The following is a 288,358-nucleotide window of genomic DNA, read 5'->3' as shown; positions in this document are numbered from 1 at the left end:
ACCATTGGATTCCTCTCAGCTTATGATGCCTATCTTGATCATTTCACCCAGCTTTGCTTGAGTACATGCACATATTTAATTGCCTTTCTAAAGCTTCACGGTTTCATCTTATGTTATTCTCTACACTTCTTTTGGGTTTCTGTATTTTATTAACATGCATCTTCGGTGAAAAGGTTTCTGCTTGTTCTTATGCCACTAAAATTAAGAGGCATGAATGGTAGTCCAAGACTGCAATTGCTCTAACTACAGGAGAGGTGTTGGCATAGCAGTGAAACCACTGGATTAGTAATCCAGAATCGGAGATGTGTTGCTGGAAAAGCGCAGCAGGTCAGGCAGCATCCTTTCCTGAAGAAGGGCTTATGCCCGAAACGTCGATTCTCCTGTTCCCTGGATGCTGCCTGACCTGCTGCGCTTTTCCAGCAACACATCTCCGGCTCTGATCTCCAGCATCTGCAGACCTCACTTTCTCCTCAAAGATAGTAATCCAGAATCCCATGCTAATGGAGTCACTGGGTTGTATTGCATGGAAACAGACCCTTCAGTCCAACTTGTCCATGCTAGCCAGATTCGTAAACTGATCTAAACTCACATGCCAGCATTTGGCCCATATCCCTCTAAACCCTTCCAATTCGTGTACTCATGCAGATGCCTTTTAAATGCTTTAATTGTACCATCCTCCACCACTTCCTCTGGCAGCTCATTGCCATACTCGCATCACCCTCTGTGTGAAAAGGTACCACTTAGGTCCCTTTTAAATCTTCTCCCTCTCACCTTAAACCTATGCCCTCTAGTTTTGGATTCCCCTAAACTAGGAAAAATACCTTGCTTGTTCAACTATCCACACCCCTCATGATTTTATAAACCTCTTTGAGGTCACCCCTCAGCTCCAGGGAAAAATTCCTCAGCCTATTCAGTCTCTGTCTATCGTTCAAACACTCCAATCCCAGCAACATCCTTGTAACTCTTTTCTGAGCCCTTTCAACTTTAAATAACATCTTCCCTAAAGCAGGGAGACCAGAATTGAACACAGTATTCAAACAGTGGCCTCAGCAATGTCCCGTACAGCTGCAACATGACCTCCCAATTCGTATATTCAATACACTGACCAATAAAGGCAAGCGTGCTGTTATGGAACCTTTGGTTTTAATCTCATCATAGCAAATGGTGAAATTTGAATTCAATAAAAAGCTGATCTGATGGCAATACGTAACCATTATTATTTGTTATTTTAAAAAAACTGGTTCACTGGTGTCGTTCAGGGAAGAAAATATACAATGCTTACCTGCTCTAGCCTACATTCTGGATCAGTGGTGCTGGAAGAGCACAGCAATTCAGGCAGCATCCGAGGACAGGCAAAATCGACGTTTCGGGCAAAAGCCCTTCATCAGGTTTTTGCCTGTCCTCGGATGCTGCCTGAATTGCTGTGCTCTTCCAGCACCACTGATCCAGAATCTGGTTTCCAGCATCTGCAGTCATTGTTTTTACCCTGCTCTAGCCTACATGTGACTCCAGATCCACAGCAAAGTGGTTGACACTTAACTGCCCTCTGGGCAATTAAGGATGGGCAATAAATCTAAGCATGTATGAATTAATGTTTAAAAAGCATCAGGTTCCAATCAGCATCTTCAGATATGGCAAGACCTAGGGTTAGAATCCTGGCTTGGTAGTAAATATTGAACTCGGTATACATAGTTGTAGATATTTTGTTTATGTATTAGAGTTAAGAACTAAAGTTATGCTTGAACACTTCATAGCTGCACCTGAGCAGACATGTAATGCACAAGAGAGCCAATAGAAACCAGTCTGGTATTGTTTGAACAGGAGTCTCTTCTGTACCAGGCATTTGCAAGAACTAATTGATAGATTTCTCAGTTCATCAAGCTCGAAGTATGATGGTTTAAACATCACAAGTCACATGTCAATAAATCAGAGCGATCTTTCTTTATTTTTGATGAACATTCATGATGTTATTATTTGAAGTTTTGGGTTCTACACTGGACAGAACCATGTACAGTTTTAAGTTTGTTAGTGTTTCTTTACTGTGTATGTTAATAAGGAGATCATTTTAGTACAGTGGGGTTTTCCCGAAGAGGCTTATGGGGATGTCTGCGATCTGGAATGGTGGAGGTTTTCCCGGAGTGGGGTTATGGGAATGTTCGGGATTGGGTATGGTGGGGGTTTCCTTGAGGGGTTAATGGGGTGTCTGGAATTGTATTTACCAGCTTTTTTAAAAAATCCTGAAAGTAACTATTTCATTGTCTTGGAAAACAGAGTATGAGTGAAAAATAACTGGGCTGATGCCTAACAACATGGTGTCCTGTGACATGGAGAGAAAGATCTCATAATCAATCCCTGGCTTTCTGTTTGCGGGACACAATCACCCATAACAGGAGAGTGAAACGAGACCAGCAGAGGGGCACCAGAGGAAAGGGAACATTTAATCCACATGTGGAAAAATCTGCAGAGTTAGCCAAGGAGAATCGTGATCATTCCACTGCTCTGAAGACTGAAATGTCACAAGAAGCCAGCGACAAAACCTGCAATTTGCTGTTCTCAGATGTCCAGACTGTGTCAGATGTTTGTCTACATTTGGAACTGTCAAAGTTTCAGCAACTAATTCTTTCTCTTCTCCACCAGCCACCAGAACAAAACACCATAATCTACCCCCCCCCCCCCGCCCCCCTTCCTTTTCCCATCATTCCCTTCCCCCTCCACCTCCCTTCTTTGGCAACATCAGCATCACAACCACTGAAGAAGATAATGTTTCTAAAACCTCAGAGAAGGAAACTTGCATTCATCTGCACCCTCAAACAGCATGGAGTCAATCACCTTAGTCCTGTATCTGGAGCAGGGGCAGTATCACTATCTGGTGTGCACATCACAGACGTGGGTTTGCAGACAGCAAAGGAAGCTCTCTGATACTCAGACGACCACTGGAGACCAAGCACCCTCTGAGCCCCAAGCTGCACATGCACCTCTATACTCAGTGACACATTACACCTGCAGGGAAATGTACACACAGTATGGAGAGACAGGTAAGGGAACATTAGGCATTGAAGTCAAATGCCCTCATTGGACGAAAGTAAAAGATCAATGAGGCCATCCAAGTGCTGTCCACTGTGGTGGCTCCAAAATGCAAGAAATTGGTCCTCTTTTTGGAAATGATGCAGCTGCCTTAGAGACCCAGAGCCACGGGAACAAAGTGGCTGGTGGATACATGCTCAAACCTGCAACCCATTGATGAGGCATCTCAACCTCATTGCAGGTGCGTCTTCAAATCTAGGAGTCAGGGAGGTGACAGCAAGCACCCAAGCAAGGTGGAGTTCCAGTCAGGCTTTCCAGGAGATTTATCTCCAGCCACATGCAGCATTGTTACGTTTTGTAGTGTTATTCTGCTGCTAGTTGCTAATGTGATTGTCTAAAGTGACAGGAGTCAAGTGTCTTCCCATGTCAAAGGTAGTTCTGGTGTTCCATGGAACACCTTTTATTTTCTAATATTGTTCTAATGAAGCAGCAAAACATAGACTCTGGGGATTGCAGACAGTGGTCATGAACTGTTTTCAGTCACATTGACTTTGGCTGATATGGTCAGAGTAAGGAGACTGAGCCTGGACACAGCAGAGACGATCTATGTCAATAATGGAGAAATGTGACCAAGCTCTGCAGGGTGCAGTATGGTAAGGTCCTTCCCTCATTGGATCTTTTTTTTAGATTCCCTACAGTGTGGAATCATGCTCTTCGGCCCAACCAGTGCACACCGACCCTCCAAACAGTAACCCACCCAGACCCATTTCCCTCTGACTAATGCACCTAACACTATGGGCAATTTAACATGGCCAATTCACCTGATCTGCACATCTTTGGACTGTGGGAGGAAACCAAGCACCCAGAGGAAACCCACGCAGACACGGGAAGAATGTGCAAACTCCACACAGCAGTCACCCGAGGCTGGAATTGAACCTGGGAACCTGGTGCTGTGAGGCAGCAGTGCTAACCACTGAGCCACCATCTTCATAACCACGGAAAGCTTTCTCAGAATTAGGGATAGGTAATGCACTACTGAAATGTGAAGGACTTCATTTTTGGTGGGGGAATGGGAGGGCAGTGATTGGATTTCTCACACCGAGACAGTAGAAGCACAGTCACTGAGCATGCTCAGTATTTGCAATGGTGCTAATAAGGCAGTGAGGATATTGGAGAACGAAGGACCATACTTCAGAGTCGTTCAGCACTAATCTACATACACATTTTTTGAGACAAGACCAATGATCCTTCTTCCCCTCAGGGCTAACTCTTGCAGGGGTCCATAGTGTTGTGAGGTACTGTTGCATACAATTAGTGCAAAGGCTAGACTGGCCCACAAATGTGAAGCTTCTAAACAATTACTCAGCATGTGCCACCACACTGAAGTTTAAAAAGTAGACATTATTAAAAACAATAGTGCAAAATCAAACAGTTCTCAATCAAGGATCTATGTCCCCAAGAGGAAGCTGCAGCCTCACAGCTAGCTAGTGTCCAAAGACCACAATGTAAAAGCAAAAACATAGAGGTAGCTAAATCGCTTTGGAATCTGTTCACAATAAGATCATTCTGACCTGCCTGCCTTGATGGACTATTTCCCTGGTTTTTTTTTGTCTCTGAATGATCTCCTGATCCATGTCAGCATCAACCCCTGCCCTTTCCTCATTCTGCGCACTCCTGCACCTCTTCCTTGGCTCCACCATTCTCTCCCCCCCCCCCCGTCCAATCCGCCTTTTGTGTTGAGTGAGGTTGAGTAAGGTACACTGCTGACTGTCCCAGGTATTGGAATTTAAATCTCATTAATCCTAACATCTGCTCAATTATGGCCCATTTGGAGGCTTCTTATTCAAGAATCTTTTAAAAGAAAAAAATTAATCTTGTTGGAATGCAATACATAAGCTTCAAGCTCTGTTGATTAATTGGGAATGGAACCCAGCTAATCATGATTCTCCATCCTCCTGGATTCATTACTTTTATATATATATATTTAGTCACGGGATGTAGGTGTCATTGGCTGGATCAGTATTTATTGACCAAAATAATTGCCTTAGATGATACATTGTTTCACCCTTCATCACCCAAAGATTCTAAGCTTAAATTCCACTGAACCAAAAAAATCCTCTTTTCACTTCGCGTGTTACCTCTTTGAAAGCAAAAGAATTTTTTTTCTGAGTACTCCGGTCACCCAGTTATATCAAGCTGGAGAGGTCTCAGAAGAGGTTTACCAGGATGTTGCCTGGTATAGAAGGTTTGAGTTATAAAGAAAGGCTGGATAGGGTGGGACTTCCTTCACTGATACATGGGAGGTTGAGAGGTGATCTTATAGTCGTTTATAAAATAATGAGAGGTATAGATAGGGTTCGTGGTACTTGTCTTTTCCCTAGGATGGGGAATTTCAAGACTAGGGCCACACTTTAAGGTGAGAGGTGAGAGATTTAGAAAAGACATGAGGGACACATGTTTTACACAGATGGTGGTTCACGTGTGGAATGAACTTCCTGAAGTGGTGGGGTTTAACTACAACATTGAAAAGATTTTTGGATAAGTGCAGGAATAGGAAACATTTGGAGGGATATGGGGATGGAGCAAACAGGTGGGATTAGTATAGTTGGGATTATGTTCAGCAAGGATTGGTTGGAGCGAAGGGTCTGTTTCTGTGCTGTATGACTTTATGCTGGTGAGGTGTACTTTCATTGTTAGAAAGAGAATATTTGACTCTCCCCCTATCAGCCACCAATTCTACCACCCCGCTTTCTATCCCTTCCTGAACACCTTGTTAACCCAGTCACCCTGCAACATCTTCCATCTCCACCACCAGACATGAGCTTCCCCGTGACTGTCCCTTGCCTGCCATTGCCCCAAGCACCCCAGAGTACAAACTGCTGTGAGATCCACCCTTCCATCCATGGGCAGACAGATCCCATCCTCACCCTTCATTTGACCCACTGACCCTCCTTTTGTCATTCCTATTCCACTTTATCCTGCAAACACAGCTACCCTCCTCACCACAAATGCTTGAACAGCACTGAGAGAATGTATATGCAGCTTAATACAATGATCATTTAAAGCCATATTGTTAGAAGGACAAATTCTATCCTAATTGCAGTTCGAGGGTGGGGTTCAAGGGTAGAGGTGCGGGAAATGGAGAAGATGTGCTGGAGGACATTGTTGACCACGTAGGAGGGGAAATTGCGGTCCTTGAACTGGAAGGCAATCTGGGATGTTCTGGAGTGGAATTGTACTTCCCAGGAGCAGATACGGCGGAGGCAGAGGAATTGGATGTAAGGGATAATGTTTTTACAGGAAGGAACCACACCTTTCCAACCGCAAAAAGGATTGAACTCCCCTGGTCCTCACCTTCTACCTCATCAATCTCCAGAGATAGCGCATCATCGTCTGCCATTTCCGCCACCTACAGTCAGACCCCACCACCAGAGATATATTTCCCTCCCAACCCTATCAGCATTCCACAGAGATCATTCCCTCCGTAACTCCCTGTTAAGTTAACACCCCGCACCAACCCACCCTCCACTCCTGGCACCTTTCCTTGCCACCACAAGCAGTGTAAAACCTGCGTCCACACCTCTCCCTACACCACCATCCAAGGCCCCAAAAGATTGTTCCACATCTGGCAGAAATTCCTGCACATCCAAGTGCCTCATCTACTGTGTTCATTGCTCTCAATGTGGTCTCCTCTACATTGGGGAGACAGGACGTCAACTCGCAGAATGTTTCAGAGAATATTTCTCAAACACATACACCTAACAATCCCACACCTTGCGGCTGACCACTTCAACTCCCCCTCCCACTCTGCCAATGACATGCAAGCCCTGGGACTCCTCCACCGCCAAATCCTCGCCACCTGACACCTGGAGAAAGAATGCCTCATCTTCCACCTTGGGACCCTGCAACCACATGGCATCAATGTCGATTTCACCAGTTTCCTCATCTCCCCCTCCCTCACCTCATCTCAGATCCAACCCTCCAACTAGGCACTGCCCTCTTGAACTGTCCTACCTGTCCATCTTCCTTCCCACCTTCCCACCCTCCACTCCAACTTATCACCATCACCCCCCCACCATTTGCATCCGCATCTCGCCTTCCCATCTACCTTCCCCCAAGCCCCAGCCCCCTCATTCTATTTATCCCTCAGCCCCCTTTTTCCTCTGACACATTCCTGATGAAGGGCTTATACCCGAAACGTCAACTCTCCTACTCCTCAGATATTGCCTGACCTGCTGTGCTTTTCTAGCGGCACACTTTTCGAACTGACCATTAAAGGCAAGCATCTAAGGCCTCACAGCACCAGGGACCCAGGTTTGATTCTCACCTTGGGCAACTGTCTGTGTGGAGTTTGCACATTCTCCCCGTGTCTGTGTGGGTTTCCTCTGGGTGCTCTGGTTTCCTCCCACAGTCCAAAGATGTGCAGGCCAGGTGAATTGGCCATGTTAAATTGCCTATAGTGCTAGGTGCATTAGTCAGGAGTAAATATAGGGTAGGGGAAATGGGTCAGGGTGAGTTACTCTTCGGAGGGTCGGTGTGGACTTGTTGGGCCGAAGGGCCTGTTTCCATACTGTAAGAAACCTAATCATACCAAACACCTTCTTCACTGTCCAGTCTACCCGTGACTCTGCTTTCAGTGTGAAAATTAGGTGCATTGGCCATGCTAAATTAGAACTTCATAGAATCTTCATAGAATCCCTACAGGTTGGAAACAGGCCATTTGGGCTGACAAGACCACACCTACCCTCTGAAGAGTAATCCACCCAGACCCATTCCCCTACCCTATTACTCTACATTTACCCCTGACTAATGCACTTAACCTACACATCCCTGAATACGATGGGAAATTTAGCACAGCCAATCCACCTAACCTGCACATTTTTTGGACTGTGGGAGGAAACCAGAGTACCTGGAGGAAACCCATGCAGACACAAGGAGAAGATGGAATCTCCACACATAAAAATTGCAACATAGCATCCAGGGATGTGCAGGTTAGGTTGGTTAGCAATGGGAAATGCAAAGTTACAGGGAAGGGTGATACAGTGGGTGTGGGTGGGCTGGTCTTCAGAGAATTGATGGGCTAAATGGTCTCGATCGACACCACAGGGATTTTATGATAGTGGGGGTGGAGCTGCTAATAAAAGGGTAGAGGGCAACATCAGAAGAGGATGCCACTTTGACAGTGACAGGATGGGAGAATAGCCCGCACCCCGCCTGCAGATTGGTGAGAGATGGCACTATTAATAGCCATCTTAATCCTTGGTGGGCTCTTTGCCTGTGCCGGGAAGGCCTGCCTGAACTACACAGTGAATCCTGCATGGGTTCTCCTTTGTGGGACAATCCAGTCAGATTTCTCTTTGACACAGCCTCAGCATTGCCTGCCTGCCCCCACTTGTGTGCCTTGGGACTTCTCCTGTTTCCAAGCCCACTGTTTCCCAGGAAATAGAAAGGTAGAAAATAGGAAGGTGAGTAGATCATTTGGCTTCACTTCCCATGTGGTTGACGATACCCTCCAGCGTATCTTCTCCTCCTCACATACCACCACCCTTGGACCCCACGCCTCCCAACGGAATACGGACAGAACCTCCCTGATCCTCATCTTCAACCTCACCAACCTCTGCATACAACACAACATCCTCCACCACTTCCACCACCTCCAAACGGACCCCACTACCAGAGACATATTTCCCTCCCCACCCCTATCAGCATTCTGAAAAGACCATTCCCTCCATGACGCCCTCGTCAGGTCCACCCCCTCCCCCCAACCCCGCTCCGCCCACCCCACTTCTGGCACCTTTCCGTGTCACTGCAGGAAGTGCAAAACCTGCACGCATGCCACTCCCCTCATCTCTGTATCAGGACCCAAAGGATCCTTCCACATTTGTCAGGTATTCACCTGTACCTCTACCAATGTCATCTGCTGCATCCATTGCACCCAGTGTGGTCTCCTCTACATCGGGGAGACAGGACACCTTCTCTGCGGATTGTTTCAGTGAACATCTCTGGGACACTCGCACCCACCAACCCCACCACCCCATGGCTGAACACTTCAACTCCCCCTCCCACTCCGTCAAGGACATGTAGGTGCTGGGCCTCGTCCACCACCAAACTATTACCATCCGACGCCTGGAGGAAGAATGCTTCATATTCCGTTTGGGACCCTGCAACCACACAAGATAAATGTGGATTTCAACAGCTTCCTTATTTCCCCTTCCCCTACATTATCCCAGTCCCAAGTCTCCAACTCGGCACCGCCCTCCGGACCTGTCCATCACTCCCCCTCTGACTTATCATCTTCTCCTTCACCTTCATCCATCGCTTTCCCAGCTACCTCCCCCCAACCCTAACCCCCTCTCATTTATCTCTCCATCCCAACCCACAAGCCTTATTCCTGAAGAAGGGCTTATGCCCAAAACGTCAATTCTCCTGCTCCTTGGATGCTGTGCTTTTCCAGCACCACACTCTTGACTTCCTCTTAAATGCATCAGAGCTGGTCACCTTAATTTTTTTCTTGAGGTAGCAAGTTCCACATTCTAACCATTCTCTGAGTAAGGAAGCTTCTTTGGAATTCCTTAGTGGATTTATTAATCTTATATTTGAGACTCCAAGTTTTGGCTTTGCTCTAAGTGAAAACAACCTCCCTATATGTGTGCGATCACCTCCAGTAGGTCATTCTCCAAATGTAACTGTTATATAATGTGTGGATCTGATGGAAAGTGATCAGGTCTCTCTTTATCAGCTACATTGAAGAAGAAATTCAAACCTTTTAGGCACCATGGACTACTGAAGAAAGAGATCTGCAATACGTCTGTTGGAATAAGGGAGGTATACAGCAATATTAATGCAATACTATTAATAATCTACAATATTATGACAATTTCTATAAATAATTTAGGAATTCAAGCATAAGGAGACTGTGCACATACTTGTTCTCTGAGAATCTATAAAAACGAATAGCCTGTGTATCTATGTAGTCCCAGTTCCCTGGTCCCACTTGTGAAAGCTGGTCTCCTGAAACTTGACCTAGTTATATGTAAGTGCCTAATAATGTTCAGCTGGAGACACTTGTAATGTAGCAGAGGCAACAGCGCTTTGAGGTTAGCTGACTGCAGTCATCATCTGTAAGTCATGAGAACTAGTGCTGACAGCAGCAGGCACTATTTACTTTCCCTCCTTACCTTTCCTAGGAGTTAATCTCTCAAATCACAGCCCTTAAGAGATGACATTAACACATTCAGTCAATCAAAAGCTTTTCAATGCATTCTAGCAACTGAACCTCCTGCACCTAGAAATTCCACAGGGATTGACCAGTGGGATTACTGCTATAAGCGGCTACATAATATAGCCATTTATGGAATTTCTCTGAGAATTATCATCAAGAAGTCATTCGTCTTCTTCTCCAGCTCACAGCAGCAGCAAACCGTCCTGTTTTCTACCATTCCCCATCCATGGAAATTACTTCTGGGCTGTGTCAATAATTTCTCAATAGTCCACCTACCTGGGGTATCAAGGCAAAAAATGTCAACAACTTCCCAACCTTCAACATTCCTCTATATAGTTATAGATACAGCCAGTAATAGCTGAGGAGGTGTGTGTCAATGGATGCCAGCACATGCTAATAAAATTATTGGCGACTCTTCAAGACATAGAAACTTTTCAGGTGTGATGTATTGCTGCCATCAACTTCCTGCAGGCAATACATCATTAAAAATGCCCATGCAATTAATCTTGCCTCTTGTGATTAAATGTCTTATGTTTGATTTTGAGTTATTTAGTAGTGTGACAGACAAAAGAGAGAGGTGAAATGAATTATCTCTACTTTCCTCTAGTGTTTGTAACAGGGGTTGCTTTTAATTCCTTACTTTCCTTTCCCTTTTTATGGTGGTGAGATTTCCCCCAAATCTTGTTTCTGAAGTCCAATTTAAGATGATCCAAAATACTTTAGGGTTAAGACAAAGTAAGCTTTGTTACTGGATTCAAACCCAGCAGAATAATTTTCTACATTCATTCATATGTACATGCTTCCAAGAAGGTAGTAGATAAAAAAGGAAGGCAACAAGTTACAAATAATAAATTACGTAAAATCAAAGAGATCAGAATTAGTTCACATAAATTACAAAGTCCAGTGAGTCAACATTCAGTTGAGGTTCTTTCAGTTGGCTGTGCTCATTTGTAAGAGCTCAGGCACAGTTGATTTGTGAATGAAGGTATCGGAGATATCAGAAGAATTGTTCACATCCCAGGTGAAAACATAGGCTTATTTCCAAATATCAGACTTTTGAGACATATCAAGATCAAAGGCAGACCTTTAGCAAAGCCAGGAGCTGCTTATGATGTGTTCTCTTCTGGTGTTACTAGCAGACTGATGAACAATAGTCAAAGCTGTATTGTCAAATGTGTTTCATCAAACAAGCAGTTCAGTGTCAGGGCCTTGGGTTGAGACACTCAGATGACAGCTGGCTTTGATATTTCCTAGTCAGAAACTGTTACATTTTGTAGCAGATAACTATGGAGATATTTGCAAAAGGTCAAGCAACAATGAGTTTAGATGGTCTTCTTTGTTCAGAACAGGCTGAGGTAGACATCCCATGTATGAGTCCTTTGTGTTGGCTTGGCTAGAATATTAATGCAACACAGGAATTGTCATATTCTAGGAAACATTGAGTTGATTTTCTCCTCGTGATTGCAGGAAACTCCAAGAAGCAGCCAGCTGTTCTTTCCATGTTCTAAAGCAGCATTTTAGAACCTGGCAAGAGTCCACTTTAAACAAATAACTTGTTTAGGATCTCTTCATGACTTCTGGACATTTCATTCGTGATTTTCTGGAAGATCAAGTGACAAGAAAGGGGTTTTGTTTTCTCCCAAAGCACACATTCTTTGTCTGGAATCTTACTTTACAAATATGTTGAGGAGATTTTTCTGATATTCTTAAATAGGAGAAAGGAAGAACATTACTGGTGAAGGGCTTATGCCCTGCTCCTCAAATACTGCCTGACCTGCTGTGCTTTTCCTGCACCACACTCTCGACTCTGATCTCCAGCATCTGCGATCCTCACTTTCTCCTAGGTGATTTCAACCCCACTGCGAAGCATCTTCCAAGGATGCCTACCTTGAAGAAGTTCTCCTCCTCTCAATTCCTGATGAAGGGCTTATGTCCGAAATGTCAATTCTCCTGCTCCCCGGATGCTGCCTGACCTGCTGTGCTTTTCCAGCGTCACACTCTCGACCCTCATATTCTTAAATGTCAGGCCACTGTTCATAAAATACTCTACAAAGTTTCTCCAGTGGTAGAAGTGCAGAGTCTCCTGAGCATTATTGTCAGTGAGTAAAAACAGCCATAGATGCCATTTCTTGCAAACCCCTTTAATCCTCTGATAGGGCATCTGAAGAACAACCTGGATATTAAGAGCCATGATGCCTTCATTTATATCCATCTTACCTCTTGTCATTAGGTGTCTCTATTCAGTTTTGGACATCTCATTGCTTTACTTCCATGGAAACCCAACATCCCGATTAAAATTGATGAGGACACCTTTGAAAAACCTACCTCTTAGACTTTGCTATAACGCTAAGACTGACAAATTTATAATTATTAAGAGAATCAAGGGTTATAGGGAAAAGCAAGACATGCTGTCAGCCATAACCTCATTGAATGGTGGGACAGACTCAATGGACTGAATGACCTACTTCTCCTCCTGTGTTTCATTGTCTTTTGGTCTTGTAGTGACATTTCAACATAAAACTCCTAAATACCAGCTTTGGAGATCCATCATGTTTACATGAAAAATCTTCAATCTCTGAGGCTTCGCAGGATGCCTGAGCAACTAAATATATGATTTACCTCATGAGCAAACACGGCTCCATAAACATAATACACCAGTAATTATTTGCTGCAAGTTTACAATAAGGCAGTGTGTCATGGTAACTGTTGAAATACTGGATAAAGTGAAAGAACAATTTATTTTTGTGAAGATAATGCACAAATAAAAATCTGCATTTCAAATGTTGCTATGATGTTTCCAGCATCTTTTCAGTGAGTTCAGGAACACAGCATAGTACACTATGTTATTCCTACCTCACTGCATAAGTATGTTCCATGAAAACTGAACCAGATCCAAATTTAAAGGAACACCAGCAACTGGCAGGTAAAATGTCAGGCAAGGCTATCAGCAAAGTTAAATTTTAAATTCTGAGGAAGGGTCACTCGACCCAAAACATTAACTCTGATTTCTCTACACGGATGTTGCTGGAGCTGCTGAGGTATTCCAGTCATTTCTATTTGTGTCTTTATTTTTAAACCTTCCCTTCCCAGTGAGAGGAAAATCAAAGCCAGCCATGAATTTGGTGTTATCATAACAGGCCTGCTTATCTATGGTGGTCACATTATGACCTTGCAATAGATTGGCTGATAAATGTTACATTGCACATTCCAAGCATTCTAATACATTCAAATCAAATGCTGCTTTCATGACCCAAAACACTCCTGAAATTCCAGTGTATATCAATCCTCTCTAAAAAGCTACCTCATGAAGTTAGAGCGATGCTATGGTCTAATTGCTGCACTTCTTTTTCCCCTTCCTACCTTGCTTCATTTAAGAACATTTTTGAAACCTACCCTCTTTAACCAAGTCTTTCTTATACATTTAGTTTGAGTAGACGTTTGGTAATAATGCTTTGGACATCTTGGGCCATTTTACCCACCACATCAGAGTGATTTTCCTTTCTTCCAGCTTAATCTGAATTATCACTTTCTTTTTCACGAAGAATATTCTTAGAGGTCATAGTGCCAAGTAGTTTTTCAGGTAAGGGAAACAATCTGGTGTCTGTCTCAAAGTTCAATCCCCATACTACATATTGTTACAACCCTATATATACTGCTGACTTTCAGAAAGAGATTTGAACACCCAGTGATCCATTCAAAGGACCACGCATCAAGATTTCATGTCTTAAGCCAATCAAACCAAAATAACATCGACTTAACATTAATTAGGCAGCTACTAATATGTAGATTATTTATTTCCCCTTAGCTACTTAATGTGACCAGAAACCTCAAAGCCACATTTTATAAATTGTTCTCCAGAGAACTGTAGTCCCTACGGAAACCATTTCAATACTGCTCCCAGTTTCCAACACGTTCACATCTTCCCACTTGGCTGAGTTATATCTCAAGAGTCCCTCAAAAGTTGTTTCCCTCAGACTTCTGAGAATCCCCAAACTGATTTCCAGCTGCAAGACTTACTCCAAAAACACCTCCTCCCAGTCACATGGGAGTGAACCTTCCAGTGTCCTTAAACTTCAACAGGTTCCATCTCTTTAACCAGAGAGTATGATCCCATCTGAATTCTGCCTGGTTGATAGCAGAGCACAGTCTTTTCACTTGCTGTTTGGAATCTTTGTTGTTCCTGTCTTTCTGCCCAATGAATCTAAGCTAATATATTTGCAATATCAAGGGCAGCTGGTTCTCCCTTTGTGTTCAGGGCTTAAACCCGATACTTGAGTTTCAGTAAGTTTTGACCTATTGTCCCTGGTCTGCAGGGTAACCAGTTCAGGGGTAAATATAGAGTAACAGAGTAGGGAAATGGGTCTGGGTGTGTTACTCTTTGGAGGGTCAGTGTAGACTGGTTCATAGAGTCATAGAGATGTACAGCATGGAAACAGACCCTTCAGCCCAACCGGTCCATGCCGACCAGATATCCCAGCCCAATCTAGTCCCACCTGCCAGCACCCGGCCCATATCCCTCCAAACCCTTCCTATTCATATACCCATACAAATGCCTCTTAAATGTTGCAATTGTACCAGCCTCCACGTGTATGGAATGATCTTCTGGCAGCTCATTCCATACCTGTACCACCCTCTGTGTGAAAAGGTTGCCCCTTAGGTCTCTTTTATATCTTTCCCCTCTCACCCTAAACTTATGCCCTCCAGTTCTGGACTCCCCGACCCCAGGGAAAAGACTTTGTCTATTTACCCTATCCATGCCCCTCATAATTTTGTAAACCTCTATAAGATCACCCCTCAGCCTCCGACGCTCCAGGGAAAATAGTCCCAGCCTGTTCAGCCTCTCCCTATAGCTCAAATCCTCCAAACCTGGCAACATCCTTGTAAATCTTTTCTGAACCCTTTCAAGTTTCACAACATCTTTCTGATAGGAAATAGAACAGAATTGCATGCAATATTCCAACAGTGGCCTAACCAATGTCCTGTACAGCTGCAACATGACTCCCAACTCCTGTACTCAATACTCTGACCAATAAAAGAAAGCATACCAAACGTCTTCTTCACTATCCTATCTACATGCGACTCCACTTTCAAGGAGTTATGAACCTGTACTCCAAGGTCTCTTTGTTCAGCAACACTGTCTAGGACCTTACCATTAAGTGTATAAGTCCTGCTAAGATTTGCTTTCACAAAATGCAGCATCTCGCATTTATCTAAATTAAACTCCATCTGACACTTCTCAGCCCATTGGCCCATCTGTGCTGAAAATGTGTTGCTGGAAAAGCGCAGCAGGTCAGGCAGCATCAAGGGAACAGGAGAATCGACGTTTCGGGCATAAGCCCTTCTTCAGGAATGAGGAAAGTTTGTCCAACAGGCTAAGATAAAATGTAGGGAGGAGGGACTTGGGGGAGGGGCGTCGGAAATGTGATAGGTGGAAAGAGGTCAAGGTGAGGGTGATAGGTCAGACTGGGGTGGGGGCGGAGAGGTCAGGAAGAAGATTGCAGGTTAGGATGGCGGTGCTGAATTCGATGGATTTCACTGAGACAAGGTGGGGGGAGGGGAAATGAGGAAACTGGTGAAATCTGAGTACATCCCTTGTGGTTGGAGGGTTCCTAGGCAGAAGATGAGGCGCTCTTCCTCCAACCGTCGTGTTGTTGTGGTCTGGCGATGGAGGAGTCCAAAGACCTGCATATCCTTGGTGCAGTGGGAGGGGGAGTTGAAGTGTTGAGCCACAGGGTGGTTGGGTTGGTTGGTCCGGGTGTCCCAGAGGTGTTCTCTGAAACGCTCCGCAAGTAGCCGGCCTGTCTCCCCAATATAGAGGAGGCCACATCAGGTGCAGAGGATGCAATAGATGATGTGTGTGGAGGTGCAGGTGAATCTGTGGTGGATATGGAAGTTTCCTTTGGGGCCTTGGAGGGAGGTGAGGGGGGAAGTGTGGGCGCAAGTCTTGCACCTCCTGCGGTTGCAGGGGAAGGTGCCGGGAGTGGAGGTTGGGTTGGTGGGGGGTGTGGATCTGACGAGGGAGTCACGGAGGGAGTGGTCTTTACGGAATGCTGATAGGGGAGGGGAGGGAAATATATCCTTGGTGGTGGGGTCCGTTTGGAGGTGGCGGAAATGACGGCGGATGATGCGCTGTACATGGAGATTGGTGGGGTGGTAGGTGAGGACCAGTGGGGTTCTGTCCTGGTGGCGGTTGGAGGGGCGGGGCTCAAGGGCGGAGGAGCGGGAAGTGGAAGAGATGCGGTGGAGGGCATTGTCGACCACGTCGGGGGGGAGATTGCGGTCCTTGAAGAAGGAGGCCCATCTGGTCAAGATCCTGTTGTAAGCCGAGGTAAGCCTCTTCGCTGTCCACTACACCTCCAATTTTGGTGACATCTGAAAACTTACTAACTGTACCTCTTATGCTTGCATCTAAATCATTTATGTAAATGACAAAAAGTAGAGGACCCAGCACCGATCCTTGTGGCACTCCACTGGTCACAGGGCCTCCAGTCTGAAAAACAACCCTCCACCACCACCCTATGTCTTCTACCTTTGAGCCAGTTCTGTATCCAAATAGCTAGTTCTCCCTGTATTCCATGAGATCTAACCTTGCTAATCAGTCTCCCATGGGGGACCTTGTCGAACGCCTTACTGAAGTGCATATAGATCACATCTACTACTCTGTCCTCATCAATCCTCTTTGTTACTTCCTCAAAAAACTCAGTCAAGTTCGTGAGACATGATTTCCCACGCACAAAGCCATGTTGACTATCCCGAATCAGTCCTTTCCAAATACATGTACATCCTGTCCCTCAGGATTCCCTCCAACAACTTGACCACCAACAAGGTCAGGCTCACTGGTCTCTCGTTCCCTGGCTTGTCCTTACCACCTTTCTTAAACAGTGGCACCATGTTAGCCAACCTCCAGTCTTCCGGTACCTCACCTGTGACTATCGATGATACAAATATCTCAGCAAGATGCCCAGCAATCACTTCTCTAGCTTCCCACAGAGTTCTAGGGTATACCTGATCAGGTCCTGGGGATTTATCCACCGCATTTCAAGACATCCAGCACTTCCTCCTCTATAATATGGACATTTTGCAAAGTGTCACCATCTATTTCCCTACAGTCTATATCTCCCATATCCTTTTTCACAGTAAATACTGATGCAAAATACTCGTTTAGTATCTCCCCCATTTTCTGCAGCTCCACACAAAGGCCCCCTTGCTGATCTTTGAGGGGCCCTATTCTTCGGAGAAAGTGAGGACTGCAGATGCTGGAGATCAGAACTGAAAATGTGTTGCTAGAATCCTGTCTATACCTTACATATGCTTCCTTCTTTTTCTTAACCAAACCCTTAATTTCTTTAGTCATCCAGCATTCCCTATACCTACCAGCCTTTCTTTACACCCTAACAGGAATATACTTTCTCTGGATTCTCGTTATCTCATTTCTGAAGGCTTCCCATTTTCCCCTTACCTGCGAACATCTGCCCCCAATCAGCTTTCGAAAGTTCTTGCCTAATACTGTCAAAATTAGCCTTTCTCCAATTTAGAACTTCAACTTTTAGATCTGGTCTATCCTTTTCCATCACTATTTTAAATCTAATAGAATTATGGTCACTGGCCCCAAAGTGCTCCCCCACTGACACCTCAGTCACCTGCCTTGCTTTATTTCCCAAGAGTAGGTCAAGTTTTGCACCTTCTCTAGTAGGTACATCCACATAATGAATCAGAAAATTTTCTTGTACACACTTAACAAATTCCTCTCCATCTAAACCCTTAACACTATGGCAGTCCCAGTCTATGTTTGGAAAGTTAAAATCCCCTACTATAACTACTCTATTATTCTTACAGATAGCTGAGATCTCCTTACATGTTTCTTTCTCAATTTCCCTCTGACTATTAGGAGGTCTATAATACAATCCCAATAAGGTGATCACCCCTTTCTTATTTCTCAGTTCCGCCCAAATAACATCCCTGGATGTATTTCCAGGAATATCTTCCCTCAGCACAGCTCTAATGCTATCCCTTGGGACAAATAGCCTGTTTCTACACTGTAGGTGTTCTATGATTCTATGATTGGCTATGCAAAGCTAGTAGGAGGTATCATTCTCCATTTTACCTTGAATTGAAAAGAAATGTTTAAAACATAACCACCTCATAAAAACCCTGCTTTCCTATCATTCTTCAGATTTGCAACTTATTCACAGGGTGTCATGACATTGCCATAGTGTGGTAAAATTGTCAAAGCTGTCTGCTCTGTGCATTATGGGTCACTTGGAACTTGGTGTGTGGACTTAATGAAGTTAGTCATTTTATGGCAAAGCTTACATTGCTTTCCATTAAAGTTGAATATTGAAATACAACCAAAACATGAATAGAAGTTCAGGTTGTAAGTTTGCTCACTGAGCTGGTAGGTTTGTTCTCAGTGATTGGACAGCGATCACTACATCAGACAGACAGGCAGAAAACTAGCCACCAGGATGCATGAACACCAACTAGCCACCAAAAGATATGACTAGCTATCACTAGTATCCTTACACACAGACGAAGAAGGACACCAGTTCAACTGGGACAACACATCCATCCTAGCAAAGGCAAAACAGTCACACTCACGGGAATTCCTATGGGCTTGGCATTCAACCTGGAACTTCAGCAATAAACACATCAATTTAGACCCCATTTGCCAACCTCTGAGAGAAAGAACTGGAAATGATATCACCCACATTAACAGACCAAGACACATAGATGGAAAGTAGAACAGAACACAAGCACTTCACCTGAGGCTCACTGATGAGCATGGTGACAAAATGTCTGAGAACAAACCTATCAGCTCAGTGAGCAATATTACAACCTGAATCTCAACCTGAGCTATAAATTTTCTCATAAATCACAAATGAACAGAAGTTATCCTCTTGGGTACAGTCCCTCTTGAGTTTCTTTATTAGAGGAGAGTGAATTAAATATGAGGATGGTATACTGTCTGAATAATTTTAGCTACCTTTCAGATATTTAGTTCCTCTGACAGGACATGAATGTTTGTAGGCATTAAGAGCCACAATTTATATCCATCTCATCAATATTAGGCATCTCTATTAAATTTTGTAAATCTCATTGTACCTTTCTAGTTCTAGTTTCTAACTACTAACTTCTGTGTTCGTAACAGGGATATTTTGGCTAGCCGGAGGTTTCATAAGAGACTATCATGTAACTCAGATGTAATAAAATTAGCTATAAGTATTATGTAATAAACTTATCCTGGTCAACAATACTGAGCCTGTCTTCTGTCAAAGATGGATATCCTTCCCCACTTGGTATCAGTAATTTTGACTAATGCCAATGAAGATTGTTAACAGTGAATCTATCCAAGCCATCGTAAGATGATTGTAGTGGACACGACCACTTTGCACACTAATTCCCGGAGCAGCGATCGAAAAAGTGCAAGTTTTGCTTGGGTCAAAGTTATTAAAAGTTTCAGAAACAACTCATGAACAGAAGGGAAGAACAAATAGTAAGATGTCTTTACTTCTTTTTTTGCTAAAAACCAAAGCAATTTAAAGAGCTTTCTTTTAAAAAGGCAATCAATTCTTGTTCCACTACCCAACACTCAACATACAGAATATCATTGCTCGGGAATTCAGTGACAGTATAATGTGTGAAGCAGTGAAGAATAAAATAATGAAGGTGTTTATCAGCCAGGCTTAATTCCAGTGCATCTTCACAAGTGTATTGCAGTCACCTCTGCCCTTAGTAATACAAGAAGCTATTAGACTTCCATTCTCATGCAGTACCCATCTTATAATGTGTCTGCCCAGACACAATTCACTTCCAGTTGAACATATTGAAATATGCAGCCTTGTCTGCTTTGTAGACGGCAAAGCTCCGAGTGTCAGTTTATTCGCACTGCTAATGTATTACTTTCCTGCCGGTTTCAGACACCCGCCAAGATTAAAAACTTCACTGTGGCGTCAACTTGTTAAATTCCAGTGAGTCTTAAGTCTTTTATTAGCCCCGGTGGTTTTCTTGGTTATTTAGCAGTTTCATGTCACTAATCAACAACACATCCTCTCTTTGTTCCATTTTTGTCACTAGAGGGCATGTGCATCTGACAGCTGTGTGATTGAATCCATTTGCATGATCCTTTCGGAAGAGAGAAAAAAATTGCATCCTCACTCATGGTCTTGAAGTCTTACAATGTATTTTATGCCGTCACTTTGGGCTAAGATGCAGCATGTCAGAGAGTTCACAGGATTAGAACTAAAGAGTAGAAATGGTTTGTTCTCTCTGCTGAAGGAGAACAGATGGTCTGATCCAGTTTCGGCCACTAGGGTAGGTTAGTTTTCCCCCAAAATGTTAATTTTCCACTTTATTGGAAATGTCTCAGAACTGTAAGATTAAGATACAGCGCAGCCAATTTGGATAAGAAGGACTCATTGCTTTGGAATGTGGTATGCATCTACAATGAGTAGGTACACATTCTTGTGATAAACAGATTATTTCCTGTATTTCAAATAAAGAAAATACATCGGAGGGTTAGAGGAAAGAAAGTGATCATTGTGCTTTAATTTATGAGACTTTGTGGCCACATTTATTTTTGTGATAAACTGAGTTTATTTTTACCTCAAGGTAATGATAAAGTCACGAGGTGATTCCACCAGCATTTCTGGGATGTGATTCTCATCATGTACTTCAACCAGAAAAGTCATAAATCTGCAGCCATCTATAATTCATAATTTAATAACAACAACAAGCAGCAATTTCATTATCCCTCACTATGCATAACAGCTTATTAATGGGGCACATCAAATTTTTCATGCAATGTTTTGACGTATTTTAACTTTGATGAAATCTCGCTAAGTGTTCAACATTGATCCAGCAGTTTGATACTGAAAAACAGAATTGAATTGATGAGCTGGATGTTATGGAGTGCCATGCACCCCCACCACCATTGATTGACTGTTTAAAAGCTTCAATAGGTGCAAGGGTGGACAGACCTCCTATGAAAATATCATCCCTCCAAAGATTTCACACAGGTTGGGGCCAGGCATGAAGATCTCCTACAGGATTTTATAAACTCTCCCTCTCCAACTTTAAACCCACTGGAGTGTAAAATCCAGCTGTATGCTTTTGAAGTGTGTAGGGGCCAAAACTGGGCAGCAGATACATATTATTTAAAAATTCAGAGAGAACTTTGTACTCACAGAGTAATCGAAATGTAGAATTTGCCCCCACAAGTTGAAATTATTAGTGCGGCTAAGTTTAAGGGGAGGCTGGATAATGGTGTTGGACACAAAGGATAGAGTTAGATAAGTTGGGGGCGGTACGGTGGGTCAGTGGTTAGCACCGCTGCCTCACAGCACCAGGGTCCCAGGTTCCATTCCAGCCTCAAGTGACTGTCTGTGTGGAGTTTACACATTCTCCCCATGTCTGTGTGGGTTTCTCTGGATGTTCCAGTTTCCTCCCACAGTCCAAAGGTGTGCAGGCTAGGTGAATTGGCCATGCTAAATTGTCCATAGTGTTAGGTGCATTAGTCAGGGGTAAATGGGTCTGGGTGGGTTACTCTTTGGAGGGTCGGTGTGGACGGGTTGGGCAAAGGGCCTATTTACGCACTGTAGGGAATCTAATCTAATCTAATCTAATTAATGAGGGAGGAATATAGTGTGGAGTGTCAATATCATCATTGACCTGATGGGTTCAATGGCCTGTTCCTGGCTGTAAGTGTTAAATTGGAGAGGTGGTGGCTTGGTCACTAGACAAGTAATCAGAGCTCCATCCTAATGTACTGGGGCCATGGATTTGAATCTCATCATGGCAGATTGTGAAATTTGAGCTCAATAATAAAACATCTTAAAATTAAAGTCATGGTGGCCATGTTACCATTGTCAATTATCATAAAAACCATCTCTTTCACCAATGTTCTTTAGGGAAGGAAATCTGTCATCCTTACCTGGTCTGGTCCACATTTCACTCCAGACTGACAGCCATAAGACATAGGAGTGGAAGTAAGGCCATTCGGCCCATCGGGTCCACTCCGCCATTCAATCATGGCTGATGGACATTTCAACTCCACTTACCCGTATTCTCCCCGTAGCCCTTAATTCCTTGTGACATCAAGAATTTATCAATCTCTGCCTTGAAGACATTTAGCGTCCCGGCCTCCACTGCACTCTGTGGCAATGAATTCCACAGGCCCACCACTCTCTGGCTGAAGAAATGTCTCCACATTTCTGTGCTGAATTTACCCCCTCTAATTCTAAGGCTGTGTCCACGGGTCCTAGTCTCCTCGCCTAATGGAAACAATTTCCTAGCATCCACCCTTTCCAAGCCATGTATTATTTTGTAAGTTTCTATTAGATCTCCCCTTAATCTTCTAAACTCCAATGAATACAATCCCAGGATCCTCAGCCGTTCCTTGTATGTTAGACCTACCATTCCAGGGATCATCCATGTGAATCTCCGCTGGACACACTCCAGTGCCAGTATGTCCTTCCTGAGGCGTGGGGACCAAAACTGGACATAGTACTCCAAATGGGGCCTAACCAGAGCTTTATAAAGTCTCAGTAGCACAACGGTGCTTTTATATTCCAACCCTCTTGAGAGCGATGGAGATTACCTCTTAATTGAGCAGTTGGAAACAGCAACACATGCTGACCTAGCCAGCAACACCCATGTCCCATGAACAAATACAAAAGCAAAATACTTGACAAATTTTAATTTCTGTTCCTATTTCTTTCAAGTTAAAGCTCTTTGGCATCCATGCATCTATTGGAAGATGAACAGCAGGAGTTCTTTATGTGACAACATTCTCCAAAGCCATGGACAAATCTAGGTTTTGCATGTCAATTCCAGTCTGCTTTTCTTCTTCCTGTCATTGTAATCAGCAGCTTGCGAACAAAAGAAAACATTCTGCTTTGTTCTGCTTTAAATGCTTGGAGCTTGCATCCTTGGGTACCCTTTTTAATAGAGGTGTCATTGTGGTTAATATGATATGATAAATTAATCCTCATTTGGATATGAAGTTCTAACTTGTTTCATGCTTATACACCCCAGAACCAAGTCCAGCTGAACAGGGAATGCACATGCCATTGTTATTAAGCAGTTGCAAACTCTTCCCTGAATTTTGGCCTTACCCCCACCTTGCTCCCTCCAGAAATTGTGCCACCCCACAAAAATCACTCCATCTTCAACATCCCTTCATGTGATGGTGTTGGCTGGTCAACTTGTGTTACTCTAATTTGACAATTGTCTGCCGGCAATTAAGCAAAGAAAGACATGCAGTTAGATAGTACCATTCATGGGTTTCCACTGTTTCAGGCTGCTTTACAACCAGTGCAGCCCACTTGATGCATGGTCACTGATGTAGCGGACGAATTACAGCAGTCAATTTGCAGAGACGATGGTGCTATAGATACTGACATGAATTGGGAGCAGAGAATGCTTTTTGTGGTGCTTTACAGGGGATAATTTTTGATCAGCACATCAAAAAAAGCCCTGCAGAACTTCTTCAGAAATGGCTCCATGGGATATTTAATGTGCAAGAGCAGCCTGACCTTAATGTCTCATCCAGATGGGAGTACCTCCATATATGTTAGCTACAGACGACAGGATACATTTCTCCCATTCATTCCCAAGTAGGCTGCGGTCAGGTTGCCGAAAGGAAAGGGGTAAACAGAGGCAGAGAGGGCTGGGAATGGCAAAACTGGAGCAGCAGCTGGTTTTGCTCAGTTCTGAATATTGAATCCCTACAGTGTCAAAGTAGGTTATTCGGCCCATCAAGTCCACACCAACCCTCCAAAGAGCATCCCACCCATACCCACACTCCTTACCCTATTCCCGTACCCCTGCATTAATCCACCTAACCTGCTCATCCCTGGGCACTACAGGACAGCTGAGCAAGGCCAATATACCTAATCTGTACATCTTTTGACCGTGGAAGGAAACCAGAGCACCTGGAGGAAACCTAAGCAAACATGGGGAGAACAGTGTGCAAAATCCACACTGGAATCGCTGGGTCCCTGGTGCTGTGAGGCAACAGTGCTAACCACTGAGCCACAGTGCCACATGAATATTGAATCCCAGTACTCTGAGACGTCTCAAAAACAGACACAAACCCTGACTATTGGATCCATCTCTGGCTGTACTACGGCACCTGACACTGGCCCAGCTCTGTCCTGAAATGGTAGCCCCAAACAGCATTTTACCAAACTCGGAGTGTCATAGTATAAGATTCAGGGAAGATTGTGGCAATGACAAGTGATGGTGTCAAATGTGTACTCTTCACCACTTTCTCGCAATGCAGCTGTTCCTTTCTGTCTCCTGTGTCGAAGCACTCCAGAAGCCGATGAATCTCCTTTTTTTAAATCTCGAGTGGACTGCTTAATGTGTAATTGTTCAAGGTAAAGATCACTCAGTTGTAACGGAGGTCATTAATATTGATCAGCAGGCCACTGATGTCTGGTTATGTCTGTCGTGCCTTTTACGATTGTCCCATGTGAGCCTTCTGAAATGACAGTGTTGGTCCACCCAAACGAAGTGCAGCTGTCATTTGATGTGTGAAAGATGCTGAGTGACAGGTCTAATCATTATATCATGAAAACCTGTCAGCAGGCTTTTTGCTCCGAGAAGCCTATTTGTGATTGGTGACTATTTATTTGTGCAAACTGCTATTTGGATTTTATGACAAATTATATGCAGCACAGAGACTGGCCATTCATTCCAAATGGCCTACACTGGTGCTTAGGCTGTGCACAGACCCCCTCCCACACCTCTTTCTCTAACCCTATCAACATATCTATCCATTCTTTTATCACACACATGCTCATTCAGAGTTCCCTTAAATACATCTGAATTACTGGTCAGCTCAACAATTCCATCTGATAGTAAGTTCCATTCTCTGGGTAAAGAAGCGTCTCCTTAATTCATCACTGTACTTATGAGTGACTGTCTGTGATTTATTCTCCCGAGTTCTGGTCCTGCCTACAAACGGAATCTTATCTATTGTATCAACCCCTTTCATCATCTTTATGATCACTATCAGGTCACCACCCTTCAGTCTTTCTTTTTCTAAGGGAAGGACATCCACCTGTTCACTCTGGCATACAAACAAAAGTTACAGCTCTTGCCTCATCTCAAAATTTCCATCATACATTGCTGCTTCATCAGCTGCACCTATGAGTTAGATGAGTCATATATCTGTTGGGTCAAATGGTCTGATTCTGAGCTGCAAATACTTTGGGATAACTTGTAATAAATACCTTGTTTGTGTCTGATTTCCTTTTCAAAAATCCATTCAAAATTAAATGCATTACTTCTGATGTCACTCAGCATGTTGTAAATTAAAAGTTGCAATTTATCAATCTGCCTTATTTGACTTCTTTTCCTATTTAATGTTATTTATTAAAACTGATTAACAATTTGTAAGCCTTTTTTGGTAGAAATCTGTATGTTGTGCATATGTAGAATCTGAAAACTCAGAATTTACCAAAAAAAGCCTCAAGGTTCACAGTTTTAATCAAAAGGATTCTGTTGTGCACAAACCAAACCATGAAAAATCAGTAAATACACCCTATCTTAAGTAATTGATTGCATTAGAGATAATGAAAGAACAATTAGCTCAGTTATTTATAATCTAAACCAAATGCTTTTAAATTCCACTTGCTCCTACACCCATTAGGACTATGGCCACCTATAAACGAGTCAAAATTTGAAAGATTAGCAATTTGGTCTTAGTACTGTTTTGAAGATTTGTAAAATTGGTTGCGATTTCACACATTTTCTGTTTACTTCAGCGAGGTTTTCCTTCCAAATCTCCAATTATCCAACGACTGCAAGTTAGCACAGGCATTACCAGCATTGGGTCAGAGTCAGAGCTCTCCTGACTCTAATATTTCTTAACTCTGGGATTTAATATGTGAAACTGTCTCTTCTTCTCAGCTTGAAAGTACCAGAAATCTAATTCTCTAATAGGATCCTTCACTTAGCAAGATGATTAACTTTTATTAGCCAGCACCTAAAGTTTTAGCTGAACTCTGAAATAGATGTTTTCTGCAGTTCGCTTGTTCCCATAATTAAAACCTAACTGCTTGAACATAGAATTGCATCCCTACAATTAAGTTATGTTGAGATTTATTTCTCTATTATTAATTTCTATGGCAACCTGGTCAGATGATAAATAACTACAAGCCAGGTGCTTTGCCAGAAATCATCTGTGAGAAACTTGATTCTTAAAGGGACCACTGCCCCAACACAAAATCCAGGGCTATCGCCCAAATAGGCCATGGGGCATTACCTGTCATCTCTCAAAACAAAAAAGCCTTGCTTATTTTTCACAATAGCTTAAAATATGAAACTTTTTAATATTATAAATAATAATACAACAATAATCTATTCCCCATAGTTCAATCAAAAGTCAATATTCAACATCTTGCAGTCCCAATGCCAGATTTTACACTTTCACAACCAGATTCAATTCCAACATGCCCCCACCAGACCCAACACCCACATCCACCACCGAACACGATACCCACACACCCCACCAGATCCAACACCCAAACCTCCTGCTGCTAGACCTGACACCACTCCGCCTGCTCACTCAACATGGCCCCCACATTGTTGGACTTGATATCACTGCCTTGCTCTGTCCCTTTGACCCGATACTCTATCACTTACCTGGAACCCTAACCACCTTGTGTCCTTTTTATCTGACACCCTATCACACTACTTAACTGACATCCTGGCATGGCTTGACTTTCCCTGACTATACTGTGCTACAAGGAAGCCATTAGACTTCAGGGTCACACCGTACTTCTGAAGAAATTCATTCAGTTCCACAGGAAGGTACAGAAAAAGGCAGAGGAGAATCACTATCAGTGCTATGCCTCAGAAAGTCAACCCCATGTTTTTAAATGGATTTTACAGCTTTCTTTTCTGCTTATTATTCCATTGCCCGTTGAGAAACTTTAATATGGTTTTGAGCAATTGTTTATATTTTTGATACACTGTCTTAGAATGTTAATACATGAACTATCAGATTAATTTCCTCCTCTTGATCCATAAACTTTTGCTTGATAAATTTAATTGGGCTTCTTCCTTCCTGTGCATACAGTAATTCAAAGGGACTGAAACCTGGTGATTTATTAGCTCCTTTTCAAATTGCAAACTTTTCTCGAAATTCAATTCCCCTTCCCCACCCTCTGGGTGTTGAATAAGCTTTGACCATTCAGACTTTAAAGTTTGGCATCTTTCCTCTGCCCCTTGCAAGTCTGGATGCTATGTAGCTGATTGAAATGGAGATTTGTGTCAATGTGAGTCATCGTAACCATAAGATAAAACTGCAACTTCCTTTGTTTTAGAAACATTCTGTCCTTCAAGTGAGACCTCATAGCTGCTATCATTGTTCATAATTTCTTCTGAGATTATGGTCTTCCTCAAAAGTCTTCTTTTTAAAGTCTTAGCAAAGTAAGTTGAATGATATACAATTGTCTCCCTCTCCAACATAAACCACAAAAATGACTGGTTTGTTTTTTTTTGTTGAAAATGTGTTATTACCTCAACAGGGGGCAGGGTGTGGAGGCTGTCCACAAGCCTTCTCGCACAGACTTATTCAGGGTACAGGTCATCCACAATTTGCTGCCTAATTACATGCACCCTGCTACCAAATTTCCACAGAGAGGGAGTATGATAAATTTGTAACTTCTTCAAAACACCTTAAGAAGCCATGAAAAATTTGTCATAATGCATTCCCCTTCCACTTGAACATTAACATTCACAATCTCTTTCAGCCAAGACTGAAAATTCAATGTGACTTACATTGTACTGAGGTTCATATCAACAGATATGAGACATGGGAACACCACCACCACCACCACCACCACCTACAAATCTCCCTCCAAGCCACTCACTATCCTGACTTGGAAAAGTATCACCATTCCTTCAGTCTCAATGGGTCAAAATCCTAGAATTCCCTCCTTAACAATATTATGGGTGTACTTATACCAAATGAACTTCTGTGGTTCAAGAAGGCAACGCACCACCACCTTCTCTAGGGCAGTGGGAGAGCATTTTGGTAATAGTGATCACAACTCCCTGACCTTTACCATAACATGGAGAGGGATAGGAGAAGATGTTATGGGAAAGTATTTACTTGGGGGAGGGGAAATTACACAATGCTATTAGACAGGAACTGGGGTGCCTAAATTGGGAACAGATGTTCTCAGGGAAATGTGGAGGTTGTTTAGGAAGCACCTGCTGATAGTGCTGGACAGGATTGTCCCCACTAAGGCAAGGGAGGTGTGGTAGGGTGAAAGAATCTTGGGTGACAAGGGATGTGGAACATCTAGTCAAGAGGAAGAAGGAAGCTTACTTAAGGTTGAGGAGGCAAGGATCAGACAGGGCTTTAGAGGTTTACAAGGTAGCCAGGAAGGAATTGAAGAATGAACTTAGGAGAGCTAGAAGGGGGCATTAAATGCTTTATCGAGTAAAATTAAGGAAAACCCTAAGACATTCTACACTTATGTGAGGAACAAGAGGATGACCAGAGTGAGGGTAGGGCCGATCAAGGATAAAGGAGAGAAATTGTGCCTGGAGTCAGAGGAAGTTGGGGGTGGTCCTTAATGAATACTTTCCTTCAGTATTCACTAGTGGGGCCTTAACATTTCTGAGGACAGCATGAAACAGACTGATATGATCGAACAGGTTGGGATATGCTGAAAATTTTGACATTAAGAAGGTGGATGTGCTGAAAGTTTTGAAAATCATATGGATAGATAAATCCACTGGGCCAGATAGGATGTACCTAAGGTTACTACAGGAAGTGAGGGAAGAGATTGTTGTACCTTTGGCAATGATCTTTGCATCCTCACTGTCTACTGGAGTAGTCCCCCATGATTGGAGGGTGGCAAATGTTATTCTCTTGTTCAAGAAAGGGAATAGGGATAATCCTGGGAATTACAGACCAGTCAATCTCACTTCTGTGGTGGGCAAAGTATTGGAGAGGATTCTGATAGACAGGACTAATGATTACTTCAAAAACCATAGTTTGAGTAGAGATAGTCAGCATGGCTTTGTGATGGACAGATCATGCCTCATAAACCTCATTGAATTCTTTGAGGATGTGACAAAACATGTTGATGAAGGCAGAGCAGTGGATGTGGTGTACATGGATTTTAGCAAGGTGTTTGATAAGGTTCCCCATGGTAGGCTCAGTCAGAAAGTAAGGAGGTATGGGATAAAGGGAAATTTGGCTGTCTGCATACAGAATTGGCTGGCCCATTGGAGACAGAGGGTGGCAGTAGATGGAAAGTATTCAGCCTGGAGTTTGGTGACCAGGAGTGTTCTGTAGGGATCAGTTCTGGGACCTCTGCTTAGAACTTAGAATTCCTACAGACTGGAAACAGGCCCTTTTTCATACCAACAAAGACACATCCACTCACACCCACAAATGCATACATACCCAGGTGCATAAACATGTACAACCACCCACACTCAATCATAATTTATAGATATGCCTGTTGGATGCCCACACTGAGCCTGTCAGTTTAGACAGACTCTCACAACCACACTCTCACATAGTGAGTAGTTAGGGTATGGAATGAACTGCTGGAAGTGTAGAGGAGGCACATTCAATTGAGTCATTCAAGAGAAAGTTGGGTGATTATTTGGATAGACATGGTGGGCAGGGATATAGGCAAAAGGCAGGAGATTAACACTGAGCAACAGAACTGCAACGAGGTCAGCCAATGGACCTCATTGACTATGTGTTCCCTGATTGGGGCTGTTAACCTAGGGCAATTAGGGAGCCCTGGCTAACAGATATAAACAGGAGTGTCAGAGGTTCTGTTCACTCCTTTGGAGAAACAAGTTACAGTTATCAGCATGTCCTGGGTCAACTTTTGAAATGCCAGGTAGGCTCAAGGGCGTGTCAGTTACCCGCAGTGAAGAGGGGTGTTCAGGTATTCATTGTGTTTGTTGACAGTGGAGAGGTTTGCTTTCCAAATGAATCTGCAGAATTCAGCATGTTGGATATATTCACTCCTGGTTTCACACCATAGCCAAGCCAAATCCTCACCTCTATTGAGGCTGGTGACTCAAATGGTCAGCTGCCTCTATAAATGTGCTTGTGCAAAACCTAGTCTGATGTCACTCCTGCCCATGACACCTCCCACCTCCCCCCCCCCCCCCCCCCACCCCTGGATGAACATGGGAAGGGCCCTGTTTCTGGCCTCTGCCATCATTTCTGCCACGGTACAGTACCACTTCGTCACGGTGAAAATTTGGGTCAATGTCTCCCAACTGGTTTGCCACATATCAGCGTAATCGGAAAAGAGCTTCAGCAACAGAAAATGATTTATTTTCCTGAATGCCAGTTTCAAGTGATGTTAGCCACCTCATCACTCACATTAACATGTTTTCCAGGAAAAAGCCATGGTTTATTTGTTCTTAGGCCATCCAGAATGCCTGCAGTGCTCAACAAAAGCTCACGTTCAGTGTGACTGAATATGCTGTTTTGCCATTCAGTCAGACTAAGTTTTGAATGGTCTATTTCTGCTCCTATGAAAACGACTGAGGCCGGAAGCTGTAAATAGGATACCCAAAGCTGTTCCAAGGAAGGATCACCAGACCAGAAACATTAGCTCTGATTTCTCTGCACAGATGCTGCCAGACCTGCTGAGCCTTTCCAGCAACTTCTGTTTTTGCTCAGGAAGCTTTGACCATTTGCTGGATCATTGTGGAGTAGACCAAGGGAATCCTTGCACTGTTCCCGTGTCTGGATGGGTCAGTCAGCAATCCAGCAGTAAAAGATTCGCAGGGATTTTGTGCTGTCCCTAAAATATTAAACGATTGGTCTTTCTGAATGGTGAAAATGAAGAGATGGAATAAAAGCAATAATAATGCACATGTTGGAAACCTGAAACTGATACAAAATGTGCTGGAGGAACTCTGCATCTGTGAGATTTGACCCTGAATCAGAGAGAAACGGCTTGGAAAATGATAGAGTGTGGGATTGGGGGCAGGGGAACAGATGTTGTTGAGGACCCATACGAAAGGTGAAGGTGTTCCTAACTGGGATGAAAAGGAACGTGAGATGTAAAATGGCTTGTGGAAGGGTGACTGGGAAGTAAATAAGACATAAACAAGACAAGGGAGTTGATGGACACAAAATCCCTGCTCATGATGGAGTTGGAGTGTTGTGTACAGTCCTAAACATTCCTGGAAGGATGTGGTAACCAGATCGGTTGCAAAAGAGATTTATGAGGATGCTGCCAAACATAGAGAAGTTTAGCAATGAATAAATGTTGAATAAGTTGTGATTCCTTTCTTTGGAATAGTGGAAAGTCAGGTGAGAATCATTTGAGATGTAACAATCCATGAAGTGTTCAAAAACAGCAGGCAAGAGGGATCCTGTTTCCTTTACAGTTGGATTGATAGTCAGATTTAAAGACGTTGGCGTGAAGATTAGAGGAGAGATAAGAAATAATTGAGAATCATGTACAGCATGATAATGTTTGCCTCCAGGCAAATGTTTGTCCTATCCAGACACTTGGGAATAATGCAAAGATTCCAAGGTCTGTTCCAGAATGTTCTGGAACAAGCTGCTCCAAGGTGTTAGAGGCAGAAACCCTCCCTACATTTAAAACGCATCTGGATAAGCCATTTGAAGCACTGTGACCTAAAAGGTTACTCATCAAAAACTAGAAAGTGGGTTGAGGCTGAACAGCTCTTTGATGGTCAGCAAAGATATGATGGGCTGAATGTCTTCTTCCTGTGCTGTAAGTTTTCAATGTCTCAATGTTACAAGTGAGGACGTGGGCCAGGATCCCTGTTCCAGGAAGAACTTGCCATCAGGGTCATTATTGGCTTTTATAAAGAAAGTGCCTTCCATCTGTGTGATACTACAAAACCCTCAAAATCCCTTGCCTGCCTCGCAGACAACCATTCACCATATCAGTTGAACCTCTGATATACTCCTTGGGCAAGGGCAGTTACAACCATTAATCAAGGGATAACTGCTTCACTGGGGAAAAGAAACAGATCAAATTGCCAGAAATGTATACATTTACTGCCATCCTGCTGTATGATCACTCCTGGTAATTCATCAGATTATCACCCTTTGTGCCTAAAACCTAGCACCTGGATTTTGCTGTATGTTTTTGATGATGTATTAAATTCACATTTATTGTTAAACAGCCTCAGTTGTCCTGTAAAGCTACTATTAAATATTTATTGATTGTCAAGTTTCTTCACAATCAGAAAAAAACTATGCATTTTTGTTCCTCTTTATTTTAGCTTTGATCTTCTTCCAATCAATATCATTTATTTAATTATCTAAGCATTAAAATTAAAAATAAAGGAAGTTGAGTGTATTTACCTTCTGCTTTGCTTTGTCTCAGTACTTCAACATAATTATTTCTTTACCTGTTTGCTGAGGTGACTGCGGCAATACACCAAGACAACTCCTTGACTTGGCTCCTCATTTAAAGTCATGTTAGGGGATGGGAGGTCCATGTCTCAAAGGTCACTTGGTGGTAAATGTTCTTCGAGGTGAGTGGTGAGCACCTTTGCTTCATCATCTGCTGCCAAATCTGAGATGTTATTTTAAACTAACAGTCCTTTCTTACAACTGTGTGGTGCTAAGTTAGTGTCAGATGTTTGTGAGTTTTGTGGCAGGACAGAGATGAACCCTTGCAGTTGGATTTAGCAGTTTACTTCATCATACGAATGTCCTGACAATGTTTGCTTGTGATAATTTCCAGAAACTTGGACTTAGGCTGTTGAAACCAGGGGCGAAACGACAATGCGATACAAATAGGGAGTGAACAAATGGCCACTACTGGAGACGGGGGAAGGACTAACAGTGTTGCAAGTAAAGTGCAGGTCAGATGAAGGGTACTCTTCTTTCCATTCTCCTTACTCTAAATGATTTTTATTGCAGTTTTCTTATCCTTCATTCACAGCTCATTCCTTAAGGACTGGCACCTTGTTATCTTGTTATTGTGGTCATTTGATGATAGTCAGAGCCAGGACAAAGTACGTAGAGGAAGAGGCAAAATAATTGTGGAACGATGATAACAAGCATACCAAGAAGATAGAGCTGAAAATGTGTTGCTGGAAAAGTGCAGCAAGTCAGGCAGCATCCAAGGAGCAGGAGAATCGACGTTTCGGGCATGAGCCCTTCTTCAGGAATGAGGAGAGTGTGCCAAGCAGGCTAAGATAAAAGGTAGGGAGGAGGTTCTTGGGGGAGGGGCGTTGGAAATGCGATAGGTGGAAGGAGGTTAAGGTGAGGGTGATAGGCCGGAGTGGGGGTGGGGGCGGAGAGGTCAGGAAGAAGATTGCAGGTTAGGAAGGTGGTACTGAGTTCAAGGGTTGGGACTGAGAAAAGGTGGGGGGAGGGGAAATGAGGAAACTGGAGAAATCTGAGTTCATCCCTTGTGGTTGGAGGGTTCCTAGGTGGAAGATGAGGCGCTCTTCCTCCAACCATCGTGTTGCTATGGTCTGGCGATGGAGGAGTCCAAGGACCTGCATGTCCTTGGTGGAGTGGGAGGGGGAATTGAAGTGTTGAGCCACGGGGTGGTCGGGTTGGTTGGTCCGGGTATCCCTGAGGTGTTCTCTGAAACGTTCCACAAGTAGGCGGCCTGTCTCCCCAATATCACCTCAGGGGATCTCCCATCCACCGCCTCCAACCTTATAGTCCCACAACCCCGCACTGCCCATTTCTACCTCCTGCCCAAAATCCACAAAACTGACTGCCCCGGCCGACCCATTGTCTCAGCCTCCTCTTGCCCCACCGAACTCATCTCTGCATACCTCGACACAGTCCTGTCCCCCTTAGTCCAAGAGCTCCACACTTACATTCGGGACACCACCCACGCCCTCCACCTGCTCCAGGATTTTCGCTTCCCCGGTCCCCAACGCCTTATTTTCACCATGGACATCCAGTCCCTGTACACCTCCATCCCCCATCACGAAGGACTCAAAGCCCTCCGCTTCTTCCTTTCCCGCCGAACCAACCAGTACCCTTCCACCGACACCCTCCTTCGAATGACTGAACTGGTCCTCACTCTGAAGAACTTCTCTTTCCAATCCTCCCATTTCTTCCAAACCAAAGGAGTAGCCATGGGCACCCGCATGGGCCCCAGCTATGCCTGCCTCTTCGTAGGATATGTGGAACAGTCCATCTTCCGCAGCTACACTGGCACCACGCCCCACCTTTTCCTCCGCTACATCGATGACTGTATCGGCGCTGCGTCGTGCTCCCACGAGGAGGTTGAACAGTTCATCCACTTTACCAACATCTTCCACCCTGACCTCAAATTTACCTGGACCGTCTCAGACTCCTCCCTCCCCTTCCTAGACCTCCCCATTTCTATCTCGGGCAACCGAATCAACATGGACATTTACTATAAACCGACCGACTCCGACAGCTACCTAGACTACACCTCCTCCCACCCTGCCCCCTGTAAAAACGCCATCCCATATTCCCAATTCCTTCGTCTCTGCCGCATCTGCTCCCAGGAGGACCAGTTCCAATATCGAACAACCCAGATGGCCTCCTTCTCCAAAGACCGCAATTTCCCCCCAGATGTGATCGACGATGCTCTCCACCGCATCTCCTCCACTTCCCTCTACTCCGCCCTTGAGCCCCGTTCCTCCAATCGCCACCAGGACAGAACGCCACTGGTCCTCACCTACCACCCCACCAACCTCCATATACATCATATCATCTGTCGTCATTTCCGCCACCTCCAAACGGACCCCACCACCAGGGATATATTTCCCTCCCCTTCCCTATTAGCGTTCCGAAAAGACCACTCCCTCCGTGACTCCCTCATCAGGTCCACACCCCCCACCAACCCAACCTCCACTCCCGACACCTTCCCCTGCAACCGCAAGAATTGCAAAACTTGCGCCCACACCTCCCCCCTTACTTCCCTCCAAGGCCCCAAGGGATCCTTCCATATCCACCACAAATTCATCAGCACCTCCACATACATCATTTACTGCATCCGCTGCACCCGATGTGGCCTCCTCTATATTGGGGAGACAGGCCGCCTTCTTGCGGAATGTTTCAGAGAACACCTCTGGGACACCCGGACCAACCAACCCAACCACCCCGTGGCTCAACACATCAACTCCCCCTCCCACTCCACCAAGGACATGCAGGTCCTTGGACTCCTCCATCGCCAGACCATAGCAACACGATGCTGGAGGAAGAGCGCCTCATCTTCTGCCTAGGAACCCTCCAACCACAAGGGATGAACTCAGATTTCTCCAGTTTCCTCATTTCCCCTCCCCCCACCTTGTCCCAGCACCACCTTCCTAACCTGCAATCTTCTTCCTGACCTCTCCAAACCCACCCCCACTCTGGCCTATCACCCTCACCTTAACCTCCTTCCACCTATCGCATTTCCAACGCCCCTCCCTCAAGTCCCTCCTCCCTATCTTTTATCTTAGCCTGCTGGACACACTTTCCTCATTCCTGAAGAAGGGCTCATGCCCGAAACGTCGATTCTCCTGCTCCTTGGATGCTGCCTGACCTGCTGCGCTTTTCCAGCAACACATTTTCAGCTCTGATCTCCAGCATCTGCAGTCCTCACTTTCTCCCATACCAAGAAGATAGGTGAAATACTCTCCTTTGAATCTATAAGACAATCAAAGTAGAATCATTATAAATATCCTTGCGATTTTTTTACGGGTTACAATGTACAATTGAAAGATATTACTCCTTTAACTTACAATCTGCTGTAAATCCTCTGAGCTCTGAAAACCAAAATCATCAGTTTGAGATGCTTCTAGGGCCTCATAGGTTTCAATTGCATTCTTTCTATATAATTTTTGTGAGGGTTAGATATAAACACTTCAGGATTTAACTTACTGAATGTAGCAAAGTGTTAGGACATGAAATATCTTGCTGCCATTACTTCACACTCAAATTTCTTTTTCTAGAAATATTCAAATAGCATTTAATTTGCATAGTGTGTACCATAATTGGGACCGGATAAGCCTAGAAACAAAGCTCACACAGCTTTCCCAGATGTGATTTAATTAACTTGTAAGAGGACAAACCTAAAAATACATATCTCACCCACAGGATGGTTCACAGTCTATCAAACGGTTCCACTTTACTTACACCACAGTTGCTGTTCTCAGGTGAAAAAGACTAACACATGGTCACTAACAATTCTTCACATTAACAAAAACAAATTGTGGGAAGGCCCACAGTAGCTACTTCTATTCAGGCACTTGAAAGACCTGGAGTGGGCCTTCTTTCAGTACCAAGAACGCTGAGGTAGAAGTCTCATTTGTCAAGAGCTGAATTCAGAAGATTAAGGTCCATGGGATCCATAGTGATTTAGCCATGTGGATTCAGAATCAGCTTGCTTACAAAAGGCAGAAGGAAGTGGTGGAGGAGGTGCTTTTCAGGCTGGAGGTTTGTGACTAGTGGTGTTCTGCAGGGATCTGTATTAGGACATCTGCTGTTTGTGACATTTATAAATGACTTGGATGAACATGTAGTGGGTAAGTGGGTAAGTTTGCAGATGGTATAAAGATCAGTGGAGTTGTGGATAGTGTAGAAGGTTGTCAAAGGATACAGTGGGATAGAGATCAGTTGCAGATATGTGCAGAGAAATGGCGGATGGAGTTTAATCCAGGTAAGTGTGAGGTGCTGCGCTTTGGGAAATCAACTGTTCAGGAAAAGTATACAGTTAGTGGCAAGACCCTGAACAGCATTGATCTTTGGGTTCAATTCAATATCTCTCTCAAAATGGCCATGTAAATAGACAGGTGGTAAAGAAGGTGTATGATATGCTTGTCTTTATTGTTTTGGGAATTGAGTACAAGAGTCAGGATGTCATGTTGCAGCTGTGTGTGTAAGACTTTGGTTAGGCCACACTTTCAGAGTTGCATTCAATTCTGGTCACCACATTACAGGAAGGATGTGGAGGCTTTAGAAAGGACGCAGAAGAGGTTTACCAGGATGCTGCCTGGATTAGATGGTCTGAGCTACAAGGAGAGGCTAGAAAAAACATGGATTGTTTTTTCTGGAGCGGTGGAGGCTGAGGGGAGACTTGATAGAAGTCTATAAAATTATGAGATACCTAGATAGGGTTAACAGTCAGAATCTTTTCCTCCAAGTTGAAATGTCTGAAATGAGAGGACATGCGTTTAAGGTAAGAGGGGGGAAGTTCAAAGGAGATGTGAGGAGCAAGTGTTTTATATAGAGAGGGGTAGGAGTCTGGAATGCGCTGCACGATGTGATGGTGGAGGCAGGTACGATAGGGGCATTTAAGGGACTTTTAGATAAGCACATGAATATGCAAGAATTGGAGAGATATAGACTATGGGCAGTCAGAAGGGAACAGTTTAATTTGGCGTCATGTTCAGCACAACACTGTTCCTGTGTTGTACAGTTCCATACTCTATGTTCTAACAGCAGCTGGCCAATCAGAGGCTGAACAACAGTGCTACCAAGGAAATGGTGTCCACTGCTGGCATGACCCCCTAACCTGGGCTCAGGGCTGTCACTGGATCCCAGGCCAGAGGTGAATAATGGTGGGAATGGGATCGGGGTATGAAGGTGAGGTCTGAAGCAAAGAGAACAGAGCAATACTTCCCCAATGTCATGCCTCTCGATTAGACATTGAGAACCTTTGAATCAGAGTCAGCCTCTGTGAGCTCCTGCATTGTAAATGCCCTCACTTTACGGAGTTAACACCATTGGATGGAGCTTGAGGTCTTTAGCATGCTAGTGACCTACTTAATTCAGAGTCTCAACTGGCGGTGAGGCTAGGAGGCCTGAATGCAAGATATCTCATTTTGGACTTAATCAGAATGGAGTTGAGAAGATGGGGTCACCTTCTGACTGATTAATCTGCTGAGTATCCCGAAATAGTACAGACCATCTTTGATGTTGGAATCCTAGATGGGGTACTCAAGTCTTCAGGACAGTCTTGAAGCCATCATCTCCCATGTGACTCAATAAGAGGTGTACTACACACCATGCTGCAGCTATATCTGTACACAAAACATATATACAGTTACATATGACAGATATGCATCTTTGTAAATAGCACAAAGCAGGTATGTATAGACAAAGTTCATATGTAGACCAAAACTGTATATATGCATAGAATCAAATATATTTATACACAGACAAAAACATGAAAAATTATTCCCTTTCTCATTAGCAAATTGTCATCTAATGCATTTAATATATACCATGAGAAACAATTTCAATTGAACATGTATTATGAAAGTATTAACATTAGCGTTTGAAAAAACATTGATTATGCAGTAAAACTATTTAATTAATGAATTCAAAATTACCATAAAAATGAAACTTTGAATGCTTAGAGCTGACAGGTTTCTGTAATCACACCGGGAGGCAGAAAATATAATTTATTGATCATAGACCGTGACAGCAAATACATTTACAAAACGAAGCCACAAAATGCTTGTGAGAAATCAGGCAGGGATATTAAATCATTCTGAGAAATGGGGATTAAAGGAATATTTTACAAATGGAGAAACATTAATTAAATTTAACAAATTGAGAAGAGTATGTATTAGTTCCCAGACATTGGGTAGCAAACATATTACAAGATAAAGAATATGTTTCACTGAAATAAAACCCAAAGTTTAATCTGAACTTTAAATTGCCTTTTTATTTGTAAGGATAATGTTTTGGTAGAAATTTTAACTTTGTGTGAAAATACAAGTCGTGTTTGTTCAAGCGAAAAACAATGTTGACACCTTAGACTGACATTTATCACTCAGTGAAAAGGAAACCATTGGAAGCTCCTGGATCATCAGCTTACAATCATCGATGTCTGCTATCAGAGAACTTCCTAATGAATTTAATTGGCATGAAACAGTAAAATGTTTTGGGTTCATATTCATGAAATATTATGTATATAAATATGAATATATAACATCATGGAACATGTACCAATACGCTAATATGTCTTGGGTATGAGGCGACATTGATAAATTACTTAAGCTTCACTGTTGTCATCTAAGAAATCATCATAGCCCCTCGATATTTTGCTGTCATATAGCACAATCTTGTTTATCTGTCATCTTAAATTACTCATTACTACAGGCAGCATGTCTTATCACATCATTAACATTTATTTCTTTTCCCTGCACACTAGCTTTGATTAGCTGCTGTTGCAATTTTCTGGAATCAATTTTATGTGTGTTGCCAGTACAGCAGAGATTGTATCAAGAGTTGCACGGGCTAACGAAAGGCTGACCTCTCCTCACTGAGCACTTCATCACAGTTATACATTGCCAGCACAAATGGCTGGATAGTGATCATGATAGTTGTAATACAATTGGGAGAGACTTTCTAAGCTGAAGCTGAGTAGGTAGCACCCTCAATTACCATGTCCAAGGACTTCATAGTTCATAGACCTACCCCAGAAACTTGACCATACATCATCTGGCTGAAATGCCAGTGTAATTCTGAGAGAGTGCTGTTCATTTGGAAGTGTTGTCTCCAATAGGATACGGTCTACATATGGAAACATTGGAACATAGACAATAGGAGCAGGAGTAGGCCATTCAGCCCTTCAAGTTTGCTCCACCATTCATTGGGATTACGGCTGATTTTTCCTGCACTGTAGCCCCGGCCCTTCTCTTTCCTCCCGCAGCAGTAACAGGGTCCTCATGGTCCTCACTGATCATCCCACCATCATCGATATCCAAAAGATCATTAGCTGCCACTTCCGCCCCCTTCAGTGAGGTGCTGCCCTCAGACACATATCCCCATCTCATACCCTGTCAGCCTTCTGCAGGGATCATTCTGTCCGGGACACCCTGGTCCACCCCTCCTCCACTGTTAGCACCTCCCCACAGTCCCACGGCACCTTCTCATGCAATTGCAGGAGGTGTAACAACTGCCTATTGACTTTCTCCCTCCTCTCTATCCATATGAAGCAATGAATTACCAATGCTTCACACAATCTACTCTACTGCATTTGCTGCTCACAGTGTAGTGTTCTCTACACTGGGGAGAAGAATTGCAGACTGAGTGATCACTGAGTGGAACACGTATGTTTTGGCTGCAGAAGCTTCCTGTTGCCTGCATTTTTAATACACCACCATGATCCCTGGGTAATATCTCTGCATCAGGCTTGCTGCATGGCTCCAATGAAGCTCAGCATAAGCTGAAAGAACAGCATCTCATTTTCCACTTGGGGACCCTGTAGACTCAATAATCATAAGGACTGAGCACCTTCTCCCAAGTCCTTATTGCATCCCCACACACCAAGCCTTGCCATCACATGGGTTGCAATCATAAACAACCCATTGTCAATCACTAATGGTCCCCATTAGCAGCTATTGATTCTCCCAGGTTGATCTTTATCTGCCCAACTGTTGTTTTCTCTCTCTTTAGGCTCCATCTCCATCTATCATTTACTCCTCTCTCCTTGCATCCTCCGCCCCATCATCTTCAGCATAAACCAACCTTTTCCTAGCTACAACCAGTTCTGAAGAAGGCTCACTGGACACAAAACATTAACTCTGCCTTCTCTTCACAGATGCTGCCAGACCTGCTGAGTTTTTCCACCAACATCCACAGTTCTTTGGTTTGTGGTTTATGGCTGATTCTCTATTTCAATGTCATGTTCCTGTTTTCTCCACATTTCTGTTGATGCCTTCAAAATCTAAAAAAATAGCTTCCTTTTGCTTGAATATATTTAGTGGCTTGGTCTCCACAATCTTCTGCCATGCAGAATTCCAGAGGTTTAGTCCGTTCGAGTGAAGAAATTTCTCTCATCTCAGTACTAAATAGTTGACCCTATATCCTGAGACTATGTCACCTGGTTCACGACTCCCCAACTCAGGGAAATATCCACCCTGCATCTAGTCTTTCCAGCCCAATTGAAATTTTACACATTTAAATCAGGTCCCCTCTCATCCTCTAAACTCTACTGAATACAGGCCCAGCTGAACCAATTTGTCCTCATGTGACAATCCTGCCATTCCGGCATCAGTCTAGTGAATCTCAGCTACACTCCCTATATGGCAAGTATACCCTTCCTGCATGTAATACTCCAGGTGTAGCCTCATCAAGGTGCAACCTCTGAACTCAAATCCTCTTGCAATAAGAGCAATTTGCTTTCCTGATTGCTTTACTCACCTTTACTCACTGATGTACAAGGACACCCAGGTCCCTTTGTACATTCACATTTCCCAATATGCTACTTTTTAAATAATACTTCTTCCTCTACTTTTCAAATTGAAGTGTATAACTTAACATTTAGCCATGTTGCACTGCATTTGCCATGTCTACTGTGTACATCATGTATATGCAGGCAAGTGAATGTTAACAAAGTTCATTAATTGTAATTGTGTAGTTTTTACAAGAGCTGCTGTCCTACAGGCAGTTTAGTACCTTGGGGAGTGAGGGAGCATGTTCCCTCAATCAAATCAGTGACTGTGTAAGTGACTGGACTTTGGGCAGAACCTGAACTCCTGTCTGGATAAAAAGGATACTGCGAAAGGACATCTTAGAGTCATAGAGTCATACAGCATGGAAACATACCCTTCGGTCCAACCCGTCCATGCCAGCAGACACGCTAATCCAAGTGATCTGATGTCACTAAGACGTGACTCTTTATTCAGTAGCTATTCTTAGAGTAAAGTCATAATTTTACCTTTACACTACCCAAAGAAGAGCAGGGGAATCCACCTTTAAGTGGGGGGCAATCTTTATCCCTCAGCCAAGGATGTTGAATCGGATTCCTGGGTTATGAACACATTGCTGTTTGTGGGTCCATGATGTTTGCAAATTGTCTGCTGAACTTCCTACTTGGCAACAGTGGTTTCACTTCAGAAGAACTTAATTGCCTGCAAAGTGTTTGGGAAAATTCTGAGCGCCTGAGAGGGATTATATTAATGCAAGTCCTGTGCTTGCTTTAGGTCTTCTGCACAGCAATAATGTTCGAAACACGGAAAGGATGGCTCCCTGACCCCGATTCTGTTCTCAGGGTTAGGAGGGCATTTAAATTATTTTAATAATTTTAGCTAGGTCACTTGCTTTGACTGAGTAGCTCACCTGGGAGCTGCTGGAGAATGGAACTGAAAGATTACTACAGCATAGCGTGCTTGGCCTGATTTTCATTTTAAACTGTTGGCATTCTGTTGTACAGGGAGTTAGTTCAATTGCTGTGTGACTATTCAATTATTTACGTACACAAGGCCCCACCACCAAAAGCAATGCTAAATGCCAAAAATGTACACACATCCCTTGTGGTTGCATCACAAACCCACAAATGTATCAGCCATTTGTCTGTAACTGTAGCAATCCTGCCCATACTTAGTTGGAGACAAAAAAAAAACTGCAGATGCTGGAATCCAAAATACACAGGCAGGAAGCTGGAAGAACTCAGCAAGCCTGGCAGCATCAGGAGGGACAGAAGTCGATGTTTCATGTGTAACCCTTCTTCAGGACTGGGGGTGGGTGTGGGGAGAGCTGCAAATAAAGGTGGTGGCAGGGGCCGGGTGGGCATAGGTGAAGACAGGTAGAGGGTTCGACCCGGTTGGTCAATGGAAGGAACGAATCCATTTGGTGGCAGGGAGGGGTGGAAGGGAGGGGAAGGGGCTGGAAAGGGTGTTGGGGGATGGGTAGGGACGCTATTTGAAATTGGAAAACTCAAAGTTGAGTCCCCCGGGCTGTAGGCTGCCCAAGAGGAAGATGAGGTGTTGTTCCTCCAATTTACGGTGTGGTTTGTTGTGGCAATGGAGGAGGCCAAGGATGGTCATGTCGGAAAGGGAGTGGGAAGGGGAATTAAAATGGGCGGTGACTGGGAGGTCCGGTTGGTCCCCGCGGACGCGTCTGCAAACCGTCCCCCAAGTTTACATTCGGTCTTCCCGATGCAGAGAAGACCACATTGGGAACACCTGGTGCAGTAAAGTAGGTTGGAAGGGACAGGTGAACCTCTATCTTAGATCCACCGAATCTGAAAGTGGTGAGATTGGAGGCAGGAAGGTCATTTCATCAGTTGGGCTGGTAATGCACACAAAAACTGCTGCCTTCACGCCTCCAGCAGAAGGAAGTTCTGTCCAGGAAAGCCCAGGGGTGACTTTCCCACAATTGAGGGCATTGTGGTTCAGATGAGCCTGTCACCATGTGATTTGCTGCTACCCCATGGGCAGCTCAGGGGAGTGAGCGAGGAACAGAGTCCCTCAATCAAATCAGTGACTGATTAAGGGACTGGACATTGGGCAGGACCTGCCATCAGCCTCTGACCTTGCTTCTGACCCCCAGCAACTCCTACCCTCTCCCCTAACCTCCAGGACCTGAATACTTCATGATCCTGGACTCCAGGCTTGCTCTACCTCCAGCGACCAGGAGAACTTCTGCCATGGTGACAGAAACTGTCCATCACCTTTGGCCAGCAGACCCCACTAGATGGGACCTCCACCCGTGGCAGCCTTGATTCCAGGGGAAGGCCGGCAATGGTCTGGTTATTTTCCATTTGGCAGGTCGTTTGGTTAGGTTTTTCCGGAAAGACACACCATTGGACTTTTGCCAGCTCTCTAGCCAGCTGATGAGACCCCATTGCCTCTGATGACAGCATCCACTCTGATATTGGTAGTGCTTTTCCCAGGGATAAGTGCGGGCTGTTACTGTCCTTCCTGGCTTTAGGATATATAAAGCATTTTCCTCTTCAGGTTACCTTTGCAAGCTATTCCAGGAAACAAGCAAGACCTCAATGAAATAACATTAATCGTCTCCACTCCACTAAGATCCAATAAAGAGGTGACCATGGGGGTTTTGAGGTTCTTGGACTGTATGGGGACGGGGCTTGATGAACAAGGGAGTTGTACTTCATGATTGAATCTAGCTATAGATTCATCGCTCCCTGACATGCTCTTCCACATTTCAAAGACATTTCTATTTCTGTAAGGCTGTTCTACAAGGCCCGAAGGTCTCAGACGACAACTTACAACCTAAATTCATGCTTTGACAAAGGGCATTATGTAACTGGCTCCTGAGAGGTATGTATAAACATCCTGAGGAATTTGTCCATTAATTTATTCCCTTCTTGGCTGACGTTTCAACCCTAACTAGGATTAAAGGTAATTAGAATTAGCTAATCAAAGTATTTCAGTCACATCACCATACTGACCTGAGGCAATACACATTTTACACAACCCACTAAATATGCTGTTTTTTAATGTAAAACAAATTGCATCTTTGATATTTGGGAATATTGTTAATTAACAGAAAATTGATTGTGTGGTACGGTTGAAAGACTTTGCTTGCAATGTGAAATTGACACGTACTGATCAGGAAGCTGTACCATCTTGCTGAATTACTTGATCTGAGCCAGGGTCATGGTGCTACAATTGGCCTCAGTATTTCCAGACTGGGATACAGAAATAAATCAGTCAAAGCTTCCACTTGTGATTACTGTTCAGCTGGAGAGTGCACATGGATAGAGGTTGACTAGGACACGCTTGGATTCAGGCTCAGGCTCAGACCCTAAGTCAAATAATCTGCTCACATTAACTGTCTAGCCTCAGGCATTAAGAAGGGGCACTTAAACAAACTACTGGAAAATGGCTTAATCCTGCGTAGTTCAAAAATGTATGACTGCTTCCAGTAGGAGTGGAAATAACTTTGAATTAAGAAAAAAAGAAATTGCCTTGACATAGTACCACATCTCCCATCATGTGACCTTTAATTCATGAAAGGTTGATAAAGAGATTTGGTCCTGAAGTCACAATTTAGGGACTGATGCAGAAAATTAACAAGCAGGATCTCACATGTAGTCTCTGATGGGGCAGGTTTGTTTTTCAGACTGGAGGCCTGTGACAATGATGTTCCACAAGGATCAGTATTGGATTCACTTTCATTTGTCATTTATATAAATGATTTGGATGAGAATTTAGGAGGCACGGTTAGTAAATTTGTAGATAACACCTAAATTTGTGTGACAGTGGACAGTGAAGAAGATTATCTAAGATTAAAAAGGGATCTTGATCAATCGTGCCAATGGGCTGGGGAGTGGTAGATGGAGTTTAATTTGGACAAATGTGAGGTATTGCATTTTGCTAAAACCAACAAAGGCAGTGTTTATAGAATTAAGATTCCCTACAGTATGGAAGCAGGCCCTTCAGCTCAACAAATCCACACTGATCCTCCAAAGACGAACCCACCTAGACCCATTCCCTTACCCGATATTTACTAAAGCACCTAACACTATGGGCAATTTAACATGGCCAATTCACTGGGCCTGCACATCTTTGGATTGTGGGAGGAAACCAGAGCACCCAGAGGAAACCCACACAGACACGGGGAGAATGTGCAAACTCCACACAGTCACCCAAGGTGGGAATTGAACCCAGGTCCCTGCTAACCACTGAGCCACTGTGCCACCCATTAATGGTAGGGCCCTGGGTAACGTTGTCAAACAGATAGACCTGGTGGTTCAGGTTTTTGAAAATTGAATCACAGGTAGACAGGATGATTAAGAAGGCTTTTGGCATGCTTGCCTTATTTGCTTAGAGCACTGAGTATAGGAGTTGGAAAGTCATGTTGAGGTTGTACAGGACATTAGGGAGGTCACTTATGGAGTACTGTGGACAGTCCTGGTTGCCCTGCTATAGGAAAGATATTATTAAATTGGAGAGGGTTTAGAAAAGATTTACCGGGATGCTGCTAAGAATGGGGGGTTTGAGTTATAAGGATAGGTTAGATAAGGCTGGGACATTTTTTACTGGAGTGTAGAAGGCTGAGGGTGACCTTACAGAGGTTTATAAAATCATGAGGGGCACAGATAAGATGACTAGCCAAGGTCTTTTGGAGTTTTAGAGGTCAAAACCAGAGGCCATACTTGTAAAGTGTAAGGCAAAAGATTTAAAAGGGATCTGAGCGGCAGCTTTTTCACACAGTGAGTGGCTCGAATGTGGAATGAACTGTCAGAGGAACTGATAGATGCAAGTACAGTATAACATTTAAAAGACAGTTGGACAGGTAGATGAATAGGAAAGGTTTAAAGGGATATGAGCAGGCGAGTGGGACTAGTTTTACTTTGGGTGGCTTGGTCAGCATGGACAAGTTGGACTGAAGGTTCCGTTTCCATGCTGTATGATTCTATGACTCTGGATTAGTTCCAATGCTATGCTTAAAAGAGTATAGAGATAGGGGGATAAGACAGCTTAAGGTCTGGCTGGAACATTATGCAGGAGGCAGGAGTTTAGATTTTCGGGACATTGGGACTGGCTCTGGGGAGGTAGGAACTGTATACTAGTCACTCGACCCGAAAGACTAACTCTGATTTCTCTCCGTACATATTGCCAGACCTGCTGAGCTTTTCCAGCACATTCTGTTTTTTTTTTGTGGTTCAGAAACCAGATACTTCAAGCTGCTTTAACCAGTGCAGCCATGATGTTAGCTCAGGAGTGTGGTGCTGGAAAAGCACAGTAGGTCAGGCAGCATCCGAGGAACAGGAGAATCAATGTTTCGGGCAAGAGCCCTTTATCATGAATAAGGCTTGTGAGCCAAGGGGGTGGAGAGATAATGGTGATAGGTCAGAGAGGAGGGAGGAGCAGATAGGTGGGAAGGACAGGTAGGACAGGTCATGAGGGCGGTGCTGATTTGGAAGTTTGGATCTGGGATAAGATGGGGGGAGGGGAAATGAGGAAACTGGTGAAATCCACATTGATGCTGTGGGATTGGAGGATCACAAGGCAGAAGATGAGGCGCTCTTCCTCCAGGTGTAGGTTGGTTAGGGACTGGCGATGGAGGAGGCCTAGGACCTGCATGTCTTTGGTGGAGTTGGGGGGGAGTTGAAGTGTTTGGCCACGGGGCGATGGGGTTGGTTGGTGCAGGTGTCCCGGAGATGTTCTGTGAAGCGCTCTGCAAGTAGGCATCCTGTCTCCCCAGTGTAGGAGAGACCACATCGGGAGCAATGGATAGAGTAAATGACATGTGTGGAAGTGCAGGTAAAACTCTGAATGATGTGGAAGGCTCTTTGGACAGAGGTGAGGGGGATGTGTGGGCCCAGGTTTTGCAATTCCTGCGGTGGCTGAGGAAGGTGCCAGGAGGGGAGGGTGGGTTGGTGGGGGGCATGGACCTGACAAGAGAGTGCCGGATGTTAGCTCCATAGCTTGTAGTTTAGAAGTAACCTTCTCCAAGGATACAAAGACAAACTGGTACAAATTGATGACGTGTTCACACACAATAAAAACACTGGGCAACACAAAGTAACAGAAATGTTTTAACATTATATGGACATAACACTCAGTAATTACACTACTAGAAAATCAAGGTCAGCCATTTGTGTCTTGTGCACTGTATGCCTGATGCTAAATATGACACTCCTCCAATTCACAATCCCCAGGGCACAATTCAACTCAGCCTATTATTAATGAATATAACCATTCAAATCTGCAGGTGAAGATACATTATCACCGACATTAGCAACATCTGTCATTGATACTTTCCTAATCCCACTGGCAGGGTCAAAGTAGAATGTGACAGGACCAAAAAGCGCCACAAAATATTCACACTGGAAATTAATTTGAGAATTTTTATAGCTGGGTCTTTCAAACATTGAAGGGTGGACTGTGATCAGGTATAAATGTTTGTCAGGATCAGACCTCTATGAATGTTTGAAGGTCAGGACCATTCTCGGATGTTATTTTGTATCCATCATGACAAATAATAGTTGTTTTTTTCTTTACAGAAAACAGAAGTTCAACTTGTGTCTAGAAACTAGGAGCAGCACAGAGAAGATGATGCTGAGTTTTGGACAATTTGAAGAAATATTTAACCAGTATGAGGGGACAAATGAATGCAATGATGAAAACACACACTCCAGTTTTCCTAGCTCCAGTTTCTCCCTTTAATTCTGTGCTTTGCTTCTTTACACTGCATTGTCCATTGATATATTTTCACTCCCTCTCTATTTTTCCAAAAAACACTTTCCCTTCAGTGCTGCTTCCCTTTATCTGTCAGTTGTTGTTTCTTTTTCTTCTCTACCTCCTGCCAATCTATTCTTTTTCCCTCTGCCTCCTGCACACTTTCATGCATGTCATCTGGATCTTCAACTATTCCTTGCACGTGTGTGACAAGGTAGTGGCTGAGACTCTCAGAATCCAATGAACATTGATCAAACAACCTCAGGATTTTCATTGTTAGCATTTCACCTCTGTGGAACCCAGCGGTGTGTGTGTGTGTGTGTGTAAGTGTGTATTGGCGGGTACTTGTATGTAGATGTGCATATGACAGAATTGTTACGGTGAAGAAGGAGATTATTTGACCCATAGTACCTGCATTGGTTCTTGAAATAATTCCACAGAGGCTAGTATCCCATCACTAAGTCACCCTTTGTTTACATGTGGAGAGTCTTTGACACTGATCCAGCTCCTTCGGAGTTTTCCAAATGCAAAGTTTGTGTTTAAACGATGCATAAACCCTTTGGAAATATCAAGCTGTAAAAGGAGTGTTTAAGCTGTCTGGCACTGTTGCACCTGTCAAGACTGTCAAGTCTATTTTTATGAATGAGTGTTTTAATAGGGTGCAATCTGCAATATGGAACTTTAAGGAATATGTTTTCTTTATCTGCTATGTGCACAGATACCAGTGGATACTGGGTGAGGAGGAAAGAGTGATGGATGGAATCAGTGCTGGTAGGAGTCAGCTCTAATTTCACATAATGAGAGGAAATAACGGGAGAGGGGGTTTGGCTAGAGGGCATAGTGTGTCGTGGGAGCACAAGAGGCCATTGGGAGGATGAGTCGAGTGCATCAGATGACTTGGGTCCACATGGATAGGGCAGGAGGAGTGTGCGAGGTGAGAAATGTGAAGGGGGTGTGAGGGCTAAGAACTGGAGGAAGGTTTTTTCAAGTTTTATTCGTTTATCTTAACTTTTGGACGTCACATTGGAACGCTGAAGTAGGTTATCCAGCCAGCAAGGCACTCATTCCTGGGCAGTTACAGCAGCCTACAAGTGGTGGCCTTGTCCATGATACACATTTCCCATGTGGAAGGAAGTTTCTGTGGCAATCTCCCAAAAGATATTGAGTAACCTTCTGACATCCTAACCAATACTTAGCCCTCACCCAAATTTGCTGACCCAGCTTCCTTCTGGGAAGTCTATTCTGAGAGGCATTTTGGAAGCAGCTAGCTACGTGCTGTTAGCTTGACAAAGCTTGACATTGTGAAAAGTCCCTGTAACACGGTGCGATGGTCAGTTTGCTCAACCGCCCTACAGCCGCATTCTCATCCACAGAGGGAGCAAGAATCTCAAACCTGTTAAACAAACGCAAGAATCTCCAGAGGAACATCAGTCTGTTACATTTGCAGCCCCTTTTAAACTGCCAGCACATTGCCCAAAAACACCTCAGAGGGAATTATCTTTATACAGTACCTTTCGCAAACTCCTGATGCCCTAAAGCATTTTACAGCCAATTCTGCCACTTAAAGGTAGCAGACACAAGGGACCACTACCATCTCCAGAGATCGTCTCCAAGCAACACGACATCCTGACATAGAATTGTGTTGCTGTTCCTTCACTGTTTTGGGGTTATAATTCATTCCTCACAGCACTGTGAGTAAGCCTACACCCCAAAGACACCCAGTGGTTGATGAAGACAGCTCACTACCACCTTCTCAGGGGAAAGGAAGGATATGCAATAAATCTTGGCCTAGCCAGCAGAGTATGTTATTAATGCCTATGTAAGGCAAAGTCACCATAGTCTGAGCAGATCACATGACTTCTCCCTCATTAGAGAGAGATGATTCGTTTAACCTCACGGTCACTGCACATCAAGCAGGGGGCGAAATCAAGAGGGAGAGTCCTTTGTAGATACCTCAACCAGTGCAGGAAGTAAACCCACACTCATTGCTCTGCACTGCAAACTAGCTGTACAGCCAACTGAGCTAACTGACACCTCTTGATAGCACTGTTAATGATACCTTCCATTATTTTACTGTTGACTAAGGGGTAGTAATTATCTGGTTTGAACTTTTCTTGCTTTTTGTCGGCAGGATGCACTCGGGCAAATTTCTGCATTGTCAGGGAGATGCAGTGTTTCAATTGTACTGCCTGAGCTTGACTAGGGACATGGTTAGTTCTGGTGCACATATCTTCAGTCCTGTTTCTGGAATGTTATCAGAGCCAACATCCTTTGCAGTACCTAATACCTTGAGCCATTTCTCAAATCTTACCTTTATTTTAATTTACAAATTGACAATATTTAAAGCGTGATAGACTGAAAGGTATGAATCAATTCAACAATATGAGATTAGACTATAATGGGCCATGGGAATGCTTCTTCAACATTATCTTCAGATTACTGAATGGACTTAGCCAATATTATCTCAATGAAGTTTGGCCATGGGCCTAGATCTAAATGATTGTGAAGATCTGGCTGGAGAATGATCAATTAATTAATCCATCAAGGGACTTAAATCATCAGTTGCAATATTAATTTGAGTCTGAGGAGCTTAAAAAATGATGAGAGTGTATCAGTAGTAATCTCTACCACAGGTATTGATATTCATTAAGATCACCTGATAACCATAAATACAATCCCTCTCGATTTTAAACTCAACAGTGAAAGTTTGTCTGCTCCTACAGTGACACTGCTACTCATGTGACTGTTTTCAGAGTGTGGTATGCCTCAGGCTGTCTCGTTTTCAAGCATGGCTTCTTCAAGCAAGAAAACTTCTTGAATGCAGTTATTTACTCTTTTTAAATTAAACTTTCTGAGGAATTTAGGGCAGAATTCATTCTACCCGACTTATAGGAGAAAGTGAGGTCTGCAGATGCTGGAGATCAGAGTCAAGAATGTGTTGCTGGAAATGCACAGCAGGTCAGACAGCATCTGAGGAGCAGGAGAATCGACATTTCAGGCAAGATGAAGGTTGATTCTCCTGCTCCTCAGATGCTGCTTGACCTGCTACCCAGCTTATAGCTAATTTTGAGTATGCCTGCATGTTGGCATTCACAGGTATCATTGCTAGCAGCCATCAAACTCTTTGATTGCTACTGGAGAAATAATAAAGCAACAAGGGAAAATTTGCAGGCATTGATCTTTTTTTGGTTCCAGCACCTTTGTCCAGATTGATAGCCCCCACCCATCCTCTTTTTGACAGAATGGAAGGTGAAAGTAGATAGAATTCCGTTACTTCCACGTGGTGGATGTCCAGGGATTTGCCTGAGACTGAGAATCTCAGAAACGGTTGGCTTGTTTTAAACTTTACTGCCTCTGAGTAAGCAAATTTACAATTGGAAAATCCTGGAGATGGGGAGGTTGCTCTCCTCAGAGAGGGGATGGTCGAAAGGTAATGTGGGTGTTCAAAATCTTGAATGGTTTTGATCATGTGTGTGAACAGCAACTATTTTCAGTGGCAGAAGTGTCATTAACCAGTGCATACATATTCCAGATGATCAACGGCAACAGGATTGAACTTTTCTTTCTTGAAAGGTGGAAGCAGATTCAATGGCAACTTTGCATGAAATAAATGCTTGAGGTGAGAAAGACATTGTGCAGCCATTCAGAAAGAGCAGAGAAATGGGTGTAATTCAATAGTTTTACTAAACTGCTAGTATGAACACAAATGGCTGAATGTCCTCGCACTGTGCTGGGCCATCCTATGACTTTGTTTATTCTAACAGGCTCCTCTCCAAATCATGTGATGTTCTAAAAACCTGCCCCTGCTTCCTCTCATTGATAATCTTGGACCTACAAGCTTCATCTTTATCCCCGGTATTGATTTCATTGGTTAGAATCATTATGCACAATTCTCAACCCACCCAGAGTTGGCGAGAAGACAAACTAATTGGGAAAGCTAGCCCTTTCTCATCATCTCACCACCCGTGTTCTGGATGAGAAGGTCCATCTGGGACTTTCTCAACCAACCAGCCACGAAGGCCCATAAGTGGTCAATTAACAGCCACAAAGGACCACAACCTGCCACCTCATCAATTACCTGTTTTCCTGACAAGGAGGATCTCCGAACTGAGTAACCAAGGCAATCTACTGCCCGAAACCTCGATTCTCCTGCTCCTTGGATGCTGCCTGACGTGCTGTGCTTTTCCAGCACCACACTCTTGCCAATGTCCTACATTGTCCTCAATCTGGAAGCCATCAGAGGTACAGATCAGTGAGAAAAGTGGTGGATTCTGAAAGCCATGTCCCCCCCACGCAACTATTTCTCCAATGTCTCAATCATGTGATATTCACCTTCTCTACTCCTAGACTAGGTGGGATTGAGTTTCACAAGGAAGAGGTATTAGAAATCCTGCAGAGTGTGAAAATAGATACGTCACCTGGGCCGGATGGGATGTATCCTCGGATCCTCTGGGAAGGCCAGGAAGGAGATTGCCGAGCCTTTGGCATTGATCGTTAAATCATCATTGTCTATAGGAATAGTGCCAGAAGACTGGAGGATAGCAAAAGTGGTTCCCCTGTTCAAGAAGGGGAGTATAGACAACCCTGGTAATTATAGACCAGTGAGCCTTACTTCAGTTGTTAGTAAAGTGTTGGAAAAGGTTATAAGAGAGAGGATTTATAATCATTTAGAAAAGAATAATTTGATTAAGGATAGTCAGCATGGTTTTATGAAGGGTAGGTCGTGCCTCACAAGCCTTATTGAGTTCATTGAGAAAGTGACAAAACAGGTAGATGAGAGTAAACCGGTTGATGTGGTGTATATGGATTTCAGCAAGGCGTTCGTTAAGGTTCCCCACAGTAGGCTATTGTACAAAATGTGGAGGAATGGGATTGCGGGAGATATAGCAGTTTGGATCAGTAATTGGCTTGCTGAAAGAAGACAGAGGGTGGTGGTTGATGGGAAATGTTCATCCTGGAGTCCAGTTACCAGTGGTGTACTACAAGGGTTGGTGTTGGGTCCACTGCTGTTCGTCATTTTTATAAACGACCTGGATGAGGGCGTATAAAGGTCGGTTAGTAAATTTGCAGACGACACTAAGGTCGGTGGAGTTGTGGATAGTGACGAAGGATGTTGTAGGTTACAGGGAGACATAGACAAGCTGCAGAGCTGGGCTGAGAAGTGGCAAATGGAGTTTAATGCAAACAAGTGTGAGGTGATTCACTTTGGTCAGAGTAACCAGAATGCAAAGTATTGGACTAATGGTAAGATTCTTGGTAGTGTAGATGAGCAGAGAGATCTTGGTGTCCATGTACACAGATCCTTGAAAGTTGCCACCCAAGTTGACAGGGTTGTTAAGAAGGCATACAGTGTTTTAGCTTTTATTAATAGAGGGTTCAAGTTCCGGAACCATGAGGTTATGCTGCAGCTGTACAAAACTCTAGTGCGGCCACACTTGGAGTATTGTGTACAGTTCTGGTCACCGCATTATGAGGAGGATGTGGAAGCTTTGGAAAGGGTGCAGAGGAGATTTACTACGATGTTGCCTGGTATGGAGGGAAGGGTTTATGAGGAAAGGCTGCGGGACTTGAGGCTGTTTTCGTAAGAGAGAAGAAGGTTGAGAAGTGACTCGATAGAGACATATAAGATAATCAGAGGGTTAGATAGGGTGGACAGGGAGAGCCTTTTTCCGAGAATGGTGACGGTAAGCACGAGGGGGCATAGCTTTAAATTGAGGGGTGATAGATATAGGACAGATGTCAAAAGTAGTTTCTTTACTCAGAGAGTAATAAGGGTATGGAATGCTTTGCCTGCAATGGTAGTAGATTCGCCAACTTTAAATACATTTAAGTCGTCATTGGACAAGCATATGAACGTACATGGAATAATGTAGGTTAGATGGGCTTCAGATTGGTATGACAGGTCGGCGCAACATCGAGGGCCAAAGGGCCTGTACTGCACTGTAATGTTCTATGTTCTCCCATGACACTCTTCTATGTGAAGCACTAGAAAAAAACATACATTTTCACTATGGGATCCTCTTAGGATTTGACTAACACAGTGGTTCAGTGGTTAGCACTGCTCTTCAGAGCACCAGGGACCTGGGTTCAATTCCAGACTTGGCTGACTGTCTGTGTGGAGTTTGCATGTTACCTGAATGGGTTTCCACCTGGTATTCCGGTTTCCTCCCACAATCGAGAGAGATACAGGTTAGGTGGATTGTCCTGTGGAGTCCAGGGATGTGCAGACCAGGTCAATTAGCTATGGTTAATGTGGGGTTACAGGGATAGGGCTAGATCTGGGTGGAATGCTCTTCGGAGAGTAATTGCAGATTCAATGAACTGAATGGCCTCTTCCTACAGTGTAGGGATTCTATGAACAGCCTAGAGGAATCAGATGCTCTGGCATTATGGAACACCAGTGTTCCAGCCTGCGATTCTCTGAGAAGTTCACATAAACATGCCAGTGAGCTGATTGGTGCATGATCCAGCAAACTTTCTTGGGAATTTGGAAAGTAGGTTTGTCATGTTATTAGAGCTATGAGAACTATCCATTTAGTTCAGGTTACAAATTTGGGAAAATTGCCTTGGATATTCAATTGAGTGCAGAAGTAGATGTCATTCCTGTAAGTGGGCTGGAAACCTTACATTTTAGGGTCTGCCCATACTGCTAAGTTCCTGTATCATGTGAAAACGTTTTTCGCATTTCCTCCACATTTGTCAGCACATTCATATTTATTGAGAAGAGCAATGAATCTGAAACCAAGCTCTCGAAAGCCACCACTGTTTACCTCCATCCAATCCAAATATAAATCTGCAATGTTGGCTTCTTTTAGCACTGAGGCTAACTTCCTACCTCGTTGCCACACTCAATTCATAAACTATAATTAAATTAAATAATTAAATATTAAATGTGTAATCAAGTCTTAGGTGCAACACCTACGCAGAATACTGATGCTCCCTCTGCCACTTGGAATGAATGAGGCTTGATTCCTTATGCTGACAATTGGTGCCATGGGTTGAAGCAATGACTGCAGTTTAAATATCTGAGAATTGATACTGAATGATAAGGCAAAACGTGTGGTGCTGGTAAAGCACAGCTGGTCAGGCAGCACCAAGGAGCAGGAGAATCGATGGTTCGAGCATATGCTCTTCATTCCTGTTGAAGAGCTTATGCTCATAACGTCGACTTTCACGCTCCTCGGATGCTACCTGACAGGCTGTGCTTTTCCAGCACTGCACTTTTCGACTCTGATCTCCACCATCTGCAGTCCTCACTTTCTCCCTCTAGATGATGAGGCACTGAACTGACTCAACTCTTTCACAAAAAGAACGCTAGGATCTCTAGTTGAAAACAACAAATGGAGAGAGAGGGAAAACCTGCACAGTTACTGCCATTGCTGTTTGAATTCGTGTATCGCTGGACATCGGAGTGCATCTGGGAAAATTAACAAACAGTGAAATTCACAACTAATCTTGGAGGAACTGTTGGGCGAAGTTCACAGCACAGAATCAGATAAGTTAATTATTGTTTTAAGTCTATCCAAGAGAAAGGCTGCAGTAGTGGGTACAGTAGATTCTTTCTTGATTATATGTTTTTGGAGATAAGTCTCTTGATTAAACTTAAAATATAAGCCATAGCTATTAATTTAACCTGGGGCAGTGTTTGTGGAGGAATAAGACGATGTTATTTTCTGGGTCTGTAGGTTGTGAAGGAGCAAAAATGGACTTTGCAGTGATATGTACTTCTTGTCAGATGTGGGAGTTTAAAGAGAGTGTAAGGGTTACTGTGGATTATATCTGCCATAAGTGCTGTTGGATGCAAATCTTATCAGATCGAGTGGATCGGTTGGAGAGACAAATAGAAGCGATGAGGAATTTGCAACAGCTACAGTATGTGATGGATGGCAGTTATAGAAAGGGGGGAAAGGTCTCAGATACAGTCACATAGATGGGTTAACTCCAGGGAAGGTAAGAGAGGTAGGCAGCTAGAGCAGGAGTCTTTTGTGGATATACCATTTCAAACAGGTATGCTGTTTTGGAAAATGTAGGGGGTGATGGATTCTCAGGGGAACGTAGCACAAACAGCCAAGTTTCTGGTATTGAGACTGGCTGTAATGCAATGAGGGATACGTCGGCTTCTAAGAGATCAATTGTGTTCAGGGATTCTGTAGTCAGAGGTACAGGCAGACGTTTCTGTGGCCAGCAGAGAAAAAGCAGAATGGTGTGTTGTTTCCCTGGTGCCAGGATCAAGGATGTCTCAGAGAGGGTGCAGAATGTTCTCACTGGGGAAAGGGGCCAGCAAGAGGTCATTGTCCACATTGGAACCAACGACATTGGAAGGGAAAAGGTTGAGACTCTGAAGGGAGATTACAGAGTTAGGTAGAATTTTAAAAAGGAGATCCTCTAGGGTAGTAATATCTGGATTACTCCCAGTGCTACGAGCTAGTGAGGGCAGGAATAGGAGGATAGAGCAGATGAATGCATGGCTGAGGAGCTGGTGTATGGGAGAAGGATTCACATTTTTGGATCATTGGAATCTCTTTTGGGATAGAAGTGACCTGTACAAGAAGGAAGGATTGCACCTAAATTGGAAGGGGATTAAAATACTGGCAGGGAAATTTGCTAGAACTGCTTGGGAGGATTGAAACTAGTAAGGTTGGGGGGATGGGTGGGTGGGTGGGGGGGGGATGGTGGGACCCAGGGGGAAAGTGAGGAAAGAGATCGATCTGAGACGGGTACAGCTGAGAACAGAAGTGAGTCAAACACTCAGGGCAGGCAGGGACAAGGTAGGACTAATAAATTAAACTGCATTTATTTCAATACAAGGGGCCTAACAGGGAAGGCAGATGAACTCAGGGCATGGTTAGGAACATGGGACTGGGATATCATAGCAATTACAGAAACATGGCTCAGGGATGGGCAGGACTGGCAGCTGAATGTTTCAGGATACATGCTACAGGAAGGATAGAAAGGGAGGCAAAAGAGGAGGAGGAGTAGCATTTTTGATAAGGGATAGCATTACAGCTGTGCTGAGGGAGGATATTCCCGGAAATACATCTACGGAAGTTATTTGGGTGGAACTGAGAAATAAGAAAGGGATGATCACCTTATTGGGATTGTATTATAGACATCCCAATAGTCAGAGGGACATTGAGAAACAAACTTGTAAGGAGATCTCAACTATCTGTAAGAATAATAGAGTAGTTACGGTCGGGGATTTTTAACTTTCCAAACATCGACTGGGACTGCCATAGTGTTAAACGTTTAGATGGAGAGGAATTTGTTAAGTGTGTACAAGACAATTTTCTGATTCAGTATGTGGATGTACCTACTAGAGAAGGTGCAAAACTTGACCTACTCTTGGGAAATAAGGCAGGTGACTGAGGTGTCAGTGGGGGAGCACTTTGGAGCCAATGACCATAATTCTATTAGATTTAAAATAGTGGTGGAAAAGGATAGACCAGATCTAAAAGTTGAAGTTCGAAATTGGAGAAAGGCCAATTTTGACGGTATCAGGCAAGAACTTTCAAAAGCTGATTGGAGGCAGATGTTCACAGGTAAAGGGACGGCTGGAAAATGGGAAGCCTTCAGAAATGAGATAACGAGAATCCAGAGAAAGTGTATTCCTGTCAGGGTGAAAGGGAGGCTGGTAACTATAGGGAATGCTGGATGACTAAAGAAATTGAGGGTTTGGTTAAGAAAAAGAAGGAAGCATATGTCAGGTACAGACAGGATAGATCAAGTGAATCCGTAGAAGATAATAAAGAAAGTAGGAGTATACTTAAGAGGGAAATCAGGAGGCAAAATGGGAACATGAGATAGCTTTGGCAAATAGAATTAAGGAGAATCCAAAGGGGTTTTACAAATATGTTAAGGACAAAAGGGTAACTAGGGAGAGATTAGGGCCCCTCAAAGATCAGCAAGACGGCCTTTGTGTGGAGCCATGGAAAATGGGGGAGATACTAAATGAATATTTTGCATCAGTATTTACTTTGGAAAAGGATATGGAAGATATAGACTGTAGGGAAATAATGTCCAGATTACAGAGGAGGAAGTGCTGGATGTCTTGAAATGGTTAATGGTGGATAAATCCCCAGGACCTGATCAGGTGTACCCGAGAACTCTGTGGGAAGCTAGAGAAGTGATTGCTGGGTCTCTTGCTGAGATATTTGTATCATCGATAGTCACAGGTGAGGTGCTGGAAGACTGGAGGTTGGCTAACGTGGTGCCACTATTTAAGAAGGGTGGTAAAGACAATCCAGGGAACTATAGACCGGTGAGCCTGACCTCAGTGGTGGACAAGTTGTTGGAGGGAATCCTGAGGGACAGGATGTACATGTATTTGGAAAGGCAAGGACTGATTCGGGATAGTCAACATGGCTTTGTGCGTGGAAAATCATGTCTCACAAACTTGACTGAGTTTTTTGAAGAAGTAACAAAGAAGGTTGATGAGGGCAGAGCAGTAGATGTGATCTATATGGACTTCAGTAAGGCGTTTGACATTTACATAAATGATTTGGATGCGAGCATAAGAGGGACAGTTGGTAAGTTTGCAGATGACACCAAAATTGGAGGTGTAGTGGACAGTGAAGAGGGTTACCTCAGATTACAACAGGATCTGGACCAGATGGGCCAATGGGCAGAGAAGTGGCAGATGGAGTTTAATTCAGATAAACGCGAGGTGCTGCATTTTGGGAAAGCAAATCTTAGCCGGGTTTTCCCACTTAATGGTAAGGTCCGAGGGAGTGTTGCTGAACAAACAGACCTTGGAGTGCAGGTTCATAGCTCCTTGAAAGTGGAGTCGCAGGTAGATAGGATAGTGAAGAAGGCGTTTGGTTTTCTTCCCTTTATTGGTCAGAATATTGAGTACAGGAGTTGGGAGGTCATGTTGCGGCTGTACAGGACATTGGTTAGGCCACTGTTGGAATATTGCGTGCAATTCTGGTCTCCTTACCTATCGGAAAGATGTTGTGAAACTTGAACGGGTTCAGAAAAGATTTCCAAGGATGTTGCCAGGGTTGGAGGATTTGAGCTACAGGGAGAGGCTGAACAGGCTGGGGCTGTTTTCCCTGGAGCGTCGGAGGCTGAGGGGTGACCTTATAGAGATTTACAAAATTATGAGGGGCATGGATAGGATAAATAGACAAAGTCTTTTCCCTGGGGTCGGGGAGTCCAGAACTAGAGGGCATAGGTTTAGGGTGAGAGGGGAAAGATATAAAAGAGACCTAAGGGGCAACTGTTTCACACAAAGGGTGGTACATATATGGAATGAGCTGCCAGAGGATGTTGTGGAGGCTGGTACAATTGCAACATTTAAAAGGCATTTGGATGCATATATGAATAGGAAGGGTTTGGAGGGATATGGGCCGGGTGCTGGCAGGTGGGATATCTGGTCAGCATGGACGGGTTGGACCGAAGGGTCTGTTCCCATGCTGTACATCCCTATGACTCTATGACTCTAAATGTTGGATGATGAGGAAACAGTGATTCAATAATGCAAGCCTTGGATTTAAGGTCTCATTGATTTCTCTGGTCGGAGATCCGAGAGATTGGAGCAAATTACTGCAGATGCTGGAATCTTTACTCAAAACAAGAAATGCTGGAGATCACAGTGGGTCACACAGCATCCGTGGAGAGAGAGAGCAAGCTAACGTTTCGAGTCTGAAAGGTCATCTCGACTTGAAACGTGAGCTTGCTCTCTCTCCAAGTGACTTGCTGCGATCTCCAGCATCTGTTGTGTTCAACTGGAGATCCTAAAGTTCTTTTTGTGTTAGAGTTGAGACAGTTCAGTGGCTCTTGGGGGTGAGGGGGGTGGTAAACCTCTCATTTAGTGAAGTTCTTATGTGAGTCCTTAATGCGTATTGAACTATATTCCTGCATGCACTATGTTTATGTATCCATTACGTCTAGGTTAACTCCTGTAGAGAAACAACAGATACAGGAATATAGTACAGTTACACCAAGCCTCCTCACATGAACTACAAATTATTAGGTCCACTTTTTGAAGTATATTGGTGAGGATGCAGGGGGATGGAACTGTATGCATGTGAGAATACCTATAGTCCTTCCCCGTTCTGTCCAATGCTTTTTATTCTTGCTAATTGTATCCTGTCTCCATATGGTCCACCCATTGCTGGTCAGACAAGACTCTCTAAAATTCCCTGATTCTTTCACCATTTTTAGCAAGTTCCTTAAAGTCAATACCCTTCACCAATTTTTCAATCGCATAAACTAATTGTTTGCCTTCCAGTCACAAAACTCATTTTCTTCATGCCTATTGCAAACCAGCTGAGGGCATTTCCTGCATTAAAAACAATATTTTAAATGCAAGTTAAGTACTGTAGGAGGACCAAGAAATGAAAAAAGTTAAAGAAGCAATTAAAGCCACAGTAGTCTACAGAATTTATACAGGACAGTTTGTAGAGATGGATTTTGGAGATTAACAGTCAAAGAAGGATGCAAACATTTCTTTTCTCTTCTCCTAACATATGAGCAAGGTATTTGAAGACCTGCTTGCGATGCAGGAGCAATATTTATTATTTTGACAGAGGAGGAACATGGGGTTTTACAAATAGGGGAAAAGAACGGACACAAAAGAGGGAACCAACGTTCTTGGCAACCATTTTGGATGCTGGAGTTTCAGGAGAGGTACATAAATCTGAAGTATGAATAAAAGATGAAGGATGCAGCAACTGGAGATAAGAGGAAAGGGAGGAGCTATGACTCATATGAAAAACATAGTTTCTTTCCAAAATTAACAGAAGCAAGCTTTTCTGAGCTTCCCACCCAGTCAAGTTCTGTTGATATTACCATGATAGATTAAAGTAAAGAAGAATAAAGATTCTCTACTTTGACAGTCAGTCTCTGGCATCAGTCTTTAATTGCTGGGTGGCTGACTGAATTGGCCAGGTGCCCGTTTTGACAGTGAGAGGCTCCAGCTTCACTTACGTTCATGAGGTGAGGTACAGGACCCCAGAGATGGGTTGTCTCTTGTGATCCAGGGAAGGCAAACAAAATGGAGTCATATGGGGATGGGTTGGGGGCAATCACATAAGGCAGAGGTTCCAATAACTTCACAAAAATTACCTTTAGCAGTCGGGTCTGATTTCCACATGAGAAAGAACCCATCATCTGAATCGTGCAACAGACACTTCCAACATGCCAAGCTAGGAACTCCTTGTGAAATGATGCCTGTTGTGGGATAGCAGAGTGGTAAAATTACTCGAGCGTGTTTTGAGGATGTTACCACCCATTTGAGCAAGGATTGAAAATTGACCCCAAAACTTGGTATGAGCAGTTGAACATACAGATTCTTTCACCCAGTGATTAATGCTTGTGGGAGGTTCTGAATAATTTACCACAAAACAGTGGAAGAATATCCCTGTACGAACTCCAATTTAAGCCTATGCTAATACAGATCTATTATACAAATTTTCTGCACAAGGAAGTTAGAAAGAGCAAGGCTATAATTATTATAACCCAAGACCTTTTCTCATCTCAAGTAAGGCCATCTCCTTGCAGGTGAAATGTTATTACAATTCTCAATTAGAGTCATTTCTCTTCCCAGTATATTAATTTAAATTGAGGTCTCACCATTTAGAATTTAATTAGCTTTCATTTTCCAATATTAAGGCAATTTTGGCTGTCACAAAAAGTGAAAAAAATCAAAATTGATATAACAAACTAAACGTGACATTGAGACAAAAAGAATTCAGCAGCCAAATCAGAACCTGAGCTGAGCGCTGTAATCATTTTTTAATCACAGTTATTCATCATACCCCACTTAAGAAGCTTGCAAATAATTAATTGATCTAGGACATTTGTACAAAAATGGATCTGAACTGGAATATTGTGTTAAATAAGTAGGTTCTCAAAACCAAACTAATACTGAATGGTGTGAACATGTTTTGCAGCTACAGTAACAGATTTAGAAATACAGGTATTCCCTGTATCTGCAGGTGATACATTCCAAGACTTACCGCGGATGCTCGAAACCTTGGATAGCACGAACCCTATCATTTAAATGGGAAATTTACCTCTCCGGCACACTCCCTGGAATTATTTCTGGAATGTTCTATGTAATATTTTTGGGCTGCAGTGAACCACAGATAACTGAAACCGCAGAAACCAAATCTGTGGATACAGGGATTCTACTGTAGTTTTATGAGTCTTCTGCGACTTGATGGGGTAAATATAACATTGTGTTACACTGAACTGTATAAACTGGTAAAGGGAATAACTCCACAGAGGCTGGAATCCCATCACTAAGTCACTCTTTATTTCCATGTTACTTGATGCTGATCCAGCTCCCTCAGAGCCAGCTCTCAGAGTGAACAGAATCCCTGACACTCCTGTTTATGTTATATATATATTTTGTTAACCAGTACAAATTACAAACAAACAAACAGTTAACATTAACAGCTGTATACAAGAAATAGCAATTTACAGGGAAAAGGGGCAGCAAAGCCAGACCCCAAACCCCACCGTACAACCTGTTCACTCCTGCTTTTTTTGCCCCCCAGCACCCACGTTGTGTGTGTGCGCAGGTGAGAGACACAGTGAGAGGCACAAGGTGTACGAATCTTTATTCAATTTCCACCACCAAGAAGAAAGGAAAACACCTGAGTGGCCAGTGACAAGCAGTGCCCTTCACAAAAGGCAATGCTGTGTGATCAAACAATGAAGGGGAGGGCAGGGACTAAATCAAAATAGAGTTGGAGAGGGAGATAATGCACTCCACTCCCTGCAGCACCCACCTCACTCCTGCTTATATCTGTCAGCTTGGGGCTCCCTTATTGGACTGGGTTAACAGCCCAATGAGGGAACTCGTATTCTATGAGATCAACCTGGCTGACCTCATTCTAATCATTACAGTTAATAAGATTTTCTGATTTTAGGAGAGATTCCTTTGGACTGGAAAGTAGCCTTCAGCGCTCAAGAAGGAAATGGGGAGAAAACAGGAAACATAGACCAGCTAACTTGATGAGGGGAAAAGTGTTGGAATCAATCATTCAGAGAGTTAGAACTGCACATTTAAAAACTCAAGACATTAAGAAAGGGAAACTATTTAATCCATTTTTTTTGCACTTAGTTGAAAGAGTAATATGCATTGTGTACAAAAGGGAGCTAGTACACATTTTGTATTTGTATTTCAGAAGACATTTGACAGGGTGCCACATTGCAGAGTAAAAGCTCACAGTATGGGGATAACGTATTAACATGGAAAGAAGATTGGCTGGCTTACACAAAAGAGCGTATGCATCGGTAGGTCTTTTTCTGATTGGCAGGGTGTGACAAGGGAGGTCTCACAGGGGTCAGTGCTGATGCCTCAGCTTTTTGCAGTTTAAAAACTGTAAAAAAAAATTTGAACAAAATTTTGTAAAACTGTTTTTGAAATTATGCATGACTTAGATGAGGGGAGGGAAGTCATGATCACAAATATAGGTGGGCAAGTATATGAGGAAGAAACCATGAGGAGGATGCAGGCAGATATAGATTGGTTGAATGAGTGGAAGATAATCTGGCACATGGAGTAAAATGGGGGAAAATGTGAAGTTCTTCAGGAAGAATAAAGAAAAAAACAAAGTATTCCTTAAAGAGAAAAGTTAAAGAGGAATCTAGATATTCTAATGATAACTAGTTAATATGTTGGTACAACAAGAAATTAAGAAGGCTAATAGGATGCTATCCTTTATCACAAGAGGGATTGAACATAAAAATAATGATGTTACGCTTTGATTTTATGGAACATTGGTAGGACCACATCTCAAAAACAGCGTGCAGTTTTGTATTCCTTATTTAAGTGGAGGTGTTGGCCCATGGTATTGTCACTGGACTATTAACGTAGATGTTCCCATAATGATCTGGGGACCCTGTGTTTGAATCCTACCATGGTGGATGGTGAAGTTTGGTTTCACTTAAAAATCTGGAATTAAGAATCAAATGATGATCCTGAAACTCTTTTCACTGTATTTTCCCAAGTACATGTGACAATAAAGTCAATAATTCAAACAGATGACCTTGAAAACTCAACTGGTTCACTAACGTCCTTCAGAGAAGGAAATCTGTCATCCTTAACTGGTCTGGCTTACATTTGACCTCTGAGTAAGTAGGGATGGGCAAAAAATACTGGCTGAGCCAGCGATGTCCTCATCCTGTGAATAAATTAATAAAAACATACGAGGTGGTTCAAGGCAAGTTGACTTGATTTTCACCTGTTTATATTATGGGGATAGGTTGGACAGGCTGGACTTGCCTACACTAGCATCTCGAAGAGTGAGGGGTGATTTGGTTGAATTATGTAAGTCCCTGAATGGTCTTCGCAACATGGGCATGGAAATAATGTGGGTCCTCTTGTGGATTAGTCCGGAAATAGGGTCCGGAAATTGTTTTACAATTAGAGGTTGCCCTTTCAGGACAAAGACTCATGATCATAGAGTCATAGAGATGTACAGCATGGAAACAGACCCTTCAGTCCAACTCGTCCATGCTGACCAGATATCCTAACCTAATCTAGTCCCATTTGCCAGCACTTGGCCCATATCCCTCTAACATCTTCCTGTTCATATACCCATCCAGATGCCTTTTAAATCCTGTAATTGTACTAACCTCCACTACTTCCTCTGGCAGCTCATTCCATACACACACCACCCTCTGCATGAAAACATTTCCCCTTAGGTCCCTTTTATATCTTGCCCCTCTCACCCTAAACCTATGCCCTCTAGTTCTGGACTTATCCACCCCAGGGAAAAAGACCTTGTCTATTTGCCCTATGTATGCCCCTCATGATTTTATAAACCTCTATAAGATTAGATTAGATTAGATTACATTACAATATGGAAACAGGCCCTTCGACCCAACAAGTCCACACCAACCCGCCGAAGCGAAACCCACCCATACCCCTACATTTACCACTTACCTAATACTACGGGCAATTTAGCATGGCCAATTCACCTGACCCTGCACATCTTTTTTTTGGACTGTGGGAGGAAACCGGAGCACCCGGAGGAAACCCACGCAGACACGGGGAGAACGTGCAAACTCCACACAGTCAGTCGCCTGAGGCGGGAATTGAACCCGGGTCTCAGGCGCTGTGAGGCAGCAGTGCTAACCACTGTGCCACCGTGCCGCCCATTAAGGTCACCCCTCAGCCTCCGATGCTCCAGGGAAAACAGCCCCAGCCTGTTCAGCCTATCCCTATAGCTTAAATCCTCCAATCCTGGCAACATCCTTGTAAATCTTTTCTGAGACCTTTCAAGTTTCATAATATCTTTCCGATAGGAAGGAGACCAGAATTGCACGCGATATTCCAAAAGTGGCCTAATCAATGTCCTGTAGAGCTGCAACTTAACCCTTTAATTCTGATACTCAATACTCTGACCAATAAAGGAAAGCATACCAAACACCTTCTTCACTATCCTATCGACCTGCGACTCAACTTTCAAGGAGCTATGAACCTGCGCTCCAAGTTATCTGTGTTCAGCAACACTCCCCAGGACCTTACCATTAAGTGGGAAAACCCAGCTAAGATTTGCTTTCCCAAAATGCAGCACCTCGCGTTTATCTGAATTAAACTCCATCTACCACTTCTCAGCCCATTGGCCCATCTGATCAAGGTCCTGTTGTACTCTGAGGTCATCTTCTTTTTTCTTATAGGATTGTGTGACTTATATGCTCTCTGTCTTTCAAGCTCATTAAATTAAAGTGGAAATAGATTCCTGTGAGTTGGAGGAATCAAATATTCGTGGGGGTAATATGGAATTCAAAACATAAATAGATCAGACATAATCTTATTGAATAGCAAAGCTGGTTTGAGGGAAAGAATAATCTAATTCTGCTCCCAAATCATATACTACTACAAAATTGGAACAGTGTTGTCAGAGCCGTTTCCTAACTGATGTAGGTGAGTACAAGCTGTTGGACATGGCCTGGTTGTAGCATGCTCAGTTGTGGATCAGAAAGCCCCACTCTAGAGACCATTGTATGTAATCCAGGCTGACACTTCAATGCAGTGCTGAGGAAGAGCTGCACAATCAGTGATAATATTTTTTGTGGATAATACATTAAACAAGGATTGAGAGTGTGTGCTGGAAAAGCACAGCAGGTCAGGCAGCATCCGAGGAGCAGGTAAAGCGACGTTTCGGGCGGGAGTCCCTCTTCAGGAATTAAACCAAGGATGTCAGTCTGTCCTCTGAGGTGGATGGTAAAGGTCACCTTGACACTCTTTGAAGAAAATCTGGAAAGACCTGTGGGAACACCTCCACTTTGTCCTCAAAAAATGACGTCAACCTTCCAGTTGCTTGCAATTACAACACCCCATCTTGCTCTCAAAGTTACATTTCTGTCCTAAGCCTATTATCATGTTCCAGCAAAGCCCAGGACAAGCTGAAGGAGCAGCAGCTAATATTCTGCACCTTACAGTCTTCAAAATGCAACACTGAGCTCAAGGTCATACCATGAACTCTGTCCTCTATTTTGAACACTCCCTCCTACACCTCCTGGCATATGAGAGTTTTGTTTGCATGGGTTTGTTCTCAGCAGAACTATTTTCTCCTATTAACACCTATTCTTTGTTTATATACTTTTCCTCTACTGCCATCAGCACACTGTTTGCCTTTTTTTCCTGGACACATTCACCACTCTTCCTTCTCCTCCCACTTTTTCAACAGTATAAAAACTATCTTTGTTCCAGCTCCCTTGTTTTCTGACTAAGTTTTATTGGTTTCAAAATGTCCAGGTGGGATGCTCTTCAGAAGGTCAGTGTGGACTTGATGGGCCAAATGTCTTGCTTCCACACTGTAGGGATTTAATGATTCTATATCCTGATGTCCCGGTCAAATTTTATCCCTCAATTAATGTCACTTAAAGAGGATTAGTTTATCTCATTGTGGTTTGTGCAGCTTTGCTGCATTCAAACAGACTGCAACATCACAGAAATATTTCATTGATGGTGAAGTACTTTAGGACATCCTGTGATTGTGGGAGACAGTATATGAAAACAAATCCCTTCCTTTCCTTTAGCGTTGGTGCTCTGATTGGAATCTTAGTCTCAGGGATAGTGAAATCTGCCAGAGTCCAGGAAGCTGACTGGAAAGTAAACTTTGGGTGAGAACTGGACTCAATTCAGTTGTAATGATTCCACGGGGATTCATTGTCTGGTGAGCCCCATTTGAGAAAAGCCCCATGATACACATAAAAAACAAAAAAATCTGCGGATGCTGGAAGTCAGAAACTAAAACAGAAGTTGCTGGAAAAACGCAGCAGCATCTGTGGAGAAAAAGAGAGTTAACGTTTCAGAACAGCACCATGATTCAGGTGTGATATCCAAGAGTGCATGCTGACTGTAGAATTGTGCTCTAGTACGAATCATCATCCTCAGGAGAAAAAGAAGAAATGTGATTTGACAGATGTTAAAATAATTACAACCTTTCTTCAGTAATATCACTGCTTCAGATTGCCTAGTCAGGAAAATGCAATGAGAGCTTTTAAACTTTGATTTCTGCATTGCTATGGATATATGAATTTAATAACATGGTGATTATGTCATTGGACTAGTAATCCAGAGGTCTGGACAATAATCAGAAGATATACTTTCAACACCACAACAGTGGCTGGGGAATTTACATTTGGTAAATTAGGTAAATGAGAATTTAAAAAACTAACATTGGTATAGCTCACCATGAAACTACTGAATTGTCGTAAAAACAAATCTAGTTCACTATTGGCCTGCAGGGAAGGAAATCTGCACTCCTAGCCTTATGTGGCTCAAGACCCACCACATTATGGCACAGCAAACCACAAAATTGGACCAAAACATTCGGAAATAAGAACAAGGCATGATGGATTGACTTGCATTGACTGAGAGAAAGTGAGGACTGTAGATGCTGGAGATCAGAGTCAAAAAGATGTGGCTCTGGAAAAGCACAGCAGGTTAGGCAGCATCTGAGAAGCAGAAGAGTCAACGTTTCAGGCATAAGCCCTTCATCAGGAATGTGGGAACATTCCTGATGAAGGGCTTATGCCCGAAACATCAACTCTCCTGCTTCTTGGATGCTGCCTGAACTGCTGTGCTTTTCCAGAGCCACATCTTTTGACTCTGTATTGACTGCGGTCCCAGATTGGCCAAGAGTACACCCACAATCAGCTGGACCCAGATTATGAAATTGGGAGAGCTGTTCTACTGATGAATCAAGCCATTGTCACATGTCGAGCATTCTCAGCCAATATCCCCAAACTCTTCCTTTACCACCCAGGGTATGACATTTGCTACCAACAAGACACACTGACTAGAGATGGTTGCACAATGATGTACAGTCTCAGGGAAGTGGCATACTTTAATACAGTTGTCAGTGACCTGTTTCTGAACAATGTTGTCAATTTACTGTCTAGATAGTTAATATTTTGCTGAGGCATTTTGCCCACCATAACTGAGATAACAAAGACTAATTATCCGGTACACCCAGAAAAACAAACATTTTATCCCAGCAATTTGTATTGGACTTAGATCCAAGAATTGAAGCTTAAAGTGCATTCTTTCCCACTTGTGTAACGCAATCCTCAATTTAGCTCTACTCCTTGTCTATGCATTGAAGTTATTCAGGCTTTCTGTGTGTTTAACTTATATCTCCTGGTTAAGTGTTCTAATAAGTCAATCTCCATTTTCTCTTTAGAATTCATGATGTGATATTTCAAAGGATTAAGGAATTCTCATTCCAAAAAAAGTGACTGTGAATGTAATTGAGTATTCTCGTGCTTTTTGATTTGGTATCTCAATGCCAGAATCTATTAATTTGAAATAAATGTAGTGAATTATCCCAAAATCAAAATTGCTTTCTTTCTAGTAACTGAAAAATATTCTCTTACATGTTGTTGTCTATGGTGGTGAAAGCTTTGCATAACCTATATTAACCTTGTACCATTTGTCAAATTTCCATCACATTTATTTAGCCCCAATGGCTGTACTTTTCCAACTACAAAAAAAATCCTTTGACCCCGTCAACCTGAAGGTTCATGAAGAAGCCCCTTCAAATTGGACCATCCTCAGAAATGTGTTGCCATCTTCTGCCTACTCCACAATGAAATGTTAGCCATGGTCCTTACCCATGAAATACCCACAGACTCTACATCGGTGAATGCTAGAGTCAAACAATATTGTGTCATGGCACCAATCCTCTTCATCTTTCTTGCTGCATTGCCCTGCCTCATTTCTGCCAAGTTGAAATAATCTACAGAACAGGTGAGAAAGCCAATCCATGCTACCTTCAATCCAGAAACAAGACCATTCCAACACTAGCTCTTGAGCTCCATTCGGCAAATGATGTTTTTTTTTTAATGAAATCATTCAGAAATTAAGACCTGAGTCATTATTGACTCCCTCTCCAAACCCAATCTGAAAATGAGCCTTATGCTAAACACCCAGCAAATTCTGTATCAACCAGCTCTCACAGTGCAACCTTTCCAGGAGCTCAAATACAATACTAAGGTCATGGTTTACTGGACAGCAGTAAATCCCAAACTTCCACAGGGCTCTGGAGGCCTCATAAATCTACTTCAGGTTCCTGAAAACACTCGAGATGTACCACCACTGGGTGCTTCAGTAAGATCCTCAAATTCCAGTGACAAGGAAGGTGAACCAACATCAGTCATCCTCTTCCTAGCTGTCATACCCATCATTGAGGAGCTAGTCTCCGAAAATCAGTTCCACTCAGCAAGGCTTGTTGTCAACGCCTGACACCAGCCTCCCAAAGCTCGTTTCAGAATGTGCTCATGACAGGAAACTCCCAATAGGAATACAAGATGCAACAGGGATGCACTTAAAGCACCCCTGAAGTGATCCACCATTCTTGACAATTCCTTGGAATCTCTGGATTGTGTCTGTCCAAAATGGAGAATGTTTATTCAGGAGCATATAGAACACATGGTTGGGAACACACCAAGGGAAGTTCAAGGCTTCAGAGAAACTTCCCAACACCTCATCTACCCACCCCTCCAAGGAACACCTATCCTACATAGAGCAGATTGTGTAGTCGAGCCATCTCAAAACACCTCAAACTGGAGTGAAAGCAAGAACGCAATTCTTGGCTGGTGCCATCTGGCTAATGGATGCATTCCGGTGTGTGGTAGGGACTTCTCCACACTCAAAATCCAACGGAATGTCAGAAGGAAACCACAGGTAAAAATGGAATTAAGAAGAGCAACTGGGGAGTGTCAATTAAAGGAAATCTTGCAATAAAATTATGGTTAGATTCCCTACATTATTGAAACAGGCCCTTCGGCCCAACAAGTCCACACTGACCCTCTGAAGAGTAATCCACCCAGACCCATCCTTCATATTTACCTCTGACTAATGCATCTAACCCTACAGGCAATTTAGCATGACCAATTTACCTAACCTGCATATTTTTGAATTGTGGGAAGAAACTCATGTAGACACAGGGAGAATGTGCAAACTTCCACACAGACAATTACCTGAGACTGGAACCAAACCCGGTGCTGTGAGGCAGCAGTGTTAGCCTGCGATGATCAGTGAGAGCTCTGCAACCAAGCATACAGCTGCTTCAAAAGAGAAAATGCTGGAAAATCTCAGCAGGTCTGGCAGCATCTGTAAGGAGAGAAAAGAGCTGACGTTTCGAGTCTAACTGAACCTTTGTCAAAGCTTTGACAAAGGGTAAGTTAGACTCGAAAAGTCAGCTCTTTTCTCTCCTTACAGATGCTGCCAGACCTGCTGAGATTTTTCAGCATTTTCTCTTTTGGTTTCAGATTCCAGCATCCGCAGTAATTTGCTTTTATACAGCTGCTTCAGTTGGATATGCAAAATTCATTGTCTTGTAATTAAGAGCAAATGTTGCACATTACATTTTACTTTCTACAAACCTCCGAGATATCTGAATACCTCTAATTCTGGTTTCTTACCCGACCTCAATTTTAATGGTTCCATTATTGGCAGGCATGCCTTCAGCAGCCAACGCCTTCTGGAATTCCCTCCCTAAATGCCTCTGCCTCTTTACATCCCACTTTTTCTTTAAGGTGCTCCTCAAAATGTCTCTACCAATATTTTAGTCATCTTTCTTAAATTTTTCTGTGACTCGGCATCAAGTTTCATATGATGACTTTATTACATTAAAGGAACTATATAAGTACAACTTAAGGTTGTAGGGTTGCTTCCTGGACAATGTGGTACTTCGTTTTCTGCTGCTCCCATTGTGTTGCCTGAGATTCCTTTTTATTTTGTGGGGAGTGTTCCACTACAGCTGATCCCACTTTAAAAACTTCAGAAAGTCTTGGATGATAATTGTTTCCTTGAGGACTGATCATTTCCCCCAGTGGCTGATATAGGTTCTACAGAGGTTAGGACAGGTCTGTCTGTGCTGTGGCTGGTGGCCACAAAATGCAGACACCTTAGTATCTGACAGGTTTATTTTGTAATAGGATAGATTAGAATTAATTCTAGATGGCGCTTTTTGGCTCCATTGGTGGAAAATCTTTTGTTGCTTGGGAATTGACAGTGAAAATGACCATGTAAATGTTCTGTGGCAATCAGTCCGATTCCTAATCTGCTATGGTTCTTGAAATAGCTCCACAGAGGCTGTCACCAAGTCACCCTTTATTTACACATGGAACATAGAGTCATAGAGATGTACAGCATGGAACAGATCCTTCGGTCCAACTCATCCATGCCAACCAGATATCCCAACGCAATCTAGTCCCACCTGCCAGCACCTAGCCCATATCCCTCCTAACCCTTCCTATTCATATACCCATCCAAATGCCTCTTAAATGTTGCAATTGTACCAGCCTCCACCACTTCCTCTGGCAACTCATTCCATACACGTACCACCCTCTGTGTGAAAAAGTTGCCAAACATCTTTGACTCTGGCGCAGCCTCGTCACCCAGAGTGTCAGAACCTCTGACATTCTGCTTTTTCTTTTATTTTGTTAACCAATACAGTTCACAAAACAATTACCATTAACAGCTGTAAACAGAGAAACAGCAATTTACAAGGGAGAGGAGCAGCAAAGCCAGGCCAAACCAGTTTTCAGAGAAATGAGGACACCTCAAATCCCAGTTTCAAACATCACAAAACGGTAACAGTGACAAGCACATATAAGACAGTCCAATTACATAAAAACAGTGCATAAAATACAGACCCCCAGCAACCCAGCATGTCACCCATCCCTCCCACCTTCCAGCCACTCTAAGACAGCCTGCCTCCCTGCCCCTTCCGGCTGCATCTCGTTTTTTTTCGCAATACAGTGCTTTTTTTTTCTTTTTTTTTCTTTTTTTTCTTTTTTTTCTTTTTTTTTCTTTTTTTTTCTTTTTTTTTGCTTAACCCCCACACTACTGCCTAACTGTGGTAGTGCTTATTTTTTCCCAGCACCCATGGTGTGTGTGTGCAGGTGTGAGACACAGTGAGAGACACAAAGTGCACGAATCTTTATTCAATTTCTACCACCAGGAAGATAGGAAAACACCCGAGTGGCCAGTGACAAGCAGTGCCCTTCACATCAAAGGGCAAAAACACACTGTTGGAGTTCCTGTCCTTGCTCTTAGAGAAAGATCCACTGGCATTATTGCAAAGACGAGATTAGATTACTTACAGTGTGGAAACAGGCCCTTCAGCCCAACAAGTCCACACCGACCCGCCGAAGCGCAACCCACCCATTCCCCTACAGTTACCCCTTTACCTAACACTACGGGCAATTTAGCATGGCCAATTCACCTGACCTGCACATCTTTGGACTGTGGGAGGAAACCGGAGCACCCGGAGGGAATCCACGCAGAACACGGGGAGAATGTGCAAACTCCACACAGTCAGTCGCCTGAGGCGGGAATTGAACCCGGGTCTCTGGCGCTGTGAGGCAGCAGTGCTAACCACTGTGCCACTGTGCCACCCACGAAGCAAGGGAGTTTTCTGTGGTGACCTGGTCAATACTTATTCCTCAACCAACAGCATCCAAACAAATTATCTGGGCATTGCATGAACAGTTTGCTATACCAACAGTTGCATTTCTGTTTTGTACAGTCCAGCAGTGACTTCATGTCAGAAGCATTGGATGGCGACCAAGCAGTTTGGCAATATCCTGAGGTTGTGAAAGAAGGGATATAAATGCAACGCTTTCTTTATCAAGATTCAGGAATTAGTGCCATAGAGTCATAGAGACATACAGCATGGAAACAAACCCTTCAGTCCAACTCGTCCATGCTCACCAGATATCCTAACCTAATCTAGTCCCATTTGCCAGCACTTGGCCCATATCCCTCTAAATCCTTCCTATTTATATACCCATCCAGATGTCTTTTAAATATTGTAATTGTACCAGCTTCCACCACTTCCTCTGGCAGCTCATTCCATACACACACAACCATCTGTAATGAAACATTGCCCCTTAGGTCCCTTTTAAATCTTTCCCCTCTCACCTCAAACCTATGCCCTCCAGTTTTGGATTCCCTCAACCCAGGGAAAAGACTTTGTCTATTTATCCTATCCATAATCCTCATGATTTTATAAACCTCTATAAGGTCTCCCCTTAGCTTCCAACACTCCAGGGAAAACAGCTCCAGCCTATTCAGCATCTCCCGATAGCTCAAACCCTCCAACCCTGGCAACATCCTTGTAAATCTTTTCTGAACTCTTTTAAATTTCACAACATCCTTCCGACATGAGGGAGAATGGAATTGTACACAATATTCCAAAAGTGGCCTAACCAATGTTTTGTACAGCCGCAATGTTCCTATTAGGGCAAAAGGAAAGGCTAGGAGAAAGTGAGGACTGCAGATGCTGGAGATCAGAGCTTATAAATGTGTTGCTGGAAAAGCGCAGAAGGTCAGGCAGCATCCAAGGAGAAGGAGAATCGACGTTTCGGGCATAAGCCCTTCTTCAGGAATGAGGAGGGTGTGCCAAGCAGGCTAAGATAAAAGGTAGGGAGGAGGGACTTGGGGGAGGGGCGTTGGAAATGCAATAGGTGGAAGGAGGTTAACGTGAGGGTGATAGGCCTGAGAGGGGGTGGGGGCGGAGAGGTCGGGAAGAAGATTGCAGGTCAAGAAGGCGGTGCTGAATCTGAGGGCTGGGACTGAGAAAAGGTGAGGAGAGGGGAAATGAGGAAGCTGGAGAAATCCGCATTCATCCCCTGTGGCTGGAGGGTTCCTAGGCGGAAGATGAGTCGCTCTTCCTCCAGGCGTGGTGTTGCCATGGTCTGGAGGAAGAGCGACTCATCTTCCGCCTAGGAACCCTCCAGGGATAGGGGATGAATGCGGATTTCTCCAGCTTCCTCATTTCCCCTCCCCCCATCTTTTCTCAGTCCCAACCCTCAAACTCAGCACCACCTTCCTAACCTGCAATCTTCTTCCCGACCACTCCGCCCCCACCCCCTCTCCGGCCTATCATCCTCACCTTAACCTCCTTCCACCTATCGCATTCCCAACGCCGCTCCCCCAAGTCCCTACCTTTTATCTTAGCCTGCTTGGCACACCCTCCTCATTCCTGAAGAAGGGCTTATGTCCGAAATGTCGATTCTCCTTCTCCTTTGATGCTGCCTGACCTGTTGCGCTTTTCCAGCAACACATTTTTAAGCTCCGAAAGGAAAGGCTGGGAAGTGTAGGGAATGCAGGATGACGAGAGAAATTGAGGTTTTGGACAAGAAAAAGAAGGAAGCATATGTTAGGTACAGACAGAAGAGACTGACAGAATCTTTAGAAGAGTATAAAGGCAGAAGGAGTATACTTAAGAGGGAAATCAGGAGGGCAAAAAGGGGACATGAGATAGCTTTGGCAAATAGTGTTAAGGGTAATCCAAAGGATTTTTATAACTACATTAAGGACAAAGGGGTTACTAGGGAGAGAAAGGGCCCCTCAAATATCAGCAAGACAGCCTATGTGTAGAGCTGCTGGAGATAGGGGTGATACGAAACGAGTATTTTGCATCAATGTTTACTTTGAAAAAGGACATGGAAGATATAGAATGTGAGGAATACATGGTGACATCATGAAAAATGTCCACTTTACAGGGGAGAAAGTGCTGGATGTCTTGAAACACATAAAAGTGGATAAATCCCAGGACCTGATCAGATGTACCCGAGAACTCTGTGGGATGCCAGGGAAGTGATTGCTGAGCCTCTTGCTGAGATATTTGTATCATCGATGGTCACAGGTGAGGTGCCAGAAGACTGGAGGTTGGCTAACGTGGTGCCACTGTTTAAGAAGGGTGGTAAAGAAAAGCCAGGGAACTACAGACCGATGAGCCTGGCATCAGTGGTGGACACTTTGTTGGAGGGAATCCTGAGGGACAGGATGCACATGTATTTAGAAAGGCAAGGACTGATTAGGGATAGTCAACATGGCTTTGTGCGTGGGAAATCATGTCTCACAAACTTGATTGAGTTTTTTGATGAAGTAACAAAGAAGATTGATGAGGGCAGAACAGTAGATGTGATCTATATGGCCTTCAGTAAGGCGTTCGACAAGGTTCCCCATGGGAGACTGTTTAGCATGGTTAGATCTCATGGAATACAGCGAGAACTAGCCATTGGGATACAGAACTGGCTCAAAGCTAGAAGACAGAGGGTAGTGGTGGAGGGTTGTTTTTCAGACTGGAGGCCTGTGACCAGTGGAGTGTCACAAGGATTGGTGCTGGGTCCACTACATTTTGTCATTTATATAAATGATTTGGATGTGAACATAGGAGGTATAGCTAGTAAGTTTGCAGATGACACCAAAATTGGAGGTGTAGTGGATAGTGAAGAAGGTTACCTTAGAGTACAATGGGATGTTGATCAGATGGGCCAATGGGCTGGGGAGTGGCAGGTGGAGTTTAATTTAGATAAATGTGAAGTGCTGCATTTTGGAAAGGCAAATCAGAGCAGGACTTATACACTTAATGGTAAGGTCCTGGGGAGTGTTGCTGAGCAAAGAGATCTTGGAGTGCAGGTTCACAGCTCCTTGAAAATAGAATCACAGTTAGTTAGGATAGTGCAGAAGGCTTTTGGTATGCTTTCCTTTATTGGTCAGATCATTGAGTACAGGACTTGGGAGTCATGTTGCGGCTGTACAGGACATTGGTTAGGCCACTGTTGGAATATTGCGTGCAATTCTGGTCTCCTTCCTATCGGAAGGATGTTATGAAACTTGAACGGGTTCAGAAAAGATTTACAAGGATGTTGCCAGGATTGTTGGGTTTGAGCTATAGGGAGAGGCTGAATAGGCTGGGGCTGTTTTCCCTGGAGCATCAGAGGCTGAGGGGTGACCTTATCAAGGTTTATAAAATCGTGAGGGTAAATAGACAAGGTCTTTTCCCTGGTGTGAGGGTCCCCAGAACTAGAGGGCATAGGTTTAGGGTGAGAGGGGAAAGATATAAAAGGGACCTAAATGGCAACTTTTTCACTAAGAGGGTGGTACGGATATGGAATGAGCTGCCAGAGGAAGTGGTGGAGGCTGGTACAATTGCAGCATTTAAAAGGCATCTGGATGGGTATATGAATAGGAAGGGTTTGGAGGGATATGGGCCAGGTACTGGCAAATCGGATTAGATTAGGTTAGGATATCTGGTTGGCATCGATGAGTTGGACTGAAGGGTCTGTTTCCATACTGTACATCTCTATGACTCTATAACATGATCTCCCAAATCCTATACCCAATGTACTGATCAAAAAAGGCAAGCATATCAAGTGCCTTCTTCACTATCCTATTGACCTGCAACTCAACTTTCATGAAAATGTTACTATATTTGATAGAGACTAAAAGTTATGACCTCCTTTTCTGATTCCTTCCATACCTGCAGCTGTCCTATGTATCAGCATCAATCCTTTACCCATTGTTAATTATATAGTTTTCCATTCTCTCTAGGGCTCTCTCATATGATCTGGTTTTATTATAGAAGAAATCTCACCGACAGTCACCCCTTTAAATATCAAAAAGAGATGTAGAATTATGGTTACCTTGCACAACATTTTGCTCTATCTGTTCTTTGGATTCTTTTTTTTTGTAACATTTGATGCCCACATTGTTACTGGAGAAAATTGGCTGGGAGGAGTCACTCAGCACAACATTATTAAAAAAACAGAAATTACTCCCAGCAGGCAGTAAGGTGCTTCAGTGAGCTTGCTGTCAATAAAAAAATAAAATTTGGACAAAAAAAGAACATTTCTCAAGGCAATTGTTGTAAATTCCAGTTCCAGGATAGACCTAATCTGTTGCTCTAATGACAGTGCAATGACAAATTAATGTAGAGCTTCCCTCATTTGTTTCTGAACGCTTGTTAAGATAATTAATTGTCATGCCAAATTCAAGACTGCATGGAAACCTAGCCATTCTTTGTCATACAGGAGGGAAAAATGCGAGATATAAGCATTGGTGTGCTGTTTTGATCAAAGGTTCTCCAGTTTCGAAGCTGTACGGTTTACCATTGTTGCAATTTACTGTCAGTTTGCTTAACAGGTGACTGCCACTGTCCATAGGTAGCTGCTGAGTACACATTGGTGCAGTCTGCATCATAATGGTACCATTCAGATCATTGGTAATAATTACAAACATTCAAATCAGGAGCAGGCACAGTCCACTCAGTGCTTTGAGCCTGCTCTGTCATTCAATAACAAAATGACTGATCTAATCACTCTATATTCACACTTACTCCCGATAACCATTCACCCTCATGCTTGTCATGAATCTATCTACCTCTGCCTTAGAAATATTTCCAGACTCTGCTTCTGCCACCTTTTGAGGAAGGGAGTTCCAAAGACTCATGACCCTCCGTGAGAAAAAAAAGCACAAGAACAGATGAAGGCCATTCAGCCCATCAATTCTGTCTGCCATTCTGTCTTACATGGATGACTTCTTATTTTGAAGCAGTTGGCTCCTAGTTCTAGACCGTGACTTTAATTCTAAATAAATACTGTAATAAATTCTAACAGTAATACATTAAGTTGTAATGCATTAATAAATACTAAATAAATACAGAAAATTTCCATTTAATTTTTATGTATTAAAAGTGAAAATTTTAATTTAAAGTGATATTTTTCATGTAGATGCTACTTGCAATCAGCGCTGTAAAATGTACATCACATTAAGGTCGAAACACAGTTATATTTATATTTTAAAAACCTTCAAGAATGCAATACCCACTCCTGAGTCCAGAATACTCCAAATTTGAGGCCTTTGCAAAACCAGGTTAAACTGTCACTAGACCACTAAAACATCTCCCTAACAAACTGTCCGGGGTCCAAATAATGCTACTTTAAATGATGAGACAAGATATACACATTATATTTTCAACCACTGTTTCACAAAGAATTTAATGGTGCCCACAATTGTTAAGGGCTAGCCTCTTAATGCATTCTTAAACAATAGAAATGGTAGCTCCTTAGGGGCCTGTGTTACGCAGTGAGTTAGTGCAGTGGATTGGCACACTGCCTTTTTCATCTCTGTGATGCAGATCTGAATCCAGCATGGGCTGCATTTCCTTCCCCTTTCTCTCTCTCCCTCTCGCTTTGTTGGGTCTCAAAGATTCTAATCAAGGCGACTTTTGACAGTTTCAACCAATTCTAAGCAGGCGCAGACCTGCATCAGGAGAGAAAAATATTAACTTGCTCGTGCCGCATGGAATGTGCACAAAGCCTCCTGCTGCCTGAAGAATTGAGGGAGAAAGATTGCATTGATTTGGTGCAGAATGCTGTCCTGGAGTGAGGGTACAGACAAAGGGCATGTTGTATCTGATTAAACCTCTTGACCAAGGAGTACTTGGTGCTGATAAACATTATCCAAAACACTTTTTTTTAATGATTCAAGGTACAGGCCAGCACATTGGCTAGGCCAGCACATCCCTAATTGCCTGCAGAGCAGTTAAGAGTCAACCACATTGCTATGGGCCTGCAGTCATATATAGACTGGACCAAATAAGCATGGCAGCTTCCTTGCCTCAAGGACATTAGTGAAACAGATGGGCTTTTCCCCTGACAATCGGTAGTTGTCTCATGGTCATCATTAGACTCTTAATTCTAGATTTTAACTGAATTTGAATTCCACTATCTGTCAAAGCGATTCAAGCCTGGGTCCCCAGAACATCTAGGGCTCTGGTTTAATAAGCCAAAGTTAATACCATTGGACTTCCACTTCTGTTTTTAATCAGCTTTAATGGAAATTAAGGACCATTTTTGCTGAAAATCCCCAAAATAGCTGGCTAGTGAGTGACCCACCAGTTACGCCCATTTCCAAAGCTTGCTTTCTGACCTTGTGTCTCAATGGATAAAATAAACAGATGTATAAACAAACTATGGCTCAGTCACTCAGGGTGAAATGACACAGACCATTGTTATTCCTCCTTTGTCTCAAAATTTTGTGTGAGAGGTAGAGAAATGACTGAAGGTAATTGGGAAAAACTGAAGGACTTTTTCTTCCAGTGCCCCATGGCAAACCGGTAAGCTCGACTAGACTACAGTAAGTCATGAATCTTAGTCATCTCAGCTATTGCATAATTTATCACCTATATCTTGAAAGCTCATTCTGTGAAGAGCTAACCAGCTCCTGTTTGGAAGACTGCATCAAATCCATAGTCATTATACACATGCTACAGCAATCAGTTCCAGAGGATGTTGACTGTTTACGAAAACACATATTTCCAAACATCTAATCGAATATTTTACCTCCAAATTTTATATTAATTTTGTAATCTGTAGTAAATTGACTGCAGTTTACTCCCTTCATGATTTAAAAATCCCAAACAAAATAGAAAGAACTTGCATTTGTATAGCACTACTCACAACCCCAAGATGTTTGGGAGTGCTTCACGGCTAAGGGAGTAAAATGCAGAGCATGAATGAGCTGTAATAGACACAGCTCGCACCTTATCAAGTGACCAGTGAAATGTTATACACAATGATTCTTTTCAAAATGCCACATGTTTGTGTGTCACCAAGTGAAACCTGAAGAAACAACCTCCTCCCCTCTCACTCAGAGATCATAGATACCCTACAGTGTGGAAGTAGGCCATTTGGCCCATCAAGCCTACGCCACACCTCCAAACAGCATTCCACCCTGACTCACCTATCATCGCTCTGTAACCCCCATGCTAACCCACCTTGCCTACGCATTCCTGGACGCTATTGGCATGACCAGTCTACTTAACCTACATGTCTTTGGACTGTGGGAGGAAACTGGAGCACCTAGAAGAAACCCACACAATGCAGGGAGAATGTACAAATCAAACCCAGCTCTCCAGCACTGAGAGGCAGCTGTGCTAACCACTGAGCCACCATGCCGCCCCAGTAATGATCTACTTTGATGTCTTCATAGCCACTGTGTAAACTAGATTTATTTATGCCTCTCATCAAAGTTAGTAGAGAGTGAGGACTGCAGATGCTGGCGATCAGAGTCGAGTGTGGTGCTGAAAAAGCACAGCAGGTCAGACAGCATCCGATGAGCAGGAGAATCAACGTTCCATCTCATCAAAGTTAGTCATTAAGTAATGATATTTCCCTGAACCTAAACAGCATGGCATTTAGATTCAGTGGGATGTGGTCAAAGACCATTCCTCTGACAATTGGTGACAAGCAGAATCATGCATTCAACTTTCACACAGTTTACACTAGTCTTCTTATATTCACTTCAATCCTGACTACTACTCACCAAAACTGTGAGGAAACCTTAATGGGCCTCAGAAAGGCACTTGCTTATAATGACTGTTGAACAAATCATTGTTAACCCTGTAACACAATCATGGAAGCTTACAAGCACAATCTCTATGAGGTTACAAACCTGTGTTGCCTTGTGGTTTTTGCCTAGCACGTATGCCATGCTTGGACAAAGTGTGTACTGTCCCATTGAAACTGCACAAGGAATCTAGGGACTCAGATTGCTATCAACCATCTGCCTGCATCATTTAGTGCTCCTCAAAGTCCAGCAGCACTGATAATGTATATCCACCAATGCCAACATGAGTTGTCTAACAAAAGTGGCAAAAGCTCCCAGTAACTAAGTCTTTGAAAAAGACCATTCTTTCAGATACATGGAACTAAGTTAATGATACGAAGATAGGTGGAGTTGTGGACAGTGAGGAGGGCTGTTGTCGGCTGCAGAGGGACTTAGATATGATGCAGAGCTGGGCTGAGGAGTGGCAGATGGAGCTCAACCCTGCCAAGTGTGAGGTTGTCCATTTTGGAAGAACAAATAAGAATGCGGAATACAGGGTTAATGGTAGGGTTCTTAGTCAGGTGGAGGAACAGAGGGATCTTGGGGTCTATGTACATAGATCTTTGAAGGTTGCCACTCAGGTGGATAGAGTTTGTAAGAAGGCCTATGGAGTATTATCGTTCATTAGCAGAGGGATTGAATTCAAGAGTCGTGAAGTGATGTTGCAGCTGTACAGGACTTTGGTTAGGCCACAGTTGGAGTACTGTGTGCAGTTCTGGTCGCCTCACTTTAGGAAAGATGTGGAAGCTTTGGAGAGGGTGCAGAGAAGATTTACCAGGATGTTGCCTGGAATGGAGAGGAAGTCGTACGAGGATAGGTTGAGAGTTCTCGGCCTTTTCTCGTTGGAACGGCGAAGGATGAGGGGTGACTTGATAGAGGTTTATAAGATGATCAGAGGAATAGATAGAGTAGACAGTCAGAAACTTTTTCCCCGGGTACAACAGAGTGTTACAAGGGGACATAAATTTAAGGTGAAGGGTGGAAGGTATAGGGGAGATGTCAGGGGTGGGTTCTTTACCCAGAGAGTGGTGGGGGCATGGAATGCGCTGCCCGTGGGAGTGGTAGAGTCGGAATCATTGGCGACCTTTAAGCGGCATTTGGATAGGTACATGGATGGGTACTTAATCTAGGTTAGAAGTTCGGCACAACATCGTGGGCCGAAGGGCCTGTTCTGTGCTGTATTGTTCTATGTTCTATGTTCTAAGTTGTCGCAGCCAACCTGGCACTGAGCTAAATAGCACGAAACCTGTTAGTGCATCCCGTTACTGCAACAAAAGCCTCAAGATCTTGAAACACAATGGTCCAAATGTTTAGACAGAAAATAGAAAATCTTGCAGGTATTTCATTGGTTAGGTAGCATCCATGGGGGCAGGTACAAGTTGATGCATTGTCGTCTACACCTCCTGAGGGCATATTGTCAGGTGAGGTGGGGTATGAATTTGAACACAATGCCATTGGCGCCATTCCCAGTATCTACTTGCATGCTTCTACCCTGTCATAATTTCATGCCCAGCCAAGAAGGCATGGGGAGATCCATCTATTTGTTGGTCAGTTATTGGTGTTAACTGTCCATTGGGATGTGACCCATGATAGACAAAGGCTGGCCCCACATGTGAGACCTAGGACCTTTCACTGTTTGGGCTGATAGTGGATAATGGGCTGGATAACACCTTTATGGGCTCTCTCTTGACATCTATAGTGTGGAGGTTTGGGATCTTGGTCTGGCATAAAATCCTGGCCATCTTTTCAGGCCAATTACCTTTCATTCAAGCTGATATAAATTAGTAATGCAATATATTTTAAGCAAGTAAAAGGGAAAGGGATGGGAAAATGACAAAAAGAAAAGTCTGTTATGGGATAGACTGGCAGGAAAGACTAAATGGCAGAAAACCCGATGGTTCAAGCTCAAAGGAATGGTACCAATGGAGAAAGTGTGTCAAGGAGAGAGGCAAATGGCAGAAAATGAATAGCTGTAGCCCAAAAACAAAAATGAAAAACACGAGTAAAGCAATAACTTGCAAAGTAATATAAACAAGATAAAGGGAGATGGTGGGACACAAAACTGGTGGATTCAGTGTTGAGTCCAGAAGGTTGCAAAGTGTCATTTTGAAATATGTGGTCCAATTCCTCCCTCCCTAAATCTGTGGGGTTTCTCTTGTCCTCCTCTCCCACCCCACCAGCCTCCACTGCCATTCTGCCAAAAACACCATCAAACACATCGTCGCAGTTCAGTTTTCCAACGGCACTGTTGGATGGCAATAATGAGTGGCCCAGCCACTCCTACGTCATTTAGTCAGCACTGCTCACAATGTACTTAATCTTGTGGAGACCAAACACGGATTCAGCAACCACTTTGCAGAACACCAAGCTTCAGGCCAAACTATGACCTTGAATTTCCAGGCGGGTGTAATTTTAATTCTCCATCTATCTTTCACACTGACCTCTCTGTCCTCGGCCCTTGCGCTGCTCCAACAAAAATTCATATAAGCACCAGGACTTTATCTTTTGATTTCTCATGCCATACCTGATCCTACTTCTCTACTGCAAAATGATAATTCCACCTATGGTATCCTACAACATAGAAGTGAGCCATTCAGGCCATCGCACCCATGATGGCTCTTTGAAAGAGTTCTTGAAATTAATCCCACATCCAAGCTTCTTCCTCAAAACCCTGAAAAATAGTTCTCTTGACCAGTGTCTGTTGAAGGTGTATATGGAATCTGATTCTATCACCCATTTCAATAGTATATTCTAGATCTGTAACAAAATCTCTTCATTTTCCCTTTCAAGTTTTTTTCCAATTATTTTAAATATGCAATTTCTGGCTACCAACTCACAAGAAGAAGTACTTTCAACTTACTTCATTGAAGCCTCCTATTCAATACTTGCATTAGGTCCGCTCGACCTTCCCTGTTCCCAGCCTTCTCTAATTGCTTCACAGAGTTGGAACCCTTGATTTCCTACATGGGTAGGTATCAATGAGCTGACCTTTGAATTGAGGATGACATCTATTCAGGGTCTCAAGGTCTGCTGTGAGTCTTCATGACACTGAACAGGCCAAATATTGGCCTGCAGTTCTTTCATATGCAGCAGGATGACCCATATGATAGTGGGGTCAGCAGACCAGGATTTGCTTCCTTTTAGACCATAAGAAGTCCATAAGAAATGGGAACAGGAGAAAGCCATTCAGCCCCATGAGCCTGCATCACCATTGAATGCGATCATGACTGATCCGACATTCCTTAAGTCCACTTTCCTGCCCTTCCCCAAAATTCTTGATTCCTCTACTATTCAAGAATCTGTCCATCTCAGGCTTAATTTTTGACATGGAGTTCTAATTTAGCTCTGTGAGAGAAGAAATTCTTCCTTATTTCAGTCTTAAATTGGTACATCTTTGTGACTATGTTCCCTGGTCCTAGCCTCTCCCAGGAGAGGAAACATTCCCTCAGTACTTACCCTGTCAAGCCCCTTAGGAATCCTATATGTTTCAATGTGATCAACTTGCATCCTTCTAAACTCCAGTGTGTAGAGTCCCAACCTGTTTAGTCTTTTCTAACCAGTCAATCCCTCCATACCAGGGATCATCCTATTGAAGCTTCACTGAACAGCTTCCAATGAAATAATATATTTCTTTAAAGAAAGGGGACTAAACTGCTCACAGTAGTCCAGAGGTGGACTCACCAGTACCTGTACTGTTGCAGTAAGACTTCCCTACTCTTATACTCCAAACCCCTTGAAATAAGGAGAAAGTGACGACTGCAGGTGCTGGAGACCAGAGTTGAGAGTGTGGTGCTGGAAAAGCACAGCAGGTCAGGCAGCATTCGAGGAGCAGGAGAATCAACGTTTTGGGCATCAGCCTGGTTCCTGATGAAGGGTTTTTAGCCCGAAACATTGATTCTCCTGCTTCTCGGATACTGCCTAACCTGCTGTGCTTTTCCAGCACCACACTCTTACCCCTTGAAATAAAGACCAACATACTCTTAACCTTTCAGATTACCTGCTGTGCCTGTGTGCTCGATTCCTGTGTTTCTTGCACAAATAGTCCCAAGTCCCTTTGTGTTGCAACTTTCTGCAGCTTTACTCATTTTTTTCCCCTGCTCTGCTGGCACTGTGCCTCAACATTATGCTTTTGGAACGTGTTGCTTGATGCAGCTTGGGAGACACTTTGACACCATTTTGAAATACTGGTAGCAATCTTTGAGATCAATCTTGCTGTAATTTGTCCACTCCTGGAACTTTGATCATTTGTGAGTTGGGAAAACCTGACCTGGGATGGAGACAATATTCAAAATCCAGACACGGTGCCTGTCCATCAAAGTTGCTTCTGCAGGGATTTTGCCTGAATATTTGTAGAAGTGGAAAGACATTAATTCTGTTTATTTAATGGCAGCAGAGGATATGGTGGAGGCATTGTTGGTAAAGTTTCCCTAGCCCTCTTTTATGTGTCATTGATACACAGTCACTGTAATACAGGAGTGTGGCAACAACAACTGCTCTGTATTACTGCTGTAATTACTGCCAATGCTTTGTCAAACACTGTTTTAGTTTATAGAAGACTGAGCTCACACAGTTGGTTGGGTGTTGTTGCCATCATCAATGGTAGCATTTTGAGACAGGAGGTTGCCAATGTGTAGGATGTGCTCAACATATTCAGAGTCTCTTATTTAATGTATATGGGAGGCGAAATATTTGGTTCACTGAATCTGGGTTGGTATGTGGCTTGTTTTGGCAACATTCAAAGACAGACCTAGTCTCCTACATGCAGCATTGGAATCTCTTATTTCTCACACTACATCAATGAATATATGCACTTCGTGTGGTATAATCTGCCTGTATTGCACACAAAACTTTTCAATGTACCTAGGTACACGTGACATTAATAAATAAAATTAAATACACTTCAAAAGTAATTAATTGTCTGTAAAGCACTTTGAAAATCAATTGATCCTGAAAAGTGCTATATAAATGCAGGGTTCATTTTCTTTTATTTGTCTTCCTGATAAGATTCCTGTGCCTTCTGTCCCAAAATGTTCAAGCTTAGGTCACCTTTGGGTCACCAGATTGGCTTGCTGCTGCTCTTAAGTGTGGTTTGCAGCACTGAGATGTGAACCCTGAAGGAATGAGATTTATAATCACAGAGAGTGAGCCAGATGGCAAATCAGTTTACACATATGGAACTGTGTTTATTTTAAAGAATAGCATATATCACATTAATTTACATTTTAGTTCAAATGAATGAAATGAATGAATATCATCTCTGTTGTATGCAACTTGCCAGGTCTGCATATGGGTCAAGTAAGGGCCATGGGCAGAATCTAATATTTACTGAAGTTGACTTTTCATCTGGTTCTCTATTCGGCCCAATTCAGTTTAACTATGGCTTTATTCAGTTTCAGTTAAAATAATCTGGTAGAGATTGGAACCCTTTTCATTATCCCTGGAGACCGGCAGTGCCAGGGCATTTAATTGGGACAAGCACAAATTGGCATCACACTGGCAGATTCGTTCACTCTGCACTGACAACTGAACAACAAACTCTCTGCACAGTTGCCGGCCTCATTTTCCTGCATGTTTCCAAACAAAACGCTGTCAAATGGGCTGCCCTTTATCTCCATCATTTAACCGACTGCTCGCTTCTCAACGCAGGGGAAGGTGGTTGGTTATCTTTTTTTTCTCTGTCTCTCTCTCTGTTCCCGTCCTGCATGAACTGATTAACTGAAACCCCACGTGGGAAAACTATTTGAGTAATACTGCTGGAATGTTGTCAGAAAATTCCTCATTTACTCACAGCATCACTGCGGCTATTTGTGGGGTGTGTTTATTTGGAACGGGAGGAAGGAGTTGGGGGGGGAGGGGGGGGGGATCGTTTACCGGATTTTCAAATACTTAAAACTTTGGTGGAGTTTTGTTTTATACATAAAGGACATATCATTGTGGGATGTTTCACACAGCGCGCTTACTTCTGTAATTTCAGTTTAGCTCTGGTCCGGGAGTCGACCCCTCTTCCAAAGAAATACAGTGCAAACAATGTGACTGAATCTTGCAGTCATCTCAAACTCTGATTTTTACGTAAATGTCAAATAGGAGCCGGCTCTGGCAGGGTGTAAAAGCGGTATGCTTAAAATGTTTTAAAAGTGGAAGGATCAACTAAAATATAAATACGTAATTCTAGAATATGAGGTGTTTCATTGACAGAGATGGGGGAGGAGGAAATTCGATTGAATTTTTTGTGCTCACGTGTTAATTCGTGACTTTAAAGGTCTGTAGAATTGATGTTCCTTCGTTTTGTAACCTTTGTTGGTTATCTGTGAAACGCTTTTAATAAGGCAATGACTACCACCGACCTTTCATATATTATTCAGCATACCATTTCTTTATACATGTACGATATACTGTATATGTTAAACATTTACACATCCGTCAGGTTGGGGGACACTCATCACTGAAACAATAAAAGGAGGGTGTTGGTGGAGGGTACGAGTGAGATGAATTGCAGTGGATTTTCATGTTGCTTTACTGTCGCTTGCAGCAATGTGTGGAATGCGCGCATGCGCTCCCAGTTGCAGATGGGCGAGGCGTGGTCTTATTTGAATATTCTGCCGGGGTTATCCAATGAGTAGGCGGGGAATGGAGTGGGGCGTGTACGTCACAATAACGGTGGTGTTTGATTGACGTGTGCAGTTTGGTTGGGGGAGGGGGGAGGCAGGGGACGCAGCTGGTTGGCTGCTTGGTGTATCAATGTGTGTATCTGTGTGCCTGTGTGTATCAGTGTGTGTATTATTGTGTATCTGTATGTGTATATCTGTGTGTCTATTAATGTGTGTATCTGTATCTATTAATGCGTGTATATGTGTGTATGTGTATATCAATGTATGTATCTATATGTGTGTATTAATGTCTGTATTTGTATGTGTCTATATGTGCATCAACTTGTGTGTATCTGTATGTGTGCATCTGTGTGTATTACTGTGTATATGTGTATTAGTATGCACTGTACATACAAGTGTAAGCACATTCATATGTATCTGTATGCATGTATTAATGTGTGCATCTGTATGTATTAATGTGTATATCTGAATATATGTACCTGAATGTGTGTATATCTGTGTATTATGTGTGTATCTGTATTTTAATGTGTAACAGTGTGTCCATGAGTATAACAGTGTCAATGTATATTTTAATGGGTGTAACAGTGTATCAGTGTATATTTTAATGGGTGTATATGTATGTGTGCGTCAATGTATACTTTAATGTGTGTATCTGCGTGTGTCAATGCATGTATTAATGTGTGTGAATAGCGGTGTGTTTATCAATATATGTGTACATGAATTTGAATGTCAGTGTGTGCATGTCAATATGTGTACTAATGTGTGAATAGCAGTGTGTTTATCAATATATGTATATATCAATGAGCGTCTGTATGTGTATGTCAATATGTGTATTAATGTGTGCGAACAGCAAGCAGTGTGTATCAATGTGTGTATATATACGAATGTGTGCGCCTGAGTGCGGACCCAGAGCGCTGCGCTGCTCAGTGGCTCACACACATACTCTACTCCAATCTGTGCTGTGCCATTAAAACCCCCACCGTATATATAAAAAAAGACGCTCCTCTCTGACAGTCCGACAAGGCGTTCGCTGAGACCGCCCGTCTGCCTCTCTGCTCCAGATTCGAGGAATTTCTCTCTTTCTCTCCCACCACTCATCGCTTCTGAGGAGAAAAAGAACCGTGTGTGTTTTATTTTCTCTCTCTTTTTTGTTAATTCCTTGAGAGGGGAAAACAAAAAATGTGGAAGAACTCTCAGTGTTGAAGCGGACCTATTCCGATCCTGATTTGAAGAGGAGGAGGAGGGGAGTTGCTGCTGAAGAAAGAAAATAAGAAACCGGGCACAACTTTCTCTGCAGCCTTTCAGCCGAAAGCAACTTTCAGCCTGGATTTTTGAAGGGAGAAGAAGAGGGTGCAGCGAAAAAGCTTGTTTCTTTTTTTCCTCTAATTGTTAAATTCGCCCTGCACGCTACCCGCTTGCCTTGTGGCATCGGTGAAGTATTCGTGTGTGCGAGAAGAGTTCTTCCCTGAAACTTTCGCTGTGATTTTTGTGGGCTTTTTTTTTGTGTGTGTGCGTGTGTGTTTTGAGTACATAAAAGTTTTTTTTTGTTGTTGTTGTGCTGTTTTGCAAGAAAGAAAAGCGGTGCGAAACAAAAATGGTTCCGTCTGGGATATACCTGGCTGCCAAGTTGCTAGCAGCCGTGCACCTTCTGCAGTTGTTCGCTCAGAGCGGCCGGGCTCTGGTGTGCTTACCGTGCGAGGAATCTAAATGCGAGGAGCCCAGGAACTGCCCCGGGAGTATCGTGATGGACTTCTGCGGCTGCTGCTCCGCCTGCGCCCGGCAGAAGAACGAGAGCTGCGGCGGCGTGTACGGTCTATACGGGACTTGCGACCGCGGCCTCCGGTGTGTGATCCGACCCCCGTTCAATGGCGATTCCATCACCGGCTACCAAGTCGGCCTCTGCGAAGGTAGCTCGGAAATCAGCGCGGACCTTTTTCCTCTCTCTCTTTTAACATGGCGGGGTGGCATGCTGTAACTTGGAACCGAGTGAAGTTCACTCTAGTTGCTATTTTCACATTTCACTGACGGGCTGGGGGCTGGGGGCGGGGGGGGCGGGGGGCAGCTAAGTCATTTTTAAAAAAAATTGCAGTGTATACTTTTGCACAACGTAGCCAGTGGAAGCAAAATTTTGAACCCGCTTTGTATTTTTAGCATATAAATATATTTAAAATTGCAATGCACCTTTCTGCGGGTTTGAGCAGGGCTGGAATCTGCAAAATTGCATAGTTCGGGTTTTTTTGCATTGGGTGTGATGACCTGCACACAATTGGATTTATTCATGTCCTTTTAAATATATATGTAGTATCTACACAACATATAATAGCTTTTTATAATCTTTACAATTGCACATCCGTAGCTGAGTTGAGGCTGTGATCTGGTAGAGTGTAAAGGGGATCTTTTTTTGTTGCTGCTAATAGATTCCTTGCTGTTTTTGGATTCGGTGCTGCGGGCTCAGGCTTTGACTGTGGGCTGTTGAGGGTTTTTTTTTGACAGGAATGTTTGCTATGTCTGATTGCGGACCGGCCCCTAAGGTTTGGAAGCCACACTGTTACGCCTCAGGGCAGCACGCCGTGAGAGCCCTATCGATGAGAGCCGTGAGAGCCCTTCTTACAGTGTGTGTTGAGAACCGACAGCACACGACAAAGCGCACACCACCAACTTTACAGTCTAACTTTCAGCAATTTACATCAGTGTCGGTCGGTGCTGTCATTTGTAAAGTGTGTATTTGTGTATCTGTGTGGTGTTGGGGGTGGGGGATTGTGTGGTTACAGGTGGGAACCACACGCCGGCCACTTGTGGCTTTTTCATTAGTTTAATAAATACAAGCTGAAGACGGTGAGTAAGGAATTTAAAAGAAAACACCCTTTTCTAACTGAGTGCAGCGGGCTCTCCGGGACACTGGAAATTCTGCTGTCACGATTTGTATAAGAGTCTGGCTTTCCAAATGGGATCGGGGTGACTTGAAATGCGGCCTCTTTATTTTTTTCTCTCTCTTCTGAGGAAACTTCACAGAATCAAACTGGCGAGAGAATGAAAAAAGCATAAACGTCATCCGATTTACTTGCTTAAAATATATTTTGCTTTGTCTAAACTCGATTTCACTTTGACCCGGGCATTTAATTTCTTCAGGCAGCAGGATTTTGTATTTTCTAAAAAGTAGGAACAAATCTCTGCTCAGAGGTTTTCTTACCCCCACCCCCCCCCCCCCCAAAAAAACAGAAATGCATGGCGAGTACTTTTCCATCCTCCCCCACACCCCCGTTCTCCCTTATTAATTTTCAAACGCAGAAACTTGCTTTCTGAGCAATCCCTCTCGAAAGACAGGCGGCAGCAGCGAGCTTTGGAGAAAAATCAGAAATTCTCACGATTGGGGGGGAAAACAAAACAGTAACTGAGGTCGAAATCTCTTCACCAGGAACTTAAGTCGATCGGTTTTTGTTTTGCTTGTTACCAATTATCTAAGGTTGGTTCAGACCGTGAGAAGATGGGGTTCGGGGTGCAGGGGATGTTGGAAACTAGTGCTTAAAGGTAACTAACTGCATTTGGCTTTGGGAGCTGCTGTTTTTCTTTTAAATTCCTAAGCAGCAGGAATGTCAGCCTTCCGCCACCACTTTCTTATCCTGAAAGTTTCGAGAGCCCTCCACCCTTTCTCCTTCAGATCCCAAGGATTTCCTTCCCTTCGCCTGCTGGGACCTTTCCAGGGCTCAGCTCCAACCTTGGAGCACATGATACATCAAAACAAGAGCTTACCAATGACACAGAGTGCAGACCCAGCACTGCCCAACCCACGACCTGTACTTCCTAGCTTCTGAACAAAACAAGGTTCATGTTTGTGTTTTAGCTATTTAGATTTGGCACCGTATTCTGAAGCAGAAGTTGGCAAGGGCAGTGTTAGTTCGAGGTGTTACTTCAGGCTCCACGATGCCTCAGAATCTTTAACTCATCAGGAACTGAGCACCACTGCTCAGGCCCCAGTTGCAGCATCACAGTGAGCTGATCTCACCTGGTGAGGGATTAAGATTACTGCGATTGGTGTCACCAATTTCAGGTTAGTGAAGGTCAAATTAGGGACTGCTCAGATATCCAGAGATTTCACCTGGAAGCCCCATAGTGTGGGGGCAGAATTCAGCTTAATCAGGATGCTACCTCCAGTCAGGCAAAGTCGACATAGGATACTGACTCTGTGGATGAGCTTCCTGGGCCCAGACAGATTCAGTGCTTGTCTGAGGGGAAAGCCTTGGCACCGTGCCACATAACGGGAAACCTGCTAGCGCATACAGTTACTGCAGCAAAACAAAAACCTGAAAGTCTGGAAGCACTTTGGTCCATAAATGTAGAATGAAAGCAGAGGATGCTGAAAGTACTTCGCTGATCAGGCAATATCTGTGGAGGCCCAAACACAGTTAATGTACTGTATGTTACACCTCCCGAGGGTATGTTGGCAGGTGAGGTGAGATGCAAGTTTGAATGCAACCCTTTAATCCTGTTCAGGAGAAGAGAATGTCGTCATGGGAAGAGGGAACTTGTTTTGTACATTTGACAAGCCTGGTATGCTGTGAAAAAGATGTGATCATTGAGATATGGGCCATTGTGCCAAAGGGATGGTGCGATCGCAGATAGATTTATTACTGTGATCTATTCTTAGGCTCCACTTTAAATTGAGAAGAAAATCAAAGTATTGTAATATAGGTAAATTTCACAGCTACATGTTTTTATAATATCTATTCACCACCTTAGTACCTCAACATCCTTCATTAATAAAGATGTAAGTGCTATTTATTGTAGTAGATTGTGTGAACTGCCAGAATATCAACTAAAAGACAGGCAGTGTTATCTCCCTGTTGGTGACCTGCTCTATGCTCAGATACTGACAGGGCCAGTAAGGGCCAGCAAGGGCAGGAAACGTACTGAGTACAAGAGCTAACATTCTGTCTGGTCTCTCCTGAGACCTGGGGAACACCTGTATGCTCATGTCACTAGGATGGAGGGGAAGCTGGAGGAAGTCATTCCACAGAGGAGTACTTTAAAAAGAATCAGTTACATGTTTGCAAAGGAAGGACATCGCCGGATAGGTCACAAAAGGCGGGAAATGAGATTAAAGCAGGTAGCTATGGTCAAAGAGGTCTGGTTCAAATGTCCTCTGCTAATATAATTACTTGATCCTTTGGTGCTATTTCCATTCTTGCAACACAAAATCATGTTATGCTTTACTTTCTCTGTAAATGTTGTCTTTTAATTCTTGTGGTGTCATAGATTCCACTAGTGTTATCTCCATGAAATGCATGCTTTTTAATTGGTAAGGAAGGCCATGGTTTACGTAGTTATGCTGAACAATAGTGAGAAGACTCCACTGGTGGCCTTAGTGGGTTAATCCAGGGGGTGATGAGATGCTGAACCAGAGAAATTTGTCATCTTGTATTCTCTGAGACCTCAGCCAGACGAGCAGTGAGGTTGTGTCAGTTGTCCCTTCAGATTGGGTAAAGAAGCTTCACAGCCCTTCAGATGGATAGTGAAACAGCATGAGTTCCTGTCAATGGGCAGTGAGCTAGAGGGTTTTGTCAAATGTAGGCATAATTTGGAGCAAAAACCTGTCAGCACTGATGTAAAATGGACACCTGGCGGCAGTACTGTAAAACTGCTCCAGGAAGAGCAACTTGAGTCAGCAGTTATTGGAGGAGAATAAATAGAGTTTACGTTAAATATGTAAACAAATGCAAAATATGGTGTAAATTGTAACATTTGCCTGGATTTTTCCAATGGCCAGACATAGATGGGAGTTGGTCATGGGTACCCTGATGGGAGTTGGTCATGGAGACCCTGCGGAATCCTCATCCTAGCACAGTCCAAAGGAATTGATTGGGAAATTGAATCATCCGCTGAGCAATTGTGTTACATCTGGATCCCTGAAGATTCCATTTCAGCAGAGACTTTGTAGGGTTCCAGTGAGGTTAAGTAAAATACATGCTCAGGAAACATTAGACCGTTAAATCCAAGTTGTAACTCCTCAATAGCTGTTAAACTGACCCTGTATATACTTCAGTCTCTTGTCCCCCAGCTACACCTTCCTCAGAATCCCTACATTACAGAGCTTGACCAATCAGCCTCCTGGGACCTGATTGGAATCCCCTGCTGCTGTACTCCCCAGCCTACTCCACCAGACCCAATTTCTTCCACCCCAATGACCTACCCTAAACAGTACATCCCATACCTGGTACCCTGGCACCCTAATCACTTCTGACTTGGCATCCTGCCCATCTGGAACCCCACACCATTCAACTTGATCCCTACATACCTGGTGCATAATCTCTGATGGACACCCTCTCCCAGCTGGCACCTAACTTTACCTGGAACCCAGCCCTTCCCATCTAGCATCCTACCCACCCTGCATCATTACTAACCCAGCATCCTACCCCATACTCACCTGGCATCTTAACCTTGCACCCTACTCCCTCCCTAGCTCCAACCCTACTGACTTGATATACTAACCCTGTGTCCATCTGTCACCTTCCCCTCCCAGCACCCTAATACCTTGTGTACTTACTAATTGACAGTGCTGTCAGTGTTAGAATGGAGCAGTGGACAGGTGTGAAGAGGGAGGGATGCCATAGTTTGTCTTCCCCCAACAGTTCTGTACCGTGAAAGAGTTGTCATAGGAACAGGAGTAGGCCATTCAGCCCCCCAACAAGCCATTCAGTGGGATGCTGGCTGATCTGTGGCCTAACTCCATATATTTACTGTGGGCCCATAGCCCTTAACATTTTTCTTTAACAAAAAATGATCAATCTCAGTTTTAAAATTAACAACTCATCTAGCATCAACTGCCACTTGTGGAAGAGAGTTCCAAACCTTTTGTGCATAGAAGTGCTTCCTAGCATCTCTCCTGAATGATCTGGCCTCATTAATAGACCATGTCCCCTTGTTCTCGAATCATCAACCACTGAAAGTAGATGATCAACTCTTGCCTATTCCTGGTAATATATTGAAGACTTCGATCAGATCATTCCTCAACCTTCAAAATTCTAGAGAAAATAGGTCTAATTTTTGTAATCTCTCACGATAACGCAAACCTTGAACTCCAGATATCGTTCTTGCAAACCAAGTTGTCCTCCCTCCAAGCCCAATCTCACCTTCAAAATGGATGTGTAGTTCTACACTGAAGCAACACTGATTGGACTCTCCTGTCAGAAATGGGCAGCCTTCTTCTTTCATAAAATTCCTTGGAAAATCTGGCCCATTGTTTTATTAAATATTTCTACCACATCTTTTAGTACCCTGTAAAAAGGTTCCAGGTCAAATTCCTAAATTTCTGAATCTGTACCTGCCATGACGTGTTATGCTCTTTGTGCACTGACGAATGAGTAAACTGAAAGTTAAACTCCAGGCAGAAGTGTGAATGACTTGATACTCATGACTCTGACACATCTGTGTCACACATTTAAAATGATAGCTTCTGGTATCATTATTGAGGGGGGGGGAGGGGGGTGGTGGCTGTGGGACCCTTTAACTTGCTAATTACTTCTATAGACACTGTGCCTTTCAGAACTTAAATGTTGTAGGGCACACATGGTGTTTTTATGTATCTTTATTTACTGAGTCAGTTCCACTCTGATATTGTCCTTTTAAAGCGTTGACTAAATTTGAAAAATCTTGAGGAAAGAAGATTTAAGAAACACACTTTGGAAGCCACATTACATGGAAAGTACTCGGCTATTGAGAATCAGAGAGAACCCCCACATATGTCATATATAAACATTTGGGAACAATTCCCAATGAATTGGTGACTATACTGTTGCCAAGATTGTGACTTGTTTGATACTCAAGCACGGTTTGCAGTAACATGCAAATTGTGGGCTTATTTTGATCCTGACCGTGTTCTGAAAATACTTTCCTTTCAGATGAGAGCTGGGAAGACGACCAACTTCTTGGAATCGAGCCCTGCAATGAAAACCTAGCAACAGGCTGCAACATTGTCAATGGGAAGTGCGAGTGTGACACTATTCGGACCTGTAACAATCCATTTGTATTTCCCAGTCGGGAAAACTGCCTTTTGGCAATAAAGCAGATTGAAGGTAAGTGCGCAGTGAATGTCAAAAAGGCACTTCAGATTGGAATTTGTAAATTTGGCATTGTCTTTTATGTTCAGCAGTGGCCACAAATGTAACTGACAGCTTAGTGGGTGTGGATAGATAGAGAATTGGTGAGGTCATCTTACAGAGATATTTAGACTGAGATCTGCCTTTGGTCTCCACCTACTCAAGGCCAGATCTCTCCCCCCCCCTCTCTCTTTCTAACTCATTCTTGTCATTTATACCTATCTTCTATTTGAGAGCCTCTGTAAAATTACAGAATTCTGTGTGATCTGAAGCACAAGGTGTATTTCTTAAATTTTCATTGTCATCTGCCGATTATTTCTGTAGATTTGTTGAGTTGGCTTTACAGAAAACACGCAACACAGTTAGAGTTAGTTGAAATCCCATTTTTTTTCCCTGCTTTTTTTCCTGCATCGTATAGTGTTTTTCTAAATACTGCCCTCTCAAGGTCCACACTCACCATTCTCCCAAAAGCTACTTTTTGAGAGCAATCCCTCAAAAGTTGCAGAATGTCAGAGCCAATCAGAATTGGGAGAGACAGCTGGGGGGGAAATGGCTCAACATGTAGTTGACAAGGAGGGTCTTAAGGGAGCTTTTGAAGGCGAGAAATTAGGTAGCAAAGAAAGAGGAGCAAAGAAAGAAAGAGGCAGTTGGAGGGGTAGGACAAGAGACTGGAAGGTTCTATACACGATGGTAAAGTGGACAAACAGGACCACATGAAGCTAGTCAGAACTAGAAGATGGGGGAACACAGCGATAACTATAAGGGATGGTTAATATGGGGTGGGGGTGGGGGCTGCAAAAATAAGGAGAGCACGGAGGCTGCTCACTCCTCTTCTAGTTTTTCTTGCTATTGCAATCAATAGCTGATCCATTGCTGTCTAGTTTTCTTCCTGACCTGCAGAATACCCCCCCCCAACCATGGGGAAAAAGCAGGGAGGATTGGAGGAGGTAACAAAGGCAGGGGAGAGATTTATGGACCCAGCTCTTCCTTATCTCGACTTTGTATTTACATTATTGCCCTTGTTCTGAACTATGGAAGTAGCCTTTCACAAGTTCATCTCTACTCCTTTCATAATTTAAAAGGCTCTGTTTAAACAGCCCCACCCAGCACCAATGAATACACACTTCAAAAATGTACTTTATTCATAAAAAATCTTTGTATACATACACAGTCATGAAAGCAGTTTGGTTTTGAACAGCCTTTGCATATGGAGAATAAATAAACATTGGAGTTTGAACAAACAAACCCAAGGCATTTCTTACTTATGCAAAATACTACTTACATATATTTGAGACACTGGGAAGGTCCAATAACTGAACAGACCCCCATTGTACTTTGGCCAAAAGACCTTAGACGGTGGTCTTTCCCCCACTGCACCTTGGCAGCAGCTGTCACAAATTTTAGTGCATCCCTCAGCACATAGTCTTGGACCTTGGAACGTGTCAGTCTTCAACACTGGATCGCGGTCACCTCTTTGCTATGGAGGACCAACAGGTTTCGGGCAGCCTGAAGTGTGTCCTTTAACGAGTTGATGGTCCTCCAGGTACAGGTACTGTTTGTCTCTGTGTGCCTGGAGCATGTATAGGCAGCTGTTCAACAATGATACATCAGCCTCTTCTGGGAAAAGGTCCAAACAACCGCGTGCCTTCTTCCACCTTCTTCACAGTCACCCTGTCCGTGTTCTGGACACCACCTGGCCTGGGTGCAGGTGCTTGCTAAGGTTATAGCTTTTGGTTGGCTTTATCCTGAATTGGTGTTAGGCCGAAACCATTGTGAGAAGGTTCACCAACTGATCATCCTCCAATGTCCAATCACGATCCAGTGATGATCTTGAAATTCTCCGATGACTCGAAACTCGGAGCTTACACTTGAGCTTAGCTGGAAAACCATTCGCAGGAAGTGTCTCCAGCTGCAACACCTGGGTTTTGGAGTTGGAGCAGTTTTTAGGGACACTGTGGAGAATCATTGAGCTGAGTCTGGTGGGCTGGTCACTCCTCAGGTTAAGACTCCACAGATAGGAAGGGAATGGGTGACCACCCGACAATGTAAGTGGACCAGGCAGGCAGTGCAGGCTATTCCTCTGAGAAAAAGATAGACCACTTTGGATACAGTTGAGACACTGGCTCCACTGTACGGGACAGGAGGAGAAAGTGTGAGAATGCTCTAGGCTTCAGGGATTCAGTTGTAAGGGTTTCTGTGGCCGCACACAAGGTTCCAGGATGGTATGCTGCCTTCCTGATGCTAAGGTCAAGGATGCCTCAGATCACCTAACAGAATATTCTAGAAGGAGGGGGATATTCCAGTGGTTGTGGTATACATTGATGCAAACAACACTGGTTTGAAAAAAGGGATGAGGCCCTAAAAGCTGAAGATAGGAGTTAGGCAGTAAGTTGAAAAGGACCTCAAAGATGGAGACTTCCAGAAGGTGCTCTACTAGGTCCCTCATGAAAGGTTAAAAGCCCATGGTGTTGGAGGTAGTATATTGGCATGGATAGAAAATTGGTTCATGGGCAAGAAACCAAGGGGGGCTTTTTTCAGGTTGGCAACCCATGACCAATGGGATTCCATAGGAAGCAGTGATGGCACTGCAACTGTTTACAATAAACATTAATGACTTGGAGGAAAGAAGTGAATATACTGTAGGCAAATTTTCAGACAACACAAAAATATGTGGAAAGGCAGTTTGCGAGAGGGATACAAACAGAGATATTGGTAGGTTAAGTAAATAGGCAGAAGGTTGTTAAATCGAGTATGGTGTAAGAAAATGTGAATTGTGGAAGGGAGATCAAACAAACAGTATTATTTAAATGACGAGGAACAACTACAGAAAGTAGAAATACAAAGGGACTTAAGAGTACTTGTGCACGAAACACAGAAAGCTAAAATAAAGGAAGGCTACTGGAATGTTGGCCTTTATTTCAAGAGAGTTGGACTATAAAAGTAGGAAAGTCTGACTGCAACTGAACAAGGAGCTGGTGAAACCATATCTGTGGTCCTCTTATTTACGGAGAGATATCATTTCAATGGAGGCTGTTCAGAGATGTTTAACTAGGATGACCCCCGACATGGAAGGATTGTCTTATGAGCAAAGGCTAAACAGGTCGGGACTTCACTGGAGTTTAGAATAATGAAAGATGATCTCATTGAAACATATGGGATTTTAAAGGGGTTTGTCAGGGTAAATGCTGAGAGGATGTTTCCCCTCATGGGAGACCCTAAGACTAGAGGGCATAGCCTCAGAATAAAGGAGGGCCAATCTAAGACTGAGATGAGAGGATCTTTTGTCACAAGGTTAGGAGCCTTTGGAACTTCTTCTCACCGTGAGCTGTGGAGACAGAGTCTTTGTGTATATTTAAGGCAGAGCTAGATAGATACTTGATCAGTCGGGGAATCAAGGGTTATGGGAAAGGGGAGGAAAGTGAATGTGAGGAATGTTGGATCAGCCATGATCCTATTGAATAGCAGAGCTGAATCAAGGGGCTGAATGGCCTACTCCTATTCCTCTCCTGGATGGTCTTGTGGGTATGTGGGTGTCTATGTGTTAAAGTGGAGGTGCCTGTGTTAGTGTGAGTGTGTGTTACTGTGTGTGTTGGTGTGTGTATGTGGAGGTGCCTGTGTTAGTGTGTGTATGCGTATGGAGGTGCCTGTGTTAATGTGTGCGTGTGTGTTAGTGTGTGCGTGTGTGTTGGTGTGCATGTGTGTTAGTGTGTGTGTGTGGAGGTGCCTGTGTTAGTATGGAGCTGTGTGTCTGTGTGGAGGTGCCTGTGTTAGTGTGGAGCCGTCTGTGTGTGTGTGTTTGTTGTTGTTTTTCCCCTCTCTCTGAGTCAAATGGGATATGCTTGTTGATTGCCTGGGTGCAGATTAATTGCGACCGTTTCTGAGGCAGGTACGAAAGCTGGTAAACCTCAGCCAACCTCCTTATACAGTCACTGCACAGAGGGACCTGTTGTTTTGGTCTTGGTCTGCTGAAAACAAATATTTGGCAACTTTTTGTTTGGGTTTGTTCTCCTGACTGTGTGCAGGTGCTGGCAGATAGCTACATAGCACACTCATTATTTCACCAGTGATAAAGCAATGTTTGAAAAGGCTTCTCCTGCTTGTGCCAAAAAAACAAATTGGGAGAGAGGGCAACCTGAGGAATTTGCAGCAAGTTAGATGGTGTTTCTTATTGATTATCCCTTCACCACCCGTACCTCCCACCCACCAACCTCCCGCACATACAGTAAGCAATATTATCATCTTTGGACTGAATTCCTTACTGAGCAAGGTGAGGAATGTTTGTGTTTATGGTTCCATGTTGAGAGTGCAATGAAAGGTTTGAATGCCCTGAATGAGAAGCAGTAATTGTCATACAGTTAAAAGAACGCTCACACTACTCTGTCCCTCCAAAACATTACTTGCAATGCACATAAACTCTGGTATACTGCCCCCATTTTTCACATTGGTTACTCCCCTGACACTTGGATGGGATCTATCAGTTCCTGTGGGCAGGAGTTTGAATTAGTTTAGCTATACAGGCAGCCTTACACCAGAGTGTCGGTCTGCATTGTGCTTCTGATAACCCAGTCCAGACTTTCCAAGGCTCATTTTACTGTCAGACCTTACTGCAGCTGGGAGAGAAACGGAATTGTTCATGCTGCAGCCCATGGCCTGGATTTAAGCCCGGGTTCCTAGATGAAAGAATAGTGCACTCAGAAACACGCTGCACCACCCAGTTTCCTCTTTCACACTTTCTGTATCAGTTCCAGACTTCTCCCAACAGTTGAACAAATCAAGCCCAGCAAATAGTGTTTTCTGTTAAATAGTTTGAAAGCTTGTGTTGGATTGCATTTTTGTTACTTGGCAGAACAGTATTCTGCAAGACAAACTTGGCACAGTGCAATGTGAATCAGTCCAAGAGATAGATGTGTTTGAAATGGCAGCGAAAGACACATTTCCCTGTTATGAGGGGCTTTTTGGCTGCAGGCATCTCAACTGTCGAGGTCTTTAATTAATTATTATTCGTAAATACCAGAGACGCCCCATTGTACAGAGCCATTCACATTTACAAGTTAGTGTGTGTTTGTCTGCTGAGGGTATCCAGCATGAGCCTTCACCGGTTTATTGCTGCTGATGGTAAAACACATTGCTGATGGGTGTAGAGCAGAATTAAATACTTGCAGGCGATAGTGTAATAACTGTGGCAAAGTCATGGATGCAAGCAGACAAGTAATCTAATTCTCTGAAGGGCTGGTTGGAAGTCAGCGAGACATCTGTGTGAAACAACTGAAGGCAACATGACTGGAGAATGCTTGGTAATTGCAGTTTTAACTGCATTCTGTCAAATACCCTGCACTCGAAAACAGATGCGGCCCTTTGATTGGAAGCTGGGCCGAGGGATGGTCTCCTCCAACTGCTTGGCTGAATGAGGAAGCAGAGATTGGCTGCCTGGACTTTTTCCTCCCAGTTTTGCCTGGACTTTTGACTTTTTTTCTCTCTCTCCCAGCTGATTGTATGTTTTTGAGGTTGGGGAATGACTATATTTTGGCACACAAGGTGTTGCAAGAGTTTAAGACAGATCAGAGGGTGATTATCTGTCCTAATTGTATTCCCCCACCCTCAGACCCAGTGGAAAGGATGGGATGTGTCTGTCTGGTCAGTACTTTGTTTAGCTGCTGAAAAGGGCAGATGTGGATGTTTGGTGAGAGCAGTATCGAACAGGGATACAGTGCTCCCTACTGTAGATGAATCTGCTTTTAGACCACACAAAGACACCTGTCAGATCTGTGCCAGGCACCAAACATCTCTCTTAAAAATATTTTTGACAAGATATACAAACACCTAATAATTAGAACAAAAAATGAGTACAGTACAATAAAACAAATCAAGATATTAATGTAAATTTTTTACAGTCAACATAATATTGTCATGAGCAGTCAGCAATTGTTACTAATCATTGGTGCCAGCAAACACTTTGTTAACTTTGGACTGCTCGCAACAACTTTTCATTTGATAAGAATCTTTCCATTCAATATTGAAGCTGCCCCTTAATATGTGGTTGAACCCAGAATTCACTTTTCCACGCGTGCCACCTTTGATTAGGCTTAATGATATTGGCACATTGGGACACTGGTAGCTTTATTATTTAAGTCTGGGTGTAAATATTTTCCCTTTGATTTAGTCACATATCTATGGAATGCAGCAGACAATGCAACAGAAATAAGGCTGGGGTTTGTTTTATTAGTTGGGTCGCTGAACTCTCTTGAGTCACTATGGATGACCCGATTTCCATGAGTTCTAAATGCAGGCAGATTAAAGGGGAAATGGGATATGTGGTGCCACATAGTTTGCAGATTCATACCTGTACGAGTAGAATTGTTTATTTAGGTAGTGCCTGTGAGGACAGTCATTTCTCAGTACAAATTATTTAACTTGCATGATCTAGCAGCTACAATCACCTTAATGGATTAAAATCCTTTCCGTAGTTTACAAAGTCACTTGCACACGCATCCGATGTAGGAAACAAAAACAGAAATTAATGGGAATGCTTAGCAAGTCTGGCAGCATCTGTAGAGAGAAATCAAGAGTTAATGTTACAGGTCCAGTGACCCTTCTTAAGAAGTCAGATGTAAGTGTTCACCCACAAGTGTTTACCGAAAGTAAGAGAGATTAGCAATTTTACCCTCTCTCCACCACACAACCTTTTCTTAAACCAGTGGATACCTTTGTGTAGCCAACTGGAAATGGTCCTAGATCTTGTTGGGCGAGAAGCTGGGATCGGCATAAGATGGAAAAGCATTAGGTGGACGTTCAGAGCTCACTTTTTCTTTTACTGTCCACCTTCACTTTCATTCTGGCAGAGGTGCAAGGCTCAAAATATCAAAGCGCAGTAGGTCAGGCAGCATCCAAGGAACAGGAGAATCGACGTTTCGGGCATAAGCCCTTCTTCAGCCCGAAACTTCGATTCTCCTGTTCCTTGGATACTGCCTGACCTGCTGCGCTTTTCCAGCAACACATTTTCAGCTCTGATCTCCAGTATCTGCAGTCCTCACTTTCTCCTCAAAATATCAAAGCCATGAGAGCCCGCTTGGGAAGCTAATTCTGGATTCTGAAAGCAACATTTATTGCATTGTCAACCTGGACAGGGCAGCAACATAAAATCTCTTGGCTGTTTTTATTTTAAAATCAGAGGCAGAGGTGAAACAGCACCATGTCACCCCCATTAGCCACGTCCTGAGGTATCTGCACAGCTAATTAGACCAAAGATTGAAAATCAGGATGATTGGTATCTGTGCCAGCTCAATGAAATGAGGTCCCAAGAGCTGATGTACCCTGAAAATTAATTCATGATGTTAATGTGATAGCACATTCCTTCTCATCAACTGCAAGGGAGAAAACTAGAATATTTTATCAGAGGAACTGCAGGCAGAAGACTTAAATGTTGAGGTGATGTGCTAGTATCCGGTGGCAGGGCTGGGCACTGGGGTATTATGATGTAATTATACAAGCGTGTCTCATGAATTCACAGAATCACAGAATCCCTATAGTGTTAAAGCAGGCCATTCAGCCCATCAAGTCCGCACCAAACGTCCAAAGAACGTCCCACCCAGATCCACCCCTCTACCCTATCCCTGTAACCCAGCATTTCCCATGGCTAATCCACCTCACCTGCACTTCATTGGACACTATGGGCAATTTAGCATGACCAATCCACCTAACTTGCACACCTTCGGACTGTGAGAAGAAACCAGAGCACCCGGAGAAAATCCACACACACACCGGGAGAATGTGCAAACTCATACTACAAAAGAGAATCCTTTTAGATTGTGTGTATAAGTGTTGAGTAGTTAATACAGTATACTAAGCATTACGATTGTATAGTAACCCCTAATGCATTCCCAATGATCAGCAAATTCTCGTGTTGGTGATACATTTCGTTATTTGGACCTGTTTGTTGGGTGACTGCTCTTCCAAATGAATACTATTTAACATTTAGTTTAAGGAAATCCTCCAAGCTTGGACACAGTTTTAAACATTTGTAATGAATGAGTTACAACAGGCAGAGCGAGTGCTAAATGCGTGTGCTGTAAAAGACAAATGTTATTTTAATGGTCTCTGTGTGGGCCTCGGCAAGACCAGAAAAGTATGTGAGGAGGAGTTGGTAATTTGGAGCTGTTCTCCTCTGGTCTTTTGACCTTCTCATCTAGAGGACATTACAGAGGAAATGTTTTGCATTCCACTGCTCTGCTTTTGTGTCTTTATAATCTTTGGCAGGATAACAGCAATGAATATTTGTACCAATGCGGCTAGCCATGCTATTTGTAGGCTTCTTTGCCTGGACAAAGAATAGGAGAGAGTGCCAAGACCAACATGTTGCTGCTCTCTGCACTGAGCCTGGTGCTGTTGAATAATTTGTTGTTCTTTAAGGAAGTTGTAAGACGGAAACAACACCTTGTCAATTCCAGCTGTGGTTAGAAACCACTCCTTGTTCTCCAGGGTCTTCTGAACAGTAGTGCAGCCGGCAGAGAAGGTCAGTATTTCCACAGGCCTACTGATTGTGCCTGTCATCTGCACAACACTGCAGTCTGCTTGCCTCATTCCTGCTAAGACACTCCACATTTCACATGATTTTCTTATTCGCCTGCCCTCTGCCCTTGCCCCATGTCACTCTCTCTTTAGTTTGGAGGACGAACATAGCCATTTTGAGAGTAGATCTGGTGCATCCCCAACGTTAGTCGTTCCACCACTAGCCTTCTGGCTGTACTTTCTGGAATTCATTCCCTAAACCTCTCCGCTGTCCACTTCACTTTTCCTCCTTTAAGATCTGCGCCTTCGGCCAACCTTTCCACTGCCTGCCAGCTCTTTAAAAGCAAATTATTGCAGATGCTGAAAATCTGAAACAAGAGCAAAGGATGCTGGAAAATCTCTGCAGGTCTAGCAGCACGCGTGCAGAGAGAGACGGCGTTAACGTTTTGGAGTCCGGTGTGAATATTTGTCAGAACAGTGGCATGGTGTCAAATTCTGTTTGTCAGTGCATGGGCTTTTTCAAAAATAAATTGTGCTAAAGGTGCTATATAAAGGCAAGTTGTTGTTGAGAGTATTTTCTTTCCCTACTGCCCATCAAGGAGCTGTGCCCTCCTCCCACTGAGAGCGGGGCAGAGTTTGGAAACTTTCCTGACTGGGTTTGTCCATAGTGGAATCCCACCACACCATCATCCAAGCATGAATACCTCAGGCTAACTGCAGTTTCCCTTCTTCATCAGAAGATCAAATGAGAGCTGTTTGGGAGAATTTAAACTGCAGAAAGGAGAATGCCTAACACAATCAGGACTAATTTAAAATTTGACGGCAAGGAGTTGCATTGAAACCATTTTTTTTTTGTTTTATTTAAAGCGGGAGTGCTAATGACATCACAAAGGCTAGGGCAGATGGATTAACATGCACAGTCACAAGAACATGATTGTGGAGGCAGTCTGGATTAATGACTGTTTCACTGCTGATGCTAATTCAGCTTCATCACACTGTCAGACTCCGCAACTCCCAGCCAGTTCTCCTCAACACTTACCCTGGACTCATCCAATTATTCACCCAAGTGACAAGAATAGATGAGAAAGGAGGGAAGCAGTGTGATGTTAAAGCCGCAGGTTGTTCCATTTGTGATTTTTAAAAATTTGCTGATAGTCGCTCTCCCCCTTTATGGTAAGACACTCCATCTCATGTAAATGAGCTGCCAAAATACTAGATCAGCCCCTGACATCAGATCGGTTCCCTTCCTGTATACATTAAAGTTAATGCAGGATTTGGTCACCCCCATTCTGGAGTTAACCCCTCTCCCTGCTATGCACATCTTTGGCAGCCAGAGGTACTAGAGCCAGCAGAGGATAGGGGTGAGGTGGATGGAATGGAGGGGTCGGGAGCAAAGATAGCAAGAAGACTGCATATACAGCAGAGAGGCAGCAATAGCCAGCAGCGTTCACAGTGCGACAAACAGTAGCAGGGAGCCTAACGATAGAATATTCAACAGGCCAAATCCATTAGAATCATTGATTTCTGCGAAATTGCGAACTTTATCATCTAAAACGGTTGCTTGCTCTCCAGAGCTGCCAGTAGCTCAACAGTGCATTCAAATGAGTGATCAAACCCAGCTAGGCAGAATAGCCAAAATCCTGGACTCACTCCAAGACAGTGCAGAGACTTCTTGAGTACATCCTGCCCTCCCCCCCACCCTCCCCCCTTTGCCAATGACTTGGATGGGTGTTGGTGCATGTGCAAACACACAGCACCCCGCTGACTGGCATTTTTCACCTCACATGTACATTTCTGTGCAAATGTCACCAAAGCCTGTGGCATTCGTGGGCAATGGTATTGGGGAAAAGCAGTGACTGGGAGTCGATGGGTGGATGGTTGAATTTATTCCATCTGAACATTTGAATCATTGCCCGATGGTCCACACTATTTCTCACGACAGTGGTGGTCAAAGCTTTAAGCCTGAGATAGTACAGAAAAACCTCGATTATCCCAAGGACACGGGTGGGGAGTATTTTCTTCGGTTAATCGAATTCCGAATAATCGAATTCCAGATAACATAGTTCAGCCGAGCATTGGGACCTTGCGATCTTGCTGGATAATCCGATACTTGGATAATTGAATGCTGAATAATCGAGGTTCCTCTGTATTTGGTCAAATGCTGCCTTTTCTGTACTGTTTCTATAGGCTACAAGAGACACACTGCAGTAATATCCACGTCATAGCACAGGGAGCCTTTGGAGTTAATTTTAATACGTGGGCTGGTGTATTTCAGTCTGCCCTTGGAATGCAGTGTCAGTCAAAAGCTGTATCATTATTAAGGTCTTATATGCACAGCAGCAATGAGAGAGTGCACATCTGGAATATGGGTGAAGGATACACCAACAGGGGGTGCCTTTCTTGAGATGGGACATCAGCTGATGTTACTGAAAGAGTTTGAGCACTGTATTAATTCCCCCCAAAGAGTGAATGTCAGTGTTCGGAATCTTAGTTTGGAGGAATCATCTTTACGTTTAAAAAAAAAAGAACATTAATACCTATTTTTAAGTTCCATCTATTTCTTCTGATTGTTTTTGGCACATGTGAGCGTATTTTTAATCAACTGCCAGCGCCATTTGAGAACCTGTCTGAGAAAGGATTATTGGATCTGACAGTCTGCAGGATTCATTTAAAACAGAAGACAGTTTTACACTGAGAGTGTCATCAAGTGGCAGTGTCCACAGTTTCGGCTATTGATGGCAGTGTTTAATACAGATGACCTTATTTTGGGAGACCGGACCCCTCTCCCTCAACATTATGAGCTACTGTTGTGCGGGGGAGGTTTTCACATGGACAGAAAGTGGACACTGGGGTCTTAAGAAATAGCTGTAGGGATAAGGTCCCTCTCAGGACCCCACCCCACCCCCATCTCTGACAATGACCAGCACTGCCAACTTCCCAGGACAGTCGGAACTGTAGTGACTGTTATCAGAGCAGCCAGGTGGACCTGACAGAATATGAGTTTCCCTCATTGGGACTGTTAACCTGGTCCAATCAAGGAGCCCTGGCTGACAGACAATAAACAGGAGTGAACGGGTTGTACCGTGGGGTTTGGGGTCTGACTTTGCTGCCCCTTTCCCCTGTAAATTGCTGTTTCTTGTGTACAGCTGTTAATGTTAACTTTGTTTGTTTGCAATTTGTACTGGTTAATAAAATATATTAAAAGAATTGTCAAGGGCTCTCCACGTGTAAAGAAAGGGTGATTTGGTGTTGGGATACGTGCCTCTGTGTAGTAATGTCAGGAAGGTTGATAGTTCTTCTGTTTTTTTTAATTCATTCATGGGATGAGGGCATTGCTAGCTAGACCAACATTTGCTGCCCATCCCTAACTGCCCAAAGCACAGTTAAGAATTAACCACATTGTTGTCAGTCTGGACTCACAGTTTGGCCAGACCAGTTTCCTTTTCTAAAGGACATTAGTGAACCAGATGGGTTCTTCTGACAATCAGCAATGGATTTGTAGTCATCATTAGACTCTTAATTCCAGATTATTATTGAATTCAAATTCCACCATATGCCATGGCAGGATTCAAACTATTGTCCCCAGAACACTACCTGGGTCTCGAGATTAACAGTCCAGTGAAATACCACTAGACCATTACCTGCCCTAAATAGAGTCATAGAGTCATAGAGATGTACAGCATGGAAACAGACCCTTCGGTCCAACCCATCCATGCTGACCAGACATCCCAACCCAATCTAGTCCCACCTGCCAGCACCCGGCCCATATCCCTCCAAACCCCTCCTATTCATATACCCATCCAGATGCCTTTTAAATGTTGCAATTGATACTTATGGGAATTTGATTGGTTCCTTCTCATTTGGAGAGCTGTTGACCTGGATCCTGAAAGGTCAATTTCACTTTATTCTTGAGTTCCAGAGGTGCCTCTTCGGGCTTCACAAGGTAGAGTAACCTGGGTCACAAGGGTGCTAACATATATTTCATACGGATAACCCTTATCTTTGCTACTCTTCCTCACAAAAGTAAAGAATCCCTTTGTATCTGCTTTATCAAAACCTTTTCCAATGTTAAAGGCCTCCATGTGATCACCCCTTGGCCTTTTCTTTCAACAAAAAGGTAACCCAGTCTGCAAATCCTTTCCTGAAATATATAAGCATGCATTATTGTAAATGTCTAACTCTCTCATGCTGTTATGTCCTTTCTGTAAATGGCAACTGTATATGGGATCTAACTCTACTTCAGTGCAGGGTTAGTGTCTCTCCTTTTGTTAGTTTTGTTTGTCTGGAAATTAAGCCTGGTGCTTAGTTTACTTCCTTCACGACCTTGCTAACCCATGGTTCAACATGTAGTGTTTAGTGCAAGTGTACTCTGAGATTCCTTTGTTCCTCTGTGCACCTTCCAAATAATAGGAGACTTCCCTTTTCCTTATAACAAAGTGTGCCTGTGCTGAACATTATTTGCCAATTCTTTAGTGAATATATGGGTTATTTCGGACACCCTTTGGGAGGCTATTTCAGTCAGATGAGTTTGCATTGATATTCTGGCACAGAAGTGAGGCACAGATATTGTAACCACCCCTCCTCCCCGACTCCTGGGTCCAGTAAACCAAAGTAACAAGCTGTTATTACACATCTGTCATTATGACAAGTGTTTCCGTGGTTGCAGTTGCAACTTCATTATAGCCCGTAAGAGCAGTCAAACCTTATAATAACCCATTGCTTCAGTTCTGTCGAGTTTGTAATAATGTGTTCCGGCTGTGTTTTGTCTGTAGGTGACTTAATCATCTTCCACAAACACCAGCAGCAGTGTTTTTATTATGACAATCACAGCAGCATATATGGTGGGTTGGGATGCAACACAAGAATATAAGGTTGGGAGGAGGATGGTATTTTCCTGGACAATAGGTCTAGTTCCCAACTAAGCACCAGGGAGCTGCAGTATCCCCTCTCCAAACACTGGGTGAAATCAGTGCCATCTACCTTTGGCTCTTTGCTTGTACAACCAGTCCAATAACACACAAACCCAGGCATGTGCACCTGCTCCACAGGCATCCGAAGAGAATTCCTCAACAGAAGTGGAATGGGCAAGTCAGAGGCAGAACATCAGAGCCAAGAAACGAGAGACTCCTCGATTGCAGAAATACTTGAGAATGGCTGGAAGGAGAGCAACCTTGCTGAAGCTTTTTGTCTTGCACTCATCAGGACAGAATGCAAGAAAGCAAAATTTCAAACATTAACATCAATTAATATAACAAGAGAAAAGGGTTCTGATTGATTGGCAAGTCGACTCTGATTGACTGAGGGATTGCCATGGAAAAAGCAACAGGGAACCATAGACTCGCCATGTCTAAGCTGATTCAGAAAAAAGCTTGCGGAAATTCCTGTTGTTTGCAGAGAATGCATCTCTGTGTAAAAAATGTTAAAAATAACACATCAGGTTATAATCCAACAAATTTATTTGGAAGCATTAGCTTTCAGACCGCCACTCCTTCATCAGATTGTTCACCACCTAATGAAGGAGCAGCGCTCCGAAAGCTAGTGCTTCCAAATAAACCTGTTGGACTATAACCTGGTGTTGTGTGATTTTTAACTTTGCCCACCCCAGTCCAACACCGGCATCTCCAACTCATGCGTGTAAATGTGTCACTTCTAGCAAGTGTAAAGCCATGTGACAATCTTGACGAATTGTATTCATTGTTCATGTTTGTTCGTCCTGATGAGTGCATGATGAAAAGCATCAGCAAACTCATCTCTCCTTCAGGCTTTACACTATTCAAGTTTTGTACCATCAAAAGCAATTGGACAATAGATCAGGAATAAAGTATCAGAAAACTGCAGTTAATTTTATTCCATTTCTGCTTCTTAGGACAAGAAGCATTTTTGTGCAAAAGCAAAAGTCTTGCAATTATGTAGCACCTTGCATGACCACAGGATCCTTTCTACTCACCTAGTACTTTTGAAGTGTAGTTGCTGTTGTAATATTTTTTATATTTCAAAAAAAAGTACATTTATATATATACATTATCACAATTGCAGTTGGATTGTGTGGCAGTAGCACATAAAGGAAGCAAACATTACATTTTGACTCTATCCAGACAAACCAAAGACCTATTTTTCGTGTACAATAAGATATGTACGTGCATGTGAGACACTAGGAGGGTCTGGTAACTGAATGAACCTCCAATTAACTTTAGCAGAAAGACCTCAGATAGTGGTCTGTGGCAGCTGCCCCAAGCTTTAGTGTATCCCTCAGCATGTAGTCCTGGACCTTGGAATGTAAGTTGTAATGTAAGAGGGATGCTTAAGGGTCTGTGTTTAAGGAATGGGCATTTATGGATTTGGAGCCAAGGGAGGTGGAGGATGTCAAAACACAGTCATGTTGGCCTTGGCTTCAGAACCGGATGAAGAGGCTGAAAGGCCTGTTCCTGTTCCTTTGACTTTCTTCTGTTTATAGCAGTATGTGACAAGTGAGTGATAGTCATCTCATCTTCACTGCTCAATTTAAAACTGCGACATGATTTGCTCTGAACTTGTGCGTGCTGAGATGTGTATGAGTGTGTCCCACCTTCCTACATTTTTCCCATTGCCCCACCTATGTAACCTGAGTAATCCTAGCCATTTGCTGCTCAGCAACTTCTGTTGAGATGGGGTTAACCCCAGTCTCTGGCAAATGCAGTTTAGCACAGCACTGTGCATTATCCCTGTGAGAGTGCAGATTTGTATGGCAGCAGAATGTCAGCACAAGGTCTACTTTCGGACATTCACTGGATAGAACAGCACTTCCACTAAGACTTGTGCAGATGCTGATCCTGTGTCCATGAACTCCCAACATCACATTCTCTCTATCTCTCTCTCTTCCCCCCACCCCCCCCCAACCTACTCCCAACATCACTGCTCCTTCTGCAAGCCAAAGCTCTTTGCTTTCATGGGCTACATGTTTAATGTTAGCTAAGCAACGTGGGCCCACGCCCGGTAATGTTGAAACCCAGATTCTGGCTGGTTTGCATGGATCTGACATTGACAGTGTGTTAATAGATACTGCAAGGTATTTTCATTTAAGATTGATTCTGACTCATAAGGCAATATTGCTAATGCCATCCTCAATCCAAAAAAGTCCCCAGGGCCACCAAGTTCAAATTGAGTGAACTGGCAAGTAAAGGATTGGAGTCAGTTCCCTGGGCTTTCAAAAGCCAGTTCAGAATCAGTTTATTGTTCCCACGTCACACTTTGAGGCCACCTCTTGTCTATAGTCAGGGCAGACAATAGAAGAACATCCATCACAATGATTGAAGGCTTCCCTCAGCCGTTCATCCTCCAGTGGATCATGGGGCTTGATGCATTATCCAGTTTGAGAATAGATAAAATGCAACCATTTATCTGGATGGGAAAAGAAAGACCAATCCAATGCAAATTACATAATTTGAATGTATTGCTTTTCAGTGCTGTATGATTGGCTAAATATTAGTGGGCGATGCAACAACAAATTTTGCTAAGGGGCTCCTGTGGCACAGTGATTGTGTTCTCTGACTCTGGGTTCAAGGCCCACCTACCACAGAAGTGTTATAAAGCAATCCCTTTTGAAGAAAGGAACATAATGGGAGAGCACATAAAGTAGACTCCACTATGTTCCTTCTTCGATATTATATAATCCCTGGAATGGGAAAGGTCTGGATCATGTTGTGATTCCACTCTATTCCGTGCTTTGCTGGCCATGTCAAATTGGGAACACTGCCTTTTAACTCTTTTGCCTGAGTCAAGCAATTGTTACCATAATATATCCACTTCATCTCTCCCACATTCTTTCTATCCCCACAATCCTAACAGTGGGAGGGTGGTGACCCTGTAATCCAGAGATCTATGTTATGTTCTGGGCACCTGGGTTTGAATCTCATGATGGTGGACTTTGCATCCAGTTAAAAATCAGGAATTAAAAGCTTAATGATGCCTCGTAGAGTCGTAGTCATAGAGATGTACAACACGGAAACAGGCCTTTCGGTCCAACTTGTCCGTGCCGACCAGATATCCCAACCCAATCTAGTCCCACCTGCCAGCACCCGGCCCATGTCCCTCCAAACACTTCCTAGTCATATACCCATCCAGATGCCTTTTAAATGTTGCAGTTGTACTATCTGCCACCACTCCCTTTGGCAGCTCATTCCATACCTGTGTAACCATTTTTGTAAAATCTCAGCTGGTTCACTGAGCCACTGTTGACCGGATCTGCTTTGCATGATCTGGTCCACTGCAATGTGGTTGACTCTTAATTGCCCTCTGACATGGCCCAGCAAACCACACAGTTCAACAACAGCTAACGCCAGCCCAGCCAGTGGTGCCCACATCCCGTGAATGAATAACATTTTTTTAAAAAGCCATAACTTCATTGAATCTGGGTGAGGGAGAAGATGGGAGTCAAGAATTGGATTTTATGGTGGAACTGAGTAAGATTGCCTCAGTTTCCCCATTACCACACCCTCAGTTTTGCACAGCTGCCAACTTGGCCAGGGATGCTCTTTTTTACATTTTAAATAGAAGTTTTTGTGAAGGTGTAAGACAATATAAGGAAAAGATGGGTGTCAATGCTATAAATTCAGTGACCTGCACTGATGATGTATCTTTAATGTGGAATAATATTCAAAGGCACTTCAAGAGTGCCTCTAATAGAAGCAGAAGAGCTGAAGGAAAGAGCAGTCTGAAAAGACATTGACTGATGAGATCCGAGGAATCAGGGAGAAAAGTGAGAAGGTGAAGATCTTCAGGAAGGACGTGCCAGAGGGTTTACCGAAGACAGCTGAATGACTTTGTTTCCAAGAGAGCACAGCTCTTTTATCAGCATCAGAACCTCAAGTCACTTATGTATATGTCTGGAGATGGGTTAGAATCCTAATCATTTCAGTTTAATTCAAGAATAATGTTTAGCATCATGAAAGGTGGATTATAAAACACTAATCTAATCAAGGGATTCCAAAGAGGCAGTCAGTCAGCTAATTCTCCATCCCTTCCCTCACACGCCCCAGATTAGAATTTAGCTAGGAGGTGAATTCACACTGTTCTACGTGTTTGCCACTGAAAGCTGTGCAAATTTTAATTGGGGAGAGTTTCAAGCTTGTTGTAGTGTATAGTGGGCACAGACACAGACTACCTGCTTTGTGTTTCTGGTAACACTCAGTGCAGAGGATTATTGCATCCCACCATCATTCATGACTGCTGAGGAATGATCTGTAGTGGTTTTGTTGTTGGGGTTTTCATGGTGACATTTGAATGATAGAAGTTTATCTCATTAGACTCAGCTCTCCACTTGTGGCATCTGACTGGATACTGAATAAGCTCAGTGGCTGACCTGCTAGTGGATTACATGATAGATAATACAGCTGCTTGAAGCCCAAGTTCTTAATACTACGTCCAGCACAGCAGGATGCAGTTTTGAATATACAATACAGGGCAACCTTGATTATCCGAACAATACAGGTGGGGAGTATTTTGTTCGAATAATCAAATGTTTGGATAATCGAATGTTAGGATAACACAGTTTACCCAAGCATTGGGACCTTGAGATCTTGTTCGGATAATCCAAAATTCAGATAATCAATGTTCGGATAATCAGGGTTGTACTGTACTGATTTATTTTTAAGTAGTTAATCTGCAGGGATTAAAGAATTCCCTTGCACCATCAACTGTATTTTCTTGAATAACTGCAAGTCTCATGAGGTAACAGCTGCGTTCCTGAGTCACGAGGGACTTCAACTCTTTTCTGAAGCTGACACTTCAGTACTGCATTGCCTGGAAGTGACAACTTTCAGATGACTTCATCTGCCAGTTCACGTGAGCAAAGATCCTGTGGCCTTTTTTTTTAAATTGAAGAAGGGAATTCTTCGCTGGTGTTCCACATGGCATTCTTTCCTTATCCAGTGCCACCAGAAAACATGATCTGGTCACTTAACTCATGTGATATTTATAGGATCTTGCAGTGTCTACCTTACAATAATGTGGAGGTGCCAGTGTCGGACTGGGTGGACAAAGTTAAAAATCACCCAACACCAGGTTATAGTTCAACAGGTTTATTTGGAAGCACTAGCTTTCAGAGCACCGCTCCTTCATCGGGTAACTAGTGGGGAAGGATCATAGGACACAGAATTTATAGCAAAGTCTTTATCTTATAATAGTAACTTATAATGCACAAATAGGCTGTTCAGCCCATTGAGTCTACTCCATCACACAATGAGAGATCAAAGCTGATCTGACACTCCTCAACTCCACTTTCGTACCTTTCTCCCCTAACCCTTGATTCCTTTATTGATTAAAAATCTCTCTGTCTCAGCCTTGAATATGCTGAATGGCCCAGCCTGACAGCCCTCTGTGATAAAGAGTTCCATAGATTCACTACCATCTGTGAGAACAAATTTCCCCTTATCTCTATCTTTAAATGTGCTTATGCCCTTTCATCCTGGACTCTCCCAGAAGGGGAAAGAACTTTTCAGCATTTATCCTGGCAAAGTACCTAAGTATCTTATTTGTTCCAATAAAGCCGCAGCTCATTCTTACAAATTCTAATGAATATAAGCCTAAATTACTCAACCTCTTTTCTCAAGACAATCCTTTCAAATCTGGGATCAACCTTCTCTGGACTACTTCAAATGCCAGTATATCTTGCCTTAGATAAGGGGCCAAAAACTGTTCACAGATTTCCAGGTGTGATCTGACTTGCTCCTGGTATAGTTTTAGCAAAATCTCCCTACTTTTATACTCCATTTCCTTTGAAATAAAGGCCAACATTCCATTTGCCTTCCCTATTATCTGCTGAACATGGATGCTAGCTTTTTGTAATTCATGGAAGGATGTTGTGAAACTTGAAAGGGTTCAGAAAAGATTTACAAGTATGTTGTCAGGGTTGGAGGACTTGAGCTACAGGGAGAGGTTGAATAGGCTGGGCTGTTCTCCCTGGAGCGTCAGAGGCTGAAGGGTGACCATATAGAGGTTTATAAAATCATGAGGGGTACGGATAGGATAAATAACCCAAAGTATTTTCTCTGGGATGGGGACGTCAAGAACTAGATGGCATAGTTTTAGGATGATAGGGGAAAGATGTAAAAGGGGCCTAAGGGGCAATTTTAACACGCAGAGGGTGGTGCAAGTATGGAATAAGCTGCCAGAGGAAGTGGTGGAGGCTGGTACAATTACATCGTCTCAGAGACATCTGGATTGGTATATGAATAGGAGTGGTGTAGGGGGATATGGGCCAAGTGCTGGCAAATGGGACTAGATTAGTTTGGGATATCTGGTCAGCATGGACAAGTTGGACCGATGGGTCTGTTCCCATGTTGTACTTTTCTGTGACTCCCAAATCCCCCGGTTTGTAGTTTCCAACAGTCTTTCTTCATTTAAATAATATTCACTGCAGAAGCAACTAATTTGCTCTGAGGATATAACGAGCTACTTATGTCTAACCTCTATTGACTTTTGTAGCTCTGCTTTCGATATTGCAAAGGTCTTGTGATATTGCTGCCTATTTCTAGTTGCCAGCTCCGCAGGTCGTTTGCTGTCTGTTAGCCGGAGCAAAGGATCTGTTCCCATTTGTGGCTAATGTCACTTCTAATCTGCTGAAACGGAACTGCCCAAGAATAATGCCAACTCCATTCCTCCTTCTTGTCAATTCACACTCCCATTCTCTGAATTTTCCAATGCAGTACTTCAATTTTCTTTCCATCCAGAGGAGTTCTCCATTCTTTTCCCTTGGGTTCTCCATCTTGCCAAATTCTCCTTTTCTCCCTCAGAATTCTCTTTCCTTCTTTCAAATTATCATTTCCTCTCCTTGAATTTTGTTGCCCTGTCAAATATCTTTCCATCCCACCCATTCTCTGAACTCTCTCTGTCTCCCTCTGAATGTGTCTTATCTATATTCTCCCTCCATCCTTCTGAGCAGCTCCTCTCTTATAGATTTTCCTTCCTTGTCTAGCCTTGATAATCTTCCCCTGATGATGCTGGTATGGTTTGTAGTTATGAGAAATGTGTTTTCTATCAGACTAGTGTGAGGCAAAAACAGGTCTTGAAGACTAAAGAAAGAAAGTTGCAGCCAATTTTCTAGATATTCCTTGTTTGTTCCTGGAGGCTTTCAGTGACCAACAGCATAAGAGCCCTATTGGTCCTGGATATCTTAAGATGGAGATCTTTAATCAGTAAGGGAATCAGTGAGAGTTATTGGGAAATGGCAGGAAAGTGGAGCTGAGGATTATCAGATCAGCCATGATCTCATTGAATGGTGGAGTGGACTCGATGGGCTGAATGGCCCACTTCTGTTCCTAGGTCTTATGATCGAGGAGTCAGAAATGTGTGAAGAGATTAAAAAAACTTAAAATTAGATAGCTCGTAAATGTTAGCCACATAATTGCAAACTGAAGTTTGTTCTGCTCTTCCAGCACCAATACTGTGCTGCTACTGTACCCGGTTATACTCAGAAGGAAGATAAATCCATAACACTAACACCGACTCACTCACGAGGCCTTGGTACCCAATCCTTTCTCTGGATATCACTAACAACTTGTGCAAAATTTATTGACTATCTGTAAATGGTGTTGAGAAGCTCATGGTGACCCATCTTCTTGAGTGTCCAAAGCCCAAATCTGAAAGTGATGTCACAATGCTGTAAAATAGAGTTCACTGCAGTGACACTGAAGGCGCAGCAATAAAGGGTCAGAGCAGGATGGAGAGCAACTTGATGAGATGAGTTCCCTATCCAGTCTGCTGCTCCTGTCTTTCCATGTGGTGGCGGTCACAGGTTTGGGAGATTTTGACCAAGAAGGATTGGCGAGTTCCTGCAGTGCATCCTGGATTGCACTCAACTCCAACCCAATCTGTATATAACACAGGTGTCTGAGAGGTGGATGAAACATTTAAGAGGCAACACTTTGAAAGGTAGTGCTTCCAAACCTGTTGGACTATAACCTGGCGTTGTGTGATTTTTAAATCTATTGTGGACACAGCCCCCCTCCGCAGTCAGACAATGGCTCTCTGTCTCAGCATTTGAGGCAGATTTGAGACATACCTTTGAGAAGCCAAATGGTTTTTAAAAGCTGTGTGTGTCCCCTTTAGCTTGCCAGGAAAGGCCACTGTGTTTCTGGTGTAATCGGATCCACAGTTGTCAGACAAAGAGATTGCCAGTGAGGCCATACTGATCCTTTCCCAGCTATCGGCCTCTATCTTTCCCAGAGCCCAGACAGATTCAGGTTCCTCCCGACAAGGTAAAGCGATATATATGTCAGCACCTTTTTTTGTTACCCCACAGGCGATATTCCACAAACAGCCCAGGTAACATGTATACATTATCCAGCTTGTCCTGACATTGGCAACTAGTGTGTTGTGGCAGAAATGTGCACATCACAATGGCGGAGTTTCATTTTGCAGCCCCATTGGGAGGAAATGAAATATGTGTTATGTGTATATTAAAGTCTGTACGTTTTTTGGATCTACCTGGTGGTCACATGAATATGAGCTATTGCTATATAAACCTTGGAGTCTTTATACAGGATTACCATGTGCCAAGGATGCCCCAGGCTGTCAAAGTCAGTGCAAGCCTAGTCACAGCTTGTATTGGAATTATATATGTACACACACAACATATCAACCTGTAATTCATTGCATCCAGGAAGCAAGAAGTCAGAACTGAGAGCTTACTTAACTTCTCCCTGGCATTGTTTCCTCCTGCTGTGCTCTGTCCAGAGTCATAACCATGGACTGCTGTCTGCTCAGCTACTGTTTTTTGTCTCCCTCCTCGAAGACTGTCTTTGTGGTTGAAGAACAAGGGAACCAAGAGCTTAGGTTTAAAGGAATTGATGGTCACGAGCAGGTGTGGAATGGGCTCACACTGAGACCTCAGCCAATTTCTCACTGCAATCCAATCACCTTGTCCTCGCCGGTCACTTAATTACACTTCAAACCCTTTTAGGAAATGCCCCTTGGTGTCGTTATTACTTGGATTGATATTAAAAGTGTTGGTAGTATTTTCCAAGTCAGCGGAGCATGAACACTGGTGTGGTGGAAAATCAGCTGCTGATTGTCAGTGCCAGTTACACCTCCATGAGCGTCTTTCACAACCTCTGAACATCCCAAAGTTCTCTGCAGCTGGTGATCTGTGGCCAACTGTTGTGATGCAGGAAACACAGCAGACAGTTTGAAAACAGCAAGTCCTGCATTTGCTATGCAATAAGGATCAGTATAATCTGTTTTGTCAGCTGAAGGATATGCATGTGTGTGTGTATATATAAATGTGTATATAGAACATAGAAAAGTACAGCACCGAACAGGCCCTTTGGCCCATGATTTAATCCTAATGTAAAATATAATAACAACCTACGCATCCCTCAACTCACTGCTATCCATGTGCATGTCCAGCAGTCGCTTAAATGTCCCCAATGACTCTGCTTCCACCACCACCACTGGTAACACATTCCATGCATTCACAACTCTCTGCATAAAGAACCTTCCTCTGACGTCTCCTTTTTACCTTCCTCCTAATATCTTCAAACTATGACTCCTCGTACCAGTCAATCCTGGCCCGGGGAAAAGTCTCTGGCTATTGACTGTCTATTCCTCTCATTATTTTGAACACCTCTATCAGGTCTCCTCTCTTCCTCCTTCTCTCCAGAGAGAAAAGCCTGAGCTTATTCAACCTTTCTTCATAAGGCAAGCCCTCCAATCCAGGCAGCATCCTGGTAAACCTTCTTTGCACCCTCTCCAAAGCCTCTGTATCTTTCCTATGGTAAGGCGACCTGAACTGGACACAATATTCCAATTGTGGTCTCATCAGGGACTTGTAGAGCTGCAGCAAAACCTCGCATCTCTTAAACTCGATGCCCCTGTTAATAAAAGCCAAAACACCACATGCTTTCTTAACAACCCTATCCACTTGGGTGGCAACTTTGAGGGATCTATGTACTTGCACCCCCAGATCCCTCTGTTCCTCCATGCTGCCAAGAATCCTGTCTTTAATCCTATATTCAGCATTTGAGTGCAACCTTCCAAAATGCATCACTTCACATTTATCCAGGTTGAACTCCAACTGCCATTTCTCAGCCCAGGTTTGCATCCTGTCTATGTCGCGCTGCAGCCTGCAGTAGCCCTCTATACTATTGGCGACACCTCCAACCTTTGTGTCATCTGCAAATGTACTAACCCACCCCTCAACCTCCTCATCCAAGTTATTTATAAAAACTACAAAGAGCAGAGGCCCAAGTACAGAGCCCTGCGGGACCCCACTCAACACTGACCTCCAGGCAGAATCCTTTCCATCCACAACCACTCTCTGCCTTCTGTCAGCCAGCCAATTCTGAATCCAGATGGCTAAATCTCCCTGTATCCCATACTTCCTGACTTTATGAATGAGCCTACCATGGGGAACCCTATCAAATATTATAGAGCGAGAGAGAGAGAGAGAGGCTAAAGCCCGAGCATGAAGTCTCCTGTTCATCATTGAATTTTACCATGGGATATTTCTAGTCCACCTGCAAAAGATTACACATCTCATCCAAAAGATAGTACTTCCAACTCTCTTTAGCAATGCGCTGGAGGCTTGGTTGAGATTTTGCACTCACATTTCTGGAATTGAACTTGCAGCCTTTTGATTGAATGGTGGAGAGTGCCTCCTCTGAGCCAATTGGCTGAAATGAATTCCAGTCGTCATAGTCAGAGCACCGCAGACTGCTTTCTCATTAAAGAGGGACACGGGTGAGTGAGTTTAACCTGAAGATCACCACACCTCAAGTGAAGTTGAGAAGGTGGGGTCTTCATGGTAGATGTTTCTGGTCTCCATGATGTTGGCATCGCACTGCATCAGAAACCACCCATCCATCCGAGTGAATTAACCAACCCCCTTCTTGGAGTGATCTATGACATGGGGAGTCTTGGCCACCTTATGCGAATAGCCAGTCTTCATTTGTGAGGTGAAGTAACGAGTCTTGTCCTGAACCTTGAACCTGGAGAGAAAGCACCAGAAGGAATCCAATCCTTACCCTCTTCCAAAATCCAGACTTGCACAGTCACTGGGTGAAGATAGGGAGTAGCAATCCTGGCTGACTCTTCTGTTTCATGTGCTGTGATGAACTGATAGTAATTCTAGTTTCTCCCCACTGTCATTGACATGCTACAGATGAGGTGATTAACATTTAGCAAATAAGGAATCAAAGCGGACCTCTTCTCGGTCCAGAGGGATCTGACAGCTCAGAAACCTCTGGCTATCAGGAAGCATTTTGTTTCAATTTTGTTTTAAAGGAGAAAAATATTCTTGTATTCTCCTTCATTGTCCAATCAGAAAAGAACCGTAAAGCAAGATGAAGTATATAAGAAGCCAGCATTTTTAAACAGTGCAGTAATGTGACGAACATGCCTGGCAGTGGGTTAAATGCTGTACCTTTTATTTTGTGGCTTTGATACCTGTAAACCTCCCATTGCTGCAGTGGTCAGTTGAGGAGAATTGAATTAATTCACTGTCTTCGGCTAACCATTCATTATTTACTAATAGTTTCCTATGCTCTGGATATTTTTAAATCCAGCTGCTCAAATATCTTGTTACATAATTCTCGAGCAGGTGGGACTCAAACTCTACCCACTAACACAGTGCCACAAGAGCCCCTTTCTGTGTTCTATCATCAATCACCCTTTTGTCCTCATTTATTGATTGGATCCTGGTCTGTAGTTTAAAATACTCAGCTTCCTGTTTAAATTTCTTCATGTCTTCACCGCCCCCTCTATCACTTCAACCTGCTCCAGCCCAATGAACCTACCATCAAATCTCCTTTTCATTGTGAAGATGCGGTTGTGTCCCTATCTCTGAGCTAGGAATTCTGTCTTCAAGACCTGCCTGTACAAATGCATGTAGTAACACATCCGCACAGGTTGATTAAAAATATCTGCATTTCTTTGACTCCAACCTTTTTGTGTATGTCCCTTTCATGTCATCCCAAGTATTAGCATCGTTGTTTCACTAGACGTCCCTCACACTCGAATTCTGCCCCTTCTGTTCCATCAAGCCTTTCCTTATTACCCATCATTCCTGACCAATCTCTTTGCTCATTCTTCCTCCTCTGGCTCAGTTCCATTAAGGTCTGATTACACCTTTAGGAAGTGCTCTGCAGATAGTTTTCTACCGCAAAGGTGTTAAACAAGACGGCATCTGCAGCTGAAGTGGGACTCATGGCCTGGTGGGAAGCCAGCCTACCAGCAGAAGCAGGAACTCTGAGGGACGGGGCAAGTGTGGGGTTCAGTGACATCAGCGAAATGGCTCCAGCGGCAAAGAGATGGCGCTTAAAGTGGGGCGACCTCTACGTTGGTGGGTCCAGTGCAGCTAACGGTGAGGCAGTGGAGGTCTCCCTTCAGACTAAGTGCTGGCATGGACAGCGTCGGAAAGCCTGATATCCTGAACTTCACACGTTATTTTTCTAGATGATTTCTATGAGCTATATTGCTGGGCTATTTATTTCTTTACTTCTCTAATTTTGTTTTGTTTCCTAAGAGTTTGATCTTAGTATCTGTGCAAGGGTACCTTTATATCTAAGATGATGCTGTAATGTGGCGACTGTAAACCTTTCAGTGTACTCACCTGAGTACGTGTGACAATTGAGCTATCTCAATTCAGACAAAGCAGTTATCAAACAGAACATTGATTTAGTTTGCCTCTCTGGGTAACAACACAGCTTCCTACCTACCTGGGTTTTGTTGTTGAACTGCAGCTGATGTTTGTGGTCTTCCATGCAGTGCACTTGTGGTGACTCTGTCCAGAGTGCTCCGTACAGAGTTAACCTTTAGTGGTTTAGCCTCTTGCGGTTAGTTCCTCAAGTATTGAAAATATAATCATTTTTGTGTATCTGCACAGTGAGTAACTTACTGTGTGGCTGCTTTGTTGTAATAGCATTTGCTTTGTGAAGGGCTGTTGTTCTGTTGACCCATGTCGGTTTCCTGGTGTAATTTATCTTGCTGGTGGGATGGGGGGTTGGATTCTGGGGCGGGGATAGAAATTTGTTGGAGAGTCACTTCATGTTTACGAAGGGGTTCCTCAACAGTAGTGTTTTGTTTTGGCTTCGGGATTCCTTTCCTTTTATTTTTGGAAGGAGCTGAAGTCTTAAACTTTGCAAAAACGTACACGAAAGAACTATGGAAACTGTACCAAAAAACACATCCTTCATGGTTTGGCTATAATTCTCTGGTATCTGAAGCAACTTGAGAAAGGAAAATAGCAGTAAGTGCAGTAGCTATTGCCAGTCTGATGAAAATGTCCTTTTCCCCAAACATATTGGGGAAAAGGACTTTATGGATTTAATAATCCACAGTGAGTCCAGGTCAGTCTGAGAATTTGAATTCAGTTTTTAAAATCCAAAGAGATTGGTAGTGGTGAAACTAGCCAAGCAAACCAAGAAATGTTTTTGTTAGTCAAAGGAGTAAGGAACGAGGGTGGATGGTTTGGAATTAAGATGCACATTAGCCATGATCTAATTGAATGATGGAATTAACTTGAATAATGTCCTCCTGTTCCTATGTTTTAATTAATATAATTTAAGCCAGGAATTTGTCTTATTTACCACAAATTAATGTGATGTCTTTATCACCTGAAATTATTCTGATTGCACCGAATATGCATGATTGAACATGCAAATTCCAGCACTGCAGCCTCAGTACATTTAGCTGAAAAATAATTTTCCTAATAACCGCTGAAGTTTCCCATTCCGCACAGACTGGAGTAGAAATCTTCCCCACAAGGTGTTAAGCCCTCTAAAGATGTAAAAATGAATAAGTGTGTGCTAAATCACATTAGTGCCTGATAGATTTGCCAAGAAAGGTTCAGCTTATATAAAAGCCAATTTATGAAAAGAGGAACTAGGGACATATCCATTGGCATCCTGTTCTTGGATTTCCTGTTTTCTGTAGAAATGCAAATTGAGAGAGATGTATTGCAGGAGATCAATTCAATGTTGATTGTTTCCCAGTCTAGCTTTCCAGATTTCAGGAGAGGGAGGAACAGGATTGGCCCACTCAGCTCATCAGGTCTGTTCTGACATTCATTGAGATTGTGGCTGATCTGATAATCCTCAACTCCCCTTTTGTTCCTTTACTGATTAAAACTCTGACAATCTCAGCCTTGAATATACTTAATGACACAGCCTCAACAGCCCTCTGCAGTAAAGAATTTTACCCTTTGAAGAAATTTCTCCTCTCCTGTCAGATGTGTGATTCCCTTACTCTGCAACTGTGCTCTCCTAGTTCCCTTTCTCTTTAGCGGTTGCTGTACTGTCAAGGGGCGTGGATGCTGATTGATGTACGGGACTGGGAACTCAAGTTCAGATCCCAAGAAAGTGATCTGTGAAATTGAATCAAGTCAGTCTGGGGTGGTGTCAGCCAGTAACCATGAGGCCGACTGGTTTATTATAAAAACCGAACAGGTTGCCTCATGGCATGCTGTCAGCATCACTCAGTTCATCATCGGCATGATGAGCTGGACAGCTTGAACAGTATAGGTGCTGGGTCTCAGAGAATTCAAAGCCTTCACAGCATAAAAGCAGCTTTCAGCAGTGGGTTTGTCAGCCTGCCTTCGCTCTTCTCGGATGTCAGAGCTCCCACTGAGCATTTTCTAAATTGCTACATTTGTAGTTTTTGTTTTTATCTCAAGAGTTTGATCCCTGCTCAAGGTTAGAATACACAGTGCTGTGTTCTCCTAGCAGTCTCTTTGAACAGAGTCCACCCTCTACCCACATCAACCATCATACACCCCCTCCTCTCTCCCCCCCCCAAAGCAAATCTGCAATAAAGAGCACTTGGAGGCAAATCCGCACTTTAAAATCTGACGTCAAACTAATGGCACGGAGGGTAATGCTTCTAAAAGGAACTAAAGACTCTTGTTACTTCTATCATTTTATATGAGCAATTCCTCCTCCTTCAGAAACATATTATTTTACATGACTGTGTCAGATGTTGTGGAAAGGATTTCAGATACTGTAACGTATATTAATGTACACTTTAATCCACAGATTAAGTTTCTCTTTTGTGTGAGCAGTGTTGACAGAGGGTTCCTCAAATGGAAAAGCCTGTGGTGCTGTCAGCATTAAGAGCTGGAGAGATGAATGGCAGTGAAAGAGTGGAGGGTAACCTGAGGAATTGGGGATAAGCATAATGTGGCTGCTCTTTGAAATAATTATGTTATGTGTGCGCGTGGAAATGCATTCAGCTACAGAAACATTTTTTAAAAAGAAACTTTTGTCCTGAATTTGACAGGCCTGCCTGCCTTCTTAACAAGTCATAGCTGGAAGCAGATGTGTATGTGTGATTCTTGTAAGTTACAGGGTTTGTGGTTGGGGAAAATTTCTAATTTAAAACAAAACAATTGATGTATGCAGAAGTCTGCTGTTCACTCTCAAGTAACTGCTGTTGATTCTCACACTCATTAGGAAAGAAAGATTTACATTTGTAGAATGGTTTTCACACCCTCAATGTCCCAAAGCACTGTACTGCTAATGCAAGTACCTCTGGGCAGCCGCTGCAGTAGTTTAGTAAGTTCTTAGGCTTGACTGTTAAGTCCTCACTGAGTTACCTGAAGGAGTGTGACACTATCAGATGTACAGCTTATGGATGAGAATTACACTCCATCTGCTATTGCAGGAAGAATTAAAAGATCTAGAAGAGAGAATATTCCTCCACAAGTTCCTGCACAGTGTTTCCCTCAATCAATATAACTCCTCAATCTAATCATCTAGTTATTCTTTCATTGATGTTTATGTACTGACCTTATATTGCTGCAGTGACTGCACTTTTTAAAAAAAATCTCACTGGTTGTCAAGTCCTTTAGGTTGTGAAAGGCACTATAAAGATGTATTTCTTCACTGCTGATCCACAATTCCCTCTTGTCTATTTGGATGTCATGTGAGGACAGGGTTGCTGCAATGTCCAGTGGTTTGTCTGGCAGCATCTTTACATCACTGCACTCCATTGTGATGGCTCACGCAGCCTCTGTCCCTCTCTCCAACTTGGTACCCTATTGATTCATCGCTTCATACAGAGCGATCATGGCTGGAGGGTGCTCTGGTGCCTGAGGGTTTGTATGCCAGCAGATGAGAGAGTTTAAAATCAGGAGGAGCTCCAACGCGGATGGCATCAAAATAATTCCCCCACGTGTCTGGATTCACAACTCATTCCCTGCCCATGTGAAGCCACACAAACTGGCTCACTGTGTTATATTGGAGAGAATATTTCCTCCCCTTGCATTGGCTCCCATACTTAAGAAAACACAGGCAAGTTGGAATTCCCTCCTTAGCAACGATGTGGGTCTACCTGCTGCAAATAGAGAGAAGACAGCTCACCAGCACCCTCTTCAGGAGCGATTAGAGACGGGCAATAAATTCTGACCTAGCCAGCGGCTCCAATGTCCCTTGGATGAATAAAAAATACACAATTAACTCTGGTGTATTTCTACAGTGGAAGCCTGATGTCTTTCAATTCATCCACTTATTAGATTAGATTAGATTACATTACATTAGATTACATTACAGTGTGGAAACAGGCCCTTCGGCCCAACAAGTCCACACCGACCCACCGAAGCGAAACCCACCCATACCTCTACATTTACCCCTTACCTAACACTACGGGCAATTTAGCATGGCCAATTCACCTGACCCTGCACATCTTTGGACTGTGGGAGGAAACCGGAGCACCCGGAGGAAACCCACGCAGACACGGGGAGAACGTGCAAACTCCACACAGTCAGCTGTAGGTCAGGATTTTAATACCGGCATGTACACGGAAACACTTACAGGGGGAGGTCAGGGCAAGGGTGGTGCAGACATCTTAATGTTACATGTGTCACCCTGTGTTACTGTCTTTAGACCTTCAGAGGTATGTCTATGGTGGGCAGCAGTGGGTAAAGCCACAGGGATCTCAAGATGCCAGCCATCCATTGCTGGAAGAGAGTAGTGATAGGCACCACCAGGAGAGCATTGTCTGCTCTCTGGAGAACCCCAGGGAAAGCTCATTGATGTCTCTGGAGGTGCCAGTTTTACCTTGTCTATGTCACATTGCTTGCTGGGAGTCTTTAAACCACCACCAACAGCCCGCAGACGCACAGAGGCCCTGACGGGAATGTGCGAGTGACATGCTGAAGGGAATAGGTACCCCGTGGGGTTGAAGGGAGCATGACTAGACAGCCTCGACGTAAACCCAGCCGATTTGGGAACGAAAGACCCGCGCCTGCATCACCGGCTTCATTTCCCGTGGCTGGAGAGTACATCAGAGCCCTCCGACTGACGCGAGCTCCCGACGACGCGGTGCCGCCAAGCAGCAGGACCGGACCTGGTGTGGCTCCCTTCGTCGATCACAGACCGGTCGGCACTGCTGACGAGATGGTGGAACCATATAACTGCCATGGTGTGACCCGTGGCCCAGCTACAGACTGGCAGCCCTAGACCCAATTCCCAAAGACTGTCCGCCCGGTTTGGGCTGGTTATTTTTCCAGCATTCTTGGATTCAGGCAGGCACAGCAGAAAAAATGTTTCCAGGCATCGATCATTAACAGTCTTACCAGCAGAAAGTGTCAAAGGGAGAGAACCAAAGCCTTGTTAGCCGTCATTTAAAAACTGGACTCAAAATCAGTGTGAAAAGTTTGAAGCAGTGACATCTCAGTGAGGAGTCCTTACTGATGTTCCACTGGAGTGTAAATTAAAGCAACTTTTCAATTGAATCTTAAATGTACATCCTCAGTAGTGCATTCCTACGTTAGCTGGTTACAGACAGATTCATTTTGTACTCTGTGTTGTGGATGGCATCATTTCAACTTGGGGAATTAATTACATGCGCTGTAGACTTGTTCAGCTCTGAGCAGCAGCTGACATTAAATCCTTTATTTAAAAAAAAATGAACAAATCCGAAAATGTTGAGATTAGCTGTCTCTCTCACTCCCTTGCCTGTGTCTTTGCTCCCCCTCTTCTCCCTGTGGTGCTTGCTATCTATTTATATCTTGTTTCTTTTTGAGCATCTGTCTTGCTCTCTATCTCTTTTACATGAATATTTCTGCCTTTCTATCTCTGCATGCCCACCTGACCACCTTGCTGTGTCTCTGTACATCTGCTTGTCTCTTCTCCTCTTGTGTGTCTATTTTATGCAAATGCATGTATCTATTTTCTCTTATGCATTGTCTCACTGTCCGTGTCTGCCTATTTCACTGTGTTACCCTTGCTCTCTGTCTCTGTCTCTCTCTCTGTCTGTCTCCCTCTATTTGTCTATCTGTCTCTATCTCTCTCTCTCTCTCTGACACCTCTCTGTCTGTTCCTCTATTGCTATCTGTATCTCTCACTGTCTGCCTTGCGCTCTCTCTCTCTCTCTCTCTCTCTCTCTCTATCTGTTTGTCTCTCTCTCTCTCTCCCCATCCTCTTTATCAGTCTCATGTTGTAGAGCCACAATTCAATAGATAATCTGCAAATGTCTCTCTGTCACAAAGCTTTTAAGTTTTCCATTTTGCCAGCACGCTGCTGTTGTCATACAGATGCTGAAGCCAGAATGCCAGGCTTTTCCAGTTCAGTTTCTGTAATTACATAAGAAAGAACACCTTATTCAGAGGCTGTCAAAGATGGCAGGATTTCCAGTAATAAAAAATGACTGAGGACCAAGTGCAAACAAGAGTGGAATTGTGAACAGTTAGGAGGACTGTAAGCTCCTTTCTTCTGAAAAGAAGAGGGTTGCCTTAAGGAGTGACCCGCGAGAAAAGATGATGAGGTATTAGTGAAGCCATTCCTTTATCCCAGACTTGAAGAAGTCATGCTCATTACATTGAAAGGACATTTGTAATGTTTCAATTTTAGAAGAAGTACTTTATTTAGGAGAAGTGGGCTGTTTAACACCGTTAATTGATTATTACAGTGATTTTTGAAGTTAAATCTGATGTAATTTTGCCCATGAGTGGGTAACAGAGTATCCTTGACTGCATGAATATTAGCCTTGAATGCAAACCAATCGCTGTTGTGTGAGGCTTCAGTATAAGTGAGTGGGTGGCCACTACTCTGTTGCTGCTTTGTCAGGTAATAAAACGTTTAAGATTCTCTCGTTCACTCCCCATCCCATCATCTGAGACAGGAATTTCTGCTTCTTCACAGAACTGCTTACCAGTCAGAGGCTGGTGCCTCTCCATCACCTTCAGGTTGGAGGTGAATGGGGTTGGATTTGGCTACATGAACGGAAACATCACTAAAGCCAAGGGGGTGATACCATGGCCTTACCAGTCCACAAGATTCACCCGCTGTCCCCCCCATAAGACAATGCAGTCAGTTTCGCAGATGTAACTAATGCTGTGATATCCATTGGCCTTCATAGAGCCACATAATGCCAAATAGTTCAATCCACTCTCAACTGGATCTTTTAGCTGAATGGCCAGTTTCTGTCCTGTATAAACTGCCACAATTACAGGATCAGGTGATGCGGGGTTCAATTGATATAAAATATTTACAACTGCTTTTGGTGGCTAAAGGCCCAGGGTCAGGACTTACACAGTTAATGGTAAGGTCCTGGCGAGTGTTGCTGAACAGAGACCTTGGAGTGCAGGTTCATAGTTACTTGAAATTGGAGTCTCAGGTAGACAGGATAGTGAAGAACGAATTTAGTATGCTTTCCTTTATTGGTCAGAGGATTGAGTATAGGAGTTGGAAGGTCATGTTACGGCATTGGTTAGGCCACTTTTGGAATATCCCTCTTATTCTGCGATCTTTGTTGGGCAGTTGGTGGGATTGAGCTGCTTTTTGCACTTAATGCATTGACAGCTGATCTCCCCCATCCATCTCCCATCCAATACAGCCAAGACTGATTTGTCTTGCCAACATGCTCTCATTTGAAAGGGCAAGTTGATGAATGGGTCTAAGTTGACTGTGCCAGCCAGGTCCATTCTTTCTGATGAAGAAGCTGCACTTAGAAAACTAGTGCCTCCAAATAAACCTGTTGGATTCTAACCTTGTGTTGTGTGATTTTTAACCTTGTCCCCCCCCAGTCCAAAACCGGCCCCTCCAAATCTTTCTCCACGGATACCAAGCTTCTCCAACGTTCGCTGTTTATACGGCAGATGGAATGTCATGTGGCAAACTGCAAGATTATTCACTTTCATAGTCACAATCGAGAAGCAGGACATTTTTAAAAAGTCCTCAAACTAGGAACCAATAAAACCAGCATTCAGATGCAACAAGTAATTAGAAAGGCAACTGGCACATTGTCTTTATTGTAAGGGGATCAGAGTGCACAAATAAAGAAGTCTTTCTGCAGTTGTACAGGGCTATGGTAAGATCACAATTGGAATACTATGTTTAGTTTTGGTCTCCATATAACCAGGAAGCATTAAGGTTCTCTGGTTTGGTCCTTAACATGAATGGTTTGAGGTAGAGGATCATCTGTGGTCATATTGAACTGTGGTGCAGGCCGGCGGGGCTGAAGGGTCTACTCCTCTTTCTGATTCTTATGTGCTATTGTTCTAAAGAGGGCTGCAGTTGCCCCCCTGACTAACAATCACAGCCCAGGATATAGAGACTCACCTGGTCCATTTAGGTCGGGCGATGTCAAACTGCAACAGTCATGGCACTGAAGGAGTGGGAGCAGAAACATCCACAATTCCATGTTCCGTCAGTATTGTCAATGACCAATAAAGATGACAGCTTGATGCCTCCGATCACTATGTGGATGGATATTCCTCTGACCATTTTGACACACGTCCTGATCAGAAATTATCAACGTGGTCTAGCAACCATTTCCCATGTCATTTTGTTTTAAACAATATTCCTGCCCTTTACTTGGAAAAAGCCGAGTGTCTGCAGCACGCTGGAATCATAAGCCAAACGCAAATCCTCTTGCACTTCTGAGAACGTACAGTATTTGCACCAAGTAATGAATTTTGCTGCTGAGGGAATAGGTTTGTGACCTGAACATTGCAAACAAGAACTTAAACATTGACTGTTTCTAAACAATTCACAGGAGGGTTGTTCTGTTCTATGTAGAGGAAGAAGGGTCTGTGGAGGTGAGGAGCAGCAGAGTTCTTATGTGCGAGGTAACAGGGAGCAGATTTTGTAGCTTTCGAGGGCAAGGGAACTATTAAATATCCAAAGATCAGCCTGGTACTAAGGTCAGTCTTGTGTTAGATAACCCGTTTATTCATCCACAGTCACTCCTCTGGAGTACAGTTGTGCATGTGTGTGGATTTTGGATTAAGGAAAGGACGGGATTGACTTCTTTTTCTTACAAGGAGTGAGTTAAGCAGGTTGGGCCAGCGCCCACTGGAATTTTGAAGAATGAGGGCTGATCTTATTGAAACGTAAGATTCTGAAGAGGCTCGATAGGATAGATGCTAAGAGGATGTTTCCATTGCTGGGAGAATTCGAGAACCAGTGGAAATGGTTTAAAATTAAGAGGACTCCCAACTAAGATGCAAATGAAAAGAACTTTCTTTCTCAATTACTCAGCGGAATTCTGTCCCACAGAGAGCAGTGGAGGCTGTGTCATTGTGTGTACAAGGCTGTGTTAGGCAAATTTGAAAATCAAGGGTTACTGGGGGAGAGCAGACAGGAAATTCAAGTTAAGGCCATAAGCAGAATGGCCATGATGTTATTGAATGGGAGAGCATGCTCAAAGCACTGAATGGCCTCGTTCTGCTCCAGTTTCTTACATTCTTAATAAACCACTAAGCTAAATGTAAGTCACTGACTTCTGGACCAATGGGCTGAAGGAAGAAAGTCAGAGTTAGGAAGATTGCAAACAAAATCAGTTGTATTTTGGTTTATGCTTTGTACAATGTGTTTAGTTTATTTAATAGTGTGAACAGGAAGTGATTTGAGTTGCCCTTGTTGAGATAGAGAAAAACACGTGGCAGTCATGTAGGTAATCGTTGCGGTTAATGTGTGAAGACGTGCTGAGTGCATCTGTGCCAAAGCATGGAAAAGAATACACTGTTCCTGATTTATTTGATATGCCAGGATGACAATATTAGCAGTAACCTCCTGCTTGTTGTATAATACTGGGCAGTCTGAGTGTAATGTGTCCTGTGGAGTCTCTCTCTTATGTTGTGTTCAAGTTGTGGAGCATGTTGTGGCTTTGTGATAAAATCACCATCTCCTCACTGAAGCACAGAGACATTTTGGCTTGACTGTGTAATTTTCCAGTTAGGACTTTGCCCAGTGTTTAATGGTCCTTCCCACTGTGTTACTCCTATCTTTCCCACTATTAATGTGTACTTCCCACTGTGTTACTGTGCACTATTCCACTGTTACTCTATCACAGGATTATAGAACAATAACAGCACAGAAGGAGGCCATTCAGCCTACTGTGTTGGTCTCGCTTCTCCTTAGAAACGATTCACCTAGTACCGCAAACTGCCTTTACTCAGTAATCCTCCAATTTTTTTCTTTCTTTCTGTCTGTGTTCTTCCTGCTCTGGTAATGATATCTTTCCCACGTTGATGTTTTGTATCCTCTTCACTTTGTGTGCTATTAATAGATTCCAAACCAATTGGTGAGATTGAAATCAAGCAGTCATAACTTTTGTTTTGTCAAGAGAGTTTATGGACATCCTCAGTCTCACCTCTCTAATTCCTTACCCAGTATCTGTGGTTCTCCCTGTTTGTATAATAAAAATCTGTTCTCAATCAATTAGATTAGATTCCCTAGAGTATGGCAACAGACCTTCGGCCCAACAAGTCCACACTGACCCTCCGAAGAGTAACTCACCCAGACCCATTCCCTACATTTACCCCTGACTAATGAACCTAACACTGCGCAATTTAGCATGGCCAACTCACCTGAATTGCATATCTTTGGTTTCTGGGAGGAAACCGGAGCACCCAGAGGAAACCCACACAGACACGGGGAGAATGTGCAAATTCCACACAGTCACCCAAGGCTGGAATCGAACCTGGGTCCCTGGTGCTCTGAGGCAGCAGTGCTAACCACTGAGCCTCTGTGCTGCCCCCAATTAATAGCAACCACTAGAACTATCAGGGATACTAAAGACAAGGTTCAGTTCCATGGTAGGGAGTTTCTGATCCTGTGTGATTGGCTGTGTATATATACATAGACATTTTTTGTGTGTTATGGTGCAATGGTAGCATCTGCGCTTCTGGACATGGAGGCCTGGGTTCAAATCCCACCTTCTCCAGAGCTGTGCGAAAACATTTCTGAACAGGTTGATCAGGGACTATATGTAAAGTCCTTTGTGCCCTTTCTATTCCCTATATTTCCCTGTAAGGAAACCTACCATCTGTCCCTGGTCTGAACTACAGACCTCAAACCCATAGCAATGTTGTTGACTCTTAATAGCCCTCTGGGCAATTAGAGATGGGCAATAAATGCTGGCCGAGCCAGTGCTGTCCTCATCCCATGAATGAGTAAAAAAAGCCTCATATATATGATGTAATATATATTTTACATCATAATTAGGTTCCGATTTTCATGTTTCTGATAGTACTGTTTTCATTGGTTGTGTTCTGTCCCTTAGCATGTAGTTTTTGTGTTGTGTTTTGTATCTTTCGGATTCTGCTGTTTCTTTCTCGTGTTCTCCATCCTTATGTTGTGATATTTGCTTTGGGTTGTATTCTGTGACTTGTTGTTCTTTCTTTTGAGCTGTGTTGCGTATTTCTTAAATTGGACTTGTTATTTTATATTGTGTTCATGTCTCTTGTTTATAATATTTGCTTTGAATTGTGTCCCTTGCATTGTACTCTATTTCCTTTCCCATGTATCTGAAAGCAATTTAGCTACTTAGTGCCTAGAAATGATGCTTGTCTTCATCTGAAAAAAAAATATTTCAAAAGCATTTTTCACTTCGTAAAAGCATGCAAAGCTGTATTAAAGATATGATGAAGCACATGGGGATGTCATTGGGGCTAATGTTGTTGTGCGAAAGAATTTCTTTTGATTGCACTCCCTGTTCAGTCAGAAATGATTTGGGTTGTAATGCCCAGACAGCATGTCTTCAGTGCTTTGGGCCCATATTATTTTAAGAAAGCAATTTTCTCCTGGGAATTGCATCACCCAATCCCCACCCTATGGGAAAACGAAGGAGGGAGGGAAACTGTTTCTCATTAAGTTGTAATCTCCGATGCTTTGACTGAGTTGGAATGAAGAATAAGGCAAGACACCCAAGCAAAAACGTCATTGATTTACTTATTTATGTTAACCTTCCCTTTTGATTTCTACTCTGTTGTAGGGTCTCTGGTCCTTGGTGTAAGCAGGAGCAGAGCCTCTGCTGGTTAACCTGAATCATTGCCAGTCAGTGGGTGCAGCAAAACTCTTTTCCTCCTTTTTTTTTGCCACTTCAAACCACAAACCAAAAAGTCTTAGCTTGAAGAGGGCTTTGCATGATTATTTGAATAGAGATGCTGTGCAGGGATATGGGGGGAAGTGGGAGATTGGCGCTAGGAAATGGAACCAGGGCAGGCACAATGTACCATTGATACAAAGTGTGTGCCTTGGCCTATCTCACATGTCTCTATTCTGTGATCTTTGTTGGGAAGCTGTTAGGATTGAGCTGCTTTTTGCCCTTTATGTATTGACAGCTGAATTCCCCCATCTACCTCCCATCTGATACGGCTTACGCTGACAGTGCTAGCCAGGCCTGTTCATATTTTCCTAATGGTGGGTAGGTGCCAGTTAGGCCGTCCACTGGAATTTACAAACTCCTCATCTTCAAGCCCACTAGCACAGGAGTATGAAAGAACAGCCTACCAGCTCTGATTCTTCCTGCATAAATACTGAGATTTTCCAGAACTGACAGTCCAGTGCAGCCTGAAGCACCCCCTTGGCGGACAGCCATGTTAGGTTCAACCAGATGGAGTAGGTGCAGTCACACCCAGCCTCTGTCCTGGGGAGCTCTGGTCAGCTCTAGACATGAGAAAGCCTGTATGGTATCTAGTGTGGGCGTGACTTCACAAGCAGCTTTTCATGCAAGGCCAGTGTGCTGACCCTCCCCTCTCCTGTCACACTTGCACACCATCACCAATGGGTGAGGAGTTCTTGTTTTATATTTTTTCATGGGTGAGCGTCACTGGCAAGGCAAGCACTTGATGCCTTTGGCTATTTGCTATTGAGCTGAGCGGCTCGCTCAGCCATTTCAGAGGGAGGTTAAAAATCAACCTCACCACTGTGGGTCGAGAGTCACATGTAGGCCAGACCAGGTAACAACAGCAGATTTGCTTCACTGAAGGACCATTGATGCACCAGATGAGTTTTTACAATAATTAATGATAGTGTTGTGATCAGCATTGCTGAGACAAGTTTTATATTCCAGATATTATTTATTGAACTCAGTTCAATCAGTTGCCCTGCTAGGGTTTGAATGGACGTTGCCCAGACTTGAGTGTAGGCCTCTGGATTACTCGTCAATGACATTCCCATGGCACCAACTCCCCCACCAACATTGCAGCACAAGATGTTTCCACTTGTGTGAGAGTCTTAAATTGTAGGCCATAAATGCGAGATGATGAAAAAAAATTCCAGTAAGACATTTAGGACAAAATTCTTTGCATAGAGTGAGTAGATGCATCAATGGAGTAGATAAAGAAAAGTGGGAGGTGGCTCTTGTGGAATGTAAGCATTGCCACAGTCTCATTGGGCTGAATGGTCTGTGCCTATGTTGTACAGCTCAGAAATTCTCTCAACATGATGATTTGCAAGTATGGCTTGTCACACATTGCCCGTCCACAATTGGACTGGTCAAGCATTGCTGTTAGGTCCAGTTTGTCCAGCACCCACTCAGGCCATTGCACCGCACCCCCATTTAACCCAGCACCCCCTCCCTAGCCTCTGTCCCACACTAACCACAAAAGCAGTAAGGGACTATCGTGGCTTGCCTTCTTGATTGGAAAAGGTGATTTTGAAACTATCATTGTCCACGTGAGGTACCCTACATCAACTGAGGTAAAAATTAACAGCAGGCCTAAAGAGCCTTGCATCCTTGAAAACCTGTGGCTCCTCTTGCTCTGAACATCTTCCAAGATGGAATGGTTGATTTATTTTTTTCAGACCATACTGAGTAAAACTTACACCATCTGACATCTGCTTATCGAAGCATGCTTAGACTTCTTAAAATCTAATTACAATCCAGGGCAGGCAAAGTCCACCAGGAGGTGTCTGTAGTTGTTGCCAGACACCAGTTAACATCAGTCATTTCTGAGGGCACTTCTAGTTGACCTGTATTGCAGGCCTCAGCACTGGTTCTGTGTGATTGGACAATGAAAATGCACAGAATGCTAGATTTGTTCCTCAGCTGTAGCTTGTTTGGTGGGGTGGGGGTGTTCAGGGTGTGGGTGGGAGGAAGGTGACTCCTACAAACTGGGGAGTACTGTTTCTGCATCACATTCTCAGTGTCATGCATCCCCATTGACTGCACTGCCCTTCTTCACATCCTAAATTGATAGATCTCTGTTGACAGTCCCATCATGCAGCTTTAAGTAAAGACGAAAACCATCCAGCCCATTCACTTCAACTATTGCTTGTGTGGGAATGAGTTCCACAATCTTCACACCCATTAAAGTATTTTTTGAAGGCACTGTTGTAATGTAGAAAATGTGGACACAAAACTGAACAGTGAGATTCCACAACCTGATTCTGGCTGAGGGACAAATACTAGCCAGTGACAATAGTTTTAATGCAGCATAAGTGATGACAAGTGTGTGTGTCTGTGTGTGTGTTTGTCTGTGTCTGTGTGTGTGTGTGTGGCTTTTTGTTTGTGTGTCTGTGTTTGTGTGTGTGTGTGTGTGTTTGTTTTTGTGTCTGTGTGTGTGTCTGTGTGTGTGTGCGCCTACATTGTTTCTTCCCCGTTTCCTGTATGGTCAGTTGCCTTTTCTCCCATGTGCTGTTTTGTTTTTTAGGTATTGTATGCGCTTTTGGGTTTCATTTAATCCTGCAATGCTCTTTCCTGCTATTATATTTCTAATCACCGGTTTTGTTGTGTTGTAATCTGCCTCTTATTGAATCACACTTCAATAAGAGAATTAAGCGTTGTTCCATAGTGGCCTGGGGTAATGATAATCGTCAGTGTTCACTGAGCAGGCAGCTGAAGCTGTCGATTGCCATATTGTGCTGCTCAGCGTCAGTAACAGGCTGAGGATATTTATTGTGTTGAAATTTTATTTCTACCAGCAAGGCTCAGCATTCTGTGATGACTACCAATGAACTGCTGGCATTTGTCTTTGTACCATTGGGTAATGAGACATTGGTTTGATACCAATGCCCTGCCCAGTTCTGAATCCTAATTTAACTGTGCCATCATAAGAAGATGCTGCATGAAATGGAGACACTTGCTCTTTGAGAGAGGAACAGTTTAGCTCAGCAGAAAGAGAGAGAGAGAGACTATCCTAAGGTTTGTCTTCAGAGTGTTACCTATTTCTGTAGTTTTCTCCATCTCACCCTGCAATGCTCCATTTTGATCTTCTGTGCACCCTTGATTTTATCGCTGGCTCCCATGTCTTCAACTGCCGAGGCCTGAAGCTTTGAAATTCTGAACCCTGCCACGTTCTGTTTATTGACCAAGTATTTGAAATGAGTTGCCTGCCCCTTCCATTTTAGCAAATTATGCTCATCCCACCCTGTTGCATCTGATCACCTGATTCTTTGGGCTATAGGACAGTCACACAGTCTGAAGTGACAATGCCTGCACCTTAGCTGTGGACAAGAACAAATCCACTTTTTCTGCCATTTCTCACACTGACACAAACACACGCGCGCACACACACACACACACACACACACACACACACACACATGCATGTGTGACAAGAGCTCCAGTTTCCTTGAATCCTACAACTATGCACCTTGCAGCTGTAGGAATAAGTTTTGCTTGTTCATGGGGTATGGGCCTCACCAGCGTTTATTGCCCAAAATGGCAATAATGTGACAAGAATGTGATCATGAACTTCCTTCTTCACCTGATGTAGTTCTTCTGGTGTGGCAATACCCACTGCGCTGTTAGGAGTTTGTACCAGCAACACTGAAGGAGCGGCGATATATTTCCAAGTCAGGATGATGTGGGGCTTGGAGAGGACCTTGCAGGTGATGGTGATTACATGAATCTGCTACCCTTCTCGTTGGTAAAGGCCATGGTTTGGTAAAGGCTATCGACGAGCATCTTGGAAATGGAGCAAACCACTGCCACTGTGCACTGGTGGAGGATGAAATGAATGCAAAAGGTTTTGAATAAGGTGTCATTCAAGGGGCTGCTTTTTCCTACTTTCCTACTTTTTCCTACAAGTAGGAAAAATCATTTATCTGACTATTGTCTTGAGCCTTGGAGTTGACTCAGGATGTGAGTTGCAGTCCACAGAATTCCCAGACTCTGACCCATGCTTGTAGCCTGAGTTACTGTATGATAAGCAAGTTCACTTTCTGGTCAATAGTAAACCCCAGGATGTTGACCGTGGGGAGACTCAGCAATGATAGTCCGATTGAATGTTAGTGGGAAACAATTAGCTTCTCTCTTGTTGGAGATGGTCATTGACCGGCACTTAATATGATATGAATGTTATTTGCCATTTTTCAGGTTCGGATGTTAGTATACTGCTACATTTATTTGCAGTGGACTAAGTTGAACATTTTATTGCATTAATATGCCACTGAATCATCTACCCCAAATAATCCTTCTCTAGACTTTGAGCTATTCCTTTTGATTAGTTATTAGTTCATGGGACTTAGCCATTTTGCAACTACATGCATATATCTATGTATAGGATCTGGGTGTTCCAAGGGCAACATTTATTGCACATCATTAATTGGCCTCAAGAGGGTGATGCCATCCTCCTGCTTGATTAAATGCCTCCATCACCAAACTCACCACAGGATGGGTGAGGAACGGGATAAGGTTCCAGCCCATCTTTCCAGCAATGTCCAAAAGGCATGAAGATGCATCTCACAGCACTTCATATTCAACACTTTGGTTCTGGTGCACATTGACTTAATTACACCAAGTCAAAACCCACAAACAGCAATACAACAAGTTTTCTGTTATTCTGGTTGTGGGTGCTGTTGATTGAAGGCAACCTTGATCCAGACACTGGAAATATGCCTAGGATCTCTTCACATACACCTGAATCATGAAACAGTGGCGAGCTGGTAATACAGTCACACCTCAACTAAGAATTGCTACTCTGCTTGCTCAGACCGCATTGGCAGCTCTAGTCTCGGACTGCAGCAACAGCCCATACACTTCAGGCTCAGATGCAAAATTGATAGTAGCCATGACAGAACAGCTAACAACCTGATTCCTCAGCATCTAGCAGCCAAAGCAACATGAACAGTAGTATCTATCAGGCACTAAATGACCAATAACAATTATTTATTTATCCTGCTCAATTGGGAACTAGAGTCTGTGAAAAATTAATTAAAGAATCAAATTGAATTTTAGCTGTTTTATGCAAAAGCAGTCTCCATTAAAATTCACTAAATACTTGACATAAAGTCGTAGTGTGGCTAGACGGGGAATGCTTTAATAATAGCTGCAGGAGCCACAAGTTGTTGTGATATTTGGTATGAATGTGAATGCAGGTCAAACACTTATTCCAAGCTACACTGTTGTTGTTTACACAGCCTGCTCTTGGTATGTCGCTCTAAAAGATGACGCCCTCCTAACATTGCACCAGTCTCAGCTGTTGCTAGGCATCAACTGGTAGTTGGCAGATCTCTGGGTATGTAGATAGCTTTCCACAGAACTCACCCAACAGCCATAAACCTGCCACTCTTTATTTTACAGGGCATGAAAACACCTCACTTGCTTTGACATGCTCGAACTTCAATGTAAACATTAATTAGTTTCTTCCTTATGAAGAATAGGAACTGCAGTCAATCCAAATTATTTTTCACTGACTTTTTTTTAATTGGGAGTTGACTGTGAAGAAAAAGTGCTACAGGTCGCATTTACCTTTCCATGGTAACGCTTGAAAACTGTGTGCATTCTCAGACTGGAATTTTTGGTTTCATACTAAATGTTGGTGCTTTATCTATTAATATGAGCTGTTTTGAAGGAGAGCTATATTTCAAATGTATTTTCACAAAAACAACTCGTTGTGTAATAAAGTAGGTATGGCACAGGGCTAACTATTCCACTTCCATCTATTTTTCTAACTTCACTATTGTTTTGCAGTTCTTTCAATGTTTTTACAAGACTTCCACCTTGCCATTGTTTTGATGCTAACAGCCTCATTCCTGAACAGCTAGATTGAATGGCTTGGAATCTATAGCATAGGAAATGGGCCATTCTGCCCAATCAATTTATGTAGTATTTTACAATCCAGTTTAGCCATCATCTGTATTTTAGATTAGATTCCCTACAGTGCGGAAACAGGCCCTTCAGCCCAACAAGTCCACACCAACCCTCTGAAGAGTAACCCACCCAGACCCATTCCCCTACTCCCTACTAATGCACTTATCACTATGGGGCAGTTTAGCATGGCCAATTCACCTGACCTGCACATCTTTGGACTGTAGGAGGAAACCGGAGCACCCGGAGGAAACCCACGCAGACACGGAGAGAATGTGCAAACTCCACTCAGCCTCAATGCAGCATCTGCATTGATGGAAAGCATCAATGCAAATATTTTCTAATCAACCTGTTCAGAGATGTATTACAGATCTGTAGCAGATGGGATTTGAACACTGGTCTTTTGGCTCAGAGATAAGGACATTACCATGATGACACAAGAGTCCTTAAACCATCCCTGTATTCTTAGCACATGAAGATCATTTGTTGGTATCTATTTCTAATGGAGCAAAAGAAGTTGTGAAAGCATGAAGGGATATACGCCTTCGAAGTGGCTTTGGAATGCCCAGCTGGCTGTGTCTATGTCTTGTTCCTTTAGCTTGAGCCTTCACACACTCTTCCCAGGACCAAAACGTCAGACTAAACTCTTGTTGATGCAGTCTGAGACCGCTGGTCTTTGCATAATGCCTGAAGTGGGCAGCAGCAGGTGCACAGTATTCGGTTTGCTGTCTTTCTCCTCTGTCAGTATCCTGTTTTGTCGCAAATAAAACCCAATAATTGGGTCGGTGTTGAAATTTGAGGAAGTCAGAAGTGAAACTTCTGTAAAATTAGATTGTGCTGCCTTGCTGTTTCCAGAGTGAGTATGATCCCTAGGCACAGTCAGCCTGGCAGAAAACCCAGTGCACAGAGCCCTCCATGTATAGCATGATTTAAGCAAGACTTAACCTGGCCTAGTGTGTGGGAGAAGTACCATAGAGGTCACAGTACCAGGGAGACCCTACAGAACCAGCATGCTGTATGGGAGAAAGCTTCTCAATCTGCAGTGTCTTCATGCAAATCTTTGACTGTAAGAAGCAGAAGCAGAGTAAGGCCATTTGGCCCATTGAGTCTGCTCTGCCATTCAAGGGGTCATGACCGATCTGATAATTCTGAACTCCACTTTCCTGCCTTTTCCCCATAACACTTATTTCCCTTCATGATTAAAAAGTCTGTCTGTCTCAGCCTTGAATATAATTAACAGCCCAACTTCCACATCCCTCCGCAGTGAAGAATTTAACAGATCCACTATCCCTGAAAGAGAAATTTCCATCCATTTGCGTCTTTAATGTGTGATCCCTTATTCTGAGCTTATGTCCTCTAGATCTAGCCTCTACCACAAAGGGAAAAAAACGTCTCTGCATCGATCCTGCCAAGTCCCTGAAGCCTCCTGTTTCAATAGAGTCTCTTCTTATCCTAAACTGCAATTAGTACAGACCAATACCTCTCATAAGACAATCTCTCCATACCTGGTAATCAACCTAGTGAATCTTCTCTGGACTGCCTCCAATGCCAGTTTATCTTTCCCTTGGCAAGGGGACGATAGTATTGTAGATGTAGTCTGACTAGTATCCTGTATGGTTTTAGTAAGATTTCCCTACTTTTGAACTTCATTCCCTTTAAAATAAAGGCTGACTTTTCATTTGCCTTCTGTATTAACTGCAGAATTTGTATGCTGCTTTTTTTATGATTCCTGCACAAAGACATCCAAGTTCCTCTGTGCTATAGCTTTTTGCAGGCTCTCTTGCTATTTAAATAATATTCATCGCCACCATTCTTCCTGCCAAAGTGCAGGACCTCACATTTTTATACAATATATCTAACTGCAAAGTTCTTGCCTACTTATTTAACCTATTAATATCCCTTTGCAAATTCTTTGTCAGTCTCACCATTTGCCTTAACACTTACTTTGTATCATCTGCAAATTTGGCTATAAGTCCATTCACTTACTGCATCCAAGTCATTAATATATATTGTGAATAATAATGGCCATGTGGCACTCCACTGGTTACTGGTTGCTAGCCTGAAAATGCCCCCCTTATCCCAACTGCCTGTTTTCTATTAGCCAAACCTCTATCCATTCTAATATACAGTACTACCTCCAACACCATGGGCTTTTATCGTATTAAGTAGCTAGAAGTGTGGTACTTAATCAAATGCCTTTTTGGAATTCACAATATATTGTATCTACCAGTTCCCCTTTATCTATCTTGTTTATTCTCCCCCTCAAGGAATAAATTTGTCAGACATGATTTGCCCTTCATGAAGTCATGCTGACTTTGCTTGATCATATTATGCATTTAGACATATAATTGACTTTACAATATTTAAAAGGCATCTGGATGGGTACATGAATAGAAAGGGTTTAGAGGAACATGGGCCAAATACTGGCAAATGAGACTAGCTTAAGTTAGAATATCTGGTCAGCGTGGACAAGTTGGACTCAAGGATATGTTTCCATGCTGTACAGCTCTATGACTCTTTAACATTTTCCTAATAATAGATGTTAAACTAACCGGCCCACAGCTAACTTTTTTTCCCTTTGTCCCCTTCCCTCCCTCTTGAATAAGGATGTTATGTTGATAATTTTCTAATCTTCTGGGACTTTTCCAGAATCTAGGGATTCTTGGAAGATTACTACCAATGCATCCACTATTTTGGTAGCCACTTACTTTAATATCCTAGGCTGCAACCCAACAATTAAGGAGATTTGCCAACCTTTAGTCTCATGAGTTTCTCGAGTACATTTTCTCTAGTGATGGTTATTGCATTTGATTCCTCTCCCCTTTTGGTGACTTAAATATTTAGTAATTTTAGAACGCTATAGAAGTCTCCTCTACCATGAATGCCGATGCAAAGTATTTATTCCACTCCTCTGCCAATTCTTTGTTCCAACAATTGTATTATTGGTTGGACCATTGCAGAGAGAAACAATTAGTTGTTTCACTGCCTAAAGATATCTGACGTTGTTTAACATGTTCAGCTGGGTGGACTTTGTATATAAAAGAAAATGAATTTATATCACATAGACCATGATGAGGTTACAGAATCCCAGTGAAATTCTTCATTATTGAGGAAGAACTATCTGGCACCATTTTTAAAAATACCATTTCAATGAGCATCATGACACCGGTTCTAGTTACCTGAGGAACGGGTAGGAAACACCAAGGTGCGCCAATATCTCTGGGTCACATGTCACATGTTCAACTTTCAAATAACCCTTCAGGTGGGAAATTTCAAACTTCTGTACATTGCATTGATCTGAGGGCAGTAATATGGAAGCAGCCTGACATTGTATTATTGCATGGACCATGACCTCAGTTTGGGTATGACTCACTGCCTAGTGCAGAGAGTACATGAAAAGACTTTGTAGACATTTGACCTGTTTGTTGTACGCCTGCCAAGAGGTTTATTCTGTAAGAGCAGCACACAGAAACATCTGCGATCCAAATAAACTGATACTGTGATCATTCAGCTGAGCATGAGCCTCATCTCCTCAGACATCGAGGATTTGAAAAACTAGTCACCAATTAGATTTTATCTCGACCTGACCATTTAGCTGGTTTAGTGAACTGCTCTTACATTACACTTCCCATTAGGCATTGCTCCTAAAGTAACTTGTGGCCTGGTGTGGGATTAGTTTCATCTACTTCATTATTTATTTTCCACATGTGCATCATTTTTATATAAGTGAGGTCTTACTGTACAGAAGAGGAGCTGTAATACTCCAGCTCTTAGGTTTCTTAAGAATGGGGTTCTCAATCTTAATTAACTAATTAAATGAGTACATTCAAGCTGGAATAGACAGATTTTTAGATTAGATTACTTACAGTGTGGAAACAGGCCCTTCGGCCCAACAAGTCCACACCGACCCGCCGAAGCACAACCCACCCAGACCCATTCCCCTACATTTACCCCTGCACCTAACACTACGGGCAATTTAGCGTGGCCAATTCACCTGACCTACACATTTTTGGACTGTGGGAGGAAACTGGAGCACCCGGAGGAAACCCACGCAGACACAGGGATATTGTGCAAACTCCACACAGTCAGTCGCCTGAGGGGGGAATTAAACCCGGGTCTGTGGCGCTGTGAGGCAGCAGTGCTAACCACTGTGCCACCATGCCGCCCACTAATCAGTAAGTTAATCAAGGGTTGTAGAGAAAAGGCAGAAAAGTGGAAGTGAGGATTGTCAAATCAACTGTGATCTCATTGCATGGCAGAGCAGATTTGATGGGCTGAATGGCCTACTTTGGGTTGCCTCGGCACAAGGTACATCTTCACATAGATGGAAGGGAAATTCTGACAAGCCTGATCCAGCACATCTGCTCATGGCCTAATTACCCATTGATTATCTATTACACAGAGAACTGGGGTCAGGGCCTCCATGACTAAGCAAATTCTTTTTATTGATTCGTAACATGTGGCAGTGGCTGCTTGGCCAGCGTTTATTACCCATCCCTGCTTGCCCTTGAGATGGTAATGGTGAGCTGCTGTCTTGAACCACTGCAGTCCATGTGCTGCAAGTACATCCAGGATGTGAGGAAGGGAATTCCAGGATGTTAGGGAGGGAATTCCAGGATTTGTAACCAGTGACAGGAATGGTGATATATTTCCAAATCTGGATGCTGAGTGTCTTGGAGAGGTCGTGCAGGTGGTGGTGTTCACAGGTATCTGCTGTCCTTGTCCTTCGATGTAGGAGTGGCCATTGGTTTGGAAGGTGCTATCTAAGAGCCTTGGTAAATGTCTGCATTGTATTTTGTAGATGGTACGTGTGGCTGCTATTGAGCATCAGTGGTCGAGGGAGTGAATATTTGTTGATGTGGTGCCAGTTAAGGGATTGGTTTGTCGTGGAGGGTGTCAGGCTTTTTGAGTGTTGTTGGAGTGGTATTCGTCCAGGCTAGAGGGGGCATTTTCCGTCACACTCCTGAACTGTACCTTGTAGATAATGGAGAGACTTTGGAGAGTCACCCGCTGCAGGATTCCTAGCCTGTTGATACTGTGGAGTTCCGTGATGGTGACGCTATTGAATGTCAAGGGCAAATGGTTGGATTCTCCTTTTCTTGCCACTTTTGTGCCAAGGAAAGTGGGAAATCTGCTGGTTGGATGTGGGGGAGATGGTGGATAAGCAGTGGGTGATGTTGGATATGGAGGTAAAGTTAATCAGTAGACTGAAGGTGTGACCAGTACACAGATAACAAGATCATCAGGTTGAATTTGATACCTACGTTTGGATACTAAAGCCAAACAGTTTGAAACGATGGTCGATAACCGTTATGTGGAGTTGCTGTCATCTGTCAAGGGAATAAATGATCTGATAGGCTCTACAGTGGAACAGGCTAACCATAGCAACCAACAAAGAATATTGCAACATTCACCCCATGATAAATGTATTCCTGTCAATCAGTGTAAGGAGCTCTGACTGAAGAAAAGTACTGTACATATCAGGGCCAATTACTTCACTGAGACACTAGTATATGTTACAGAAGGGAACTCTAATGTCATCCAGTTTAATATAAATCACTCCCAGGCCAGAGCAGAATAAATCATAGAATCCCTGCAGTGTAGAATCCCTGCAGGCCCTTTAGCCCAACAAGTCCACACCGACCCTCCGAAGAGAAACCCACCCAGACCCATTTCCCTACTCTACATTTACCCCTGTCTAATGTAACTAACCTACACATCCCTGAACACTATAGGCAATTTATAACAGGCAGTTCACCTAACCTGCACATCTTTCGACTGTGGGAGGAAACCCACACAGACACGGGAAGAATTTGCAAACTCCACACAGAGAGTCACACAAGGCTAGAATCGAACCTGTGTCCCTGGCGCTGTGAGGCAGCAGTGCTAGCCACTGAGCCACTGTGCCGCCCCACTACCGAAGCACTACTCCATTCTTGTCAACAATGTACTGCAACTTCAGTCTCAAGAGGAATGTCTCCTGGAACTTACATTAGAGTTAATGCATTTCCCATACCAGCCAGCCTTACATCCTCTCACTGTTTTCAGCACAGGTTTCAAACTGGGAAACCTGGTCTGTGCACATCTGAGGAGATTTCCCAGGATATGAACGAGGTCATCGATTCATTGCAGTATTTCTGAATCATGCTATGTTTGTTAAAGTCACGAATGTGTGTTTCTGATGATTTATACCAATCAAAGGCAATTCTGTAGTATAGTTGCTGCATTCTTTCGGGTAGCTAGCTCTGTCTTTCAGTAGTACAGATGGTTCTTGGCTATGTACAGGGAAATCCCCACTAAAAAAAGCCTTTTTAAAAGTCTCTGCTTTTTATCATTTGAACTTAGAAGCACTTTTGATATTTTGAGACCACTTCATGTCCCTTGGAGGCAGTAAAGAGACCTCACAACCACTAGTTATCTTCAAACCTTGGTTCTAGAATTGAAACATGGACATTTACTATAAATCGACCGACTCCCACAGCTACCTAGACTACACCTCCCACCCTGCCCCCTGTAAAAACGCCATCCCATATTCCCAATTCCTTCGTCTCCGCTGCATCTGCTCCCAGGAGGACCAGTTCCAATACCGAACAACCCAGATGACCTCCTTCAAAGACCGCAATTTCCCCCCAGACGTGGTCGACGATGCTCTCGACCGCATCTTCTCCACTTCCCGCTCCTCCGCCCTTGAGCCCCGCCCCTCCAATCGCCAGCAGGACTGAACCCCACTGGTCCTCACCTACCACCCCACCAACCTCCATATATATCGTATCATCCGTTGTCATTTCCGCCACCTCCAAACAGATCCCACCTCCAGGGATATATTTCCCTCCCCTCCCCTATCAGCATTCCGAAAAGACCACTCCCTCCATGACTCCCTTGTAAGGTCCACACCCCCCACCAACCCAACCTTCACTCCCGGCATCTTCCCCTGCAACCGCAAGAAATGCAAAACTTGCACCCGCACCTCCCCCCCTACTTCCCTCCAAGGCCCCAAGGGATCCTTCCATATCCACCACAAATTCACCTGCACCTCCACACACATCATTTACTGCATCCGCTGCACCCGATGTGGCCTCCTCTATATTGGGGAGACAGGCCGCCTACTTGCAGAACGTTTCAGAGAATACCTATGGGACACCAGGACCAACCAACCCAACCACCCCGTGGCTCAACACTTCAACTCTCCCTCCCACTCCACCAAGGACATGCAGGTCCTTGGACTCCTCCATCGCCAGACCACAGCAACATGACGGCTGGAGGAAGAGCGCCTCATCTTCCGCCTAGGAAGCCTCCAACCACAAGGGATGAACTCAGATTTCTCCAGTTTCCTCATTTCCCCTCCCCCCACCTTGTCTCAGTCCCAACCCTCGAACTCAGCACCACCTTCCTAACCTGCAATCTTCTTCCTGACCTCTCCGCCCCACCCCCACTCCGGCCTATCACCCTCACCTTGACCTCCTTCCACCTATAGCATTTCCAACGCCCCTCCCCCAAGTCCCTCCTCCCTACCTTTTATCTTAGCCTGCTTGGCACATTTTCCTCATTCCTGAAGAAGGGCTCATGCCCGAAACGTTGATTCTCCTGCTCCTTGGATGCTGCCTGACCTGCTGCGCTTTTCCAGCAATACATTTTCAGCTCTGATCTCCAGCATCTGCAGTCCTCACGTTCTCCTTCTAGAATTGAAAAGACAGTATCCTAATCCACTACGTCATCCACTTCATGGAATATTTCTTTGAAGGGAACATTGGCTGATGTGCCAGTGAATTCCTTGTGAAGTCCAATGGAAAACCTAGAGGCATATACAAGACAGAGTTTAGACTGGAACTTGCTTCTTGTTTAACCAAACTCGTAGCCAACATTGTGAATGATACATTCTTGGATTTTTATAGACAATAGGCCTTTTACTAACTCAACGCACTATTATAATGAGACGCTTGAGAGAAGCTGCTTTCTGTGGTTTGTCTAATAATGTTTATATATTTAATTTATATAGTGCTTCAGCAGATGTAGGTATGAGAGGCATCTGAACAACTAGGTGGCAGGTCCAATAAATGACTACTTCAGCCTAAAGGCCAAAAGCATACCAAAACCAAGCCACATTTTACTTTTGTAACTAAATACATCTTCCAGGCAAAAATGCACACAGTGAGCACATGTACACACAATGTAAAAAACACACAGTGACATAGCACAGACACATATAGAGCATACAGATGTTATATGTAAGTTTATAGTCAGCACCACAGAAGCACACAATGCATTTGTTCAAAAGCACCTTCAAAGTTGACACAATGGCTGGATTTCCTGCTCTGTCACTGGTGGGCTGGAAGGCCTGGGACTTGTAAAACTTAATGGGTGGCCTTTCCTTTTGATGCACACCCACGCTGCCTGAAAGATGCAAAGGAAGTGCTGGGTGACCATAATGGCCTTAAACCTAATGAGGCCTGTAAGTGACCAATTAATGATGACCAAATGGTTTCACCCTGCCTTGGGAGAGGATGCCTAGCCTGATGTAGGGCGAGGGGAAAGGCTTCCTTTGCAGAAATCCTGGGCCTATCAAGGAGACGCCCCCCCCCCACAAGTTCCCCCTCCAGACCACAGACTTCTCTGGGCTCCACAATGTCTTGGGCGTTCTTGAAGTTCCAGCAACAGCCACCACGCCTGGCTGGCGCTGCTGGGGAAAGCACTGTCACCAGGACCCCTCAAGAAATGTATGAAAGTCTCACCTTAAAGGAATTAACCCTGCTTCCAACATTGCATTATTGCCCAAGAAACAATTGGGATTATGGCTGGGGCTGCTCCCCACCCCTGACATTTTAGCCAGTGTGGGAGGGTGATGAGACTGCAGTAAATTGTAAAATCCCACCAGAATCATGAATGCAAACATGCTTGCATGCTGCACATATTCACAAATGTACACAGAAATTTCATACTCGCAAACATGTTCACTTACAGGGTGTGCAAGTATGTGGATAGATTGGAAAAGATGGGATTGTTTCCTTGAGAGGAGGTATGCTTAGAAACGCAAGAAATCTGGCCATCGTGAGGAGGCAGAAACTGAGGTCTACTGGCAGAAGGATGGAGAACCATGGGGCACTGGAATGGTTAAAGGACCAAAATCACCATGAGGGAAAACCCTTTTCATACAGCGAGTGATTAGGATCTGGAATGTACCATGTGAGAGTCATGGAGGCGTATTCAGTTGTAGTATTCAAAGTTGAATTGGATAAGCACACGAACAGAAAGCTTTTCAAGGCCATGATGAAAAGGCAGTGAAATGTGGTTACCTAAATTACTCATGCAAAAAAGCCGGAACTGGCTCACTGGGCCAAATGTTCTCCTTTATAAGTTTTAGTGATCCTATCATTCCATGTTGAAAGTAAGAAGCCTATGTAATCGGCTTCCAGTGTCAGACAACTGAGGACAATTTGCTTGCACAGTACAAACTACACAGAATTAAATCGCCTACAAGTGGAAATCCATTGAATGAAGTTATTCTCCTTTTTCATGTTGGGGAAAACCCTTAGAATGAAATCAGTTATGATGAACTATTATCAGTTTAGCTAACTGAGGTGACCACAAGATCCCTTCATATTCCATTCACTTTGGTAGAGCCTCTTGTCGTGGAGTTCCTAACATTGGGCAAAGATCCGCGTTCACATCTTACCTAGCCTAGATACGTGTCATGATATGTTGGAACAGATTATTTTATCTTTAAAGGAACACTCTGGTTGTTCTTTGGAGGTACAGTGGTTACCTGCTTGATTACAGTTTTGGCACTGTAGTGAAGTTAAAACATCGCTAACACATAGCTGGCAACCTTACCTGATTTAAGTGATTGTTGTTTTTATTCACTCATGGGATGTGAACATCACTGGCTGGCCAGCATTTATTCCTGATGAAGGGCTTTTGCCCGAAATGTCGATTCTCCTGCTCCTCGGATGCTGACTGACCTGCTGTGCTTTTCCAACACCACACTCTCGACTCTCATATCCACCATCTGCAGCCCTCACTTTCGGCCAGCATTTATTGTCAATCCCTACATCCCGTTGAGAAACTGGTGGTGAGCTGTCTTCTTGAACTGCTGAAGTCCATATTCCGTAGATAGACCCGCAAGGTGTTAGTGGGGAAGGTCCATGATTCGTCCAGCAACACCAAAGAATTGGTGATATATTTTCAAGGTGGGAAGGTGAGTGGCTTGGAAGGGAACTTGGCAGGCATTAATGTTCCTATGCACCTGCTGCCCTTGTCCTTCTAGATGGAAGTGAATGTGAGTTTGGAAGGTGCTGTCTAAGGAGCCTTGGCGAATTTCTGCAGTGTATCTTGTGAATGGTACACTCTGCTGCTACTGAGCGTCAGTGGTGGAGAGACAGCATGGCACCACATCCACAGACAATCAAGTGGGCTGCTTATCCCGGATGGTAATGAGCTTCATGAGTGTTATTGGAGCTGCATTCATCCAGGCAAGGGGGAAATATTCTATCACACTCCTGACTTGTGGACAGGCTTTGAAGACTCAAGAGAATTATTCCCTATAGGTTTCCTAGCCTCTGACCTGCTATTATAGCCTCTGTATTTATATTCTGGATTAGTGGTACTGGAAGAGCACAGCAGTTCAGGCAGCATCCAAGGAGCTTCGAAATCGACGTTTCGGGCAAAAGCCCTTCATCAGGAATAAAGCAGAGGAGGAAAACTTCTTCAAGGCAGGCATCCTTGCAAGAGGATTCGCAGTAGGGTTAAAATCAACGAGGTAAAAACAATGACTGCAGATGCTGGAAACCAGATTCTGAATTAGTGGTGCTGGAAGAGCACAGCAGTTCAGGCAGCATCCAAGGAGCTTCGAAATCGACGTTTCGGGCAAAAGCCCTTCATCAGGAATAAGGGCTTTTGCCCAAAATGTCGATTTCGAAGCTCCTTGGATGCTGCCTGAACTGCTGTGCTCTTCCAGCACCACTAATCCAGAATCTGGTTTCCAGTATCTGTAGTCATTGTTTTTACCTCTGTATTTATATGGTGAGTCCAGTTCAGTTTCTGGTCAATGGTAACCCCCAGGCTGTTGATGCTGGAGGATTCAGTGATGGTACTGCTTTGAATGTCAAGGGACTCCTTCTCTTTGGAGATTGTCATTGCTTAGCATTTGGATGGTGTGAATGTTACTTGCCACTTTTCAATGCAAGCCTGGATATTGTCCAAGTCTTGTTGCATTATTGACGAAGTCCTGTCAGCACTGACTTTTGCTGTAAAGGTTTGATATTTTATTGGTGTTAGAAACCACTGGCAGAAGAGATGCTACTAGTTTTCGGCATGTGGTCATGAGATCATACCAGGTACAGACACAGTTTCATTTGCACATTGCATAGTGATCTTGCATAAAGAGAGGTGGTGCTTTTAAAAGTTATCTGGAGGAACATAGGAGAGGTCTTGTGGTACAGTGAGTGTTACTGCCAGAAGATCCACTTTCAAGTCCCAGTCCAGAACTTAACTGCTGATGGCACAATCGTAGTGTAGCCAAACAAGTTTATTATCAAAACCTAAACCTTTCCATTGTGCCTATACATAGTGGTAACAGTGGGAGAGTCTTTTGGTCAACAATGTTCGATGCAGTGTGGTGACCCCTTCAAGTAGCAACCTGTGATGACAGGCTAGCAACATGTTTCAAGATTATCTAGCAGTAGGAACAGACATTAAGCACGTGCGTTGTCTGCCTTGCACACTCCAGGAATGAGAAGAGAAAGACTGGTGATGGTGGAGTGGTAAAAATGGAAGGCAGACCCCTCGAGCCACACCACTACCACCACCAACCTACCCCCTGCCACCCACCAGCCGCCCTTGATCATCAGGACTTCATCAGTTTTTAAGCAGCTCAGTTGAGTTCTTGCTTTGCATCAATGGATACCCAACCCATACCCTACCACCTCCAAGAACAATGTGAAGCGGGCGGCTGGTCCAACTGAAAGATTTTGTTTTTCTAATCACCCGTAAGTTTTTTTTCATCTATTATTTTAAAAGTTATCTGGAGGAACATAGGAGAGGTCTTGTAGTACAGTGAGTGTTACTGCCAGAAGATCCACTTTCAAGTCCCAGTCCAGAACTTAACTGCTGACGGCACAATCGTAATGTCGCCAAACACCGTAATGTCGCACCACCTCTCTTTATGCAAGATCACTATGCAATGTGCAAATGAAACTGTGTCTGTACCTGGTATGATCTCATGACCACATGCCGAAAACTAGTAGCATCTCTTCTGCCAGTGGTTTCTAACACCAATAAAATATCATACCTTTACAGCAAAAGTCATCTATTTCAGTGCTAACTACTGCGGCACGGTGGCACAGTGGTTAGCACTGCTGCCTCACAGCGCCAGAGACCCGGGTTCAATTCCCGCCTCAGGCGACTGACTGTGTGGAGTTTGCACATTCTCCCCGTGTCGGAGTGGGTTTCCTCCGGGTGCTCCGGTTTCCTCCCATAGTCCAAAAATGTGCAGGTCAGGTGAATTGGCCATGCTAAATTGCCTGTAGTGTTAGGTAAGGGGTAAATGTAAGGGTATGGGTGGGTTGCGCTTCGGCGGGGCGGTGTGGACTTGTTGGGCCGAAGGGCCTGTATCCACACTGTAATGTAATCTAATCTAACCACCACCAAGTTATTCAATTGATTAATTCACAAGCAAAGTCTATTAAGAGAAATGCAAGCCATCTAAAAAGGGGGAGAAGTCGGGAAAAAGGGAGGTGGCTAAATCAAAATGGATTTGGAAGGGGAGATAAATCCAGTTTTTAATTTAACTATCAGTCATCGCCAGTAAATTACCCGTGTAGCCAATTAGATATTTACATGCAAATCTTGTTAAGGACAATCTGAACCATCAAAAGTGAGGGAGGAGGTTGAATCAAAATGGAGTTGGCAAATCCGGTGTTGTTATCCAAACTTGGCTATTGGCCATACCTGCAGTCTTTAAACACATGATGTCTGTAGTTCAATCCATTGGCGTTTTGACAGTCTGGTGGAAAGCAACATGCCACATAAGTACTTTGAACACATTATCTTTGGAAACAGCTTTTCAAATACAAAGAAACCATGTGGACCCACTGCCTCCAACTCATTTCTTCCCAGTCCCAGTGCCCACCCCACTCTCCCACCCACAATGGATCACCAGCCAATCCACAATCATTCATACTGTAACCTGAAGAAGAAAAAGGATTAAGGAGGCTGGAATCTAATTGGAGTGTTTGAAATCTTGGAGGAGCCTGAGGAGTAAATAGTGAGAGCTCACTTCCATTAGAATATGAAATGCATTACACCAAATGGGTGTTGAAGTCAAATCAGTTTTAAAAGGGAATTGGATAGGCACATGATAAAAACAAATAATCGGAGAGTACACAGAAAATTAGGATCAGGAGTAGGCCATTCAGCCCTTGAAGCCTCCACTGCTGCCATTTCCTATGATCATATCTGATCATCCAGCTCTGTTCCTGCTTTCTCCCCATACCCTTTGATCTCTTTAGCCCAATGAACAATATCCAATTCCTTCTTGAGACCCATAGCATTACAATGAATAGATCTCAATCGGCAGCATCGCAGGTGTAATCTTCTATTATTTCTCCTTGAATCAAGGACAGTCCTGTCACTCAGTGTAAAAGATCTAGCAGGCCTTTTCTTTTCTGTCTGTATTTCCTTCAAATTCCATGCCCCCAGCTTTAATCTGCAAAAAAATGTTCTGCTCCCCTGAAAGTAATGATCTCGATTGAGCACACACTCCACTTAGCATTTTGAGCACATGGTAGCTGAAGATTTTTCAGCTGGAGTAAAACCCGGGCCTGTGTTTGGCCTGAATTATTCCTGGTGTGCAGAAGGCCTTTCTCTCCCCTCTTCCGTTTGGCTGTGTACCTGGCTGGTGTGATGAGGCGTTCCTGATGTTTGCTCGGACCCTAGGCCTTGTCACCTTGCCAGACACTCTAGCGGCAACAGATGCTCGCTTCCATGGCAACCCGAACAAAATGTTACCATAGAGATGAAAGGTCAAATGTAAAGCGTGGAAACTGGGGTCCTAATGTTTCCTTGGAGACGGGTTAAACTATTCAGCAGCTGCTCTTTCTGTATTGGGACTTTTATGGATGTTAGATATTCCTGGTAATTCTATTTTTTTCCCTCCCTCTCTCTCTGAATAGGGAATACTTAACAATAAGGATGTCTGAATAATAGTTATATGAACTCATATTGCCATAAAACTGATTTGTTAATCTGCCAAACAGCCCTTCATGTGGTAACAGAATTAATTAGGGGTTATCATTTCCACATTTGTCAGATTTCAGTCCGGTTAAATTCAAGTGAGGTTTTTAGAACATACTTTCGTGAACTTAGGATGAGATTGCCACTCACAGAGGACCCATGTAAGCGCTCTCTCTGTCACTAACCACGGTCACCGCAGCTGCTGTTTTCCCGTGTTCCGGGAGCAACAGATTGCTTTGCAGCCAAAATAAAAAACAATAGAAAGCAAGGTAGGCCTTTTAAAACCTGAGGAAGAGTGAGACTAAACCCTCCCAGCTGTCAATTCCCCACCTGCCTGGGGGAGATATGGTCTGTCACAGGCACCAGCTTCCTGTTACCACTCAACACTGACTGTCAGTGGGGTTTCTTATTTCTGTCTGTCTGTCACCGAGAATTAGCAAGGTAACCAGGCTAAGATGGATGTCACAGCGTGAAGTGTTAAACAGGTGTGCTGTGCTTATCAGTCAGACCAACATATACCTCTGAATCCTTTCATTAAGATTTACATTTTGTTTGAAGGGGGTTGGCTTGGGGCACTTGCCTCCTTTTGTTTTAACACCCTGTTGTCGCTGGGATGGGTCAAAAGCCCGCAATCAGGAGTTCTCAGGGCATCCAAGATCCAACCCACCACCCCCTCTCCTAGGGGAAATCTCCACTTCACATTTGATGTAGTCTGGTGTCTGCTGGTTGGCATAGGCGTGGTGGGCCGAAGGGCCTGTTTCCATGCTGCTTGACTCTATGACAGTCACCTGCATGGCATTCGGATCATTTCCTCATTGCTGTCTGCGGTTCCGCTGCCGTCCATTGGCAGTCCCTTTGGTTCAAAAAGATACCTCGCTGGCCCTCAAGCACATCGGGGGCACCCTGATCTTTCAATGTTCCGTGCACCCAAAGCTAAAACAGCAAGCAGCAGATTTGGAGCAAGACCAGTTTTACCAAAAGCTGCCTCTTCGTTGACTCCTTGTGGACCCACCATCAAATTTAAGCAGGAATCTGCTTCTGCCAATCTCCCATAGGCCCAGAAGCTCTACAGCTCAGCAACGCCACCAGAGGAAGTGTCTGTGGCAAGAAGGACACCTCAGGAGTTTGAAGAGGCAGATTTTTAAGAAGCAGTGAAGGACAATCGCCAGAATGTCTTCCTGCCAGAGGACCCATGAGTTAGGCCAGCATGCTCATCGGGTACCTGCATCCTGGGAGTGATCATCATCTCTCCATGGACCCCTGTCATATTCCTGGCCCTGAATCCTTCCCCCAGCCTCCCAATACACCGAGGGGCTAATAAAACCGTGGCCTTCGACTCATTGTCCTTGGGAGTATTTTAAGGTGGGTGACTTGCTCATTGTTCTGCATCAGATTTATCCATCCAGTTCTCCTGTTTCTCCAGTGCAAGCCTACAGGCTCAGTAAAGGCTCACAGTTCACGTGGCACGTGCTTGGCTGTTGAGTAGACTTCCAGCTTCTGATAAGAGAAATGAAAGCTGGGTAGCTCATTCACAAAGCCATAACAGATTTGGGAAGTCCAAGGAGTAGTCATCATTCATAACCAAGAACCCTCCAGGGGATTGGCACCCTGGATTTTGAGAGAACAACTTCAACCAATATGGCTGCCATTACTGCTGCCTAGCAACCCGTGACAAAAGAAGGATTGCCAGGCAGTGACAGAATTGAGCACAGTTTTGACGCACCCTGTGGTTGATCATATTGCACCAGCACTTCACCATCAAGCTCCATACAGAATAAAATATGTTCCTGATTCGAGGGACACCCTCAGGAAAGATAGTACTGAATAGCCCTGACTTAATTGAATGGTAAATGGGTTCAAGGGGCTGAACGGCCTTCTCCTCTTTCTGTGAGAGGAAGCAGAAGGTCAACGATAAGTAAGAGAAACTGATGATAAACCTGATGGTATTTTTGTAACTGTTTCACTTTGAAGCAGTGTGACGCTGACACTTTACAGGGATGAAAGGTGGCCTTTTCGGGGCCTTTTGTTTCCACATTGAAAGAAATAAATGCTACAGTTTGAAGAGGTGTTCACTGAGCCCCTTGCATTAAAAGCTTGGAATCCAATGGCCTTGCTTGTGCCACCCTTCAATCAGGGTAAAAATTACACCTCTCCACCCCTCAATGCCATCCTCTCCAGCTGATTACAGACATATACCCAGTCATCCACCCCTGTCCCCAGTCTCTACCAAACCCCCCATTCCACTCCCCCGCCAACTCTATTCACAAAACCTTCCTCCATCTCCAGCTCCAGATTGCTGACAGGCACATACTACTCTAGCCCAACACTCACCCAATTTCCTGACACTCCCCTGCCCCAAACTGTCTATCTAGCTTTTCGACAATTGAGCAGGAGACTTAGGCTCTATTGTTTTAAGTGAAGCTGCCCCACCACCCCAAACAAGGGCCTGCAGCCAATTAAGAATGTCACGCACCCCTCCCTTCCCCCTCCTTCCTCCATCCCCACCCCCACACACAAAACAGTGCTACCATTCCCATTCTCTCTCTCTCTCACACACACACACACACACACACACACACACACACACACACACACACACACACCAGTGCTGCCATTCCTATTCTCTCCCTACCGCACCTTGACATTTTGGGATGTCTGTGTTGACAGTCCTCCACAGCATCAACCAAAGATAGATCACATACAATAAACAGAAAAACCACAAAACCTTCTATCTTTAATTACAAGAAATGTCATCACATAGAGTTTTCTACTTCTAACAAGACTGACCTCGGTAATGTTGTGGTTTGACATGCCATGTACAAGATATTTGAGGGAAAATAAATTGCAGCTTCTCATTTTGACGTCTCATTTCTCAGTGTACTGGCTCATCTCCCATGGCGTTGCTCACAGACAAAAATAGAAGCCAATTTATTCATTTCCATTCTTTCTGTAATTGTCTCACTGCTTGGCTCACACTTTCTCACTTAGTCACCTCACTGATTCTGTTTTTTTTTGTTATTCACTAATTTTCATCTTCCTCTTTATAGTGCAGTTTTATTTCCTCCTCTCCCACCACCACGACCATTCCCCTTCCTCAGCTTCTCCCATCACTGAGTTCCTCATACCTGGAACCATCCTTGCAAATCTTCCTGCACCATCGCCTTGTCATTTGTTGGTTTGATTCATCGTAACCCTCATTTTCACTCAGTGTCTCCATTAATAAAACCCAGAATTCCAAGTGCTTTTGTTGAAAAAGCTATTTTCTCAACCTGCCTGACCTGTAGCCCTGCTACTACTCGTGATTAAGCCTCCCTAAGCTCATTCTCAAAGCATCCCCTTCAGAGTTGAGGCCACCATTTTATGATTTCCTTCCTTATCCTTCCTACTAAAACCAAACTGTACATACACCCCTGCATTACATTCCATGCTACATGTTTACCATTCCACAGTCCAGTGTTTCTGAACTATTTAACTGCTATTTTCACAGTTCACAATACCTCCAGCTAGGTCTGTGACATCTTAGAATTTTGAAACTGTGAAATGCACGCTTGAATTTATGTCATTAATATATTCCAAGAGAAGTAGTGTTCCCAGTAACTGCCCCGGGGAACTGCACTGCTTACCATTCTCCAGACTGAAAAACAACCATTCTTTACTAGTTTGTCTCCGATCACTCAGTCAGAAGTCACATGACACCAGGTTATAGTGCAACAGGTTTATTTGAAATCACAAGCTTTGGAGCCTTTGTCAAGTGATCCTTCATCTGACGAAGGAATAGCACACTAAAAGCTTGTGATTTCAAATAAGTCTGTAGTGTGATTTCTGACTTTGTCCACCCCAGTCCAACACTGGTGTTTCCACATCCTGGCTATGGTCCCTAGCCTTTGACTTGGCTGGCAAGTCTGTAATGTGGCACTTTATGAAACAACTTTTGCAATTGCATGCACATCATGTCAACCTCATTCCACTCATCAGTATCCTCAGGTTAGTTAAACTTGATTTGCCTTAAATCCATACTAGAGTTCCCTAATTAATCCAGCCTTGCCCAAGCGATTATCATTTTTCTCTGACATTATCGTTTCCAAAAGCTTTCCTGTCACCCAATTAAACTAAACAGCCTGTAATTGTTGGGGTCATCCTGGTGCCTGTTTTAGACCAAGGTCTGGCACCACATATGTGTCTCGGGAGGATTGGAAGATTACACCCAATTCCTCTACAATTTCTGCCCTCATTTCCCTCAGTATCCTTCGATCCGTCCCATCTGGCTCTGGTGACTTTCAACTGTATGTACAGCCAATCTCTCTAAATCTCCTCTTTATCAATTTTTTGCCTATCCAGTAAGTCAACTACTTCCTGTTTTACCATGACTTTGTCAAAGCCTTCTTCCTGTTCAAGACAGATGAAAAATCAGTCTTTTCATACTTCAGCAATGCCCTGCTTCAATAAGTAAATCCAGTTTCTGATCCTCCTTTTATTAACATCTTATTATTTATGCGCTTGTTGAAGATTTTTGGATTACTTTTTATGTTAACTGCTAGTCTCTTCCTATGTTCTCTCTTTATCTTTCTTATTTCCCTTTTCAGTTCCCCTCTGAATTTTCTTTAAGCAGCCTAGTTCTCGTCTATCATATCTATCATCTCCCACATTTTTCAGGTTCACCTTGCCCTCTTTCTGTTCTGTTTTGTAGATACTTTGGCTCCTCCAACTTGCCCCCTCGTGGGGATGTACCGCGACTGTGCCCGGCGCTATCTACTTTTCAAAGGCAGGACATCGTTCCATTAAAATGATCCTGACTTTGCGCCAAAATCAAGAGTGGAGCTTAATGCCATCTTACTGTTGTCCAAAATAGGGGAGGGTGAGTCAGGAGAGTCAGAAAGAATAAAGTTTTGATTTTTTTTAACGAAAACTGATGTCTCCAGTGAGTGTTTCGAAAGCTACTGAACAAAAAGGGAAATTTTGGATTTGGAGCAGTTACATTCCGAATAATCACTTTTTCCTGACCATAAACAAAAATGCTAGCGATCACAGCGGGACAGGCAGCATCCATGGAGAGAGAGCAAACTAATGTTTCATGTCGAGATGACTCTTGATCAGAGCATGGATGCTGCCTGACCTGCTGTGATTTCCAGCATTTTTTTGTTTTCAGTACAGATTCCAGCATCAGCAGTGATTTGCTCCCAATCATTTTTTCCGTTTTGCAGTCATAAGTCGAGTAATCGCTTACAACTGTTCTCCGTGTTTTATGTTAATGAGGTCGTGTTAGATAGTCAGCTCTAAGCTTACACCTACATTGTTTTCCTGACATTAGTACATGGCTGCAAGGGCAAGTGAGTGACCCACTTATCCTGCATCGCTAATAGGTGTGTTTGTTGCAGAATGCTGGAGGAGAGTTCACACTTCAGGCAGTGCCCCTCAGTCTGGTGCTATGTGTTTATTTGTGACATTCTCGATTCATCAATTCAAATTGCTTGCACCAGCAATGGCAGATCTGAAGCCAAGTGTACTTCAAACTAATATAAAACGCTATTTATGTTAATTGCTCCTTGTACTGAGAGTGTTGTTGCTTTAGATCCCGGTCTTGTTTACTGTCAAGTCTACTTATTGGAGGACAGGAGAAAGTGAGGTCTGCAGATGCTGGAAATCAGAGCTGAAAATGTGTTGCTGGTAAAGCACAGCAGGTCAGGCAGCATCCAAGGAACAGGAGAATCGTCGATTCTCCTGTTCCTTGGATGCTGCCTGACCTGCTGTGCTTTACCAGCAACACATTTTCAGCTTATTGGAGGACAGACCCAGCAATGGCAAATACCTGAGGGAATGTGAGTTACGTGTCCTTAGATCCCATGATTGGACGCTGTTATATTTACCAAAGTTAGTGGCACCAAGTGAAATCTTGGGCTGTCTAACAGCAGCACTTTCTCTATGGTTAATGTTCAGTCATATATTTGCTGTGGAACAGGGTAGGGCATTTAGCCCTTCATATTTGCTCTTATATAATCTGTGCCTCAGATCCATTTAACCACCTTTGATCCACCTACTGTCTCTGTCATGAATATGCTAATGTACCCAGCATCCAAAGCATTTTGGGTGGAGAATTTCAGATTTTCCACTGTCCTTTGTGTGAAAATTTTCTTCGTTACTTCATGCTTGAATGGCTTTGTGACCCTGTGTTCTGGAAGTCCTGGCCAGAGGAAGGAGCATCTCTCGCTCTAATTCAGTTTTGGTCACCCTGTTATAGGAAGGGGAGGGTTCAGAAGAGATTTACCAGGATGTTGCCAGGAATGGAGGGCTTGAGTTATGGGAAAAAGCTGGATAGGATGAGACCTTTTCTCATTGGAGTTTAGGAGGTTGAGAAGTGACCTTATCATGGTTTATAAAGTAATGAAGGAAATAGATAAAGTGAATGGCAGGTGTCCTTTCCATCGTGTGGGGAATTTCAAGATTAGGGGCATTTTTTAAGGTGAGCGGAGAAGAGTTTAAAAATACATGAGGGCAAATGTTCTTACACAGATCGTGGTTCATGTGTGGAATAAACTTCCAAAACAAAGGAAATTACAGAAGAGGATAAAGGAAAAGTTAGCCCAATTAAACTATCAAAACATTGTATCTGCAGTGCTTCCTTCTAAAAACTCAAATTGCTTGCATCAGCAATGGCAGATCTGAAGCCAAGTGTACTTGAAACTAATATAAACCTTATTTATGTTAATTGCTCCTTCTACTGAGAGTGTTTTTGCATTAGATCCCGGTAATGGATGCAGGTACAGTTACAATGTGTGAAAGACATTTTGATAATTATATGGATAAGAAATGTTTGGAGAGATATGGGCCAAGCACAACAAGTGGGTCTAATTTAGTTTGGGATTATGGTTAACATGGACTGTTTGGACCAAAGGGTCTGTTTCCGTGCTCTATGGCTCTATGACTTTGACCATCTCAAATCTCCCAGTTAGATTAGGTCTGGTAATGATGTGTTACATTTTGCTCGAGAGAGTTCATGTTGCTGTGGCTGGATGCACTTTGAAATGTGTGTTTTAGATAGCGATGGCTCCAACATGACTTCCACTCCATGGCTGACCAGGACTATCTTCTGCACTTACTCTTCCTGTTTGGCCACATTATGAACGCACCTTTCTTTACTGTCAAATCCATGGGGTAGTGGGAACTCAAGCCTAGAGCTCCTGGCTCAGAGGCAGGAACACACCCCCTGTGCTACAAGACCTCCACTTGAACCTTCATTCCTAAATCACAGAATCACACAATCGTTGCAGTGCGATTCAGCTCAGCATACCTGCACCAGCTCTGTTACCCAATGCTAATTTCCTGCCTTTTCCCAGCACACCATTGCTATCCCAACAGTCATCCAATGCCCTCTTGAATATCTCAGTTGAACCTGCCTCAATGTTTCCAAGCAGAGGGAACAGCTTCTCCCTATCTACCATATCCAGCCCGCTCATGATTTTGAAAACCTCTATCTTATCTCCTCTCAGCCTTCTTCTCCCCAGTGAAGAGAGTCCCACCTTCTTCACTCTGTCCTTGTAACTGACGTTTCTCATTCCTGAGAAAAACTTCAAGTCTGACTGTATGTCCCAGGCAATATCTCTAGCAATACATCCAGTATCAAAAAGACATTCTTTTTCAGATGGCTTTAGAAGGAAGCAATGCAGATTTGACGTTTTGATAGTTTGGTTGAGTTAACTTTTAATTTATCTTCTTACATAATTTCATTTATTTTAACTTGCCGTTATGAAATCAGGATGTAATTCAATAGATAAATAAGGGCAAAGTCATTTCTACTTTTGGAACCTAGCTAGGTGGTGGTATGTGTTGGGGGATGCAGCTATAAGATGATAACTCTGACTGGCTCCTCATTACCACAAGCTGACTTTGTGTACTCATACACAGACACTTACATTGAGCTGGGCTCATCTTTCAGTCGAGCAGACGTTTTCTTTCATCCGTTGAGGTATGCAGTGAGAGATGTTCATGCAGCCTGTTTGTCCCTTCAAAGTAATGAGGCAAATGACCTCTCTACAATGGGAAAAAAGAACAAAGAACTGCAGATGCTGGAAATCTGAAGCATAAACTAAAATTGCTGGGGAAACTCAGCAGTTCTGAAAATAGGTCACTGGGCCCAAAATGTTAACTCTGCTTTCTCCCAAAAAATGCTATCACGGCTGCTGAGTTTTTGCAGCAATTTCTGCTTCAGTTTCAGACTTCTACAATGAAATTGATTTTCTCTTTCAAAAAACACCTTGCATTTCCCTTCAGACTAAACGAACCCACAGTCTCCCGTACAAGGACTTCTTGCCATCCGTTCAGGCATATCCACAGCCAGTTTGCATGCCTCACCAGCTGGTCAGTAGGTGGGATGATTCCAAGGTTAATGGCTTGTATTTCAATACATTGGGAATTCCCTGGTAATTAATGACGTGCTGCCGTAGCACCAAAAACGGAACACAGTGAGAACAAAATCTTTTGTTCTATTCAGGGGGAGTAACCAACTTTTAAATGATTTTGTTTCCCGACTGTTTTTTATGCTAAGCTTATTCTTTACAGAACTAAAATAGAATTTTTTTTTTGCCAATTTTTTCCCCTCACGCACCTAGCCTGGAAACATGAGTCATTCCAAACTATGGCTTTAATTTTCTTAGCTGCCTGTTGTCTGATAGCGGGTCAGAGATGGAAACTGTGCAGTAGGAAGGTCACACTAAAGTGAGGCAGACTGCCTCAGTGTTTATTTAGAGCTTCAGATGTCATGAACCACTTGAGAAATCAAAGCATTTATATTTGTAGTCGAGACTGTATCCATGTGCAGAACACTTCATCATCTGAGGATGTTATCTTAACCAAAGCAAAAGACAGTAAGGAGGAATTCTGGTCAGTCCCATTCTATCACTCTGTCCTCAAATTTATTTTCCCCAGGTACCCATCCACTTTTTAAATCAATGATCATCTCTACGTCAATCACCCTCATAAGCTGCAGGGCCCAGGTCATAACTTACTCATTACATAACAAAGTTCTTCCTCACAATCCCTCCTGCATCTCCTGCCCAGAATTTTAAATCTGTTCATGTCAAGGGCAAAAAATATTCAGGGTTTAAAATGAAGGGAGTGTGAGGTCTTATCGCAAATTTAAATTGCTGGGGGACTCCATTCTCACCTGTAAATTGAACTTGTAGCTGACCCCAGGGCCTGTGCATCAGTGATGTGTCTGCATCTCTGTTCCATCATGGAATGGGGATGATTAGGTTTAAATCATAGCAGGGAATCACACTGCTCTAAGTGACTGCGATTGAGGCTATTCACATTACTACCATCCACTGTCTGCATTTTACTGACAAAATCCCCCGCTTTTATCAGGATATGCTTCTTTAGTTTTCTCATGCATGACATCCATGTGCCATGGTTCTGGAAGACACATTTTAAGTAAACTGTGTGGTCTGTTTGCTGTAGTTTGTTGTTTAAACAGAATCTACTGTCTCCTTAGACTTTGTTTACTGTTTCCACTCCGCCATTGGTACTTGTACCTTCTGCTGTACCTCCAGCCCTAGACTCTGAAATTTCCTCCTCTCTGCCTCTATCTTTCAGGGCACTCCTAACTCATCTATCCTTGCATCTCCTTACACAGCTAGTTAAGTGCCTTTTAATCTGGTTCAACATCGATTTTTGCTCTTGCAAGAGAGTATTCAAATGTATATAAATGAGAAGGAGCGCCAGAGGTTAGCAGAGTTTGATAAAAAGGTGTGTGGTTGGCTAAAATAAAGCTCCAGCTAGGAATGCCCAGTTTTGGTCTGAAAGCATTTAACATCCAGTCAAGAGCAAATTTTAAAAAAGAGGGTTTGGTTCATTCTGTAGCAGTAATGACAAATGTTCTCATTGGAGAAAGGCTTCATGCTGTGGAATAGAGGGAGAACTTAGCAGTTCAGGTTTGTGGGACATTAAAAGCAGCACCTCTGTTTGATAGGGCTGTAAAAACACTAATGGAATTCCACATTTTATAAGCATAAAACCCAGGAGTTAAAGATGAGCCTATATAAAACCTTGAGACACTGTTAAAATACTGGCTGAAGCACTGACTCCATACCAAAGGAAAGGTACTAATCATGAAACATGAAACATGGTACAAAAGAGATTGAGTGGGCTGCCTATCTATTACGAAAAGTACAAATATGAAGGAATACTTGCAAAATAGATCTTTAATAGATTGGATTATGGCACAATATGATTGAGAACAAAGAAAATTACAGCACAGGAACAGGCCCTTCAGCCCTCCAAGCCTGCGCCAATCCAGATCCTCTATCTAAACCTGTCGCCTATTTTCTAAGGGTCTGTCCCCGTCTGCTCCCTGCCTATTCATGTATCTATCTAGATACATCTTAAATTATACTAATCTGCCTGCCTCTACCACCTCGACTGGCAATGCATTCCATGCACCCACCACCCTCTGCGTAAAGAACTTTCCACGCATATCTCCCTTAAACTTTTCCCTTCTCACTTTGAACTCGTGACCACTAGTATTTGAGTCCTCCATTCTGGGAAAAAGCTTCTTGCTGTCCACTCTGTGTATACCTCTCATGATTTTGTAGACCTCAATCAGGTCCCCCCTCAGCCTTCACCCTTCCAATGAAAATAATCCTAATCTATTCAACCTCTGTTCACACAGCTAGCACCCTCCACACCAGGCAACATTCTGGTGAACCTCCTCTGTACCCTCTCCAAAGTGTCCACATCCTTTTGGTAATGTGGTGACCAGAATTGTATGTAGTATTCCAAAATTGGCTGAACCAAAGTCTTATACAACTGTATCATGACCTGCCAACTCTTGTACTCAATATGCCATCCGATGAAGGAAAGCATGCCGTATGCCTTCTTGACCACGCTACTGACCTGCATTGCCACCTTCAGGGTACAATGGACGGATCTGTTTAAAATATTGAAAGGGTGGAACAGAGCCCAGGGGAACAAATTCCCTCCAATAATTAAGGGACCGTGGCTACAAGATTAAATGTGAGGGATTTAGTAGAGAGGGCTGGAAAAACTGCTTTACTCACAAAGTTGGACTGCTCCTGGGTTAATGGTTGAGGCAAAAATTTCGTCAAAAGGCAAATTGGACAGATGGATGAAGGAAAAGCAGGAATGAAGATATATAGGTGTTGAGTAGGGTAAATGTGAGGAGAACTGTTTCCACCCAAGGATGTTAAATGTCTGCATGAATCATTAGAGAGGAATGGAATAGTTCCATATTCCAGCTTCTGTGCATGTATCAAACAGGAAACAGAAAACACTGGAAATCGCAGTGGGTCAGGCAGCATCCATGTAGAGAGAGCAAGCTAACATTTTAAAACTTTAGCTTGCTCTCTCTCCATGATGCTGCCTGACCTGATGTGATTTCCAGCATTTTTTGTTTTCGGTACACATTCCAGTATCTGCAGAAATTTCCTCCTACAATGGATCAGAACAGCATTGAAGTTAAACTGATCACCTCGGTCTCCTCATCACAGTCCCACAGCCCATCAACACTCACTATTTACTTGTGAATGTGGATACTCCTTATTTGGATGCTGCCAATTACACCCACACATTCAACCTGCTGAGGTGTGGCATGAAGCATTGCACTTCTTTATTTCTGTTTATTATATTTAAACACATGATAATTTTGGTCCTACCAAGCTTCCCTGGTTGAGTTAGAGAGTAGTTGAACCAAGAGATGCGCATGGTGTTGGCTCAGTTCTATTCTATCGCAAGTTACAGGATCTCAAGTGAAGTTGAGGTGCTGTTCAGTTTGAGAAGGCACCCTGCCTAGATTCTCTCCCTGAAACATAATGCAGTGACTCTCTATAGAAATTGCTGGCTCGGTCCTCAGTTTAGGACAGAACTGACTGAGTGAATAGACTATTGAGGCTTGTGTATGAATAAGAGACACCAAGATTCTACTTTAGATTGCCAGGTGATGAAGGCTAGAAATGAAGCCCCATCTTTACACTTATTTATTTCCAGCAACAGCCATCACTTATGTGCATCTGCAAGCCCAACAAGTGCTCCTGTACATAGGTTACCACCTACACCTGAATGCAGTTTGGCACTGAGTTAGTATATACCTAGCAACTGAAAGAGCTCTTGTGGCACAGTGATAGCGACCATACCTCTGAGCCAGGAGACTCAGGTTCAAGTCCCACCTGTTACAGAGGCGTGTCACATCTGAGCAGGATGATTTAATAGTAACTGCACTGAACAACTTGAGCAAAAGGGCTTTTGTGTTGCAATGACAGTGTGCCTCCCAATCCTTCAAAAGGTCCAGGTTCAAATGTTATGGTGATGTCATAACATAATCAAGCAGTTTGCTTTTTTTTTAAAGAAAGAACAACTCGTTGGGAGAAGGAGATCTTAGTAAGTGGGGGAGAGCATTAGAGAATGACCTTAGGAGATGGATGAGATGGGGAGATAGAAATCTATTTTGGAAGTAATATATCTTTGTATGGTTTCTTCACTTATTTCCTAACCAACAAACCCCAAGTAAACTAAGAAAATACCAGCAGTAAGATATGGTTGACTGACCTTGTGAAAACAGAAAAAGTTTCTGAACAAAAATGATGACCTAATCCTGACAGCAACATAAATAACAGATGCTTCTGAGGATAAACCATCAGCAGAATTTCAATTGCATTTCCCTGCCTGTGCAACAAAGCAGCCTAGATTAGATTAGATTGGATTCCCTACAGTGTGGAAACAGGCCCTTCGGCCCAACAAGTCCACACCGACCCTCCGAAGAGTAATCCACCCAAACCCATTTCCCTCAGACTAATGCACCTAACACTATGGGCAATTTAACATGGCCAATCCACCTGACCTGCACAATTGTATATTAGAAATATATCACTAATATTGTTCCTCATCTATGGTTTCAACTTTCTCTATATAGTGGGCTAAACTAGAAAAATATGTGCCATTCGCATTCTGTCACAGATAATTAATGTGTCTGTCTCTCAGATTTCACCATGGTGCAGCACCCATTATTCTATTCCTGCTGCTCAACATTCTCGAGACTGTTGATAAGTTACTTTTTCACTGCCTATCCCTGTCCCTTCCACTCCTAATCCCTCTGTACAACTTGGCTGATGAATGGTCTTGTTCTGGAGTTAGAGCTGGAGCCAGGCTGAGCCTGTTTCTTTGCTCAGTGCTTCCTGCTGCTGAGGGGCTAGCTGAAAGGTATCAGAGGTGGGTTGGCAGTACACCCACCTCTTCTTCCCAACAGTCAGGACTCTAGCCTAGAAACTATTCACTGTTGCTTGCGTGCTGCACCTGTTTGGCCAATATCCTGGAGCTGTTTTGTTCATTAACAATGATAATAATAAAAACACTTCCATAGCATACCGCTTTGACACTAGCAAGAATCTCAAGTGTATTAGAGGTGGTGATTGAGAGCACAGTGACTGTCGCTCTGTAGGCAATAACTGTGGCAAGACACAAATGCTAGAACATCTGTATGGTTGGGGAGGTAATGGACACGTGTTATTGCTAGATTATTAATCCAGTGACCCAAGTAATGTACTAGGGATCTGGGTTCCAAACCTGCTTTGGTAGGTGGTGTAATTAAGAATCGAATGATGACCATGAAAACCATTGCTGATTGTTAGAAAAAGCCAGTTGGTTCACTAATGTCCTTCAGGGAAATCTGCATCCTTACCTGGTCTGGCCTCTGTGTGACTCCAAGCACACAGAAATGTGATTGACTTTCAACTGCACTATGGACATTAAATGTTGGCCTAGATAGTGATGCCTACATTCTGTGATTGGATACAAAAGAGGAATAAGTGGAGAACGCTCCTGACTAGTACTATAGTGTCTGTCGTATTTACCTGCACTTCTTATTGAAACAGACTGGATGTCAATTTTACATCTGTGTATCTACTACAGCAATTAGATCTTGGACCTGCTAGGAGTAGGAGACATTCTGAAACTAACTGTAGCACAAGTAGCCTAAATAAAGATGCACCGTCTTCTCCTGTGTGTGTGCAAATAGCTGCTTTCACATTTTGGCTTTGTAAGTACAATGCTTTTTCCCCTCTGTGCCACCCTTGAGATTCTGTTCATTGTGCAGCTCATAGTATGAAATATCGAGCCAGTCACTTGAGACCATTCAATATTCACTCCTGGCGAAGACAAGGCGGGATACAATAATTAAACTGCATGCACTGGGCTCTTTGGAAATGTTGCTAGAATAAGATGTCACTGTATTCCAAACGCACGCTGTTTAAATTGTTGCCATTGAGTTCAGAGCTAGATCTCTTTTTGAGGCTGCCTTTCGACCTTGTATACCCTCCTGGGAGCTGTTCAGTGAGTGTGCTGCAGTCAGAGGCATGCTGCACAGATGCTGTGTTTGTTGTTTCCTAAAGCCTGAAGATTCAGGCAGAAGTCAGAGCACATGGAGCTAATGACTCAGGAGTGGTCCTTCATTGAAGTCACACAATGTAGACTCCTAAGAATCTGTTGGAATGAGAGCCAGACTCATCAAAGTCAATGGACTCATCTAGTTTAGGAACCCCTGTAAGCTGCCACTTCCCCATCTCCATCCGTTCAATTGTCATGTTATTAAATGTGCCAAATGAGATCCAAGGTTGGTGTTCCTGCTGGCTTTGTAAACCTGCTTGTTTGTTTCTGTTGGAGATACTGCCAAACATGGGACTGAACACTCAATGCATTACCTGTACCTGAAGAGCAAAGAATTCATCGTTCAGGCCAGCATATTCAGCTCCGAATAATTGCTTCAATAAATAAGGCAACTGTGCCTTTCTCTTTGTCACCAAATGATAAACAGTGACAGATATTCCTATTTTTACAATTCCCTCCTCGGAGCATCGATTAATTATTCATGATAAGGATTTGAGTAAAATAGACTTTTTTGGGGGGGAAATGCAATGCATTCACTTTTCATGATGCTGTTAATAATATCAGTTGAAGGAAAGCTTTTCCTATTAACCCTATGCCCAAAAGGGCATAAAACATATTCATGTAATGCTGTACAACCTACTAGAGCACGTCAGTACCAACTTAAACCATGTAATGTGATGCACTGCTCGAAGCAAATTGTTTTACCAATGCAATTAACCACCCTTTCGGTCTGAAAAAAATAGGAAACCAATCACAGACAGTCAGTTGACTGATTAAGGATTGAATTTATTTGTTGTTGGGCAATGGCCACTGTTAATTACGAAGACACTTGCAACATAGATTGGGAAACCACTGCTTTCCTAAGCAATATCCACACACTGGAGAAGTCAAATGTGAGCCAGGGGAGGAGCAATCTGCTTAATCAACAAATCTAAGTATCCTAGAGTTTGATGTTGTTATTGAACATGCAACTGCGATTGGAGCAATGGGAAAAATGATGGACTGGTGGCTCTGATGTGATTGATCCAAGTTTTAGTTTCATTGGCTTCAGTCGAGGTAAAAATCAGGAATTGCTGCCTCACGATCACATGTTTTATGCTATCATACAAAGTCAGGATCCATCCCATGAGTTCTCAGTGTAGCCATTGATCCTTGGACATTCACAAAAGCCACGTTGAGACCAGTCGCATACAATCACTGTCCCCGTTATGTCTGAGCTGCTGTTGGATTTACCATTTTATAGACCCACTGCACAGGGCTAGTATTCCTCTGTAATTCTTAACATCCACAGCTGAGTGATTTATAGGAGCAATGCAATGAGAGTGAACTAAACCCACAGATGCCAGGATCCTGTCACCAAATCACTCTTTATTTACACATGGAGAGTCCTTGACATAATCCAGCTCCCTCAGAGCCAGCTCTCTGAGTGAACAGAACCTCTGACACTTCTGTTTATATCTGTCAGCCAGGGCTCCCTAATTGGACCAGGTTAACAGCCCCAGTCAGAGAACTCATATTCAAAGAGGCCCACCTGGTTGAACTCATTACAATCACTGCAGCCTTCCCCCAGTGAGTCCAAGGACACACCCCAGTTCTTTTTTTTTCTAGCTCCTCCTGGGGCTTTTAGCACTGGGTCAGGATTCTCTAACTCTGCCTCTGATACAGGCAGCGTGTAATGCACTGTAGCACACCTCATGCACCCAGAGCATCTCGGAAGAAATTCATTTTCCTCTTCAGGTGGCAAAGGTAACAAAGTGGCCATATCCGCTGTGCCCATCTCATATTCCAAGGTATCTTCAGTGTTAGGTGGAGAGGGAAAACCCATGGGTTCCGGAACAGTCAGAAAGGCAATCAAGGAGCCAGTCATGTATTATACCTGCACCGTTTGCAAATTTGCAGCTTTCATATTGTCCGCGTGCTTGTTTGGACTGCGCTTTCTGCCAGACCTTTGGATGATGGATGGTATGGAGCTGTCTTCATATGATGAATACTATTCAACTTAAGGAAATACTCAAATTCCCTGCTGGCAAACAATGGCCCACTCTCTATGACCAACACTTCTGGGAGAGCATGCATTGCAAAGAATGCGTGCAGTTTTTCTGTCATCATCCCCATGTTTGACAGATGAACTCTATGTACATCCACTTTAAGTGGGCATCTACAATGACTAAAACTGTTGAGCCCAGGAAAGGACCTGCATAGTCAACGTGTAACCTAGTCCAGAATTTACCTGGCCACTCCCATGAATGTGGGGGAAATGCTGGCAGTAGTTTTTGTTGGCACTCTGGGCACTGTCTCAACAACGCAGCCATGTCTGCATCCAATTCTGGCCACCGGACTAACTCTGGTCAAGTTCAGCTAGAATCCAGACGTGACCTTTCCTCGAGACAATCGCTCTTTCTCCCCATTAAGATATGCCATTCTGTGCTATGATCTGATCTCTCTGGGTCCAGAAGGGGTTCAATTCTGGTTATACTTGCACTTCTGTTTCCCCCATCCCCACCAGCTGTTTCAGTTCTTCCAAGACTGGATCTCCCTGCATCCAAAATTTAATATTGTCAGCTGTGACTGGAAGCATGTCGAGAAAATTTAAAACTATTACAGACTGTTCCAGTGATGGTACCACCAGTAGGGTATCTGGCAGTGGGAGGCTGCTCAATGCATTCGCATTTGCCACGGCATCCCACACAGGGTTCCAGCTTGTAATTATATGCACTTAGTATTCGAGCCCACTGCTGAATTCAGCCCGAAGCTATGGGCGACACTGCCTCGTCTTCATTAAGTAGATCTAGAAGGGGTTATGTTCTTTTACTATTACAAATTTACGTCCATAAAGATATTGGTGGAACTTTCTGACTCCAAATTTGATCACTAAATCGTCCTTCTTGATCAGGATGTATTTACACTCTGCATTAGCCAAAGCCTTGAATGCATATACTACTGGGTATTCCTCTCCACTGGGCCACCTATGAGCTAATATTAGACGGATGCAATACAGGGAGGCAGCACATGTCAGTACTAGATCTCGCTTGGGATCAGAGTGTGCCGACACCTCAGAGATAAACAGCAGTTTTTTATTTCATTAACCTGAAAGCTATGGTTTGACCATATGACCATTTCCAAGGTGGATCTTTATTGAAGGGTCATTCCAGAGGTGCCAGGGTGGAGGCCAGGTTATGTATGAACTTGCCGTAAGAGTTCAGCAGCCCAAAGAAAGATCTAAGCTCTGGTACAGACATGGGAGCAGGGGCACCTTTGATCACCCTCACTTTTATCTTCCAACGGGTGTAATCCAGTCATGTTGATTCCGTAGTCTAAGTAAGTCATTTGGGGTGCCTGGAACACACATTTTTCCCTTCTAAGGTGTACATCCATCTAGGAGAAACGTCTAACGACTATGTCTGAGTTCTTTCAAGTTTTCCTTTTAGGTCTAGTAGGACTGTTTTGCTGTCTAGAATTTGCAAACTACAATGACTTGCCAGCCCAGATCCAGAAGAACATTTTATCCTTTTGGCCAAGGCTTGGCTTTGTTTTGGAGTTTTGCTGTGGGCTGACTCAGAGTCCCTCTGTTCAGGATATGTCTTGAATGAGGCTATGCAAATGCCTTCACTCAAGGGGTATTCCTCAAGCTCAGTCAGACTGGCAAGGGTGTGCACTTCCAACAGAATACCCTGCAACTCATGTGCTCCATTTGCTGCATTTTCCAATGGCCATTTGTCATGCCTGTTTGAAGTCCAGTTGGACTTCAGCTCATAGGTGCTTTCGCATAGTTACAACCACATAGCAAACAGTCTCTTAGCATCTCAATAAAAGTTAATCCAAAGTCACATGCCTCTGCCGATCATCTTAAACCAGTCAAAAATCCCGATAAGGATTTCCATTTTCTCGAATTGCCAAATAAATCTGATAGCATCTCAGAATTAGAGGTGGCTTTGGGTTGTAATTTTCCTCAACTAAATCCGTCAACTCTTGAAATGTTTTAGTACCTGGCGCCTCAGGGAAAGAAAGGCTCCTAATAACCGAAAAGGCTGAAGGTCCACAAGCTGTCAGGAGACATACTTGCTGCTTTTCATCTGCTGCACGTACTGGGCCAAGTCTTTGTCAGCAGGATCGAATTAAACTTCCCAAATAACGAATTGATACCAGAAATGCTTACCCCAATTCAAAAACGACTGTTAAAAATTCATTCCTTCAAGACCATGCTTTTCTCTCGTTACTACAGGGAGCTGGACTCCTTCAGACGTAACCGCTGCCCAGTTCCAACTAAGACTCCATCCTTTCTAAGCTTTCAGCCAAGGGCAAAGGGAATTAAGGTCACCAGGATGGTCTCCATTGGCATTTACTGCCAATAAATTGCTAAGTGAAAGGAGCAAGCAGATCATCATTAAAGTGGCACTAAAAACTCTGAGGACGCACGAGTCAAAAATATTCTTTTTCTGTCAGGGAAGAATGTTTCTCAACAATTTAGATTGGCAAGCAACTGAGCTTCCCATCCCCAAAATGACTACGTTTAATTAGGTATCCTTGTTTAATATGTGGAAGTAAATTCAAGCTATGGATTTATAATTTTAAAACCCTGAAAACAGACTAATCAATTCCTTTCCTTTATGACAAAACCTTCAACTGAAGCCAATTATTATGCTCTGCTGGCTGGCTTCATTTTCCAATTGCCTGCTTTTTAAATAGAAAATGATTGACAATATACCAAAGGTTAATTGCCCCAAATTTACTCACTGAACCCTCAATCGTTTCAAATGCCATCTCTCTGATCAATACAAAAGTGAGAAAAATGAAATGGAAAATTAGATCTTTGTCAGAGGTCCTATTAAAGCTACTTGACACAAAAAGCACTCTGAATGTGCCAGGCTCGGACAACCAATCGATGTTCTCCTCAGTGTTGTGGAAGAGGACTGTAGTCATCCTGTCTGGCCCATCAGCCGCAAAAGGGAATAATATTTAAAATAAGCTGATGGAGTGCAGGATAATATTGTGGTGCTCACAATTGAACCCCTTCCCACACACTTGGTTTCATTCGCCATTTTCCACCCTCTGTTGTACTACTTCAGATGCATGGTGGCTCGGTGATTAGCACTGCTGCCTCACAACGTTCGATTCCGGCCCCGGGTGACTGTCTGTGTGGAGTTTGCACATTCTCCCATGTCTGCGTGTTTCCTCCGGGTGCTCCGGTTTCCTCCCACATTCCAAAAGATGTACAGATTAGGTGAATTGGCCATGCTAAATTACCCATAGTGTTGGGTGCATTAGTCGGAGGGAAATAGGTCTGGGTGGATTGCTCTTCGGAGAGTCAGTGTGGACTTGTTAGGCCAAGTGGCCTGTTTCCAGACTGTAGGTAATCTGAAAGATGGAAGGTAGTAATGCACCCCATCAGAATGCTGCAACCCCCTCCCAGCTATTTCAATATCACACATGCAGAACAGCAGAGAGCAGGACCTCTCCAACAAGAGTAAAAATAGCATGGAGAACCCCCCTCCAAACACAGACACATCCTGGAGGTCGTTCGCCCCACACCCTTCCCTTGGTGTGACTCCACCATTCTGCCCCCGTGTGTCCTTTTCCTCCATGTCACGAATGGTGCACATCAAGCTATCAGGTGTTTGTTATTGCCAAACTAGTAGGAAAGGAGATTCGCCGTCGGTGTGGCCTTTTTGTGATTCTAGATCTGCAGCAATGTGACTGTGTTTCACCCACCCTTTCCACTGGTTTAACAAGTCACTCAGTCATATTGAAACAGCACTTCAAGAAAGGTAAATTGCTAACACCTACTTGAGGGCAACTATCAAAGGAGTGTAACTGCCCAGCGACACACAGTCTGTGAATGGAGAAATGATTAGGACGTGTAGCAGGTGGTCAGGGTGTTCCTGAAGGCTGACATTATAGGGCGATGCGTTTGTGCTGAGTTTTGAAGCTCTAGTAATCAGAAAGATGTCACAGTTGATTGCCCGCTGGTGCTGCATTAATTGATCTCAGTTGAGCAATGGTTGTGCTGATACGTTGGGCCTCATTGCTGCTGGAATGGGGAAAACCAATGAGGATTCTCATTCCTGGTTGCTGCTGGAATCTACACTTGCCTGTTGCCCTTCAGATTTAGCTGCTGAAGCCAAGTATCCTGCTGGGTACTCAGGCAGAAGGCAAACAGTCACTGTGCAATCATATCCCAGAGAGAGAAATTTCTGCCAAGTTTAATTTTCTTCCGAGGTGACAGGAGAGACATCATTCAGTTGTCAAAAAGACACAGGGGAAAGTAGAATAAACGAAACAGATATTTGAAAGTCAAATTCTATTCATTGTGGATTTATCATTGGGCAACATAATCACCAGCATCTGGTACTTCATCTACAAAAGTAATATTTACAAGTTATGTGTTGGAGTCCAACCTATGTTGATATGGAAGGTGTGGGCTGGTAAGGTTCATTTAGCCATTATCTGGAACATTACCCTGACAGTAACCAAGGATACAAGGTAGGCCATTTAGGACTGAGAGAAGGAGAAATTTCTTCACCCAGAGAGTGGTGAATCTGGAATTCACTGTCACAGAAAGTGGTTGAATGTTTTCAAGAAGGAGTTATGTTAAGTTCTTAGGGCCAAAGGCATCAAAAACTTAGATGGTCAGTCATGATCATATTGAATGGTGGACCAGGCTCAAAGGGCTGAATAGCTTACTCCTACTCCTGTTTTCTATGTTTCCATGCCCACCTGGGCTGTATTCTTTGGTGAACAAAGAGAAAGCAACAATATTTCACAGTGGTTTTCAGAGTGGCAGTGGCAGTAACAAGGTTAAGGATATCATCATTATCACAAGTTGCTTGGCACTGTCTACATCTGAACCAAACTGAAGTTTTGAGTTGTGGGTTGGTCTCTTGGATCTTTGTAAATGGGAAACATTTTGAACCTTGACAATGGGTTGTGATGAGATCTCAGGTCTAATGATAGAGCCCTCAGATTCTGCGGGCAGAGCTGTAATAGAAAGTCCTTAATAGTAATTTCAGTGGTTGGTAAGCCTCCATTTGGATTCATTCTGCCAAAGCTAAGCTGACGAGAATTAGTCTCCTGGATTAGTTGCTCATTTTCTTTTCCACCACTGTGCAATAACAGCCAGCTGCTTGACCCATTTTGTATTATCGTGGCTTCACATAAAACCATACAGCTGAGAAGGAAACCATTCTGCCCATCGTTCCTATACTAGCACTTCGAATGAATTGTGTCAATTTTGTCCGTTTCCCCTGTATTTCATATTGTACGTTTTGAGTATTTATCCAGTTCTCTTTTGAGAGTTATTCTTGAATCTGTTTCCATGAGCAGATTCAGGTAGAGCATTGCAGAGAATAACAACTTGCTGCATTTAAAAAAATTATCCTGACTTCCCGTCTTCCAATTTCCCCAAATCTGTGCATACAATTTTTCTGCCTCTTTGCACAACCGATGGGAATGCTCTCCTTCCACCATCACTTGCTCCTTTCTCTCCTGAAAGTTTGGACTTTCTGTGCTCCGAGTACAGGCAACATTTGAGTTCTTCTTGGTTGATTCCGAACAACATGTCTTGATTCATCAAAACACTATGGAGGGAAGGGTAGACAGCTTAATCAGACCTGATCCTGTCCTTTCTAGCCCTGGGGCACTCAGCGATATTGGAGCAACCCTATCACTGCTACACCGTTGATCAACACATACCAGCAATCAAACCCACAAATGGGGGAAAACTGCAGCTGGTGCTATTTAATTTCAATACATAACGCCTGGAATTGAAAGCTAGTCTCGGCTGGGGTGATCGAGAAATCAACATCAAATGGTAGGAGGTCTGCCAGCCTGACCCACATGTGACTCCTGACCCACAGTAACTTGTTTGGACTCTTAGCTGCTCCCTGAAATGGCCCTGTTCAGTTCAAGGGCCATTGGGGATGGGCTACCAATGCTGGCCTTGTCATGTCCCATGAAAGAATAGAACAAAGCTTCCTAATCCATTAGCTTCCAATTGTGAAGTCTGTTCGTTCTGTGAATCATTGGAGAGGCCTGGGTCTTTTTTCGATGATTAGTATTAAGAGACAAATCCTATTAATCCAGTCCATCCTGCTCTCCTTCCATCCTGTGCAAAATGAGTTTCCCCTGGCCCTGATCCACACATGCTCTGAAGACCAGTCAGTGATAAACATTAAGGTGTAGATTAGTGGCCTTGGCGCCACTGCTGGGTCGCCACTGTGGAATTAATTCTGTTTCAATTTTAAATGAGTGAAATAATTAAAATCTTTTTGTTTCACTATTTACCATTTTATTGATATCAGATTCACAGTGTTACATTACTATCATTGACTGCAGTTGTCAAGGTATACAATTTTACCCCTGTAGCATATTTCCCACTAAAGTCTGGCTATTCCAATGCAAATAGCCAGGTATTGATGAACAGAACTGGAGTCAAATCTTTATAGAGTTTAGATTAGAGTGGTGCTGGAAAAGCACAGCAGTTCAGTCAGCATCCGAGGAGCAGTAAAATCGACGTTTTGGGCAAAAGCCCTTCATCAGGAATACAGGCAGAGAGCCTGACGGGTGGAGAGATAAATGAGAGGAGGTTGGGGGTGGGGAGAAAATCTAAACTCTGGTTTCCAGCATCTGCAGTCATTGTTTTTACCTAGTCAAATCTTTATATACATACATACAGAAATGGAAATTATTTATTGTACACTTCCAGCCTGCTCCCACATGTATTATTTCTTCTAAATTATCCTGTTATGACACACCACTGGGACTAGTGGGACCAAACACCAGACCTTCCTGATGACCCAGAAGTGTTTTTTCTTAAAACCAACGATAGTTGTTAGGATCAATGACCCCCAGGGTTACAGGGAAAGTGGATGTGAGCCATGATCCAATTGAATGGCAGAGCAGGCTCAAGGGGATGAACAGCCGACTCTTTCTTATAGTCATTTCAGATTTATTCCTGCTCCCATACATTTAATCACAGTGTACGTTGCCATTAAATATCCACTGCCTGATTATAATTAAAGACCTAATTAATATATCGTTAACCCCAGGTGCTTGTTAATGTCATTTTCAAATTTTATTTTATCTGGCACATTCTGGTTGAGTTCCAGCTGCTTTCCTTGTATTTTGGTCAGCGAACATCAACCTTTCGCATGGTCATGCCCTCTAACCCCCTCCCTCCACGTGATTTTCTGCTATTCCCCTCCCTTCCCCTTAGACCTGATATAACTCTGTTTCAGTCCTGCATTTGATCATCCTCCTTCTTGCTCTCCCAACATGCTTCAGAAGTCCCCATCAACTAATTTTTCTTTCTATTTGAGTACAGTTCTGGGCAAGTTCTCCTTTGTTGAGGGGATTCGATCGATATAAATTGCTGCGGTTTTATCATTGTTGAAGCATGAAGGTCTGTGTTCACACAGGAGGCTCAATGAAACCTAAATAGACCTCAGGCTTGGTTAACATGTGTCAGGATCAGTAAAGTAAAACAGTTGCTCAGAATTAAGGCTGTCTTAACGTGCTTGACAAGCGTTTTGTTTATGCCGCAGTTACTAATCATTGCAGGAAGTAGCTGTTGAGTTACTAAGCCACACATTTGGAGAGATGCAGCTGTTATTTATGTTCTTTCCCTTCCAGTTCCTTTTTCTTTGTTTTTATCCAGCCTTTCTCCTTTTCATGGAATACAGACGTTTTGCTATATGCAGGCTTATGGTGTCTCATACAGCTGGTAGTTTATCATGCGTGAATCCTGAGGCGATTAGACTAGAAATGACACCCAAACCTGATGCAGTTTTCATCCAAAGTTCCTACACGTGCATAATTCATCAGAGGTCATCACAAGCATGAGACAAGTGATATTTCCCCTCCTTCACCCCAATTCGACTGATGGACCACAGCCAGAAGAAAAGAACATTCCCACCACAAAAGTGCCAAAAATGATCATCCCCAGCAAGAGAGAATCTGACTATCTCTCTTTGATATTTAAAGACATTGCCATTGCTGATCCTTCACCTGGCACATCTTCAGGGGTTATCATTGACCAGACATTTATAATGGGCCAGCTATTCTTTGGATAAAATAGGTCCAAGGCTGGGAATTCAGTGGCATGTAACTCCCTTCCTGTCTCTCCAGCACTGTCCACCATCTACACCTGTGATGGAATATTTTCCACTTGCCTGGATGAGAGCAGCTCCAACAGCGCTCATCCACCATGAACATTTCCCCCCCATTTCACTACCTTCATCCTTCACTCCCTCCACTATGAACATTCATCCCATCCACCACCTTCATCCTTCACTCCCTCCACCATGAACAGTCACCCCAGCCACCACCTTCATCCTTCACTCCCTCCACCATGAACAGTCACCCCAGCCACCACCTTCATCCTTCACTCCCTCCACCATGAACATTCACCCCATCCACCACCTTCATCCTTCACTCCCTCCACCATGAACATTCACCCCATCCACCACCTTCATCCTTCACTCCCTCCACCATGAACATTCACCCCATCCACCACCTTCATCCTTCACTCCCTCCACCATGAACATTCACCCCATCCACCACCTTCATCCTTCACTCTCTCCACCATGGGGACCAGGGCAGCAGGCACGCAGTAACATCTCTGAGCAACTTTGTCTCCAAACCACACATCATGCTGACTTGGAAATATATTATTATTCCTTCATTGATGCTGGAACAATATTCTGGAATTCCCTTCCTTCTTAAAAGTGAGGGTGCCTGCAGCAGTTGGAGTGCAGCTGTCAAAGAAGGGAGCTCATCACCCCCCACCTTCTCAAGGGCAGTTAGATATTAGCAACACCTACTGGTCTCGCCAGTTCAGATTCCTCCTTGCCCCCCACAAATATATGTATAGCACTGTAAATCAAACCAGGGGTCATCCAGGCCTGAAGGGTTACCCCCAATGCACAATGTATTTAATACAGAGCCACTGAAGAAGCTGTGAATTGAGCTTCAGTAATTATCTCACTTCAACAGCCTGACATCAATGGTGGGCAAGTTACTGAAGGTCATCCTGAGGGACAGGATTTACATATACTTGGAAAGGCAAGGACTGATTAGGATTAGACAACGTGGCTTTGTGTATGGGAAATCATGTCTCACAAACTTGATTGAGTTTTTTGAAGAAGTAACGAAAAGGATGAGGCAAAGTGGTGGACTTGATCTGTATGGACTTCAGTAAGGCATTCAACAATGTTCCTCATAGGAGACTGGTTGGCAAGGTTAGCTCACATGGAAATACAGGGAGAGCTAGCCATTTGGACAGAGAACTGGCTTGAAGGTAGAAGACAGAGGGTGATGCTGAAAGGTTGCTTTTCAGACTGGAGGCCTGTGATCAGTGGTGTGCCACAAGGATCAATGCTGGGGTCCACTGCTTTTTGTCATTTATATAAATGATTTGGATGTGAACATAGGAGGTATAATTAGTAAATTTGCAGATGACACCAAAATTGGAGGTATAGTAGACAGTGAAGAAGGTTACTACAGAGTACAATGGGATCTTGATCAGATGGGCCAATGGGCTGAGGAGTGGCAGCTGGAGTTTAATTTAAATAAATGCGAGGTGCTGCATTTTGGAAAGGCAAATCAAGGCAGGACTTATATATTTAATGGTAAGGTCCTAGGGAGTGTTGCTGAACAAAGAGACCTTGAACTGCAGTTTCATAATTCCTTGAAAGTGGAGTCACAGATAGATAGGATAGTGAAGAAGGCGTTTGGTATGCTTTTCTTTATTGGTCAGAGTATTGAGCGTAGGAATTGGGAGGTCATGTTGCGGCTGTACAGGACATTGGTTATGCCACTGTTGGAATATTGCGTGCAATTCTGGTCACCTTCCAATCGGAAGGATGTTGTGAAACTTGAAAGGGTTCAGAAAAGATTTACAAGGATGTTGCCAGGGTTGGAGGATTTGAGCTATACGGAGAGGCTAAATAGGCTGGGGCTGTTTTCCTTGTAGCATCAGAGGCTGAGAACTGATCTTATAGTGTTTTATAAAATGAGGGGCATGGATAGCGTAAATAGACAAAGTCTTTTCCCTTGGTAGGGGGAGTATAGAACTAGAGGGTGTAGGTTTAGGGTGAGAGGTGAAACATCTAAAAGGCACCTAAGGGGCAATTTCTTTCATACAGAGCGTGGTGCATGTTTGGAATGAGCTGCCAGAGGTGGTGGAGGCTGGTACAATTGCAACATTTAAAAGGCATCTGGATGGATATATGAATAGGAAGGGTTTAGAGGAATATGCACCAAATGCTGGCAAATGGGACTAGACTAGGTTAGAAAAACTGGTCCGCATGCATGAGTTGGGTCTGTTTCTGTGCTGTACTTCTCTATGACTCTGTGACTACTCTGTCCCTCTACATCACTGTCTTTCCACACTCCCTCTTTCTATTCCATACAATTATGCTCAGACAACCTCTGTATCAGAATTATTTTGAATTAGGAAAAACGAAATGCAGTAAAGAAAAACTACCAAGAAAAATTCAAGATGTGATCTCTGATGTCCCAGACTGTAAGTGCACAAGTGGCCCAGTTAGACCGACAGTGAAAATTGTGCAGAATATGTTTCTCCCATCTTCACTAGTTAGCTGGCCTCTGGTGAGACAGTAATGCAAGGTCTGTAGTTAGTCCCAATGTCCTTTTAGCACAGGAAGTAAATAATCATCCAGGATATCTGTTTCTTCTGACTATCCAGCATAATTCTTACAACGAGGAGAAATGTAAAGAGGGAGAGAGGAAGAACAGCAGGAGAGAAGGAAGGTATTTCTATATGAGTAGTTAATGAGTAGTAGAGATCAGATGAGGAGATTGGTGATTGGCAATGATGCCTTCCCCATTCATCCACAAATGTGCTGTCAGTTGGCATTGATCACCGGGTAAGGTTTGTTTTTCATTCATTCATAGGATGAGGGTGTCACTGGCTAGGCCAGCATTAATTGCCCATCCCTAATTGCTCATAGTTAACAGTTAACCAGATTGCTGTGGGTCTGATGTCACACATAGGCCAGACCAGGTCTGGTTGGCAGTTTCCATCCCTGAAAGACATTAGTGAGCCAGATGGGGTTTTCCAACAATTGGCAATGGATTAGTGGTCATCATTAGATTCTTAATTCCAGATTTAGCCCAGATACCTGAGGGTGGCAGCTCACAGTGGAACAGTGAAGCCGACATGGGTCAGTGTGTGTGTGCGTGCGTGTGTGTGTGTGTCCAGAGTTGTTTCTCACATGTATCCTCCCTCTTTATTTTTCAGAAGAGAAGCCAGATTGTTCCAAAGCCAGGTGTGAGGTGCAGTTTTCTCCCCGTTGCCCAGAAGACTCCATCCTGATTGAAGGCTATGCCCCTCCTGGCGAGTGTTGTCCCCTCCCAAGCCGCTGTGTGTGTAATCCAGCTGGCTGCCTCCGGAAGGTCTGTCAGCCTGGATACCAGAGCATCCTCGTTTCCAAAGCATCGGGAAAGCCAGGAGAATGCTGTGACCTGTATGAATGCAAGAAAGGTTTGGGAAAATAATTACTTACTTTGGTTTCAAGAAATATTATAATAAAGATGTAAATAAAATGCTGGCTGTATTATACAATTAAAACTTATTGTTTAGCTTTGTGGAAAGGAAACAGAGTCTTTCTAAATATTTATAATATTTAAGTACAGAATGTGTTAAAAATCTTACGGACTCACCTCCTACGTCAATTTGTAAATTCATACTGTTCCACTATTATAGTGAAGACTGCCTCTGTAAACCTGTAATGTACCCTTCTACCAGTGGTGGCGCTATAGCAGCTCAACATTGGTTAGAACCAATTCTATTTCTTGGCTTCCAAAATTGATGTGACTTGGATCAGAGTGTTCTGTGAGGATATAAATAGATTGTATATCATATCTGTATAATACATAAATAGGCTTTAAAATGGGGACTTAGTTATATCTGCACACTATAGTGTAATTATCTTCTATTCACTATCTCCCTTTCACCAAATCATTCCTTGCTGACTTTTAGCAGTGGTGTAGGTGGACTAACATCTGAATGGATTCAATTGAAATGAAAATGGAAGCATAAAATACATCCAATGCAGTATTGCCTCAATTTACACAATTGTCCAAGGTCATGATTATGCAGAATTCCTGTGTATAAGCATCTTACCCTTTACATATATATTTCAAAATTCCAGAAGAATGGGAAAAGAAAAGTGAGAATAACAGCCATTTAATATTTTTTATTTCACTCTCTCTTGGAATCTGATGTTCACATGTCAATTCTGGTCAACAAAACTCCCTCACTAATGGCTATTCTCCTCTGATTGACCTCAAGTGGTATTGTGGTTTCCAGCCCTGAAGGGGACAAAGTCAGCTTACATCACACTGTCACCTTAATGTCGTATGAAGAATTTTGCCACCAAAGGTGGGGCACCTAGGGGAACCCCAAAAAAATTGTCGGGTGTTAGCATGGTGTGTGGCATGATGCTCAAAGTAATTAAGGATCTTCTGCCTTATGAGATCCATAAATACATCATGAGGAAAAAAACTCCTTTTCTAGTGATTCACCAGTGTTCAGTCCCATGAAATGCATGAGTTGACCATTCAATCCATTAAGCCTGCTTGTGGTTGCTTTGTATCTCAACTTGCTTTGATTATTATCCCTTAATGCCGTTCCCTGACAAAAAGTTTTTTGAAATTTTCAGTTGAGTCTCCTGCCTCAAAAGGTTTTGGGGGAAAAGGTTCCAGATATGCCCTTCCTTTCTATAGTGAAGTGCTTACTGGCATCATCCCTGAGTGGCCTGTTTTTAATGTTATGCATCCTTTATTCTGGACTCTCCGAATTGTATCTCTCTACTTAGTCTATCAAACTTAATATTTCCACCTCACATCAGTGCTAATTCAAACTCAAATTGTGACGACAGGCCGCGAGCAAAGAATGGCTCAAGCTGAAGAGGGCAATAAGAGCCAAGGGAGAGAGGGGTGTTGGCTGGGGCTAGAGGAAAAAAAGAGAGAAAACCCCGTGAATGCAAATTTTGCTTTCTTTTTGCTTTTCTGGGATCCCAGCGCCAGCTGTGGTGTTGCGGAGAGATACTTAGTAGAATCCCGGCTTTACTTCCCCGAGGAGAAGAAATGTTGGTGGGACTGGCCCAAATAGGCAAAGTCAAGATTTAAGTTAATGGTAGTCTTGGAGGACCTCATCATCGTTATTTTTGAGACTCCAAATTAATTAATAACTTGAAGTGTGTGATATCTCTGTAAATCAAAATCACAGCAGAAGTCCAGTGTGCCATATGTACCTAATCTCTGCTGGTTCATTTTTTCTGTAAGTCTCTTATTTTATCCTGTTTTATATTCTGTGATTACTGGTTTATTTCTCTCTTTTTCTCTCCCTGCCCATCACTCTCTCTTGGTCTCTTTCTCTCTCTTTATCTCTCTCTCTCTCTCTCTTTCTCTCTTTCTGTCTCTCTCTCTCTTTCTCTCTCTCTATCTCTCTCTCATACTCATTCTCATTATCTCACTCTGTCTCACTCTCATTTTCTTTCTCTCTCTCGTTCTCTCACTGTCTTTCTCTCTCACTCTCATTCTTTCACACTCTCTCTCTATCTCTCGGTCTCTCTCGGTCTCTCTCTCTCTCTCTGTCTCTCTTTCTCTCTCTCCTGCTTTAAAACCCTTCCCACCAACCTCAAGCATTCACTGCTTGGGTTTCGTCACCACGGCCCGGTCCCCATTAAAAATAGCACTAATTTGCCATGAGAACATAAGTATTTTTAGTATCAGTTGGCCCAAACAAACCCAACAACCCTTTTAAGTTCTGATTGAATCCAGCCTCCTGTCTAGTGAGATAAGAACCAGACGTTGTGAAAGTCAGTAGTGTTTTCGTTGTCAACTTGTTTCAGCTGTCATCAGCGATCTGGGAAAAGAGAGATGCTCAATCCACAGTATGTACAGGTGCTGCTGTACTTTTGTTCACAATTCTTCAGATGCCAGCCAGTCTTGGAACTCCCCTACACCTGAGGAAACACAAAACAAGTAGCCTACTTAGCAATAGGTTTCCCCAAGTTTGTCAGTTGTTTGTTAACATGAGCATCTGGTCTCTGCTGAAAGAACAGAAATCAGACAAGTTAGCATGAAATACTGCAGAGGTTGGAAATCTAAAATAAACTAAAAATGCCCTTATCTAAGGAAAGGTGTACTGATATTGAAGCCAATCCAGAAAAGATTCACTGAGCAGGTGTCTGCTATGGAAGGACTGACTTATGAGTTGAGAGTGTGTTGCTGGAAAAACACAGCAGGTCAGGCAGCATCCAAGGAGCAGGAAAATCAATGTTTCGGGTCGGAGCCCTTCATCAGGAATGAAGCTGGGAGCCTCTGGGATGGAGAGATAAATGGGGTGGGGGGGGGGGGGTGGATGGGGAGAAGGTAGCTGAGAGTGCAATGGGTGGATGGAGGTGGGGGTAACGGTGACAGGTTGGAGAGGAGGGTGGAGCGGATAGGTGGGACAGGTTATGAGGATGGTGCTGAGCTGGAAGGTTGGAACTGAGGTAAGGTGGGGGGGGGGGGAGGGTGAGAGTGTAGAGTGAGCCTGTAATCGTCAGTGTTCAAAAGAATGAGAGGTGATCTTATTGAAACATCCAACATTCTTCAGGGACTTGACAAGGTAGTTGCGGACAGATTGTTCCTCCTTGTGGGAGAGTCCAGGACCAGTGGTTGTAATCTTAGAATAAGGGGGTCCTCCATTTAAAGCAGAGATAAGGAAGAATTTCCTTTCACACAGGTTAGTGCATCGGTGGAATTTATTATTGCAAAGGTTGAGGTTAGGTTGTTAAGGATATTCAAGGTTGACACAGCCAGATTTTTAATCAGTGAGAGTTATTGGGAAATGGCAGGAAAGTGGAATTGAGGATTATCAGATCAGCCATGATCTCATTGACTGGTGGAGCAGACTCAATGGGCCAAATGACCTTGTTGTGTTCCAATGTCCAATGGTCTAAGATGATGAAAATACATGGGAAGTAATTCTGGGAGAGAGGAAGAGACAGATTTCGCATTTCAGGCCAATAACCTCTTATCAGAATTTGGAAATTTGGCCAGTTTGAAACTTATGAAAATGGGAGGTGGGAAAAAGAATGAAAGTGAGAGTCTGTGAAGGGAGAGGCTAAGTAACAAAAGAATCAGTGGTTGCTGCATGGCAAACAGGAATGGTCGTGATAAATATCAGGAAACAAAATGGAGCTGTCAAGGAGGTGTGAGTGGCAGAATGGTGCACAGCAACTATCTGAAAGAGAGAAAAAACAAGAAAATAACAAATTAAAACCAAGATGGGTGGCACAGTGGCTCGGTGGTTAGCATTGCTGCCTCACAGCACTAGGGTCCCAGGTTCGATTCCAGCCTCGGGTGACTGTCTGTGTGGAGTTTGCACATTCTCCCTGTGTCTGCGTGGGTTTCCTCTGGGTGCTCCGGTTTCCTCCCACAGTCCAAAGATGTGCAGGTCAGGTGAATTGGCCATGCTAAATTGCCCATAGTGTTACGTGCATTAGTCAGAGGGAAATGCGTCTGGGTGGGTTACTCTTCGGAGGGTCAGTGTGGGCTTGTTGGGCTGAAGGGCCTGTTTCCACACTGTAGGGAATCCAATCTAATCTAAAACAGTATTTGGGGGGGGGACTCCACAGCCTGAAATTGTTGAACTCAGTGTGGAATTGTGCCGAATTGAAAAGTGAGGTGTTGTTCCCTGGGCTTGCATGAAGTTGGTATTGGAATAATGCAGGAGGCCAGGATCAGAGGAGGTCAGGGTGGGAATTGAGGTCGAGAATAAAAATGACAGGCAACTGATGACCCAGATTTGCAACCCCAAGGAAACCTAAAGTTTACTGATTTTGTCTCTATAATTTGTTGACAAAATCTAGGCCGTTTACTAACAAATGAATCAATCCCCGCAAAATCCTCCACCAGTGATCTAGTCACTATCTGCTGTCACACCATATATTGTCCAGGGGAACTTGTGCTGTCGCCATTGCTGATGGTTTTCAGCATAGTCGAGGGAAACAGCCTACGCTTTCACTCCTGTTTAACGCAGTTTGTCATGTGACAGGATTTCCATGAGGAATGTTTTCCCATACAACAGGATATTGGATATCAGACCGACCTAAGGGTTTAATTTCCTTAGAGCTTAACTGGATATGGCTTACTTTGTCGTGCTATCGCACGTCAGCTACTGTACTGAGCTCCAAAGCATCACATCATGCTGTCACAAAGTCTTCAGATTGGTCTTGTGACAAACCTTATATATTTTTTATGAAGCACTATACAAGAATGAACAGGATTGCCTTGAAGGCATTCTTGACCTCCCTCCTCTTCCTCATCTACATGCTGCCTCTTGAGGACATCACCAAACACACTGGGTCACCTTTAACAAGGTAGTTCTGCCTCTCTTATCAGCTGCACTATCTCTGTTGCAGCTCATGTACTATCCAGCCCTGGAGGAGGCTTGTTAAACACTAGCCAGACCGAGTCATTCCTGAGCAAACGATCTCCATTCTACACCTAGACCACCATCTCGGGAGAAAGCAGAGTGTTTGCAAACTCTGACTCCTTTTTGATCTAAACTGAGCTTCCAATTCCATGTGATGTCCACCATGAAAAACTGTCTATATACCAACCCCCCCCCAACTGACTGTCCCTCCCTATCCTGCCTCAGTCCAGTTGCTGCTGCTGCTGAAACCCTTATCCAGATGGTTGTCCCCTCTGACTGATTCCAGTGTTCACCTGGACAGACCTTCACCTTCCATCCAAAGTTCAGCTCAACCAAAGCTGTGTGCTCTTTGTTGACACCAATTCCTGACCTCCTTTGGCTCCCAGTTTCTCCCAATTAAAATCCACTTATGATCTCAAGCCTCCTTCTAAACTTCTCCTGCCCTACAACCCTCTGAGAACTCAATATCTTCCAACGGTGTCTCCTCATGCATTGCTTGTTCCTTTAGCAATCACTCCTTCTGATGTCTGAGCTCTGCACTCTGGAATTCCCTCCCTATTCCTTCCCTCCCTGCCCTCTTCTATACCAGCCTATGACCCTCCCTCTCATCATAACTCCTCCATTAAAGAGGATCGGGGAGAAATGGAAATGTGGAATTTGGAACACAAACCAATCAGCTGCAATCTTATTGAATGGTGGAACAGGTTTGATGGGCTGAATGGCCTATTTTCACCCCTAATTTGTGTTAATGTCATGCAGATTATCCATCTCAGGCAAAGAGCTGGGGATGTTTCTCATTTTTGAAGATGCCATGCCTGCTGTTGTTATACTAAACTTGGACTGAAATGCTATTTTGCAATGTTAGTAATAAAACTGTGAGCGTGTTCATGTGATATCCACAGGTTAGATTGCCTTTTAAAAAGCAGATAGAGGAATTTTAAGTGAAACCATGAGCAACATTTGTTACTAATATCGCATCACACGATTGCAACCCTTTATGTATTCACAGAGAAATGAGCCTGATCAGCTGACAGTTACTTTCCCTGATTCTCTCTACACAAATACACACACACTCTCTCTCTCACACACAAATATACTCAGTCACACACACTCGGTATTGCTCTCTCACACGTGCTCAATATTGCTCCCTTTGTTACTCACACGCAAGTACGCAGTCCCATGTCATTTCTCTGTCTTTCACATGCATGCACTCACTCACACCTTCGGTATCTCTCTCTCTCTCTTTCTCACATACACACAGAGTCAGTGTTGTTCTTTCTCACATGTGCGCCCACACACTCAAACACACACACACTCAAATTATCTTCATCTTTCATCACATATCACTCTCACATACTCAGTATCACTCTCTCTCTGAGTCACACACACTCTCTCTCACAAACACTTGCTCACGCACATACATGCGGTAGCACTGTCCTCTCCTGTGTCCCTCGCTGTCTTTCTCACACATACATACACACACACACATACAGGCATTACTTGAACAAGAGATTTTCACAATTTTAAATTTCTCCTAGTCTTTCAACTCAATGTAAAGCAAAAAGGCTCCCCATTCAGAGCTCACTTGATAGGAAACGCGAGGGGAGGGCACCAGAAAATAACCTAAGGAACTAATTCACTGTAGTGGTGCCAGTGGAGAACTTTGTCCAAGTTTTATAACCGTAGTGCCTGTTCCTGGAAGAATAAAATGATTTCACAACAGAAAAAGCCCACCATCTCTGTACTGACTGTTGAGTCAAACTCCCTTGTGGCTGGGTAACATTTTCTCCTCAATCGTCATCCAATTGCCTTTTAAAAGCCTCAGTCGAATCTGTGTGCACCCCACTCTCAGGCAGTGCGTCCCAGATCCTGAGCACTTGCTGCATAAAAAAGATTTTCTTCCTGTTACCATTACGTCTGTTACAGATCACCTTAAATTAATACCCTTGAAATATTCCATCAACAAGAATCTTTTCCCCTTATTTACTCAGCTCAAATCCCTCCTGATTTTGAACACCCTGGATTCCCATTCCCATGGGCTATGGGAGTTTGGCAGATTACACTGTGAATGTGGGAGCATCTAGCAGTCACTGTATGCTGCTTAATTTTCACCCTGTTCTCAGAAGGCTCTGTTGGAGAAGGTGGTAATACCTAGAGGTTACAGTGAACTCTGACAACACGCGCTGATTCAATGCATCCACCATCTGCACGGGTTCATTCCTCCTGCTCATCTCTCCAGCTGCGGCCAGAGAGTACTCGATATTGACAATTTCATTTTGCCTCTTGCAGTGTATAACGTGGACTGCAGCACAGTGGACTGCCCAGCCATTCAGTCTGTCGTCTGCCCACCCGACAGCTATGAGACCCCGACCCGACTAACTGCTGACGGCTGCTGCACTCTCCCGACACGGTGAGTCTCCTCGCTGGTCCTGACGATGGTGAGGAGGGATATCCATCACCCCCAGTGATGCGGCAAGTCAAAACGGCATGTTCAGTCGCTCCATGTGTGGAGATTTTAGCTCTCGTAACTACAAGTTAAGTGGTGATTTTACAGAAGCGCATTGGACAGGAGCTAATCCTAGACGGAATCACTGATATCTAGAAAAGAGGGATGATCTGATCAAGGTCCTTCTCACCCTGTCCCCTTATCTGAAGTGTGGTGACCCCAAGGTTAAACTACCACCAGTAATCTCTCTCTCTAATGAGAGGGCAGCCCTATTTCTTGTAACTTAATTAATTTAAGATTTGGAGATGCCAGTGTTGGACTGGGGTGTACAAAGTTAAAAATCACACAACACCAGCTTATAGTCCAACAGGTTTAATTGGAAGCACACTAGCTTTCGGAGTGCTGCTCCTTCATCAGGTGATCACTGATAATATTGGATTCACACGTAGCCTCAGCAGGTCCTGCCAGCACATTTGACCATTGTCTCTCTCAGATACATTCAGGTCTTAGATCCAGCTGTTCACTCTGTCAGCAGTACCACTCATCATTGCTCACGAAAGTATTCAGTAACAATCACACCTCCTGCTCCACTGTTTCTGATAATTTCCTGTTATCCTCATAACCCATTCCTCTGCTTGTAATTGCCCATGATTGTGAAGTGAGGAGCTGTGGTTCAATGTCCTTTCAAAGCTGGACTGGAGTGGCTTATAGCTATTTCACATAGAACCTTTACTAGAATCTTTACAGCCAGAAAAAAGCAGAGGGGCAGGTTGTCTCCTTTCCAATCATTCTGTGCTGGATCAAATCCAAATGGCAGAACATAAAGCCAATGCGCGCACACAGGCATGCACACACATACACACAGGCATGCGCACACACATACACAGACACACACACACACATACACACAGGCACGCATACACGCACACACACACACACACTCAGCTGGATAGTAAGGCAGCTTCAGGCCAGAGTTGCTTGCTCAGTTACAATATAATGACTGAATGGACTCAGCGCTTGTGGCTTTGTCCTCCTCTTGGCCACCTGCAGTTCTCGCTGTCAAAAGATTCATTTTGTTGTGTCTTGTTTGGGTTCTAGGTGCGAGTGTCTGCTGGGAATCTGTCGTGTCCCTAAGTGTGAGGCTGGCACTGTGCCACGTATCATTTCCCCTGGGGATGGCCTGCCAGGAAGATGCTGCGATCTGTTCGAGTGCATCAACGGTACGTGCAAATATAGTTCAAAATAAAGTTTAAAGCTGCTGTTTGTAAGAAGTGAAAATGGGGAGATGTCTGTTTGTGTATGTGTGTAAAATTGTGTGCGAGTGTGTGTGTGTAAAACTGTGCCTGTGTGTAACTGTGCCTGTGTGTATCGATGCCTGGGTGTGTCTTTGTGTGTATGTGTGTGTTTATGTCTGTGTATCTGTATAACGGTGCGTGTGTGTGTCTGTGTGCGTGTTTATCTGTGCCTGTGTGTCTGTGTATGGCGTGCACAGGAAAGCCAGACTGAGAAAGATGTCCTGCACAAGGCTGTGGGGGAGGATTCAGAGGTGCTGTGTTGTCAGCCTCGATTGATACCATTTTAGACTAATTAAAAAAGAAGTCTAAACATTGTCCACATTTAAGGATTTGGAAATGCCTTCAGTGATTTTTACTACCTTTGGTTAAAAGCGCACAATCCAGCTTTGAAGCTACACTTTATAGCTTCTTTCACGCTCTTCTGCATAACTTGATTACAGTTTTTATGTATGTTTGAAAAGCCCAATGATATAAAAGAGCTGTTATTAGGATATATCTAACACCGGCTGTACTCTCTGAAGTTATGAATCATGCTTTTTTCCACTCTTCCTTCAGATTTCCTTAAATCATGCACAGTGTGCAACTAAGAAGGCAGGGAGTGCCTTGTCTTGTTTTAATGGCAGCCGGGATGTGGGCGACCCTGATAAGGCCACCCATTTCAAGAATGTGCTGATAGGCCTCTTGGTTGAGTCACTGCTACCCTGGTGGTCATGGTGTTCCCTCAGAGGCACTGAGAACTGTGGGACATTGACCCAACAACCATGGCACAGGGGTGATAAAATTTCAGTGCCAGGATGGCATGAATTGAGAGGCAATGGCACTATTATTTGTGCCCTTGTTCCCAGGTGTAGAGGGAGACAAGCCTCAGCCATCCACTGTCTGGGAGGTCAAGGCAGATTTTCCTGCACTTTTTCCACCCAGTTTACTTTGACGGGGTTTCCACCCCCTCTGTTTTATGGCTATCTCCATTTCCCAAGTTGCTGTCGATAATTCATCAGGGTGCTCAGTTGGACTCACCTTGAGGCGTTGTGGCTTTGACGTTACTGTGCTGCAGCAGAAGGGTTGAAGAATTTTAGTCTTTGTTGCCATGACCTTTGTGGTGTTGTTGATATTGGAACGTGACCATGTCCCATAAACTCTCCTGGCTGGAAACTCATGGCATTGCGAACATTGCTCCACATGGCCAGTATTTGTTGGCCATCTCTAATCACCTGTGAAAGGACAGTGGGAAACCACCTTCCCAAACTAGGGCAATCCAGCTGGTGTCAACACACACGTAATGCTTATTGGAAAGGAGGCTTTATTCACTCCATCAGTGTTACGTTTGGCTGCTTCAGTTTTCTGTCCATGTCCCTGTGCTTTATCATTGGTCACCCCAGGGCAAACTTTGTGTCAGAATGCTCAAGATGTCAGTCACCCTAGACATTGGCAGAACCCACACCCTCTGCACCCACGCAGACCCGTACCTTCCATGTGAGCTCCTCACCACTAGTTTAACCAGTGTATTGTGTATCCCAGAGACTATCCAAGTTCAAGTGATAAGACTGATATTGAATTATTTGTGGAGGATGCAGAAAGGTGCGAATCCAAATGGAAAGAATGTGTTTTGCAAAGTATGAAGGACGCCTCCGACCATAACATTTATTCCTGCTGTTTTATTCACAAATAGTCAACATAGCAGCTTTGTGCAGCAGCAGGATCCAGCTCCTTAAATATAGCACAATGTTTCAACTTTGATGGAAACTAAATATAGAGAATGCTGCGCTGTATCTTGCTGAAACACTTGGCACCGTGACAACAACGTCTCAAAGGATAAACGGGTCCACTTGACAGCAACAACGTTAATTAAATTATGTAGTCAACATTGGAAGAAGGTATTGCTGAAATACATTGAAGCATTTCTGTTGACCCCCTTCCCCGTGTTACCCCCCCCTCCCCCCACCCCAACAACTTAATGTTTTTATTCAGGTCACAAACAGTGAGCTTTTTGCTCTTCCTTCCCTCCACGTGCACTGAAGTGATTTCCCATTTTCAGGAAGCTGTCACAGAGAGCTTTGTAAACCCAGACTTTGGCTCCAATCTGTTCTATCCGTTTTGCAAATTGAATTGTTTCATCCCAAACGATTTGGATGGAAGGCTTAAGCATGGTTCATGGAGATATTTTTGAAGGTTGCTCATTCTGTCCAGTTCTAGGATCCCTTAACACTGATCTTTTCACCTCCAGAAAGAAGGGGTGAAATAGCCTTCTTTATTTACTTTCCTTTCATTTGTCACTCTCTCCCTCCCTCCCTCACTCACTCTCTCTCTCTCTCTCTCTCCCTCCCTCTCTCTCCCTCCTTCCCTCCTTATCTCTCTCTCTCTCTGACTATAGATCCTGAAATGAAATGAGTTCAGGGCAGCTTCAACCAGATTATAACATGTTGTGCCAATACATTTTGATTTCTGTTGCAAGTGGAAAATATTGGATGATAAATGGCTTATTAGACACCACCCTGGCTTGCATCACACAATGCAAACAGCGGACAATGGTTCAAAGAAGCTCTTTAGTCATGCTCCTTCCAAGACAATAAGTGTCAAATCCCCCTAGACTGATGCATGCAAAGGCAGTTCCACTGTGGGTATCAGGGAAGATGCAGACAGAGCTTGTGAGGCAACCTTCTTTAGCTTTTTGAACATGACAATCAACTTGCACCATTCCTACTTGTCAGTAGGTTGTGAGTTAAAGCTTTTGAGATTCTAAGACACAGCAAAGATGCTTAAAAAATTGCGCATGCATTGTCCTCAGTTTTCCATCCATTCCATTTATTGCTTTGTCCAGGAAATCTACCTCAGTGCTCTCTCTCTATCAGTTCCTCACATCTATATCAATTTGTTTTACAGTCCAGGTTTTAATTTGTTGCCTCCATCCTTTCTTGCTGTGGCGTGGTTCTGCAGTCAGCAGCAGTCTGCAAGAACTGTCCAAATGTATTAGCCCAACAATGAATGTTCACCTCACCATTAAGCCCAAGCTTGCCACTTTGTGGCATCATGTACTGGCATGTCCCAGCAGCTGTCATTGGATATTGGTCAGGTGCAGCCACCAGGAATGTTTCCATTTCTCATGTCAGACACCCTTGACTCTGAGTAATTGGGTTGTGGGTGTAGGCCCCATTTGAGTGAACATCTGGGCTGACAGTGCAGAGCTGAGTAGATTAGATTAGATTACTTACAGTGTGGAAACAGGCCCTTCGGCCCAACAAGTCCACACCGACCCGCCGAAGCGCACCCACCCAGACCCATTCCCCTACATTTACCCCTGCACCTAACACTACAGGCAATTTAGCATGGCCAATTCACCTAACCTGCACATTTTTGGACTGTGGGAGGAAACCGGAGCACCCGGAGGAAACCCACACAGACACGGGGAGAATGTGCAAACTCCACACAGTCGGTCGCCTGAGGTGGGAATTGAACCCGGGTCTCTGGCGCTGAGGCAGCAGTGCTAACCACTGTGCCACCGTGCCGCCCACGGTGCAACAGGGGGACTGTCCATTGGGGGAGAAGTGAAACTCAGGCATTTTATGCCTTCTCTGAGAGTTGCTAAAGATCCCACATCAGTTTTTCAAAGAGCAAGGAGGTTATATCTGCTGTTCTGGCCAATATTTTTCCCTCAAACAATATTACTATCAAAGGAGCCTTCCTCTTTCACCTATATAAGAGTCCCATCCAAATCAAGGGCTCAGATTGTTGCAGCATTTATTCCATAAAGGGAGCAAAGTGCATTGTAACAGAGACTCATCCGAGACTCCTTCAGCAACAACATCTTTCTTTGACTATTCAACTTCAATATAGTTGGAGGAAGATTGTCACCTGCTTCTCTGATTAGAGATTGTGGACATAACCCGCAGATTCAAAGGTACAAAAGTAAGGATAAATGAAAGAGGAGGAGAATGCAGTGTTGGAGTTGGGAGAGTTGTGACTAGTATACCTATCTGCTGCTTGCTTATGTGACATGCTTCATATGTTTTGAATGATTTAAAATCTCTGCTAAACGTAAGGCAGAAAAGTATTGTGCATGTTTGCTAAACATTCCACAACGTATATTGTCAAAAATAATCTCTTGGCTTATATTATTTGAGCAGACCATTGGAATCTGAGGGATTTTGCATGGTGGTTTGTGGAATGCTTTGGATGCAGTGTAAAGGTAACCAGTCACTCAAGGGTTAAGGTTTGATCTGTGTTATTCTCGGCAGGAGTGGGGGCGGAGAGGGATTCGTGCATTCACAGTCTATTCACAAGAGATTAGCTCCACTCAAAATATTTGTTGCATTGATCTTTTAATGGGTGGGGTTTGTCTAAGGAAGGGAACCTGCTGAAGTTAGAATCCTCGTGCCTATCCGTGTGCTGCAGAATGGGAGCCAAGCACCTGTCTGTATTTTGTATCAAGCAAACATGTCTGGTCATTTTAATATCTGACTCGAAGAGAAAGCAAACTGTCTTAAAATAAGTAAAATCTAGTTGAAGAAAGGTTGATGTGAGCAGTGACCATGAACAACCAGAAGTTTATATTTTGGTTTGTGGCCAGCCCAAGTATAAGTTATATCTATATTTGTCTACAGTTTGTAATGGAACACATTCTACCAGCACGACTTCTTTTAAAAATTAGTTTAGTTTAGAACAGGTGTACATTCTCTTGTGTAAATCTAATAAATGGAGAATAGTAGCATCATGGTTATATTACTGGGCTTGTAATCCAGTCAGCTTTGAATTGATGGCCCAAAGATATGAATTCAAATCCCACCACAGCAGCTGGGGAATTTAAATACAGTTGATTAAATAAATCTGGAATAAAAAGCTGGTATCTGTAGCACTGACCATGTAGCTACCAGATCGTCATTAAAAATAAAATCAGCTGGCTCACTGATTTGTTTTTGGGATAGAAGATCTGCTGTCCTTACCCAATCTGGCCGCTTTTTGATTCGGAACCCACAGCGATATGGTTGACTGTGACTGCTTTCTGAAAGGGCCACTATGTTGTCAAGAAGGTGACTCACTAGGACAACTAGAGATGACTGTAAAACAATCCATACACGTGGAAATGACATATGTACATATACAAGTGCTTCCAAGTGAGGCTAGTGGCCCTGCAGGGGCTGGAATACATTTTGTCTAGCTGGAATTACATTTTTAATTTAAAATTTTTGTTTTGTTTGAACATTTTGATTTTTGTAACTGTGCCTCTTTTAAGGGGCTGTCGATTTTTGACTTGGTTTAATTTGGTTATCATTTAAATTTGTCTTCACCAAAGAGTTCAGATGTGTGCATCCATCAAGATTAGAGTGGTGCTGGAAAAGCACAGCAGGTCAGGCAGCATCCGAGGAGCAGGAAAATCGGGCAAAAACCCTTTCAGCACCACTCTTATTTTGACACTGATCTCCAGTATCTGCAGTCCTCACTTTCACCTATGTGCCCCCATCGCCAGTGGGCACTGCAGGAGCTGGAGGGCATTGTTACACACCCCTCAACATAATCACATGTTGATTTGAGTTTCAAAAGTGCAATTTAAATATTTGGTTTTTGTCACAGTGTTCCTCTAAAGGGCTGCCGGTCTTTATTTGGGTTGCATTAGCTTTAATTTAGATTAATTCAGCTTGGTTTTCAAAAGAATATAGCGCATTCTCAGCCAATGTTCACATGCTCATGCCTGGATTCAAGTGCTCAGAAGGTTCCATGCCTTTCTGTGTCATTATCCCAACTCCATGTTCTTACAGCGGGCCTTCGCCAGTGGGACTTTCTGCTCAGTAATGATCAGAAGATGATGCTGAGTTTGGAAATTGCATGCTATCAGTGGACAATGCACCCTACAAGAAGTATGAGCCTGACAGAAAAGCTACTTTCCATGTCAGCGAATAGTGAAAACCTTTTAAAAGATTTGCCCTCGATCACAGCTGTCAGGAACGCCTCACAGCACTTGGTGTGCCATTTGCTTTTCCATGCACACGGGTGATGCACTGGAGGGGGTTCAGAAAAAAGTGGAAGGGAATATTAAAAATAAACATGGCAGAAGATGGAGATCAGAAACAAAATCAAGTGATGAAGAAACTCAGCATCTGTGAAGAGAGAAAAAGGGAAAATGTTTCAAGACCAATCTGACTCTTCTGTAGAATTCTTCTGTTTAACAAAAAGCAGAGGGTGTAGTAATGGTTGCAGATAAGCAGCCATTGGTCTGGAGTAGATGTTAATAGCGAAATAAAGGTCAGCTCTGACTGAAACCAACACAGAGACACTGCAGGACGGGAAGGAATAGCAAAATAGCTGTGATGTCGTTAGACCTCAATGTTAACATAAAACTTCAAATACCTGAGCGGAAAATGAGGTTCCATTCTTCCAACTTGCATTGGGCATCCATGGAACACTGCAGTGAACCTTGGACAGAAATGTGAGCATGAGGACAAGGCAGTATATTGGAACAGCTGAAGGTCAGAATCATTCCTTTCAGATGAGTTGGAAGTGTTCCCCAAATTAAGCGATCACCCAGCTTGTACATGGTCTCCGCAATGTAGAGGAGACAACATTGTGAGCCATAGATTCAGAGAAGGTGGTGGAAAACGCTGCTTCAGAAAGGTGTGCTTGGGGCTTTGGATAATGAGGAAGGAGAAAGGTAAAGGGGACAAGTGTCACACCTCCTGCGATTGCATGGGGAGGTGCAAGCAGAGGAGATTCATTGTGGCATAAGGCAGTTCCTTGATGGAGCGGAAGGGGGTGAGGTGGTTGCAGTGGTTGAAAATCTCATCTGAAGCTATAACCTTATTTATGCTACAGCCTCCTTTGTCACTGCTCAGGAATTCACAACATAGACAATCAAGGGCAGCATTCAGGAGGAGACAGACAAACCTTGAGATGACAGACATTCCCAGATTCTTGTGGTTTACCAACCTGAACTCATTTCCATATCAGGGCTGGGCCTCCTCAATTGAAAGAGTGCAAGTGTTGTTGGCAGGGTTTGAACTGCTCTTCCACTCAATATCATAGTCTCAGCTTCTGTTAGGAAGTGCTCGCAGACATCTGGAGGCCACACATTGAAGCAGTGTGGCTCTGTGCCAGTGAATTAAACTTTTTTTTGGTAGAACTTTGCAATTTCGTCTACAAAAAAAAAATTGGCTTAAAGTTTGCATATACTTGTAATGCTTCCCAAATGTTTGTGGGATGATTACTTTGAACTGGTTCCATGATTGTCCCCAGAAAAGGGAAGGAAATTCTTAATGCTCTTGCGTGTCAAGATATCTTACCTTCGTCTGAAGGACTCGTTTCATTATCAAAACCTTACTAATGCTTCTGCACAGATTTAACCCTTTAACTCTGACTCCAGTAACCTCAAACCCCATAGGACCTTCTAATATTGCAGTTTTGCTTCCACTATTTAGAAGTGAACATTGTTCTGCAGTCCCATTTTTAGTATCATTTATTGTTTCCATTACTTTTCCCTCTTCAGTCTCCCATATTAAACTGTCCTGTTAATCTTGCTGTCCATGCAACAAGCTCTCCCAATAGCAATGAGGAAGCGTGCAGAATTGAATTCACTTAGCTTTATTGTTACATGTAGAGTCATAGAGTCATAGAGATGTACAGCATGGAAACAGACCCTTCGGTCCAACCTGCCCATGCTGACCAGATATCCAAACCCAATCTAGTGCCACCTGCCAGCACCCGCCCCATATCCCTCCAAACCCTTCCTATTCATATGCCCATCCAAATGCCTCTTAAAAGTTGCAATTGTACCAGCCTCCACCACTTCCTCTGGCTGCTCATTCCATACACATACCACCGTCTGAGTGAAAAAGTTGCCCCTTAGGTCTCTTTTATATCTTTCCCCTCTCACCTTAAATCTATGCCCTCTAGTTCTGGACTCCCCAACCCCAGGGAAAAGACTTTGTCTATTTATCCTATCCATGCCCCTCATAATTTTGTAAACCTCTATAAGGTCACCCCTCAGTCTCCGACGCTCCAAGAAAAACAGCCCCAGCCTGTTCAGACTCTCCCTATAGCTCAGATCCTCAAACCCTGGCAACATCCTTGTAAATCTTTTCTGAACCCTTTCAAGTTTCACAACATGTTTCTGATAGGAAGGAGACCAGAATTGCACGCAATATTCCAACAGTGGACTAACTAATGACCTGTACAGCCAAAACATGACCTCCCAACTCCTGTACTCAATACTCTGACCAATAAAGGAAAGCATACCAAATGCCTTCTTCACGATCCTATCTACCTGCGACTCCACTTTCAAGGAGCTATGAACCTGCACTCCAAGGTCTCTTTGTTCAGCAATACTCCCTAGGACCTTACCATAAATGTACTCAAATAAGTACTGTGAAAAGTTTATATGTCGTCACTTGCAGTGCCATCTTAGGTACAAAGGTGGTGAGGTACAGCTTCTTCAGTGACGAGATCTTAGAAAATAAAGAAATAAAAAGTCCAGCTTTGCAGAAATAGGAAGTTCAGGACAATGGTCTTCCAACCCAGACCACACTGGCAACTAGCCTCCAGTCTGCGCCAGGCTTCACTCTGAGGTTCACAAGGCCAGGAAATCGCTTTGGAATCTCCTCAAGGCTGGGAGACCACGCTGAGGCCATGCAATGCCAAGAGACTGTCACATGTCACCGGAAGACCATTATGACCATGTTGCAAGCTTGATGAACCAGCTAATCATCTCCAGGCTGGTATGCACTTCCTGGAGTCATTGTGGCACAGCAACAGGCCCTTCAGCCCGTCAAGTCCACTCCAGCTTTCTGTTGAAAAATCCAATCAGCTCCATTTCCCTGCACCCAGCTCTGTAACCCTACATGTTTATCTGTCTCTGTTTTCTGTATGTTTATATACAAGTGACTCCTGTCTGGGTGACAGGGAGCTCTTATCACATGGTTCCTGACAGGCCCTGCCCTCACTCCCGTGATTGGTCACCCAATGCATCCCACCTTCCTAGCATCCTGCTCTCTCTAACCAATCAAGAACAAACAGACTGGGTGCGAATTGGGATCATTCTCGACTGTCAGTCATGTGGTCTTGGCTCCCCTTTGGCTAACAGACAAAAATGTTCAAAGAAAATGAGAAAAAAAACACACCCAGTTTTCAAATCTCAGATTCTAACCCATCCAATTTCCATCTGAACAATAAAGCTTTTAAACAGCCTGTCTGAGAATGGGTTTAAGGAATCTAGTTTTGAAACAAAGCTCTTGATTTAACAATCCTGTATTACATAAGGCATTCATTATCACTGAGGTTGTTAATTCTTTTCAATTAATTTTGGTTGCATCAAATTGATCCCACCCTGTTTTCCCACAGTCTCTCTAGTTTTGGGTTGGTTTTCAGGTTACCAACTCAATCTGCAATCAGAGCTATGGAAATACAACTGCTCTCTCAATCCTCTACAGGGCTTTCCATTTATCTTCTTTCTTTTGGGAAGCCATCTCCTTGCCACTAAGCCTTTCTTACAGCCTGGGTGTTCAACTGTTCACCCAGCAGGGGCTCACCAATATCCTTGGCAATTGAATGATGGTGGCACAGGGGGGCACTAAGATGCTGGAAACCCATCCCAGTGCTGGTTGCCAGCTGCGATTCAGTGGGTAGCACTTTCCTCAGAAGGCCATGGGTCCAAGCCATGTACAGATTAGATTAGATTCCCTACAGTGTGGAATCAGGCCCTTTGGCCCAACTGGTCCACACTGACCCTCCAAAGAGTAACCCACCCAGACCCATTTCCCTCTGGCTAATGCACCTTGCACTACGGGCAAGTTAGCATGGCCTATTCACCTGACCTGCTCATCTTCGGACTGTGGGAGGAAACCGGAGCACCCGAAAGGAACCCGCGTAGACAAGGGGAAGAATGTCTGTGTGGAGTTTGCACAGTTGCCCGAGCCTGGAATCGAACCTGGGACCCTAGTGCTGTGTGGCTGCAGTGCTCACCATTGAGCCACTGTGATGTTGAAGCACAAAGTCTAGGCTGATATTCCATTGCAGTGCTAAGGATGTGCCACACTGTCACAGATGCCACCTTTTGATAAGTTGTTAATCCAATGCCCTTTCTATCTTCTGTTGTGGGTGTAAGAGATTCTAAAGATCAGAGGACTTATCCCCAGTGTATTGGCCAATATATATCTGTCCCAAAAAGAAAATACTCACATTATCTTGGGATTACTTCTTTATTGTTTTTGAGACCTTGCTGTGTGCAAATTGTTTGCCATGTTTTCTACATTACTACAGCAACCATGTTTCAAAAATACTACTTTGGCGGTTCATACTGAGATTGTGTGCTCTATAAGTGACAACAGTTTCTCACTTTCTTACCCTTTGTTCATGTGAGTTGGTTTCTCTTTATTGACTGTCCCATATTCTCTTTCCCTAACCTTTGCATGACCTTGGGAAAGGTGCAGTGTTACACTGCAAAATTTTTATCAAAGGATGAGGGGGGCGAATTTGCACCATGTTTTCAGGGAGTCGATGTGGAGGGTGTTCGGGAAGTCTTCATTCAGAACCACAGCAGAAAAGCTGCAAGAACTCAGCCTCCTCTAATCTTCGATACTTTACTAAAACAAAAACAAAGAACTGCAGATGCTGGAGATCAGAAACAAAAATGGAAATTTTCAGAAAAGCTCAACAGATTTGGCAGCATTCACAGAGAGAAAGCAGACGTAACGTTTCGGGTCCAGTGATCCTCCTTCAGAGCTTTTGATACTTTGTTCCTGGAACCCAGCTGAAGAAGAACTTGCACTGAAGATTTCAATGCTCATCCTAAGCAGAGCCTTTTTAATTTACCCCCTTGTGAAAAGAGAAGATTATTTATTGCATGGCAACAACAAAGGACAGGATTGCGATTGATGTCATTTCCCACCTCCACCTACAATGCTGCAAATTGATGCAATGACTGTGTGAAAGCACCAATGCTTCCACATCATTGATATGCAGTAGCTTCCAGCTCTCAAAAGAAGTTTAGTTACGAGTTCCATTGAAAGGCAGGTGTTGAAAAAGAATGTGTTTATTCTAGAACGTGATCATTCTTAATTGAACAGTAGCCACTACTCAGGGGCTACGGAGGGGTAGGCGTTTTGTTCTCTGGTGTTGTGCAGGCTTTCTGAACTCCTGGTGTCAACACTCAGGAAGAAATATTCACGAGTCTGGAATTTTCAGGAAATAGCACACAAAACAAAACCAGAGCTTGCCTCTATCTGGCTCTCCAACATTGAGCTCCTTTATACAGAGCCTTGCACTGAAGGCTGCCTTGACAACACTGGGAATATATGAAACCTTGTTGCAAAACATCAGGAGAAAAATGAATGGACGGAGAACCTAAAACTGGCACGTATAAAAGTATCAAACACTGGCGAGAATGCAGAAAGTGATGAAGCGCAAAGTGTGATTTGATAAATCTGCCATGTAGCAGCACAAAGGCTAATTTAATGGGGTGATCAATAGTCAGAGAATGCCCATAATTCATGAAACAAAAGAGCATTTCCACGTATCCTGAATATTATGAGGCATAAAAGGGAAGGGTGATTAATAACGCTCTGTGTAAAAATGCAAGCACACCACAGCAAGTGAATCCAAAAGGGTGAAAAGTGTCTGATAAGATCGTGACACAGACCGGTGATTAGTGGGGCTCTATGTTAAGACAAAGGGATAGTTCCTTTGTAAAGGTTCCATATCGATAGGAGTGTCAAGGAGAACGATCCCTGGAGCATTTTTCTGAGCACAAATTAGAAGTAATGGTGGGAATTGTTTGAGGATAATAGATTAGTGAAGTGCGCATAGTTCTGAGCACTGCACCTTCGAAAGGATATACAGTATTGACTTTGGAAGGTGGCCAGATTCATCAGAATGTTGCCATTGCTCTAGGGATTAGATTCTGAGAGAGCACAGAATTTAGTTGTGTATTATTGGGAAGACAAGAGGTTTAGGTTGATTGGATTAGAGGAGAAGGAGTGAGAGTGCTTATTGCACTGATGGAGTTCTTAATATCAGAGCCAGCCTCTTCAGGAGAGAGATTAGCAAGTGGTTCTCACTTAAAGAATGGAAGAATTGGAGAATACTGCCCTGCAAAGGTAGTGATTACTGATGCAATTCATAATTTAAAAATTGGGATCAATACATTTTTGATCAGGATATTGAAGCATATGGAGCCAAAGGTATGAATCACCTTAACTCTCATTGAATAACCTAACAGGCTTGGTATTAGTGGAAGTTGTCATAACCTACTCCCTCATTAGAGAGAGAGCTAGAGACACAGCTGATGGTGTGTTTAACCTGAGGGTCACATGCCTCTGGAGAAGGGTAAGGTTGAGAGGGTGGGATTGTCACGATGAGCTCAGCTGATAGAGGAATAAACCCACGCTGTTGACACGTAGGGCAGCTATCCAACCTGTTGAGCTAATGCACCTGAGGGGACTGCTCCTCTATTCCTTTGATCTTGTCCTCAATGCAGTTTTCATAAAGTTTGCTTGGAGCATCCTGTTATTTCCTTGCATCGACAGAACCTCAATGGCCACCTCTGGTTCAACATCGTAACTGTTTCTGAATAATTAACTCTCTCACTGTTCACCAACCACCACCTTCATCAGTACACGCTGTTGGAAGTGCCAGGGCCATCATCAATCTGGTATCACTCTCTGGATTCTTCCCAAATCTTACTTCATTTTTTTCCCCAGTTGCAATCCCCCACAGGGCATGGGTAGAGATTTTGGGGTCATGCACTCGGAGGCAGAAATCATGAACACCGCCTTTAAATGCTCTGGTTTCAGGCTGTCAGTGAGTATGGCTTAATTGTCAGTTCTCAGATTGCTGTTAAAATGGCAGCCTGTTAAAAAGTGAGTCTTTGTTTTTCCACAGGGGACATTCAACAGTTTTAAATCACTCTCCTTCAATTTTCACTCTGGCCACTGGAAGTCTGATTAAAATGAGATCGCCTTGGGATAAAGTTTGGGAAGCCCTGGCTTAAAGCTGTCTAAGTTGAAAATCATATTGGTTACTCCCTGTGCTGTCCTTTCAACTCTTCTCCCAATTACCCCACTCATCCACAACCACTTCCACCCCCACCCCATCCTGCGAAATGTTTGGATTTTGCACTCTCTTAAGTATGTTCTGTTTTCCTGAGAGCATAAAGTTTGAAGGGAGCTTTAAGCAAAGTATTCAAAACTATCCCAGGTTATATAATGAAACAGGTTTGGAGAAAACTTCATCAGATAGGATAGTCAATAACCAGAGGTTTCAGGTTGGAAATAATAGGTAAAATATCTAAAGGAGAGATAAACAGAAATCTGCTTTACATAGCAACTTACGCACCGTCGGAAAGCATTGTGGAAACAGATTGAATTGTAACTTTCAAATGGAAATTGGACAGATTCTTAAAAGGAAACAAAAAAATTGAAAGGCCGCGGGGAAGAGCAGGAATAATTAGCAAGGTTCTTTCACAGTGCTAGCATAGACAAGGCAGGCTGAATGGTCTTCTTCTATGCTTTTTAGTCCTGCAGTATAAGTAAATCTTAGCTCATGTGCATATTACAGAAAATCTGCCAACATCCGACACAGCACGTTGGTGTGAGAACACAGAAAGATGGGACTTTGGTGTCCCTGTCTCTCTGTCTCTTTCACTCTCTCATTCCACATCGCACTCTTCCCTTCTGCTGAGCTGTCAATCACAGCTGGAGTGAGGTTTCCAGATGAGGTTAGAAATCACACAACGCCAGGTTACAGTGCGTCCAACTAAACCTGTTGGACTATAACCTGCTCTGTGTGATTTCTAACTTTGTCCACCCCAGTCCAACACCGGCTCCTCCATATGAAGTCAGGTGCCTCCCAGAGAGTAGGATCACACTGTTAAGTGCAGCTGGTTAGGTGCAGCCGTGTGACACAGGATGAGTGCAAATTAGCTCCCCTCTCTGCTGCACACTATTTGAAGCCAGTATTGAATGAACAGAATATGGTGGAAGGGAAGAATTGAATAATTGCCTCATATTAAGCCACGATTCTATCCCTTTTCCTGCCTTTTACTCTGTTCCCCTTGCCCAACTTTCTTTTTGGTGTTGCCAATGACCTCCCTGTTTTGGAGTCCTGAAGCAGACCAGCCAAGTGAATAGGCTTTCGATTTCTGAACCAGACGATCAGGAGCAGGCTGAGGAGATTTGTCCCGTCAGAGACCCCAAGTGCACCAGGCCCCGAGGTCAGGCTCAGATCTTTGAGACCAGAGTTGCTACTGTGCCAGCAGACTGTCGAGACGCCTGTCATCAGTCGGGCTATAATTATACCAACGTGCAAAATGGTGCTCAAACCACTCAGCACTTCCAAGAACAAATGTCTTTTCTGGGGTGCCTGGATGTGTTGTTGAACTTCAAAGCTTTACTGAACGCCTCAGTCAGCCAGACTGAAAGCTATATTTGCAGCACATACATTTCTCCCACTCATAGTCGCCTTTCACATGTGATACTTGGAGCTGGTCCAAAGTGTGTGGCTGCATCTCAGTGAAAGTTTCCACTAATGGTACCCCATAAAGCAAGAATAGATAGCACAGCACTGGCTTTGTACCAGAACATTCCAGATTCTCAATTTAGAAGACAGCAGTCCATGTTGCCATGTCAGAACTGTTGCCATGTGAGATCGTGGCATGGGTTTTCTTGATGCGTGCTGAGCGCAGACTCTAATTCGTCGTTAATTCTATTAAAACATGCCTCAGAAGGCACATATACTGCTGGTATTGTTTGCAAATGTACATTCCCTTACTGTCACGTCATTGTTTTTAAAATCCCTTCATGTATTTTGCTTTCTCTAGTGCCCATCATACAGCGCGGCAAACCATGATCAGAGCAATGGACAGATGACATGCGATTGTTCTTTGTCTGTCTTCAGATAGGGCAGCATGGTGGCTCAGTGGTTAGCACTGCTGCCTCGCAGCACCGCTGCCTCGCAGCACCAGGGTCCCAGGTTCGATTCCAACATTGGGTGCCTGACTGTGTGGAGTTTGCACATTCTCCCCGTGTCTGTGCGGGTTTCCTCCCACAGTCCAAAAATGTGCAGGTCAGGTGAATTTGTCATGCTAACTTGCCCACAGTGTTAGGCGCATTAGTCAGAGGGAAATGGGTCTGGGTGGGTTACTGTCCGGAGGGTCGGGTTGGGCTGAAGGGCCTGTTTCTACACTGTAGGGAATCTAATCTAATCATGACTGTCCTTCTCAGTTTTCTGCTTCTTGCAAACATATTAAAAGAGAAAAAAAATCTTGCATTTGGACAGTGCCTTTCAGCTCTTTACAGACAATAAGGTACTTCTGAAATGTGGTCATCATTTTACTGTAGCACCCAGTTTGAACAGCGCAAGCTCCAATAAAAAGCAGGATGATAGTGACCAGTTTGAGTGCATTTTGCAATGTTGGCTGATAACATTTTATACAATGAAGGTGTAGCACTCCCTTAGAACCTCACTGAGCCATTAAACCTTGGCTTTGTCCTCAAGCCTTGGGAATGACACTCAAACCCAGAATCTGGCCTTTCCCTGCCTTAAGAATAATGAAAGTCAACTCCCGAGAGGGAATGTATGTCAAGTCCTGGGCTTATTACCTGCTGATACTTCTTTCTGAGCTGATTTCTTAGCTGTTTTTTGTCAGTAATGCTATTGCCTTCCGCTGACTCCCTGGGCAGCGCAAAGAGACAAAACCCAAGTCTACCTCAGCCAGAATGGGAATTAAACTAAATTAAATTAAATTAAACCCCCACTGTTACAGTTGTTCTAAGCCATACATTAGCCATTGAGCCAACTGTCCCTTGCAATGCTCCTGTCTGTGGGTAAGAGGTGAGAACAGGTTGTGTGTTGCTTCAGATGTAAGAACAACACAGGCGCTCGGACCCATAAAATCATGAAAAATAGAAACAGGAGGCCACTTTCCTGTCTTTTTCCCTGAAACCCTTGATTCCTCTACTGTTCAAGAGTCTAGATTAGAGTGGTGCTGAAAAAGTACAGCAGGTCAGGCAGCATCCAAGGAGCAGGAAAATCGACGTTTCAGGCAAAAGCCCTTCATCAGGAATGAAGGCAGGGAATCTCCGGGCTTGGAGAGATAAATGGGAGTGGGGTGGAGCTGGGGAGAAGGTAGCAAAGAGTACGATAGGTGGATGGGGGTGGGGATGAAGGTGATAGGTCAGAGAGGAGGGTGGAGCAGATAGGTGGGAAGGAAGATTGGTAGGTAGGATAGGTCATGAGGGTGGTGCTGAGCTGGAAGGTTGGAACTGGGGTAAGATGGGGGAAGGGGAAATGAGGAAACTGGTGAAGTCCACATTGATGCCCTGGGGTTGAAGTGTTCCGAGGCGGAAGATGAGGCGTTCTTCCTCCAGGTGTCGGGTGGTGAGGGAGCAGCAGTGGAGGAGGCCCAGGACCTGCATGTCCTTGGCAGAGTGGGAGAGGGAGTTGAAATGTTGGGCCAAGGGGCGGTTGGGTTGATTGGTGCGAGTGTCCCGGAGTTGTTCCCTCAAGCACTTCAAGAATCTGTCTCAGCCTTAAATATACACAAGGACTCTACCCCCATAGCTCTATGTGGCAAGGAGTTCCAAAGAGTTGCAACCCTCTGTGAGAAGAAATTTCTCCTCATCTCTGTGACTGTGTACCCTGGTTCTAGACTCTCCCACAAGAGGAAAGGTCTTCTCAGCATTTACCCTGTCAAGCCCCTTAAGAATCAATGAGGTCACCTCTCAATCTTCTAAACTCCAGTGAGTAGAGTCCCAACCATTTAGCCTTTTCTCATAAGATAACAATTACCCTGCCTCCTCCAGATCGTTCATTTTCCGAGTATCAACTGCAATTTTTATTTCAAGGCATGTTTCTTACCTATGTTCATAATTAATGAGCTGTCAGTTGTTGTGCAGCCTAAAAGTCTTCGGGCTCATCTTGTATAGTATTCTTCTTTGAAATTTGTTGCATTATAATGTTATCGCTTAGAATAAAATAATTGCCCAATACTGAAGGTGCTTAGGAACCATTCACCCACATCCAATGGGAAATACTGGCAATCAGTGGAGACCTCCTCTTAGTCAGCATTAGTAAGGTGTTACCCATTGCCAGAGGTAAAGCTGTGGTTCCTGCAAAACGTTGAAAGGATTTCATTTGGAGCAAACATTGAAGTTTTGAGCATGAGACACTGAATAATGGCTTTTTGGGAAGTGTTGTTGGACTATTGACTTCTGATTTGTTTTTGTCTCTGTAGTAACAGAGTGAATTAAAGCATTTTCAACAGGAGCGATCATTGTTGAGTCAGTTCTGCAGTAGCTAACTGCCTAGGGACAAGAAATTTCAGCTGAACTCAGATAAGAGAAGCACAAATTACTGAAGTAAACACACACTCTCTCTCTCTCTCCCATGAATCTGAGAGGGAGCTCAGATTCAAGGGAAGTTAAACTGCTAAAAGGAAGTAGAAAAGTAGAAACCGAAAATGGAAAACAGATGAAGCAAAGGCAAGCATCAAATGGGAGCAAAATAGAGAATAAAACATTGAAAAAAAAGCACCATCAAAGGCACTCTGTCAAAATGCACGTAGCATTCATAAAAAGGTAATCAACTGAGGGTCATGTGGCACAGTGGCAGTGTCCTTACCTCTGGACCGGAGTGTTAAAGTTCCACCTCAGAATGTGATGTCCATAGAGGTATAAACATATGAACAAGAACAGGTCCATTGGCCCTTTGAACCTACACTGCTACTCAATGAGAACAAAGTGCTTTTAACCTCTGTACAGTCCTGTATGTCCTCAATAACCTTTTAACCCTTTGGAGCTCGAGAATCTATCTCCCTCTGCCTTAAAAAAAATGTAAAGATTCTGCACTTCTGTCTTTTGACGAAGGAAATTCCAAAAACTCACAACCTTCAGATAAAAAATGTTTTCTCATCTTAATTTTAAATGGATGACCCCTTATTTTTCAACTATAACCACTTGTTCTAGTTTCTCCTGCACATGAAGAGACCTACTTAACACATCCACCTGGTCAACTCCTCCCTTAAATGCTTTGACTCTTATAAACTCCAGAGGATACCAGCCTAGCCTATCCAGCCTTTCCTCCTTAGGCAGTCCACTCATTCCAGATATTGAGCCCAGTGTGTTAGGGTGACCTGGTTCTGCCATGCCAGCAGCACAGCAGGAGGTGGCAGTGGTGAGATGTGGGTGACACCTTTGTGTGAGGTTGTGGTACCAAGTGTAGTGCTTATGGGTCATGTTGGTCTTCAAAATGGCCAGCCACTGCCGCTGGACTGCCCATATTAAACGTAGAGCGTCGTGGGCAGTGTATCATTCAGATAGTCAAGTTTTTATTTTGATGCAGCAGCAGCAGCCAATTTCAGCTGGTTAGGATACAGCTATCTAGGAAAGGCATGGTTAATGGAAGGCAGGTGACCATGTCCTCTGGGCAAGGACTAATACCTGCAGGTGCAAACCCAAAGACAACTGAGGCTTTCCTGGGTAGTGTACTGAAATAGGTGGGAGTTTATAGCAAGACCTGCAGCCACCTAGGTTAGCAGCAAAGCCCAAAACGATTGCAACCTCTAGGTTCTTTCACTGTTGATTCCTTTCTGGGCCGCACAGACAGTACTTAACAGGCTGCCATTCATAGCTGCACGAAGAGGAAGAACAATACCCTCTTCCATCATGCAAATGAATTCACCGATTACTCCATTGATGATGACAATGAGATGGCTAAGCTCCATGGGGTTTCATGACCATTGTTTCTCTCCCAACAACACAAGGGGTCACGAACTGCACACCCGTAGCCGCTGGATTTGTGAATCGCATGGGCTTTCACTCTTCAAACATGCAAACAGTTTGCAACCACACACAGGAACCACACGTTTGTCTGCTCAGTTTCCAGGGAGCTCTCAGAGTTTCAGTGTGATTTGCACTCCTACAGCTTTCTGAGGTGCCAGTCAAACTGACAGACAGTGAGATCCACCAATCAATAGCCTGTCCAACTGCACACTGCTGCCATTTAAAATATTTTTTAGAATTGTGCGTTTGCACGTGTGTTTATGGTGCTGTGCCCACGTACGTGTGTGTGTGCGCCTGTGGGTGTGTGTACGTGCGCGTGTGTGTATGTGCGCATGTGTGTGTCTGTGTGCGAGTGTTTGTGTGCGTGTGTGTGTATGAGCTTGCGTTTTCTTTATCTTTGGATGGGTGGCGTTCACACTAAAGACATTTCCAATGTCTGCAGATTTGAAAGCAGAAGACATAGACACACTTACTGCTCCTCAGATGCTGCCTGAACTGCTGTGCTCTTCCAGCACCACTAATCCAGAATCTGGTTTCCAGCATCTGCAGACATTGTTTTTACCATAGACACACTGATCCACAGCCCATTGCTACACTGGGCTCTGCTGCTTTATCCCCAGTGGAACCTGCATAAAGGCGATGCTAACATTATGCTGGAGGGTAAGGGAGTCAGTTTTAGTCAGAGCAAGGTGAGACACCCCTAGTGTTAAATGTCCTCGGGAGGAAGACAAGGCTAAGAGAGTTTTTCAGAACCAGGAAGTGGGAGGGAGTCCAGAACTAGAGGGCATAGGTTTAGGGTGAGAGGGGAAAGATATAAAAGGAGACCAAAGGGGCAACTTTTCCACGCAGAGGATGGTACATGTAAGGAATGAGCTGCCAGAGAAAGTGGTGAAGGCTGGTACAATTGCAACATTTAAAAGGCATTTGGATGGGTACATGAATAGGAAGGGTTTGGAGGGATATGGTCTGGGTGCTGGCAGGTGGAACTAGATTGGGTTGGGATATCTGGTCGGCATGGACGGGTTGGACCGAAGGGTCTGTTTCCATGCTGTACATCTCTGTGACTCTATGACTGTATGAGGTGTGGGTAGGTGCTGGGAATGGAGGAGGACTGGACCAGGGTGTTGTGAAAGGAATGGTCCCTGCGGAAGGCTGACAAATGGAGGAGAGTGGAACGTGTGGCTTCCCACTGGAAGTGGCAGAAATGGCACCTAATGACTCTCTGGATTGTGGGTGTGGATGGAATGATAAATAAGGACCAGGGGACTCTATCACTATACTGGGTGGGAAGAGAAGGGGTGAATGCAGAAGTGCAGAGATGGGTTAGACATAGCTGAGGGCACTGTCAACCACCATGGAAAATATCATGGTTTGTAATAAAACCCCTCCTGGTTCATTAATGGGAAAAAGTTCTGCTATGTTACTGGGTCTGGCCTACATATGACCCGGAGACATGTGGTTAACACAAAACTGCCCTCAGGAATTGCTATGCAGGCAACAAGTGATGGGCAAAGAATGCTGCCCTTACCAATGATACTGACATCCCATGAAAGCATAACAAACTTTCTAACATATTTACAGCTAAAAGCAGGCCATTTGGCATGGCATGCAGAGGCAGCACAGTGGCTCAGTGGTCGGCACTACTGCCTCACAGCGCCAGGGGCCCAGTTCAATTCCAGCCTTGGGCGTCTGTGTGGAGTTTGTACATTCTCCTTGTGTCTGCATGGATTTCCTCCGGGTGCTCCGGTTTCCTCCCACAACGGATGTGTAGGTTAGGTGCATTAGTCAGGGATAAATATATAGTAGAGGAATGGATCTGGGTGGGTTACTCTTCAGAGGGTCAGTGTGGACTTATGGGGGCCGATGGGCCTGTTTCCACACTGTAGGGATTCTTTGTCCAAGTTATGTTAATGCTGTGCATATCCTTTCTTATTTATTTCTCTAGCTTGCCCTTAAATGCACCGTAGGTAAGAGGGTCTAATGGGAGTTTTTGTTTTCTACTCTGTTGTTGCAGAGACAAAGCCCACGTGCATATTCAATGGCGTGGAATATTACGACGGGAATATGTTCCGAATGGATGCGTGCCGTTTCTGTAGATGTCAAGGTGGTGTCTCGATTTGTTTCTCAGCACAATGCGGAGAGCTGCACTGTGACAGGTACTACGTCCCTGAGGGAGAGTGCTGCCCAGTCTGTGAAGGTAAATGTTCTTGATTTAATATTCTTTCTGTACCTGAAGGGGGTGCTTAGGGAAGGGGGCATTTTCGTCTTCCACATCTGACCAATCATCTACCAGCTACTGAAACTAGTCCAGTTACCTTTCCGTTAAAATCCCTGGAATGAAAATTGGTTGGGATCGCAATCAAACAGAAAGGTGTCAGTGCCAAATATCAGCACAGGTGGTGAAGACAACTAGTTGCAAAATAATAGAGTTCAGTTGCATTTACATAGCTGCTTCAACCTTCAGAAGAATGGGAGGGTCATGTTGGACTTGAAATGTAAACTCTGTTTCTCTCTGCACGGATGCAACCAGACCTGCTGGGTTTCTGCAGCATTTCCTGTTTATAGAGAAGAGGCACATATAGTGCATAAATCCTGACAGTCTTTGTTACTTCCAATCATTTTTAATCAATCTGTTAGACATGTTGAGTCAGCCCCTCCAGGCTAGGTGAGATGTTCTAGCCTAGAGGCAGGGACACTACACGATGCCACAAGAGATCCAATCTAGTTAATTCTAGGTTTAGAAGATGTCCAGTCATTCTGTGAAGGTATCCTCTACTCAAATAACCTGCTGCTACTACCCAGCAGAGCAAGGTCTCCTGAATAAAATACTTCAGAGGTCAATGGTGAAGCTATACACCAACATCTGATCTGGGAAAGATTAGGAGCGGAAAACACCATATATTAACTCAGATCTGGCACAGTTGTGTGCTCCGAATGCCTTGTAACTAATGATATTAACCCATCTTTCAACCATTAGCAGATTTGTACTCAGGCACAAGAGATCGTTAGACTGGCCCATTAAGCTGCATTGGAGCAATCCTATTACATGGCAGTTACAACAGTTTGCTCTCTGCTCTAATGCACTTCATTTATTTAAAGGGAAGCTGCAGTTTCTAGCCTGCTTCTGTTTAACGTTGTGAGCCATGATATCAGCCCCTAATTCCCAGCTCGTTAGAAATAGAATTGGATTTATCGTCACGTGTACTCAAACACAGGGGTACATGAGTACAGCGAAAAGTGTACAAAGTTGCCGATACTTACATACAAAGATATCTAGGTACAAATCATAAATGTGAATAAGAAAAATGAAAAGGTAAAGGCAGAAGGTCAGCATTACAAGATACCTGAAGTATAAATTAGAAATTTATGAAGAAGTAAAGATAAAAGTTCAGCATGACAGTCTTTCAAAAGCAGGGAGCCCATCCCGAGACTAGGAGTCTACACTGGCCTCCCACACCATCTGATTTTGCCTTTCGAGGGAAGCTTTCTGTTTACATGAAGAAGGTATTTACTGCTTTGGAAGGGTCGAGGTTTTTTGCAGACTCTGGTCAGATTCACCCCACCGCAGATCTTGGGCTGAAGCCTTGTCGCTGGGGAGAGCAGACCTGGTGTGTTATACCGATGTGGGACTCCCCATACCCAGTGATCCTGAAGGCATCCCCTGTATAATGTGAAATTGTTCCTTTGACCAGCGTTTCTTGCTGCTGCTAGATTCAACAGTGTGTCAAGCTGTTCTTTTTCCTTAAGTTTAATATCTTGCATGGTAGAACATTTATGTCTTTAAACAAATTTACACATTGGTTACAGACACTCTTTCCCTCACTGTTTCTTGGTCTTCAAGCCTCTCCAGTTATTTGTTTAGTCAGCTACACATGGAACGGGTCTTCTTGGGTCGCAAATCCAAATTGACTCTTCTAGAATTTACTCAAGTTCTCCTTTTGTGTCTGATGTAGAGCTCTTGCAATGGACTTCTGCCCAACTCAAATTTTTGGATACAGCTCCTTCAGTTAGTTTGGCCATACAGAGCTGGGACAGTTCAACCTTGAGGTCATCTAACTCTTTCCATAACTCCTCCGTTTACTTGCCACGCAGATTTCTTGATTTTTGCCAATTTCTTGGGCACGCTATTGCCTAAGGTTGACTATGTAGCTACACAGGGCATGGTATAGGGGTTAAAATACTCCCTGATTACATTGAATCCCCACAGTCTGGAAGCAGGCCATTTGGCCCATCAAATCCACACACAGTCACCTGAGACTGGAATTGGTCACAGGTCCCTGGCACTGTGAGGACTTTGTGCGAACCACTGAGCCATTATGCCACACTCACGTTGTCTCACCCAAAAAATGTGACAGGTGGCATTTAGAGCTGAAAGCAGAGGGCTACAAACAGTATATCCAACAGTAGCACTGCATGGCATTGTCATGACTGGCAAAACACCTACCTTCAAATCTCTGGCTTGACTGCAGAGATGGATTGACATACAGGATTCAGTATTAGCAGCTGGATTTTGCAAAAACATTGCCTGCATTAAAAGATGCATGACCAAAATGATGCCAAGTGTTTGGAATTTGCCTTTCAAGAGCTTAGGGACATAGTCAGAGTCATAGAGATGTACAGCATGGAAACAAACCCTTCAGTCCAACCTGTCCATTGTATCGAATTTATCCAGGGCAAGAGGAACAAAACTAGAGACCGGCTCTGCACCTCCCCATCTTCAGCATACATACTACTTTTTCCTAGCTACTAATATTTCTGAAGAAGGGTCACTGGATCTATGTCTCGCCACAGATGCTGAGTTTTTCCAGCAGTTTCTGGTTTTGACTAACCCCCTCTGTCTGGTGTTTTCTCGATACTATCGAAATACAACCTTTATCAAGATGGTAACATCCACTGGAACCTGGTGTGCATTTATTCGGGATTGTGTGCTTCCCATCACTGATCCTGTACTAATGGAAAAATCCCATTGCTAGCCTCAGACGGCAGTGAAATGACCCAGACCATGAAGTGCTCACCCGTGCTGGCATGCCAAGCATTCACACTATATTGAGACAGGTGTGACTGAGTTGGGCTGGTCATGTAGCCAGGAGTGTCTCTTCAGGTTGTTCCTCCCTATTCCAGCAGCCTCAGGACAGGGCATGATCTCTGCAGATCAGACAGTTCGCTGGACCTCACAAGTGGTTATCAGAGGTCGGTGTGAGTCTTTCTGCCATCCCTTCTACCACTCCCGCCCCTCTTTGCAGTAGCCAAATCTCGGCCTGCTGTTCCTCACACTGCCTTGACAACATTTCAATGTCTGGAAGTCTTCCTTGCTGCGTTGTGAAATTCTGGAAGCACAGTGAGTTCTTCAGAAAACTAGACGGACTGAGTGTGCCAGCCCGGAGAGTGCTGGATTAGGGAGATACAAATCTTCAATGGAGAGCTCAAGTCTGGCCGCCCTCTCCCAGCAGCCAAAGGACCTGCTATAAGGACACCCCAAAAATGTCACCTTACTTCCCAGCATCAGCCACCCTCTAGAAGTCTACCACAAACCCCAGACACTGAACACTGTCATATTCATTACAAGGGATGAACAACTAAATCAAGCACACAAGTAACTCCATTGTGCAATATTTCTCTGACCAACAAATCAGTTTCTCTTACTTTTCAGCCTATTCCCCAGAAACAGCCATGCATTAATGTGGTGATGTACCTGTCTCTGTGGACAGAGCTGTACTATAAATAAAAGCCCTCATGGCCCAGTCTCTGTGGATACTGTGCTGTTTTATGAAGTGTTACAACTGAAGTTGGAGGGGTGCACCAATTCCTTTCTAGTCCCACGCTTCCAATGGTCATAACAAACTTTAACTCACGTGGGGATTTGGTTAATTATCCAGGTTTACTACGAGAAGCAATTCAGCCTCGTTTCTTTGGTCACAAAGAATAACTAGGTTATGACAAAGATAACTTACACAAACGTGTAAAGATTATTGACAAAGTTAGATTTATATTATACAGAGTTAGATCTAAGTTATCTTCTGACATCCCAAAATTAACATGAGGCAATAATCTATCAGTTAGCATATTACTGCTTGTGGATTTCCTTCACCTTTGCTCACAGCTGCACTGAACATTTAGTAGTACAATTTCTTCCAAATCACCACAGCCCCAAGGACTTCGCCGAAGTTCTAATTTCAACACTTAGCTGTACTTACTGATGCTTAGAACCTCCTGCTGAATTCAAGCTGTCCACTTACTCTTGACTTCACACTGAGCCACATTGTTAATTATACATCCCTTGACTCCCAGACTGCACAAAGCCAGTGGTGCTCAGTTGTACAGCACAGATTAAAAGTTACTTTTTGTAAGGACCTCTTGCTCTCTCCCTCTGTCTCTGTCTTCTAACTCCAAATAACTGTGGCACCCGAACTGCTTTGAATGACCTGTTGAAAAACTTGCTGCACAGGCTGCACCTCTATTGCTGGGAAGAGTTAAATTTAATAATCCAACAGACAAATGCAGTAACCCTTTGGAATTGCTGTCCCCTGAATGCTTCAGTGTTTAATGTGCTAGCACTTACACACAATAAAAAGGAATTCATCATGCAAGGTACTGATATATCAGCGGCCATAGTCAGCGTGTACCACAAACAAGTTGACATGCAACAGGCGATAATGTAACTGGAATATCAAATACTGTATTCAGCTTGCGTGTGTTTGTGGACATGTGTGTCTCACAGATAGGTTTTATGTTTTTCATGAGAGCCCTCCTGTGTGTGTTTGCTTTACCAGTCAGGTTTATCTGTGTGCCCATCCATCAGTGGCTTGTGTTGATCTCTCTTGTGGCACTTTCCCAGTCTGCTGTGCCCATCGCTCCCTTTGGTTTATGTCTGCTTATCTGTGTCCTCTCTGAAGACATTCACCATGCCTCTCACCCATCGTGCATATTGTGTTTTCCACTGACAGACCCGGTGTACCCCATCCACAACCCCGCAGGGTGTTATGCTAATGGGCAGATCCGTGCCCATGGAGACAGGTGGCGTGAGGATGATTGCACCTTCTGCCAGTGTATTAATGGAGAGCCCCACTGTATGGCCACAGCCTGTGGTCAGAGCTGCTTGAACCCAGTGAAGATTCCGGGAGAGTGCTGCCCTGTGTGTGAAGGTAAGGAAGCCTTTAAAATTGAGAATGTAATTATGTTCGTTCAGGGCAAGCATCAAAACAAGCTTACTAAAAAAAACACATTGTAGTCACACATGTTCAGTGGCAGCAATTTAGTGAAGGACACAGATGGATAATATGCTAATTGATAGAATTGTGTAGAATTAATATTCCACTCCTCCAGTGGAATTAATGATAATTACTCCTGGAAATCAAACTGCTTTTCATCAGCTACGTACGTTTTGAGTCAGACTTCATGGCCTTTTATTATGATGATGAGTTCCTACCGCCAACAGGCTCTATCAGTACAAGAGGCTCGGACTGTAGGTTCCAGGCCCCATGTTTCCTTGGCTGTGCAGTACAGCTGAGAGAGAGACTGAAACAGAGAGTGTGCAGGAGACACTGAATTCCTCAATATACTGGCCCATCCCTCAGAACCTAGAGGTGTGACAACAAGGGAAAGCCAGGCTGTCAGCTCTTGGAGATTCTTATTCTGTAACCCAATCTCCACGCTGCCTTTGAGTTGCTGCTTCCGTGCAGTGCCTGCTATTCCAAGGGGATACGGGGTGACCCGCTCTGACACCGAAGGCCTGTGGTGACCCTTTACCGCCAGCCGTGATATGAAAGAAAATGCCCCTCTGCTTCTTCAAACCTCAGTTTCACCCCGTGGCCTGCCCCACAAGGTTCGAACTGTCGGTTTATAAACTCCCCGTGTCCCATTCCTGACTGAAACCCGTCAGGAACAATGTGACCAGTGGGTAATGCCCCCTGGTGGTCAGAGAATCTGGTTGGGATGGGGCCAGAGCCGAACAGAGTAAGGGTAAGGGGGTGATCTCTCTCTCCTGATGGGTCACGGGGAACTCTTCTGAAGATTAAAATAACATACTATCTCTTCTTTCTGATGGTGGGCGCCTGGTGGGGGCAGCAGCAAAAATGCGACTATATCAAAACAGCAATGGATCGCAATTATGTTCTGCTCCTTAAGCTCTCATTCATGGTGCCCTGACATTCCCGTCACAAGGGCTGACACCGTCTGATACCTGGGACTAACAACATCACCAGACTGAGGGCTTCCAGGCTGGGGAGAAGATGTTTCCTCTATTTTAATGATCACCTCCTACCTCAGCATCCCAACAACCTCACCCTGCCCTCACCAACTCTCATTTCATAATAGGGGGCTGTGGGATTGGAAGAGGTGTCATTATCAGCCCTCTAAGGGTTTTGGGAAGGTTGCCTCATCTTGTAAAATACCAAAGCCTGACACAGAGCTGGTTCAATCAGTGAAGGCCGTTCCCTTGTTTTACAGGGGAAGTTGGGAATCTGAGGAATGCAAGTGGTAAATGAAAAGTTATTTTTGGAATGGTTCATATGTTTTCACTGGGATCTTACAACAACATTTGCAGAACATTTTCAAATTCACACCTGGCAGGTGGCTGCTTTGAGGTAGCAGGTCATGAAGGAACCTAATGCACAGAGCTTGACTTGTTCTCCCTGATATCTGCTGGGTGGTATATTTACCCTCTGATGTCTGGAGTAAGGTATGCTCCTCTATATCGTACAGTGATTTCATTACAGTTCATTGCTGGCAGGTGCCTGGAGACAAAGGAAGGTAAATGAAGTATAGGGCTATAACTATCTACTATTCTTCCTGACTGTGCATATGGTAAATGCTGAGAAAGGTTTGCAGGAAGAGTTCCATCAGCCCGTTTGATCTCAGTGGAGTCCTTTTAATCTCCTCCTGCCAGAATACCAACCCAAATGTCTTCCCCACTACAGCATCCAGCTGTCTCTGAAATAGCTACAGCCCTTCGAATTTCAGCCACAATGAGTTCCAGCCCCTGCTCACCTCCAAGAAAATGAATGCTTCCTCGGCTTTTGCCCCAAACAGCCCTGACCCTAAGCTCTCTTACACTGCAGCGTAACCGTCCATCTTCCTTTATCCCATTCTCAACCAAGTCTTGCTTTGGAATCTTAATGCTGTGAGGGTGCACTGGACTGTCAAAGAGTCTTTCGGATCAGGGCCCATTCTCCTTCACAGATGGAGTCTACCTGAGGAAAGACTGGGCTGGTCTCCCTGGTGTAATGGCCAACAACAGATTTATCAGTTGGGAGCTAGGGTGGTGTGTCAGAGAACCAAGGTAGAGCCTCCTAAACAGCTCGCCCCTGTATCCATACTGTCATCCAAATACAACGGAGCAGGTGGGTTTTTTTTCCCCATGGGTCAAATCCATTTAAATCACAGTCAGGAGAAAAGATGGCCGACCGACAGGGCATTTTGTGATGCTTTTTTCCATTGGAAAAGTACTGTCATTCATCTGAACAATGCACAGGCTGCTCAATGTAAGATAAATAGAACATTCTGGAGAAACTAAGAAGGCATGATTATATCTGTGGAAAAAGGAACAGAATTAGCATTTTGAATCCCACTTGTCTCTTCTTTAATACTGAAAGTAAAGGTCCAGTTATCTTTAAAGGATTAAACAGGTGGTCCCAAGCAGAAAGTGAGATACTGTTCTTCCAGCTTGTGCTGAGCCATGGTGGAACACTGCAGGACATCACTTCTGCTAATCAAAGCAAAACTATGTCAGTTTAAAAGTTTCTCTTTAATAATCAGATATCCGTGCGAAACTCAGGATCAGAGAGAGGGAATTGTCAGTAACTCAGGGTTAAATTAGGAAGATGAAAGGATGGTGTGTTGCTTAATTCACTTGGGAATTAGGCATATGTAGATTTACCAGAATGATACCAGGAATTAGGAAGCGTATGTATAAGGAAAGGTTAGAGAAATTGGCCTTATTCTCTTTGGAATAGAGAATATTAAGGGGTGACTTTATTAAGGTGTTTAAAATTCAGAACAATTTTGACAGAGTAAAGAAGAATACTCTGTTTCTACTAGTTGTTATGTCATTAACTAGGGGTCACAATTTCAAAATTATTGACAAGAGAAGTAGGAGTGAGATGAGGAGAAACTTCTTAACTCAGAGTTGTTAGGATGCACTGTCTGGGTAGAGGAGTGGAGACATATGAGGTTTCAGAAGACAGCTGGCCATATATTTGAAAGTGATGAAGTTAGAGAGCTAAGGAGATAGGGATGAAGTTAGAGGAGCTACGGAGATAGGGCTGGAGAATGGGACTAGCTGGGTAGCTCTTTTGGGAGCCAGTACAGACACACGATTGGCCAAATGGCCTTGTTCTATGCCATCAAATTCTATGATTTTATGTAGTATAAGCTTGGTCGAGGGGGGAAGTGGGTTGGAGTTGCAGTCATGAAAGGGTACATTGTGTAGAAGGACTCAGCTTGATGGAAATGCCCAACCTCTTGGCCAAGCCTCCCTGTGTCTCAATGGCAGAATGGTATCAGTGTTGGCATTCTGAGAGCACTGTGTCACTGGACAATCAAACAGGACCAATGTCTCCAGTTCCTTAGACACCATTGGAATTTTTCATCCTGCCATCCAGTCCCTCCCCCACAGTCTCATCCCCTGCTTGGCGGAATTTGTAAAATTAGATGGACAGATGTCCTTCTGTCACTTTCCCATCTCCTGTGGTATTTTATCAGTGGTGCCCTGCCTCTAAGTGGTCAATTAATTAGCTATATCAGGGCTTTGTACTGTCACTGCTGATATGTCGACTTTGTGGTAGGTGTGGAGGAGGGAAGGCGAAAGCTCTTTAGCTAACTCCACTTCATCAAATAATATCTCTACCAACACTACCTCCCCCCACTTCCTGCCTCAGAGTCAAGTAAAATTTGACCCTCTTCTTGCAGAGGGCAAAGGGGGTTGGAGTCGGGGGTGGGATGGAACGTCCAGCTGTTCTGCATGGAACTCCAGCCGATAAGTCACCATTTAGCACCATTGATTACTTGCCTCACTTGCACTTTCCCAGTACAGTTGTCATTCCCAAAGAGAATGTCATTCCCAGAAGCCTGTGGAGGAAGCACCCTATTGTCGTCTCTGAGCACGGAATGCAGGGTCAAGGAAGGGCCTTATAAGAGAGGAGAGGTGGTGTAGTCCATTTGGGAAGAGAATTCCAGGGAGGCTTGGCAACAAATAATGGACCAAAGGAGGTGGACGAGCAAGAGACTGGAATCAGAGGAAACTACAGCTCTGAGAGGGGTCAGGATGTAGCAGTGGGGAAGTTTATTGAGATAAGGATGGTGAAGTCTTGGAGCCATTTAAATATGAGGATGAATATATCTTTGTATGTCTTGAGACCACCAGGATGGCTAAGGACAAGCTGGATCTTAGACTTTTTCTTTTAACAGTTACTATAAGAATCAGTGTTTGCGATGTAACTCAGTGGGAATTGTACTGATGACCTTGGTGGAGGGCATTACACTATGAGGCATATTTTATGAGGGTGAAGAGTAGAACTTTAACCAGCAGAATATTGACAGAATATGTTCAGGAGGTGATAATGATATGAATAGAACGTCTGATACTGCTGGAAAACTTGCAATTATAATATAGGCTCAGTATCAGCTCAAAGAAACCACAATAAATTGACGCAAAGCTAGCCCTTGGATTTGTGTAGTTATTTTTGCTTTTACTTCCACAAGGCCAATGCATGGCAGGGAGCTACTAAATACTGAGGGAGAGTCCAAGGTGAGATGGTTGCCATAGTGACAGCAAGCAGACAAATGGGGACCGAAAGAACTTCTAAATTGCTTTTACCTCGTAGGTGATGATTCCAAGCCAGATATTATCTCCCTTCTCTATGCAAAATAAATTCCATGCTGCTTGAATGTGTGATAAGGATGTGTTGTTCATTGCGTAAGACTGCGTTCGCTGTATAAATTACACACACACATTGCTGAAGAAATCCTACATATCACAAAAGAAAGCTTCATTCTCCAAAATAATTCACTATGTCTCTTCCCTGTGAAACTCTTTCAGCACAAGTGTGTGCACACACAAATATGCAAATACAAGTATGCACAAATATGCATGCAGGCAGACACGCAGGCATGCACAAGCATGCGTGTGCACACGCAAGCACAGGTCTCCATAGCTTCTCAAATGCAGAGCAATGCACTCAACTTTACAAGGCAACTGACATGGATACCACCTACAATCAGCTATTGAGAAACCTGCATACTTCACATTCCAGAGGGCCTGGTCTCTGTGTATGCCTGGACCCCTGCAATATAGGAGAATCCTTGAGTGAGAGAAGTCATGTTTGGAGCTCTTGGGACGTGGAAGATCGGTGATGAGTGTGGAGAACAGTGGGAGGGTGAACTAAGCTGGATCATATTGACACATTTCCCCCTCCACTCCACCCCCACCCCAACAATCAATGGGATGTGTCTCTGCACTTCAAACCGCACAGATATCTGTTGCTATTTTCCCATCTCCCCAGTGCATTGGTTTAATACATGACCACAGTACAGCAGTCAAAGAAGATTAGATTGTATTGCCTGTGCAGGATTTGTTTCTTCTCCCAAGCTTAGCTATTGTTTGTCTATTCCAGTGTGTGGAAGTCTAGCAATCATTCTGCCTTTATTTGTTGAGTCTTGTGTGGTGAAGTGAAAAGGGCAGATGTTTTTCTTTCTCAGTCTGCATTTTTTTGTGCGAAATTATTTCCATTGTCCTCTGTTCTCAGCTCATTTAATCACAGGCATGCATATCCAAAAAAAAATGAACAGTGTTTGAATTTGTACCTTGATACAAAAAAAGCCACTGAAGCCTATCCACAGCCAGCAGATAGGTATTCTATTCACTGCAGTGCCAACCATGGCTTCTGAGTGAGAAGATTGTCACTTCAGAGACTTGAGATCATAGTCTGGGCTGGCAATTAAGTGCAGTACTGAGGGAACGCTGCACTATCTGAGATGGTGTCTTTGAGCCTAAAAGATAGAGGATTATACAGCACTTTAGAAAGTGGAAAAGCAGGGGAATTGTCTAATACTTAAGCTGGTCGATGTAACTCAAATAAATTCTGTTTATTCTGTCATTTTTGTTTGTGGGAGTTTGCTGTTGTGTTGCCACATTTCCTGCATTTGAACTGTGACTACCCTCCAGTAATGTCTGTTTAGATGTTACAAAGTGCTTTGGGATGTCCTTAGTTTGTCAAGATATTATATAACTGCAAAAGACTCTGCCTTGCACTTCTCGCGTCTTTGCAGCATTACTGGGTTTGTCTACTTAAGACTGGGCTCCCGTTCATAATTGATGTTTGAGCCTTGTCTACCTCATGTCCAGAAGCACTTACCACCATATTAAGGAGGCACCAAAACAGGACGTAATGCCCTCTCTTTATAGAATCATGTAACTTTAAAAGAAAACTGAATGTACTTAGTGGAGGTGCAAGGTGGCAGAATAATTAAGTTCAGCAGCAGCAGCATGAGATTTTAGCCACAGCTCTGCGCACCATCTTCTCCTCATTGTACTTATACTATGAGAAGATCTTAGAATCAGTAATCATCTTAGCAAGGCTGCGCTGTGACCATCTGGATGAGCCATCCAGTTAGTTCCACTCACCAGCTCTTGCCTTAGAGCTGGGCATTTTTTTCCATTTCCAAATATTTATCCTATTCCTTTCTGAATGTCACTATTTAATCTGCTTCCACCAGCCTTCGCAGGAGGTGTATCCCAGATCATAACAACTCACTGTAACAATTTCTTTCCGTTTTCACCTCAATTCATTCATGTTCTTTTAGCATTTAGCTGAAATCTGTATGCTCTGCCTACCAGCCCTTTTGTCATGAAAATCAATCTCTCCTTATTTAATGTATCATAACCTTTAATGGTTACAAATGCCACATCTGGAGTATTGTGTGCACTTTTGGTCTCCTTTTCTGAGGAAGGATGTTCTTGCTTTGGAGGGAGCGCAGGGAAGATTTACTGAATTGATTACTCGGATGGCAGGGCTGACAAATGAGGAGAGTTTGGGTCAGTAAGGATTGTATTCACTGGAATTTAGAAGAATGTTAGGGGCATCTCATAGAAACCTGTAAACTCCAACAGGCCTTGGCACATTAGATGTTGAAAAGATGTTCCTAATAATGGGGGAGTCCAGAAGCAGGGGTCAAGGTTTAAGGATATTGGGTAAACCTTTATAGGACTGAAAGGAGGAGAAATTTCTTTACCCAGAATTTACTCCCACAAAATGTTGTTGAAGCCAAAACAATATGTGTTTCTCAGAAGGAAGTAGGTAAAGCTCTTGTGACTAAAGGGATCAAGGACAGTAGGGATGAGCAATAAAAGCTGGTCTGTCTCACAAATGAATTTTAAAAATCATAGCCGCAGGATTAGGTTGGTGAGCTCATGGCTGATCCTGTTGTATGGCAGGGCAGGCTCGCAGGGTCAAATAGCCTACTCCTGATCCTGTCATCCATGTTTCTGTGTAACATCTCTCTCAGATTTCCAGTTAATCTTCCCTACTCCCAGGAGAACTGCTGCAGCTTCCCAGTCTCTCCCTGGAGTTGAAGTACATAAGAGCATAAGAAATAGGAGCCTAAAACTCTGCTCCATCACTCCATCAATGAGATCATGGCTGACTTGATAATCGTCAACTCCACCTTCCTGCCTTTTCCTCATAAGCCTTGATTCCCTCCCTAATCTGTTTATCTCAGCCTTGAATATACTTAATAACCCAGCTGCGACAACCCTCTGCAATAAAGAGTTTCATTACCCTCTGAGAGAATACATTTCTCCTTATCACCGTCTTAAATTTGCGACCCCTTATTCTGAGATTTTCGCTCTGGCCCTAGACTGTCCCTCAAGGGGAAACAACATTTCCACACCTACCTTATAAAACTCCCTAAGAATCCTGTATGCTTCAATAAGATCACCTTTCCTTCTTCTAGATTCTATGAGTACAGGCTCAACCTCCTCAACCTTTCCTCATAAGGACATCCCTCCATACCCAGGATAAACTGAGCAAACCTTCTCTGGACTGCCTCCAATGCTAATAAGCTCCTCCTTACAGAAGCAACCCAAAACTGTTCACAGTATTCTCCATGTGGTGCAGCTGGTACTTTAGGAAAGGCTTGCCTATTTTTAAACACCATTTGTTTTGAGATAATGGCCAACATTCCAATAGTCTTCCATGTTACCTGTTGACCTTGAATGCTAGAATTTTGTGATTTATGACCCAAATCCCTCTGTGCTGCACCTTCTGCAGTCCTTTCCCATCTCAATAATATTCACCTCCTCTATTCTTTCTGCCAAAGTGCTGAACTTCATATTTTTCCACATTATTTTCCATCTGCCAGATTCTTTGCCCACTTGCTTAATCAAAGGCATTCATTCTGGTGCCATTCAAATAAATTCACCATGGATCTTATGAGACCTTAACATCTTTGATAAACTGAGATGCCCAGAAATGGACACAACGTTCTACCTAACCAGTGATTAACTGAAGTTCAGGAAAACTGCTAAAACAAGAGCAAAATGCTATACTAGGGATGTTGGCAATCTGAAAGAAAAAGTGCAGGAGAAAGAAGACGAGTCATACTGGATTTAAAACATTAATTCTGTTTCTCTCTCAGCACTTACTGCCAGAGCAGCTAAGTTCTTTCAGTACATTTTATTTTAACAAAATTGTCTTGGTTCTGTGGTCTGTAGGCCACGTTTAGCTCGTGCCAGTAAATGAGTTTGGTCAGAGTTAAAATCTCATTCTCTGCCTCAGTTTATAAAGCCTGAGGGACCACCAACTTTTGTTTAAACGCAGCCTTCCCAGCATGTCCCACCAGCTTCAAAGACAAGTACCATTCTGTCCCTGCACCACCGTTAACATTTCATTTTCCGCTTTGCAACTCGCTAAGTCAGCTTTCCTCCATTTGGGTATTTTCACATTTAATCTTTCTTTATCCTTTTCCATAATTACTGTAAACCAATTGATATTATGGTCACTGCTTCTCAAAGGTTCCCACTGAAACATCTTCACTTAGAGTCATAGAGATGTACAGCATGGAAACAGATCCTTCAGACCAATTCATCCATGCCGACCAGATATCCCAACCTAATCTAGTCTCACCTGCCAGCACCCGGCCCATATCCCTCCAAACCCTTCCTATTCATATACCCATCCAAATGCCTCTTAAATGTTGTAATTGTACCAGCCTCCACCACATCCTCTGGCAGTTCATTCCATACACGTACCACCATCTGCGTGAAAGGGTTGCCCCTTAGGTCTCTTTTATATCTTTACCCTCTCACCCTAAACCAATGCCCTCTAGTTCTGGACTCCCTGACCCCAGGGAAAAGACTTTGTCTATTTACCCTATCCATGCCCCTCATAATTTTGTAAACCTCTGTAAGGTCACCCTTCAGCCTCTGACGCCCCAGAGAAAACAGCCCCAGCCTGTTCAGCCTCTCCCTATAACTCAAATCCTCTAACCCTGGCAACATCTTTGTAAATCTTTTCTGAACCCTTTCTAGTTTCACAGCATCTTTCCGATAGGAAGGAGACCAGAATTGCACACAATATTCCAACAGTGGCCTAACCAATGTCCTGTACAGCCGCAACATGACCTCCCAACTCCTGTACTCAATACTCTGACTGATAAACAAAAGCATACCAAATGCCTTCTTCATTATCCTATCTACCTGCGACTCCACTTTCAAGGAGGTATGAACCTGCACTCCAAGGTCTCTTTGTTAAGCAACAATCCCGAGGACCTTACCATTAAGTGTGTACACCCTGCTAAGATTTGCTTTCCCAAAATGCAGCACCTCGCATTTATCTGAATTAAACTCCATCTGCCACTTCTCAGCCCATTGGCCCATCTGGTCAAGATCTTGTTGTAATCTGAAATAACCTTCTTTGCTGTCCACTACTCCTCCAATTTTGGTGTCATCTGCAAACTTACTAACTGTACCTCTTATGCTCATATCCAAATCATTTATGTAAATAACAAAAAGTAGAGGGCCCAGCACCGTTTCTTGTGGCGCTCCACTGGTCACAGGCCTCCAGTCTGAAAAACAACCCTCCTCCACCACCCTATGTCTTCTACCTTTGAGCCAGTTCTGTTTCCAAATGGCTAGTTCTCCCTGTATTCCGTGAGATCTAAACTTGCTAATCAGTCTCCCATAGGGAACCTTGTCGAACGCCTTACTGAAGTCCATATAGATCACATCTACTGCTCTGCCCTCATCAATCCTCTTTGTTATTTCCTCAAAAGACTCAGTCAAGTTTGTGAGACATGATTTTCCACGTACAAAGCCATGTTGACTATCCCGAATCAGTCCTTGCCTTTCCAAATACATGTACATCCTGTCCCTCAGGATTCCCTCCAACAACTTGTCCACCACTGAGGTCAGGCTCACCGATCTATAGTTCCCTGGTTTGTCTTTACCACCCTTCTTAAATAGTGGCACCACGTTAGCCAACCTCCAGTCTTCCGGCACCTCACCTGTGACTATCGATGATACAAATATCTCAGCAAGAGACCCAGCAATCACTTCTCTAGCTTCCCACAGAGTTCTCAGGTACACCTGATCAGGTCCTGGGGATTTATCCACCTTTAACCGTTTCAAGACATCCAGCACTTCCTCCTCTGTAATTTGGATATTTTGCAAGGTGTCACCATCTATTTCCCTACAGTCTATATCTTCCATATCCTTTTCCACAGTAAATACTGATGCAAAATACTTGTTTAGTATCACCCCCATTTTCTGTGGCTCCACACAAAGGCTGCCTTGCTGATTTTCTCCCTAGTTACCCTTTTGTCCTTAACAAATTTGTAAAAACCCTTTGGATTCTCCTTAATTCTATTTGCCAAACCTATCTCATGTCCCCTTTTTGCCCTCCTGATTTCCCTCTTAAGTATAATCCTACTGCCTTTGTACTCTTCTAAGGATTCACTCGCTCTATCCTGTCTATACCTGACATATGCTTCCTTCTTTTTCTTAACCGAATCCTCAATTTCTTTAGTCATCCAGCATTCCCTATACCTACCAGCCTTTCCTTTCACCCTGACAGGAATATATTTTCTCTGGATTCTCGTTATCTCATTTTTGAAGGTTTCCCCTTTTCCAGCCATACCTTTAACTGCGAACATCTGCCCCCAATCAGCTTTCGAAAGTTTAGATTAGATTAGATTAGATTACTTAGTTCTTGCCTAATACCGTCAAAATTGGCCTTTCTCCAATTTAGAACTTCAGCTTTTAGATCTGGTCTATCCTTTTCCGTCACTATTTTAAATCTAATAGAATGATGGTCACTGGCCCCAAAGTGCTCTCCCACTGACACCTCAGTCACCTGCCCTGCCTTATTTCCCAAGAGTAGGTCACGTTTTGCACCTTCTCTCGTAGGTACATCCCCATACTGACTCAGAAAATTTTCTTGTACACTCTTAACAAATTTGTCTCCATCTAAACCCTTAACACTATGGCAGTCCCAGTCTATGTATGGCAAGTTAACATCCCCTACCATAACCACCCTATTATTCTTATAGATAACTGAAATCCCTTACAAATTTATTTCTCAATTTCCCTCTGACTATTAAGGGGTCTATAATGCAATCCCAATAAGGTGATCATCCCTTTCTTATTTTTCAGTTCCACCCAAATAACCTCCCTAGATGTATTGCCAGGAATATCCTCCCTCAGCACAGCTGTAATGCTATCCCTTATCAAAAACATCACTCCCCCTCCTCTTTTGCCTCCCTTTCTATCCTTCCTGTAGCATTTGTATCCTGGAACATTAAGCTGCCAGTCCTGCCTATCCCTGAGCCATGTTTCAGTAATTGCTGTGATATCCAAGTCCCATGTTCCTAACCATGCCCTGAGTTCATCTGCCTTCCCTGTTAGGCCCCTTGTATTGAAATAAATGCAGTTTAATTTATTAGTCCTACCTTGTCCCTGCCTGCCCTGACTGTTTGACTCACTTCTGTTCTCAACTGTATCAGTCTCAGATTGACCTCTTTCCTCACTATCTCCCTGGGTTCCACCCCCACCTTACTAGTTTAAATCCTCCCGAGCAGCTCTAGCAAATCTCCCTGCCAGAATATTAGTCCCCTTCCAATTTAAGTGCAATCCGTCCTTCTTGTAAAGATCACTTCTATCCCGAAAGAGATTCCAATGATCCAAAATTGTGAATCCTTCCCCCATACACCAACTCCTCAGCCATGCATTCATCTGCTCTATCCTCCTATTCCTGCCCTCACTAGCTCGTAGTACTGGGAGTAATCCAGATATTACTACCCTCGAGGACTTCCTTTTTAAATTCCTGCCTAACTCTCTGTAATCTCCCTTCAGAATCTCAACCTTTTCCCTTCCTATGTCATTGGTTCCAATGTGGACAATGACCTCTTGTGGCCCCTCTCCCCCGTGAGAACATTCTGCACCCTCTCTGAGACATCTTGATCCTGGCACCAGGGAAGCAACACACCATTCTGATTTTTCGCTGCTGGCCACAGAAACGTCTGTCTGTACCTCGGACAAGAGAGTCCCCAAACACAATTGATCTCCTGGAAGCTGATGTACTCCTCATTGCATTAGAGCCAGTCTCAATACCAGAAACTTGGCTGTTCGTGCTACGTTCCCCTAAGAATCTATTCCCCCCCCCCCCCACCCCACCACACATTTTCCAAAAGAACATACTTGTTTGAAATGGGTATAGCCACAAAAGACTCCTACACTAGCTGCCTACCTGTCTTACCTTTCCTGGAGTTAACCCATCTATGCGACTGTATCTGAGACATTTCCCCCCTTCCTATAACTGCCATCCATCACATACTGTTGCTGTTGCAAATTCCTCATTGCTTCTAACTGTCTCTCCAAACGATTCATTCGATCTGATAAGATTCAGGACCAACAGCATTTATGGCAGATATAATCCACAATAATCCTTAAAATATCTTTAAATTCATCTGACAAGAAGCACATTTCACTCTACTAAAGGTTAATTTTGCTTCTTCACAATCTACAGACCCAGAAAATAACACCATCTTATTTCTCTTTAATAACTGCCCCAGGTTAAATTAATAGTTATGGCTTATATTTTAAGTTTAATCAAGAGACATATCTCCAAAAATATATAATCAAGAAAGAACCCACTCTACTCAATATTGCAGACTTTCTGTAGGTCACACTTAAAACAACAATACACTCATCTGCTTCTGTGCTGTGAACTTCACCCAAACAGTTCCTCCAAGTTCAGTTGTGAATTTCACTGTTTGTTAATATTCTCAGACACACTCCGATGTCCAGCAATACATGAATTCAAACAGCAAAGGCACTAACTGTGTAGGTACACTTCAGTGTCAGTTTCTTTCTCTCCTGCACTGACCTCACCATGTGCTTCCTTTGTGTACGCTTCTCACTTTTAAAACTGCTGTCGTTCTGACTATTTTTTCCGAACATATCAAAACAAAGCAACAGCATATAAAACAGTAATTGCTGCTCCTGGAATTCGAGGAAATCACCTCCAGCACATAAAATACCTGAATAAAGGAGCAGCTGTTACAACCAGAAATTTTTCCCATCCTCCATCTTGGATTACCCAGAATCCTTAATCTTCACGTGCCCCTCTTAATTCCCCAAAACTAGACCCAGCACTGCTTCCTTCCTCGCTGGGCAAGAAACATATTGATTGGGAATGTTTCCTTCTAAATATTACAGGAGTTCCTCCCCGTTCATTTGAACTGCTGTCCATACAGGATAGTTGAAGTCTACTCTTATCACGCAACTCTTAAATGTTTGCATCTTTTCAAAATTTTTCTGGAAATTTGCTCCTTCCCATTATTTGGTGGTTTGTGTTATATACTCACGGTATAGTAGTGACTGTATCATTTCTCAGCTTTAACAAAATTATGTGTACCATTCTTTTCTAGTACTGCAACAGTATCTCAGATCAATACTGCTATACCTCCCTGTCTATCTTTCTTAATGTATTACAGCCAGGGCTATTATGTTCCCATTTGCTCCCTTACATTCACTGTGTCCCTGTTATCTTCACTATTATGCCATGATGCTACTGGTGGTTATAGTTCACCAGCTTCATTTATCTAGTTCATATGTTTATTTATGCATTTGCTCTTGATATGTATCTCAGAGGGTGCCTTACATTGCTGCTTCACTGTTTACCATCCCTGGGAACGAGGAACCGAGGTGAGGGAGGTGTCTCGGGTGGCAAACAGAGTGCAGCATTGGAGATTGGGACACGTGGTGAAGCAGATCATTGAACAGACAGGCACCACGCATGTGCATATTGGCAGGGTCATTTGGCCTCCAGATTCACATTGACGCAGTCCAGGGCACCAACTTTCCTCACCAGTATGGTAGCAGGAGAGCCACCATTTAAAGGCTTTGTACCTTCAGTGGCATGAAAATGAGCGAAGGCTGTTGCTTATCTGAGTGTATTGTTTGTTAACCCTTGGGGGTACTCAAATTGTTTGCAATGTAAAATATGATGGAAAGACTCAGAGGGCAGTTTTTGAATATCCCTCTTTTCCTTTCCACACCCTCTGTCACAGTTTTCCTGTCCTCCTCCCGTCTTGCCACAGCACAGATGAAACATGGGTGAAATGGAAGCTCAGTGGGAGACTAGTTTTGTTGTAGCTGCTGAATGGATCCTCTCCCATTTGTTCCCCCATTTCTCTTGACTGACTGTTTGCATACATTGCAGTTTCTGATTTATCAGTTTTAATCCAGGATGGAGCGTGTGGTGATTGGAACCAGGTGGATCTTATTGACTATGAGATCCCTGGTTAGGGTGGTTAACCTAGGCCAAGCAGGGAGCCCTGGCTGACAGATATAAACAGGAGATTCAGAGAGTCTCTTCATTCTAGGGACTAGCTCTGAGTTGGCTAGTCAGAGACCAAGTAACTGTGCACATGTAAATAAAGGGTGACTTGGTGACTGGATACTAGCCTCTGTGCAGTGATTTCAGAGGGGATCGGGGGGAACCAATGACTTATATTGTGCGCGGTTGATCAAGTGTGATGCTATCGGTTGATAACACACAAGCTGGACATAGACTGCTGGGCCATTTTTAACATGCACAGAAGAACAGGAGTCAAATTAATACATGAGGAATTAATCCTTTGAAAATATCGACGTGAACACATATTGACTATTGCCATTTTTAACCACTCAATCTCTCTTTGGCACATAGTTTCTCCCCCCGCCCATGCTGCACCTACCAACTTGACGCCTCAAGGGTCTGTATCTCATATTACTTCTCATTTTCAAAGTTCAGTGATATAAAACATGCCCAGTGTCACCTCTGGCTACGATAGACTGTGTCTGCCAGATGATTAATGGCTGAAATAAGCTGAACCCTGACTGAGTCCCCATCGCAACTCACAGCTGCTGCAGATGCACTGCAGAGGATTATTCGACACTGTGAAACCCAGGCTCTGGCCTGGAGTTATTTGGACAATGCAGAACAATGGCTTTTTTCAGATGGGGTGGGGGTGCTGGTGGGTAGCAACTGCTTCTCCATTTTCTAGCCTCAACATCAAACCCCACTCTCCCCCCTCTCCCCAGTATATGCTTCAAGCTCAACACCTGCTTTAAGTTTCCATGGCAACTGCGAGCAGCCCAGACTGCCTTTGACCTTGAACTGGAACCATCCGCTGACTGAAAACAATCAAGGCTGAGAGAGGCCTTTGCACAATGAGAGGAGCTCTTGCCAAAGAATTTCAGATACCTGGGATACTGCAGCCCGATTAGAGTGGTGTGGTAAATACTCCGATATCTGAAGAAATGGAAAGAATGTTACACATGAGAGGCAGGAAAGCTGATGGAATGTTTTCCAGGGATGAAATGGAAAGTTGTGCAAGAGTTTCAGATGGCGTTTCTTTCCACTCTCCTGCCTGCAGTTTTATTTATATTTTACAACCCTCCCTTTCTCTGAACAAGCTCCACACTATTCTACAGCCAAGAGACTTATTAAGACTCAGTCCTCTGGTCTCTTTCAATGCTGTTCTTAAGTTGTCAATGTAAAATTTCTAATGCCTTTTATTTTTTTGTAAACATACTGCCCAGTTGATGTGTGTGTAGGAGCACGGACATTCCTCCCCCAGTAAAAGCAATTATTAGTAACTTGGCTATTGGCCTTAACCCAAGGGAGGAAACGAATTATCAAATTGTAAATAAGCCACATGTCTGAGTGACATTTCTGCTTTTGCAGAATGGTCTGTATAACTGAAATAACTGCACTTGGTATCCTGTCACCAAGTCACCCTTTATTTACATGTGCTCTGACCAGGCAGCTCAGATCTGGTCCCTAGACTGAGGAGATCTTCTGAATCTTCTGTCTGTATCTGTCAGCCAGGGCTCCCTGATTGGCCCCAATTAACAGCCCCAATGAAGGATCTCATGCTCAATGTGATCCACTTAGCTCTGGTTGCAGTCACAATAAAAGCTAAGTTAATTCATTATCAACAATGCCCATTTTAGATAATAAGGGCTTCTGAAGCACATTCTTAATTGAACCTAGAGAATCCTTTATTTAGAATTCTGAAGGTCGCCTGCAAAGTCCTCAAAAGTCAGTTGACAACAGGATCAATTGGCCCCCACTCGAAGTGGATTTAAGCATGGGTCTAATTTTAACTGCCTATAAGTTAAAATTGGGCCTATCTGAGAGTTAGGATGTTAGTGCTAAGTGTGAAACAGTGCCACCTATGGGGGACTGGATTCACTCAAAGACCTACAGAATAGCCTCTTCCTCAGTGGCTGACTGATCAGATTTCACTTTTGTCCTAGTGGAGTGTACATACTGCTCCCATTGAGCCATTTTTAAGAAATAGAAACAGCAGAAGCCAGGAAGTGAGTAGCATCTGTTCCATCCTACCAGACAATTCAATGCAAACGCCAGTGCATTACTTGTTGCATCTTCGGTTCTGCCCAGTCCAAACACAGAAGTACAGTACTGCACATGTTGAAATGCTGCAGTAAAAACTGGAAATTCTCAGCTGATCAGGCAGCTTCTGTGCAGAGAGAAACAGAACTAATTTATCATGTTGATGAACTTTAATCAAAATGATTATTTTTTCCGTTGGGCAGGATCTACTCTTTTGGATGAGATATTAAAACCAAGGTTGCATTTAGCCTCTTAGGTGGAGAGGAAATATTAAATGGCACCTTTCAAAGATGACCCAGTAATTAAAACAGAAAATACCGGAGGAATTCAGCAGCAGGTCTGGCAGCGTCTGTGGAAAGAGAGAGAAACAGAGTTACCAGTTTGTGTCTGCTATGGCTCTTCATCGGAACTCCTCAGTCATAACTGGAGTCAAAACATTAACTCTGTTTCTCTCTCCACAGATGCTGCCATACCTGCTGAGTTTCTCCAGCACTTGCTGTTTTTTAATTTCCAAACTCCAGTCTGCAATAATTTGCTTCTATTTATACTTTCCAGTAACATGACCACAATTGATCCTTCAATAAACATCACTAGAGCAGATTATTCCATTGCTGCACAGAAATTAACTGTTGCTTTTCCCCATATTACATTAGCAGTGGTAGTTTCTGATGTGAAAGTTCTCTCTTCCTCTCACCTGCTCCTCTGTATGATTCCAAGTGGGTGGATTAATCAGAGTTCTTTCATTGTGTCTCATGAACCGCTGCTGAACAGCATCACAAGTAACATTCTCTGACTGAAACCTCATTAGACCTCACCTACATAAAACTGCCAAGTGTCCCATTCAGTATAACAATGGAATTTACCTCAAGGGTGGGTCTATTTAAAACCAGTGCAGCTTTGGGATTCCGAGTTTAACCCAGTATCATTCTCTCACAATGATGAGTCTGCTGGATAGTGACTGAAACCAGTCAATTACCATCTTAAACCACGATGGAAGCCTTGCGTGTGAATAAAAGTCAGCATTTTCAAACAATCCATCATTGACCCGCTGCAGACTAACTAAATGGCATTTTTTGACTGTAACCAGGTGCACCAGCAGTCACTTTGTTTTGTAAAATTCTTTGTTAATCTCATGCTGAAACCGCAATGCTCCTGCCTAACCGTAGTTGGTTAGTGATGAATGGGCTGCGCCTGTCACCTTTGACACTTTGGCCCCCATGAGTTTCTGTCCAGGAGACATTCCTTCCACAGTAAATGGCCATTCAGTTCAGCTTGAAATGTGAAATATGCTCTTTGCTCTGAGGTTTTGGCAGGTTTACCCACAGTGCAGTCATAAAAAAGAAAGGATCAGGACAATTCAATCAATTTGTTTGGCTAAGTGGAATAAAGTCCAGTTAATTTTTAAATCAGATTTGACTTGAATTCGCATCACTCTCACAGGGCTTGAAACGATTCCAAAAGACTCATAATGTCTCAGCCACTTGTGGGTTTTTTTCATTCCCCCACTCCCTCTCTTTTCCTTTGTTTATTTGCACAGCAGCCCAGCCCCATCTGCATATTCTGAGTGTACTTTTATTAAAGTTCACACCACTGCAGTGCCATGGGGTTGTCTGGTGTAGCTGCTGGTGTTTGACTGTTCACTGTCCCAGGAGGTTTGAGTTGCTGTAGCAACATGCTGTTCTCATGTGCCTGTTCTAATCTGGTGTTATAGGTATCAATGTTAGAGACCCTATGATGTTCTTTCCATCGTGTGACTGACCAAGAATCTCTTCCACTTTCACCATGGCGTCCTTGAAAGGTTTGAGAGATTGACACGCAACCTTTTTGGCCACATTACGAATGCACCTTCCTTGATTTGATTTGATTTATCATTTTAACATGTACCTAAGTACAGTGAAAGGTTTTGTTTTACGTGCAGTACAGGCAGATTATAACCTGCAAAGATCATAGGGTGATTGAACAGAGCGCGGAATACAAAGTTACGGCTGCAAAGACAGTACCCGAAAAGCAAGATCAACATTAGATTTGCAATTTGAGAGGTCCATTCAGAGGTCTAATGACAGCAGGGAAGAAGCTACTCTTGAACATGTTGATGCATGTGTTTAAGTTCTAGGATAAGATGCACACCCGAAGCTTTGCGCTCAGAGACAGTGTCACAACACTGCACCACAAGACATCCTTACATGGGGTAGCGTTGAATACTTGAACGAAAAGGTTAGTATGCAAGTAAAGCAAGAAATCAGGAAAGCTAACAGAATTCAGATTTTATTGTGAGGGGAATTGAATTCAAGAGTATTGAGGTTATGCTTCATTTATACAGGCCATACTGGAGAACTCTATATAGTACTGCTCACTGTACTTACAGAGGGATGTTAATGCATTGGAAGTGGTTCAGAGAAGCTTTACTACACCAGTGCCTGGAATGAGCAGATTGCCTAATGAGGAAAGGCAAGACAGGCAAGGCCTGTATCCTCTGGAGTTCGGAAAAGACCTAATAGAAACATATGTTACTTACGTTGTATGTTTCAATGGGGGCACTTGACTGGGTGGATCTTGAAAGATGTTTTCTCTTGTGGAAGAATCTAGAGTGAATGGTCATAGTTAAAAAATGAGGAGCTGCCCATTTAAAACGGAGATGAGGAAACATTTTTTTCCTTCTGGATCTTTGGAATTCCCTTCCTTAAAAGACAGCGGATGCAGGATCTTTAAATATTTTCAAGGCAGCGATGGATCAATTCTTGGTCACCAAGGGCCTGAGAGGTTATCAGGGTACACAGGAATGTACAGTTGAGATTACAATCCGTGATCTTGATGAAAGATGGAACAAATTTGAAGGCCCAAAAGGTCTATGCTTGCTTGTATGTTCATAAACCCTCTGGAAATTGAGCAAAACTTATGAATTTCTCATCAAGTGAGAAGTTTGGTTCTCATCAGTGAGGTCTCTGAGTGCAGAAGGAATGCACAGCTCAGAAGCAAAGACCTACATTTATATAGCAGTTATCATAACCTCAACAGATCCCAAAGGACTTTATAGAATTTGAAATGTTGCACTGTTGGTAGTGCAGCAAACTTCCACACATATCAATGTGAATATGACAGACAGTCGTCAATTTTGTGATGTTGATTAAGGGGTTGCGCTTCGGCGGGTCGGTGCGGACTTGTTGGGCTGAAGGGCCTTTTTCCACATTGTAAAGTAATCTAATCTAATCTAATCTAAGAGATAGATATTTGCCATGATATCGGGGATTACCATAAATGTCTTTTTCAAAATAGTGCCATGGGGTTTTCTTGAACCTTAGTGTGCAGACGGAGTCTTGGTTTAATATTTCATCTAAAAGACAACACCTTCAGCAATGCTGCACTTTCTTGGGAGCAACAGCGTCAAGTCTTGGACTAGTACATGGAGCATGTCCAGAGGTTAAGATGATATCAACTGAGCCATTATTAACACCCAGTTCATGAGGTGAAAGCAGCACAGGCACTATACACTGATGGGACAAGAGGGGAGGCTATTCAACAGCTCCTTGAGCCTGTTCCACATTTGCAAGATAGTAAGATATATAAACAAAATTTGGCCATTCGACCCATCAAGTCCACTACACCACTTGATCATGGCTGATATGTTCCACAATTCCATTCTCCTGCCTTCCACCCATAACTTTTGATTCCCTTACTAATGAAGAATCTATCTATCTCTGTCTTAAAGATACTCAATGATGTGACCTCCATAGCCTTCTGCAGCAATGTGTTCTGCAGATTCACCACCCTGCAACTGAAGAAATTCTTCTTCATCTCAGTTCTAAACAGTTATCCCTTCACTCTGTGACTGTGCCCTCAGGTCCTAGTCTATCCTACTAGCAGAAACAGCTCAATCCAGGCGTTTCAGCATTCTGTAAGTTTCAATTAGATCGCCCTCATCCTTCTATGTACAGACCCATATTCCTCAACTGCTCCTCATATAACAAGCTCTTCATCTCTGGGATCATTCTCATAAACCTCCTCTGGATCCTCTTCACGGTCAGCACATCCTTCCTTAGATACAGGGCCAAAACTGTTCACAGTATTCCAAATGCAGTCTGACCAGAGCCTTAGACAGCCTCAGCAGTACATCCCTACTCTTGTACTCTAGCCCTCTCGGAATTTTGCTAAAACTGGATTTGCCTTCCAAACTGCCAACTAAACGTGCATGATAACCTTAAGAGAATCTTGAACTAGGATTTATAAGTCCATTGGTGTTTCAGATTTCCATAGCCTTTCCACATTTAGAAAATAGTTGACACCCCTATTCTTCTGACCGAAGTGCGTAATCTCACACTTTCCAATGTTATATCCCATCTGACCACTACTTTGACCAATTCTCCTTGCCTGTCCAAATCTTTCTGCAGCCTCCCTCAACAATACATGTCCCTCCACCCATCTTTGTGTCATCTGCAAACTTAGTAACAAAGCCCTCAATTCCTTCGTTCCAGATCGTTAATGTATAACAATCAATTAGATCATGGATGATCTGTTTTAGCTTCATCAATGTAACCAATAATGTTTATGTAAAAATATCTTCAGAACTCTATTTCTTTTGTATTTCTGCCAAAAATAGTTATAACAAACCATTTCTGCTTCGTTTCATATGTATAGGTAGTTCCTTTCAATCAACTTAAGTTTAATTCAGCCCATTGTTTGTCGATTTGACAAATCGCCTGCACCCTAGGCAAATGAATATTATTGTTCCAGCTCGTATTAGTAAAATATCATTTCATGTGAAAATAGCTTAAAGCACTTAACATGATGAATTCCTTATAGTGTGCAGTAAGTGTTGTCAAATGTGACAGTCAATCCATGTGGTCAGCATCCCACAAAAAGCTAGGGAAACAAGAGGCAAGGCAATGTATGCTTTTATTAATTTCCTTGACCTCTGAACATGACTGTGTTTCATTTGTAGCTTACAGTAAGCTATTTGACTACCAGAAATGTTACAAATTAACCCATTCGTGTCCACAAAGCAATCTGTAAAATTAGTGCAGACAAATACATAAAGGTGGATAAATCCCCAGGACCTGATCAAGTGTACCCTAGAATTCTGTGGGAAGCTAGGGAAGTGATTGCTGGGCCCCTTGCTGAGATATTTGTATCATCGATAGTCACAGGTGAGGTGCCGGAAGACTGGAGATTGGCTAACGTGGTGCCACTGTTTAAGAAAGGTGGTATGGACAAACCTGGGAACAATAGATCAATGAGCCTGACGTTGGTGGTGGGCAAGTTGTTGGAGGGAATCCTGAGGGACAGGATTTACACATATTTGGAAAAGCAAGGACTGTTTAGGGATAGTCAACATGGCTTTGTGCGTGGGAAATCATGTCTCACAAACTTGATGGAGTTTTTTGAAGAAGTACCAAAGAGGATTGATGAGGGCAGAGCAGTAGATGTGATCTATATGGACTTCAGTAAGGCGTTTGACAAGGTTCCACATGGGAGACTGATTAGCAAGGTTAGATCTCATGGAGTACATGGAGATCTAGCCATTTGGATACAGAACTGGCTCAAAGGCAGAAGACAGAGAGTGGTGGTGGAGGCTTGTTTTTCAGACTGGAGGCCTGTGACCAGTGGAGTGCCACAAGGATCGGTGCTGGGTCCTGTACTTTTCGTCATTTATATAAATAGTTTGGATGTGAGCATAAGATATATAGTTAAGCAAGTTTGCAGATGACACCAAAATTAGAGGTGTAGTGGATAGCGAAGATTACCTTAGATTACAACGGGATCTTGGTCAGATGGGCCAGTGGGCTGAGGAGTGGCAGACGGAGTTTAATTCAGATAAATGTGAGGTGCTGCATTTTAGGAAAGCAAATCTTAGCAGGACTTATACACTTAATGGTAAGGCCCTATGGAGTGTTGCTAAACAAAGAGACCTTGGAATGCAGGTTCATAGCTCCTTGAAAGTGGAATCGCAGGTAGATAGAATAGTGAAGAAGGCGTTTGGTATGCTTTCCTTTATTGGTCAGAGTATTGAGTACAGGAGTTGGGAGGTCATGTTGCGACTGTACAGGACATTGGTTAGGCCACTGTTGGAATATTGCGTGCAATTCTGGTCTCCTTCCTATCAGAAAGATGTTGTGAAACTTGAAAGGGTTCAGAAAGGATTTACAAGGATGTTGCAAGGATTGGAGGATTTGAGCTACAGGCAAAGGCTGAACAGGCTGGGGCTGTTTTCTCTGGAGCGTCGAAGGCTGAGGGGTGACCTTATAGAGGTTTATAAAATCATGGGGGGCATGGATAGGATAAATAGACAAAGTCTTTTCCCTGGGTTGGGGGAGTGCAGAAATAGAGGGCATAGGTTTAGGGTGAGAGGGGAAAGATATAAAAGGGACTTAAGGGGCAACTTCTTCACATGGAGAGTGGTACGTGTATGGAATGAGCTGCCAGAGGAAGTGGTGGAGACTGGTACAAATACAACATTGAAAAGGCATCTGGATGGGTATATGAATAGGAAGGGTTTGGAGGGATATGGGCCGGCAAATGGGTTAGATTGGGTTGGAATATCTGGTCGGTATGGACGGGTTGGACCGAAGGGTCTGTTTCCGAGCTGTACATCTCCATGACTCTAATTGCATCAGGAATCATGCAATAACAGACAGACTCAGTGATCTTGAACAAACCTGAAATTAGGTTAAACAGTTCCAGAACTGAAAATGTGTTGCTGGAAAAGCGCAGCAGGTCAGGCAGCATCCAGGGAACAGGAGAATCGACATTTCAGGCATAAGCCCTTCTTCAGGCTTATGCCCGAAACGTCGATTCTCCTGTTCCCTGGATGCTGCCTGACCTGCTGCGCTTTTCCAGCAACACATTTTCAGCTCTGATCTCCAGCATCTGCAGACCTCACTTTCTCCTAAACAGTTCCAGAAGGCGTTGTAACAAGAGTATAATCAAATGGTTACCGGAAACGTATGAACAGTGAAGGGAAACTTCCAAAATCAAAATATTTGAATGGAGATCTTTGCTCTTCCTCACTTGCAGCCCAATTATACAGTCTGTGTATAGTCAGCTGTAGAAATGAGCAAAGAATAGGCCTCCACAAATGGAAGTAGTGAAAAAATAGTATTAAATGTTCAAGATAAATAACTCAGACACAGTGTGAAAGGAAGTGCTTCCGAATAAATTATGCATCTTTACAGAATATTGGCTTGTTATCTTAAGTGAGTGTAAATGCAATTAAACTTTCAAAAAACTTTCACTGATAGTTTTATCACTTTGAAATGTCTCAAAGTACTTTATGCAGTTAATTAGTTTCAAAGAGCAGTGATTGTTGCAGGTAGATACAAAAGCATTCTGCTCCAGAAATAGCTCATAAGCAGGCAGTGAGATGACTGGGTTATCTCATGGATGTTGGTGGTTTAGATTGCATTGTTGATATTGAGGAACATCCCTGCTCTCTTCGGAATCGTTAAGAACCACTGGTGCAAGCAAGTAACACCTCATCTCATCTCTTTAACATCTCATCCCAAAAATCGCCTCAAGCAATGTAGCTTTGCTTTAATGCTGCAAAGCCTAAATTATCTGTTTGAACTTGGAACTTTCTGATCCCAGAATTTGAGCTCTGCCAAATAACCCAAGCTGGCTATGAAGATGAGTGATCTACCTGAGATTTTCCAACACTCCTTCCCCAACTCTCTGTCGTCTCTCTTTCTCTCTCTCTCTAATCTGCCTTTCCTTCATTGCTGCAGAGCCAACATACATCACCATTGGGCCCCCGACATGCGAGCTGCTGATCAACTGCACCCTGACTGAAAGAGATTGTATCTATGGCTTCAAGCTGGACTACAGTGGATGCCACACATGTCAGTGCAAAACCAGTGAGTACTGCATTTGTCATTCTGCTTAACATCTGTCTGCTGTTTGAGTCACTTAGCTGCATGTGTGTCTGCGTGTGCCACACATAGCAACAAGGCCTGGATTAGTCAGCATTACCACCTGAAACTACTGAAAAGCTTTATAAATAGGACTTCCTCTTGTGTGATATGATAAATATCTCCAGAAGTGAGGTTGATGCAAATGATTCACAAGTAGGTTATGGCAGCCACACAAGTGGAAGTATTTATCATATTGCAGTGTTGTCCATGACATTTTCAATTTATAACAGTTTTGCCGTCTGGATTCAGGCTAGCAGGGAAATACACTTTTTTTTTAGAAAACACAATTGCCTGGCCCAGAGCCAGGAAAATGCTTCCTTTTTCTCATTTTCCATTGGTGTTCCTTCATGTAATCTGATTGAAAGGAACTGCAGCTCTTCCATGTGCGTCATTCCGTGTATTTATGCTTTGAAAGTGAAAAGTAAATGTTGAGTCTCTTTGCCCTGCTGCACAGGTGACAGCACCAACAGGAAATATCCCATGTGCCCCTGAGTGCCTGTGTTTGCATTCCTGATGTCCGATACTAGGAGGCTATGGTGACTCTCAAGGTCAGAAAGATCTTGCATTTATATAGCCTCTTGCCTCATACTTGGCAAGTGGTGTTCCTCAGGCTGTACATAAGCAATTGTTTCTGTCTGATAGAAGGAGATTCATATAACTCTTCATTGATTATAAGTAATTACCTTACCACAAACTCCAGACTCTGCAAAGCACTTTTCAGCCAATGGAGTACTTTTTTTTAGTATAGTCAATATTTTCATAGCTTTCTACTGTACAATGGAGCCTCTCTATGGAACTCTCCTGATTAGGTCAGAGCATCAACTTATCAGGGAGGAGAGGTTACTCTGGGTTTCTGTGCTGTTCGGAGAATTGAAGATCTATAGTAGTGCCTGCACAACGAGAGTCCAACTTGTCCCTTTTAACAATTAAGGAGAAGCAAAGCATAAAAAGAATTGTGAGAAGAAAGAGCAAAACAGGATTCTGAAATGATTCAGTGATTTATCCAATGAGTAACTGTGAAACGATGGCACTCGCAAGCTCATGTTAATGTTTTACATTAACTCAGAAGCAAAGAAGTATTGTAATATTGAAGGAGACCATTAGCCCATTCTTTCTGCACAGACTCCAATGAGTATCATTAGCTAGTCCCACTTTCCTGCTTTTTCTCCCCCAATAGCTTTACACATTAGCGAGTTTTGAGAAGATTTGTAGCTCACTGAGCAAATTTACATCCAGCCTTACACATTGTTCCTCTCCAGATGATCATCCAAGGTCCTCTTGAATGTCTCACTTGAACCTGCCTCCACCATACATCCAGGCAGTGCATTCCACACCTTAACAACTCCCTGTGAAAAAAGTATTTTCTAACCTCACTTTTGCTTCTTTTGCAAATTACTTCAAATCCATGCCTTCTGGCTCTTGATCTTTGTAAGAGTGTGGCGGCTTCTCCTAACCTCCCCTATCAAGCTCCCTCAGGATTTTAAAAACCTTTATCAGATCTCTCCTCTCAGCCTTCTTCTCTCTAAGGATAACAATTTCTTCAAATTATCCACATAGCTGAAGTTTCTCAGTCCTGGAGCCTATCTTGTAAATTGCTTCTGGGAGAAAGTAAGGTCTGCAGATGCTGGAGATCAAAGTTGAAACTTTATTGCTGGAACAGCACAGCAGGTCAGGCAGCATCCAGGGAACAGGAGATTCGACGTTTCGGGCACAGGCCCTTCTTCAGGAATGAGCAGAGAGTGTTCAGCAGGAGAAGATAAAAGGTAGGGAGGAGGGACTTGGAGGAGGGGAGTTGGAAATGTGATAGGTGGAAAGAGGTCAAGGTGAGGGTGATAGGTCGGAGTAGGGTGGAGGCGGAGAGGTCAAGAAGAAGACTGCAGGTCAGGAAGGCGGTGCCGGGCTGGAAGGATCCGGCTGAGACAAGGTGGGGGGAGGGGAACAGTTCATCCACTACACCAACACCTTCCACCCCGACCTCAAATTCACCTGGACAGTCTCGGACTCCTCCCTCCCCTTCCTAGACCTTTCTGTTTCTATCTCAGGCGACCGAATCAACACGGACATCTACTACAAACCTACCGACTCCCACAGCTACCTGGACTACACCTCCTCCCATCCTGCCCCCTGTAAAAACGCCATCCCATTCTCCCAATTCCTTCGTCTCCGCCGCATCTGCTCCCAGGAGGACCAGTTCAAAATACGTACAACACAGATGGCCTCCTTCTTCAAGGACCGCAATTTCCCCCCCGACGTGGTCGACGGTGCCCTCCACCGCATCTCCTCCACTTCCCGCTCCTCCGCCCTTGAGCCCCGCCCCTCCAACCGCCACCAGGACAGAACCCCACTGGTCCTCACCTACCACCCCACCAATCTCCATGTACAGCGCATCATCCGCCGTCACTTCCGCCACCTCCAAACAGACCCCAGCACCAAGGATATATTTCCCTCCCCTCCCCTATCAGCTTTCCGTAGAGACCACTCCCTCCGCGACTCCCTTGTCAGATCCACACCCCCCACCGACCCAACCACCACTCCCGGCACCTTCCCTTGCAACCGCAGGAGGTGCAACACTTGCGCCCACACCTCCCCCCTCACTTCTCTCCAAGGCCCCAGGGGAAACTTCCATATCCGCCACAGATTCACCTGCACCTCCACCCACATCATCTACTGCATCCGCTGCAGCCGGTGTGGCCTCCTCTATATTGGGGAGACAGGCCGCCTACTTGCGGAGCGATTCAGGGAGCACCTCTGGGCCACCCGGACGAACCAACCCAACCAACCTGTGGCACAGCATTTCAACTCCCCCTCCCACTCCACCGAGGATATGCAGGTCATTGGACTCATCCACCGCCAAACCACAACAACCCGACGGTCGGAGGAGGAGCGTCTTATCTTCCGACTGGGAACCCTCCAACCGCAGGGGATGAACTTGGACTTCACCAGTTTCTTCATCCCCCCTCCCCCCACCTTGTCTCAGCCGGATCCTTCCAGCCCGGCACCGCCTTCCTGACCTGCAGTCTTCTTCTTGACCTCTCCGCCTCCACCCTACTCCGACCTATCACCCTCACCTTGACCTCTTTCCACCTATCACATTTCCAACTCCCCTCCTCCAAGTCCCTCCTCCCTACCTTTTATCTTCTCCTGCTGAACACTCTCTGCTCATTCCTGAAGAAGGGCCTGTGCCCGAAACGTCGAATCTCCTGTTCCCTGGATGCTGCCTGACCTGCTGTGCTGTTCCAGCAATAAAGTTTCAACCTAAATTGCTTCTGCACTCTTTCCAATGCATTCACATCCTTACTATAAGGTGGCTCCTGGATTTGTACAACCATATGCCAGCTGACATCTAACAAATGTCTTATTCAAGTTCAACATCATCTCTTTGCTCTGGTACTCTATGCCCCTGTTAATAAAGCTGAGGATACTGTATGCTTTCTTAACTGTTCTCTCCACTGGTCCTGCTACCATCAGTGATCTCTGCATATATTCACCCAGATCTGCCTGTTCCAACACCACCCCTACTTTTGTGTTGTCTTTCTGTGTTCTTCTGATTGAAATGCATCACCTTGGTTGACCCCAGTAGCGGTGCTGCAATTGTTCCGAGCTCTCTCTGCAAGGGAGGAGACTGTTGTGCCAGGTTGCTGCTTCTTAAGGTAATAAACCAACCCAGAGCACAACTGGATAAGAAAGCCATTGAGTTCAACTGCCCTTGTGGTCAAACACCTTGTTGACACAGCATGCTTGATCACAGGGACAGATATTGGAAGCTGGTCAATGAGCCTGCATAGAGCTTTGGCAAGGCGAGAGGAAGTGTGAAAAAATATAGAGGAAACATTCACCTCCACAATGTAAACACACACAAGAACTACTCCAGTAGTTCCAGGAGCACATGGAAGCTGGTTAAATATTTCACAAACTTGCTGAAGAGAAGCTGTTGGCTTTTCTTCCACTGTTAATTTATAGAGAAAGGAGCACTTTTCCTGAAAACCCACCCCCACCTCAGGCTTTCTTTTTCTTGTCGTGTTTAGTCCTGCCTCTCCTTCCTGCAAACAGAGGATAATAACTGCTTTTCAGGTTGCACATTACCCAAAGCTGGAATGTTTTTGTATGATGAGCCAGCTTCAAAGAGCCAATAAAAATTCCATTTGCCACATTGTTATGGAAAATGTGTCTTCCCACTGTGTATTTTGCTAATTGGCCTGTTGGCAGGTCGTTAAAAGCAGAATCATTCTAAACATTTGGGTCAGGGCTATAACTAAATGATCAAAGGTGCGTTATTTTTTCTTTTTTTTTCAAAAAAAAATGCTTTAGTATGTTTAACATATTTGCCCGACCATTGAGACTGTACAGTCAAAAGGAGTCTTTTTTTCTAATCCTTAAAGTGAATAAGCTATTGAAGGTAAGCAGCCAATTCCTGACATCTCTTGGTATGATGGTGATTCAAAACGATGAGCGCGGTAAGTTAGGATGTCAGCATTTGGTGAAAGAGACAAGGTAGAGAAAGGATGGATAAAACAAAAGCCAAAGAACTTCGGATGCTAGAAATCCAAAACAAAACCAGAAATTCCTGAAGAAACTCAATAGGTCTAGCAGCATCTGTGGAGAGAAAGCAGAGCTAACGTTTCGAATCCAGTGACCCTCCTTCAGAAAGGACGAACTCTTTATATTTAAAAGATCTACTCCCGGATTTTGTGTTGGCTATCTCAAGTCCTGATCGGGTGTTGGTGAGATTTCCCATTGATCTGCTGCAGAACATAGGAGGATGCTGTTTCTGTGATCGTGTTAGATGGGGAATTCCAGGCTACATCACAGGAGGAGGAACCTGTTGGTGTTGGTGATATCAGGGTTGCTCCTGGTGTCATTCTCCATGGTAAAAGATGTGTAATTGTTGGTGCTGTGCATCCTCTACACTGTACACTACAGTGGTATCATTCTACAAACAAACTGTCAGCCAAATTAGGAAATGGCTTTATTCTGTTCGGCACAGTGGTTCAGTGGTTAGCACTGCTGCCTCATAGCACCAGGGCCACGGGTTAGATTAGATTAGATTAGATTACAGTGTGGAAACAGGCCCTTCGGCCCAACAAGTCCACACCGACCCGCCGAAGCGAAATCCACCCATACCCCTACATTTACCCCTTACCTAACGCTACGGGCAATTTAGTATGGCCAATTCACCTAACCCTGCACATCTTTGGACTGTGGGAGGAAACCGGAGCACCCGGAGGAAACCCACGCAGACACGGGGAGAACGTGCAAACTCCACACAGTCAGTCGCCTGAGGCGGGAATTGAACCCGGGTCTCTGGCGCTGTGAGGCAGCAGTGCTAACCACTGTGCCACCGTGGGTTCAATTCCAGCCTCGGGCGACTGTCTGGGTGGAGTTTGCACATTGTCCCCGTGTCTGCGTGGGTTTCCTCTGGGTGCTCCCGTTTCCTCCCACAGTCCAAGGATGTGCAGGTCAGGTGAATTGGCCATGCTAAATTGCCCATAGTGTTAGGTGCATTAGTCAGAGGGAAATGGGTCTGGGTGGGTTACTGTTCGGAGGGTCAGTGTGGACTGGTTGGGCTGAAGGGCCTGTTTCCACACTGTATGGAATCTAAAAAGCAAAGCATTGCATTCACATATTGCTGTATCATTCATACATGAGATGTGTGTGTCACTGGCAAGGTGGCGTTTATTGCTCATTCCTACATGCCCTTAAAAAGATGATTGTGAGCTGACTTCTTGAATCACTGGTGTCTGTGTGGTATAAGTACACTGGTATATGGGAGAGCAAGTTCCAGGATTTTGACCATAAACTGAGAAATTAATGGCATAATCAGTCCAAGTCAGAAGGGTGTGTGACTTGGAGGCTGCACCTGCTCACCAGCCTGACCTTCTCCTTCTCAGTGAAAGGGGTGACAGGTCTGTATTCCACAATGGATCAGTACATCAGCTATCTGACAAGGTTGAACACAGTGCGGCTGCTCTGCTGTGTTCCCACATCATGAGTGTTTAACATTAATGGTATAGTTTGTTCAGTGAAGGTTTGGCAAGAAACCTTGCAGGGATGATCAGGGGAAAGATCATTGTGTAAGTCAGCCACAGAAATGAAATGGGAGACCCATCAGCTCAAAATACCCAATCCCACTCTTTGCAAATGAGCAGACAGTTCTCCCCATGTTTAGCCAACATTAGTCCCTAGACCAAGGCCAGCAGCACAGATTACCAGTTGCTATCTGTGGGACTTTGCTGATTCAAAGAGTCTGGCCATCATTCCCAGCACAAGATGGAAAACCTTTGAAAGTAGTTCATTTACTGCAATGGGACATGCACAACTTTCTGGAATTACAACTTCACAAGACTAGGCACCAGCCCCTCCCCAACTCAAGTGACCATGTGGGCAGGTGGGATTCCAAACCAACAGAACAGCTCCATTTCCTTTTTCAAAATACAGCTGGACACCAGTTGGAGCTTTTAGTGGCCCACCAGATCTAGTTTCCTAAGGATACGCTGCCAAATGACAGAACACATTGTTCCATAATAACAACAGATTGTCCCTGAAATGGACCAGTTGGTGGCTGGGGGGAGGGCTCGCCGTCCAGTTCGGGGATAGTGGACACCTACCCAAAGTTGAAGGGCCAATAGGAGGCTTTCCAGCACTGACCAAGCAGCAGGATACATTTGGCTGCAGACAGCAGACCTTTATGGATTTTAATTGAATCCCTGTTTCTTGGGTACAGTAGCCCTGCTGCCCACACCCCATTCCACCAAAAGTTAAAGGGCCCTGAGGTGGAATGGTGCCAATATAGCACTAGTGAATGGTGGCTGCCCCCACTGGTGGCTACAGATCCTATTGCAAGAGTCCTGAGGTGGTGAAAGGCACCGTACAAATTTGTTTTCAGCTCTTTCTTTCAGCTGCATCTGGATAGTGCAGAATCTAAGATGACTTTGGTCTTTTTTCTTTCCCCAGGAGAAGAGCTGTGCACAGGGCTCATATCGGGCTGTGGCCTGGACTGTCCATTTGGCCTGCAGACTGATGTACACGGCTGTGAGATCTGCCAGTGCCGCACACGGCCAAAGAAATGCAAGCCTGTGGTTTGTGACAAATACTGTCCTTTCGGATACATGTAAGTACAGCTACTTTCTTAGTGATGTTAACCTGTCTGCACCAATCATTACAGAGCTTGGGCATTAATGGCATTAATTAATTAATTAATTGACATCAATGCCTTCAGACTGGCCACATGTTGTACAATCTGTCCTTCAGACATTGCTACACAATTTCCCAATTTGTGATGGTCCACAAATTAGGGTGAACTCTTGTCTGTTTCAGTTTCTAAAACTGAGATCCATTTGGGGTCTCTTAAACAAATTTGCAGTGATTTTCAATTACGTTTTGCATCTCCCGCATCTTAACGATTCCCCCTTGTTCAGCTTTCCCCGTGTCATAGCTAGCTCTGTTTTATATCTACTGATTCACAGAGCCCTGTAAGTGCTGGGTGCCTTCTGTAACTCAGCTCACACATGGAAATGAAGATCACACTCAGAGTTAATCGACTTATTTTCACTAAACGGCAACAAATTAGACGTAGAATGATGGAACTGTGGTTAAAGTTGAATGTATATGTCAAAAGTAAGTGTTACGTCTTTTTTAAAAAAGTAGTCATTTCTTTCTGGCCTCTTCCATCTCCTAAGCCTGCTTCTGCTATTTATCTCAAGCCAATGTATTTAGAGAATTTGGAGTTTGTGAATGTAACAAAAACACAATTCCATCTCAGCTGGCAGGAAAGACATTGTATGATCCAGAGTGTAATGGTAGTAAAACTGTGTGTGCTATCTAAGAGAGAGGAATTTAATGCCCCTCCTTGGAGGCAGGTTTGCATCCAAGGGAAGCATTTCATTGGCTGGGAACTTCCCACCCGTAGTCTCTTCATTCAGGCTGTTCTGGGGTCATCTATAACTTGCCTCAGGGCCTCACCCTTCACTGCCATTGCTCCCCCAGCAACAGGCCAGGGATTTGCCATGCTGGACACCTGAGAAACAAGCTCTGTCCGGCTTGTCCAGCGGGGTAGCCAGTGGGGGCGTGACCGAGGGAGATGACATTGGAAATGGTGCGACAGAGATGGGGGAAGGGGAAGGGCGAGGGGGGTCTTTCACCATTGCTGCCTCACTTCCCTCCCCCATGCCATCATCTGTGGCTCCAGTTCCTCAGTGGTTTTGGGCATAGGGACAGTATATTACCAGCTGCTACCCAGTGAAGAACTGCCAGAAGTTTGCCAGGAGGACCTCCCCTCTGGGAGTGGGGGAGCTATCACTCTGAGGATCAGGCCCATTGCTGCCTTGTTAAGTGCCCACCTGGCACCTACTATGCCAAGCCTTCCTGAAAAATAGCAAAGCATTGGCTGTCCAATGTCAGCCGAGACCACTGCCAGCCTGCATTAAATTTTGTCAAGTATTCCCACCTCCATAAGTCTGCGTAGCCTTGACCCCCACCTCAACTCATCTGCGGATGAAAGACTTTGCTACCTCTCGGCTTGACCACTCCAGTGTACTCCCAGATTGTCTCCCACATTCCATCAACTTCAGGCTTTCCAAACCTTTGTTGCCAGTGTCATAGCTCGCAGCAAGTCCTGTTCCCCCATCAGCCCAGTGCTCGCTGACCTACATTGACCAAGTCAATTGAGGTGTTAATTTAAAAACTCTCAGTCATATTTTCGAATCCCTCGCTGATACCCATTTCTCCAATGGAGTACAGCCTCATCAGCCTCTGAGACATTTAATCTAATCTCCTCTGCTTCTGGCCTCTTGAACATCCCAAATTTTAACCATTCCATCTGTGCTTTCAGTTGACTAGACCTTAAGACCCAGAATTCCCTCTATAAAACCTTTCTGTCTCTCCATCTCAATGTTCTCCCCATTAACCAAGTTTTTGGTCATCTGGCCTCACATTTCATTGAGTCACTCAGTGCCATACTTTATTTCAGAACACTCTTGTGAACTGCCTCATTAATTCCATCATTAAAAGGCGCCACATAAATAAATACACATTGTTGTTGTTGTTATTACTGTCAGCCATGCTCTGGGAGATCCATAATTAACTTTAAGATGAAGGCTGAGGGGTGACCTCATAGCGGTTTATAAATTCATGAGATGACGGATAGAGTGAATAGACAAGTTCTTTTTGCCAGGGTAGGGGAGTCCAAATCTCAAGGGCTCAGGTTTTAGGTGAGAGAGGAAAGATTTCAGAGGGACCTGAGGGGCAACTTTTCACACAGAGGGTGGTACGCATATGGAATGAGCTGCCAGTGGAAGTGATGGAGGCTGGTACAATTACAACATCCAAAAGGCATCTTGGTGTGTAAATAGGAATGGTTTAGAGGGATATGGGCCAAGCATTGGTAAATGGTACTAGATCAATTTAGGATATCTAGTCAGCATGGACAGGTTGTGCTGAAGGGTCTGTTTCCATGCTGTATATCTCTATGACTGTAGGTGGCACTTTCCCATGAAGCAAATGTCTCACTACAGCATGATCCACTGTTATTATGGTGTAGCACGTATTGCCTTCAACAGGCCCCAAGCTAAGTGTTACTGACCTGTAACAAGCTCCTGGCTCTTTATTATTGCTCTGTAATATATTCAAATCCGTGTGTTATTGGTGTCCCAGATATAATCAGCTCACTGAGCATACAGCAGGGATGAAACTTCGGACTTGCCTGGTCTGGAAAGATCCGTGTCACACCATGTTGTACATTTACTCACTGAACCATCACAAGAACATTTCTCTTTTCTCAATGAGGTGGAAAGATTTTTTGTTGAATATTTTGGATTCCATTGGATCTGCAAAAGAAAGCAAAACATTTCAGCAGACATTACTGCTATCAACACTGCGATCGCAAGCAGTGGTTTGATAATATCTGAATGTTGAAGTGAACGTCTGTGATTCAGGGAGAAGTTAAGATTCACAGATACGGGAGTAGAAGCCTGAGACAGGGGACAGTTGTGCGATACAGCCTTCTCTGAGAAAAGCGTGCTGTTTACAGCAATCCAGTCATTTCCAAGAATGGTATGTTGGCATGCTGCACATCTGTTAATGCCATTGCAATCAAGCTTAATCATGCTCTCTCCTCTATCAGCATACACACTTCTGCTTTTGCATGGGCTCACTGGAATGTGATCAGAAGGACAGTAGTATATTGGTCATGTTTACTGGGTTAATAATCCTGAGGGCCAACAAATACTCAGTCACAAGTTCAAATCCCACCAAGGCTTCTAGGATATCATAAAGGCAATAATTCAAAAATCTGGAATAAATTGCTTTCTAACTAATAATGTTCATGGAACCAAGCAAAAATTAGCTGGTTCCTTAATCTGCCCTCCTGTACCAGTGTGGCCAACATATAACCCCAGAACTGCAGCAATGAGGTTGACTCTTAAACACTCTCTGAAATGGCCAAGCAAGCCAAGCTTCTATACACAGAAGCATAAAGGTAGCACTCTGAATGTTCCCATCACCACATGGACTGCAATTGTTCACCAAGACAGCTCAGCACCACCTGCCCAAGGGAAGTAAAATGCTGATTCCTGATGAAGGGCTTATGCCCGAAATGTCTCTCAGATGCTGCCTGACCTGCTGTGCTTTTCCAGTGCCACACATTTTGACTCTGATCTCCAGCATCTGCAATCCTCACTTTCTCCTGGCAGTAGATGCTGGCCTAACCTGTGACTCTCATGCCACACCAATTAAGAGTGAGACCCTTGGCCAAACTCTCCATTTAGACTGAAGTAGAGAGGATCTGCTCTGAAAAGTTTCTGAGTCTGACTGTGAGAGTCAGATCAGCAAATGCAGTTGAAATGTAAGGTCACCATAGTCTCAGAAGACCATAGGGCTACTCTGTCAGCAGTGAGACGATGGTGGTAGCTCTAAACCTGAGGTTCACTACACCACAGGCAAGGGACACGGTTGGGAAGGCATGACCTTCGATCAGTAAAGGAATCGCACCCATGCTATTCGGTGTGATTTTACATCCAATTGAACTAGCCTGTACCCTTGAGTTACCCAATCCCCTAGTTGAAATGACACAATCACTTAAGTATTTTCACATTATTAATGCAATTACAACTTCTATATTGACATTAATCCATTTCGTTTACGCTGATATAATCAGTAACTCCTCCAATTGGTCTTATTAAACCTGGAAGGAAAATCTTGCCAAAATCAATCCTATTCTTTCAGATTAAATAAAAGCATTTAAGGGGTACTGATGTTGCAAATCAGAGTCATACAGCACGGAAACCGACCTTACAGTCGAACTCATCCATGCCGACCAGATATCTTAAACTGAACTAGTATTCATTCCATACACACGCCACCCTCTGTATGAAAAGGTTGTCCCTCAGGTCCCCTTTAAATCTTTCCTCTCTTGTTTCTCCAAATTCGTTAATATTTTGTTCATTTCCCATTTTTAAATAAATGAAATTTCCTCCACTACTTACAATTTCCGGTTCTTAAACACTTGTGTGGGGCTTTATACCAACAGAGCTAAGTAAATTTTTATCTGAATTGTTTCCTAGGGAGAGATTTAAGAGAGGTGTTTAAAAGTATGACTTTATCAGTTGTGGCATAGATCATAAGAGCAAGTTGTATTGGTCTTTGGTTAGGATTATAGTGGTGCTGGAAAAGTACAGCAAGTCAGGCAGCATCCGAGGAGCAGGAAAATCGACGCTTCGGGCAAAAGTCCTCCATCAGGAATGAGGCAGGGAGCCTCAGGTTTGAGAGATAAATGGGAGGGGGTGGGGCTGGGGGGAAAGTAGCTGAGCCAGCACCACCCTAATCTTGACTCTAATCTCCAGCATCTGCAGAACTCACTTCAACCTAGCTGGTCTTTGGTTAGGCTACAGCTGGAGTACAGAGTACTGCATGCTCTCACAGCTGAGATGAGGAAGATCTCTTCAGCTAGAGGGTGGTTAATCTGTGCAATTTATTACTGCACAGGGCAGTGAAGGCCAGGACATTGAGTATATTTAAGACAGAGATAGATAGATTCTTGATTGGAAAGGGGATCAAGGGTTATGGGAGAAAGCAGGAGAATGGGATTGAAAAACATATCAGCCACGATTGGCAGAATGGCCTAATTCTGCTCCTACATCTTTTGGTCTTGTTTCTGGTCACCACATGATAGGAAGGTGTGATTGCATTAAAGAGGGTGCAAAGGAGATTCACCAAGATGTTGCCTAGGGTTTTGCAGTTTAGCTATGATGAGAGGCTGGATAAGCTCGGGATGTTTTCATTGAGCAGAGAAGGCTGGTGTGGGGGCACCTGATAGAGGTGTGTAAGGTTACGATGGACATGGACAGGATTTTAAGGTGAAAGGCAGGAGATTTAAAAGGGATTTGAAGAAAATGTTTTTCACCCAGAGGCTGGTAGGAATCTGGAATGCACTGCCTAGGAGGGTCCTTGAGACAGGACACCATACAAACTTTAAAAAGTACTTGTCAAAACATTCAAGGCTGTGGGCCAGGCCCTGGAAATTGGGACGAGTGTAGATTTCATGGTAGTGTTTATGTGGGTGAAGATCTGATGGGCCAAAGGGCCTTTTCTGTACTCTTCTGTACATGAGCAATGAAGGAGTTTTGAAAAAATAGGTAGGAAGAAAACACCAACAACAACTTAAGTTTGGAGAGTGCCTTTTACTTCATGAAAGATCATAAGGTGCTTTGCTGGGTCAGTAGACAACAAATTATGAGCTACCTAAGGAGAGATTGATACAGCTGACCGAAAGCTTGGGTCAAAGAGGTCGATTTTAAGGAGCGACTTAAAGGAGGAAAACAAAATAGCGAGGTGGAGAGGCTTGGCAACTCAGGAACCATTCAATAGAGATCCAGGACAATCAGCAAATGGGAGATGAGGAAAGTTTTACTGTCCACTGAGTTGTTGCACTGGAACACACTGGCTGGAAGTACGTTGGAAGCAGATTCAGTAGCAACTACTGAAAGGGGATTGGACACATGCTTAAAAATGAAAAGGAAACACCTGCAGCCCTGAAGGAAAGGGTCAGGGAGTGCAGCTACTTCAATAGCTCTGTCAAAGAGTCTGCATGGACACGATTGATAGACCGAATGGCCTGCTGGGCTTTCACACTCTCTGTTTCCTCCTCTTTTGTTTTTTAGTTAGTTGCGGGGCTTCATTCACCACCTCCCCATTGACTCTTGCAGCTGAGATTGAACAAACCAACCACATGGTCAGGAAGCTGCCTGTTGCCTCATTGTGTCCCGGGATTCCTCCAGGCAGAATGAGGTCAGCACATTCCCAGTGGACACATCTTCCCCTTCCACCTTTCACTTGGCCAGAATCCCAGTAACAGCAGCTGGATTACAAACAGCTTTGTATCTGAGCTTCTCGCAGAGCAAAACAATTGAAATATAAGTCCAAAATGCAAGTCGCCAGACTGATTTGTAAGATGTGCGTATTGCTTAAATTGTAGCAATGGGCAGCCTTGCGTGTTGGGAATGACTTTATTCAATACCTTCTCCTTTAAAAACAGGAAGAACAAACATAGCTGCGATATCTGTCGCTGCAAGAAGTGCCCTGAGCGTCCATGTGACAAGTATTGTCCAATGGGATTTGAGCAAGACATTTATGGCTGTCTTATCTGCAAGTGCAAGGGTAAGGAAGCTAATTGGTTTTACCTGGCATGTTGAGCTGATGGTGCGCTGAGCTTAAAGAAGACGATAATAATTATCACAAGCAAATGTGAATCTCATTTCGCTGAGGTCCAAGGAAAATTGTAGTGTCTGTTCTCCTGTTAATTAAGATAGTCATCTTAAGCAAAGGCACCTTTCCTGAAAGGTCTTTGATCCTATTCAACTCCCTTAAGCAAAGAGGAGCAAATTGACTAATCACTCGTACAGGAAAGGTATCCTTTATGTTTCGCAGACAGTCTCTGACGAGGTGCTTTGGCACGCAGGTAAGTGGAAGGGATAAGAATTCTGTTGACTGGTTATATGCTGATTCAAAGGTTTTATTTTGAGTTTGTGGACTTGCTGAGTAAATAGCAGGCTTTTTCAGACAAATCCTAATTCACCTCCTGCTGCATCCGAGGCCTGCTCAGTAACAGTACCACAACCCAAGGCAGCCTTCATGTGGCTCAGCACTTGTGAGAGCAGCAATTATGAAATATTCAGGGCTGGATGCATGGGATGGTGGTAGCATAGGAACAGGAGTATGCAGTTCAGCCATCAAGATTAGAGTGGTGCTGGAAAAGCACAGCAGGTCAGGCAGCATCCGAGGAGCAGGAAAATCGATGTTTCGGGCGAAAGCCCTTCATCAGGCTTTTGCCCGAAACATCGATTTTCCTGCTCCTCGGAGTTTCCTCCGGGTGCTCCGGTTTCCTCCCACAGTCCAAAAGATGTGCGGGTCAGGTGAATTGGCCATGCTAAATTGCCCATAGTGTTACGTTAAAGGGGTAAATGTAGGGGTATGGGTGGGTTGCGCTTCGGCGGGTCGGTGTGGACTTGTTGGGCCGAAGGGCCTGTTTCCACACTGTAAGTAATCTAATCTAATCTAATCTAATCTAATCTAATCTAGAATCTGGTTTCCAGCATCTGCAGTCCTTGTTTTTACCTAGTTCAGCCATCAAGCCTGTTCTGCCAGTTAGTACAGCAACGTGAGACAGTCACCAAAGTTGAACTTAGTCCCACGTTTTTGTCTCTTCAACCTCCACTGATTGTTCGCAAATCATGCAGCCAAATGGAGCAGCCACATTACCAACTCTCCTAACACCACCCCTAACTTGTTTGCTGAAACGTCTGGACTCTGCACTTTGCCTAGGTGCATTCCATTTCTTTGCTACTGCAAAAGTAAAGGAATTTTGCTATTATGTTGTTACTTATTAGCTGGGACTTCATGTACTGAAGGAATGGGAGGCAGTCACTCAGTAAGGTCCAGAGTGCCAAATTTAATTTGATTTTACTGGTTGGTTTTAGAGCAGGAGCAACTCTTTCAATTCCCAGCCCCAGCTTGACTTGAAAGGAATGGGTTTATATTTCTTTCTACTTTAAAGCAGGATGTAAATATTCGGGAGCGATATTCAAATTGACAATGGGCTGGAGCAGCACGGTGGCTCAGTGGTTAGCACTGCTGCCTCACAGTGCCAGGGACCTGGGTTCAATTCCAGCCTTGGGTGACTGTCTGTGTGGAGTTTGCAGAATCTCCCCGTGTCTGCGTGGGTTCCTTCCGGGAGCTCCGGTTTCCTCCCACAATCCAAAGATGTGCAGGTCATGTGCATGTGAATTGGCCAAGTTAAATTGCCCATAGTGCTCGGTGCAGGGGTAAATGTAGGGGAATGGGTCTGGGTGGTTAGCTCTTCAGAGGGTCGATGTGGACTTGTTGGGCTGAAGGGACTGTGTAGGGAATCTAAAAAAAAATATTGAGTAGATTGGGAGACTCCGTTGTGGCTGAAGCAGATTGGAGATGTGCTTGCTCGGCGTGATGCAAAACAAAACAACAGCAGAAGCCAACCACCCTTGAATAACTTGGAGAAAATGAGAGGGATAAGTGTTTCCATTGTTGGGAAGGTTGGTCGCCAGAAATCCCAGATGTAAGATTAGCAAATATCCTAGGAACACGTGAGGATGCTTTTATTTGACACAACTCTTTATTACAGTCTGGAGTGTGCTGCCTGAAAGAATGGTGCAAGTAGATCCAGTTGGAGTTTCTTTCTAGAGACATGATGGGTTTTTCTTTATTCATTCACGGGATGAGGGTATTGCTGGCTGGCCAGCATTTATTGCCCAGCCCTAATGCCCAGAGGGCATTTAAGCATCAACCACATTTCTGTGGATCTGGAGTCACATGTAGACCAGACCAAGTAAGGATGGCAATTCCCTTTCCTAATGACATTCAACGCTGTACACTCCCAGGAAGTTGGGAGTAATGGGGACCATGCCTTGCACAAATTGACCTTTCTATTTTCTATTAAAGCTGTGCGTGTGATTTCTGAGGCATCCTCATAAAAAGCTAGGAAGGAAGGCAAGTGACCTCTAATGAATTAACCTCAGCATGTGAATAATCCCTAATTGATCCCTAATTGTTCTCAGGATGAACCCATTTGCAGCTGTTACATTTTTCAGCCTTAAGGGGGCAGCCTGCTTAAGTAGCAGAACAATACATCATGCTGTAACTCTGTCGTCTGCTGTAACTCTGTCGTCTGCTGACTTTCCCTTGAGCAATAGGGTCTGCTCATACCGCTTCAAAAACGTTGATGTAGCTTGTCTCTGCAAAGAGAAAGCAGAAAGACTTTGAGAGCCATATATACATTTCTTTTAAGGAAAGCATTTTTTAAAAATTTTGTTTGAAGGTTTGATTAAAAATGAAGTACAGTTTCCACTGCAAGTTAAGGCTGTAGTGTTCCAACATTCTGAGTTCAGCTTTGATTCGTCTGCCTGTACTGAATTAGCTGTCCCAAAATCCAAGCGTCCATTCACATGAGTTCAGGCTCTCAACCATAATATAACACTCTGACACAAAGAAGAGAAAATGTTGGAAATAATGCACTACAGATCTGCCAACATCTGTGCAGAGACACAGACAAAAGCAAACAGTGTTGTTCCAGACCAATGTCCTATCATCACAACTGGGAAAATGGTGGAGGTGAACAGCTTTTAAGCGAATACTAAGGGGATGGTTGGACTGGGAGAGGCCTGGAAAGAACAGCAATAATTACATTTGTGTAACACCTTCTAACATATAAAACAGCCTCAGATGTTTCACAAGGAGCATTAGCATACAAAATCTGACACTGAGTCATTCAAGGAGATAGTGAAAGTTGTGCCCAAAGTTTTGGCCAACGGGTAGATTTTAAGAAGCATCTGAAAGCAAGAGAATTTGAAGGAGAGAATTCCAGAGCTCAGGGGCCAGGCAGGTAGCTAAGGCTGTCAGTAGTGAAGTGATTAAAATCAGGGTTGTTCAAGAGATGGGTATTGAAGGTCCTTAGAAACCTCAGCAGTTTCCACAAGGAGTAGAGAGATTAATGGATGGATTTGAGAACAAGGATGACAATCGTAACACTTAAATTAGAAAGTATTTTCACTGGTAAACAGGTTGGTAAGCAGAGATTACGACTGGGAAAAATTCTGAGGGGGTATGGTGGAATGATTAAATAAGTCCAATGGTGTAAAGACTCCCATGGATACCTTCTGACCTCTGCTGTAAGTGCAAGGGACATGGGTAAGGACAGGATCAGAACGCACCAATATTGCCTTGTTAAAAGGGAACCTTAACTGGGACAGGCACTGGAGGGCTTTTGCAGAGAAACACATATTACATGAGAATAAGTGCAGGTATGAAATAAGTGAGCAGCTGAAGAAAAAGATGCAAAAATATCAATAAAAAAACTCGTCACACTACGCTATGCATCTATGACCTATTTTGATTCCCTCCAAGGAGCCTGGTAGCACAGTTACGTTAATCACTTTACCTCAAACCATTTGGAACCATTGGAGTTGTCAAGAACAGCAATTTATTTAGGTCATCTGTTTGATCAGTAACGCTGTAAAAGCAGTTGAATATTCAACCCATTCTTTTTCTTTTAAATGAATTTGTTTTGGAGCCAGTGCCCCTCAGTATTCCATATTGTGCTTTTTTTCAAAGATGGCTACTAACTGAACCCCACTAGTCCTCACCTACCACCCCACCAACCTCCATATACATCGTATCATCCGCCGTCATCTCCGCCACCTCCAAACGGACCCCACCACCAGGGATATGTTTCCCTCCCCTCCCCTATCAGCATTCCGAAAAGACCACTCCGTCCGTGACTCCCTCGTGTGCAGGCTAGGTGGATAAGCCTTGGGAATTAGGAGGCTGGGTTTGGGTGGGGTGTTCTTCTGCAGGCCAGTGCAGACCTGATGAGCCAATAAGGATTCCATGAGAAACAAAAACATGAAGAATTTTCATCTGAGTACAGTTGTATTAGAAGTGGAGCAGGGGGCAAGGGACTAATCCACTTTCTGGATGTGGGATTAATCATTGAAAACCTTGTTAAGGAGGTTGTGGGCCTTGTAAAAGGATGTAGGAAGGGGCTAAGATAAAGTGACATTATTGCACAAGCTATGGGCCAGAAGGAGCAGGAATCCAGATGCCAATAGGTTAAGTCTTTAAAATCCCTACATGATAGTTACACTCCTAATCACCCCACAGACACGTCATTTGCTGCTGCAATCTGTCACCTTCAACTGACGCTTCCCCCAGGCCCCAGTGATCTCATCCATGGCACCCCTCCTTCTCCAAAACCTGAGCTGCTCCTTAAACCCAACACTTTGCCCACTGAGAGGCAGCCAAGTCTATCCCTCGAGCTGGGTGTCAGATGGGGAATCAGAGAACCTCAAACACAGTTAAGTCTCCATGGCGATGGGAGAAACCTGTACTTCCAGATTCCCAGGTTGTTATCTCGCCCAGTCCCCAATTCCTCATTTCACAGCCTCACCTCACTATCAGCCCCCAATGTCCACTTTTTTTTCAAGTGTGTGGGTGTCACTGATCTTGATTGACTGGGAGGCATCAAATACATCGATTCTCCAGTCTAACACTGGGTTAATGTCCTTCTGTTCATGGAGACTCTATATTCTTGGTTATGTCTCTATGGAAAAGAAGTCAAACAGAAGTCTTTCCCCACAGGAAGGGGTAAAATAAAATTACCCTCAGACTCCAGCCAGTATTCACAGTGGGTCCTAGTTTCAAACGTTGCTCCTGAATTAGTTGAAACTTTATTGCTGGAACAGCACAGCAGGTCAGGCAGCATCCAGGGAACAGGAGATTCGACGTTTCGGGCACAGGCCCTTCCTGAAGAAGGGCCTGTGCCCGAAACGTCGAATCTCCTGTTCCCTGGATGCTGCCTGACCTGCTGTGCTGTTCCAGCAATAAAGTTTCAACTTTGATCTCCAGCATCTGCAGACCTCACTTTCTCCTTGCTCCTGAATTAGCCAAGTTCAAACCGAGGTAGCAGTAGGTGGATCTCCCAATTTTGTGTGAGGTTTGATCGCAGGAAATCAGGCAGTGTTTCCATTCCTGATCACAGCAGGACAGCCATCGCAAGTGTTGAGTGTATGTCAGGTAGGAAGAGGGATCAGATGTGGGCTGTCTATATTCAGCACCATGGCAACGTATATAATGGTCACTTTGAAGTAGCAGAGGGAAGCCACATTACCTTGGGAAGAGAACCTAAGGGGGCACTGCCTTTTAATCTGTGATCTAAATCCAGCCTGGGGTGACAGGACAGTCTTCTCTGGCTGTAAGGATTCTGTAGGGTCGTAGCACAGTTCAGTAATTTATCCTGCCTCTATGAATTGGTAATCCAGTTAGATCCACACCTTTTACTCTTTGTCCATCTCCCTGTGATTTTGTTTCTCTTTCAAATGTTTATTTAATTTGCCAGCGAAGGTTGCAATTGAACCTGAACCCATCATCCAATCAGAGTGTGCAATCCACACCTTAACCATTCATCACCTAAAGGGTTTTTCCTCAAGTGTGGCTGTTTTACCAATCAGTCAAAACCTCTACTTCCTGATTATCGACCCACCAGCCACTGTTTAGTTGTGAAATGAGGTTGTGCAAGCTCAATCCTATTCCAAATGGACATGGTCTTGCAGCACAAAATTGATCCTGTTTATAATCTCACTCAGAGGCCTCCGACGTTGGGGATGAAAGAAATGTCATATTGTCTTGAGAATTGTCATTAAAGGCTGAGGCATATTGTTGAGCAGGGACTTAAAGATGGTTTGTTGGCTTAGTTGTTAGCCCTTTCGTTACTCCCTCAGGATATCGGGGCTTCAAACCCCTCTCCAGAGACTTCAGCTTGTAATCCAGACTGGCACCCCAGTGTCACTGGAGATGACTCCTTTTCAGTGGAGGTGATGGCCTAGTGGTATTATTGCTGGACAGTTAATCCAGAGACCCAGATAACATTCTGGGGACCCAGGTTCAAATTCTGTCACGGCAGATGGTGGAATTTGAATTCAATAAGTATCTGGAACTAAGAATGTAACGATGACCTTAAATCCATTGCCAATTATTGGGAAAAATCCATCTGGTTCACTACTGCCCTTTAGGAAGGACACTGCCATCCTTACCTGGTCTGGCCTACATGTGACTCCAGTCCCACAGTAATGTAGTTGACTCTTAACTCCCTTCTGGGCAATAAATGTTGGCCTAGCCAGTGACACCCTCATCCTGTGAATGAATTTAAAAAAAAACACGTTAAACTAAGATCCTATGGCACTATTTTGATCTGATCACTAAAAGCAAAAGATTTGGTCACCTGTCTCAGTAGCGATTGTTGGAGTGAGCCATAAGTGAATTGGTTGTCATATTTCCTGTATTATGATGGTGACTGCTCTTGCACTGTACTTAATTGGCTTTAAAGTGCTTTAGGACATCCTCAGGTTGTAGAATGCATTATATCAATTTACATTCCTTTTTTTAAACCAAGGTTAAGATTCCACAGTTATACTGACCTCCTCTTGAGTTGGAAACATAGCTACCGTAATCGAATTGAAAGATGGAGCAGGGTCTCGGTGCTAAATGGGGCTACCCATCCTCCTGTGTACAATAGTACGCCAGGTTTGAGCAGCTGAAAGGAAAAGCCTTGTGATTAAGAGGGAGAGACAGCCCTGTGCCATGACTAACTCTTACTTCTTTTTCCTTCCAATTCTTAATATCCAGAGGTGCCCACAACCGCCATCCCACCGGTAAAAACTGGCTCGTGTTTGTCCATGGATGGGCGGCGTCACGAGAGCGGTGAGAGTTGGCATGATGGTTGCCGTGAATGCTACTGCTACAGCGGACGCGAGATGTGTGCACTCATCACCTGTTCCGTGCCCAACTGTGGAAATCCTACCATCCGGCCCGGGCAATGCTGCCCATCGTGCCCAGGTAAGAAGCACCTAAATCAGCCCTCTCTGCTCCCCCCCCCCCCACCCCCGAACCGAGTATGCAGTTGAGATGGTGCTGGGGTTGGATTCTTTGGAAATTTTGTCCCCTTGTTAGGGACTTGCCTTCACTTTGCTGCACAGAAAGACTACATAGTGAGCTCTTGAAATGCCAAGGCTGTGGGCCAAGTGTTGGAAAATGGGAATAGAATAGCTGGATGTTTCATGGCTGGCTTGGACATAATAGGCTGAAGGGCCTTTGCCATGCTGTTAAAAAATCTATGACTGTTAAGAGGTTGTTCATCCCATTGCACTTTGGTTAGCTCTCTGAAAGAGCTACAGACTTAGCTGCAGTGACGGAACAGTCTCTGGGTTTGAAGAAATTTATTCAGAGTAATAAATATTATTAATAGGAGTCTCATCATTAGAGGAGTGTGCTAAATCTAAAATGTCAGGGTCACTGAGCACTGGCTGTACATAAATGTTAATCCAATATGCCAAACTCATGCATTAATACTCAAGGATCCTTTGCTGTGTTGATATCACTGAAGGATCTCCAGTTATCTTATTGAGATTTGAAGCTCATTCCGATAAACATTAGCTGTAGTTTGCCATTAATTGATAATGAAACATTGTACCAATTGATGAGTGGGTAAGTGCATCACACTGTGATGATAGTTAAGCTGCTGATAGACTAACACAGTTTTAGACTGTGTTCCAGGAGACCAGTTTTAGGCACTGTCACTGTTAAACCTGGCTGCCTTAACCCAGCAGCAGACATTCGGCCCTGTGAGGTAGACTATGTCTAGGATAAGAAGGTCAGAGCAAACATTATCACCACCACCACCATTCCCACCCCTCCCCAGCTCCCTACCGAAGGGCAGAAATGGAACCAGTAGGTGTGAACATTCATGCGTTGGCAGGTTTGCCCATTTCTGGGGGCTGGCATCGAGAACAGAGGGTTCCTGCCTCACACACGGTGAGTAGCCAGTTCAGGTCAGGCAGTGAGCAGTTTCCAGAGGCTGATTGGGTTTTCCTACCACGTCTGCTGCACACCTCAGACCCAGGAGTGGAAGTCTGAAGTGGCTTCACAACAGCAGGGCAGGGCGACCAGCAACTCCAGGCCAACTTTGAGGCTGTCCTCACCTCCTCCTGCCCTCCACCCCAACCCCATCCTGGCCTTGGCTGCCTCCTCATGGAGGTTTTTTTAATCGCTTGATTTTAAGAAATCGCCAAGGAGGTGTCTGAAGACAGCAGAGCCCTGTGTCCCTCCAAGTAAGGGGGGAGGGGTTGGGGTGTGGGGGGAGGGGGGAGGGAGGGGGTTGGTGGGGGGGACCTTGTAGTGGACCTCCAGCTTCCAGAACAAACTCGCCGTCATTAATTCAGCTGAGCACACCCCTGTCGTCACCAGAGAGCCACCTTAGGGAAAACCACTGTCAGATGGTCGTTCAAGTGCAGGGTCAGGATCCCAATCTGACTCTGACATCGGAGTCGCTAAACAAAATCATACTTCAGTCTCTAACATACATCAGCTCAACTGTGTCAAAGGGAAAAGCCGATTTTACTTTTTTATCCCGAGCTCTGGGACCCGGAGAGCTGTTGACCTTAGGCTGAGAACAATAAAGTTAACACAGACTAGAAATAGAACCTGAAGTTTTCCAGATCCATGTGTTTTTTATTGGATTGATCTACCAAAGAGGCAGGCACGAGTGAACCAGACGGCTAACTCCTTCTCTATGGTTCACAAATTGACATCGAAATCTGCAGTGAGCCTTCTCTTGTTATCAGTTTCTGCCACTATTTCACTGCCTTTAACTGTACCAGTGTAGGACCTTTTCCGAGGAATGAGCTCGGAAACAAAATGCATTGAGAGTAAATGGTACTTTGTCTCTTTATATTGCACTGATATAATAGATCATAAATTGCAGTATTGATAAGCATATAGAACATAGAACATGCAAAAGTACAAAGAGCAGGCCCTTTGGCCCACAATGTTGTGCCAAGGATTATTCCTAATCTAAAGTAATACCCTAACGTATGCACCCCTCAATTCATTGCTGTGCACGTGCATGTCGAGTCGCTTAAATGTCCCTCAAGACTCTGCTTCCACCACCACCGCTGGCAACGCATTCCATGCATTCACAACTCTCTGCATAAAGAACCTTCCTCTGACGCCTCCTCTATACCTTTCTCCTAATATCTTAACACTGTGACCCCTCGTACCAGTCAATCCTGCCCTGGGGAAATGTCTCTGCCTACTGACTCTATCTATGCCTCTCATTACCTTGTATATCTCGATCAGGTCACCTCTCTTCTTCCTTCTCTCCAAAGAGAAAAGTCCAAGCTTAGTCAACCTCTCTTCATAAGACAAGCCCTCCAGTCCAGGCAGCATCTGGTAAACCTTCATTGCATCCTCTCCAAAGCCTCCACATCTTTTCTATAATAGGGCGACCAGAACTGGACACAATATTCCAAGTGTGGTCTCAGCAGGGACTTGTAGAGCTGCAGCAAAACCTCACGCCTCTTAAACCTGATCCTCCTGTTAATGAAAGCCAAAACACCATATGCTTTCTTAACAACCCTATCCATTTGGGGGCAACTTTGAGGGATCTATGCACTTGAACACCCAGATCCCTCTGTTCCTCCACACTGCCAAGAATCCCGTCTTTAATCCTATATTCAGCATTCGAGTTCGACCTTCCAAAATGCATTACTTCGCATTTATCCAGGTTGAACTCCATCTGCCATTTCTCAGCCCAGCTCTGCATCTTGTCTATGTCGTGCTGCAGCCTGCAATAGCCCTCGATACTATCGATGGCACCTCCAGCCTTATGAAAGGAGTAACCAATTGATGTGAAAGTACAGCTTCATTTCATGTTGTAAAGGAATTCATTTCTTCCTCTGATGTATTACAACCGTTAATTCATAAACTGAAAGAAATTACAGTACAAAAGTAAGCCTTTCAATCCTGTACCTGTGTCTGAGCAGGCTTTTCAATTAGAGCTATCTATTCAAATTGCATTTCTTCGCCCTTCCTGCTTATCTTTTAATGCTCTTCACCTTTGAATAGTTCTGCTTTTCAATTGACATTAGTGATGTGCATGTGTTGAGACATTCCCCATTTTGCTAACCAGATTGTTAACTCACTTTGTTCTCAGAGGACTCTGGCCTTTGGAAGCCTGAGCTGAGTGATACCTCGATCTGCCATGCTCCTGGGGGCGAATACTTTGTGGAAGGAGAAACTTGGAACATTGACTCCTGCACCCAGTGCACGTGCCACACCGGGCGTGTGCTCTGTGACACCGAGGTCTGCCCACCCATCCTCTGCCAGAACCCCATCAGGACACCAGACTCATGCTGCCCACAGTGCCCAGGTATGCTCACAAACTGCAAACACCAGCTTGTATTTACTTAGCACATGGAAGGCAGCAAGATCTCCTGACACCCTGGTTCAAAGTTTAAATAAAGGGGACAGTCACAGCAGAGTATATGAGAGGAATAAAGAATGGAAACGTATACTGATGCAAAGACAATAGGTAGTGGGAGGCTTATGTGGGGCGTTAAGCACTAGAGCCGAATAGCCTGCTTGTGTGCTGCGTGGTCCTTGGCCTTTTATTGAGTAAGAATCTGCTGTAAGAAATATGTCAAATATACTAAAGATATATGTCAGCTGGGAGTTCAGTCCAGAACCTCACTGACATTGCATCTGTTTTTTAGCTAAGTTATTTGATTGCAATGCTGTTTTTAATGCATCGGACTTGGACTATAGTGACCTCCTTAGAACTTTAATGAATAATTTATTTTACATTTACAAATGATTAACTTGTGGAAGTAAGCTGCCATTTAGCACATCACATACCGATTTTACTGAAACGTAAACTGACCAACCATGGAGCTACGGTTCCCTGTTTTGGTGCAGGTCAGAAAAGCAATGAGTAACACCCAAGCATGTTCTGCTATCTGGATAGTATTGATTGGGCTGAATGGCCTCTCCCATTTCAGCATCTTTTTACCATTTACAAAACCCTTAGCAACATCACTTTGCAAAAGAAACATCTGGTAATCATTGTGGGATCGTGCTGTGTACATGCTGGCTATTGGGGTTGTCCTAACACAGGCAAAAGTGCTACCTAAAGGCTAGTTCTTTGTTTCTGGCTCTCAGGGCCCAAATCTGTGCTGTATTACTTGCCTCAACTGTTCCTTGTGGTGATGAGTTTTGAACAGCAAGTAGATAAAGAACTTGGCTGGTTTAAGCATTATCCAGCTTTTTCTTAACTAAATGCAACACATCGGCTTGTGGATGATATTGGTTGAGGGGAGTGGGGAGGCTGACTTCACGTTCTCCTGTTGCAAAATTGGTGTCTTCTCCTCCTTTCACCAGATGAACCCCTTCAGCCTATGTCGCCAAGCAACAGAAGTATGCCTGGTTACTGTAAGAATGATGAAGGTGATATCTTCTTGGCAGCTGAATCCTGGAAGCCAAATGTATGCAGCAGCTGCATTTGCATGGAGGGTGTCATCAGCTGCTACTCGGAGTCGTGCCCAGCTGTGACCTGTGCCCGGCCTGTCCTGCGGAAAGGGCAGTGCTGCCCTTACTGTATTGGTGAGTAATGGTGCTGAGGAATCGGTGTGCCATTCTCTTACTGTGCATCCAGGAGATGGGCCATCTGCTTTTGTTGCCTTTATTCCCCTGTTGTCTAGGGCAAGTTGGTACATCTCGAGTTCACAGTGATTCTAATGGTATTCATTATCGATATTTTGACACCCTGAGCCTAGGAACCTTGCTCTTGCAGTCTCCCTCCTTTGCAGCTAATTCCTGATCAGTCAAAGAACACGCTGGGTAAGCTCTCTGTGAAAAAGACAAAGGAAAGATTTGAGCAAAGTCATTCCTTCTCTGTCCTCCTGAATCCCTCAAGGCACCTCTGCTAACACAGCTAATGAGGGCAGATAATGATAACATTATCAGAGAGGTCCTAAGAGTCTCTAACGGCTGTGTCTGCCCTATGGACAAACTCAGAGAAATGTCTTCCTTTATTAGTAAACACATCCTCAATGGAGAGCAAGAGGAGGAGCTAAACCCATACCGTCCACCTCTGTTATAGTGTGGTGTTAACCCTTAGCTGGGTCCTCAGAGCTGAGCTGCCCCCCCCCCCCCCCCCGCCCCCCAGAACGATAAACCTGCCAACACAACTGAAGCTGTGAAAGCAGCAGAGAGGCAGCATTAATCATTTCTTCTGATGCAGCATGGCATTGCTGGCCAGTAGCTGGGGAGAATATCCCTCCTGTTCCCCCAACCACAGGATCTCAGCTGTGACCTGCCATCTTCCCTGGACACCAGAGCCAAGCTGACTGAAACCAGCCTCTGTCAGTACAAACTGATTATTACTGTTGTGACAACAGTGTGTATTAGGATAATTATCAATAATAGTTCCAACAAAGCAATGGGAAATTAGTATCTTGTCACCAAGCTGCGTAGAAAATTTCATCCTCTTCTTCCCCCCCCCCCCCCTCCTTGGCAAGCTCATCCAACAGATAAAATTAAGCTGATTGTTTGATTTATATATTGGAATAATTATATTGGAGCATGAATTAGTGCCCACACACCCTCAAAAACCCTTACTGGTTTCATTTTCGTGGTATTTCAGTGAAGGTGACAATGGTCCTGAGTCCATTCTTGTATGTTCAGTTTAATAAGACCAGTTGCTTTTCTGGGACACAGACAATTCATCCTCACACACTGTACACTCTTGTAACCCTCATTCACAACTCTATCCTTTCCAACCCTCTTACACTCTCCACTGACGTTGCAGCTCTCATCACACTGTGGACCTCTTGCTCCCTCTAGTGACAGCCCAGTTACAACCTGGTGGCCATGAGGACCAAAATTACAAACAGTCACTTTGATAGCACCAAACTTGAAAACTCCAGAAAAGAAGGTGAGAGGCTGCTGAAGATTTTTTGGACTCCACTCATCAGGACAAATGCAAGAATGCCAAATTTTGTGTGTTGTGATCATTTGAAACGGTTAAGCCCAAAATGCCGACACTGCTGCTTGCCTGACCTGATGTGTTTGTTTCCAGGACCACACTTTATCAACTCATCATTAGAAATTTTGCATTCTTGCATTTATCCTGATGAGTGCAAGATGAAAAAACCATGGCAGCACATTTCTCATTTCAGTAAATAGTAATTTTTCAGATTTCAGGGATCTTTTTATCCCTTTTTACCCTATCTCTGGTTGACCTCAGTCAGAAACACTCCCAATACGCTTGTGTGCTTTACTGACCTGCCTTCCTTTGAGAGTGCTATCGGTGCCAGAAACCACCCGGATGGTCTGAATGCATTTCTCACAATATCTTACATTCATAGACAGTGTCCAGGCCTCCCCAGTTGTTCAGGATCAATTGCAGTTCATGACGAAAGCTGTTCTTTATCATAAAAATTGATCTGATTCATTAAGGGAAGGAAGCCTATCAGCGTTACTCAGTCTGGTAGGTATAGCAAGGTGATTAACCCGTGACTGCCAACTGGAAGCCATTCAGTTGTAGTGAACCCACCACCAGCCATTCCAATAGAAGCCCCACCACCATCATATCAGAGCATTCAAGATTGGGCATTCAATACCAAAGCCTTACCTGTGGTGCACACATCCCCAGACTTGACCTATTGTTGATAGATTAAGCCGGTCTGGTCAAGTAAATTCTTGTACAGTGCTGCGTGAAACTGCTCCTGGTGAGCTGAGGGACGGTATACAGAGTCAGCAGAGACAGAACCAGGTGACTCTTAAAGTACTCTTAAAGCTGGTGAGGAGTTGGTGTGCATTTTTAGTTTGTTAAAATGCCCTCAATCCGTTCAAAGCTGTTTGTTTAATAAACAAGCAACATTTGAAGTAGCACTTCACTAAGAGATTGGTACGTTTATAAATTTTAAAGGCATTAAGGGGTATCGAAAGAAAGCTGAAATACCACAGAGGATCATGAAGAGGTTGAATGATGGAGCAGGTTCAAAGGGCAGAATGGCCTTAGCTGCTCCTGGTTTCTATGCTTCACTGATTGAGAGATAGAAACCATGCTGCGATACCCAGATTGTCAGCCTGATGCAGATTAGTTGCTTCTCTACCCAGAAATCACTTTCAAACTGACTGAGTTGTAAGATTTCCTCACTGCAGGGAATGGCTGAATGACCACAGTCTAACTCGACTCCGTTTTTATTTTCTCCATTTGCCTGCCTTCGACAGAGGAGAGCATCCCGAGCAAAGTCGTGTGTCACTTCAATGAGAAAACCTACGCGGATGAGGAGCGATGGGACATCGACAGCTGTACACACTGTTACTGCCTGCAAGGGCAGACACTCTGCTCCACGGTCAGCTGCCCTCCCCTCCCCTGCCTGGAACCTGTCTACGTGGATGGAAGCTGCTGTCCTGTGTGCCCAGGTAATTAGAGGCCTTCCCCTGCTTTATCGATCCCAGAACTGACAGAGATGACACCCCCCACCCCTGTCACCACCTCCCAGTGCACACATTGTTTACTTTCCACCCCTTATTGACTTTTACTTACGGTTAATGAAGAGTATCTGCTTCTTACAGAGCCTGCCTATTCTCAGAAGCAAACCACAAGACATACGTCCCTTGAATCTCTGACTCCAGTTAGCAGCTCATTTTTCCTGCATTGTACACCACTCTCCCCCACCCCCTCAGCTTCTCTATCGTACCCCTCCCCAACACACCTTACCTCCTCCCCTCAATCCTCCCCCCCCCTCCGAATACACTGTACCTCCCACCCAGGTCAATGCTCAGTCTCCCCAAGGACAAACTGTACCCCATCAACATCCGTCCCGCAACAGTACACACTGTACCCACACTTAACCCTCAAATGTTCTACACATTTATCCCACAATCAACCCTTGCCTCAATACTCACACTCTCTCCGTTGCACACACACATACTGTTCACTCGTCCCATTGATTAATGCTCTGATCCTGGACTAACTCCCCCCCCCCCAAACCAGGAGTCACCCTTACTTGCCCTCCTCTTCACCCTTTACCTCATCCTCCTGACCTACCCTCCCATCAAGCAGTAGCCTCTTCCTTAGTTGGACCTCAGTTTGACAACAGTGCATTCCCAGCTGTCCCACCCATGCCTCTGAATAAGAATTACACCCCTCTCCACTCCCTCATTCTCACATACGCTCCATAGCGCACACCCCACACTTCCGTGCCTACACATAACGATGGTAAACTGACTTCAGTGCTATCACAATCGGTAATAAATCCAAAATGTATCCATAGGAAACTTCTGGCTCACAGGATATGTTGGTGTTTATTTAAAACTGATTGACTCCTTCATTTGTAGAACAGCCAAAGATCCATTCATTACTAACACTGCTCCACACATTTCACCTTATTAATGAAGCACGTTGGATGCTAGAACTTTGAAAGCAAAATAAAAATATTGTTACAGGTAAAATTAGTTTTTGACTTGGAGTTCTGGCCATGGTTCATTCCCTCTTCATCAACCTATCCTTTATACTTCTGTCAAGATCTTCAGACAGGCACAGAGATTCCTCAAACTGTGGCTGTCCCTTGAAGCTTTCTCTCTGCCAGTCTCGCTGCAGCATGGTCTGGGCCCTGTGACTCAGTGCCCTGCCTCTCTGACTGACATGTTGTCTGACTGAGTTAGAGACAGAGTAGGACAAATTCCAAAGGATCTTTTGTGACCCCTGGACTTGTCACCTTGCCTCAATGGTCACAATCAGCTCATATTAAAAGTGCCAATAATTAAAGTTTCATGGTGCATTTTGTTTTGTTCATCAATGGCAACTGTACCTTCTGCTACCCAGGCCCCGAGCTCTGAAAGTTTCTTCTGAAACCTTTCCCCTTCTTTTAAGAGTCACTAATCCTTATGTAGTTCAGTTTTAGTTGAGAATGCAACCATGAAGCAGCTTGGAATGCTTCACTATGTTAGAGGAACAAGGTGAATGCAAGCACTTGTACTTTCATTCTAGTTGTAAGGACTTTCTGAACCCCCCACACTATCCCAGTGAGGAAAACATGTGTAATCTTTGCATGGTTTGGGTATGGTTTTGTTTGGGTATGGTTTTGTTTTGGTTCCAGATTCCATCAGTGTTTGTTTCACAATGCCGGAGCATTGAGATCTGTTCATCCCAGGCAGCATTTCTGGGTTCATTCCTGGCAAGGACAGCAATGTATGTCCAAACTGTACAAGGGTTGAAAAATGTGGTGCTGGAAAAACACAGCAGGCCAGGCAGCATCCGAGGAGCAGGAGAATGCTCCTGCTGTGTTTTTCCAGCACCACATTTTTCAACTCTGGTACTCCAGCATCTGCAGTCCTCACTTTCTCCAAACTGTACAAGTGTTTGCTTACAGGAGGACTGAGGCCATTCACAGATGCCGTTCATGTTGTTTTGCTCGATCCCTGTCTCCCTTTAGACCTGTACATTCCGGAACCCACCAACATACCCATTGAGAAGTTTGACCAAAGAGGACAGATTGAAGTGGAAGCCCCGTTCTGGCCAACTCCTAGTGGGAATGAAATTCCTGCACATCTTCGGGACGATGGTAAGTGAGTGTGTGTGTGTGTGTGTTCCTCACTATTCCATCCACCAGGACGTTGGAGGGAAACTATGACATTTTTGCCTGTCAAGGACCTCAGGCCAGTCAATTCATACCAGCCCACAAAATAGGAGTGGGAGTAGAGTAGACCAATTTCTAGTAGCCAGAACCCCACCTTCTTGGCTTCTGTCAATAATCTTTAACTCCTGTTTTAGATAGTTAGTTCAATTAGCTGGATGGCTGGCTTGCAATGTAGAGTGATGCCAACTATGTGAGTTCAGTTCCTGCACTCATGCTGAGGTTACCACGAAGGACTTTTCTTTTCAGCATCTCCCTTTACGTGAGGTTGGCGACCCTCAGGTTAAACCACCACCTAATGAGGAAGTGGCCCCACAATATGACGACTTTACTTTAGTCAAGAATGTATCTATTGCAACCTTAAAAACAATCAGTGACTCTCCCTCTTGAGAGAAAGGCATTCCAAAGACTCATAATAATGAGAAAAAAAACTCCCCTCATCACTGTGTTATACTTCGTTCCTTAATTTTAGTCTCTCCCACAACGGGAAACACCCTTTCGCCATCTGTCCTGTCAAGACCCCCAACCCAATGTCCATGTTGAATATTTTGCCCTCCAGCCACTCGCTCTCTACCTGTAACCCGCTGAGCTGTTGGCACAGTGCACAGCTCCCCATCATGGCCGTAAGTCTATATTCATGTTGGAAAATTGCAGCTGATTGGTTGCTGATGAGCCTCGGTGGGCTTCCTGCTGCCAATTGGTGGATTGTCATCGCTTGCAATCCTGGCCCACTGGATGATTGACTGTAGGAGGCATTCCTGCCATGTACCATTCTGCCAACACACTTGCACTGCCAAGGGAGGCTGCTGGATAGGAACAGCAACAGCTCTCTTCCTCCTAATCTGAAAGCCACCTCTCAGCACAACTGGTGATTCCTGCTTGAAATGTGATCGTCCTGGGAGGAGAGGGCAAGACAAGGGGGAAATCAACATTCCAGCAGTCATAGAGTCATGGAGATGTACAGCATGGAAACAGACCCTTCGGTCCAACCCGTCCATGCCGACCAGATATCCCAACCCAATCTAGTCCCACCTGCCAGCACCCGGCCCATATCCCTCTAAACACTTCCTATTCATATACCCATCCAGATGCTTCTTAAATGTTGCAATTGTACCAGCCTCCACCACTTCCTCTGGCAGCTGATTTCATACACGTACCACCCTCTGCGTGAAAAAGTTGCCCCTGAGGTCTCTTTTATATCTTTCCCCCCTCACCCTAAACCTATGCCCTCTAGTTCTGGACTCCCCGACCCCAGGGAAAAGACTTTGTCTATTTATCCTATCCATGCCCCTCATAATTTTGTAAACCTCTATAAGGTCACCCCTCAGCCTCCGACGCTCCAGGGAAAACAGCCCCAGCCTGTTCAGCCTCTCCCTGTAGCTCAGATCTTCCAACCCTGGCAACATCCTTGTAAATCTTTTCTGAGCCCTTTCAAGTTTCACAACATCTTTCCGATAGGAAGGAGACCAGAATTGCACACGATATTCCAACAGTGGCCTAACCAATGTCCTGTACAGCCGCAACATGACCTCCCAACTCCTGTACTCAATACTCTGACCAATAAAGGGAAGCATACCAAACTCCTTCTTCACTATCCTATCTACCTGCGACTCCACTTTCAAGGAGCTATGAACCTGCACTCCAAGGTCTCTTTGTTCAGCAATACTCTCTAGGACCTTACCATTAAGTGTATAAGTCCTGCTAAGATTTGCTTTCCCAAAATGCAGCACCTCACATTTATCTGAATTAAACTCAGTCTGCCACTTCTCAGCCCACTGGCTCATCTGGTCAAGATCCTGTTGTAATCTGAGGTAACCCTCTTCGCTGTCCACTACACCTCCAATTTTGGTGTCATCTGCAAACTTACTAACTGTACCTCTTATGCTTGCATCCAAATCATTTATGTAAGTGACAAAAAGTAGAGGGCCCAGCACCGTTCCTTGTGGCACTCCACTGGTCACAGGCCTCCAGTCTGAAAAACAACCCTCCACCACCACCCTCTGTCTTCTACCTTTGAGCCAGTTCTGTATCCAAATGGCTAGTTCTCCCTGTATTCCATGAGATCTAACCTTGCAAATCAGTCTCCCATGGGGAACCTTGTCGAACGCCTTACTGAAGTCCATGTAGATCACATCTACTGCTCTGCCCTCATCAATCTTCTTTGTTACTTCTTCAAAAAAAGTCTATCAAGTTTGTGAGACATGATTTCCCACGCACAAAGCCATGTTGACTATCCTGAATCAGTCCTTGCCTTTCCAAATACATGTACATCCTGTCCCTCAGGATTCCCTTCAACAACTTGCCCTGACTTATCTTTACCGCCCTTCTTAAATAGTGGCACCATGTTTGCCAACCTCCAGTCTTCCGGCACCTCACCTGTGACTATCGATGATACAAATATCTCAGCAAGAGGCCCAGCAATCACTTCTCTAGCTTCCCACAGAGTTCTCGGGTACACCTGATCAGTCGCAGGAGAGGGTTAATCATTGAGCATGAAACATGTTTATTGAGGTGCTGTGATCTCAAAGATTTTGAAAATCATTCCATCCGAAAGCATCTGCTTCAGCTCTCGATGAGATATTGTTAATGTGGGTAATTATTTGTAAAGCAGTGCTGCATTTATTTGTCTTGTGAGGTAGCCTGTAAAATTCACCAGCGTCAGAGAGAATCCTAGAATCGTGGCCTGCTCAGTAAACTAGTCATTCAGTGCCCTTTATCATTCAAGGATTGTTCGTCAGCAGTTCCCAGGAGATAGGCCTGCGGAAGACACGAAGCATTGTACTGCTATGAACTTTGTAAATCGTGAGTCAGCAGCCTTTACTGAGATTAATGCAGGCATTCTTGTGATAGCTGGCATCTCCACCTTTTATAGTTCCTGTTGCTCAACAGATAAAAGATTTATTCATTTATTAAATCTATTGTTCCCTTGACACCTTCCAGACTGTTCAGTTTGGGCTGGAATGTGTAAAAGGTGACGGCAGATTGTATACACCCTGTCTGCTTTCCCACTGCTTTCAAGTGTGTCATATTACCTCATTCACCCGATCAGCAAATCTTATTCACTTCTTCTCGTGTATGTAAATATGTGGAATGTAAATTTGGGGCTAAGTCAGCTCACATAATCAACTTGAATGATTGTGTGGGCTATAGGGGGTCAACCTCCTGCTCCTGGTCATACGGGGGAGGATGTGGTATAGTGGTTATTTCACTATGGGTTATGCTCTGGGTCAAAACCCACTGTGGTAACTGCTGTTGTTTAAATTAAGTTGAATAAGAATGTGAAAATAAAAGCTGGTTTTGGTAATACTGACCATGAAGCTATCCATTTTCAGCTGTTGTAAAAACCCAAACCAGTTGACTCATATCCTGTGGGGGAAGGAAAGCTGTTACCTGGTCTGGCCCCCATGTGACTCCAGACCCTCTGAAATGACCGAGCAATCCAGTCAGTTCAAGGGCAATGAGTTGGACAGCAAAAGCTGGCTTTGTCAGTAAAGCCCACATCCCAGGAAAGAGTGTTTAAAAATATTAATTTACCTTAATTTTATTTCTACTTCTTCTCCGTGAGGTAACACCTCCTACAGTCTGTTGATAGAGAAATATCTCCTGAACTCCCAATTGGATTTATTGGCGATTATCTTGTATTTATCACCCCTAGTTCTGGTCTCCCCACAAATGGAAATAGTTTCCCCACATCTAACCCATGGAACCCCTTTGTCATCTTAAAGACCTGTAACATGTCAACTCTTAGCCATGTCTTTTCTAGAGAAAAGAGCTGTCACCTGTACAACCTTTTCCTGTCCTGGAATCAGCCTTCTACATCTTTTTCTGAACCGACACAGTGACTCCACATCTATAGCTTTTTTGCAATACTGAAACCGGAACTGAACAGGCATCTTCTCATCTCAGTTTCTGTGTACAAATTTGAATGCTCTATCTCAGCAAAACAGCTCAGCAGCAGTGGGCGGGTTTGTGGTCTCCAGTTTGTGATGGTCCATCACCGATCCGGTAATCCAGAACCCGAGGCAAATGTCCTGGGGTTGTAGCTTCAAGTCCCACCATGGCAGACGGTGACACTTGAATTCAGTAAAAGTCTGGATTCAAAGGCTAACCTAATGGCGATCACATAGTCACTGCTAATTGTTGTTTTAAAACCCATCTGGCTCACTTTGCCCTCACGGGAAGGAAATCTGCTGATCTGTGTGTGACTCCACACCCACACAGCAAAACGTCTGACTTCTAAATGGCTTAGCAAGGATACTTGGAGATGGGCAAAGAGTACTGACTTTGCCAGTGATGCTATCTCCCATGAAAAGAATAAATATCTTGGTGGTACTGAAAATGTGTGCCCCCACCCACCCAAAAGGCTACCACGTTGAATGGTCATTGCCTCAGTGTAACTCCCCCCCCCCCCACCTCTGCTAACATTAGACTTTGTCTTTTTTCTTCATCTCCAACAGAGAATCTCCATGTAAACACAATAGGTGGAGACTATCCTCGGTACAATGAAGACTCTGCCATACACTCAGTGGCTTGGGTAGCACTGCCCATCATGATTGCTCTTATCCTAGTCATAGCTCTGCTGCTCGTCAACCAGAAGAAGCAGTGGATCCCAGTGCCCTGTTACAGAGCTCCTACAAAGGTATGTTGTCCCTCTTTCTGAGTATACTCCTGTATAACTGGTTAAGGAAAGTGTGTGAGGTTTGAGGTTGATAATCATGAAATGTCCACATTGTCATAAAAATGCATCGGATTCACTATTACCATTCAGAAAACCTTAGTGAGCCCAGCCTACATGTTGATTCTTAACTACCCACATAATCTATCACTGAGTTGTATCAAACTACTGCACACAAAGGCAAAGCTGATTAGATTAGATTTGATTCCCTACTGTGTGGAAACAGGCCCTTTGGCCCAACCAATCCACACCAATGAAGAGTAGCCCACCCAGACTCATTTCCTTCTGACCAATACACCTAACACTATGGGCAATTTAGCATGGCCAATTCACCTGACCTGCACATCTTTGGACTGTGGGAGGAAACCAGAGCACCCGGAGAATGGTGTAAACTCCACACAGACAGTCACCTCAGGCTGCAATTGAACCTGGGACCCTGGTGCTGTGAGGCAGCAGTGCTAACCACTGAGCCACCATGCCGCCCTGTAAAGGTTAGGGCTATTTTCCTGGAGGGTCAGAGGCTGAGGGTGACCTTTCAGAAGTTTAAAAAAATCATGAAGGGCATGGATAAGGTGACAGTCAAGGTCTTTTCCCCAGAATAGGGGAGTCCAAAGCTCAAGGACATAAGGTTAAGGTGCGAGCGGAAAGATTTGGAAGGAACCTCAGGGACAACGTTTTCATGTAGAGGATGGTGCATGTATGGAATGAGCTGCCAGAAGAAGTTGTGGAGGCTGGTACAATTACAACATTTAAAAGGCATCTGGATGGGTATATGAATCGGAAGGGTTTAAATAGATATGGGCTAAATGCTGGTAAATGGGACTAGATTAATTTAGGATATCTGGTTGAAATGGATGAGTTGGACCAAAGGATCTGTTTCCATACTGTACAGCTCTGTGACTTTAATTAAGGATAGAAAATAAATGACTTTGCCAGTGCAGTTCACATCCAAAGAGCAAAAAGGAATTGTATGCATGTGTTCACAGAAGGTAAGCATGGAATCAGGGTCAGCTACAGTGCCCTTACAGGACCAGAGAGGAAGCTCATCAGTGAATAATGGGCAAGTTTTTGCAAGTTAATTGGTGCTCTTGGAATCCTTCCCCAGTGGGGGAAACTGCATTTTCAAAAGAGGAGGAAGCCAGTACGGATTAATTGTCAAATGAGAAATATCTCAATAAATGTGCCTCTGATCTGACAGTATATTCCAAATTCAGTCTTCAGCCAACTGGGCCAGTCGTCAGCAGGTTATTCAGAAAGTAGCTCTTCCAGTATAGATTAGTAAATGGACCAAATTAGTAATACACTGTGGTATAATTTGTAAACTTGTTATAAACATACTCATTCAAGATTTTGAAACAAAATAAAGCCCTTTGAACCACCTCAAGTTCTAGTGTGTAGCTCCCAACATTTAATGGGTCATTCATTTGAAAAGATCTGTTAGATCTGCATTTATTACCCTCTCCTTTAACATCCCACTTGTTAATTTTTTTATTAATGGAATATTTATACTGCGAACAGAACACACAGATGACTTTGGAATAATTGACTAGGAAGTGTTATTGAGCCAAGCATTGAGAGAGAGAACTGAATTAACTCAAGGGGTTGCTGAATTACTCTAGGTTAATTACTGCATCTTTCCTATTGTTAATTCAGCTCCATTGCTTTTCAGTGGCAATTACTCAAATGCACTTGGCAATTCACTATTTAAAGAAAGCTCATAATAAGTAGCTGGGAGAAGAGGAAGGATGTGTGCAGCTTCTTAGTTCTTGGTTACAAAAGGAGACGGGTGCTGGATCTCAAACCTGATGTGGTAATTGTAGTTTAGAGCAGAAACAAATCCCAGCTGACACTCCAGTGCATTGGTCAGAGAGTATCGCACTATTGAAGCTGCTGCCTTTGACATGAAATGTTAAACCAAGGCCCCATGTTGGGATGATGTCAACAGTCCCATTGTTCTTTTTTGAAGTGTTATGCCCAGAATCCCGGCCAATATTTATCAAAAAACAGACTGCTGGCTCATCACCAGATAGCTGTTTGTGGGAGTTTGCAGAGTACACATTTAACTATGATAGTGACTACACTTCAGGACTACCCAGGTGACTGCAAAGCACCTCAAGACGTCCGATAGTGGTGAAGAGTGCTGTATAACTGGAAGTCCTTATTCCCCAATGGTTTACTGCAAACATTAGGAGCAGCCCTGGGTACACCTAGGCTCAGGCTCCCCGATGATCCTTACAGTTCTGAATGGTCTGAATTGCTGCCTTATCATTGGTAAGCGTAGTGCATGTCACTGAAATCTACCAGTAAGAATTTGTCAGGTTCAGACCCTGGACTGGATTGAGTCAGCTGTTCTCAGGCAGCGAGGCCATATGTGGCTTCTTGCAAGTTGGCTATTTATTAGCACTGTGGCCTAGGACTTATTGGAATATACTCTAAGAGAATCTGAGACTTTAATGAGGGAATAGTTAATCTTTAATAATGAACAAGAATTAAAGTGAATGGTACCTGTGAGAATTTCTGAAAGTAAAAGTAATTTGCTGTGTAATTAGAAGGCTCATTAAGGAGATAAATCCTTTCCCACCAAGCCTTCTGTACTTGAGGCATTCATCCTCCCTCCCAGTTCCCAATTTAGGTTCAGTCTGTTAGCACATGACTCCAGCATCCTATTCAGTCCTGGGATGAGCTTCAACCCCCTCTTATATCCAGTACAAAAACTGCTTTTTCACATCAGCACAGCTGTGGCTGTCTCTGCTACGCACTTACCTTCCATTACAGCTGAGCTCCTGATCCACTCTTCCAACAAGGCAAGAATCAACTTCTCCAGCACTCTCCTCACCAACCACAGGACGAGTACCTGACAAGAATGCCAAGTTTCTCGCACTGGGGACAGCATTTTCTGTTTGGGCTCAGGACCCCAGTGTCAGGATCAATCACAAGTCTCCACTCCGTACCATCAGGAACATCACTCAGCAGCAACCTTCCCAGGACTGGCCAGCGAGTGGCTCAGGAGACACTTTTCCTCCAGTTAATGCTCTTGAAGCTGAGGGGCTCAATAGGACACTCAGTCACCTTCAGGTCACCTGTTTTAATTAATCCTTAGATTGAGTTAACAAGCTGCCTTGCCAGCAGATAGCTGTTCCTGACCCAGTCGAGGTTCCAGGAGCTGGCCGTGAGCCTGGACTGTGAAGAGTGGAGAGGATAGACACACCACCCATATGGGAAATATCCTGTTTCCTCCCTTTATTCCCCCACCCTGTACACTGGAACAGAAATCCCACCTCCCCATCTCTCTCTGCGCTTTCCTGTTTGCCGGTTGGGGAATCATAATGCCAGAACAGGAGATCATCAACTCCTTTGTGCTTTGCATGACTTTTTGAAAGAGTTACATAAATTGGTCTGACTCCCCATTCACTCTCCCACACAGCCCTCTTGAAAGTCACGATTGAATCTGCTTCCACCACACTTTAAGGCAAAGTTGAAGACGGATTCTTTTTTCTCCTTTATCTTTGCCGTTAGGCCCATCAATGGCCCTGTCCCAGCCAATGTCCTCTGACTTACTGTTCTCGCCAATATTCTTTGGTCCTGCCCCTTTGCCCTACTCTTGGGTTCACTTTTTAAACCTCCCAATTCTTCGGCAGCTGATAGGAATCCTTTTTGTCCCTGTGAAGCATCATTTTCTTTTTACTGCATCAAGGTCCTGTTGAAATGCACATTGTTGATAGTAAAAGGTGGTTCCTTGTCAAAAGACAATGGGAGGTGGTGGTGTAGTGGTAATTTGCCGAACTTGCTACCCACTAACCCAGGCTAATATTCTGAGGACATGGATTCATGTCCCACCATGGCAGATGGTGAAATTTAGATTAATTTTAAAGCTAGTCTAATGATGATCATTGTAACCACTGTCAATTGTCATAAAAATCCATCTGGTTGACTAATGGCCTTCAGGGAAGGAAATCTGACATTCTTACCCAGTCTGGCCGAACTGTGACTCCAGACCCACATAGCAATATGACCTTAACTGCCCTCTGGACATTTAGGGATGGGCAGTAAATGCTGACCTAGCCAGTGATGCCTGTGTCTCATGAATGAATAAAACGAAAAGAGATTGAACTAAATTACAACATTTACTAAATTGGCCACACTACAAAAACCTTCCTTCATACTTACCTGCACAGAACTGTGCAACTTAAAGAAATCTGAGTCAACAAGAGGAAAAGAATGAGAAAATAGGAGATCCACAGCATCAAAGAGCTCATTCATTCCATATGATGATGCTTTGTGGAAAGAAAATTGCATTCATTGTTCCATCCCTAACTGGCCTTAAGAAGGTGGTACTGAACCACTACAGTGTGCGCTAAAACGTGGATCACATATCAAAAAGATGGTAATACATTAAAAAGAGTGAGAAACAGAAAGATCCGGTTTTGATATGACCAAGTTGGTTCTTAAAGAATAATAAAAGTGATGAAAATGTATCATCATGGCATAGACAGAGAACACAGGGGGCTAACACCTTCAACGTATTGTCTAGCTATCACCACTGTTAACAGCCAACCCGAGAATGCAACTTTTTAAAAAAAAGGTTTTGTGATTTACACATGAAAGAAGTGAAACTATCACTGTATTCTAACAGATGAAAGGCTTAATAGACAATCAATTCTTCAATGTATAATTTCAGTTACATCACACTATAAATTCTTGCTATAAATTCTGTGTTAGGATTGAACCCTCCATTATCACCTGATGAAGGAGCGTCGCTCCGAAAGCTAGTGTGCTTCCAATTAAACCTGTTGGACTATAACCTGGTGTTGTGTGATTTTTAACTATGAAAATGTATGTAAGAGATCAATGCCATAATGTAGGCATCATATTTCAAAACGTCATATTAGTTGTGTTTGTTACAGCTACAAACTGGTCTGTGAGGAAAAGATAAACACTGCAAGTCATTAATCTGAAGCCTGAAATGTAACATTTTAATGAGTCACTCGCTTGTGGTAATTGACTGCAGTGAAACTGAGTGTAACAGGCAGCCAATCTGATAACACCCTGTTTCAGTCCAGACCAAATTGTGCCTCCAGATTTACTTCAGCTTTGCTTCTTGGCTCGGGAGCTTAGATCCATTCTCAAACTAAGCTCCAAAGTTGCCAATAATTCCTTTCACAGAATTGGGCAATGTGAATGTGACATTGAAACGGCAATCCACTTCCTTTGCTGTGTCACCTCTTTCTCTTTAGATGGAGCCTGCCATTTGAAGTCTGGCTCACTTCCTTCTCCGTGCTGTGCACCAAGTGCCCCGATGACACATTCATCACAAGGAGACTCCAGAATCAAGTGTAGCCTTTGCACAGATCATGGATCTGAAATGGAGCAGTGCCTGTATTCCTGGGCGTAGGGATGGCAACACAGCAGTTGTGTGTGTGTGTGTGTGTGTGTGTGTGTGTGTGTGTGTGTGTGTGTGTGTGTGTGTGTGTGTGTGTGTGTGTGTGTGTGTGTGTGTGTGTGTGTGTGTGTGTGTGTGTGTGTGTGTGTGTGTGTGTGTGGTGTCAAATTCGGCTCTGGCATCCCAACAGTAGAATAGATTATGGGGACAGGATTTAAACTCATCAGACGACTCAGAGGAGAGGCATTGTGGGTAATGTGTGAAAGGATCAGAGGTCGAGGTATGTGTGACTGGATCCACTGGTTCCACTGTCCAAAGGCCAAGCACTGACCCTGGGAAAGGATAGCGAGCAAAACCTCAATGGGGAGCTGGTCTGAAGTCGGTATGGGGTGTCCAATGGCAGGGCTGATCCAAGCAGGCATTCTTAGCTCATGAAGCTAGAATCCCTCAGCTATACATAGCTGGCCCTCCACCATTTAAAAAACTCACAACCACTTAAATACTTAAGGAGCCAACCCAGAATCCCAATCCTTGCCTTAGAATGGGCTGGCTCTTCATCCATGTTCCCAGCTCCCGGTTAAAGGTGGAATGGACAGGGTAAGAGGCAGGATTGTGATTTTCAAGACTTTGACCACTCCCACTCTATCCCCCAAGCGTCAGCCATCACTGCTTGGGAACAGAAGTGAGTGGATATTTTTTCAGTGTGTGCAGAGCCATTCCCCAGCATTCTCAGGAGAGGATCATGGTAAGGAATTGTCGCAGGATGAATGTGCTTGTGAGCAGCAACCAGAGAGAAATGGAAAATTGTCAGCACATAAACAAGTTGGTGCACCTGGTGTTACATTTGAGAAATTGAAAATGACTCCAACTAAGTCTTGTTTCTCCCTCTAACAGCCCTCGTGTCTGAACAACCAGTTGGTGTACGTGGACTGTAAGAAAGGAACCATGGTTCAGGTGGACAGCTCCCAGAGGATGCTGAGAATGGCAGACCCAGATTCCAGACACAGTGGCTTCTACAGCATGCCAAACACAAAGCAAAACAATTTACAAGTGGACAGCTTCTATCAAACGGTGTGAGACACCTCTCTATGCAGAAAGACTTTTTCTTTACCCGCTACAAAAAAAACAAAAAAAAATCACAAAAAAAACCAGCTACAATTGTGCACTTGCTTAATGGACTGTATTGGGTTTGTGAATTCATGTACAGCTCTGAGACTTTATCAGGATGGGCTCCGTTTCACTCCTACAGTGTGCCAGAGAGAGAAAAAGAATCATTCCCGCTTTTCCTTGTGATATTTGACCAAGTGTTTTCTAGAACACTTTAGCACCAAAGTTAAAGTTACTATGGGTTTATCTGCATGTAATATATAGCTGTAGAGAGGTGAAGGACATTATGTGGAAGAAGAATCCTTTCAGGTTGACTACCAAACAGCAACTTTCCAAGTTTGTAGACTCCTTAAGTTTTCTCGCTCTCTGTACCCATTAATGACAAAGCCTAACCCACCGAAAACTAGAGAGAAAGAGCCCTTGGCATGAACGTCCTAGAGTGTGCCACAAGTACAAACTACATAAGAGTGTCAGCATGGTCCCAGGCCTACCATAGAGACAATGTTTTCTGTACACATAGAAACTCAAAAAGATAACATGGATTTTTGTTTTTGGTTTTTGTTGCTGTTGTTGTTTTTAAGAGCATGGCAGATGTTAAGGGTGGGTTGACTGAGGCCATCTTAAAGTATATGTGTGCTGCTTTTTAATGGCCAGTTGGTTGGCAAGGATAGCGCGAGGCTGCGGCCTAAACTTCCTTTTTTTTTGTTTTGTATGATATTAGCACTGGATCATGTAAAGATACTACCAGAGATGAGGACAACCACAGCAGGCTTTTCCCTGAAAACCACCAGCCTCTCTGGTGGCTTCCTAAGAGTTTCGGAAGGTGGACAATAGAAGAAACTTTGTTGGACAAAGTTCCTGCTCGATATTGAATGAGAAAAAGAGACTGGGTTTTGTACTTACTGGTATGCAGACTAGAGACTGCTTCCGTGGTAGGAAGCTTCGTAATTATATATTACTCAAGCACCTTTTTTGAAGCTCAGAAAAAGGAGATTATGCTTTGTGAAACATTAGCATTATAGGAATATTTATGTTAATATATATTATGCTAAAACAAAAGTATTTGTACATATATATAATTTTCTATGTTTTCCTGTTTAATGTATTTATATCCTAGAGAGATTTTATCCAGTTTAAAAAAAAATTAGCTAAACAGTCATTCCATTTTAGTGCTTGATGGCTCACAGGACTCCCAAAAGGAAAGAGCATCTCATTTTACCTAAGATTTTGTGCCTTTTTGCTGACGGCTTCAGCACTGCTCTTGCTACTTCTGATTTCAGCCTCTGAAGGGCTTTAAAGATCGCAAAATGGGTCTCACAGTTATCCATAATACAGTACCAATGCTTGCCGATCCTGAATTTTTTCTCCCCCACTTAAAAGTTAGTCTTTCTTTTATCCAGCTACTATGTCGTTGATTAACTTGTACAGCTTATTGTGTTAGTCTGTTGTTTGATTCCTGTTGCAATTTAACCATAAGGATATTATGCACTGGGCAGCATTTCTTTTTTGGTTCCTATTATAAACAGTGTGCTTTGTACTTGTTTTGTCTTTTTTCTCCCCCTTCTTGCAGAAGTTTTGACAGGCAGTTTTTTTTTCTCTTCCCTGAATGCACCAGGCTCTCTATTTGTAAAATACAATAACAGAAGTGTCCCCAGTGGCAGAGTGAATAAAACTCAACGTCCGGTGCAGAGCTTAACTCACAGGACAAGGAGGTCCCAGTCGCAATTCCCAGGCCATGCTGAAAGCAACCCCTGTCAGCTAGGGCATCGGTAAGGGAGCCAGTGAATGGCCTCACGCCTCCCAGCTTCAGGAGGGAATGATTCGGCCAGTGTCCCTGCTCCCTCACGGCACACCTACCAGCGAGAACAGGATTGGGCTCAGTCTTATCGGAGACCAGAACACCACAGATGCTGCTGGAAGTCTGAACTAAGAACAGAAGACGCCAGACAAACTTTGCAGGATGATGCTGGTGTTCGTGGAGAGAAACAAAAGGGTGAATTGTACTCCTCCCCCCGCGCCCCCTCCCGCAGCCCTCCCTACCATATTTAAAGGCAGGGCCCAGGGGGCTGATGTGTAGGGGAGATTGTAAAATGGACAGCTGGCCTGCCCATTCATTCCAACCTGTCTCCCACGTTACAGCGAGCAGGAACAGGTATCAGACAGCCAAGCCAAGCCAAGCTGCAGTTGGTGGCCAATGAAGGGCACCATTCCTGAAGAAGGGCTTATGCCCGAAACGTCGATTCTCCTGTTCCTTGGATGCTGCCTGACCTGCTGTGCTTTTCCAGCAACACATTTTCAGCATCATTCCACATCCTCCTGTTGTCGTTTTATGTGTTCCTAGAGACAAGGGAACCTGTGCTTAGTACACAGAGTCTTCTCCCCATGTAGTTGGCAAACCTGGGAGAGAGGTGGGGATAGTATTTAATTAGGCTGGTAGTATATTCAAATCCTTCCACCTTAAACCTTCCAAACCTGGGTCTTGAGTGTAGGGTAAAGCTCGGGTGGCCTTGCCACTGCCTGATCAGTATGTAGTTCAGAAGTCCTTCCTTAGACAAGAGAGATTGGATTTCTCACCAGTGATTTCAATGTTCACCCCCTCACACCGCCTGTCATCTCTACTATTGCTCCCCACCACCGATCACATTCCTCTCCTACCTCTGTGTCATTTTACATCCACCTCGGTAAACTTGCAGCCTCAACAGTTCAGCCTTGGGCCTCCGTTCACAGCTGTTTATTAAATCATCTCCTCCCCTCTGAGTAAAATCCTCCCTCTTTTCCCTCCCTGGGATGGTGTCTATCATCACTCCCTCAAATTCAAGAGGCACAGACTTTTACCTATTTACCCCTCATTGCGGTTTAAGCTGTTAATCACTGGATCCGACTGAACTACACAAAGTGTAATCGACCCTGTTCTTTGTCAAAACTGATCACAGCTCCACAATTGACTGAAAACAAAATATTTTCCTCCAAAGGGAACTCTGGATTATTTTCTCCATGAACCACTGACCTCTTAAGCCACTCCAAACCCACCTCTAACAAACACAAAAGAGCTCATGGGCTGTGTCAGTATAGTGGAGCTCTTTTGTTGAGTTGTGTCTGCTACGTGGTCCTCTCCCTTGTCCACCAAGCTGAGGGAATGCCTCCCCCCCCCCCCCAACGCTCTCACCTGAAGGATGATGAAGTCTGACTCGAGTGAGTGAACAATAACAGGCTGTTAGACATAACTCGATACACAAGGGATGGTAAGACAGGCCATCTTCTGGAACCCTGCACACCCAACTCCCAGTACCTTGTGATTGCTACCGTGTAACATGCCCAGGAGTTGTTCTTAGAATAAAAGTATAGTTATTCCTTCACTTCACACTGCCCTTGTCCTGAACTCATGTCTTTCACTTTGGTTCTTGTTCAGCCATATCTGACCTCACCTTGTCCCTGAGAGCTAACACATCCTGTGTCGATCCAGTTCCTGTGAAACAGCTTCTCTACCTAACATGCACAACAGCATGTGTTGTAAGTGGTTCCCTCTCTCATCCTTGGACATCACTTCCCTGAAAAGCATGAACACCCTTGAACTACCCTCCCTACCCTACTGTCCTTAATAGCTGTCACCCCATCTCAAACTTCCCTTTTCTCTGAGAGGTCCCAGAATGTGTTGTCACCCTCCATCTACCACTACCCATCCCCACACACCCCCCTCCCAGTTCCATGGCGCTGAATGCTACAGGCCACTCACCAATGGGATTGTAGGACAGGCGGAGCCAGGAGAAGGTGAGCCAGCATTTTCCTGCTGTCTGTCTATCCAACCCTGCTCCAAGCAAGATTACAGGGAAGAGCAGGAATGGAGGTGGGATTGAGTGTGTAGCCCATGATTGTACCAATCGAAGGCCTTAAGTGGGCGTTTAATGCCACATTAAAGGCCTCCCCCTCCCCTACCTTCCTCAACAGCACTTGATGTAATGAGTGGCAGGAGAGCTGCACCCAACATGGAGACTGGGAGATAAACCCCACACACTGCTGGCTGATAGAATTGAGGAGCCTGTGTCAAGGTGCCCTGTGTCTATCAGAGTGCGCCTTCTTCTGCACTAACCAGTCAGACACACTACCCGCCACCCATTGCTGGGATCTGTCAGCCTGCTGGCCCAAGAGTAATCTCAGAGCCACTGGAATATTCAGATCCATCGCTGACTGTCACCTCCTGCCTTTCCTGCAGCACCCATGAGTGCTCAGCACTCCTGCTTGGCATTGCCAGTGGACAGAGATGTTGGTCAATGCAGCGGAGCTTCATTCCTGGAGAAGGGGGTAGTGGGAAGACCACCCTCTCTTCCTGCACACACTAATTAAAGGGCCATTGTGCAAAGAAAACATTAACACGAGGTCCAGGGAGCCCAAACCTCAACGTGTCCCATCAGAAGTTGGACATCTCCAACTCTGGCCATTATCCTCTGGCCACCTCATCCTTTGTCCCCAGAATAGCCTTCAGCTACATTACCCATACCACCTCTCACTTCTCCCCATGAAACACTTCTTGAAACCTACCTCTTTGGCCAAACCTTTAGTCACTCATTCCAATATCCCTTCCTTTCAACTATTGTCCCACTGCTTTCCTATGAGGCACCACGGGGGTACTTACATTTTACCCCCAACTTAAAGGTGCTATGCAAATGGAGGCTGTCCATTTTGGGCGAACATGATTTATTTCCTCTATTGAAGTATGTATTATGGGTAATTGTGAAGAGCTCCAGATGGCATTGAAAGGCATCACAAACATACGTTGAGGGGGAGAGAGAGACAAAATAATTGACATGGTTCCTGGTACTGAAAAGTTACTAACAAAAGAACTACTGGAATGTTTGCATTGATAAGCTGGACTTTTTTTTTGTAGTATGCCTATTCGTGGTTATAACTTACTAAATGTATTAAAAACAAAAGACAGGTCTTGGCACTTTTTGTACTAATTAGCCCTTTTTTGTGTAATACCTTTATAAAGTGCTTTCATGAGAAAACCATTTCCCAGTTTGCTTTAATGTGAAAACATTTGTACTTGTGTTTCGTAGTGGAATTCTCAAGTATTGTTGTAGATACTTGGGGTCGGAGCTTGCTGAACTTGAAGCTGAAAAAAAATCTAATTTATTGTTTGACCTAATTTATTAATCTGAAGATTAATGAAAAGTTAGAACATCGCAAGATGTACAGTTCTTTTTGCGCTATTTGTACGGAAGGAAAAAGAAAGGTGATCTGGTTTAATTAAGGGTCGAGATTTTTTCCTGTCTACGTGACTGTTTCATTGTTCCCACACAGTGATGGTTATCTCTTGAAACTTGTTTTCTTTGCTGTCTCTACACCCCACCCCAACTTAGTCTCCCCTGCCATCCCATCCCTAACTCTCCCCACTTGTATATGGGAATAGAATTCTTCCTGTATGATCAAGACCAATTGTTTATTTTTTTCCCAACCAAAAAAATTATGTTGAGTTTTTTTTAAAACAGGTATTATTTCACTACTTGTTTCTTATTTTTGTGATTGTGGTTGAATTTTGGAGGTGTCATAAAAAAGAACTAACAGAATGCAGGACATATGGGGTAAGATGCTTTTTTAAAAAAAAATGAGGGGAAGAAAGATTGCTGTCCACTACGTACTGTATCCATTTCACTCTTGTACTTTGGTTACTGTTGTGCTAATGTAAGATAATGCAAAATATTTCTCAAATAGATGCGTATGTGGCACTTGGAGTGCACTGCAGTTCCGCAGTTGGCTTGTTTACTTTTTTTTAAATGTAAGGCATTTTCTTGTAAATTCGCTCTTGACAGCACAATAAACATCGTTAAACCCACTCCTCCTGTTTATAGTTGTGATCCTGACCCAGCCTAAATTTAAAGTGGCCACCTCCAAGGCACATGCAGGTCATTGAGCAAAAGCTTGCACTTATCAAATAGCATTGGGCTCATCTGACATTGGACCAGACAGACAATAATACTGTAGGGAATTGTGGAGCTGAGCAAAATATCTTTTACTTTTTTCCTTCATTACTGGACATCTGTTCTGCCTGAATTAAAATTACTGGAAGCACCAAGCGTCTGTGGAGACAGGAACTGTCA

The 288,358-nt window shown here is 43.8% G+C and overlaps 1 protein-coding gene across 2 annotated transcripts; it reads left to right on the top strand.

The window, feature by feature from the left end:
• The first annotated feature begins 88,202 nt into the window (after positions 1 to 88,202).
• crim1 (cysteine rich transmembrane BMP regulator 1 (chordin-like)) lies at positions 88,203 to 288,093 on the top strand. Of its 2 annotated transcripts, XM_043695492.2 has the most exons (18): positions 88,203 to 89,277; positions 95,266 to 95,439; positions 181,067 to 181,309; positions 188,546 to 188,666; positions 189,801 to 189,922; positions 210,767 to 210,949; positions 215,697 to 215,894; positions 240,362 to 240,490; positions 247,499 to 247,655; positions 254,073 to 254,194; positions 261,248 to 261,457; positions 264,612 to 264,827; positions 265,835 to 266,056; positions 268,691 to 268,885; positions 270,901 to 271,029; positions 275,559 to 275,740; positions 282,051 to 282,227; positions 282,985 to 288,093. In XM_043695492.2, the coding sequence occupies exons 1-18, from the start codon at positions 88,965 to 88,967 to the stop codon at positions 282,997 to 282,999; spliced, it is 3,108 nt and encodes a 1,035-aa protein (XP_043551427.1). In that variant the 5' UTR covers positions 88,203 to 88,964; the 3' UTR covers positions 283,000 to 288,093. The 2 variants fall into 2 exon arrangements, with proteins under 2 accessions (XP_043551427.1, XP_087847332.1); XM_087991206.1 differs by having other exon boundaries at positions 282,051 to 288,093.
• The last annotated feature ends 265 nt before the right edge of the window (positions 288,094 to 288,358 follow it).

This window comes from Chiloscyllium plagiosum, unplaced genomic scaffold (assembly GCF_037043375.1).
Source record: "Chiloscyllium plagiosum isolate Xiang-an unplaced genomic scaffold, Cpla_swu_hap1 HiC_scaffold_10, whole genome shotgun sequence".
Lineage (NCBI taxonomy): Eukaryota > Metazoa > Chordata > Chondrichthyes > Orectolobiformes > Hemiscylliidae > Chiloscyllium > Chiloscyllium plagiosum.
Note: the sequence above shows the minus strand (reverse complement) of the source record. Positions and strands in the feature narration are given on the sequence as shown.

Excerpts from the sequence above, each read along its gene's own strand:
- crim1 (XM_043695492.2), top strand. The coding sequence starts at position 88,965 with ATGGTTCCGTCTGGGATATACCTGGCTGCCAAGTTGCTAGCAGCCGTG. Across the intron at positions 188,667-189,800 it reads TGCTGCACTCTCCCGACACG|GTGCGAGTGTCTGCTGGGAA; the intron begins GTGAGTCTCCTC and ends TTTGGGTTCTAG. Across the intron at positions 215,895-240,361 it reads GTGCTGCCCTGTGTGTGAAG|AGCCAACATACATCACCATT; the intron begins GTAAGGAAGCCT and ends TCATTGCTGCAG.